Genomic DNA, 268,688 nt, shown 5'->3' with positions numbered 1-268,688 from the left:
ACTAAATTAGTGACAACTTGTATCTAAATACTATGTTATAGTCACAAGTAATTTTTTGTTGTGACTAAAAGTTATATTTAGTCACAAAAAATTTATGTTGTGACTAAAAAGTTGTCACTAAAGTAGCAGTTTTTTGTAGTGTGGGTTTGAATTTCTTTTTCAATTTCAATTTCACAATTTATTATTAGGCTTACTAATAAAAAAATTATCACATATTTTTTTAATAAGTAAATTCTAATCATCCTAATTTAATTTATATCTTTATGTATACTTTTTTTCTTTTGTTTTTTTTTAAAAAAAAAAGAAAAAAAAAACAAGGTGGCCATGGAAACCCTATAAGTGCATGCAGTTCCACTGTATACAAGGGAAAGCATAAAAGGAGGTGAGGACGTATCCTAAGAAAAAATCCCACATGGTTTAATAACTGTTGTGAGTGTTGTATCATGAGCTATATATAGATGATTATTTCCTCCTCTTTATTTTGTCCCAAAGTTATTGTTAAATTATTTTTTATGGTTAATTAAATAATTCAATCTTGCCCAATCAATTTTTCTTACCATTAACATATACACATAAACCCTTCTACATTCACACTCACAACCACACCGCGGAACCATCTGTTCCGAAAGAAAAACTCCACATCATCGCCTTCCTTGAAAACAATTCCCTAAGGGGATTCTCCAAGGGATTATGATGATCAGAAGATGATGTACGGATTCCGTACTCAACGTACAGGAGTGTAACGTGGGGCTTCATCTTCAGCGGAGTACGGATAACGGTGGCCGGAAAGTATGGGCCGCTGGATGCATGGCCGCGTTCGTGAACTTCTACTCGATCTCCCAGTTTCAGTTTCATGGAAGGCGCCATTATTAATTAATTAAATTAATTAATTGAAGATTAATTTGATCCAAATATATAATACAAATTAAGGTTTTTAATTGTTTTGAAATTAAGTACGTCGAAATAAAATTAACTGAAATAAATCTCCACTTATTATTATTTATACCTACGTATATAGTTCTATTTGTACTAGAAATATAGTTCAATATTCAAAATTTAACTAACTGCGTCAAAACCCTACTTCTAGTACTAATAGGATATATAGTTTGTGATTAACATATACACATAAAGGAAAGCATAAAATGAGTCTATATACATCTTATATTTTTTTCCTTCTTAATATCTAGCTTATATATAATACTTTAGTTACGTTTATTTCCTTAGTCTAAAAATTGTTTTATTTTAGTCTTTTATGTGTGATTAACTAATGTTTTATCCAATAAATATTTTATTTTTAGTAATAATTTTTTTTTGATAATTTTTTATTTATTATGAAAATAATTTTATTTTAAAAATTTTATTTATACTTTTCAATACATTTATATTGTTATTTGTTCAAGTTAAAAATAACTTTTTACAGCTGAAATATTTTCTCTTAATTAATATTTGTTCAAAAGTTAAAATTTTATTTTTTATTTTATTTGTAAAAGGTGATTGTCAATATCATATATGACAAGTTGAACACTCTTAATTATATATATATTTCGTTATGTTTTCTATTGTTTCATTTTAAAATATTAGAACATACTATTTTTACATATTGATTTTTTTTATTTTAGCATTTTTGCTATTATTTTTTTATGAATTTAGTTTAAATTATTTAAATAGTCAAATCGGAGATAAAAACAAATGTTTTTCTTTTTTTATCTGAATAAAGGAAAATAAAAAAGCGTTTTTATATTATTTTCATTCTATTTTTTAAATTTTGTGAGAGTTTCATATCAATATCAATAAATATATATAAAGGAAAGCACAAAGAGAATGATATGACATCTAATATGAGTTTCTTTTTATTTTCTTTGTTTTTTCATTTTTTATTTATTTTTTATACTTTTAGTAATATGTGACCTATTTTTATTTTTAAAAAGTCTTAATTGGTTTAGAAACCATTGTATATATATATATATATATATATTTAATTTTATGTTATATTGATCACTATCTTTAAGTTTAGTTTATCTTAAAGTTAGTATTATTTATTTTCTATTGCCGTCCTACATTTACATTTGTGGAGAAAATATTCTACTGACACAATAAAATAAAATGTTAAAATTTTCATAAATAGTATGTTAAATTGTTTCTTTCTGTTAAAGAAAAAAAAGGTCTAAATAATATTTTAAAGAGAAAATTACACCCTATACTCTTTTTTTGTTAACCCATTTCATTTTTACCTTTCTTTTCTATATATTTAATTTATACCCTCTTTTATTTGTTATATCCTGATTATACCTTTATGTAATGAAAAAAACCTTCCTCACCTCTCTGAACAGTACCCTTATGTAAGGATATAATCGGTAATGGACTTATAAAATGGGATTCATTTCAATTGAATTTAAAATGAGACTACTTTTAGTTAACTGATGAAAAAAAGGGGTATATTTCAACTTACCCCTATTTTAAAAACATGCTACATCATCCATCACAAACCCAATTTATTGATTCAAAAACTGTTATCTTTTTCCTTTATTTTATTATAAAAACCCATGTAATTTTTTTTCACCATTTAACATTTCGTTATCTTTCAATGCATTTTAAAAATAACAAATTATTTTTTTAAATTTAGTACTATTTATTTATAATACATACATCAAAATGTTATATTGTAGAGTATATCATTCAATAAGTACAATATATATTTATATAAAATTTATAAAAGTCGGGCAATATGCGAATCACAGCTTAATTCCCTAGTGTTTGTATATATGATGTTGAATAATAAATATTTTTATATAACATTCACTAATCAGTTTATATTATCAAAATTATCTAAATGAAAAAATATTTTAATTTTAATCAATATTAAATATAATAAGATTTTTTTTTAAAAAAAAATATAAAACCATTAGAGGTAGAGTGGCCCCGCAGCTAATAATGACATCAGTTTATCAATCTGACACTAGTATTAGCAGTGAGGGTGTCAGTCCGCCACTAAATACTAGTTTTTATCGACCAAGTATTACCGACAAATTATTATTAGCAGAGCCTGCCGTTACTACCTTTTACCAGTGGATTGAGGGATTAATAGTAGCAGAATCCTTGACCTCTAATAACCATAACAAATGGTCTGTATTAGCTTGTATTATAATATTTATAAAGGATTCAGGGTCAACCCCAATCTCCGACCCAAACTCGAACCTGACCCAGATTCGGACACATGACTTGAGACCCAGACCTAGACCTGGACTTGGATCTGGATTCAGACCAGGACTCGAGACCCGAGACTCGAGACTCGGGACCTAAACCCGAACCCGGATCCGGGTCCAAACCCAGACCCGAACTCAGACTGGGACCCAAACCGGAACCTAGACTTGGAACCTAGACCAGGACCCAGACTCGGGACCCAAACCTTGACCAGGACCCGAGACCCAAACCCAGACCCAAACCCGATCTCAGACCAGGTCCCGAACACGGACTCAGGATTTGGACCTAGTCCTAAACCCAAACTCGGCACCTAGACACAAATCCAAAGCCGGACCCGATCTTGAACCCGAACCCGAGATTCAAACTTGGTCTTGAACCCAAACTCGAGACCTGGACCCGAACTCGGATTTGGACCCGGACCCGACCCGGGACTAGAACCCAAGACCCAGACCCAGACTTAGGACCTGTAATATCCAGATTAAAATAGTACTTAATTTTTTTTTTTTTTTGGATATTAATTGAGCGAGGTTAATTATCTTGTTTCTTTGTGTTGTTAGTGAGTTGATATTATTGCTTAGAGTAGTTGTACCAATTTTCTAGAGAGAGTTAAAGTTGTATTAACTACGAAAGTAAAATATTATGGTATTTTTACAGAGTAAGTAATCGTTTAATTAAAGCCCAATATGAAGGTCCATTAGGGTTTTATAATATATTTAGTGAGTTTAATTAATTAATGTTAAAAATTCGTAGGTTTGGATAAATTCGCAGGATTAAAAACTGTTTTACTAAAACAATCATATCTGGAGTTCTAGAGCTCGGATTGAGGTGATTTCAGTGGCGTTGGAAAGATAATTCAAAGATCTATCAATTATGTAGAAATAGATTTATCGTAATTTTAACTTTATTGGGGTCAAAATTAGGTTACAAAGTGACGACCTGTTAAGTTTAGTATAGAAACCCTAAGTTTTAAAATTTAAATTTAAAACTTATATCTAACAAATAAGATTTTTATTTAATTATTCTATTTAGAGTTAAATTAGCATCAGATTATAGGGGTTATTTTATTATTTTCTTTTATAGATTTAATTAGATTATAAAACCTAAATCTATCACATTCTTGATACGTAATATGCAGAGTCTCTAACCCTAAGAAAAATAAAACTCAATCTCAATCTCTTTCTTTCACTCGAATACAATTCTTAGAGAGGACACTCATAAAATCCTATATCCTACAAGTTATCCATCTCGCTACCTATCAAAGATTTATAATTTTCCTTCTTGTTTCATTCTCTTCGCCAAACAACACTCATGATTTTCATCAACATAACATTGAGATCATCATCACCATTCTAATAATTTGAGATTTCAAGATCTAGCACTGATTAAGAAGAGTCATCAAGAGGTAAGAGAGTTCTTCCACTTATTGTTGTGAACTTTTAGGTTAAACTATAAAATCTCGTTTTTATTTTTTTCTGAAAATTATTGTCTTAGTAAAATAGTCATATCTCTCTCAATATTGATCCGTTTCCAGCGATTATTATATCGTTAGAAAGCTTATTCGATGATCTAAAATTTTTATCAAGAAATTATTCACCAGTTCGGTGATATTCTATGTCGAAAATTATCATCTTTCTGATTTTGTTGTAAATCGTTTTTTTTTATATTCCCAGAAAAAGTACTTTCACTTAAAATACCATAACTCTCTCAATTCTTGTCCATTTTTAATGATCTATATATGGTTTCAAAGCTTATTCAATTTTCCATAAGTTTTATGAAGAAATATTTCGTGAATTCGGAGTTATACTATGTCGAAAAGTTAGTTTCCTTCTGTATCATGTAATTCGTTTCTTGAATCTTGTTCTTCCAAAACTGTTTTGGTAAAATTGTAATATCTCTTTGAATATAATTCCAATTTCAGAGATTTTGGTATCATTGGAAAGGGAATTTAATTTCCTAAAACTTTCATGAAGATGTTATCTTCTAGTTCTGAACTTTTCAATACAAAAAGTTTGTATTTTTGCTAAGTCGTATAATTCGTTACTCCATATTCCTTCTCAGAAATAGTTTCAGTAAAACAATCATAACTCTCTCAGTTTTAATCCATTTGTAATGATCTTTATATCATTGGAAAGATAATGGAATTTCCTATAATTTTTATGAAGACAACTTTTACTGAATTAGTGTAGTTGTTGGTCAAAAATAGTAAATCTTTCTGCTGTACTGTAAGAGTACGAATTTTAATATTAGGGCCTTGACCCATGTCTTATAGGTAGTAGTGACAAGATAACAACTCTTAAGCAGCGGGATTTGAGGTAAGGAAATTAGATAGTTTTGTATGTGTTTATCTGCATAAATTTAAATTCTTTATGTATTGAAATATGACTTATGATTTGTTTTTATGAATATGTATATGGTACTGAGAATGTGTGGTATGGACACAATATGACTTTGTGAATTGATACATAGATTATGGTTGTATGACTTGTATATGTTGTATGTTGTATTTGTATGTTTCAGGTTGTGTGTTGTATGATGTATTTGTATGTTGCATGTTATATGTTGTATGTTGTATGCTAACGTCTCAGGTAAAGTGGGGGACCATGGTGGGGTATGATACGGGATAAGGCCGTTGAATGTAGAGATACCCTACCCTGCATTTTACTGAGTCGTGTATGAGATTGTTATGGTGGGTATGATACAGTGATGTTACTGTTGAATATAGAGATACCCTATCCTATAACAATGGCAGGGCTGCATAGGCCCATGTTATTATATGGGCAGATTAGGCCCAGGATATTGTAGGGTCAGACTAGGCCCGGGTTATGTAAGTAATGACTATGATATGCCAATGTTGTGATAATGACATTATTATTTATAGTATTGATATGATTATGTTATGAGTATGATATTGGAGTTATGATCTCTGTATATGTGTACGGTGTGAACAAATAGTATAGACTTGTATGATAAAGGTTTCCATATGTACAGTTATTTGGTTATAGTTATAAAAGAGCATGTATGATATTGCTAAAACTTAATAAATACATTAATGGTATGTGTGATATTATATGGTATTGTTTGATAAGCATTTTCTTACTGAGCTTTTAGCTCACCCCCCTTACTTTCCCCCTACAGGTATTAGACAGGGAAGTATGTATAGTGAGCAGGGTCGCCTGTACGTATACTGTGAGCGGCTACGGGCGGACAAACGATCTAGAACGCCGGTGGTGCCTTAGTTTTATTTTAAGCAGTTGATAAATCTAACACAGTGGAAATGCATTATTTAAAATTATTTACTTACTGTATCTTGTTTTACAAATGAAGGATCCTTCTCTGTTGCATTTTGATTTTTTTTAAAATCCACTGTTGTATTTAAATTATTTTTTTTATCTTTTCAAATTATGCATGAAAATAGTATTTTTGTAAAATAAGGCAAAATATCGGGGCGTTACAGGACCCAAACCCAAATCTAGACTCGGGACCCGAACACAGAATCGGTTGCTGAACCAGACCTGGACTCGGGACCCAAACCCAGAGCCAGACCAGGGACTCGGACCTGGACCCGGACCCAGACCTTGACCTAAACCCTAACCCGAACCTAGACCCAGAATCGAACCCAGACCCGAACTCGAATCCTGACTCGATCCTGGATTTGAATCTGCGACCCGGAGTCAGACTTGGACTCTGGACCCGACCCGTAGTCGATTTTTGAGTCGAGTGTATTGAAAATACATTATAACTTTACACAATCTATTAGTACAAGTTAATACTAAACATAGTATTATTTTAAATAATACTAATACATTACAATTCAACACAATACAATACAATACAAGACGACGTACCAAACGAGGCTTAATAATATTATTTAATATAATACCATGTTTGGTGTTGACTTGTATAAATAGATTGTGTAAAGTTATAATTTATTTTCAATAAACTAGACCCTAAAACTAACTACGGGTTGGGTCAGGTACGGGTTCAGGTCTGGGACCGGGTTTAGGGCCGTGTCCGAGGTACGGGTCCCAAGTTTAGTCTCGAATCCTGGTCCCAAGTTCGAGTCTGGATCTCGGGTCCTAGGTCTTGGGTTTAGGTTCGAGTTTGGGTCCCAGGTCCCAAGTTCGAGTTCGGGTTTGAGTCTCGGGTCGGGGTTAGGGTCGGGGTTGGGATTAGTGTCGGGGGTCGGGGGTCGGGGTTGGGGTTAGGATCAGTGTCGGGGTCGGGGTCTCGGGTCCAGGTCGAGTTCGGGTTCGTGTTTGGGTCCCAAGTTCTGGGTCTAGGTTCCTAGATTCGGGTTAGAGATTGGGTCGACTTGTGTCTAATTTTTCTAACCCTATCCCGTAAAATTCATGTCTGATTCATGTTCGTGTGCGATGAGAATTATGGGGTTCCATCTCAAAACTAATTGGTGATGAGTGGAGTAGCCCATATTCTTATATATGACTCAATACTTTTACATTTAATCCATGTGGAACAATATTCTCCAATATCCTCCCTCAAGATGATGGTTATTTTTGCTCACCAATCTTGAATCACTTTATCACAGGCCATGCCATTTGCTCGTTTATTTTGTTCGGATCTTAATTAAGCGTCTTTGCACCATCTGGATCTCGTGCGGCTGGCTAACCATCTGGATAGGTATGGATCGAAAGCCCGCTAAGGATATGGCTTTGATACCACGATGGGAATCATGAGGCTCCATCTCAAAACCAATTGGTGATAAGTGGAGTAGCCCATATTCTTATATATGGCTCAATACTTTTATATTTAATCCAGACAATATTCTCCATTAATAGTGTGCCATGTCGAAACCATTTTGCCACCTCTAAACCTATAATAGAATGACCTCTTTTTAAGACACATTAATTCAAGGATCAAGGGCTGGAAAATTCAAGAGGCACAATAATACAAAAGTTATAATTCAAGAAGGAAAATCTTAAATAACTTAATCATTTTAGAGAAAAATGTAGAGAAAACAACACTTTCCAAAATAATAACTATGTGCTAAAAAGAAACCATGTTGTATAAATTGTATACGTAGAAAATTATAATGAAAGCAAAATATATGAGAGACAACTATTGAGTGAAACGGTGGTCAAGGTTTCTTACCTTTCAAGTTTAAATTCCTTACCTCCTCCATATATTGAATGAAGAATATGTAAATAAGAATCAATAAGATATAATATTTGATGTTAATTCAAAACTAATTAAAACCATAAATATATATAAATGATGATGTTTTGATGACAATCATATTTGTCATGCAAACATAGATATGATTGAAGCAATTATATGTATACATTTATTATATTATGAAAAACATGTAATAAGCTATAGCTGCAGTTACAGTATGAGGGGCCTTGAGAAGCTTTATTAATTAGCCATCTTTCTTTCTTTCTTTCCATCCAACAAAATATTAGGTACGAAAGATGAGAAATCACCTTCTCACATTTTCAATCACCACTTTATCATCATCATTCAATATCACACTCCACTCCATTCAATTGATCAATTCATTGTATTTTTCTTCTTCTTCTTTTTTTCTTATTACTTTCTCTCCAAATCAATAACTATATAAGAACACACACAACATAATATAAGTGTATAATTAACTATATATATATGTGAAACTCTTCACTTGTGCACCTATATTTTACTTTTACTATTTATATCACTTCTTCAATCATTGATTAGTAGCTTCTATATATATATTAACTCACAGTTTACTTCTTCCCTTCCTCTAGCTGGTTTTTATTATATAATATTATAAATAGCTATATATATAATGACTCATATACATCTATATGTATAGATGGAGTTATGTGAAAAATATGGGCTAATTAGGGTAGATGTTGGCATGGTTCAATCAAATCAAAGCTCTCATCTTAATTGATCATCATATATGAGTTCTTTTATCTGATTGAGCCGTGCCAATATCTATTTACGCCCACCAAATTTTTATCACTTAATTTTTACTTATGAATGAAAAACGTTTTTTTCTTTTTTCACATGAGACAAAAGTCTCCTTAAAAATTTAGACAATAAAACTATGATAAAAGTTTGTATTCATGTATTATGTAAATTTTTTAAGGATTTTTACGTCATATATTGAAATTTTTTCTTTTTTTCTTTTTTACTGTGGGGTAAAATTCTTTTAAAAAATATTGTGTATTTTTTATACTGTGTACTGTGTTAAATTTTTACTTTTGTTCTACGGTTATTTTTTAGTTGGTCCACTGTTATTTTTAATTGTTCCGTTTTGTTGTTTTATAAAAGATAGTATTTCTGTAAAAAAAATTCGTGTGGCAGTAAAATTATAAACTTTTGCTCAAAATCAATATTTTTGTAAATTTCCCAACTTTTTAATAGGTCCAAGTCCAACAAAAATAATTGGGCTTTGTAATAAGAGGAGAAGGGCCCATAATAACTGCGAAACGATGGGCCTAAGGCCCATAGACGAGGAGTTGATTGGAGAATTGTCTGAAAATCAGAGTCATCGTCTCCGATTCTGAAAAAGGAAAAGCTCTGTAAAACCCTCGAATAAGAGATTAGGGTTGTTTGTATTGTTGAAATTGAGAAGCAAGGAGTTGGATTCAATGGCTTTGACCAACTTTATCCTAACCGTGGCTGGTGTTAGCGCCGTCGTGCTTCTTCTCAGGTCCGATGTAAAGCAGTCCGCCTCCATCTTCAGGCGAAACGTTAAGCAAATAAGAAATTGGCTTGAAGAAGAGTCCGCCTCTGCTACCAAGTAAATATCTTTCTCTGTGTGTCTTTGTATTTTCATTTTTAGATATGATTTGACATAATTATAGTTGTAGGGTTTATGGTTTATAATTCAGTAGCTTAGTGGGAAGATCCAATGGTTAAATTTGCTTTTCAATTTTGATTGTTAGTTCAGGGAAATCAATTGTGACATGTTTCTAAGATCTTTTTATGCTATTTTGTATTGGATATGTATCTATGTGTATTGTATGTGGATCTATGTGTATGTTTGGCACTGAAATATGGTGATTTTAGAATTTTAGGTCAATTCAGTCAATAATTAAGGAGCGAAAATTGCTCCTTTTTCTTGAGTTGGGATTGTTTATTTTGGCATAAAATTGAGGTGTGTTAATGTTATGATATGGATCAAGTGAGTCTACATTAGGACTTACATTGATTTTATGGGAGCTTCTAAAATTACTTGGTTTCTTTGGCTTATATATAATATGCCTCACTCACATATTGAATCTACTGCAGAAATGCTTGAATTAGTTTCCAGGGAATTTTGAAGAAAGTTTTTTGTTATATTGATATGGAGAATCCTAGATATGTAATATGGTTGACATATTTGATAAGTTATTTTCTCTTGTTCTTCTTTATTCATTCATTACCGTTGATTGGTTACCCAGAACAAAGCATAAGATCCAGCATAAGTTGTTAAAGCCATTTATTTAGGTAGTTTGTTACTTAATTTCAAGTCTTGGCTAATCTCTGGACTTTAGATACTTATTAGTCCTGTCCAGGTTAAAGAGGTTTGTTAAGGTTTCTGGTCTTGGCTATGAGTTTTAAGGTAGAAGAGCATTGTTGTTGAACATGTCACAAGTGTTTGGACATTAGATACTTACTCACTAGTTAGTCTAAGTATCAGTATGAAAAATGACCACATAGCAATAGTTCATAAGTATAAATTTTGAATTGGATGTTTTTTTTTTTGGATTTTGATTATCTGAAATGAAATTTCAGGGCTGCAGAGAAAAGGGTTCCTAAGGAACTAGAATCAAAGGCTTCAAAAGAAGATATTCCCAAAAGAGACAAGCACTAGTGTCCATATTGTTCTGGTGGTGCTTAATCATTCACTCATTTTCTTTTTCTTTCCTTTTTTATTTTCCTTTTCTGGTTTGTTCGAATAGTCACCACTTCTTTTCCCTTTCAAATACAGATATGTAACTATCTAATAAATTGATATTTAATTTTGTTAAACAATATTATCTTCAACTTTTGTTACTAGCATATTTCTGTAATTGGAATTTTGGGTGGACAAATCATGTCTATTTTGGCCACAAATATGGCCACTTTTGATGATTATGGATTAATCACTATTGTATTCAAAGGTAACCATCCCACATGACCAAACCTAAATTGTCTTTAAGTAGTGAATCTGTACATACATTTATATATATACATATTTATATTTATAAATAAGTTGATGGCTGACAAGGATTCTCATCAACAAGATTGTTGGCCCTTGTGTGGTCTTCTGTGTAATGAGCTCAGCTATGTGTCAACATGCTCATCACTTTTATTATTATTATTATTATTCAATTTCTGCTTTTGTTTTCCAAAATTTGCTGGAAAGGTCTAAGCACCAGCTGTTAACTCATGCACTGATCAGAATAATATGATCTTAATCTTGAATAGCACCTTCAAAAACTGTAAGTCAATTAAGCTATAATTACTTGGTATGTTTTGAAGTTCAATTTTTTTTTTTTTAATTTATTTAACCCAACAAGGTTAGTTGGTTAGAAACATGTCACTATTTGACAACATTAAAGATATTCGGTTAATGTCGTTGTCTGATCTCTTGACTTTTGGTCCTCAATCATGGTTTTTGTGTTGGGTTGCATCCACTATTATAAGGCCACGATTAGGGGACTTATTTGTAAAATGTAATAACATATTATTGTTGATTAAGAATTCGAAACTATTTTGTACAAGGACAAGTTTCAAAGAGTCCTAAAAGGCAAGTTTACATAAGTAGAAAAATCATATCTTTAGCAAGAATATCAAAAGAAAAGAAACGAAGACCATTTGTTACTAGCTAAAATAACAACATTTCTTTAGAGCAATTCTTTAAACTTTTTTTGACTTTAATTGTTAATTTATGTTAGTTAGTAGTACAAATATACTTATAATTTACACTTGGTGAACGAAAGCAACTTACTTTGTTTCTTATCAATAACATTTATGTGTCTCAAAAGTTCCGACACATGACCATGTATAGCAAAAGCAACATAATGCAAATTCATAGCAACACAAAACATCTCATAATTGAGTTTAGAAAAAGAAAAACCAGTTCTTGTCCAAGTAACTATGCCAAGTTGACACATTGAAGCTTTCAGAGAAAACTAAACTTCTTATTAGAAAAACAGAACATATAAGATAAACCTCATAATTAAGACTAGACAAGGCAACTACTCCAAAGAAATTGGAAGCATGTGCATTGCTGCTGCAGCACCACCATTTTCCAAGCAGTCTTCTGGTCCCATCCTCAGCATCATATTGCCATAAATATTTGTTTTGTTAACATCATAAGCTGGGAAATGATGATGATCGAAAGGCTTGTCCTTTCCATCATTTTGGTCAAGAAGCTGAAATGGATAAGGGAAACTTTCATTGGTTTGGGCCCCTAAGTGGCTCACACCAGAGAGTTGGGTTTGATTTGTTGACAGAAGATAGAGAGCACGACCACCCGAGTCGATGGGTAGTGATATCTCTTCAGAAGACAGTAAATGGTTACCCCTTCCTTTTCCTGGTGGCTTAGATGGGTAGTTCCCTTGTTTGGGGTCATTTTTCTGCAAAAGAAAAACCCTTTTATCAACTCCATTGAAGGAAGTTGGAAGAGGACTTTCCTGGTTCTTGTTATTAGTATTATTAGTATTGACCTGTAACCGTTTGTGATGAGGAGGATGACTGTAAATCCATGATTCTGTTCCTCCATTTTTGGTCTCTAATGGCCACAAACTTTTCATACCATTAGCTGCATATATATGGGGATTTCCGAAATGCAAGATTCTGGGACCTGAACATCCAAAAGTACAGACTGATTTGTACATAAAAGAGCGATTTTTGTAAAGACGTGAAATTTAGCTAAAGATATGAACTTGATACATATATAGATCTTTTTCTTCAACTCTTAAGGTATAATTTAACCAAAGTTTCTAACTTTATGAGCAAAAACTATAAAAAGAAAAGTTCCAACCTTTGTAACCAGAAAGAAACCCCTTTGAACTGAAGTAGAGAGGTTCAGGCTGTGATTTTCTCCGGCGTCTGTTGTGTCCATCAAGGCGTTTTCTGCAACTCCTCTTGATTTCATCAAACTCACCCAAAGAGTGGAATCTAAACAAACCCAAAAATAATATTATTTGAAGAATGAAAATCAAAGTGAGCTCATCACAATAACCATCATCATATGTACAGTACCTACTACACTGTTGGCAGAATCTTTTCTCTTCTCCTTTCACAACAACAATTGGGGTTTTCGAATGGTGCTCACAGACCCTATGGCGCTTGTGATACTCCCTACAATTGCTGAGATCTGCTCTGCAACCATCTACTAAACATGACAGCTTTTGAGAACCCCCCACAATCCCATTAACCCTCTTTGATGATGACCCAGATGGTGAAGACACCAAATTTGAGTCCCCCAAAACTTGGTTTGGTCTTTTCAATGAGTTTTGCTCAGTTGGGTCATTCATGGTGGTGAAAGAACCCAACTTTAAGCTCTCTGAAGATGGAGCTGTAGTAGAACTACTACTAGTAGTTGTTGTTGTTCTTCCTGAGCTAATGAAGTCAAATACCAAATCATCATCATCATCTTCTTTAGGGTCCAACTCATGAGTTGACTCCCAACCAAACTCTCTAAAGTCCCAATCCATTAATGCACCATATATCTCCTCAATTCGGTCCCCACCTTTCCTACACATGTATAAACAAAACAACTAAATTTCATATGGAAAGAAGAACAATATGGTATATATACTTAAGAACCCAGATTTTATTTTTTGTTTATTAATTTGGGTTTCATCGATTGAAGCAAAAATGTAATTCAAAACAAGATAAAAATCACATCTTTAACTAAAAAACAAGTAGTTTCTATAAATATTGGATTTAAGGTTTGAGATTGTGAACATTTAAAGAAAAGAAGAGGAAAAGACATACATGAACATTGAAGTAGTTATCATAGATTCATTTAGTTAACTATACACTTTGTTATAAATATATATATATATATATATATACATATATCCTAGTAGCTAGTTGGTACTTAAGAAAACTTCCAAAGAATTGGGTTTTAAGTAAATATATATATACATATAGAGGCATAATATCCTTGTTTCCTCCAATAACAGAGAAGGTCAAAACGATGGTTGGAAAGTCGATCATGTTGGAAGAATCCAGTAAAATTGTTTTTAAAAAAACAGAAAAAAATTAGTTAAGGAGCTATCTAACCATTAATGCTGCAATAGAAAATAAAAATTAGAAGAAATAGCAGGAAAAAAACAGAAGTACAAGGACCACCTGAGACAATGGTATGGGATTTGTTTATAGTGAGGTTTACTTATGTTTTTCTGTTTGTCCCTTTCTTTTTCTTTCTTTCTTTTTTTTTTTCAGGGAAAGTGGTCCACTCTATTCAATATCTAAAAATAAGGTGAGATGGTGAATAATATTGAAATAAATAATTCAAAGAAAAAGGAAAGAGAGAGAGAGAAAGAATGGCAAAGAAAAAGACAGGTATAAGTTACTTTAAAATTTTGTAAAAGAATAGCAAATAGTTAATCATGTAATGGAAGAAAAGTATCAAGAAAAAGGGTTGGGGAATCCAGATGTGAGCTTGGGAAAGCATATATTTTTGGTTATCTAATAATTATCTCAATTCTTAGAGCACTCACAATAGCTAATGTAAAGGATAAAAAAAATGTCAAAAAAGCTCATCTAATAAATGAGCTAAAATAGCTCAAAAATTTACTTTATGAATAGTACTCAGCTAAATGTAGTTAAGAATTATCTTGGTTTTAGTACTTAGCTATATCTTTTTATTATTTTTATGATGTATTTTATTTAATTGTAAGTGTAAAAATAAATAAATATTATGTAATATATAATAATTTATTATTTGTGTGTATTATAAATATATTATTTTAATGATTTAGAGAAAATTATAAAGAAATTGAGGTATCCTATAATATAAATATGTGAGGTAAAATAAAAGAAGTTGAATTTTGATGAGGTATTTTAAAAAATAGAATAAAGAAATTATTGGAAGTGCTCTTAGTAGTATGATAGTATCTAATCTAACCATGGTAAAGTGCTCCATTCATATTTTTTCTCCCTTGAAAAAATTGGTAATTTGCCATTTGAACTTTATTAGTTCAATAATATAATTACAATATTTTTTTATGTTAAATAATTAATAACTTTACTATTGATGTATGATCACTATCGTATTTTGTCTCCTAAATTTTAACAATTATTATATCACGCCACTTGAAAATCTAAATCTATTTAATAAAATGTGTATAGTCAGGAGCGGACTCACATAAAAGCAAGACGGAACAGTCATTCCTTAAAAAAAATTGAGAAAAAAGATGTATTTTTATTTTAATTAGTTAGACATATATTTGTAAGAAAAGATAATATTTATAGACGTAATATTAATTTTGGTGAAATGGTTAAATTAGATTGCATCTAGGATAGAGAATAGAGATTAACGGTTTACATCCTACCAATATCATTTTTTTTTCTTTTTAAGTTTACTTTTATCCCTGCTGTCTTATAAAAAAAATTACTCTCTCTCACTTTGAATCTTGAGTTCGCCATTAGATATAGTTTAGAAATAATAAAATTTAGAATAAAATATAAGTGATCATTAATAAAGAGTAAAATTACTTATTATTTACCGTCTCATTCTTCACTATTGTTTAATGTTTAATGTTTAGGTAAAATATTTAATATTAATAATAGTTCAAGAATCATATAATTTTTTTTACTAAATTTCAAAAAACAAAATACCTATTTATTAGTTCTTTAAAAATTAACACTACAGAAACCCCATATGGGATTTTTACTCTAAAAAGATAAATTAAACAAAACAAGAACAAACCCCCCCCCCCCCCCCCCAAAAAAAAAATAAAACACTTGTTTTTCTCTCTTCTTAATATTATTAAGAAAAAAAACAAAGAGAGAGAGAAATGAAAGCCACTTGTTTTTATGGTTTATGTTCAAACTAGTCGTTATTAATGTGTGAATTTTTAATTAGTAATATCCTTGTCCATCATTATAATGTATCAAAAAATATATAATTAAGCTTATTATGTCATTCTCTGCATCATCATTGGGGACCTCTTATTGTCTAGTATTGGCCAACAAGGTTGTTAATAAATTACTTCACTACTTCTCTTGCATGCATCATATACTTCATAATTTGTACAATTTATAATGTGTTTAATTAAATTTTATTATGTTTTAGATTTTGGTTTAGATATCTAAATTATAATTAATAATTAATCATCTACTCAATAATCTATTTTCTGATCAGATAAATATTGATTAAATGACATTATCTCTTTGTAATCTGAACCTCAACCCCACATATAATCTAATGTCATTTTTCTAGTGTTCATGTCACAATTTATGTACTTAAGATCATAATTTTAATGTAAATTTTTAAAAAAATATATTTTAAAATTTTGATTATTATTAAATTTATTATAATTGATTGGGTAAAAGCTTACATACAATATATCCATTATGCCCACCAAGCATATCCCATGTAGAGTTTCATGGCTTTTTTTTTTTTTTTTGAAAGTGTAGAGTTTCATGACTTTAATGATGAAATAACCACTTGCAAGTTGCAACATTATAATTTAATTTAAAATGTAAGCACATGATGACCTAAAAAAAAATGTGACCACATGACCCTCTGAAAAAATGTATTGTGTATTATCTTCAAAAGTTGCCACTTTTTTTTTTCTTTTCGTTTTTAATATATATCTAACTGCATTATAAAGTTTTTTTTTTTCAGATGAACTTCATTATAAAGTTACATGTCTAAAAAAGTTTGATTTCTTCTTAACAGCACCCATCAAATAAGCTGATATTCTATAAATTTATACTTGGAAAATTATTAGATAAAATGTATGTGAAACAAAATGATTATAGTAATATATTAAAAATTTGTATAAATACTATTTTGGACTCTGTATTTTGAAAAAATTACAGAATAGATCATCGATCTGTTTTGTTAAATAATAAAATAGACCATGTATTTACTAAAATGGTACAAATAGGATTCTGAACTGATTTTTTATCAAAATAAAATTTAATAATAATCGACCTAGAGGTGGTATGATAAAATTAGTTAAATTTTTTGCATCTTTTCGTGTTAGGAATTGTCTTTAAATCGGTTATATTAAAAAAAATGAATTATCAAAAATTAAGTTTAAGATCCTATTTGTACCATTTTAAAAAATACAAGGTCCATTTTATTATTTAACAAAATAAATGATCTAGTTTATAATTTTTATAAAACACAAAGTCCAAAATAATATTTTGGAATTCTAACTCAAAATAAGTTGCTAATGAAAGTAAATTAGGGTCTTAGAAGTGGATTGACACTCATATCTATATGTTTTTCTAGCAGTAACATAAACTAGATTTCTAAATTCTCAACTGTTTATTTGGGGGTTAAAAAATTTAGTTAATTAGGACTTTTTTGCCCCCTTAATTTTGACATGTATCAAATTATATATGCCGCTTGAATTTTTCAGGCTATAAAAATTCGTCTTGAACTATAGAGATTGTTAGATTTAAGGACTTCTGTCCCATTCCCACTCAATTTTACTAATGCGGTGATTTTCCATATACTAAATCGTGCCTCCCGAATTTTGACATGTACAAAATCATTCTCTCATAATTTTTCATCAACGTTAGGATTCTATTAGTAAAATTGGACAAAAGTTCTTAAATCTAACAATCTTAATAGTCCGGGGAGAATTTTTAATAGCTTAAAAAGTTTAAAGAACATGATTTGTTACATATGAAAGTTCGCGAAACAAAAATCTTAATTAGCCTAAAGAAAAATTCCTTTTTGGCTTAATGTTTTTTTTTTTTTTTTTTGAGAGATGGTTTGATGTTATTTTGAATAAGGTACTTGTTTGAAAGACTGACAAAAATTATGACTAAAATATTATCTTTTAAGTTTATATTATTAATAAAAAGTTGGGATAATTTCATAAATATATAAAAAAAAAATATACAAAAATACAGAATTTTAAATGTTTTTATGGTTTTTAGATTTTATTTACAAAAAATCGTATTTTGATGTTATTTATATATTATTTTAATGTTGTTTCGATATTGTTTTGATGTTAATTTCATGTGATTTTCTTGTTGAATCTTGTGTTTGCATAGAATACTCTAAAATGTAAAAATAAATAAATAAATAAAACTTTCAATGTAAAAATGTAAATATTTTACCAATATAATTTTTTCTAAAAAGTTTGTGACTAAAGATTTTTACAAAAATTACAATTTATTATAACTAAAATTTATTAACTAAATGTATTTTTAATTACAACAAATTAGTTTTTGTGACTAAAATTAGATTAATAACAATTTGGATTTAAATACTGTTTTTTTAGTTACAAGTATCATTTTTATTTTGACTAAAAAATATTTTAGTCACAAAAAGATCTATATTATAACTAAAATGTTACTATATAGATGTATATAGAGTAACTTTTTTGTAGTACTAGATAAAAAAAAATATAAAAATAGAAGAGTAATAATATATAAACTCAAAATATGTACTATAACATTAACAATACTTTTTAAAAAAGTAGATCCTGGTTTTCATAAATATGAAGAGTAAATGTACTATAACATTTACACACTTTTATTACTCAAATTAGAATAATATTGCATGAAATAAAAAGTATTGTTTTTTTAAAGAAAAAATTAAAAATACCAGTTGATTATGCTTATTAATTATAATATCTCATATTATTTATGCATGAAATATCTTTGCATACATAATATAACACTACCTATACATTTGATCTAATAATTCTCACTCAAATGTGGACAATGGATTCCTTTCATGGCCCTCAACTTAACCAAAGATCCTGTATTTTATTTTATTTTCAAATAAAAAAAATAACAGTACTAATTAATAAAGTTTAGAGTTTAATATTAACTTGAAAAAAAAAAATCTACTTTTGTAGATTTTGCTTGCACACTTAACGATCGTCATCACCTAGCTCATTAAATTAGCTAGGCCTATATAGGCTATATAGCTAATTAATTATAGGCCCAACTTATCTTTATATAGTGGCTAATCTAATCCAGTATTAATTAGTCCTACTTTGTTGGTTTAATTAATTAATTAAACCATATTCAGAAATTGATTTTATTTAATGTTATGTCCTAATTAACTTTCTATTTGTGGTAGGTACTTCTTCCAAATCTAATTATATATTAGATGTTAAAAAATTGAGATCCAAGTATAATCAAAGTTAAAAAAAAGCCTTCTTTTTTGTAGAGTGTTGGTGAAGATGTTTGTACTATTCCTCCTTTGGTACCCAAAGTGAAAATCTTGGCACATCTAATTGTTACATTAATGTCTGTGAATTTTTTACTATTCTATTTAGGTTAAGTAGTATTTTTGTCTTCTGAATTTTGATATGTACTAAATCATACCCCTTGAACTTTTAAGGTCGTTAAAAATGTCCCCTGAACCATTGAGATTGTTGGATTTAAAAACTTTTGTCTAATTTCATTCAATTTTGCTATTTCAGTAATTGTTTATGTACTAAACCATGCTCCTCAAACTTTGATATCTATCAAATTATGTCTCTCGAACTTTGAAATGTACTAAATTATGGCGCCCCTGAACTTTCATCAATGTTAGACTTTTTTACTAAAATTAGAAAAAAGTCCTTAAATCCAACAATCTCAATAGTTCATAGGGTATTTTTAACGACCTTAAAAGTTCAGGGGGCCTTATTGTTGGAAATTATTTTACCAGGATCTAGATTTACTAACAAGTATGTTGGATTAACAACCTAATATGAATTCTAAAACAATGAAAATAAACACATATAAAGTTAGAAAACCTTACAGTGGGTGCAGCGGAATAATATGACTCATTCCGTTCAGATCTCTAGCCCTTGATTCCTTTCTGTAGCAGAGCATCACCAAGATCTGAACCTGGATCTTCTTTTCTCCTTCTTTGATGCAGAAATTCCATAGTCTTCCATACTATGATTGAGATACCACTTGATGTGTGTGGGCACTACTCATCTCACAAGGATTTCGAAATTTTCTCTCTTTTTCTCTCTCAATTTCGTGGCTGATAGCATGCAAGAGAAGAGACACAAAGGTTGCTTTATATAGGGAGAAGGGAGAGCACAACTTTCCAAATAAAACAGTTTCCTCTTTTACTGTGTAATTGATTAACTGCCTTATTTAGTGTGATCCACCACTTTCCTATTATAGCTAGGCTTTGATTAGCAATTACATGACAATTAAAAAATAAATAATAATTGGGAAACACAAAGGGAGTGCTCGGCCACAGAGAGAAATGGGCCTCACTTGGATTTTGCAGTTTCCTCAATTTTATTTCTATTTCTCCAAAAATGCCATTTTTCAAATTCTAATCATTTAAATGCCAAAACTAATTATTTAATAACTAAAATAGATTATTAAATAATATTGTCATTTAAAATAATTATTAATTAGACATACAAAGTTTCTTAATTAATAATTAAACCTAGAAACCCTTTTATTTACGATTTCATCCTTAAACTGCGAGAATTCATAAAGTAGACATAGTCTAACTTTTAGAATTATAATTGATTAATTAAAATCAATTAACTGAGTCTTACAAGCAGTATGGCCTCAACTAGTATGGGGACCATGGGTCTATATAACCGAGCTTCCAATAAGTCGAACCGAATTTACCAAGTAAATTCCCTAACTTATTAATTCCTCATTGAATCCACACTTAGAACTTGGAATTGCACTCTCAGTCATATAGAAACGCTCTATATGTTCCACGATATAGACACGTCATTAGTTATCCATTGTTATAACCCTAATGTGATCAATGATCCTCTATATAGATGATTTACACTGTACAGGGATTAAATTACCGTAACACCCTACAATGTATTTTATCCTTAAAACACTTAACCCTGTATAAATGATATTTCACTTAAGTGAAATGAGATCTCCACCATTTATCTTTGTTTGGTTAAGCTCGAAGGAAATCATCCTTTACTTCTATTTGCCAAATAGAAGCTATAGATTCCATATTTATGTTAGCGCTCCCACTCAATTGCACTACCGTGTTCCCAAAATGTACGTATCACCCTGATACAAAACTAGGCTTCACTAACAAATCAAAGAACACGAATAATACTCTTGAAATTGAGCCTAACCATATCAGGATTTCGATCATGTGATCTAGGATCAACTTATGATATTGAATTGAATAGATGTTTACGGTAAGTTTCAAAATCTAATTCAAAGTTCAATATCGGTCCATTCCAATTCATACTCCATGCATCCGATACTGGTAAACTTTGCCAATGTCCTGGAAAGGACATAACACTTTTCCAAGGTGTAAGAATACCTATCGCTGATTATACCATGTCAGTCTAAATCCAGTGTTCTGACAAATCAGGGAATCTACTTTTGAACATACAATAAAGATTATATTCCACTGTGCTGACAACACTATAATCTTTAACCAACTCATATGTTCTGGACTTAAAAAGAATTCATACATTATATATACACATATAATCATGAAATAAATCATGTGAACCATGCAACATAAAATGTTATTTCTGATCTTTATTAATAAGTAAATCTGATTATATGAAATGAGTTTTATTTAGGGCATAAAACCCAACACTTATATGTTTTATAAATGTTATTTTAACTTTTTTTGTATTATGTATTTACTATTATATAAAATCATTTTAAAATTTGATAATGCAGGTGGGAAAAATAGCATGAAAATTTGCAATTTTCCCTTACCTACATTTTTGCCACAATCAATTTTGCCTCATTTCTAAACCGACGCAGAAGATAAAAAAGAAGAGTGCATATTTTGTATCGGTTTTTAAATGAAGATAATTATTTTTTACGTCATTTCAAAAACAACGCAAATAAAAAACTATTTGCGATTATGGTATATACGTCAATTCTCTAAACTGACGTAAATTCTTTAAATAACACTTAGAAATCGACGAGAATTATACTTTTTGTAATAGTGCTGATCTCACTATTACAAATATCAGAATTCGCGATGGTCCTTAAAACGATTTTTTTTGTGACCGTCGCTAAAAAAATCAAGTAACTATTTAAAACCGTTGGGAAAAATTTAGTATTCCTGGCGGTTTAAAATCGTAATAAATAAAATAGACGACATTTTTTAATAAAATGCCATTTTAGGAGAGTGTAAGGGACGGTTAAACCGTGCCCTATACTATAGATGATATGAGGTCATATGTCTACTTTGGAAGGAATCTTGTGGCCTGAAAATCTCATAAGCAAGTCACCATTAGTAGGTCAACTGTAGCATAATTTAGAAGTCTTGCATTGTATCTGATAATAAAACAGCTGTTCCCGATAATGTGTAAAAACTAAGCTCCTGACTAAATTTTTTAGAACGACTTTCACTTTTCAGGAATAATTCATTTTCATTTCTAAATATTTTAGCATCAGGCACGTCGCTATATTTTGTTCCTGATATCAATTTTCAGGCACGAGTTATCAGGAATAAAACATTAGGAATGACTAGTCGCACCAAATAATCTTTTGGAATGAATTAAAAGGTTTTATGGAACGAAAAAAGTCGCTCGTGATGACAATTTTTGTTGTAGTGACATGGATTCAATCATTGCTTCACGAGCTGCATATATCTCTCCAACAACAGTTCTTCTCCATATCTAGTGTGACAAATCATAGCAATATTTTCTTTATTTCTAATCCAATTTCCCATGCTCGCACAAAAATATTGTAAATGTCGTTTTTGTCAAATTAGATCAGTTACTGTATCCAGATAGTCTTGTCTATGATTATTTTGTGCATGTTAATTTTTTTTTTAATTATTTTCTGTTATATTAATTGTCATGTGGGGTTCTACGTGTTTAGTTTGTTAGCTTTTTACTCTAGCATAATAAATACTTGGGATCTAGATAATGTTATAAACTAACTCTTTTTAGCAATAGAAATTTTTCCTTATCGCCTTCAGTTTTTCTTGTTACCTTCTTGATTTCTTGAAAAGAAAAGTGTAAGTGATTTATCATTCATTGAATGATTGAAAATGGATCGACCGATCAAATTTTACATATATATATATATGTAATGTTTGTTACTTTGTACATTTCATTCTACCCACCCTAGAGATTTCTTCAATATTCGAGTAACATAATTTCATCAGTACAGAGAAAAAGCTTGAGTAGCTCTGTTTGTAAGATCCGAAAACTCAAAATCTAGTTTGGTTGTTCTTGTTCAATCGTAAATTCTCGTTTTAGATTGAACAGAGTTTTTATTGATATATCTGTACAATATTGTTTGAAACGAGAAACTTTTTCAAATGATTAGATGAATGAGATTTCTTGAAAATCACGTATATTGATCTGAGTTTTACCATACCTATAATATATATCAATCTTTAGATTCAATATTCAATTAGGAAAACTACTTCAGAAATTGACTTTTATTTTGTTCTACACAGATCCATGTCAAACATGTGTCAGCTCTAGCTCAAATTGTTGACTCATCAAGCCTATCTCCAACTCAAAGTTTGCTAATCTTCGAACCAAACTGTGTTAGATTTCTAATAAAACTACACTCATTCTGTTATGGAGAGTGGATAGTTAATTAGGGGTTAGAGAGTTAGTGCATGTTTGGCATCATAACTAAAAAACTGTTTTTTGTTTTTAGAAACAGAAAATTGTTTTTTGAAAACAATTTGGCTCGTTTGGCCTTATTTTCTGAAAACCGTTTTCAGAAAACAAAGTTACAAAAAATAAAAATTTTGAAAACAACAAAATGTTGTTTTCTGTTTTAAAAACCAATTCACTTTTGGTCAATATTATATTTAAAAAACACTAACCAAACATGACTTGTTTTTAAAAACTTCAAAAACTATTTCTTGTTCTCATTTCTAAAAACAATTTTTTGAAAACAAAAAATAAAAAACAATACCAAACATGCTCATTAGTTTTTCAGTTACAGCTTGTAGCCAATCTTTGTAAACAGTATTAATTAAACTCTTGTAATCTCTCTTTTCTCAATTAATAATACAATCACTCTTTCTCCCTCAAAGATTGAATCTTACAATACTATAGATATATATAAATGAAAGAGATACCATGTGACCAACGGAGCAGAATAAAACATTGCCTGAATCAAAGAATATTACAAACCTAATAAATACGAGTGATTAATATATAGTATCTTAATTAATAATAATTAATTACTCTCTCTCTATATATATATATAGCTAGCTAGCTACAACGTACGTATAATAATTAATACTGGATTAATTCCACATAGAAGATTGTGTATAATAATTTAAGTACTAATTAATTAATTAATTAATTAAGAGAGAGAGCTAGCTATTATTATTATTAATAATTTATTTATTTATTTATATAGATAATTAGAAATTATTAGGATTGTAAATGTGCATTTGATTCAAGATATGTTCAAAATTATCGGTATGCTTCTCGATAGGATGGGTGTGCATTCCTTCGTAAGTGGTCACCACAACACCTTCATCTTTCGTCAACCTTTGAACTTGCTTCTTTACATTACATCCATGGTGTGTACACCTATAGTAGCTCCTGCAAATACAGACATTAAAATGGAATTAGGGGACAATTAAAAAAAAAATTAGCACTCTATGTTTTGATTCTGGCTTTTTAATTTTATATATACACATATATATTGTGAATAATTATAAAGTTTATTATAGATTTAGAATTAATGTTCATGAATGCAAAACAACCGATGCAAATATATGTAAATCTATCATTAATAATTATCCCAACATCAACATATCCCAATATTTCATATGATCAAATTAACCTTCTTTTTTAAAGGGATATGATCAAATTAACTTTGGGTGTCTGAATAATAATGTATAGTTCTTAATATTATTAGTTCACTGCTATAATCAATGCAATAGTACAAACTACTAAATGTGTTTTGGGTACTAGTCTCATTAATATATAATAAATTAATTAGTTAACTATAGTGAGTATGTATAGTTCATATATCATCATGTAAAGCAATATATTATTAAACCTAATTAATATATGTACATCATATTAGATATATAGTCCCTTAATTAATTAATTATAAGGAATTAACTAATATTATATGAATAATTAATAACTATTTTGATGCATATTACTTGAAGAAATAATTTCACTGATCATTGAAGAACATATAGTAGATATATATAGAGAGAGATCTTAATTATATATACTAATTAATAGATGCTTATAATATATGTTTGTGTGATTATTTATTTCCTTAATTTGTGCCTTATTAAAGAATATGTGATTAATTATCAAGTAAAGATGATGATCATTAGTTAGTAATAATTAGTAAATTAAGACAGATCTAATTGATGATATCATGATGATGATTATCATGAAGAAAAGGGTGTGTGTGTTTATATATATATGTGTGTGTAAATATATACCTTGGAAATGTATTGTTCTTGACAGCCTTCTGGCCATACTTCCTCCATCTATAACCATCATCAAGAATATCAACTTGGCTTCTTGTTTGAAATGCAAACTTTGGCTTCTTCACCTTCTTATTCTTCTTCTCATCATCATTATTCTTCTTCATCACCACTCCTAATAATTTCTTCTTATTATTATTATCATTGCTATTATTATTACCATCATGATGATCATGATTATGATCATTTTGATCATCTGACCCTAATCCCAAAAACCCATCTTTTGAAATAATAACATTATTGTTATTATTAAAAGCTTGATGATGATGTTGATCCATGGATGGATTATTATTATAATAAGCTGAAGAAGAAGAAGAAGAACATGGGAAGAACATTTGGTAGTTTTCCATATATATCTGATCACTATTCTTTAATTACTACCAATATCTATTGATAATTGAATACAAAATCTATCTACCTATATAGCTATCTATATAGAGATATATATGAGACTTATATATATATAAACCGAATGTTTTGAATAGCTTGGCGGCTCGATATTGAATATTATATTATTGTGAGCTTTCTTTCACTATACACCCTGTGACTAGTGTGTGTATATATATATATGTATATATCGAAGGAGTCGTAAACGGCACGAAAATGGTCCAAAGAGAAAGAAAATAATTACAAGGAAAGAGATGTGATATTCATATATATATATATATTGTGATGATCAAATAAATAAGAAAAGAAAAAAGAAAAGAAAAAAAGAGAAAAGGAAAGTTGGAAAATTTTGGAGGAGCCGGCGGCGCCTTCATACATCATTACAAATATGACATTTTATTACCTCCTCCATTATTATACCTATCTATATAATATATATATTATCTTCTTAATTATTACAATTAACATGTGATATAATATCTAATTAAGTTCAAATGGATCAATGATATTAATAATATTAATATTAAGTGTACTTGATTAAATTGCATCAATTGAATGGTATTAGATTTTTTAAAAACTTATGTTACTATAGCCGAGTGCGGCTACATCCTATGAGAACATAATATATGTATGTGTTTATTATTATTATTATTATTATTAAGGCACCCAATGTGGACTGTTATAAATGTCTTAATTTCATTATGTATTTTTTACATTTAATAATTTTATTATGTTTTGGGATGGGAGGTTGTGGTGTGGTGGAAAGTCTAGTCTATAGTATGTGTACTGTATATGTGTGTGTTCTATTATTATTAATTATATTAATTATCACGTGTTTGGCGACTGCACTACCCACATTACTTTCCTAGAAATATCATACACCATAAATATCTTTCCACATTATTAATTATTAGTATGTGATTTTATTTATTTATTTTTGGAAAAAAAAAATATTCTTCTTATGTTTGTTTTATATATGACTGTTTTGAGTTAATTAATTATTTAGGGTGTAAGAGAATCTTGACCACTTTTGTTAGAACACCCCAAAACTTTTCTTACATATATTTTTTTTTTTTGTTGGTAGCAATGTTCTTGATGCTATTAATAGTCGATTTGGTTGTTCTATCTTAATAATTTTTTTTTTTATTCAAATAAATAAATAAATAAAATACTAGTTCGAAAATTGGCGATATATTAATTTTTTTAATTTATTTAATATATAGTCTAATAATATATCACTATGTGTTTTTGAATTGATACTTAATGACTAAAAAAATATATGATTGCAACAAAATCATAAGATAAAATATTTATGCTACTACTTCTTTTATTAGGGTCATATAGGTAATAATTATAAATATTAAAGAGATTTCGCCGCAAAGATCCTTTAAGAAGTCATTCCACTTCTTTAGAGCATCTACAATAATAGTATTTTTTAAAAGTACTAAAAAAATTTATATCATCTAAAAATATAATATTTTATTTCATATCTCTTTCATGTTATTTTAACACTCTTAATTTTAAAATACACTAATAATATAATTTTTTTTTAAAATGCAATAATTATAAATATTCTACATTTCATTAATTGAATATATTAGGCGCCCAATATATTAATATATATATATATAAAGTGTAATAAACATGGTTTATTAATTATCATTTATCAACAAATTAACCCCCAAAATATATCAAGCTATTTAATAGAGCTCTCATTTCAAACTTATAGTCATCATATTTTTCATGATCATGATGATTTTGTTGACCTTAAAATATAAAAGACAAAAGTTGATTTGTTTAGATATGTATATTCCTAATGAAAAAAAAAGAGTATTGATATTAAGTACCAGTAGTGTCTAGTACTTTTTTGATATATCACGTTACGATTAACTAGCGATACTCCCTAAAAGTTATTATATTAAATTATGTGAAATTCGATACTTAATTAGACCAATTGTGATACTGACACATAAAAAAGTGCTAAGCACCACTAATACTCTTTAGTATTTCTCTACAAAAAAAAAAAAAAAACCTTAATATAAAGGACCAAAAAAAGAAGAAAAACTCTTTTTCTCGGTGCCTTCGTGTGCCACTTTATTAATTATTATATTCAAATTGTTATAATTCCATAAAGATAAGTAATTACTCATTATTCTCATGAAATGAACCTCCTTTTAATGTGTCACCTCAAAGAAAAGTATAAAGACATTAATTTAATGTGGTCAACAAATTGTGTAAAAATTTGCCATTTATCAAATTTTAAGCTAATCGACATGTAATTTAATTATTATATTTGTTAGCCAAATATATAGCACATCTCCACCTATACATATATCAACTAATATAGAAAAAGTATATATTTTTTTTATTTTACAATCTACTTCTTGAAAATCTACTTTTTTGCAACTAAGAAAAATGAATTTTTTTTTTTTTAAGAATTATTACATAAAAAATAAAAATTGACATTTTATTTACAAAAATACTTCAATAAGGTGTGGACAATATTTATACTTTTTATGTATTTTTAATTATCAAAATACCTCTTACACTATCACTTACACAATCAGACGATGTTTATTGGGTAATTGATCGAATATTGTATCAGACGAAGGTTTCAATCAGACAAAACAACTGTTAGCAAAATATTTTTGCAACCGTTATGAAACATTAAAAATCAGAACAGTATTTTCACGTACATGTCTCTTTATAATTTAATATGAACAAATTCACCATTGTAATTTTGGAAAACAACGAAAATACACTAAGATAAACATTTTACTATAGTATTGATGTAAATTTTTTTGGATTATACTTGAGACGTTAGATTGTTTGGGAACTCCAGTTCAATTTTTTGAGATATGCATTTCATGGATGTGAAAATTGAAGTAAGGACATTAGTTTATGCAAATTAAACTAGATTTTTGGTTGAATTTTAATTTCTTAGTAGTTTTTCTATACTTTTTTTTTTCATGAATTCAAAATAGCCCATGTTTTGATTGATTCTGGTCGTCTTCTCAGGTGAAGTCGCCGGAATTAATGGTGGTTCTCATTCTGGTTGAATTTTCGTTTCGATTGCATTGGGTTGCTGCGTGGTTGCGCGATGGTTGCCTAGGAAGCATGAATCCTGGGTTGAAGGTGTGTGTAAGTGGTATTTGTGTAATTTTTTTATTTGGGCTGTAAATTTATTTATTTGGCCAGCTGGAAGTATTTTTGTAATATTGTTATTTTTTTGGTTAAAACTGAAAAAACTCCTTTTTTGACAAAAGAATATAAAACTTCATTAAACTATCAAATTATTTATCATTGCAGATGGTTTAACAAATTTGAAAGAGACTTCTCTATTCTCAAAACTAGTTAATAAACTCTTACAATCAACAATTATTCTCCCAAAATAAGACAACAGATCAAATAAACTTCTAATTAATAGCTTGGACAACTACAAGACAGCCAGTTTCGATTTTAACTCTGTGCCACTGCTTATGACCTTTGATCCAGCTTAGAGCTTCACGAATCTCAATTACTTCAGAAACTTCAGGTTGAACATTACTTCTAGTGTAGACCAATCTAGCTTATTCTAAAGTTCCTGTATAGTTTCAGGCCACAAAAGAATAGCTAAAACAGTGTAACGTCCCCGCTTCAAGCCTCCATTGGGTCCTTACACCCACGGAATAGTTGGCTCTTATACACGAGTACGCTACTCTGGCTGCTTTCTGGACTGATGACTGACCCTACAGATCAACACGAGTGTTTTCAGCGTGCTTTGTCCTCACTCACACGCATCCTGGGAAAACTTCCCAGGAGGTCACCCATCCTTGAAATTGCTCCAGGCCAAGCACGCTTAACTGTGGAGTTCTTTCGAGATGGGCTACCGAAAAACAAGATGCACCTTGTTGATATAGGTAGTACCAATCAATCCATTTAAGCTCTCTTCAACTATGCAGTCCCATACCTACACAGTCTCAGAATCATCCCACTTGACCTTCCCCAGGCGGTGTGGGATTACATAGCTTACCCAATTTTTTCCTTTACGGATCACGGGACTACTGACTGTCACAATCACCCCCCCTTACGGGGTCCGACGTCCTCGTCGACCACACTTCCGGCTGGGTCAAAGCTCTGATACCATTTGTAACGTCCCCGCTTCAAGCCTCCATTGGGTCCTTACACCCACGGAATAGTTGGCTCTTATACACGAGTACGCTACTCTGGCTGCTTTCTGGACTGATGACTGACCCTACAGATCAACACGAGTGTTTTCAGCGTGCTTTGTCCTCACTCACACGCATCCTGGGAAAACTTCCCAGGAGGTCACCCATCCTTGAAATTGCTCCAGGCCAAGCACGCTTAACTGTGGAGTTCTTTCGAGATGGGCTACTGAAAAACAAGATGCACCTTGTTGATATAGGTAGTACCAATCAATCCATTTAAGCTCTCTTCAACTATGCAGTCCCATACCTACACAGTCTCAGAATCATCCCACTTGACCTTCCCCAGGCGGTGTGGGATTACATAGCTTACACGGTTTTTTCCTTTACGGATCACGGGACTACTGACTGTCACAAACAGTTAGATTGGTCAAAGACTGCAGTGTCAGTATTCACCTTAAATCATTTCTTCATTTAGAGTTCACCATTGCTCATCACTTTTGTCAGAATTCAACAATCCTAAGGATGTATCTTATGTTTTATCTTAAGCGCTTTGCCATTGATTAAGGATAGTCTTTGCCAACACCACAACTTTACCTCCATGCTTATTTTTTTTATTCCTAAACAGATCACTTCGACACATCCATAAAGCCCATGATACCATTGAGATCAACCTACGTTCAGAGCCACCATATCTGGTATATTCATCTTGTAACCAGTCCAAAAATATCCCTTGAACCTTTGTTGAAACACCAAAATCAAGCCTATTCTAGCAAGCTTTTGAGAATGAACATGTTTAGTTGGTAAACAACATGTGGATGCACACCATAATAGATTCTTGACCTTGGAGGGAACTTTCAAATTTCAAAGCTTTCTCTAGAAGCCTGAGTTGTCGCTGGTATGCCTATCCTCTTAATCATCTTGCAGTAAATCGTAAGTGCTCTTCAGTGAATATTAGCCCAACTTTTCCTTCCTCATATACCAAGAGTCACCTTCTCTATTGGGTAAAGGAATGCTCAAAATTAAATGTGCATCGCTTTTAATGAAAATATTATTTATTAACTCAATATCCCATTGAGCTTGGTCTAGAACCATCAAACATGAAATTGTTACACCCATGAAAGAATTACTTACTATATGGACGAAAGGGTCTTCCTCTCACTTAGTAACCAAAGATCATGAAGTTGGATAGTATTACCAAGACCAATTCGTACCAAAACACCCTTCTTGATTAGTTGATGGGATTTGAAAATACTTCTCCAAATAAAGTTTGGATTACCCCAGCTCGAGGACAATATTTAGGAAAGAGCCATTTGGATAGTACCTTGCTTTATACACTTGCTCACTAGAGCATCAAGTTTCAACAATATTCTCCATCCTTATTTACCCAAGAGAGCCACATTAAAATTATGGAAGTTACTAAAACTCAAACTACCTTTTGTTTTTGGCTAACACATCCTTTCCCAACTCATCCACTGGATAACCTTATCTTTTTTTTTAAGAAGAATATATGCCACCAAAATTTTAACATCATTCTTTTTAAATCCTTACAAGATTCTATTGGAAGTAATAACACATTCATGATATAATTAGGAAGAACTTTTGCCACAATTTTTAGCAAGAACTCATTTCCTGCATTTGATAAGAGCTTTCCTTCCCAACTTTAAACACGTTATTGTACCTTATCTTTAAGATAGCTTAAGATCACTGTCTTTTTTCTTCCAAAAATGTTGGACAGTCCCAAATAAGTACTATGGTCATTAGCTTCATGGATACTTAACAATCCACATATTTCGTCATGAACTTCAACTCTAGTATTGTAACTATAAAAAATAGAGGAATTATCAAAATTTATCTTCTGACATGAAGCTTTCTTAAAGACTTTCAAAAGTTTCATCACATGACTTGCCTCCCTTTCTTCAGTTTTCTAAAAGATATAGTTATTGTCGGTAAAAAAACATATGAGTTATTTGTTGGATTATATTTTATCAAGATCTAAATTTACTAATAAGTATATTTTTAACATCTTAAATATAAATTTCTAAAACGATAAAACTTAAACATATATAAAGTATGAGAAACTTTACATTGATTGCAGTGAAACTAAATGACTCTTTCCGCTCAGATCTCTAACCCTTATTCATTTCTGCCGCAGAGTATAATCAAGATCTAAGCCTGACACTCCTTCAATTGTTTGGATTCCTTACAGTCTTACACACTATGATTGAGGAATAACTTGCTATGGGCGGGCATGCACTCAATCACTAAGACTTTTTTTATGTGAAGAACTCTATAGGATTCAAAATTGAAGAAGAAGAAAGAAGAAGAAGAAGTCTCAAACTCTCTAGTTGTCTGACAAGATGTAAACTAGGTTTAGAGTCATTAGTTGGATTATGAGACTATTTTTTCTTTTTATACTAATTCACTTAGGGTTAGGATTGAATTATATGGAATAAAAAATGATAAAATAATAGCAAAAATATGGTATAGTGGTCGGCCATGATGTGGGCCCAACACTAGTTATATTTTTGCCATTTTTCTTAACTATTTATCTATTATTTCACAAATACCGTATTTTTTAATTTCAATCCTATAAATGTCAAAACTATTTACTTAATAATTATAATTAATTATCAAATAAAATTGTCATTTATATTATTTATTAATTAGACTCTACAAAGTCTCTTAATTAACAAACAAACCCTAGAATCTTATTTCTTCCCAATCAAGCCATATCTTAATTAGTGAAAATTCATAAATAAGACATAGTCTAATTTAGAATTATAATTGATTATTTAAAATCAATTAACTGAGTCTTACAAGTAGTTTATCTCAACTAGTATGGGGACCATGGGCCTATATAACTGAGCTTCCAATAAGCAGATCTAGAATTTACCAAGTAAATTCCCTAACATTTTTGTGGCAGTTTATCCAATAAGTTGCCACAAAAAAATAAATTTCTTTGCTTGGAGAGTCCTCATGATGCTCTTCCTGTTGCTACTTTGCTAATTCGAAGGAAAGTGGCAACGGACTTTACTTGCTCAATCTATCTGCATAAGAGCTTGGAAATCTATTAAATATGCACTTTTTGGTTGTAAATATGCTCGTTCGGTTTGATGGGATTCCCAAATAGTGTTTGATTGGGCTAAAGCTTCAGTTATGCATAAAGGGAACTGTTTGGCACATCTCTCTTCAATATTTACAAAGGCTGAAATGGAACAAGTTTTTTGTCTTCTCTGGGCAATATATGGATCGAAAGAGACAGAGTAGTTCATGGAGCTACACCAAAACCAGCCTTAACAATAGCTTTCTTTGCTGAGAATTACTTGCGTAACTTAAGAGCAGCTTGCATAAAGTTCTCTCCAGCACAGAGTGCAACCCCAAGGCTTCCCCGACGATACCAGATCAGGTTCTATGGATGGTGCCCCCGCAAACTCTCCCCGACGATACCAGATCAGGTTCCATGGGCGCCCCCGCCAACTGGAGAACTCAAACTGAATGTAGATGCAACATTGAATGCTTGTCGAAACACCATTGGAGTTGGAGCAGTGATCCGTGATGATAAAGGCCAGGTAGTTGCCGCCCTTGCAAAACTGGTAATTGAAAATTTCACATCATATGAGATTGAGGCTAAAGTAATGTTTCATAGTTTGACTTGGGCCCTTGATATGCAAATTGTTATTTCTCATGTTGAGACAGATGCTTTGTTGGTTGCCAATGCCTTTGAATACCCCTTCAACATCAATTTCTTCATTCAAAAATTTAATTGTTGATATATCTTGTCTGATCTATTCTTTTTTCTTGGAGTTAATATTACTCATGCCAAGTGTACAGTTAATATAACTGCTCACGATTTGGTTAAATTTGTTCTTCGATGAAGCTATATAGCTTTTAGTGTTGGAGACTTTACTTCCACTTATTTAATCTATTATTGTAAATGATTTGTTTAATTTATGATAACATAGTATTTCCCAAAAAAAAAAAGGTATAATTGTAACGAGAAATTAATTTTTTTTTTTTATTATTATTATTTTAGAAAGGGAAATTTGATTTTCTATACTTAGAAAATCAAAAAAAATTTTCCCTAAACCAAAAATTTAAAACCTAAAAAAACTATTCCTTTTTTTTCAAAACCCCAAAAATACCCCCCTCACAATATTCTCTCTCTCTGCATCATCTCTCTCTCCCTCTATCTCACCCCAACCGCCCACCCTCACCCGAACCACCCTCACCCACCCACGTCAACCCCAACGCCGATCACCACCCTCACCCCCGTCGACCACGACCCCAACCCCTCCGACCCCAACCCCAACGCCGATCACTCCCTCTATCTGAAACTTTTTTTTTTCCTGCGATTTGAGAGAGGGAAGAAGACAAAGGTCCGATGGTCGGACCTTGGGGGTCCGATGGTCGGACCCATCGGACGCCCAAGGTCCGACCATCGGACCTTTGAAATTTTTTTTTTTTTTTTTTTTCCGTGATTTTGGAGAGAGAGGAAGAAAGGGTCCGATGGTCGGACCTTCGGGTCCGATGGGTCCGATGGTCGGACCCATCGGACCAGAAGGTCCGACCGGCTTTAATTTTTTTTTTTTTCCTGCGATTTGAGAGAGAGGGAAGAGAGAGGTCCGATGGTCGGACCTTGGGGTCCGATGGGTCCGATTGGTCGGACCCCATCGGACCCCATGGTCCGACCATCGGACCTGGGGTGTGGGATTCTTGGGACCGGCTAGATAGAGAGAGAAAGAGAGATAGTTTTAGTTTGGGGGTATTTTTGGGGTTTTGAAAAAAAAAAGTATAGTTTTTTTAGGGTTTAAATTATTGGTTTAGAAATCAAATTTTTTGATTTTCTAAGTATAGAAAATCAAATTTCCCTTTAGAAATAACTTGCAGTACATAAACTATTCATAAAAAAATTATTCATCTAAAATATAGGGGGACCATAAAAAATAAATTGTTTTTTTTTTCTTCTTTAATTTATGAGGTGGTCAATATTATTTTATTTTATTTCAAAATACATTTGTCGTCCAAAATAAAAAAAGTTAAATGAGGGTCATGAGTATACCACCCCATGCAATCCCCTTCATTTGGCTCTTTATACAAATCGAACAAAGATACTTCAACCATCCAATTAAATATATATATATATATATATGTGTTCATATATATACACATGGTAGATCGATGGTCAATTAATTAGGGCATAATATATAAAATTTGCTATACGTACTTTTATTATTATTGATATTATATATTTATATATTAATGAAGCAAGTTTTTGTATAATATATTATTTTGTTTTCTATGATAATATCATGATTTTATTTAGAGAGAGAATAGAAAGCAGATCATATATATGGATCGACCTAGTATATATTATAAACTGATCTGGTACTAGTGAATTAATAATCATAAATTTAATTAATTGTGTGGAAATTAATTAATAAGAGAATATTATTAATTAATTTCCACATATAATTAATAAACAAATAATAATAATTATATATAGCTATATTAAAAAACCAAATATATATAATAATTATTTTTACGAAGCCAAATACATATTAATAAGTTAATAATTTTTTTTTTCCTTTTTATTTTGAGTCCAAAAATTAAGTAAGAAAAAGAGAAAAGTAAAAGTATACATGTGCATGTGCCTTTGAATGTTGAATATGTACATATATTGATCTAATGTACTTTTGTGTAGAATTTCAAACCATTATTTGGACCGTCAAATAAGTCACAGTATGTCACAATATTATGTGTGTCAATTATTCAATAGTAATGATACTATAGATATAGAGAGACCAATATTAATGATATATATATATAATAATAATAATAATAATTAGGGCACACAGTACTATATGTATATACTAATTCAAATCGTTTTCAGTTTTGGCCAAATAGTCATCATGATTTTACATCTCCTTCCTTAATTAATTGACTCATGGGAATTAATTAATTATAGGAAGAAGATCCTGATCATGATATTTTTAATTTGTAAGATATATATATATATATATATTTGTGTAGTTTCTATATATATTATTATTGGTCTCCTATAGAGACTCGACTATATGTATATATGAGTTTATCATGACCACAACACTTGCTTAATTTTATGGCAAATTATATATGACCAATTACCATGCATGCATATGTGGAAATTTTGGTCATTTTTAGCTACAACATATTATTCACATCACATGTTGGTGAATTTGTATGCAGTGCCTATCCTGCCTTTCGGAAACAATAAGGTTGAAATTAATAAATATATTTTTCAAAATGAAAAAAAAGAAATCATGGACAAATTAACCGCACTATATATATAATAAATATTATATTATATAAATATTAAGGATTATATATTGATATATCATAAATATTAATGTCTATTAAATTTCAAGAATAAAATTGTGTCACTGTAAATTTATTGAAAAAGTGTCTGAGTGGAAAAAGGAAAAAATATTTTCAGAAAAACAAAAAGAAAGAATAAAGATAAAAAAAAAATATAAATATATACATATATGATAATTGTTTAGAGTGATAATAAAATTAATTATTGACTATAACTAAATTATTAATTATATATTCATGACGAGAAAGGCTCAAAAAGTTCGTAAATCTTTTTCCTCATCATGTTCTTGAGTAATATTTTTTAAGAGGCCTATATAGTTAATTTGAGTCGTAAAGAAAAACTTAAATAAAAAACAATTTTATAGAGAGGTGAGCATAATTTTAATTCTAAGTAATTAATTATTAGTTTTTTATTCTGAATATAGTCTTACGTACACGTACGTCTATATATATAATAATAAATTAAAAATGAACAATATGTCAAAGAGCTTTACGTACGTATATATAAATTTAATATATATACTGTATATATGTTTTCAAGTCTCTGCGTAATCTCTTAATTCTTTTCAAAAACAAAAGTTATATATAGGATTATTATCATCAATACATGTATTCTAGATCAAATTAATAAAGACTACTGCATAGTATATTGGTATATATAGATATATATATAAAATTATATTACGTAATTTGAACGATGTTCATGATAGGTTGTTCATTGAATATTTTTATATCATCAATGGCTGCTTACCGGCCCTATAATAATAATAATAATATATAATGTGTTGGAGCTGTTGTTGAGCTTATAAAGGCTTTATTATTATCAATTAATAATTCTTATTATATATTAGTAGCTTTTGTATTTAATTCGACTTTTCAATAATTTTCATGCTAAATTATAAATTTTTTCAGTTCACACTCTTTAACTGCAAAATTTACAAGCTCAGCTGTCATCTTTGAAGGCCGACTACGTATACTCTTACATATATATATCTTATAAATATTTTGTGGATTATTAATTATCTCACTATTATTATATATTTATATGACAATAGGGAGAGAGAGAGAATGCGAATTTTCTAGTGTTCTTAATCACCATAAATATTTTTCATGACAATTTTATGAACTTATCTAGAAGTCCATTTTAATTTGACACTGGATTGAAGTATATATATCTAAAGTTTTGAGATTTTGTAATTGGTATAAATTTAACAAATTTTTTTAGTGATATAATTAAGTATTTAATATTAGTAAAATTATAATATTTCATCATTATAAATTATGTTAGTGCCTTATGTGCAACATGCAGATTCTTAATTATTGGTCGAGTCTAAATAGGAATGTGTAGTATCAAGTTATTTTTAAATTTTCTTTTCAGCAAACTTAAAAACTAAGTCTGGTTACAAATTTAAGATACTATTAGAGTCGTACTGACGGAACTTGATAAAAATATAATTTTTCTAACATTTAGTACTTATTCTACTGAAAAAATAAGAGATAATTACATAAAATATAATTTTTTATAAAAAATTACATTTTAATGTTTTAAATTTTTTTTTATATTTTTACGATTTATTAAATTACATAAATTAAAGTAACAGGAAAATTACATTCATACAACAATAAAATAGCATGCAGATAATAAAAAATCAACAACAAATTAACAAGAATATAATATAAAAATACCGTATTTTTTGTAAATAAAATAAAAAAAATTGTAAAAATATTTAAAATTCCGTACAACCGTATTTTTGTAGTTTTTTTATTGCTTTTGTGTATTTGTGAATTGAATTTTTAAGAGGTTTACAAGTTTCATCATTTCGTACTCTTGCCACGAATATTTCTTTATTTTATTAAAATATATAGTTTGCATATAATAATTATTAATATATGTTATAGATGTCATCAGGAATTTATTTCAAGTTTCAACCAAATAGTAATTTTTCTGTTCTAGATGATTAATTATCCAAAAGATTTAGCCTTGTGTGTACAAAAACGTACCTAAAATCAGAATTATTGAAGTTAACCATAAATTTAAGTTAGCCTAGGTTGATAAAATTTCCTACCTAACTAATTATACATTCAATCTATTATAACACAAGTCAATTTATACCTGGAACAATAATCAATTTAGCTAATAGAGATGTTATCTTATGAATAAATCAACATCAAATGTTACTAGCTCAAATATCATTTAATTTTATCTCATAAGAAACCAATAATAAATTTGGTCTAAAATTATCTTTTTAAAATTATAATTAATTAATATGCACAATTTTTCTCTCCAATTCTATGTCTCCCTCCTAAAATTAGAGCTTCTCCTTTCTTCTTTTCTTCCTTTTCTCTCGGCTAGGGTGGTTGTCAATTGTTATTACCAATGAGTACGTGCGTGGTTGGTTGAACCACGACCAAAGGGAGATGGAGAGGATATTTTGGGATCTCGAATAGTTTAACTTATTTTCTTTGATTGTGTTGTGTGGTCTTTCGTTTTTTGGCTCTAATGTAGCTATTGTGTTAAGATTTATGCCTTAAAAATAAATATTTATGGATAATATATTAAAAAATATATGAAATACGAATATATTATAAATAAAAATATTAATTATAAAAATATAATTAATAAATATCAAAAAATTGTATATTTATATAAAGAGTATGATATTATAAAGAAATACAAGGGTATTAAGATCATACTATATGAATAAAATAAGCGAGTAGTGTAATAAAGTATAGAATCTTTAATACAGAATTATCAAGTATGGTTTACTAAGTATTATATTAGTAGCATGTGATTTTTATTCGGATCACATATGTAGATAGATATTTAGTAAAGATATTGTGTATAATTTGATTAAACATGACTAGATCAATATGAATTAACGTCTTTAATTAACATGCACTACTAAAAAAAAAGAATTTCTCGACTGTTTAAAATAGTCAAGTAATTGTATTCTCGTCGGTTTTTATGACTGGCGCCTATTCAGCTGACACAAAACTGGGTGGAATAAGCATCGGTGGATAATAGTTGGTATGCCTATTTCCTGTCTGTTTAAAACTATCAGTAATAACTAGCACTATATAGCCCACAATTTAGAACAGTCGGTAATTCCTTTATCGTTGATTCTAAATTGTCAGCTATAGTGAGGCACTATTATCGTAAAAACTCAAATTTTCTTAATACTATCTATTGTAATACCCATTAAGGGTATTGTTTTTATATATAATATATATATAAATAAATGTATATTTTACATATTTTTTGTTGAAATTAAGAGAATTAAAATATAATTGAAAGTCATAAACTAAATTACACGAACAAATTTCACCTCAAATGAATAAAATCCAAGACCAATTGTTATATATCACATGATTTTGTGTGTATAAATAAACATTAATTAAGGATTAGTACTCATCTTTATTGTACTTGGGTTACTCTCACCCTTTGTAATTGCTTATCATTCTTGTTGACAAGTTTTTTTCCTTTTCTTTTCTTTTTTTAATGTCATTGATTGTTCATAACACCTGAAAATACCCTAACTTTCAAGACAAATTGTATTTAGTATTTTTATAATCTCATTTAGATTGACAACTTTTTTCCTTTCTTTCTTTCTTTCTTACCAAAAAGATAGTTTGAAAATTAAACAGATGATTACAGAAAATATTCTGTGAGAATCATCATAAACTTTGAAAACATGGGTATATATCTTTGACAAATATGCACATTAATTCTCAATATTATTTGACTGTTAATAATAAGAATTTCAAAACAGAAATGATTATTAGAAAAAGCCCACCACAATAATCAAAAAGCCAAAGTAAAAAATAAATATTAGCACCTACAAAATCACAAAACCTTCTAAGCTAAAATTGCTGTATCAAATTCATGTCAATGAATAGCAGCTTATATTAATTTTCATTTTTTTTAATTTGTTTTATTGAAGGAAAATATAATATAGCTGTAAGAACAAAAAAGAATACAGCAGAGAAAATAAAATTAGAAGAAATAAAAAAAATCACATATAGGAACGCATCCTAGGCCTTGTTAAAGATTGTGCTCCATCAACAAAAATGGTAGTGCCTGTCATGTACCTTGATCCATCACTGATCAAATAAATAATGGTTGAAACCACATCAGTTTTCGGGTCTAGCCATCTCTCTAGTGGTGCACCCTCTTTCACAAGCTTCTCTGCTCTTTCTTTCCCTACTGATTTTAAGTATTCATCTTCAATGTGTAAACCTCTGGCTATTGCATTCACCCTGATTTTATATCTCCCAATCTCCATAGCTGATGCCTGAAAAATAAACACCGAAAGTTGTCATCTTCGTTACAAATATAAAGAAAAAGTCTATCTGATTCTTTGTTTAACAGTTTCTTTGACATGTTGCAGTGTATTATAAAAGTTATCCATCAGAAGTGTTAAACTTGAAACCGCCTTGAAAGTGAAAAATTGTTAAACTCAAATTTGGTTTAAGTGTGGTAAAGTTATTGGATTAAAGGTGTGTTTGTTATGTGTTTGGATTCAAAGATGGCAGTTCAAAGACCGAGAATTGAAGCCCATTTTAACTCGATTTTGGTTAAGCGTCTCAGAGTTATTTACAAGAAGTAACACTGTCTGTCATGTGTTTGGATTCAAAGGAGTGTAAGTGGTTACTCACTCTAGCTGACTACTAAAGTAACCACCATAAAACAGCGATGAATTGACGCCTATTTAAACTCAATTTCGTTGCAAAGAAGTAACAAATAACTGTTATGTGTTCGGATTCAAAGGAGTGTAAGTGTTACTTACCCTGGCTAATTGCTGAAGTCCAGCAGCACATGAAGCATAGGCTGCAGCTCCTGGATAAATGCCTCTTTCGCCACCAGCTAGTGAGGTCAATAACACTATGGAACCTCCTAACTTGTTATCCCTCATTTTTCTTCCAACTGCATTTAACAGATGCCATGGAGCCATGAAGTTTATCTTCACTATCTTTTGGAACTCGCTTTCGGGTAATTCTAAATGGTTCTGTGCTTTTCCTGTTACAAATAATCAGACAGAAGACAGTGGGAAAATTCTGTTTAGAGAGACTTTTTAATTAGTTTTATGGTTCCATGTTTCTCTTTTCATTACTATACATATTTTTTTTCACCAAATATGAATACAAAATTTCATCTTGGAAGTGAACTACAAATCTCAATGTTTTTTATGCATGTTTTTAAATAACCATCCCTATGATATGACTAGTTTATATACTAATATATGCCTAATTCTTTAATCTTTAGAAAAAACCCAATGAATGGAAAGGATATTGAAAATGAGTCAAATGACAGAAGCCCCATGACTTTTTTTTTTCTTATTTAAATTTCCTCAAAACTTAGAAACCCAATGACTGTGAACCACTTTGTAATTGTGTTAAACCACCACTAATTAAACAATATTACTGAAGGTTTTAAGGGACCAACTTCTGCATCTTATTATATTCTCTTCAAATGAGCTTTAAAAGTCAACAATATCAAGCTCACTAACTAATCAAATCACTTATATGGACTCATTTTATAATTAGATTTGTAGATTTGCACATAACACAGGACAGAGCAGAGGCTCTCCTAGCTTTCAGTGTTCAATAGAAAAACAACTCATTAAGACATCAATAATGATTAATGCTAGACAACCCCCTTAAAGGGAGTTGATGTGGCACTTATTAATTGGTCGACAACCTGCAAAAGAGGACTAAAATAGAGGCAGTGTGGCTGCTATTCTTTCTTAAAAGATTGTTGCTCTATACTATTATATATAGGGTATTTATAAGGTGACAGTACTATTTTTGCTCACTTGTAGGGGCATTTTATTGTAACAACTCCCACCTGCATCATTAAATGATTTGTTTTCCTTTACATTCTCTTCTTTATTAAAAGTTTTTCTGTTCTCATGTTCCATAACAAATAATAATTTCTTCAAATGAAAAGAAGAAAAGACCTCTCCAATTTATTCAAAAGTAAAATAAATAGCATTAAAACAAGTACTAACCTGCCTCATAGTCCATTTTAACTCCATACACCCTCCCCATTCAACCAATCAAAGTGTAAAAAAAAAGCATTAGTGTTAGCCATCAACAACCACCACCACCACTAAGAAGTGTCCCAATACGAGTAATTAGCCCTAAATCCTAAAACCCTTTGAGAAATGCTAAAAGGCATCACTTGTCTCACATAACTTAAGAAAATAATTTTTAGAAAATATCGTTAGCCAATCTTAAAATGTCATTTACGGGTTCCCAATAGCATTGCTCAAACTCTTACGCGTAATTAGAGATTTTGCACAATTAAAATATATGAATTCCAATATTAAATTGTAGCAGTAACATTAATGGTATGATATGAGAATTTCATGATATGACACATACCACTAGTGCCCACATCATGCTCCCCACCTAAATATTTTTTACAAAAATTACATAAGATTGTCATACCTTCATAAGAAAAGGAATGAACAAAAGCATCCAAATGGCCCAAAGTTTTACAAGCCTTGTCCACAGCTTCAACAAACAAAGCCTCCTTCTCTTCTTCCATATCCAACCCAACCACCTCCACTGGCCAAGCCCCTTTCACACAAACTATCTTCTGGGCAATACTCTCAAGAAACCTCTCATTTCCCATCAAAACCAGCCTAAATACATAAAATCAAACAACCCCATTTCTATATATATCAATACAAACCTCTCATTTAAACAAATATATTAATACCCATTAAAAAAAACCAATATAAATTAGACAGCAAATTTAGAAAGAAGAATGAAACCTGCAGCCTGTTCTTGCCAAATTGAAGGCTATGTTGATTGAAATCTCGTCCTCGCTACAAGTGACCAAAACTCTCTTCCCATTGCTCCCCATTGCTGTGGTGTGAAAATAACTCAATAGATTCAGACCCTTTATATAAAGTATCCAAAAAAAAAAAAAGAATTGGGTCTCACTTAATTATAATAGGGACATAGCACTATAAAGGGTTCCCCTTTGGTCTACTACTCTTTATAATAATAGAATCTACTGAGAAAAGAGAGGAAAGAAAATGAATTAGTGGAGGGGGTTTGAATTCACCTGTATTTGAATCCAAAGTGGGAACTCACTCAATCAAAAAGTTGAAGTCTTTGGCAGCCGAGTCAAATTTGAGGTTGATAACAACAATCCAAGTAAACTCTTTCTTCTTAATACAAATATTATCTAATGTTCTAATGCTTTCTGTCATATATAAAGGGTGTACATATAATATTATTACCATAATAGGACCCTCCTTTTGTACATATAAATATTACCATAATTATACCAAACAAAATAATTTATTTATTTTGTTAAAAAAAAATAAACTTTTTGTGAAAAAGAATGGAAAAGAAGAGTTATTCACGTTGGACTCCTCCTGTGTAATAAGTCAGCAAAGACCAAGTGAGATTTTTTTTGGGAATATATCTATCTCGTAAATAATCTTTTATGTACTTTGCTAACAAAAAATTAAATAATAATATTTCTGTACTTTATATTTTAAAATTTTAATGCAAATTTAATTAATATAAAATAGTTGGATTTCAAAATATTTGATGCCAAATAAATATATATTTTTCACTAACTAAAAATTTATCCAACACAAACCAATAATATAATTTTTTTTCCCTTACAAAAAAATATAATATAATTTTTTTTTTGCTAAATAAAAATTATTGAAATGCAGTATTAAATATATATTTATTTTTTGAGAGGTTTATTTTATTTATATTAAATAAATGGTAGCATACGTTTATTATTGCAAATTAATGTGATTTGAAGGGTCCATATTATTCTGGTTATTATTGCAGAACAAATTTTTTGAGAAAAAACAACGGTATATTAAACCAGGTATCGAAAACCAAAAACAAAAAAACAAAAGATCCAACTGGGAAATATCTTGCAGAACAAGTGCACATAATTAATTCATTTAAATTTGAATATTAAATAAAAATGGAAGTGTCAGTCAAGTCAGTGGCCACACACACTGAATCAAAATATTCAACCATTTTTTGAGTTTTATTTGTTTATTTTCTTTTACTAATTCATTTATTTTATAATACTTGTACCAAATTAAACCAATCATTAACTTTATTTTTTATTATTTGTGTTCCCATTGGTTTGAGTGTAATTTCTTTTTTTTTTTTTTTTTTTTTGGACATAGGTTTGAAAGTAAATTGAATTCTTTAAATTGAGAAATTTCTTGCCATTGAGATAGAAATTTTACAATTATTTCTCTAGGCAGTTTTTTCTCTCTCTCCACCTAATTATCATTTTCCATCTTTTTTTTTTTTTTTTTTAATTTGATCGATTCAAGAATTCATTTGGCCCTTACACCCACGGAATAATGGCTCTTTATACACGAGTACGTCACTCTGGCTGCTTCATGGATTGACGATTGGCCCTACATACCAACACGAGTGTTTTCTAGCGTGCTTTGTCCTCACTCACACGCTTCTTGAGAAAATTTCCCAAGAGGTCACCCATCCTAAAATTATCACAGGTCAAGCACGCTTAACTGTGGAGTTCTTTCGTGATGGGCTACCGAAAAATAAGATGCACCTTGTTGATATAGGTAGTACCAACCAATCCATTTAAGCCCTCTTCAATTTTGTAGTCCCATGCCTACACAGTCTCATAATCATCCCACTTGACCTTCCCCAGGCAATGTGGAACTGCACAGCTTACCCGGTATTTCCCCTTACAGATCACGGGACTACTGACTGTCACAGGCCAAAATCAAAGTTCCACCACTAGACCACCAAAAGAGGGTAGGAATGGCTAAAACCAACACCACAAACCCAATTGGACCAAGGTCCCACACGCCAACGACCTCCTCCTTTTTCCAACATAACCCTTATTGAGACCTTAAGCAACCACAACGAGAATCAAAGGATCAAAGTAACTTGGTACGAGATCCCAATCATGGCACCTAAGGCCTCAGAGCACACCCATACAACCGAACCACCTCCCACCGACGCCAGCACCCACGGAACAAACAACCACCAATCCTCCATATCTATACTTACAAAGTGCACCCATGCGAGAAAAAATGTCCCTTAACTAAGGAAAAGCCCGGTGGCCTCCCTGGCCGAGAGGGTGAAGAAAACTAGACAAAACCCTAGAAAGGAAGGAGGAGAGAATGTCTCGTGAGGAACTTCTATCTTGACTTACGTCGACCCACGTCCATGTCGTCTTCAACATCTGATCTTGTCACTGCTCCTACTTCTTCTCAATGGAATCCCTTCTCTCATTCACTCATTTCCTCACTCACAATCAAGCCAGATTTCTCTAAATTTTCTTGCTTTGAAATTGCAGGTGGTTCCTGCAGTCATTCGTCGTGACCTTAACAAGATTTCGTTTATAGGTATCTCCCCACCTCAAAACTTTTTTATTGGTGCACCTGTTCCCGAGTATCAACAATGGCGTCGCAAAGATTAGCTCTTACTTTCATGGTTGCATCGCCAATGTCTAAAAGTTTTCTTGCTTCAGTCGCCAACTTCACCACCTTTTTCAACATATGGTGTGCTCTTAAGCAAAAGTTCACGTCTCAAACCAAAGTTCTTCTACTACAATTGAAGGGTCAATTTGCTTACATTCAAAAAAGGAATTCATATGTGAACAAAGTTCAATCGATCTTTGATGCTCTTGGTAGGGGTGAGCAAAAAATCTAAGAAATCGACCAAACCGAATAAACCGACCATCTGAACACCGAAAAAACCGACACCGAAAAAACCGAAACCGAAAAAACCGCCTTCGGTTAAAACCGCTTTAACATGGTCGGTTTTAGAGTCAATCGCAAACCGACCGATTAAACCGAGAACCGACCGAACATATATATTATATGTAATATATATTATTTTTGTACATATTTAATATACAATTTTATTAATCTAAGTTTACTTATATTTTTTTTATTTAAAGTCTCAATTATTCATTATTTTATTTTATTATAATTTGATGCATTTACATATTATATACACACATTCATAAAATAATACTAGTTTTTTAATATAACTCATTACCATATTAGTAGCACAAATAATTTGAACAAATTTAAAAAAGTTTATTTTACATTATTTATTTAACTAAGAAAGTTTTATTTTTAAATTATATGATATTTGATACAATACTTTAATTTTTTAGTTTTCAAATAATTATAAAAAATTTAAAAACTTATTTTTTTTTTAAAAAAAAATGAAGTTCGGTTTGGTCGGTTTAAACCGACCAAACTGTGGATTAAAACGGTCGGTTTTTTTATATTTTTATAATGGTCGATCGATTTTCGGATTAGAACCATAAAAACCGAAAAACCGAATTTTGGATTTTTTTTGTGTAAAAAACCGACCAAACCGACCGTTGCTCACCCCTAGCTCTTGGGGTGGCTAGCTCTTCGATGAGTGATTAATATATTGTATTACAACCTCCAAATGGTCTTGGACCAGAATACAACTCTATTGTCTCTGATATCACTTCAAGAAGTGATGCTTTGTCCATTGAGAAAGTCCAGACCCTCATTCTCTCTCACGAGAGTCGACTCAAACATCATCATGCCATGACAGATCTATCTGTCAAAATGCAAGCCAATCTTGCATTTGGTAATGAGAGAACTGGAGGTGTTCGTGTTGATTTTTTATGTTCCATATTTGTAACGCCCAGATACTTAGACGCACTACAGTAATTTTCTAATTAATGTGCCACCTTTGCTAATCAAAAGGTTTTCCTCAAAAACCGTGCCAAATTAAATATTTAATTTAAAGCTATTAAACTTTATAAACATATATATTTACATAAATTGGGATCCCGTGTTTAAACTTTTACAATTTATATATCAAAATACTTTTACAAACTTGTCGCACAGTGATTACAAAATACAGCCCAAGATGTCCCGAGACTGAACACTTCAGGTCACGCCGTTTCGACATGTACAATCATCATCTGAGCTCAAACTCACTCATGTTCAGACTTCACCTTTTCTTTACCTACACACGAAAGTAGTATAGGTAAGTCGACAGACTCAGTAAGAAAAACATATAACATAAAATATATTACTGACTCTCCTCAAGGCGCCCATACACCTATCCACAAGGCTTATCAGATAAGTAAGAACGTTCTTTACATTTGGTACTATCGACCATGATATCAGCCACTACCAGCGTTATGATTGCACTGCGGGCTCGATACTATGTTCGTACTGCTATGATAACATCGATAATACCCAAAAGTATAATTGATCATAGTATCACTCTTAACCAGTACTATGCTCGTACTGTTGAATCGGTACGATGCTCGTACCACTATGATAGCATCAATTAATACTTTCTGAAATTACATATATCAGTCAAACCTAGTACTATGCTCGAATTGTTGACTCGACACTATAGTTGTGTCGCTATGATATCGATTCATAATATTTACAAATCACATACACATCATGCATATATTACACGTACACATATTAACATATATAACATATTCTATGTTATTCTTACCTCGTCTCCTAATTCATGTGTGTCGGTCAACCTGAATAGAAATTCACGCGCTGAACGGAGGCCCTATGTCACAATGTAAACTGGTAAGTGTTTACTCTAGACCACTTATTTTAACCTGAATAGAAATAAGGATTTTCCACCAATCTACCTACGTATTTTGGCTCTAAAATTATACACATGCTATAAAGCTTTGAAACGGTATATAGAACATCTAAAACGGACACTCGAGTAAAAAGTTATAGCTAAAATACTAAAGTTGACCTTCAGGGAAGGTAACCTTCGGGGAAGCTAACCTTCAGGGAACCAACCTTCAAGGAAGCTAACCTTCAGGGAAGCTAACCTTCAGGGAACCAACCCTTCAGGGAAGTTAACCTTCAGGGAACCAATCTTCAGGGAAGCTAACCTTCAGGGAAGTTAACCTTCAGGGAACCAATTTTCAGGGAAGCTAACCTTTAGAAAACCAACCTTTAGGGAAGCTAACCTTCAAGGAAGCTAACCTTCGGCAAAAACTGGGCAGCAATGGCACAGAAATTTCCATTTTAGGCCCCCAAAACTCGCTCCTACCTGAACCAAAAGCTACCAAACTTTCAAGAACAACAATTTGGGGTAATCTAAACATAATTCACAACTCAAAAGCATCTAAAACAACATGCAATGAAATTCACCATAGTTGAGCAAAGCTTGAGTTTTCAAAACCCAAACTTCCTCAAATCTGCTATAGCTGCTATAACTTCCAAAAACAAGCTATAGACAACTAAAATCAAGCTTCAAAATAGTTTGTAATATTATTTAACCTCAAATAAATAAAACCCCCAAATTCCCAAAAATCACATACGAGAATCAAGTTTAAAACTTTAAAAACAACAAGGAATAAAGTATCTAAGGTTTATCTTTGATCTTGGCTCAAGGTTTCTCCTCAAATCCTTATTGAAAATTGAATTTTTAATATACATTTTTTTTTATTTAAATGAATTTTTATAAAAAAATAAATAATTTTTTGAATCGCTTAATTAGTTTTAAAATTTTAATTTCTTTTTTAAATTTTCAAAAATAATTTTTTAATATCTAAATTAATTTTTTAAGATTTATTAAAAAAAATATTTAATTTTTTTTATTTTTATTTTGAGGGGGTACGATTAATAGTTATCAAAATTTAGGAGACAAATTATTAAATTTTTGTAAATATAAAGTTGAAGAGATTCTTAACAAACCGTATATTTTTAAGACAGAATCAGTATTGTCGAAAATTCAAGAGACAAAATAACTAAATATTCTAAAAATAATATTTTTATTTATTAATAGTTAATTTAAAATAAATAAAATTTTCACTTGACAAAAAAAAAAAAAAAATCAATTACATCCCTCCTAGTCCTACTCCCCATTTTTGTAAAACTCACCATCCTTCCCCCAAACATAGCTAAGATGCTTCCAGTTATCAATTTATTTACTATTATTATGTTTTCTCATTGTTGAGTTTCAGTGAGAGCCCAAAATCCTTGTGTTGAGAAGGGATTTAAGTGAGCATGGTGAGCACTAGCAGCGTTTCGGGTTTTAAATTCTTTAATGGTTTGAAAGAGCCTGACCCATCAATTTCCTTCCTTCCCACAACAATCTCAAGGCAATCATCATCTAATTTTTCCACAAAAGATTTTTAATTTCACCAATTAAGCTATCAATCAATTTTTTTTCTTCTTCTTTCTTTTTGCAGTTTGAATTTCAGAAAATCCAAGTCTTTCACAATCAAATGCGACTACTCTTGCTTTGAAGTGAGTATCCTCTCTTTTAATTTATTTGTTATAAATATTGAATTACATTCGTTGCGAGAAAACAATTCCTTTTTCTTTCAGTTTTGAATGTGTTCATTGGGACTGGATTAGAGAATTGTGCAAAATGACTAAATTTTTTGTTTGGGCTGTAATATAGTTTTTGTCAGGATAATTATATTTGGAGAAATGCTGATGTCTTTATCGTTATTGGTAGAATTTAATGTCGGATCGTAAGTAATTTAGTAATGTAATAACTATTAAGGAGTATTGTTTTATATTTGACCCAAGTCTAATCTTGATTTAAGGTTAAGGGTGTCAGTTATCAGCCCCCAGGGACTCAACACAGCCTTCTAAATGAAGTTAACTTTTCACTTCCGGAGAAAAGGTACACAATGCTACCTGCTGATATTTATTTGTTTATTGGTTTTGGCTCGAGAAATGCTAAAAGGCACCAGTGATACCTAGCACCACATAAGGTGTTGTTCATTATTGGTGCAATTAAGTATCGAACCCCATATAATTTAATTCAATAGCTATGATAGAATATCACTAAGTATTACTTGTGCCTCATAGCAATGCTCTTTTGGCTTTTGATATGAAAGTGAAATTCATCATTTATGTGACAGTTACAGCAAGCTTTGCAATCATAGATTATTATCCTTGTTTAATGTTTGCAGTTTTGGCTTAATCTTTGGAAGGAGTGGTAGTGGGAAAACTACTCTCTTGCAGGTCTAATATCTTTCATTGGTCCATTTGCTTTAGTTCTTTTTTGTGTGTTTCTGATGCTCTTTTATTTCTTCCAGCTTCTTGCAGGACTAAGTAAACCGACTTCTGGTTCCATTTGCATCCAAAGATATGGAAATGACGGCCATCCTAGTCAACCTCCAGAACCTTTACCTTCAGAAAGAGTTGGCATTGTCTTTCAGTTTCCTGAGAGGTAATAGATATGAATTTTTCAGTATTGGTTACAATCTTTGTTCTTTTAGGTTGTTGTATCAGGATATGAATATTGGAATTATTACATAATTTTGCACTTGTAGTGTCTGAGTTCTATAATGTTGAAATTGTATGTGTATTTTGATTTTGGAATACCCACTTTTTTTTTCTCCAAGCCATTATTTTTTCATTGTTCTGATCACCTAACTAAACCAAGATTCAATGAAATTGTTTCTAGCTCGGACTTCTGTCTAATTATAAATTAGTAATGCTACTCCATGTGTTTTTTTGATATAGTACAATAATTTTGAGATTCCATATATAAAATTAGGGGCTGAGTAAAATAACAAGAGGGGAAAAAAACACAACTAATTAAGGTGGGTGAAGGCACTAATAATTTACTAGTTGAGGTGGTTGACCTTTCCATTACTTATTTTTGATTAAATTCAATAATCAGAACTATTACTTTTGTGGTACTCAGTTATGTGCAAAAGGTTTAATTTATATGATTAATTGTTACTTAATCTTTTTAATTTGTGTGCATAATTACGAGATTGTGTTCTTATTTATTGTGTGTTTGTTGTGTCTATAACTCATACAGTACTAACATTATTGTTTTCAATCTACTGATCTAGGTATTTCGTGGCAGATAATGTATTTGATGAAGTTACCTTTGGATGGCCGAGACAAAAGGCTGATCTTCAAGTGAAGGAGCATCTTGCTTTGCGACTTCAACAAGCAATTAATTGGGTATATGTTCCAGCTAGTGTATAACAAACAGAATCTTATTGAATATTTTCCCAATTATAAAATAGTTTTTGTTAAGATATCATATGTGATTTCAATTCAAGTATGAACTCAGTTCCAATTTTTAATTTGTGACTATAGGTTGGTTTAAATGGGATCTTATTGGATAAAGATCCTCAGTCTCTTAGTGGTGGCTACAAACGCCGACTCGCATTGGCAATTCAATTAGTAAGGACCATAATTTAAACTTTGTTGGCATGCACTATACAAATATCAAAGACACTTGATCACATTTTTTATATGATTGATTAGTTTTTCTAAATTATTTTCAGGTGCAAATACCAGATTTATTGATATTGGATGAACCTCTTGCTGGTCTAGGTATGAAGCTATTTTTTCACGTATCATTATTTCACCATTTTTTCCCTTACCAATTGCAGTTTTCATGTGAGTTGTCCTCTTTTTAATAAACAAGTCTGCAATTTGACATTTGGGATCCCTCCTCTCTGTTTGGAAAGGCTCTCCCCTTTTTGTCCAGAAATCATGTTCAATAATTATAATCATTGTTACTCTTATTTATGATCCACTAACATTTGGAAACAACTTTGATTTAAGAATGATAAAGTTGAAGTTTGCTACTTATACTGTTTTACAGGATTCAATTTTTTTTGGAAAGATATCAATTATTTTGGTTTTTCTTACGTACTTTCCATTTTTCTTTCCCTGTCCAAATTGATTTATTGTTTCTAAACTTTTTCAGTGCTGTTTTATTGATCAGATTGGAAAGCACGTGCAGATGTTGTCAAACTTTTAAAGCATCTGAAGAAAGAATTAACCATACTTGTTGTCAGCCATGACCTCAAGTCTGCTCTTACTATCTCTATCTTTCTTTTTTCTTTTTTTTTTTATGATTTTTCACTACAGATAAAAAAAAAATCATGTGTGTTGTGAATTGACAAGAGTCATCAAATTAATTATATTTATCGGAATGAATTTCTATAATTCACAAAATGTACAGAATTATCATCAGAATGAATTAGTTGTAGTGTAATTTACATATATCCCGTTTCTTATTTCTATTTCAAATGCTTAAAAAATATTTTCTAGATTGAAATTGGGTTTAAGTTTACCTTCTTAATCAATTGGTATAAGAGGCACAACTATAATCATCTCCTTCTCATGTTTTGCCTGGTTCTATGTATTCTGTTTTCCACAGTTCTACTTATGCAACTTCTGCTGTGATTTTCAGAGAGTTAGCTGGTATAGTTGATCGATCGTGGGTGATGGAAATGGGTGGGAATCTAAGGGAAGAGCAGCTACCTATTTAATATCAAGACCCTCTTCCTCATCAACCCACTTTGCTGTGAGGTTTGATCCAGATGCTACTAACTCTTAATATATATTTGTCATGATAATTTCTCATTTAATGTAACTTGTAATATTGTTATTTGAGGCTTACAGCTATCTACTTGAATCACTATTGAAACTATGTAGTGCATAAAAGGCCCATTGTGTTGTTTCACATCAATATCATGTTAATGAAGTGTAGCTTCATGAACCTGAATGTGTTAATATTTCTCAATGTAGCTATACCCAGTAACCAATTTATTGTTTTTTGATAAATGCTTGAATTATTGAAACTTTTCTGTTCAATAAAAGCTGTAAGGCACTTGAGTAACAACATAGGCAATAGGGACAAACTTTCTTAGATGAAATCTGGGATATATCTTATTAGCAGTTTTTATCTCTTTTTTTTTCCTGGTAGAAGAATTCCTTCTAACACAAAGGTTGAATCTCAAGCATTCAAGTAACAATAGCAGATAATCAATATCATGTTTATTGATTAGAAAACTTGAACTTAGTCACAATTTACCATCACACTGGGAATACAAGACTAATACGTCGTGTTTAAGATTTAGTTTTCCATCACACTAGGAATACAAGGTGATATACTGGTGCTTAAGATTCAGTTTAATCCATCATCACTAAAATTCCTTAGATATAAGAACATAACAAGATTAAACACCACACTGACAAGCTGTAACTATTAAGGATGATGGCTGAGAAGAGAACCACTTTCTTACAGCTTCTATTGCTGGAGCTCCAACACCAAATCTGCAATCCCAACAAGAGAGATGGGCTAGAATTATAACATCTAATGATTTCATTATTATGGCTGGGTATATCTTCTGTAATATGTTTATATATATTATATAAAATATATATTGTTGGAAGAGCATTATAAACTGAATGTGTTATTATTGGATGTTGAAAGAAAATGTATAACAATTTATATAGATTTGGTTTACTCATAGTCAATAATAAATCTTTAAGATTGTGTTGATGATTTCTGGACACTATTTGAATGCTATTTTGGAAGATTTCTGTAGTTTTTAAGCACACAGTTCAAGAGGGTACCTTATAAAGTAAATAAATACTAATAGAAATTTTTCATGCTTTTGATCTTGATATGAACTTAGAATAGGACATTTGGATCATTTGAATAAGAAAGTAAGAAGAATTTAAGAAAAATAAATATGAAGAAGATTTTATATATAATATATCTTTTGGGAACTTTTATGAACCAATGGTTTTGATTTATAGAAAATTTTTAATTTCCAATAACTTTAAGGAAATGACTCTTAAAGAAATTTTCATAGAAATTTTCATAGAAAATTGCATAGAAATTTTTATAAAAATTAATTTCCAACAACCAAACACAACCTAAGTTCATTTCTACCAAGTAAAGTCCGAAGGTTTACTTACAGTCGTCATCTATGTTGATCCAGTGCTCTCCCTTTCCCCTAACGTTGTTGCAACTCAGACTGCTTTGTTGGGACGAGTTCAGTTTGTTCATTCTGGATTGGGTTTCCCTCATCGATGGGGGCCCTCGACGATATCCTCTGTTGTCTCCACCCTTTTGTACCAGATTTCCATGAGTATAGCCACCTTCATTGGGAGTGATCTTAGGATTACATTTGGACCTGATGAATTCTCTAGCATCTACAGAGTTTTCAGGATGAATTTTCCTGTGGAACATACGCATAACCTGCATGCCACATGCTAACAAACTGAAAATTCGAACTAACACGAAAAATATAATCAGTACTGTTCAAGGAAAAGTTAGTTCATATGCCTATACTGATTTGGTTAGTTTAAGCATTCTAGTTGGATATCAAGATCATCAAAGAACATGACAATGTGGGATCCTGATAATCCACCCCCTTTTGGAGCTGACGGTCACGATGTTGTCAGTCCCACTTGAGGGTGCGTGGTTTTGATACCACTTGATACAACCAAGTAGAACTCGCTCCCAAAAACTAGCCTAAGAGAGGAGAGTGTTCAAGTAGTTATATACTACTAACGAATCCTATACTTGGTCAATGTGGATCCTAACATAATATGACTTAAAATTTTAGTTTGTGATCCAACCATTTTCATATGTTATTTATGCTGAAAAGAATAATATATAGTGTTGGTAGTCTTTGTGGTACAAACAACTATAAATCAACATTGGAGTGGAGTCCTAGGTATCCAAAATGAAAATCCTTACAATCAAATGTAAAGACCATCCTGTTCTTGTATATGTGTAGATATAGATATAGATGGATGGTAGTTTGTGTAGACAGAGGGACATACGAAAACTTTTTTAACTATAACATCAAGATTAAGTTGTTGTAGCTGTTCTTTTGGTAGTGTTTTTGTGAGGAGAGGAGTCATTTGATATGCTGTTAATGTGGTTGAGAGATCTATCTAGCTAGTGAGGTGTGAGGCCAACCTTGTGAAGTTTCTTTTTGCTTGAAACTGAATCAGTTGCATTGCCAATTTCTTTCTTTGCCGAAACAGAATCTGGTAAGTCACCACAAGCAGAATGGAGGGAGATTTTTGAAGAAAGGTGAAGCTTTTTAATCATCTTCTTCATGAAATGTGTAGCAGACTTATGTTTATGCTTATCTGGTATTTCCTCACTAACATATTTCTCAGTGCAGTTCTCAGTTATCTTTGTTCTATGAAATAGCTCCGCCAGTGATGCTTTTTCTTTCTTTAATTCTTCTCTTGTTTCCGGTAGTTCAATTGAAGACCCAAATAGATATCCTTGGAGTGGACACACCATTGTTTTCCAATAATCTTCATCTTCAACTCCCTCCAATTGCTTTCCACCGAGTGTGATGGTGCTAACACTGCTCATCCTAGCCGAGGATTCATCAAACACTTCTTCTTTACTTTCAGCTTCAAGAAACTTTTCTAGCTCATAATTTATGATCTTCAAGTCATTCTCTGTCACTTTTAGTACTCTTCCTTCAGCTATGTTCTCCAGAGGTGTAGCAAATGTTGGGGTGTCAGCTATGTTCTCCAATGCTGGTGTAGCAAATGTTGGAGTCTCTGGCTCATTTATGTTTGCTTCAGAACCAAGGGTTCCTATGCTGAGAAATCCATGAAAGAGTTCAGAGATTGTGGTAGATGTTTCTTCTTCTGTTGAGGCTTTATATTGAGAAAAATAGCTTTCTTCCTCCTGTTTAGGCCGCTTTAAGGAAGCAAATCCATCTTTGGAGCCAAAATTTTGCTTTGTATAGGAGTCTTGGTCATCAAGGGAAGTCTGTGCAGAAAGACGAATGCAAGGATTCCCTGTGATTGGTTGCAGAAAGAAGAAGACACCAGGTAAGATTATTTGCATGTAAATTATTTTTAATAGAATATATATGAATAAATATTTTCTTTTATGGCTGGGAGAGGGAGGGTGTTTCTAATCCACAAAAAAAAAAAAAAATTTAACTAATGCATTGGTTGCACCATTCTGGAGCAGCCATCTTGTTATGATTCGTGATGTTGAAGACTCTATAATTTGTAGTATGAGGTGGACCCAACAATTTTCTCCTAGGAAAGCTACTAGTAGCTCTACTTTGTCTGTGGAGTTTTGATGATATTTTTTTATACAAACTAGTATTCCCTCGTCATGTGAGGCCACCTTATCTTTCTTGATTTCACGCGCTCATAATTCTTTATTTTTGCTAGGGGGGGATAGTTTGTCATAAATTATGTTAGTAGAACCAGCTGATTAAAATAGACACAAGTGATTAGCTTAGAGTTAAACACAGATATAGGCTAATAAGGTTGTTGTTTACTTTATAATGTAAGAATTTTCTATTTAAGTGATGCATGCAATATTCCTTCAGGATCATTTAAAAGGGTGGATAGTAAAAGTTTATGGCATTGATACCGATGGTCAGTTCCTTGAAAGGCTTGATGCTATTGTGCCGAAACTTTTGGTGCACCCAGTCTAGCACCTGTTAAATGGCATGCAAATATAAAAGTTACAGCCTTGAAAACATTCTATATGTATCCTGAATTTAATAAGAGATTGAACTCACCTTCATTTTGATCTATCGATCTTGGAGTCTCAGTTATCAGATTCTTGGATGAAGGAGGCACAAAGTCACAAACTTGAGGTAGTTTTAGAAGTGCTGAGAGATATAGCAGTATGAAAATGAGATATGAGAATTCTTAAAAGTTTGAGGATCTTTTCATTGTGACTGTTACTAAGTTGGGTGTCACTGGTTGCTGGAAGGATCTCACATGTTTTAAGAAGAGAAAAACATATAGAAAGATACAAGACTGTGGTTGGCTGTTCTTTTCAATTTCAAATCGTGGGAGCAAACTTGAGAGTGGTTCAAAGACTTGCTAGTTGTTGATCTTGTGTATATTAGGTGGTATAAGTATGTTATAAATTCGTAGTAATTACGTACTCATTGCTAATGATTGATATTATACGCGTAGATTGCATTTTGTCTCACAACTCAAGTGATTACTTGTGCATCAATAAGTAAAGACACACCTAAATTTTTAAGGGACTTATTATTAGGAGTATCAAAAAGTTTACTTTCTGATTGAAATTATTACATTAGCAAATGATCATAAATATCTCTCTTAATATGCAATTATTTTACAAGGTACATGGTAATGACTATGCTGTACCGGATTTAAATCTGTAGTTCATGTAGGTTGCTCACTAGATGATTAATTTCTTAAAAGAAATATACACGTAGGTCCCTAATTGGGATGGTGTGGTTTCTGATGTTTTGTAGGGTATGCTTCCAGTATGTTAATACAGGAATAAGTTATGTTTATTTTAGGTTCACCAACCCCACTTTGATTGGCTTCACTGAATTATCTCTGCACTAATATTCTTTCAAGTGTGAACAGCACAATAATTAAACTGTTTTATCATACACACCCACTTTTTCTTTTTCTTTTTTTGCTAAGTTAGCTTTTGTCTATGTGCTTTTTGCTAAGTTTTGTCTACAATGCCATTGGTATATTAGATTTATAATTGAATGTGGAATCGTCACGAAACATTTCTAATTATATTTACGGCAATAATTTTGCTCATGCTGCAATTTTTGATTTAGACTGATGATTACTTGTCACTGTTGCATTTATAAACTTATAATTGGTGCAGTTCTTACATATAGGAGAGACAAGACTAGAAGTATCCATTTCTTCCGTTACATTTCAATAATTGGTCATGGTTTCGCCGTAGAAACCTTATCATATACTTTATTTAGTATCTTTGTTATGCAATTTACTCTCGTGTGTTCTTTTTCAACAATACTCCTGTGATAGCACAAGTATCTTCTGGATGCATGAGACACCAAGACAAGGCTTGCTATATAAATAGTTCTCCACAAGGCGTATTTTGGAGTTAAACTGAGCTGGTTTCGATGAAGATGAAGATGAAGACATTAGCTTTGAGACAAAATGCCACTTGAAAAATACATCTTTTTTCTAATTCCAAAATGACCCTTTTTCCTTACAAGTGGCTTGATGGCTTCTAGTTCTACCTATGGCTTCTGGAAAATAACCGAGATGGCGGGGCCATGCACGGATGGTGAACCTGTCAGTCTTAGGAAGAGAGAATATGGTATGTCTCTGCCTTGTGCTTACACTACATTTCTGTGCATGTACTATGTAGATGGGTCGAGAATTATGATTTGACTATATAGCACTTTTCTTTTTTCCTTTTTATGCATTGGATAGGATAGGTAGGGAAAAATAATAGACACCTTAATATCTCCTTTAACTGTGGAAATAAGTTGAGTAAGAGAGATGAAATGAAGGTGTCCCACCTCTAATAACTTTTTTCAGGCATAGTTTTGGGTCTTGCCTTCCTTACCAATCTGTCAAAGTTAAGACCAATAGGAGAGTTGAATGAGGTGTTAAGGCATCATCAATTCTTATTAGCTAAAAAACAAGCAACTATAGAACAAGAGAGTGCATACACCACTTTTGGAGAATACTACTACTACTACTACTATTACTACCCCTTTTGTAGAAACTGAATTAGAACAACACACGTACTTGGTTGGAGAGGAGTTGTTTTTGTGGATAAGCCCACCCATTGTTGATGGTGACCATGTGATTTCCACGTGGATTTTGGACCGTTTCTTTATTACTAGTACTATCATTGTCATAATATGTATATTTACCAGGAGAGTTATGATATGTGCACACAACAAAATATGCACCAATACATTACACAAAATGGTGTGGCAGATACTTCTAACACAATTAGTTCCATCTTAAATAAATTTAATTAGTTTTTTAGGTTACATATTTTTGTAAGCATATATCATTACTATATAAATATTATATAATATAGTTATAGTGGTCTTTTTTTTTTTACAAATTTTCATAAAATACTAAAAATGATACATCTTGGTACATGGGTATTTGTTTTAAGAATAATTAGTTTTTTTTTTTTTTTTTTTTTTTTTTTTTTTGCATCTTGAATTTTTTACACTACTAAGTTAAGTCCACAATATATGACTTGTTAATAATACTTCTTGAAATATAACTTTTACATTCATGTAATTCTCACATTTTATTTAATTTTATCGTGAAATGAGTAAAATGGTAAATAATAACTGATAAATAAATATAAATTAAATATCTTTTACCTTTTCCATTTTGAAATATAATATCTCTTACCTTTTTATGTTAATGAATAATAGAGAATAAAATATTTTTTCTTTTTTATAATAATTTATATTGTTATTTTTAGTTTTTTAATAATTAAAGTAAAATAGTGAAAAATATTTAATTTATATCTATTTATCAACTATCATCCATCGCGTCACTCGATTCATGATAAAATTGAATATAATATGATAGAAGAATCGCGTTACAATTTAATAGTGTAAAAAGTAAAAATATTCATTATTCGTTCTTTAATAGTTTTTTTTTTTTTTTTTTTTTAAATGATCGTTTTTTAATAGTTATTCATTATTCTTGTGTGCAAGTTTGAATCTTTATTTCAACCTCTTAAATTATTTAAAATTTCTATAATTAATTTATACACGGTTAAAGTTGTATTTATCTGTATAGGGAAATATCAAAATTTCCTATATGTTTATATAGTGATCAAAAGCTATAAGGAAGTCACATACTTATGAGTCATCATCTATCATTGTTACCATTGCTTTCATTAGCACAAAACTTATTAGATTGCGTATCCAATTCAAACATTAATGGCAAATTGCCCCACTTATCATATTTGTTGTATAAATTGATATCCTTTTTTTAGTATAAAATATCTCACTTCTATAATTATTAGACATGCTTTCCTTTTCAAAATAAATAATTAAACAAGTCATTGTACTATGATTTAATTTATATTCTAAAAACAAATAGGCTAGATTCCTATACTAGAACAAGTTGTGGCCTATGATTTTGATTTCTATACTAGAACTAGTTGTCCTCCTTTGTTTAGGGTAAAAAGTAATTCATCTATTCGTTATTTAATTAGGCTTAGCTCACCTAATCCTACAATATTTTATTATAATTACTATTATTGTATAACTATTTAAATTTGAAGAGAAAATCTTCATTTATTTTAATTTGTTCTTACAAAATTTCAAGTTAGAGTAAGAATCTTTAATGGAAATTTTCCAAGTAAATATTATATATAATGTATATTGGTATGCAAATGGTCTGCATGTATTTGTATATTAATATAGATAAGTCTCTAATCTCGAAAGATAGCAACAATAGTTTTCAAGCTCGAGATTTTTGTAAGTCTGTTGGTCCTCTTTTCAATAGACTCGTTATTTCCTTCTTAAAATGTCACGTGTTGATATTAAATTACTGCATAAGTCTCCAAAAATTTTACTTTGATGCAGATAAGCCTCTAAAAATTTTACTTTGATGTTGACTAGTCTTAATCTCGAAAAATTGTGGTTATAGTCCCTCAGCTCAATTTCTTGTTAGTCCGTAGGTACTCAATTTAGGAGCTCTATTTGTAATTTTTTAAATTTTCACATGTGAAAAGTTTATTTGTGCATAACATAAAAATTATTTAAATAATATCAAAATTACTGAAAACTTTAATAATTGTTTTTTTTAATCTCAAATCCAGACAAATTCCTAAATAATAAAAAATTTGTTCATTTGCTTGAAGCAAGAAACACAAACCCAAAGATTACAAATAAACCAATAAATCTTAGATTCAAACTTGTTGGATTCAAATTAGAGCTGATCCTGAGGTGAGACGAAAGAGGCGACCGCCTTAGGCCCTCCACCGCTCAGGCCCCCATTTCATTTTTTTTTTAAAATAAAGTTAGTAATAAAATAATTTCAAGTGTATATTGCAACTCAATGGTAATTCAATTACAATAATCACTAAAAAGTTTAAAGTAGGATTGTATATAAATTTTGGTAAACTGTCCAACCCAAATAACCCGTTCAAACTAAACTGAGATAACTCGACGAAAAATACAAACCGAAAAACTCAACAAAAATATAGCCCGCCCAATCTTTATATTGAGCGGGTTGAAAATAATACCAACCCGCCCATTCAACCTAAACTAACCCCACCAACCCGATTAAGAGAGTTTTTTTTTATATATATATATTTAAATTTTTTATTGTATACATTTATAAATCATATAATTTATATGACTATTCAAAAAAATATAAAATTCAAACTAATATATTTTTTGTATAGTGGTTAATTTAAACTTTGACTTTAATCTATATATATTTGTCTCATTAAAAATAAAAAAAAAATATTAGTGGTTGGTTTGGACGGGTTAACTTGACCAAACCGACTAATTTCATTGGGCGGGTTACTATTTTTTTTTTCTTAATTGGACGGGTTACGCATAAATTTTTGTAACCCGATCTTTACACTAGGTTGAATAAAATGTAACATAAACTGAATAAACCGACCGACGTACACTCCTAATTTAGAGTTCAAATGTCACGACCCGAGCCTTAGGCTGTGGCAGATATGTAATATCCATAACTTAGGTGGTCAAAGGTCACACTTTGACCCTTGTAGGAAGATAACGCTTATAAATGGTCCTTTAATTTATATCATAAAATATTTATTTAAAAATAATGGATTAACTCCTATATCGTTAAAAAAATATTAGTAATAAAATCAGGATCACTCATTGATATAAAAGAACAATAACACCCCCACAGCTATGTAATCACTGAATAGATAGATTTAATAAGTCAATAAAATACCAAAATAATATCTAGCATCCATCTGTTCCTCATTTCTAACAGGTACATAGCTAATTTAAGTCATCCAGACCATCCACTCTAGCTTAAATACAAAATCAGTTTCATTAGAAGCTTAATAAGTAGAATAAGACTAAACTAATAACGACTTTCTTCCTCAACGGTACCGTCCTCATCCACTAGCATCGAACTGAGTTCTCGGAAGGAGAGAAAATAGGGGGTGAGCTTATAAAGCCTAGTAGGAAAACAACTAATATCAAATGACCCTTGATTTAATAAAAATTCATGAATGGTTAGCTTTTAAAAATAAAATATCTCATCAACATTATCAAAATGTATAAACAAAGTAGAGAGACCATAAAGAATCACAAAATCAAGCGTCAAATGCATATCACACCATCCACTAGATCTCTTGCTCTAAATACCACTCATAGAAGACAACATCCAAAACTGGGTAGTCGCACCTGATAACCACCATAATACTGGGGCTCAGATTCAATTCACTTCCTGTACAGATTCTAGGTCTTTTACCTATAGGTGAGTGCACACATGTTCTATCAATGATGACACAGAGACTAGATTGTGAAACAACAATATGCATCGAACATGATTAGCATGGCTTTCATCAGTATAACCAAAATAGACAAATAATAAGAATAACAAAAGAATATATTTCTTTTTATTTTCCAAAAAATCCGGCAGCATAACGGCTGTATTTTGAATAAATCCAAAAATTATAACCTGTATAAATATTTGTACAAGAATATATTTGGCACTCCGTGCCCCAGGACAGTCCAGAAAAAATATGCAGATTAAGTTTTTAATTTTTTAAACAATTTACAAATCATAAAAATTGGAATATGTCTAATGATATTCAACACATATAAAATTCAAGTCCAAAAATCAAGTTGAGTTCCTACCTCTCCCAAGTCGTTAAGCTTTGTCCAAAAGACAATCTTAAGCTCTCAAGTCCTGAGCTCCAATTATTTAGTCTAATCTTAGATATTACTCTCACCTATACCATTAAATGGCCAAATAATTATCATCATTGCATTCTACACTGAAAATTGAGTCCAACGACATATAATATGTCTATACTTAAAGTTTGGAGTTCTAAAATCTCACCTAAGCAGTGCACATTAACTACTAGTGGCGGTAAAAATCGGTGTACCGGAAACATCGCCAAAAATAGGAGTAGTGTATATCAAAACAACCACATCGACGAGTAGATCATACCCATGCCAACCATCTGTCAAAACAGTACACAATATCACTGAAAAGGGGCAGAGCTACAAAAATATCATCGAAAAAAGTAGTGAGTTAGGCGAACTGGTTTGGTGTAGGTTGTTCTCCTCAACGAGCTAAGTCTAGTGGTGAAGAAGACTCGTCAAACAGACACCGGTGGTGGCCTATAAATCCGTTCTTTGAGCCTTCAAACTTTGACTTGCAATCCCGGGCTAAGGCGGAGAAAGGAGCGGAGCCGCTGGGGGGTTGAGGTCGCCAACACCTGGGGCTTCAATTAGTCCAGCGCATGGGGCCAGACGGTGGCCGAAGGTGGGTCGTCGAAAAGTGGCAGTGGTGGTTGGCTTTTTTTTTTTGAAACTTTGAAGAGAGAGAGGACGAAATGGGGTGGGGGTTTCCAATTTTTTTTATACATACATATATATATATATATATTTTTATTTGTATTATTATTATTTATTTATTATTATATATATAACTTTTACTTTGTCATAATTGAGTCCTTACATTAAATCCAACAACTTCACTTTTTCACTTAGCCCCCAATTTTTATTTTTGTCGAATGTCCAAATTAGCATAGGATTGGCCCTAATTCAAACCAATTATTCACAACTATACAGACTACACTCAAATTTATACATAAATAAATGGCAATATTTTATCATATTTTCATTAGGGGTGTTCGTGGTGCGGGTGGTGCGGTTTTTGACTATTTTTTCAAATCAACCCGCACATGCAATTTTTTCAATTTCTCAAATCTCATCCGCACCGCAAAAATAGCGCGGTGCGGTGCGGTTTTGCAGTTTGGACTATCACCAATAATTAAACTATCACCAATACAACAAAGCTTGAGCAACACTTGTCAAAAATACCATAAGACTTAAAAATAAATAAGAAAAAAAATTAAGTTTTAATAATACAATAATTAGTGAGCTTTGGGTTGGACATTCACATATTAGACCTAACTAAATATAAATATTGGTATTTTTATAATGTGCGGTGCGGTGCGGTTTGAACCGCACATTACAAATTCAAAACCGCACTACGCGGTTTAGGAAAAATTCAAACCGCGACCGCGCCTCAAAGAATTTCAAACCGTATTTTTTTTCCGGTGCGGTGTGGTATGGGCGGTTTCAGCAGTTTAATGAACACTGCTAATTTTTATCATTGTTCAATATTCTATTTATAGAAGAAAAAATGGCCAAAGAAAAACAAAATCAAGCACCCTATACCTCTATAATCTTCTCTTTCTTCTATGGACATTCATTTTAACCAAACTCATCTAGATCTGACCTCTTCCGCCATAGATTTCATCTTCTCGCAAGAGGAGCTTGGGGACGACGATTTTGCCATTAAATTTGGCAAGGAGACAAGAGAGGGAGAAACTGAGTAGAAGGAACTCGAAATACGGGGTTTAGGTTTTCGAACCAGCTACACACCCTTCATGGCTGACGATGGAGCAAGGAATAGCTTGGTGGTCCACCATTGAACTTAGTGAGAGAACTCGAGCCCGTGAAACCACCATTGAAATTGGTGGAGCAAGAAGTTGAGTAGAGGGAACTCGAGCCTGTTGGGACTGTCGAAGCCGAGAGTTTGAGGCTACTACTTGCCGACGATAGAGAATAGTTGTGGCTTGCCTGAGAAGAAAGATAAAGGAAGAGAGAGAGTACGAGGAAGAAAGAGCGTAAGGGAAGGGAAGAGTGGGGAAAGATAGAGATGAATTAGGGTTTTTTTTTTATTTTTTGAATTAAGTTATTTTAACATTAATGTTTTTTTTTTTAACTTTTTTATTGTTTTAAATAATTTTTAGGTAAATTTTTTATTTTAATGAATTTTGAAATAATAAGAATAAAAATTAAATGACATGAACCTAGCATGAGTTTCCTTACCATGTAGGAATCGATTTAACGACCAAATATTTACGGAAGTTCTACACTAATAATAAAATGTATTTTTCTGCTAAAAATACAATTTAAATACTTATTTACTACTCAACATAAAACTTATATATTTACCCTTTAAATTTCCCTAATAATTATGGCCATAACCATAAGAAGAAGCCTTTAGATAAAGAAAGGGTATGATTTTTATTTATTTAGACAACATATTCAACTATGGCTTGTCAAGTATATATATTTATTAAATATTGGTACAAATTAATGGTCCAAAAAGGGAAAATGAGAAAATGTCAGTGTCCCATAGTGATTTCCCAAAATTGCCAACCAAATGACCATTATCGGATTGGGTTGTTTATAGAAAATCTTAGTAGGCCCCTTATTAAAATAAAGATTAAGTAAAGAAGATTTGATAACATCTCAAAATAAATAAATAAATAAATAAACAAGATTTGATATTGTCATAACTCATCATGACTAAAACAGAAGAAAAAGAAAAAGAAGTGGTAGTTGGTAGATTTCAAGTCCTTTGAGAGATGTGGTATTTTTCTGTATAATACGAAATTATGTGTCATTCATTGAGCAACAATTTAATATAAGTTAAACATGTAATTTATTAACTAAACGATACCCAATTGATAAGACGACAAATACCAAATTCCATGTTATGGACTGCTAATTTCCTAATTAATAATTTATATCAGATGAAAAAAATAATCAATAAAATTTAAGAGGTATTTGAATTAATGCATTTTTTTCTTCAGTAGTTTATGAACGCGAATTGGTATATTTCAAAATATCTGTTAAATGTGGTATAAAATATTGAAAGTTGGTTTTGGGAACACGTGGTGGATCTGAATTACCAAAATTACCCTAGTCACTCAGTAATTACTAATTGAGAAATTGCTGTAAAAATTCTCAAAATGTTCACTTTGATACATGTAAGTCGTTAACTTTAAAAAATAGCGGTAAAATAGTCCAAACTTCAAGATTTTTGTAAGTCTGTTGGTCTTTATTTTAACATATTCGTTAGTTACTCTAAAAATATCACGTGTTGATATTAAATTATGGCATAAGTCTCCAAAAAATTGATACAGATAAATTTCTAATCTCAAAAAATTGTTTTAATAGCTCTAAGCTTAAGATTCTCATTAGTCCGTAGGTACTCAATTTAACTGCTTCGTTTCGCTTGTTGCTTCCAAAAATACTACGTGTTAATATGTTATTGGTCCAAACTATAATTTTATGTAAATGTAAATAAATAAATGAATAAATAATTTTTAAAACTAATTAATTAACTTTATTTTTTTTTTTTGTCTTTCTATTTTTTTTTCTTTCTTCTTCTTCATCTCGTTCACACAAAATCCCGATCTGCTCTACTACGTACGCCTCTTTTTGTATTAGTAGCCCGTGTTATTAGATTTCTTTCTTAGTTCAAAATCAAAATGTCGTTTAGAATTAGATTACCTCTTAACTATGTTTAGTAATAAATTTTAACCACTTAATAATTTAAAAAAAATATATAAAAATAACAAAAAAAAAATTATAAAAATATGGTCAGAATTTTTAATATTTTTATAATTTTATTTATATAAAATACGGTCTTTTGGTATATTTTTATATTGTATTATTATTATTATTTTATTGATGAATTTTTATTATTTATATATTATTTTTAATGCTGTTTTATTGTTATTTCAATATTATTTTTTTGTTATTTTTTTTTTGTATTTTTATAGAATACTATCAAAATATATAAAAATTTAAATGTAAAAAAATTTATAAAAATTAGTATTTTATGCAATTATATAATAAAAAAATTAGAAAAAAAAAGTAATAAATCCCATTTTCCAAAAAAAAAAAACAATAAAAGAAACTAAATTTGAAAAGAAACAAAAACCAAATGGGCTTTGGGGTGAGTAGTCAGAGCTCAGAACAGAAGTAAAATCACGGCCACCGCCTTTCGACGTCACAAATACCGGTTCCCGAAACCTTATGACGTGGCAAACCATCATTGGATAAAATCAAAACGACAACAATCTTATCATCGTATCAACCGTACCCAATCATATCCCAAACTTCTTCTTCATCACAGGAACAGAAGCTTTATTTTTGAGTTTTCCTAAAAAAAATCCAATCTTTATTCTCTCAAAAAGAACAGGAGAATATTCAATATCCATTCTCAATGGGGACCCAAGCTGTGCCCGTGGAGATAACGGAGCCACTGATTCACGATTCGGAGAAGATTACCACCGTTGAGCCTAATGACGATTGCGGCCCAATTCCAGAATGGAAAGATCAGATCACGATCAGAGGTTTGGTGGTCAGCGCACTGTTGGGTAGTCTTTTCTGCATCATCACACACAAGCTCAATTTAACGGTTGGGATCATTCCTTCGTTGAACGTTGCAGCTGGGTTGTTGGGTTTCTTCTTCGTTAAGTCGTGGACTGGTCTTTTATCCCAATTGGGGTTCTCTGTTAGGCCCTTTACTAGGCAAGAGAATACTGTTATACAGACTTGTGTTGTTGCTTGCTATGGCCTTGCATTTAGCGGTACTAACTATAAAACTACTAGCTTTTGTTTTTGTTTACCTTACCCAATTTGATTTTGACTTGTTGTGATTGGTCAAACAGGGGGTTTTGGGTCGTATCTTATTGCTATGAATGAGAAAACTTATAATCTTATTGGACCTGATTATCCGGGAAATAGAGCTGAAGATGTTATAAACCCAGGATTGGGTTGGATGACTGGGTTCTTATTTATCGTTAGCTTTCTTGGTCTTTTTAGTCTTGTTCCACTTCGAAAGGTAAAGATTGCATATTATTTTTTTAATATGTCAACATCATTAACTTTTTCGAAATCGGACCATTGACTTATAAAAATGTAATTTTTATTCACAGGATGATCTGTGTTCTCAGTTAATACTTAAAAGTTGAAAAGTAATGTTTTTTTTAGTTGAATTTGATTGTTTTACAGTCAGTTCTGCTTTTGTGTGGTTTTTCTTTGACCTGTTGAATTCCGCAACATCATGCCCTTTATTGAATTTGGGTCTTTGAGTTATACATATCACAGACCGTTTTATTCAAACCATGATGATATGGGATTTCGGTTAAAACTTTAAAAATACTTATTTTTATAGTTGAATTTGATTGTTTTACAGTCAATTTGACCTGTTGGACTTGTTAATAATCTAATGCATTCACTCATCAATCTAGGCTTTCAGATTGCTCATTTAAGAAATATTTATAAACTATGTATTTTTCAACCATTTGTATAGATATAGATTAACTTTTGAATAGTATAATTAAGTGAGCATAGAAAGTTTTGAACAGTATAATGTATTTGGATAATGCTTATTGCATTAACTTCCTTGGTAACTATCTATTGACTTTGATTCTTCACTGGATTTCACACATGTTCTTGCATGTAATTCAAGGTTATGGTGATGGATTACAAGCTTACATACCCTAGTGGAACTGCAACAGCTATGTTGATCAATAGCTTTCATACAAACACTGGAGCAGAACTTGCAGGGTAAGAACTAAAGATGAACTTTCAAATAAGAGTATGTATTGTTGAATAATGGTGTTTTGTAACTGTTGACATTTGTTATGCACTCCCATCGGTGCTCCTGCTCCATGTTGTTTTTCACTTAGTCTAGCTTATGCGTGTTATGGACATGGAAACTTCATAATTGTGAAGAAAAAAAATAAAAAATAACAATTTGTATATGACTTTTTATTTTCTTTTTACAGGAAGCAAGTTCGTTGTCTTGGGAAATATTTAAGCATAAGTTTGGTATGGAGCTGCTTTAAGTGGTTCTTCAGCGGGATTGGAGATTCATGTGGATTTGACAATTTTCCTACCCTTGGATTGACACTATTTAAGAACACGTAAGGCTCTTGCGCTACCTTAGATCAAACGAAAAAGATGAAGAAAAGATGATATCTCCTGTGTTTAGAAACAGCAGCTGTTAGTAGTGTGACACTAGTAGTTGGTGATTTGAAATTGGGGAATGCTGCCTTGGAGTTCATATTATATATCCAAATACATTCAATGCCAAACTAAATTTAAGATGATCTGGTTTAGGATTTCTGCATGTTAAATAAATGATGTTTGATAATATGACTTATGGCTATCCATTACCGTTTATTTATCTTCTCATTGATATCCATGTACGTGTAAATGCTTGAAATTTCACTATATATCCATACTATATTGCTATGTTGCTAATATTTTACATAATATACTTCATGTAGGTTTTATTTTGACTTTAGTCCAACTTATGTTGGATGTGGTCTTATTTGCCCTCACATAGTCAACTGCTCAGTTCTCTTTGGGGCTATCATATCATGGGGTCTCCTCTGGCCATTCATATCTCAACATGCTGGGGACTGGTATCCATCAGATCTTGGTAGCAATGATTTCAAAGGTCTTTATGGATATAAGGTACTTTTTTCTTAAATGATTTCTATTTGAAATATATTGGCTGTATTTCTTCAATCGAATTAGATTATTATGAATTTATATTTATGTTTAATAAGCTTTTGGGCTGGTCATAATATCCATCTTGATATGTGTGCTTCAAACTGCAAGTAAATTGAATAATGTTAAACACATATTTGATGAGATCTGTATTACATACCGAATGAATTATCTGTCTCTATTGCATTCTTAAGACAACTGTTTTTATACCTGTTTTTTTCTCTCTTCTTAGGTCTTTATTGCTATTTCTCTTATTCTGGGGGATGGAATCTACAATTTGGTCAAGATTATAGCCATTACTATGAAGGAAATGTGCAATGCAAGCTCCAGACAGAGCAATCTTCCTGTTGTTGTAGATGCAGCCGTAGGTGAGAGTTTACTGTCGTAATTTTCTAATATGTTTTCCAGTATTCCACCAACAGTTTAGGAATATGTGCTAGTCATGTACCACACCACTGAAATTTAAATCCTCATCAATTTTTATTATATTTGGCCTACCATATATCGTTTTTGAGGCATCTGCTAAGATAAAAGGCGAGTTATGGCATGTTTGGCTCTCACTGTTACTGTTATTTTTAGTTTCTTCACCAATAAATGAAAAGATTTGCGTGAATCAAAATATTAAAGGTTCAGTCTGTTGGATGTTTAATCTGTTTTGGTTGTTTGTTTGAGCTTATCAGCCAAAGAAAAAGCTCTGTACCTATCCTAAAACCAATTGTAAATTGTAATTGCTTAAGAACAGTTAGCTTCTGATTCAGTGATGCATCTCTACTTTTTTTGCTAATGCATTTTCTTGTTTTGCCTATTTTGACAATTATATCTTCTAAGCTTCTTGAAGTGTAATCATGTTTTTTTTTACAATTGAAAATGGTATGCATGGTGTGAAGAACCTATCGTTTTAGCTGGACATTAATTGTTTTTTTTATATTTGTGCCCAACAGATGCAGAGAGCTCTAAGCTACAACTGGAGCAAAAACGAAGGGATGGGATATTCCTGAAAGATGGGATACCTACTTGGTTCGCAGCTTCTGGGTACGTAGCCTTGGTTGCAATATCAACGGCGGTTATGCCAATGATCTTTCCACCGCTCAAGTGGTATCTGGTTCTTGGTTCATACGTCATTGCTCCAGCCCTGGCCTTCTGTAACTCTTATGGCACTGGCCTCACAGACTGGAGTTTAGCGTCAACCTATGGAAAGATCGGTCTTTTCATGATTGCTTCATTGGTTGGAAGCAATGGAGGAGTAATAGCTGGATTAGCAGCTTGTGGTGTTATGATGTCGATTGTTTCCACTGCAGCGGATCTCATGCAAGACTTCAAGACAGGTTACCTCACTCTCTCTTCAGCTAAGTCTATGTTTTGGAGCCAGTTTGTTGGAACAGCCATGGGTTGTGTGATTGCCCCACTCACATTCTGGTTGTTCTGGACTGCCTTTGACATCGGAGACCCTGATGGTCCATACAAAGCACCTTATGCTGTAATCTTCAGAGAAATGGCCATTCTTGGTATTGAGGGCTTCTCTGAGCTTCCAAAACACTGCTTAGCCATGTGTTATGGTTTCTTTGTCGCAGCCTTGGTTATAAACCTCCTTAGGGACGTAACACCAGCGAAAGTATCACAGTTTATCCCCATCCCAATGGCCATGGCAGTTCCATTTTACATTGGAGCTTATTTTGCCATTGACATGTTCGTTGGAACTGTAATACTTTTCGTGTGGGAACGAGTGAATAGAAAGAGTTCTGAGGATTACTCAGGCGCAGTTGCATCGGGTTTGATTTGTGGCGACGGTATTTGGACAGTTCCATCTGCAATCCTCTCTATATTGAGGGTCAATCCACCTATATGCATGTACTTTGGACCTTCTTTGAGCAGCTGAAATGGAGATACATGCAGTTGAGGATGTCTTTGTAAAATGTGTACTTTGGAATTACAAACTTTGTAAATAATGTCCTTATGTGCCTGATAATAGTAGTTATGTCACACTGTCATGTACATCTCAAGCATATGGGCATGATAGCAACTACCAAAGCCCAACACCAGTAAGGTCCAATGAAACATTCATAGCTACCTGCCTTTGTTGTTGTTGTTGTTGTTGTTGTTGTTCAGTTCAGCCCTTTAAAGTTTAGCTATATCAAAGTTTATGACCAATTCTTTCTCCTTTCCTTGTCTCATGTCATGTACATACTAATGAATAAAATTCATTTTATGATAATTATCTATGATTTACATTCCATATTAAAATAATAATAAATGACCCCACTAAAATTGTACTTTACACCTAAACCCCAGTTTGATTTATTTGCTCTTTATTTTACTTTCATCATAAGATTAGAGGTCAAAAGGGATTACATATCTGTAGTATATTAAAGTAAATTCTCAATCTGTTTTGGTATTCAAGAGAGCTTTTTAATCAAATTTTTTATGATTGTATATATATATAGTTAGTTAGGACCTTACAAATATTTAGAAAATTCTGGGACTTTTACAAATGCTGAAAATAAAGTTTAAACATTTTATTACATGCGAAATTATTATTTTTTTTTATACGCGTAGTAAGTAACGGTATGAATTTTATTTTTGACACTAAACTATTTGGAATCTTTTAAATATTTACAAGTGATCCTAAATAGTTAACTCGTATATCATCATGAAAAAATATTGAACTACAATTTTTTTGTAAATACCAAAATAGATAAGAGTCTACCAAAACACTACTTTAAAGAGATCTACTAAAAAAATTCCTATATTATATTCCCTCATAGTTTGTTTCTTTATTTATTTTTTCTTATTTTAAGAGATGCTGCTCTCTTAAGACTAACTAAATATATGAGAATTTTCGGGATACTTTGGTTGAAAGTTAAACCATCAAACATGACAATATCTTATATTATAGTTACTTTTCTTTTTCATCTTAATTATTCTCCATTATAGCTAATCAAGCATTTAAGATTCATAATAATCACTACAACACATATCCAATGGATGGAACAAGGTGCACATACAATATATGTATAAATATATATTATCTTCAAGCAAAAGGATTAATATAAGATTACTATCAATAATTAACGTTTTACTAAAAAATAATAATACTTTGGTTCGAAAATGGTTGATGGGATAGAATAATGGTAAGCACGATAAGGACTAGTTGATGTTTTCCTTCTTTAAATCTTATTAGCTGTTTCTCTTGACTTAAAATATTGAAAAAAATAATGGCTATATATATCTATCTATCTAGTTTCTATCAATTATGGTTTTGCCTAGCTACTTATTTTGTATGGAATCTTCTATGTACAACTAGAAAGATGACCAAACAAGATGCTTTTATTATTATTATTATTATAATAATTTTATTTTCATATATTTATATGGCTAACCATTGTTGATAATTTAGATGAGGTTTCTTCACTATTTTTTCCTAATAAAATTGTGAAATAATGAGTGCTTTGGAGAATATTAGAAATAAATTTGTAATGGTTTTATTTGATTAATAAAATCTTCTTTTTTAGTTGTTTAAACCGATTCCCTTGTGTCAGTCCAAGCACTTTCTAATTCAGTTTTTATGCTTTCTGTTTTTGGTTTGTTAATTTCCGATTGTAAACAATTGTTAGATTGTTTGTGTGATGTGTCTGTTACGTTTGTGTCGCGATCTGCTAACAAAATCGCTCATTGTCTTGTTCGCGGTTCTTGTTATTGGTCTGATTGCATCTTTAATGTCAGCAATATCCTTAATGCTGTACATTCTTCTATAATGACCGATTTTGCTATTATAAGTTAATGAAGTTTCACCTTCTATTCAAAAAAAATAAAAATAAATAAAGTCTTCTTTTTTGATAATTAATAAAAAAGGAATATTAGAAATTATATATAAAAGTGGTGTAAGTGAGTGTGAAAGGGAAGCCAAAATTCTCTTATGGCTAATTCAAAATGAGTGAGAAAGAGCTAAGATTGTGACCTTTGTATATTGCTTTCAACTAATAAGCCTAAGCACTCTCCACAAATTATTATTGGAATCTTTAATGTATTTATTTTTCTCATCCAATTTGGATGGATTAATACATCTCATCACAACCACCAATTTCTTCTTCTTAGCTAAATCCCAATATATGATTCTATCAATCACATGTACGTTTTTCTCAATTACTTTCAACAAAGAAAAAATAAACATTTTTAAGTGTGACTATTTATATATATATATAAGCCTGAATAATAACTAAAATTAAATCAACTATACCTATGTACTATACATATAGTTGTGATTGCTTTTTTTAATCTATATAAATTTTTAGTATTTTTGGTACAATATATGAATATGGTGTATGATGTAGTTATTAAAGAGAATTCTTCAAAAAATGAATAATCGAAATTTGAATTCAAATAACTTCTTACGTGTACAAAATAAATGAATATGTGTGAATAAATCGATCTAATTTAATGACAACTAACTGATTCAATTACAATTTATCGTTAAACATTAGATATTTAATTGTGATCGGGTTGGATTAGATGTTATTTTTGGTTATCCAATTGGATCGGATCGGATCGAATGTTGGATGAGGTATCTAAAAATCCAATACATCTAACTAATTAGTATTTTCATTTAGTTTGGATAAGTAATTAAATTTTATATTATAATTATTATATGTATATATAAAAATTAATATTAAAATTTTACTCTTTTTTGTTGGATTAGATGGATCCAATCTAATCCAACCTAAAATATTGGATGGATGTGATCCAATCCAAAAAATACTATACCTTTAAAATGTTGAATAAATTTAAATTAAACAAATATATATATGAAATACATCCAACGGATAGATTCGATCAAATCCAATATTCAATGGATATTAGATCGATTGGATGACTGAAATTAATTGGATCGGATCAGATTGTAAAATCTAACATCCAATTGAATATGGTCCAATAAACACCCTTAATAAGCTTGTAATTTTGCTAATTTTTATATTTTAAATTATTCGAAATTTACTAGAAATTTGTATGAGATTCAAAATTATATATCATCATAAAAAAAAATTATTGCTCAATAATTTTTCTATATATATTACTAACTATATACATTCAAACATTATAAGTTGCAATTAATGAAACTAGAAAAGGAAAAGTAGTTTCAAATTAAAATAGAGAAAAGGGGAAAGAATTAATGGCACATATATATATATATATATAATTATACTAGTAAAAAACTACGTGCGAGGCACGTATACTAAATTTATGCTAGTTTTTTTCTATGTTATTTGAAAGTGATACAATTAAAAATTAAAGAAAAAGTATTATTAATTATTAGGTGAGATTATTATGTGTATCTAAATATTATATTTTATAATGTTGTCAATTAAAAGTGAATACCGAATGCAATATATTAGTGTTTAAGAAAGCTTGATGATTTAAATATGTTTTAAGTTAATCCAAAAATAAATTAAAAATTGATGTTCCAATACTTAAAGAAATATTACTTAAATGGGTGTAAGATAAAAAGAAAATTAAAAATCAATCTCTAAATTATTGATAATTGAAGATAGCATTTGTCTAAAAATTGTAGATAAGAAAACTAATGATAGTCATTGGTGGATTTCAATCTTCATTTGCTTCGATAGAGACAATAGTGTAATTTTTGTATTTTGCATTTTTCATTCTAGCCGGGTCTGCATATATTTGGATTGTCCATTTTTTTGTTGATAAATTGAATATGGTAGTGTCAACAAAAAGTGAAAACCATGTTTAACAAAAAGTGATAGTATTCTATAACAAAATACTATTAAATTATTTTAAAATACTATATTTTATTAAAATAAAACTTTATGCGATTAAAATTTCATATTTATCTTTACTCAAAAAGAAAAAAAAAATTGATAAAAAAAAGGAAAAAAAATGAAAAGTTTCTATTATTATCTTCACTGCCTTTCTAGATGTGAATAATGGTCTCTTCTTTCTTCCATATTCTTCTTTATTTTTTGTATATTGTGTTTGCAACATATATGTAAATTATTAAATAACTTTAAAAAACTTTACTCCTAGAAACTAATGCATATGCCGATCGCACTTAGAATCATTTATTAGCTGTAAACTTTGTTGGTTTTTTTCGCCATTGATGCTTGGTTTTGTAAACTTTGATAAAAGTCACGCTTCTTTTTTATTCTTATTATTACTTATATAATTTGTTATTAAGTTGTGAAGAAGAAAAAAGAGAAGTGGGGATTGGAATATTATATGTGATCCCATGGGAATGTCCAAATTGTAATAGGAAAAGGAATACAATAAATAATTGAAGAAAATCTAATCGTAGATGTACAACAGCAAAAACTCAATCGTATTTTTTTTTTTTTTTGATTGAATGGGATTTATTTTGTTTATTTTATTATATATAAATGAAAAGTGACCTATGAATTTCTCATAAACCATTTTATTTTTAATAATAAACTATTTTATTTTTAATATAAATAAAAAGTAAATACCGAATGCAGTATATTAGTGTTTAAAAAAGCTTGATAATTTAAATATGTTCTTAAGTTAATCCAACAATAAACTAAAAATTGATGTTCAAATACTTAAGGAAACACAATGTGTGTAAGATAAAAAGAAAATTAAAAATTAATTTCTAAATTGTTGATAATTGAAGATAACATTTGCTTCGACAGAGACAATAGTATAATTTTTTATTTTGCACTTTTCATTCTAACCGAGTCTACATATAACTGGATTGTCCATTTTTTTTTTTTGTAAAAAAAAAAATTCCATGTATAATTCGTTCTTTTTTTGATCTCTCTCAATAAACTAATTGTATATGCGGTTTAAGGTTCAATTTATTTTATATATATATTTTTAATTTCTAGAGTTATAGTTGTGATTATATATAGAGTTGAAATATGTTAAATATCAGTTCAAATATTAATAGGATTTGTTTTATTATTATTTTATAATATATAAATAATATTTTATTATTTTATTAAATAAAAATAATAAATTCACCCATGAATTTCTCATAAATCAAGAATTTCAATTATATAAACACACTTTATATAGAATAGACATATATATATATATAAACAAAATAGAGGTGACATAATAATATGGATAATTATTGAGAGAGATGAGTTCTATTCTATCTTATCAAAAGGAGTGAGCAAATTTGATCGGTTACAGTTACAGATTCTGGCTTTATTGGAACTCTCTGTGTCTGTGTGTGGCTCTTATATTTATTGTGTTGGTGGGACTATATATATATATATCCTCTTTTTTTTTTAATTATTTTCTACACACAAACATATATAATACAAACTACTTAAATACTACTTGTCCAATCTTTTTCAGGAGAAAATAATAAACTTTTAAAAATTAAAATCATATCCAATTCAATATATATACACAGCAAGTACAGAAGATAGATTTTTTCTACTAATACTTTTATGAATTGGAGTCCATATATATTAATAAAGAAAATTAAAGTTTTAAGATAAAAATTAATTAATTTATATTTATATTTGTGTACTGTGTAGTATATAGATCCAAAATACTTGCTGCCAAATGAATACTTTTCAAAATCAAAATCTTTGTTTTCATTTATGAAAAGAAAAATGTAAATATAATATGAGTAGTTTTCTATTAATAAACTACTGTTTTTTTTAATTATTTCATGAATTTGAGAAATATGTACATCTAAATTAATTAACATGGCTTTCAAAAAAAAAAAAATTAATATGTGAAGTACATAACTATAGCTAGCTATTATATATATATATTTATATATTTAATTATATACATGTAGATATATATACATATATAAGTGGCGGACCCAGAATTTAAAGTGAGGGGGGGCGTAAATAAATTTTAAAAAAAATATATAAAGTGTAATTAGTGGGGTTTGAACCTTTACCCTCTAACCTATTTACCAACTACCTTAACCATTACACCAAGGTTACTATTATGTCTATAAATATCATCTTTTAATACAAATATATGTTGTAACTAATTAAAATACATATACATTTTTATCTCGATTTTTTTTTTCAGGGGGGGCGACTGCCCCCCTCGCTAGAAGGTGGGTCCGCCCCTAATATAAATATATATATATATATTCATGTATATATAGAATTTGATCGATCTAAAGTAATCGAATTAATTGCATGCAAAAGATTGATATTTAAATTATAATGTTTTTGCATATATATATAAATGTATATTATATAGAGTTCTCTAGAAAATAAGGTTCAATTTGAATTCTTGATATATATACCTCTCCAAATGAATAGTATAGTACCTTATTGTTTTGTCTTATATTAATAATATATATAATATATATAAGAGATAAGAGTTCTCATAGAGAAATTAATACTAACAATAAATGAAGGGTCAAGCTTGTTAATTATTGGGTAATCCTTGAGAAAAATCAACATTGTATATATTAATTTATACATATATTTGGGATATAATATAATGCCTTATAAACTCAAACTCATCATATAGAGCTTTCAAGTCTTATATATGAATATACATCCTTATTATAGCCATATATATAATCAAGAGTATATTTTTTTTTTTTATATATATATATTTATATATGTTGAGAATGATCAATACTATAGATATAGATAGAAGTTGGAGAATGACTTAAATGATTAAAGACAAACATATCATCACACAAGAAGCTATAAAGTAAATAATAGTCTCTTTAATTTTTTCTTTCTTTCTTTTACTTGAAGAAGACGCTACAAACCTCATTAATATATATTTAATAAGAATATAAGTACGTGGAAAATATAATTACTTTGTTGTTAACATATATATGTGAAAATAAGAAAGAAAGAAAAAAAAAGCTTGTTTCTCATATAAGTCTTTGAAAAACCCCATATGAAAGCAAACACGTACATATATACATATGCATCTTTTTTATTTATTTTTCAAAGTTTGAATTTTTTGATGTGAGCTAGGGTTAGGGTTAGTATATATATATATATATGCATGAGAGGAAAGGCAACAGCTAACTTTGAAAGAGGGACCTCTCTTGTCTCCATGGTGGGAAACATTTGTGACTACCAATTCAATCACCAACACACATATATACATATATTCATATATATATATATATATATATAATCTCTACTATTTAATATATATATAGCCATTCATATTATTCATTTCATTCCCCATCATATAATATATCATGCCAAATTATAATTGGTTTTTCTAGCTTAAAACGGCATAACAAAAAATTCAAAGAAGAAAAAGAATGAGAAGAATTTGATATAATATTGTACTATTATTTAATTATTAACACACCTTCTTTAGAAAGTTCTAGCTAGCTAATAATAAATAAACTTTCCTTTGTGAACACGTTTATATAATATGAAATTGTAGAACTATATTTTTGGGTTTGAGGATGATTCATTGATGTGAGTGATTTTCGCCAAGTTAATTAAAATGATCATTAATTCCATATATAATTAAGTAGATTAATCTTTAGTAATTGTGATATTCAACATAGTGAAAAGTGGACATATCATAATTAATGATCATACCAACTTATAAACTTTTGAATAACTAAAGCAACTTTGGACCAATATTAAATAACCAACTACTCACAATATTTTTTTACTCCACTATATATAATTATTCAACTATATACATATATATAGTTATTAATTATAAATTCTTAGATCACAAGATCATATATTGCATATATAATACATTATATATTTTGTCTTAGATCCAACACCACCACAAATTGGTCTCCATCTTGAGATTCGTTAATGATTAAGTGTTGTAACTTTTTCTAATTTATTCACCAAAATATAAAGTGATGGTGATGATTCATGACTTGATCTAGCATACTTTCTCAAGCTTGATATATATATACATATATATATATATACATATGAAACATATATAAATAAATTTTATCATTGATTAGTAAAAAGTTCATTCGTGTATTGTTTATATATTTGTACATATAAATGAAATTTAGGAAAAACAATAGTTAATAATGAATTTAAAATTGGCTATAATTAAGATATGTGGTACTTTTATCTAGGACTTATATGATTCTTAATATTACTGATCATAATATATATGGTTTTATTACTTATATATATATGAATATGATCATATATATTGTGTAATATAAACAAGTATTAATTTTTCCTTATTAATTTCCCTCTATTCTTTTTCAAAAGGAAAAGAAAAATAAAGTAAATATTTCCAAACAAAACCTTTGTTGGTTTTGCTGTAAACCTTTATATCAATACTGTGTTTTTGTTGACATATATTTATATTTAGAACATGGGCAAAGGGATTTTGTCTCCAAAAAAGCATAAAGATAGAATTGACGCTTACCACTTCAATATGAAGAAAAGAGAAAGGAAAACTTGGAATTAATTCATCAACCAACAAAATATTTATAAATTTACAAATTAAAAGTATATATAATTATTGCCCTTCATGTAGTGATTTATTTCAAGTGTCATATTGTTAGAATACACTATGTACTAGCCTAAACTTTGAGTTCATTTAAACACCTTGATTAATTAGTTACAATTAGTAATTGTCTTTCTTGCTATTCAGCTCTAACAAAATTACTTAGTAGCTTCTTATAATCTTTAGCTAATGTTCTTTTTATAAATAAAGGTCTCAACTCAGTTCAAGAGTTTGAGCACATTTCATTCACTTCATCTTTTTTTATTTTATTTCACCATTCTCATTTTTCTTTGTGCTAATTAGTTGCAAGCCAAAACTTGAATTAACTTGGTCTCAGAGAACTACTGTTGGTCATATTTCTCTTTATCGCGAAATTGAAGAAGCTATACAAGGGTTTTGCTGGGCCTGCTCATACAGTACATAATCATATGGTATCCAAGCTAAGTAGTTCTCTAAATCCAGTTTGAATTCGAGTCCCTCTGATTCAACAAAGAACGCAATTCTTGAATTTCTACTCGAATCAAGATCGAGAAAAGGAAGTTTTCAATCATTGACTCAAACTCATTGTCAAACCCCACTCATCAGAATATGGAGGTACTTATGGCAGAACGGGCCGGTCTGGTCCCGGTCAACAATAATTGTACGACACAACCTTAAGATCAAAATCATGCTTCAGTATCCATTCAACAACAATCTTCCTTCGATCACAATTCGTCTCGATCAGAACAATTTTTCATTCTGGCAATCCATCATTCCACCAGCTGCGTGCGCACACAACCTTAAAGGAATTCTTCTCAGAACTACTCCTCAACCTCCAAGATTTCTTCTAGACGTTGTCATGATCAATTGGGAGTTCAAGTACTGGCCACACGATGTCTTTCTCATGAGTTGTCTCATGAATTCTCTTATTCAAAGTCGATGATGGGACATGTTTTCTAATGCAATTCTACTTCTGAGATTTGGAGTGTCTTCGCCAACCTATTTGCTACACAATCAAGAGCTAGACTGCTACAACTTCGTCTTCATATCTAAAGCTTGAAGAAAGGATCTATGTTCGTGAATGAATACATCCTAAAGATGAAGAATCTTAGAGCTGTCAACTTGTGACAGTCAGTAGTCCCGTGATCCGTAAGGGGAAATACCGGGTAAGCTGTGCAATCCCACATCGCCTGGGGAAGGTCAAGTGGGATGATTCTGAGGTTGTGTAGGTATGGGACTACACAGTTGAAGAGAGCTTAAATGGATTGATTGGTACTACTTATATCAACAAGGTGCATCTTGTTTTTCGGTAGCCCATCTCGAAAGAACTCCACAGTTAAGCGTGCTTGGCCTGGAGCAATTTCAAGGATGGGTGACCTCTTGGGAAGTTTTCCCAGGATGCGTGTGAGTGAGGACAAAGCACGCTGAAAACATTCGTGTTGGTCTGTAGGGTCAGTCATCAGTCCATGAAGCAGCCAGAGTGTCGTACTCGTGTATAAAAGCCATTAGTCCGTGGGTGTAAGGGCCCAATGGAGGCTTGAAGCGGGGACGTTACAAATGGTATCAGAGCCTTGACCCAGCCGGAAGTGTGGTCGACGAGGACGTCGGACCCCGTAAGGGGGGTGATTGTGACAGTCAGTAGTCCCGTGATCCGTAAGGGGAAATACCGGGTAAGCTGTGCATGTTGCGATATTTTTGCACACGCAAGTGTACGTATCGTTTAAAGTAGTAGACTCACTAGGAGTGAGGTCGATCCCACAGGGAGTGTAGTTAAGTACGTTAAAATTAAACTTTTACTTCTATTTGGTTAAATAAAAAATAAAGAAAGAATTAAGAATAAGAAACTAGTAAGAAACAATTATACAAGAAAATTTAAAGTTAATAAAAACTAGGGTGTCGATTTCAATTGTTTCTATTGAATATGGTCTAATATGATTATTTCCCTAATATTAATTCCAATGCAATAGCAGGTTTACTAAGGTAATTTATAGTCTTCTCAGATATATAAACCTCAATTACATGCAAACTTTCTACTCTCGTGATAAATTTAACATGCAACAGGCATTAAACACAGAAACCCTATAAGCTATCTAAACCATATAGGTACTCTCGTCCTATATCGAAATTCAGTTCTATTCTACTATAGCATATTTGACACTCACTTCTCAGATCTCGCATCAAAATCATAGACAGTTAATTGGTGATCAGGCAATTAAAAGTAATTAAGCACAAATAAAATAGAATACATAGAAATTAGGGGGAAAATTAATCATATTAAAACCATAAACAATGTTAAACAATATCCATCTAACCCTAATTAAAGTGTTTAGCTACACATGTTCATGAGAGCACAATCACACATATTAACTTTAAGAAAAGAGATAAAAATAGAGAAGAGAAGAATGCTGAAAACCCTCTGAAGAATGCCTCCAATATTGCAGTTGATCTCTCCACTTTCCATCTGTATTCTCTCTGTTTTTCTCTCTAAAATTGCTTGATGAAATCAACTCCCTTCTTCCCTTTATATAGGCATTGAAGGCCTAAAAATATGGAAAAAACGCAATATTTAAATTCCCACTCGAATTTAAATTTTTGGGAAACCTCAAACGAGATATTTTTTTCTCGCGTCCACTGATAGTATTTGGACCATAACTCTCTCAATATTGCTCGGAATTGAACGATTCAAGATGTCCCGGAAAGATAAAAGAGAGATCTAGAACTTTCATGTTTTGACTTTTTCCAAAATTCAATCAGAAAACCGTCGAATTTAGGCTTGAAGTTTCGGCTTCCACAATTTTCTCTATTTTAAATATCATGATATTTTTTTATCTTTTTCCCATCTTTTTCTCTGATATTTTTCTAATCTTCTTCTATTTTAAATCTGTAAAAATAAAAGATAACAAGCGTAAAAATGCTCCAAACACGATTAAAACTTAATTAAAAATATACTAAACTTAATCTAAAATTAATACTAAAAATAACCTAACAAATTCCCCCAAACTAAGCTTTTACTCGTCCTCGAGTAAAACACTAAATAAACATTAAACAAGTCAATCTCCAAAACATGAGTAATTTTCAAGTAGGTTCAATAATATGATTATGAAAAAATTCACTTATACATACAATCCAGAATTTCACTTCAATTACACCCTTGACATATTTCAATTTATTTTCATTTAGCTCATGAAACCATAGAATGCAATTAACTAACAATTAAACCACTTTATGTATGCCAATTACAATCATCAATCCACTAACCAAAAATTCCATATGCTTGCAATACTTACTATTCTCCACTAATATAGATTAATGCACAACCAAGAATCAGAAGGTCTTTCTAGGCTTGTAATGTTAGGCTTAGGGTAAAGGTAGTTGAAATGGTCATTTAGGCTTTACTATACCATAAGCTTCTCCAATCATGTCACCCACAATATTTTTCACACAATTCCAATACCCTTTTTTTCTAATTACATGAGATATATTCTTCAACAAGGGTGCAACAACTTTATATTTATCTTTTTTTTTTTCTAGATTTGACACTAGTTGTCAGATTTTTCTTTCTTTTCTCCTTTTTTTCAAGTTGTTGTCAATCAATTTTTTTTTTTTTTTTATATTATATTCTCTCAATTTTCACACTTTTTCCACACACATACAACAAACTTCCCATCCAAATTCCCCCAAACTAAAGATCTACTTATGGTATGATTAGGGTCAAATTGTGGATATTCATGGGTTTATCTTTTTATGCTCAATATGTGTAAAACAAAGAATAGGTTAAGGCTCAAAAAAAGGTAACTAGGATAAAAATTACAAGGATGGCTTGAAAGGTACAATCGATCCAAAAAATTGCCTAAATCACTTTCCTAATCATGCATAATTTATTATTTCGCCTCAAATAGCAAGCAAGCAAGTTCTAGAATTTTCCAAACAACTTTCCACATTCCACAATCAACATGCATAAAACAATTCAATTACTAGCAAATTACCTAATATGATTCCATGCTCAAAATTGAAATTAGTCAAGAATGTAATATCACCAAGCACACGGATTTTTCGAAAATAAGTGAACTTTTCAAATCATGCTATCTACCTACTTTTAAATTGGCTCACATTAAGAAAATTGACTCAAAACAATAAAAACTAAAAACTAAAAATTAAAAGACATAAAACTTAAAAAAAACTCAAAATAAAAATTAAGTCACTGCTCCCCCCAAACTAAAGTGACACATTGTCCCCAATGTGACATTAAAGAAAAAGGAAAGGAAACTTACCTGGGTGCCACATCAATAAGCGGTTGACGCCCATAATAAGCGTCATGCAAGACAACTTGAAAATTGTTGTTGTACTTGCCTTCAAGCTTGGCAAGTGATGAGTTTGAATCAAAGTCAGTACCAACAACACAAGACTTTGGATGATGAGCTTGGGGAGAAGCCTTTCGTAGCTCGCAGAGGATGTAATATGGTGTTGATGAAATATATAGATTTATTGGTGGTTTATTAGTCAATATCATTGATGAAGTCGAATCAGTGATGCCATGTTCTTCCTCATCCCCCAATGTCACAGTATCTACTCTTTCATCTAACAAACCTTCTTCTTGTTGCTCACTCTCCACGTGGCTATTCATACCCTCACTTGTGATTTCATATTCAATGAGTTCCTCTTCACAAGGATCTTGATCTTCAATTGTAGGCTCATTATCTTCCTTGTACTCAACTAATGACCCTTCTTCATTGTAGCAATAACTCTCGTAACTTTCATCATTGGAATTATTACATTCTGAATCACGAGCCATTGAATTATCACATAAGGATCTCACCATGTCAGTTAAGCGATTAATCTCTCCTGGAAGTGATTGCATAAGTGCTAGTAGTTGTTCCTCTTTTTCAGATTGTTGAGATGAATTTGGGCAATAAGGTGGGTATTGGTGACTCCAACCCTGAAGTGATGGATCCCAATGCCAGTCGTAATCAAAATCTGCCATATTATTCAATAGATCTATTATGCCATAGCCTCTCATTAATAGAGGCGCTCCAGTGACCTCTGCTCCATAATTAACCCAGCTTTTTGTTTCATCATTAAGTCCATTATAAAATAGCCACGTAAAACACCCACTTGAGAAAGTGGGATAACATCTCTCTCCATACTCTTTAAATCTCCTCCAAGCAGAATAGAATGGCTCATTGTGTTGTTGGGCAAAATCCTCAAGGTATAGCATCTGGATTTACCTTGCAGGTCAAGCTCATCAATAAAACATTAGTAAAATAAAATAAAACTAAATTAGTATTAAAAAGATAAAAATTTGAAACAACAAAATTAATACTAAAACTAAAAAGAAAAACCAAATTAGAAAAAAATTTAATTTTTAATAATATTAACTATCACTCCCCGGCAACGGCGCCAAAAACTTGTTGCGATATTTTTGCACACGCAAGTGTACGTATCGTTTAAAGTAGTAGACTCACTAGGAGTGAGGTCGATCCCACAGGGAGTGTAGTTAAGTACGTTAAAATTAAACTTTTACTTCTATTTGGTTAAATAAAAAATAAAGAAAGAATTAAGAATAAGAAACTAGTAAGAAACAATTATACAAGAAAATTTAAAGTTAATAAAAACTAGGGTGTCGATTTCAATTGTTTCTATTGAATATGGTCTAATATGATTATTTCCCTAATATTAATTCCAATGCAATAGCAGGTTTACTAAGGTAATTTATAGTCTTCTCAGATATATAAACCTCAATTACATGCAAACTTTCTACTCTCGTGATAAATTTAACATGCAACAGGCATTAAACACAGAAACCCTATAAGCTATCTAAACCATATAGGTACTCTCGTCCTATATCGAAATTCGATTCTATTTTACTATAGCATATATGACACTCACGTCTCACATCTCGCATCAAAATCATAGACAGTTAATTGGTGATCAGGCAATTAAAAGTAATTAAGCACAAATAAAATAGAATACATAGAAATTAGGGGGAAAATTAATCATATTAAAACCATAAACAATGTTAAACAATATCCATCTAACCCTAATTAAAGTGTTTAGCTACACATGTTCATGAGAGCACAATCACACATATTAACTTTAAGAAAAGAGATAAAAATAGAGAAGAGAAGAATGCTGAAAACCCTCTGAAGAATGCCTCCAATATTGCAGTTGATCTCTCCACTTTCCATCTGTATTCTCTCTGTTTTTCTCTCTAAAATTGCTTGATGAAATCAACTCCCTTCTTCCCTTTATATAGGCATTGAAGGCCTAAAAATATGGAAAAAACGCAATATTTAAATTCCCACTCGAATTTAAATTTTTGGGAAACCTCAAACGAGATATTTTTTTCTGCTGCGTCCACTGATAGTATTTGGACCATAACTCTCTCAATATTGCTCGGAATTGAACGATTCAAGATGTCCCGGAAAGATAAAAGAGAGATCTAGAACTTTCATGTTTTGACTTTTTCCAAAATTCAATCAGAAAACCGTCGAATTTAGGCTTGAAGTTTCGGCTTCCACAATTTTCTCTATTTTAAATATCATGATATTTTTTTATCTTTTTCCCATCTTTTTCTCTGATATTTTTCTAATCTTCTTCTATTTTAAATCTGTAAAAATAAAAGATAACAAGCGTAAAAATGCTCCAAACACGATTAAAACTTAATTAAAAATATACTAAACTTAATCTAAAATTAATACTAAAAATAACCTAACAGTGCAATCCCACATCGCCTGGGGAAGGTCAAGTGGGATGATTCTGAGGCTGTGTAGGTATGGGACTACACAGTTGAAGAGAGCTTAAATGGATTGATTGGTACTACTTATATCAACAAGGTGCATCTTGTTTTTCGGTAGCCCATCTCGAAAGAACTCCACAGTTAAGCGTGCTTGGCCTGGAGCAATTTCAAGGATGGGTGACCTCCTGGGAAGTTTTTCCAGGATGCGTGTGAGTGAGGACAAAGCACGCTGAAAACATTCGTGTTGGTCTGTAGGGTCAGTCATCAGTCCATGAAGCAGCCAGAGTGCCGTACTCGTGTATAAAAGCCATTAGTCCGTGGGTGTAAGGGCCCAATGGAGGCTTGAAGCGGGGACGTTACACAACTACTGGCCACACTCTAATAGATCAAGATCTTGTAATGTACATTCTTGAAGGCCTTGACACGAAATATGAATCCATAATTGTGTTCTTGACCTCTTGTGTTGATTCTCTCACCCTCCATGAGGTTTTATTTATGCTACAAAATTAAGAAATGCACCTTTAACAGAACACGACTTCTAATCTTGACATAGTTCAGGAAAATTTCATTCAACTCAACATGAGGAATGACTCTAATTCAAGCAGAAGTCAAGATCATAGAAATGCCAGAAATCGTGGAAACTACAACATGAATGGTGATCGTGGTTACTCGAATGGTAGAGGTTGAGGCAACAGGCCTATATGTCAAATTTGTGAAAAATTGGGACATCTTGATTTCAAGTGTTACTCTAGATTTGGTAGCATAATTCAAGGTCTAGATCCCTCAACAAATGGATCACTTTCAGCAAATCAAACAATAATAATCCGCAAGCCTTCCTTATTGGATATCAACTTCTGTTGATAGTGGTGCAACTCACCATATTACACCAGATACAAATCAGTCACCCAAGCAAATGACTATATAACGTCCCCGCTTCAAGCCTCTATTGGGCCCTTACACCCACGAAATGAATGGCTCTTATACACGAGAACGTCACTCTGGCTGCTTCATGGACTGATGACTGAGCCTACATACCAACACAAGTGTTTCCAGCATGCTTTGTCCTCACTCGCACGCTTCCTGGGAAAACTTTCCAGGAGGTCACCCATCCTGAAATTGTCTCAGGTCAAGCACGCTTCACTGTGGAGTTCTTTCGAGATGGGTTATCGAAAAACAAGATGCACCTTGTTGATACGTAGTACCAATCAATCAATTTAAGCTCTCTTCAACTGTGTAGTCCCATACCTACACAGTCTCAGAATCATCCCATTTGACCTTCCTCAGGCGATGTGGGATTGCACAGCTTACTCGGTATATTTCCCGTTACGGATACGGGACTACTGACTGTCACTATGTGCGGGACAAGGTTATGACAAATCAAGTTGACATTAGAAATGTCTCCTCCTCACAACAAATAGTTGACCTTCACCATTCTCATTTTCCTTTGTGCTCTGCAAGCCAAAGCTTAATTCCATTGACACATACAAATAAAATTGGGTACACACATGTACATGTATCAACTTATTACCTAACTACGTCAGTAAACTAGGCTTATTAAGTATAATTTTTGCATATTAATTAAATGAAATTATATATAGTATTATTGACATTAATTATAAGACCAGAAAATTAATATCACTTTCATAAACACGGTTTGATAATGGGTAACGTACCCCTTCTTTTAAAATTGAGCATCTTTTGTCATTGGAGACATTTAAGGGACATAATATAAATTATTATTATTATTATTATTATTAACTTTGACAATTCTCTCTCCCTAAAACTATCATTAACAAAATTAAGCCTTAACTTATGGCATTGGAAACTCTATTAACTAAACAAAATATAATTAAACATATAATTTTCAAAGATTTTTTTTATAATTTATTTATTCCTATTTGGGATATGGGAAGGAGAAGCCACATGCAGTGTTTATAACCTTGAACAAAATCTAATATCATGCAAAGTAATAATAATATAGATATATATAAGTATATTTTGAGTCAAAGTAGCATATAAAAACTTCAACAAAGTATAATAAGGTCCATTATTAAGGTCCCACTACTCATTATATATACAAACATATATATATAATATTTACACAAATATATGATACCTCACACCTCTTTATGTGCAAAATCACAAACAACATCCATTCTGGGTCTATAATACAATTATACAAACACACCCTTGTTTCTGATTCCCTTAATTTAATTTTGTTTAGTTTATTGTCTCTGATTAAAATAATATAAATATGATGATGATGTTGATGATAATGATCATAAAAACACACATCTGAGTTTTCAAGGATCATGGCTCTTTTGCCTAGAGTAGGAAACAAGCAACTCCCAGCAGCCAATCATAACCAGCCAGGTGTCAAAATATAAAAGCATCTACTTCAGCCCATCTTTGAGTTCCTTAAAAGAAATGGCATCAATAAATATGAGTATATATATAGCCTTATAGATTTATTTATTTACTTATATTAGTATAGTAGTATAGGGAGAGGTATAATGATGGTGGAATGAATCCATATGGGAATGGAATGAGCTTTTGTGTGTGTTTATTGAGGTGAAAATTTGGCAGTTAAAGTTGCTTTCAGACAAGGCTAGTCAAAACCCCATTTTACATATAGTTAAAATAAAAAGACAAACAAAAGATAGGAATTAGGGAAAGAGAGAGAAAGAGAGTAAAAGAACATCAAAAACAAAGACTTGATTTTTATTTGATTTTTGACATGGGTACATTGGGATTTTAATATATTTGAATATTTAATTATGGTTTTTTTGTCTTTCACTTCATTCCTTGCCGAAAACAGTGAAATCTCATGAAAGTTTAGGACTTTTCAGGGTCACCTTCTTCAATCAAAGAGGACCCCTTTTATTTTTTTTCCCTAAATCATTTTTTTAAAACAAAAAAATTCAATTTTTATTTTAGGGATTTCTATTTTGTTGCCCTGTTCATGGATCCCAAGGGCTCAAAGCAACCACAGGAGGTCCCCAACTTCTTGAGCCTCCCACAACAACAAGAATCATCACAACAACAACAACAACAACAACCCAATAATACCAATATGGGTGAGAATAAACCAGCTGAAATCAAAGATTTTCAGATTGTGATTGCAGAGAAAGATGAGAGCAAAAAACAGTTAGCACCAAAGAGGAGTTCAAACAAAGATAGACACACAAAAGTTGAAGGAAGAGGAAGAAGGATAAGGATGCCAGCTTTATGTGCAGCAAGGATTTTTCAGTTGACCAGAGAATTGGGTCATAAATCTGATGGTGAGACTATTCAGTGGCTTTTACAACAGGCTGAGCCATCGATTATAGCAGCCACTGGGTCCGGGACTATACCTGCTTCAGCTTTGGCAGCCGCTGGTGGCTCTGTTTCACAACAGGGTGCCTCTCTTTCAGCTGGGTTACACCAAAAGATTGATGAGTTAGGGGGGTCAGGTCTTATTGGGTCAGGAGGAGTTGGAGGAGGGAGTAGTAGGACCAGTTGGGCAATGGTTGGTGGAAATTTGGGGAGACCCCATGTGGGTGTGGCCACGGGGATATGGCCCCCAAATGTAAGTGGGTTTGGATTTCAGTCATCTTGTTCTGGTCCATCAACTACAAATTTGGGAAGTGAAAGCTCAAATTATCTGCAAAAAATTGGCTTTTCTGGGTTTGACTTACCAGTCACTAACATGGGTCCTATGAGTTTCACTTCAATTTTGGGTGGGAATAACCAACAGCTACCTGGGTTGGAACTTGGGCTTTCTCAGGATGGTCATATTGGGGTTTTGAATCCTCAAGCTTTGTCCCAGATGTATCAACAGATGGGTCAGGCTAGAGTGCACCAGCAGCACCAGCAACAGCAACAGCAGCAGCATCAGCAGCAACAGCAGCATCAGCATCAACATCAACATCAGCAACCTCCTGCTAAGGATGATTCTCAAGGCTCAGGACAGTAGAGTTGGGAGGGAGACATGTCAAGATTGTTATGGAGCCAGCATTTGGTTGGGAGGCTGAGTTTTTTTTTATATATTTTTTATTTTATTTTCTTAATGGTTTTTGTGTTGTATCATTGGAAAGAATATGAGGAGAAAGAGAGAGAGAGAGAGATAGAAAGAGAGAGAGAGGTAGAGATAGTGATACTTGAGAGAAATTCAATAGAAAATGGATTTGGTTTGCCCCTTCTTCTTCTTCTTCTTTCTCCTTTGCATGGCCTCATGTCTCCATATGCAGGTGCTCTTTGTTTTTTGCCTTTCTGTTGAAATTGTCTTTACATTTGTTGAGGAACATTAACTGAAGATTGTTGCTTTGTGCAGGTGAAATTGTGCACTGCCCATATATCATCGGTTTGAGCTTAACTTCTTTGATTCAAAGGTGTGTTGAGTATAGTGTAAGGCATCTTTTAATTATTTTTGTTATGCTCTAGATCTTAAAGGAGTGATTGCTCAGTTTGTTTGTGAAAGTTTTAAACGTAGAGTTATATAGTCATACTTCTCCAAATTTCTCATACTACTTCATATACTTGTTAGTTACTTATTTATGCATTTTTAACACAAGAAGAAAAAAAAAATAATCCCATAACATAACAAGCTCAGCTGTGTCGTTTCATGCATTCTTACAGTTTTCACTTTCAAAGAAAAACCATTTTCGACCAAGCAGATTTCTTATCCATCTCTTTTATGATCTTCATGGTCTGTAGAACTATTGATGCTAGGATCTTTTTACAGTCATTGTGCTATGGAAGAACTGAGTTATATCAAACTGAGAAGGACCCTTTACTTAGTTGAAACCATTTAAACTCAACACTCTCCATCTAATTATGCCAATAGTAAGTTCTTTTGAAACCCTGGAAAATGGACTGAACAAACATAAATCTCTTTAGTGTATATTTCAAAAAGATAATATTTTCATTTGTTGACCTTGGTCAAGTTTTTGATATCCCATGTCAGAATTCAGCAGATGTAAACACTATGAATCTCACTCTACTAAACCCTCCATTAATTTTCTTTAGCTTCCTCTTACCACTCACTATTAATATCAAGTGTTGTACTGATAACTCATCAGAGCTTGTGAGCATATTAGGAGTCAGCATATTTTCAATCTAAACCTTTTGACTGTCATATTTTGGTAATGTGTTAAGAACAGAAGCACTAACAATAAAGTAAAGTGTTTATACACATGGGATCCATGAGTTTCAAAAGAAGGTAACTTTCCTATATAGTAGTTTTTAACTATCTTAGTTAGCATATTATAAGGTGTCATTTTGACTAACTTTTAGTCAAAATCTATATTCTATCTCAAGTTCTCACTACCCTAAATTTCGATTATCGGTCTAAATAATCTTCTTTTTGAAAATGGGCACCTTGCCTAATCCTACAATATTTGAAGAACAACAAGCTATAGCAATTGCTATATAGGAACCGAACCCGGAAAAGACTCAAACATCATATCTTGTTCTTAAGTGTTTGTCGTTGTCTTCGAGTTTATTCTTAGTACCTACATAGTAATTGTTATAATTTTTTCGGTTTCCAAATATTATAGAGTTTAGGCAGGGAAGGGATCCTATAATTTCCACATATTATGAACATATGAGAATTCAAGCTGTAAAAGCTACAAAAAACTCATCACCATTTTTCTACTGATTTAACATATTTGTTGTTTTTTTAAAGGAGAAGTATTACTTTGTCTTTGACTTGTGAGAATGACATTTAAGGCTTCAAGTTTTGGTTCCTTGTACTCTATCTATTCTATAATTTTTCACTTTTTTCTTGTCGGCAAGGAAGAAGTTTCTCTTTGGTTTTCCTTATTGTAGCAGTCACCACAGTTTTTTACCATTAATGTCAGTCCTTACAAGGTACATAATTCTGGCTTTTTCACCAACCCCTTACTGTCGTAACAATACATACATATTAACATCAACTAAAGATTCCCAAGTCTCATTTCTAGTGCATATATTATATATTATATCTTATATATATTCATATCATACCAGTACTATATATATGTATATGTGCAGTAAGAATTATCACTTACCTTGGATTCCTTCTTCCCTTTGCTCATTAAGTTTTACCAAAAGACTTTATGAATATTAATAATGTGATTAAAAGACATTACTATCTTAGTAGCTGGATTTCTCTTTCGTTGTAGCTTTGTCTCCTTATCAAGTTCAAAAAAAATAAAAAAAATAATGACTGATTTTGAAGAACCCCACTTCATCAAAATCTTGACTTGTTTCTCTAATTATGTCAATAATGGTTGGCGTTATCGTTTATATGTATACACACACATAAATATACAAAGTAATTTCTTACGTTACAAGTGAAAGAAAAGAGTCAAAATTGAATGGAAATTGCAATAAAAACGGAATAAACAGTAATGAACTTTCTCGTGAAAGAATCAAAGATTATGATACAAAAATTCTACCACAAAGGCTTCACGTGAATTTTTTTTTTTTTTCATTTATAATCAAGATTGGATTTTATGATACAAGTCATTATCTATATAATTTTTTTTTTTTCAAAGCATATGTATATATATTTATTTGGAGAATTTATAAGAGGAGGTCACGGAGTGACTACGGGTTTACCAACCATATGGTAAAGTGGAACTATTAAAGGCAAGAGTAGCTCAATGAATATGCTCTTATTTGGAATTTAGCACTATATTTATATAGAGAGAAGATTTACCACTTATAGCTTAGTACAAGTAGTGCACTAGCCACTAAACTAGGTCTATGATTTTTATTCTTGTTAGGGATAGGGTCTAAAATCAGGACCACAACCGGCCTTGGAGGTTAATATTTTTTGTTGAAATAAAGATAGGTCTCCATGAGAGAGAGATAGACTATAATGAAATTATTCATGTTGTGACAAATTGGAAAGGATTATTTCATATTGCACCAATATTGGAAAAGATTGTACGATTCTTCCCTACTGAGACAGCCGACACTCTTCAAAGGATCCAAATTATTTTATAGGTCAATTTTTACTAAGGGTGTGAATAAATTAATTTAATTCAATGATAACCGACCATTAAACATTATATATTTAATTGTGATCGGATCGAATTGAATTTTTTTTTTTTTTAATATCCAATTGGATCGCATCGAATGTTAGATAGAGTGTCCAAAAATCTAATACATCCGACATCTAATCGAACTAATTAGTATTTTCATTTAGTTTTGATGAGAGTAATTAAATTTTATATTGTTATACCTAATATATATATGAAAATTAACAGTAAAATTTTACTCTTTTTTTTTTATAGATTGGATGGATCCAAACCAATTCAATACATACTGGACCTAAAATATTAGATGCATTAGATCTGATCCAAAAAAATTAGGTCTAAAATATTGAATAAACCCAAATTAAATCAATAAATATATATAAAATATATTTAATAGATAGAACCGATCCAATCCAATATCCAATGAAAGTTGGATCGATTGGATGACTGAAATTAATTAGATCAGATCGGATGGTAAAATTTAATATTCAGGGCTCGTTTGGTACGTCATATAAGGGTCGTATTGTATTAAAAAATAAATAACATTATGTTTGGATAAAATAATGTATTGTATTAATTATTACGACCACAATTTTTAATGCAATGTAAGTTGTATTAGTTAATACATAACAAATGATTAGTATTAACTTGTACTATAATATTTGCAAGGGATTCGGGGTCAACCCCAATCTCAAACCCAGATCCGGGACCCAGTTTGAATCCTGACCCCGACCCAGACCCGGACCTGGACCCGGACTCGGACCCAAGACTCGGGACCTGGACCCAGGTTTCGGGACCTAGACTCGGACCCAAGACTCGGGACTCGGATCTCGTGCCCGGACTGGGACCCGAAACTTGGACCCAAACCCGAACTCGGACCCAGACTCGGATCCGAACTCGGACCTAGACCCGAATTCAGACCTCGACCCGAACCTGGACCCGGACTCGGACCCAGGACTCGGGACCTGGACTCAGACCCAAGACTCGGGACCCGGACCTCGGGCCCAGACTGGGACCCGAAACCTGGACCCAAACTCGAACTCGAACCCAGACTCGGATCCGAACCCGGACCTAGACCCGAATTCGGATCTCGACCCGGACTCGGGACTCGAATCCTGATCCGACTCGAACCCGATCTTGGACCCCGGACCCGAACCCAGGACCTAAACCCCAATCCTACCCAGACCTAAACCTTGGACCTGACCCGTAGTCGGTGTTGGGGTCGAGTGTATTAAAAATATATTATAACTTTACACAATCTATTAATACCAGTCAATGCTAAACATAGTATTGTATTAAATAATACTAATACAATACAATACAATACGACATACCAAACGAGATCTCAGTATATGATTAGATTGAATTTGAATAGGTCTAAAAATAATATGTGGTGTAATGAATAATTCTAGTTTTTACTATGCTACCACCACCGATGATTTAAATTATTTTATGGTCCTAACTCCTAAGGCCATCTCCAACGTAGCATCTAATTTGAGAATATAGTCCAATTTCTACTCCAACCCAACACTATTCGTCCAATATATGCAGTGGACTACATTTATGTAGTGGCACTTATCCCTTTTCTTTTTTATTTATCTAATTATATTATTTATATATGTATATAAAGTTTAAGAATAGTACAAACTAATATAACAATAATTTTTTTTAGTGTTGTGATTTGAATGAGTACAAGAGTCTATAACAATATATTTTTGTGTTGGTGCCTGGAGATGGCCTAAAACCTACATCACTATTTTATTTTTCAAAATGATTCCTTAAGATATAGAGAAAGATATGAATGCAAAATACTTATTCTTCCATGCCAATAATCCAATCTTATATAAATATATACATTGGGGTGTGATAACCAATGCTGTCAAATTGTTACTACTAATTCTAATATGGACAGATAATAGTGTTAGAAAGTTGAGTAGCAAAGCTATATCATGATGATGAAAAGTGAGAAGAAGTGGAGAACAAAACGTTGATGCATGCATGCATGCCTATCAAAGCCCACCAAAGCTATCATAATAGAAAATTTGGTAAAACTGTCACACGCCTAAAAAGAAAAGCCAAAAAGAAAAGAAAAAAAAAACACTGTCAATAATGTCAAAGAGAAAAAGAAAAAAAAAAGCCTTGTTAAGCCTTTATTTTTCAATGTTCTTTTTTTCACTTTTTTGGAGACTAAAACCAGCCAAATGAGAAATTTTTGTATTTGGATAGGCCCAAAACTGTCAACCCTTCTATTAGGCCCAGTACAGGCCCAAGCTGAAAATTTATGTTTGGGAGCCTAAATAATTTGATATATATACCAAGTCATTTTCATTTTCACGTTAAGTATCTTCCAACTTTGATTACAATTACATCATGATATTTTTTTTCCTAGTCCTATATATAAATAAATACAATATATCTAGGATATGATGATGACATAAGATAACTAATTTTGGTGTGGACAGTGAATAGTGATAGTGACAAGATTATTCTTAGATTTAGTTTGAATCTTCTTCTTCTTCTCTCCATTAAAATTTTTGAACATAGAAGATGAATGATAATGATATATGAAAAGGGTGTTTGTATATATTTGTGTATATATGTTAGTTATAGTTTTAGGGAATTCATATTATTAGTGATCTTTAGTATGACACATAGTATAGTTTATTATGGGCTAATATAAATATATTTATTCTATATAAAGTGTGCCTATATAACTGAATTCTTGGTTTATGAGAAATTCATGGTAACTTTTTTTTTTTTAAATAATTTTCTATTCAAAAATAATAATATTTTTTTATTAAGATGTATTTTAATATTAATTTTTAAATAAATTAATATTACTTTTAAATTTTAATCGGGTTTATGAAAAATTTATGGGTAACTTTTTTTTTTAAAATAATTTTTTATTCAAAAATAATAATTTTTTTTAAGAAGATGTATTTTAATATTAATTTTTAAATAAATTAATATTACTTTCAAATTTTAATCGTATAAACCTAACCGGAAACACAATCTCTGAAAATTCTCAATAAAATAACTAATCCCAAGAGGATGAGCAACCAATCGTGATTATTTAGGATAATCATTTATAATTTCTTTTTCTAAATCTCAAACCCTCAAACCTTATATTGCTATTGAAGTATTGCCTCATCTATTCTCTTTGATCTTTCAGTTTCCATGATGTGATTCATGGCCTCTCTGTTGCGATTCCTCACTTTTTGTTGATTTGGGTGTAATATTCAGTGTTCTATTAGCGAGTTATCCTTTGTTGCTCAAGTAATTATTTATTTGAGTAAGTCTTTTATTCCCTTGCTATATTGCTTTACTTTTAAACAACTTTGGGATATGCGAAATATAATGTCATCCGTTAGAGAGTTTGTTGGGCACACCAAAAGTAACAAGATATCATTTTCAATTTATAATCCTTGAATTTTAGAGTAGCTAGATTTTTTCCAGAAGATAAAACTCACATCAGCACCGCCATTGCTGGCACCCATTCTAACGAATACTATTCTTCTAAGCTCATATCTAACACACAATCCTATGGGAACAACATAAAGTTGGGTTGAACCAAGATGAGATAAACATTTTTAAGTGTATTACGTTTTAATATAATAGAAAATACCTAGCATAAAATTTAGTATACGTGCTTCGCACGTAACTTTTTACTAGTATATATATATATGTCTAAATAATATATATGTAGTGTAATTTAGTGGAATTAGACTAGTCAAAAAGTGTAAGCTAAGCTAATTAAGAACCCACCGACCTATCATCAACTCTAATCCATCCAAATAGTCTTTGGTTTCTCTTTTTTTTAAGAAAAAATAAAAATAAATAAACAATGAATGAATGGAGCAGCCATAGTTTGTAGTCTACCCCTCTCAAATCAATTGTTGACCTTCCACCAAAAGTTTGATACTTATCTTAGTAGGAGCTAAACCACTAGATAAGCACAACTATATAAAAATAGTTAAGTTTAAACACAAAAAAATTAAGGTGATTTTGTAAACTACATATTTGAGGGATTTATTATGGAATTTATTGTGAGTTGGTTGATGGTACTTCCGAAAAAATTATAAAAGATGTGATAATAATATATAGAATCCAAATCAATTTGGTTAAAAATAAGAACCTAGATTTAATTTAATTCAAACATAATTTTCTAATTTTACTAATTACCAATAATAATTTAATCCAAATATTTCAATTTCTTGTTCAATTTTTCTTAATGCCAATTATTTTTTCCTAAAGAAACCAAAATCCAACAAGTTAGTTTGTATAGTTAGTTACTTGGTTTCTTGAGGAGACCATCCTTTGTTTGGGGCCATAATTAGTTAAATCTAAGATTATATTAACTAGTAATATAAATATTTATGCTTTGATTTGGAACATCCGTACAAGGTCTTGTTTGTTATTATTATTGTAAATCCAATGACCCACAAAATTGGAAGAACTCATGTTGTCCAAATCAAAAAAATAAAAGCTGTGGTCTCCCCACCAAAAACACATTGGTTTGCAATAATCCACTACTTATAATTCTCTTTTAAGTTATTGTCTAAAACCTTTTAATTTCAACCAAACTTAATGCCTACTCAAATCAAATTCAATCCATTAGTCAAACTCTACTTTTGGTCCACAACAATTTAATGGCTAATATCATTAACTCAAACTTCAATTATTATTAATTTATTATTGTTGTTTGTGTAGAATATATCTCCTAAATACATAATTCCAAATATGAATTGAATTGAAATTACCAAGTTGCCATGCCATGTGTGCATTGTATTTATATACATAAAAATATCCAAACAAGCAACCTTTCATAATACTATAAAGCCATATTCACATGTTTCTTTTCTTTCAGTGAAAGGGTTTTATTATTTTGGATTAGGATTAGGTTTAGATTAGGATTCTAAAGGGATATCTAATTTTAGTTATTACTCTTAATATTATCACATCCAATGATTTGTTTGTAGGTAGATTCTGTCTTAACCCATTTGGTTTATGATTATTAATCTTTTGAATTATACTAGAAATTTAAGTGATATAAAAAATTATTTATTTTTTAGTAGAAAATTTATTTAGATATTAAAAATTTAATTTGTTAAAATATATTACAAACTAAATTTTACAGGAATAAATTGGAATATATTTTGTTTTTATCAAAAAATCTAAATTTTTTTAAGTAAATATAATATTTTTTAATTTAATTTATATTATTTTTTTCAAAATAATTTTATATTTTTATTGAATTTTTAATTTTTTTTATTTGTTAAGGTATGAGTTTAATAAATATAAATAAGTTTGATTTTTCTTCAAAAAATTTTAGTTCATTTAAATTATTCATTAGACTCTCAATAACTTTGGTTTGATTTTTTAAATATGTGTTGATAAATAGAATAAAGTTTGATAGTAATTTTTTAAGTAAAATTAATTTTTTTAATTAATTTAATATTTTTATCTAATTTTTAATAATTTTTATTATTATTTTTTAAATTAATAGAATATTATAATTTCTTTAAAAAGATAGAATATTATAATTTTTTAAATTATTTTTTTTTAATAAAGGGAGCAAACAAAATTTATTGGTAAAAGTTCAGGGGTAAAAATACTAAAATAAACAGAACTTAACAGAAGGGCTATAATTATGTAACTATTATATTTTAGTGAGTGAAATTAGATAGTGTCGAAAGTTTAGATGACAAAAATACTAATTATTCTATAAAATATTCAAAATATATATAGAATTATAAATAATTAAATATTTTCATAATTATATTGTTTTTTTTAAAAAAGTACCACACTTGGATCCGATTCCTAATGAAGCATTTTTCCCCTTATGTATCCCACAGTGTACTGTACGGATAAAACTCCAAAAATGAATATATATTATTGGATATGAAATCCACAAATTATTTAAACAAGATCAACCCTTTAAGGAAAGAAAATATAGATAATAGAAAATGTAAAATACAGGTATATTTTCATTATACAAGAATCATTACTGATTATGTAAATATTATACAAATGGGACAGAATCTATTGATAATACCTGCCCTTGATTTTTTAATTAAAAAAAAAAAAACTTGTTGAGATCCTTATTGATACCCTACCACTAAAAAAAAAATAATACAAAATTTTAAGTTGTTTTTAACAATGGAATGTTAACAAGATAAGAGTTTCAAGTTGGTCTAAAAAATACTATTTATATATATTAAAAATTTACCACTAATAATTAAAGAGAGAATGAATTCTTAGAGTTGTGCTACCACTTATTAATGAATCAAAAAAAGTTATTAGATTCAAATTCTCATTCAATGTTATGAGTACTAATTATATCTATACAAAATGAACACTTTAAAGGTAACGTGTTTGATCCAAGGAAGAATTATTATTGTTAATATTAATTTATATAATTGAAAGTAAAAAGCATAATAGAAAATAAATATCTAACCCGACCCGAACCATCTTTATCACAATTGTGCAACCAGACAAATATTCATTCACACCACCTTTTTATTTAATTAATTAATTAATGATATTAATATTAATTCTTGTAAGTACTTGGGCCCAATGATACTAGACGTGGACTTTATGATCATGGGCCCCATAAATTTGTTCGGTCTTGGCCCACTATGTACAAGTGTGCAAATGAAGCGTGAATCCATCTACCTAATGGGCCCAATTGGGCGGCTCCCATAAAAAAGTCTCCTCTTTTACTTTTATTCCCACCCAAAAATGCCTTTTTTGTTTATTTTTAATATTTTTTTAATTTTATACAAAAAATGAACAGCTGGATTATGCTCCTTCTTGATGGTTACACGTGTCAACGTCTCATAATTCATTGTATGATAATGATGATAATGGTAGGTATTTTGGGGTTGTGAATGTTTGAATAATAATTGTGCTTTAATTGTTCATAAGGAAACTTACAATAATTTATTATTTTATTATTTTGAAAATTGTGTCGCCTTTTAACTAATAAAATAATAAGAGTAATAATTTGTGGTTAAAATTAAAAAATCTTTCTTTACAAAAATATATATATACATCTAATACACTTTCAAGTGAATTATATTTTAATTAAAGTATTCTAACGGAATAGAGTTGCACTGACAAAAATTAAAACACTACAAAATATTAGAAAATTTTATAATGGACATTTTTAAAAGAGATTACCGATATATTTCTATTAATTTTAGCATTCGAATTACTTTTTTAGTGAAATTTTTTTTATGGTCATGTAAATTATAGTTATTTAAAATATCTTACAAAATTTAAAGAAATTCGAAAAAATTTAATATGCCGAAAATTACGTTGGAATAGTATATTACACACTTGAATATTTTATTTTATACGAGTGTAAAATAAACTATTTTAATATTATTTTTTATATTATAAATTATTTCGAATTTGTCAAAATTTTATAGAATATCTTAAATAGTTATAACGTACATGAATATAAAAAAAATAGATTAAAAAATTCTTCTGGATGTCAAAACAAGTAAATGGTACATCGGTACATCCCTTTTAAAGGGGTGCATTGTAGAATCACCCAAAAATATTAATGTTGCAACAATAATAATAAATAATTTTTACTATATTATATTAAAAAATATTTTTAAATAAATATGATATTTATACATGAATTATAATTTAAAATAAAATTATTAATTATACATAAATAAACTTATAAACTATATGTATATATTTTAGAAAAATACTTAGATAGAGTCACGAAAATATTTGTACATACAAATATTTTTTTTTTTCATTATGTGTTATTTTATTGTTTTATACCAATAATTAATTAATTTCTTTTATATTTTTTTATTTATTTATTTGAATAATTTAATGACATTTAATAAAGAAAGTTAATAATATTCAACATTATAGACCCTTAAGCCTCATTTATTAAAAAATCTTCAAATGAGTTGTCTTACATGAGATTTTTTTTTAAAGAAACACTTCTGTAATATTTTTATTTGATATTTATAGTGAAACTTGGAGATTGAATATTATAAACACATTGGACATATAAAACTAAAGTTTAAATACTGCAGAAGTGTTTCTTTAAAGAAAATATATCATCTTTTAGTAAATGAGGCTTAAGGATCCACAATATGAATATTAGTAACTTTTGGGTCACCAAATTAATTATTCAAAAAATAATATAAAAAAAAATTAATTATTATTGATATAAAACAATAGAGTGACACATAATGAAAAAAAAAAATGTCTGTATGTAAAGATATTTTTAGTAACTCTACTTAAGCATTATTCTATATTTTATTAAGATATAATTATTTTTATATAGATGTATATTTTTTTAAAACGAGATTTAAAAATATATAACTAATTACAATTTAAAAACTATTTTTATTTATAACTAACCTAAATTGAGACTTGAATTACTTCATATACTATTTAAATAGTTTTTATGTGGATTGGTATATAGATTTTGGTTGCAATTTAAATTGTTCCATTAATTGTTATAAAAATTTTTGTGTGAAATTTTATAAAAATAAAAAAAAAAACTATTTTAAAATGTAAAAAAATAAAAAAACCCTTTTAATTTATTTTTTAATAAAATATTCTTATATACATAAATATAAATTGTGGTTGATGTGAAAGTTTAAAAGTTTTTATTTAGCAAAAATAAAATAAAATAAAATATATATTATTATAATTTTGTGTGAATAATGGTATCCAAATATCATTGAAAGATCTTATCAGCTTTGAGACTTAAAATCTACGTGTCATATTGCCCAATGTTCATGCAACACAACACAATTCAGATTTTTTTTTTAGATTTTACATCAACATCATCTCACAATTCTCACAACTTTTATAAAAAAAAATGAGGAATATATAATTAGGGGTGCATTGAATATGCACTGTAACCAAATTTTCAAGTAAAACATAAATAAATATAAACATAAATAAATATGATGTTTTTTTGTCCTCTATCACCTTGGTAGAAATTAGCTTTTAAAAAAATAACCATTGCTATTATAGTGTTTATAAAATAATCGATTAAATTGAATCCGTTCAATTTGTAAAGTGTAGATATTCACATTTGTGTAAATTATGTGAATTAGATTGAATTAGAAAATTCAAAATCCAATTTATTATGTGCGTACATTGTGACTTATCTAACTTGGTACTTAACAGAGTTTTTTAAATAAAATAGTAAATAACATAATAAAAGTGAAATTTGAAGGATTTTACCATTAAAAAATCATTTTATAGAGTTAAGTGTTACAAATTGTATAAATCATATAATTTTACCGCCGATATACCTTAGTTAATTGATAAGATATAAGGTAGTTTTACACTGTAGTTTTTGTACTATGCACTATCCATTACTATTATAATTTTAGAAAAATTCTACAATATAATGAGCCATCCTTGTATCCTGATGCATCCTTATTTTGCGTATTTGGAAGAAACTTTTAATTTAATTTTGTTTCATGATCGTATACATTGTAATTAATTAAGACGTCCTACAAAAATTTTGAATTTTCTTTTTTTTAAAAAAAATAAACACGCTGAAAATAAGGTTCAAACAATTTGTTATACACATGACTTGCGTGTGTGAAATATACTATTTGAACATTGTTTTATATATTGTAAATTATTTCAAATTTTTTAAAATTTCGCATAATGTCTTAAATAACTATAACATACAGGACTATGAAAAAAAAAATGAACTAAAATTCTTCTTAGATGCTAAAACAAATTAGAAATACATCAATACACTTTTTTTAAAGGTATATTGTAAAATCACCCATAATTTTATAATATCTCATATAATATATATAAATAATAAAAAAAATCTTAATCAAACAAAAACACAAAAACGTAACCATTTCATAACTTGATGACACTTGGCTTATGGAGTGTCCTAATAACTTCACTCATTGTTATATTTATTTTTACAAACTTCCAAAAGCTCCTCTATCTTAATAATCTTTATGTCCTAACATATCAAACAATTAAATACATTTTTATTTTAAAAATTAATAGACATACCTAACTGAAATTGTCATGTTTTAAGATTACAAAATTTTAAAGTTTAAGATTATGATGACTGATGAGTAGTATTTAAAACAAATGCTTAGCTTCATTATGAGATGTTCCTATCAATCAATTTCGATAAAAAAAATATCTCTCAAATTTTTTATATCATATAAATTACTCATATATATATATGGTCGATTTTGGGGAAATGTAAATTCATTTGTATAAAAATATGTAATGTAGTAGTCCATTACAATTATATATTAATTAATACCTCAGAAATTTACACCCCACTATTTAAATATATATTTTTTTTAACATTGCATTCATTTTTTTTTAATTTTTCATATTCGTATAAAATAATATGGCTTGAGGATATTCTTTTGAAATTTTTACACCAAAAATACAAATTACACACTTTATTACATATAAACCTACACACGGTTAAAGCAACTTTTTTACCTTTTCTCTATATTTTATTACACATATACTACATACACATCACATCTATGCACCAGTCACGTCAACTCCCCTATCAACCATCATGCATCCCTCAATCACTTCCCTCTCTCTTTTTCTTTTGTTTTCCTTTGATTTTTTTATTTCATTTCAGTTTTTTTTTTTTTTGAAATAACAAATAACCTCCATTGTTGAACCTTAACTCCCCACGATTCCTCAACCATTTTCCCTCTCATTTTTGTTCTTCAAAATTTTTTCAACTCCCACCAAACCATCCCATAACCTTTTTCTCTCTTTCTTTTTGTTTCCCAATCTTTATATAAAATGGATGTGACCCGTTCTTCTTCATCTCCTTCCCCTGTTCAAAAAAAAAATTCAAAATGGGTTTGAAATCACTAGCTAATAAAGCTAAGGGAAAACGTCCTTTTATTGAGGAGGAAGACTCTGATTTTGCTCCTCCATTAACGAAGCGTGGGAGAGCTCCTCCTAAGAAGAAAACAAAGGTCCGTGTGCAAGAAAAAATGGCTGAAGATGTTTATGGGAAAAACAATAATGTTGGTGCTGCTGTTCGAACTGAGGTTTGTTTTCGGTTTCATTTTCGTTTCCCCCCATTTTAAACATTTTCTTGTATTTCCATTTCATCATTTTGGTTTTTTCTAGTTTGTGATATTTTAGGTTTTTCATTTTAAAATTTCGTTTGGTTTTCTTTGGATTTTTAGGACTTTAATTTTGTTTAATCAATTTTATTTTGTTCTTGGGTTTGGCATTTTAGTTTGTTTCTTATTACTTTCGTTTCATTTTTGTTGTGTTTTATGTTCTGTTTGTGTTTCTAGTTTTTTTTAGATATTTTGAAACATTTGTTTTTGTTTTAGTGTCTCTAATCAGTGGGTTTTAGTTTTTTTTTTTTCTAGTTTTTTAATAGTTTAATATGTTTATGTATGATGTGTTTTGGGAATATTATTAGGTATAGTTGTTTGCTGTTCTTTTTTAGGTAACAATTCGATTTAGATGTTTGTAGTTTATATTCGTAGAGTTGTTTCTGCTTGTCAGTTTGTTTTTAGTTTTTTTATAGTTTTATTATAGTTTGTATACTTGTTTATTTACAATTTATATTTATTGTTGCAAAATAGTATTTTTTTAGTTGCATTCCAGGACCTCTTTCAGCTTCCGTTGTAATTCTTCATAGTTACAATTGACTGAAATGTAATGTCCACTAGCTTTATAATTTTCATAATTCATTCGATCATCAAATTGTCCATTGCAGAAGACTAGAAATGGAATGTCTTTTTTTCCTGTGATTTTGAAATTGTTATTAGTGCAAGGCAACGATATTGAAACTGGTTTGATTCTGTTATGAAATAGAGTAGAAACTTACTTCTATTTTCTTCCCTTTGTTCAAGTCTTATATTTCCGGTTCTGATTCCTGCTTTTGTCATTTTTATTTATTTTATTGCTGTTAATAAACTATAATAAAACTAAAATGAAACTATTAAGAAACGTTTAAATTTATTTCAGAAACTAACTATTTCTCAAAGTGTTTTCTCCTTTTCTTATTTCTAAAATAAATTCTTGCAAACAATTGAATTAAACTAATATAAAATAATGATGCAACCGTAAATCAACTTGAAAAACCACAACACTTAATTTAATTTAATATAGTTGTGGTCATTGTGCTTTTTCATCAGTTTTATTTGAATCAGATCAATTGAATTAATAGCTGTATTTTTCTCGTTTTGGTTTCATTTTGGTTGTTTTGCAGTTTTGAAACGAGCGCGTATTTTCATCTTCATGGTTCGCTTTGTACAGCTGAAGGCTTAGTGCATGTGGTATTTTTGTAAATATTTGTATGTGGACTGTATAAATGTTTAATGGGCCGGCCCAAAGTATTTTTGTAATTTTTTTTCCTTTTTTGTATTTTTCTGTTTTTTTCCCTATTCTTTTCCAAGGATATTCTGTTATATTATTTAATAATATAGATTAGATTGTGAAATATGTGATATATACATTAAAGTGAGGTTATAATATATATGTATGGTAATTTAATTACATGTTATATGATTTAATATGTCTAAATTGTAATATAAGAGTAAGAGTTACAATCTAATTTGTAACTCTTTTATCACAATTTTTCAAGTGTGTAATTAAGAGAATTACTACACAAATAATTATAAGATCAAAATCATCATATAGTTGTTAGTTGTTAGAGAAAGTTAATATACTCATTTATGTGATTAAAATGAGATAGAAAATATTGAAAATCGATTAGAAAATAAATTACAAAACTCTTAAATGAAGTGTATGGTGAAAAATAACCTGGCAAGCATGTCACCTGAAGCTACAGTTTCTAGAAAATGCAACTTTCAAAATGAAAATGTTAGCTTCATTCTCCAATGTACATAACCTATTTTACACTCATAATTTAAGGGCTAGTAACCAGTCTTTGGGTGTTGGGGGGTTTTGAATTTTAAAATTATAGTTTACCTACACTATAAATAGAGACATGTTCATATGATTTAGTGTGTTTCTATCAAGAAAACACATTGTTAAAAACTCTATAGACTTGATAAACCCATAAAATTATTTTTATTCTTCCCTTGCCCTAAATGTCTGTGGTAGTAAAAAATAAGTTTTTGGACAAAGATATAAAATATTATTTAAGTTTACTAATTTTCATATTATGTGCTTGTAGTGTTAAGATTACTCTCACATATCTTTTTACATATATATCTACTATTTATATGTATATTTTGAGAATTGTAACTATCATTAAGAATAAAACCAATGAGTACAAGTTACAATCTTAAAAAGTGTGAAATATTATCATTCCACACATATTTTTATATAGCCCTAACGCCTTCCTAGCAACCCGATGAGCATCCACATTGAACATTGTGACAGTTAGAGCCCCGTGATCCGAAGGGGATCCCACATCGTCTGGGGAAGGTCATATGTGATGATTCTGAGACTGTGTAGGTATGGGACTACATAGTTGAAGAGGGCTTAAGTTAAATAGATTGATTGGTATTACATATATCAACAATATGCATCTTATTTTTTGGTAGCCCATCACGAAAGAACTCCACGGTTAAGCATGCTTTGACCTGGGATAATTTCAAGATGGGTGACATTCTAAAAAGTTTTCTCAAGAAGTGTGCGAGTGAGGACAAAACACATTGGAAATACTTATTTTGGTTTGTAGGGTTAGTCGTCATTCCAGGAAATATCGTGTATAAAAGCCATTACTCTATTGGTGTAAGAGCCCAATGGAGACTTAAAGCAGAGACGTTACAAATGGTATCAAAGCCTTGATCCAGCCGGAAGTGTGGTCGACGAGGACGTCGAACCCCAAAAGGGGGTGATTGTGATAGTCAGAGCCCCGTGATCTGAAGGGGAAAGACTAAGAGTTGTACAATCCCACATCGCCTGGGGAATGATCATGTGTGATGATTCTAAAATTGTGTAGGTATAGGACTATATAGTTGAAGAGAGCTTAAATAGATTGATTGGTACTACCTATATCAACAAAGTGTATCTTGTTTTTTTGGTAGCCCATCACGAAAAAACTCCACGGTTAAGCGTGCTTGACCTGGGGTAATTTCAAGATGGAAGACCTCCTGAGAAGTTTTATCAGGAAGTATGCGAGTGAGGACAAATCACACTGGAAACACTCGTGTTGATTTGTAGGGTCAGTCGTTATTTCAGGAAGCAACCAGAGTGACGTACTCATGTATAAGAGCCATCATTTTATGGGTGTAAGGGTCCAATAAAGGCTTGAAGCGAGGACGTTACAAACATCCTGGGAGTATATCTAACGGTTACATTACAGAAATTTGACAAAAAATTACAAATATAAACAACCATGTCTGCTAATACAGAGAAAGCCACTTTATTACACAATATTTTATAAACAAGTAACTTCAAATCTAATTCAACAACTGATATCAGAAATCTAATGGCAACACACTAATTTAGAGTAGTCTTAAGGGCTGGTGCTTTAGCATAAGTTGAGTCTAAAGCCCTTCGAACTGGAATAGCCAAACCAGCAACAACATTCTCATTCTCATCTTTAACTACAACTCCCAATCCCAGCGTGTTATTTTTGGAGTCCATAATTACATATGTACAAAGCTTGAATGAACCTTGTGCTATATATAGGGAAAACCAAGGGGTTCTTGTGCAACACACGGTGGTTGGCAAGCAGTAGGAAGAACATTCTTCTGAGCATTCCTGTAATCATCCAAATAAGATCTCATTAGCAGTAAAGGGCGCAAACAAAGAGAGAAAATGACTATTATTGATCCTCTTATCCACAACTGAAAGGATATCATGAACAACCTCCATACTAATATTCTCTTAAGAAGGACCATGAAGTAGAAGCTGGTAGTAGGCGAATCCAACCTAACCTTCAAGCATTTAAGAAAAAATCCATAGTTCATAAGCTTAATATCATCACCCTTGTAGTATAGTGTGACAGTTAGTAGTCCTGTGATCCGTAAGGGGAAACATTGGGTAAGCTGTGCAATCCCACACCGCCTGGGGAAGGTCAAGTGGGATGATTCTGAGACTGTGTAGGTATGGGACTACACAGTTGAAGAGGGCTTAAATGGATTGATTGGTACTACCTATATCAACAAGGTGCATCTTGTTTTTCGGTAGCCCATCTCGAAAGAACTCCACAGTTAAGCGTGCTTGGCCTGGAGCAATTTCAGGATGGGTGACCTCTTGAGAAGTTTTCCCAGTATGCGTGTGAGTGAGGACAAAGCACGCTGGAAACACTCGTGTTGGTCTGTAGGGTCAGTCATCAATCCAAGAAGTAGCCAGAGTGACGTACTCGTGTATAAGAGCCATTCATTCCGTGGGTGTAAGGACCCAATGGAGGCTTGAAGCGGGGATGTTACATATAGAAGAGCAAGTGACGGTGAGAAAACTATTTTCTATTAGGATTTTATAAAACACCCAAGAAATATATATCACAGATCTAAACATATTTCTAAAAGTACTTTAATATAGAAATTTATATAACCTTGCTAAATTAAAGAAGAAGATGATTAAAAATGAGCGAAAGCACTAACCTGAAGTATTGTTGGAGATTGCACAGAAAGTTATGATCTTTCATGAATACACTATTCTTAAAGTATTTTCTCTAGTGGGGAAGGAGAGAATACGGAAACTCTAGTGCTTATTGAGGATCACTATCTATTTATAGACTCATCTTAGAATGAGTTTTGAGTATTTATAATTTGGCCCCTCAACAAATTATAAATTAACTTATGGTATCTATACATTATTTCCATTACAATTTATAACACTCTCTTGATACTCATAACATAATTAGTCACTTAATTTTGTATCACACTTTATAATAACATATACATTATACATATGTGTCCACAATAAGATTTTAATCCAATATTTTCAAAATAATTAGAAGAATAAGGGTCACAGAAGATTTGAGAAGAGTAAGAAGATCCTCAAAGAAAAAGAACACAGTATTAATTAATTGAATGAAAGCACTTAATGTGCATCATAGCCAGACAAGAGATGCAATTAATGCAAGAAATAGGAAAGAAAATGGGATCAACACTATAAGGGTGAGTGAAACTGGAAAATGTACCAGAAGATAAACTGATGAGATTCACACTCACACCAAGGTTCTAAAGCTTCAAAGAAAGATAGTTTTTTACTGTTTATTTTTCGTATGTTGTATTTTATTTGTTGTTTAAAGTTTAGAGTTGTAACATTATTATGATTTATTTGTATTTTGTCCATGTATTATTCTTATTATAAATTTGTATTTTTGGTTGGTTATTTTTATTGAAGCACACATTTTTCTAACATTCTCTTCATTAATGATAGGGGAATAGTTTATAACTAGGTGATTGTTACGTGGCTAGCCACGTAGTGTTAGTTTTATTTAATATTTTAGTTTTTTATTTTAATTAATAATTAAAATAGTATAATTATTTGAATGATTTGTTTTATAAAAATAAAATATGTGTCAGTATATTTAGTAAGTAAAACATAGTTGTGTTATAATAATGTAAGTTATTAATAGTAAAATGTACATTAATCTTCTAACTGAAAAAAGTTCTATTATTTCATTTCATATCTAATAATAGCTACACAATTATATATTTATAGATTTTCACATTTTTTGCAAATTACTAATAAGCACGAATAATATTTTCATATTCAAATATTTTTCAACCTTCTCCTCTTGGTGGTAAAATTAAAAATAAAACTAAAAATAAGCACAAACATATAAGGTAAATAGTAATTACAGCCCATTTCATCTTCTTTTTATTTTTTTAAGCTATTTTATCTTTTCTAGACATTTTATCTATATTTTTCTTTTTTAAAAAATAAATAAAAAAAATTATTAATATTCTTTTTTAAGATAGGTTTGTTAGAGAGATATGTGGCTAAGATGATTTTTTTAATTTAAAAAGAGATTATTAATATTTAAAAGATTGTTTGATTTTGTGGGTTTAATTATTGGGTTTATTTGTTAACGGGAGATCAACCTTTGGTAAAATTAAAAATAAAACTAAAAATAAACACAAACATATAAGGTAAATACTAATTACAGCCCATTTCATCTTCTTTTTATTTTTTTAAGCTATTTTATCTTTTCTAGACATTTTATCTATATTTTTCTTTTTTAAAAAATAAATAAAAAAATTATTAATATTCTTTTTTAAGATAGGTTTGTTAGAGAGATATGTGGCTAAGATGATTTTTTTAATTTAAAAAGAGATTATTAATATTTAAAAGATTGTTTGATTTTTTGGGTTTAATTATTGGGTCTATTTGTTAACGGGAGATCAAACCTAATCGTTAAATTTAACAGAACATTCTTTTATTTTTAAGTATATTCTACCAAGAAATGTCGTTAGATAGACACTTTTAATATATAAAGATAAAGATATAATTAAACAATAATAAGCATGCTCTTATATATATATAGAGGAGGTTTTTTTTTTTTTTTTTTTTTTTTTGAGTGTAACAGAATTGTATTTTACAATCATTTAATAAATTTGCCTTCTGCCCCTGTGCTCGAACCCATGACCTCTCCCTTTTTCCCATCCCTCCCTCACCACTAAGCTAGCCTTAGTGGCTTATATATATATAGAGGAGGTTGAGTAATAAATATGTACTTTATAATTATTAAGATTAAAATCTGAATTATATTTATAATTAATTAAACATGATCTCTGTCCAGGTTTATATTATCATGTGTTCATTAATTATTTATTTGAATTTTAAGAGGGTGATCGATTATGCCAATTTTATTGCTTGTTATTTATTAATAAAACCACTTCATTCTACAGTCTACACGGTACTTAATTAAATAAATAAAATAATTAAATTCTTTCTATAAAAAAAATAATTATAAATAATTAAATTCTTGGTTTATAATGGAGTAATATTTTATTTATTATTTATTTTTAATTATATACTAATAAGTCGGTGGGTGGGTGTATCATCAATTACCTCACTACCCATCGTCACGTATCATTTATAATATAAAAAATATAGGTCTGTAATATTTTTTTATATAGATATAATATATGATAATAATATACAAAACAAAAAAAGTAATTAGTTGGAAGTCATAGAGTAATAAAATAAATCGGACATATTGTATATATATTTATATAAATCAAGCATGCGCATAGCCATGTATAAAATTAGTTGCACAGGACCAATATAATTTTTTTAAAATGAAAAATATACTATATAAGGAATATTATGTTATACATAATAAAGTAGAATATATTTAAGATTAACCTTTAATTATTATAAAAAAATTAAAATCCCAATTTAGGTCAGATGTAAATAAAAATAACCTCTAAATTGTAATTAGTTATAAATTTTCTAAGTTTCGTGTTAACAAACAAACACCTCAATAAAATATATACATATATTTTATACATTTATTTATGTAGAATTAATAATTTTATTCCAAATTGTAATACATGTATAAATATTATATTTACTCAAAAAAATTCTATTATAATGTAGTATTAAGGATTATTTATTATTATTATTTTTACATTGATATTTTTTGGTGTTTTGATTTTTTTATAGTATAACTCTATTTAGTTATAACCTCTCAATTAGAATATAATTTATTTGGTCCTAAATGTAATCTTGAATAGAGTTATTTGTTTTTTTTTTTTTATAAATACATTATATATATGAAATTAAATTTAATATTAAGGACCATGACTCCTTCTTATAGCCTCATTGAAGTCATGTATTGATTAAATACAAAAACTTGTACAACTTTATTATCATCTTAATTTTTTGCAAACTTGGAATAATAATATATTAATCCACACAAGTACATTAGTTTACTAGTATCAACTAAGTGTGCAATAAACGATTGTTCAAAATTCCATTCAATATAAAATCATTTTAACAATAATATGAGAATTAATGTTTTCTAAAAAAAATTAAAAAAAATATATATTATAACTATAACTATTATAATTGAATACTATAAGTTTTTAATTGTCCTTTTTTTTTTAAGAAAAATAGTAATTTCCACAAATCAAATAAAAGTCTATCCTGATAAATCACTCAAAGAATAGAATTGACAATAATATATTTATCAAGTCATTTACAAAATGAATGAAGAAAACGCTAACAACAACCTCAACTAATCTAATAAGCTAACAACGATCAAACATTGAAAGAGTGTGAAGTATCCAATAATATTCTTTTTAATTGTCATTGTGTAAAAGAAAAGTAGTTGTTAATTATGATTTTGGGATTATTAGACTCTTAAATTTAATGAATTTTTCTTTTATAATTATGTCATTTTAAAAAAAAAAATATTTTTGTTCATACTAAAAAAAGAGTAATAATATGTGTGTATATATATATATATATATATATATATATAAATTGTACACAAATGTGACACATAGCTATTTGGCAAGCCACTCCAGAAAAAATAAATATACATTTTCAGAAAAAATTATTTTAACTTTGACAATATAAAGTCAATTTAATTGCATAAAAAAGAGTCCATTTTAATTATTCCCTTAACAAGTCAATTATAATTATAATTATTAATAATTGGTTACTTAAATAATTAAAAGAAAATAAATTTAGACAACACACATATTATATACTATGTATAGCTGTATATTAGAAGGCTTCCAAATAATAATAATAATAATAATAATAATAATAATAATAATAATAATAATAATAATAATAATAATAATAAGTGACCCGTTGACTATTTTAATTGTATTTTTTACAATAATTATTTTTTATTTTATTTTTCAGAACTTCCCTTAAAACGATTTTGAGAAGTTATTTATAAAATTTGAATAATTTATCCAAACATTTTAAAAATAATTTTTACTAGAAAACTCTTTATATAATAGTTCAAAAAAAAAGTTTTTTTTTTATGTTCTTCCTTTTTTTCTATTTTGATAATGAAGCCAATTGTGAAAATGTAAAAGAGATTAAATATAATTATACATAAGAAAATGTATTGCATATATAATGTGCTTTCAACAATAAAAAAAATAAAGATAAATTTTAAAATTCATTGCTAATTAAATACCATATGAAATATTATATTTTTATTAGTATAATTTAACATTAAATTTTATATATTTAAATTTAAAAATTATTATGATAAATTGCTATATATCTGTTGGACATATTTCAAATTATTAGTACTTAATGTTTTAATTTTTTTTTTTGGTTTTTGGGTGATTGATATGATTATGTAAGTAAATTGGAAAATTATATAAATTGTTATTTTTAGTAAAATAAAATTTATATTTTTATGTTTAATTTTTTGTTTTTATTATATTTTTTTTGTTGTTTTTTTTTAAAATAATCCCTATGTAAATGCATAGATTATTTTTTATTACTTTAGAAAAAAAAAAGTTAAGCTCATATTATAGGAGAATAGTGTGGAGATATTTGAAGATATTTTTTGTTGATTTTTTTTGTTTGAACCATGAGTATTTAATTAATTTTGATTTGATATTTTAAGGTTAATAAAGGAAGGTAGATATTAATAAGGAGGTAAGTTTATGATGTTAGGGTGGTTAAGGTGGGAAAGAAAGTAGGCGCTCACGCTGGTTTTGCCGCCAAAAATACCGACCAAGCTCCACCAAACACGTGCATTAATGCCACCTCATCTCTTGGGATTCGGGAACCGCGCCCTTTACTTCCTACGGATTCATTTCCCTCATTAATTTTTCTTTTTTTTTTTCAAAAAATAAATTAAATGTCTCATAATTAATAATTAAAAGGATTTTAGTGACTACTGACTACTTTTCAAAACCGATATTCTCTCCAATCAAATTTTGACACGTCAGCGTACGTTTAGGAACAAGAAAAAAAACTATGGTAAATTAAATGAGCGGACTCACAATAGAAAAAAAAGGTTTTTTTTTTCCTTTTTTATGGTTTGTTAAACGGTTTTTAGGCCCTACCACTACTTTCTCTTCTTCTTCTTCTGTTTTTTTTTTCTTCCTTGGATATTGGAGGAAGCATCCTTCAACAGTACTTTTTTTCTTTCTTTCTTTTTTTATTATTATTACAAAATACCCAGTTGGTGTTTAAATCTATTTCTTTCTTTTCTATATTTTTGAGGTGCTTACTTTTCTTAGTAAGGTATAGCTGTAGTTGTTGTTGTTGTTGTTGTTGTTGTTGTTGTTGTTGTTGTTGGTACTTCTATTTTCCACTACACTGATATTGGAAAAAGAAAATAATGGATGATGAATATGCTAAACTCATCAGAAGGATGAACCCACCCAGGTAAAAATATTCTGAAAACTCCTTCTCCTTTCTGGGTTTTGCTGATTTTGGTTTAAAGCTTACTTTTTTATTTCGTGGCTTTTGTAACCAATTTTAAAAATCAAATCTTTTCAAATTATGCATATTTTCTTCTTCCCCTGGTTTCTTCAAGCCCCCAATTAAGTAGAGATTGAATTGAAGCCTTTTCTTTTTCCTTTTTCTCCTATTGAAATCAGATTCCTCAGCTAGTGTTCTGTTCAAATTTTAATTGATTCATCCCATATTTCATAAACTATTTTAGATTTTTTTACATAATTCAGGTGATATTTGCAGCTAGCTTCATCTGATATACGTTTTTAATGTTTTTGCAGAGTTGTTATTGACAACGAAACTTTGGATGATGCTACTATTATACAGGTTTGCTTCCTTTTGATTTTTGTCAAACTTAACTCACATAATCACATCTCAGATGTAACAAGACATTGAATTCTTGTTATGAATTTGATCAACTAAGTTCATAGATGATTTTTATTGCTGTGTTTAGGTTGACAGTGTCAACAAGCATGGAATTCTCTTGGATGTAGTTCAAGTGCTTGCTGATGTGAACCTTGTGATAATAAAAGCTTACATATCATCTGATGGAGGATGGTTCATGGATGGTAATAATAACCCTTTTTTCCAATTACTTTGAAAAATTTGAGAGCCTTCTTCATAGTGTTTCTTAATATCTTTGATGTATTTTCTGTTTTCAGTTTTTAATGTGGTTGATCGTGATGGGAACAAGATAAGAGATAAAGAAGTATTAAATTATATTCAAGTGGTAAGTCCATGAATTCTTATGTTTTTCTTCATTGGTTTCAGGAAATATGGTTTGATTTTGCTTTAGTGTTGGATTTGTGGAGTTTAATTGTAGAGGTAGTAGATTATCCAATTTCTGGTAAGTGAGATTGAGAGAGAAGAGAATTGCGCTTTCATTATGGTCTTACAGAAGACTAATTACTTAAATACGTCTGTATCACCGGAAAAGCAGAAGGGTCAACAGGGTAGTTTTACTACAATTACTTCAAATGTCGTTAGATAACATCCTTTTTAGATTGGGTTTCGATTATTTCTCAAGCCCGCCAATTAGTTAACCATAGACATAATTTAGTTAATAATGGTATGGTAGATATACCAAGTTATCACTGCAAACCCCAATATATTATTACAGTGAGAAATGAGTGTGAGGTTGAGCAACTTGTGTGCATAGCAGCTGATCCTAGGTATAGGCAAGCCAGGCTTGTGTTAAAACAATTCAGCCTCCATAGCCCATTTGAAAAGTGCAAAGTAGTCTCCTTATGAGTCAACATCTGCTAATGAATCTGATAATTTTTGCATTTTGATGTTCTTGTTGCAGAGACTTGAAAGCAATGACGGTTCTGCACCTTCAGTTAGAGAGTCTGTCGGTGTGATGCCCTCTCAAGAGCACACCTCGATCGAACTCTCTGGTACAGACAGGCCTGGTCTGCTATCTGAAGTATGTGCAGTTCTTGCTGATCTTCATTGCAATGTGGTGAACGCTGAGATATGGACACACAATGCTAGAGCTGCAGCGGTGGTACATGTCACAGACGGTTCCACTGGCTGTGCGATCAATGATCCAAAACGGCTTTTAACAATTAAGGAATTGCTTTGTAATGTTCTCAAAGGAAGCAATGATCTCAAGGCTGCAAAAATGTCACTTTCAGCTCCTGGAGGTACTAATAGGGACAGAAGGTTGCATCAGATTATGTTTGCTGATAGAGATTACGAGAGAATCGAAAGAGAAGAAAAGGGGTCAAGACCGCATATAACAGTGTTGGATTGCCTTCAGAAGGATTACACTGTCATTACCATGAGATCAAAAGATCGTCCTAAACTTTTGTTTGACATTATTTGTACCTTAACAGATATGCAGTATGTTGTTTTTCATGGCATGGTCAGCACTGGGCCAAAAGAAGCTTATCAGGTTAGGACCATCTCATTATTAAAAGTTTTGCTTGGTTGTTAAAGCTAATAAAAGTAGTTCAAATAGTCAGGGAAGCCATGTGGTTTGCTCCCGCAAAGTCTGATGTTCGAATTTTTACTGGGTATTTACATAGCAATTGTTAATAGTTCTGGTCCCCAAATATTATAGGGCTAGGTTGAAAAAGGAAATTTTATAGTTTTTACACCACAAAAAAGTAGCTCAAATGGTCAAGGGGTTTGTTAGCTCAAATTTTGAGGTTTGAGTCCTTACCAAAACTATCTTTTCTTGATTTCATCTAACAAGACACAAGTCTTCTTGTCTTGTAGGAATTTTATATTCGACATGTTGATGGGCTACCAATAAGTTCAGAAGCAGAACGAGAGCGTGTCATGCAGTGCCTCGAAGCAGCCATTGAAAGACGAGCATCCGAGGTAAGAAAGCACTTAAACTACACATCAAAAGGAAACACCTTTCACTTTACTTCCCCTCTTATTTCAAATCATTTACAAAATTGAACATGTTTTGGTGTTGTTATGCATTGCAGGGTCTAGAACTACAGTTGTGCACAGATGATAGAACAGGGCTCCTCTCTGATATCACTAGAATTTTTAGAGAGAACAGTTTGTGTATCAAAAGAGCTGAGATTTCAACTAAAGACAAGAAAGTTAAAGACACTTTTTGTGTCACTGATGTAGCTGGCAACCCTGCTGACCCCAACTTAATCGATTCAATTCGCAGCCAAATCGGTCCTAGTGTGCTGCAAGTGAAATATAATGCTGCTAGCCTTGCACCAAAGCCTCCTCAAGAGACAACAATGAAGTTTCTCTTTGGAAGTTTCTTTAGTGGTAGGACTTTTCAGAGCTTCAAACTGATTAGATCCTACTCTTGAGATTTCTTCTTCTTCTTCTTGTATATTCAGTCTCAGTACATAAACATGTTAGTTATGGTATAATATAGTATAATATATATAGGTGTTCATACCCTCTAAATATTAGGTCTTAGTGACCAGTATCTTGTGTTGATACTGTACATAGAAGAAACCCAGAAACCATTACTGTAGAAAAGCAAAAGAGAAAGTAAAAAAACAAAAATTACTGGTTGGGTTTGTACCTTTGTGTATATATATAGATTCAAGTCATGCAAGCATACCTACTTGTAAGTTTGTATAGTGTAATGTGTACATAACAATATTGTACAGAAGATACATAAGATTGTACAGATACTTAAGCTTTAATCAGAACTTGTATGTTTATATGTATGGTTGGTTTTTCTATATATTTGTTTTTAGTTCTTAGGTAGTTAGAAAGAGTTTTTGGAGGTTAAACTCTTTCAACTATCGATTTACTTGCATTTAATCATTTAAATTTAAATTTTAGCGGTAAAATTTTTCAAACTACTGAACTGTAAGTAAATTTGAAGTGTTATCCAGTTAACTGTCACTATGGACTGCTTATGTGTACATTCTTATACACGTGACATGTTTATATTAGTACACCTAATATTTGTATTTTAAAATTAAATAAAATTATAAAAATAAAAAATAAAAAATATTATAAAGATTTTAAATAATAATATTAGGTGTATTAATATAAACGTGTCACGTGTACAAGAGTGCACACATAAGCAGTCCATGTTGACACTTAACTGTGAAAAATAATTTATGTTTTCAATTTTTTTTTTAATCTTCCACCCTCTCTAGCTTTTCTTATTTATTTTTTCTTTATTTGTTTTCACATATTTAACATTACATAGTTAGCCAACATATAATTACCTATTTACCTAAAATATAAGTATCTAATTACCTGAAATATAAGTATTTTGTTACCAAAAGTGTAAGCATTCAAAGTATAAGTATCTGATTACTCAAAATATAAGTGCATGTTTGGCATCATAACTAAAAAACTGTTTTTTGTTTTTAAAAACAGAAAATTGTTTTTAAAAATAATTTGGCTTGTTTGGTCTTGTTTTTTAAAAACAGTTTTCAGAAAACAAAGTTACAAAAAACAAAAATTTTGAAAACAACAAAATGTTGTTTTCTGTTTTAAAAACCAATTCACTTTTGGTCAATATTGTTTTTAAAAATTACTAACCAAACATGACTTGTGTTTTAAAAACTTCAAAAACTATTTTTTGTTCTCATTTCTAAAAACAATTTTTTAAAACAAAAAACAGAAAACAATACCAAACATGCTCTAAATAATTTGTTATCTAAGATAGTACCTAGTCACACAAAATAAAGTACATGATTACCCAAAATATAAGTATATAATAAGCCAAAACATGAGTACCTGATTACCCAAAATATAAGTGATTGGTTATACCCACGATAGTACTTGGTTACCCACAATATAATATAAGTAGATGGTTACCTAAACTTAAGATAATATCTGGTTACTCAAAATATAAGTAGATTGTTACCCGAGAGTATCTAGTTATCCAAAATATAAGGAGATGGTTACCCAAGTTAATATCTGGTTACCCAAAATATAAGTCCTTAATAATCCAAAATATAAGTTCTTAACTACCCAAAATATAAGTATCTGGCTACCCAAAATATATGTTACTGGTTACCCATGATTGTACCTAGTTACTCACAATATAAGTAGACGGTTACCCAAGATAATTTTTGGTTACTCAAAATATAAGTAGATTGTTACCAAGAGTACTCAGTTATCCAAAATATAAGTAGATGGTTACCCAAGTTAATATATAGTTACCCAAAATATAAATATCTTGTCACTCAAAATATAAGTACATGGTTACCCAAAATATATGTAATTAGTTACTTAAGATATATAAATAACTGGTTACCAAAAATATAAGTATCAAGTTACTTAAAATGACGGTAACTAGTTACTCAAGATAGCAATTTGTTAGCAAAAATATAAAAGAATTCATAGTCATAATTGGTTACCGGTGGTAATATATTATTTTGTGTGTCGAGAATATCACACACTCAAAAAAAAAATAATAATAATAATACTTTACTTCAAAAAATTGATGTAGTGTAATTTGGAACCTAACTTTAAATACTCTATTAGAAAATTTATAAAAAGATATATATAACTGAGTACTCACAAAATCGTAATGGTTGGCATCAAGATTTTTTTTTTTTTAAAAAAAAAAATTATATGAAAACTCAAAATAAATAGTTACTTTTTTACAAAATAAATCAATAGTTGCTTAATATAAGTGTAGAAAAAAAATAATTCAAAGAAATCAATTCATTCAGTTAAATTAAAAACAAATAGACTTTTTTACACATATTAGAAAAAACTATGGAGAAATAATTAATTAATGAAATTACACATGTAAAAAAATAAAATTACACATGTCCCAAGTTCGAATTTCTCTCTTCCAATATAAAAAAAAAAAATTAAAGTTTACTTTAAAATATTAAAAATATAATTGTGTAAAATAAGAAATTAATGTTCAAAATTAAAGTCTCTTCTCCAATTTATCAGCACAAATGAGAGTTAATTTGAGGTTTTGTCGAGCAGCACTCTTGAAATCATAGGTACAAGTATGTGTTTCGGGCAATCGATGACAACCACAGTAGAGATTACCACAACGGCATGAAAACCCTGTCAATCCAACTTTTTTATTGCAATCCTTACATCTATTTTTTGTAATTTTCAAATCGTTGAATTGATCACAAAGAGAATTAGTAATAGCATCATTCTCATCAGTAGTATTAAAAGTCGGAGTAGTAATACTAGTAATATTATTACTCAAGTGAATATTAGATAAAGATTTACATATTATTTCCTCCATAATAAAGTCTTTATAGCACTTAGAGCACATGTTTCGATTCTCAACCCTTCCATAAAATCCACACCCTTTAACACAAAGATTAAATGCATCATCCATATCCATGGTATCACCTTTGATTTAATCTCCTTCTTCTTTAATGATTGATTAATCTCTTCACTAAGCTTACTTAATTAAGTTCTTGAATAAGTTTAATTTTGTTCAATGTAATATGTATATTTATAGAGGTTTTGAGCTAAAGATCTAATTTGACTAGGACTATAAATACGTGTGAAACAATCTTACATCGATTAGAATTATAAGATATTGCTAATTATAAGATATTTTATTAAATTATATGTATAATATTGTTAATAGTATATATTTATTTAAAGTAATTTTTTTAAATTTATGTCACATCTAATATCAAAACACTTGATATTTTAAGAAAGAATTAAAGTAACTATTTTCGCTTTTTTTTAAGGTTGGGACTTATCTGTGAATATTTTATTTTGGGACTAAAAGAAGATATATTAAACGCGCGTTTTGATTTCTTCTTCTTTGTCTCCGATACTGAGTCTCATGAAGGGTGGTGGTTCGGCAACTGAGTTCGCAACTCGGATAAGTCGAGCTCTAATCGCCGCTTCCAACTACACAAGGCCAACTCGTTCATGGAGTCCTTCCCTCGAGCACACATTGCACCGACTCGGTTGTCGCAGCTCACTCACCCCATCACTCGTTGCCCGAGTCATCGACCCCTTCCTTCTCCCTCACCACTCACTTGCACTTGGATTCTTCAACTGGGCAGCCCAGCAACCAGGTTTCGGTCACACTTCCATAACTTACCAATCAATCCTCAAATCTCTTTCTTGTTCCCGCCAATTCAACGCTATTGATACTCTCCTCAGGCAAGTGAAAAACCAGAAAGTTACTCTCCATTATTCTGTTTATGGCTCTGTCATTGCCTCGTTTATATCAGGAAAGAAACCTAAAGATGCTTTTTTTATTCTAAGAGAGGTTAGTTCTATTATTCAAGATATAGGACCCGAAATATGTAACTCTTTATTAGCTGCTTTAGTTTCTGATGGTTATTTTGAGCATGCTCAGAAGGTGTTCGACGAAATGTCTAAAAAAGGTGTCCCTTTTACGACTCTAGGATTTGGTGTGTTTATATGGAGAATATGTGAGAAAGCTGAATTGGGTGTTGTTTTAAGTGTGTTAGATGAGGTTAAACGATGTGAGTCAATAATTAATGGGTCGGTTATAGCTCTTTTGACCGTTCATGGCCTATGCAAGGCTTCAAGAGTGTCGGAGGCACTGTTCCTTTTGGATGAGCTAAGAAGTAGGAACTGTAAACCTGATTTCATGGCGTATAGGATTGTGTCCGAAGCATTTCGATCAACAGGGAATGTGTTTGAGACAGAGAAGGTTTTAAAGAAAAAGAGAAAGCTTGGGGTGGCTCCAAGGACTAATGACTATAGAGACTTCATCTTATGTTTGATTATGGAGAGGAGATTATATGAAGCAAAAGAGTTGGGTGAAGTGATTGTTAGTGGAAACTTTCCAATTGAGGATGATGTTCTCAATGCTCTGATTGGATCAGTGTCCACCATTGATTCTGATTCTGCGCTAGTGTTTTTCAATTTCATGGTTGGGAAAGGGCGATTGCCAACTCTCTTAACTTTGAGCAACTTGAGTAGGAACCTATGTAAGTATGAAAAGATTGATGAACTGTTAGAAATGTTTGAAGTTTTGTCCTGTCATAATTACTTCAAAGATATGGAGAGTTACAATGTGATGGTATCATTTTTGTGCAAAGCTGGGAAAGTAAAAGAAGCATATAGAGTTCTTCAGGATATGAAAAAGAAAGGGTTGAACCCAGACATATCATTTTATAATTCTCTCATGGAAGCATGTTGTAGGGAAGATTTATTGCGGCCCGCTAAAAGACTGTGGGATGAGATGTTTACCAGTGGTTGTAGTGGAAATTTGAAAACGTACAACACTCTTATTCGAAAACTTTCAGAAGTTGGTCAAGTTGAAGAGGCTCAAAGTCTCTTTGACCACATGTTGGAAAGAGGGGTGGCACCTGATGCCACAACTTACACATCTCTGGTTCGGGGACTTTGTGACGAAACAAAACTAGAAGCTGCTTTTCAAGTCTTGAACATGTCTGTGAAACAGGACTTGATGCTTGCAAAAGATGTATTGGACACATATATTCTTTATCTATGCCAAAAAGGTGTGTGCTTTATTCATTTTCTTTTTTTAAAAAATTACAAAATTTCACACTTCGTGGTATATTGTAATCTCTGGAGTTCTCTACATTGTTTTGGATTTTTGCTTTCCTATAATAGCTTTTGTGATATAAACCTCCTTACTCTTGAGCAGGTCTTTTCCTTGCTGCTTCTGAGTTACTTTGCCGCCTCGAATGTCATCAAGTGCATTCAGAGTCCCATGTCATTTTGCTTAAATGTTTAGTTGATGCTGAAGAAGTTCCAATTGCTATTAAACACATGAAATGGGTTCAACAAGCTTCATCCTCATTTCTGCAAGTCATATCTTCTGCACTTTCAGCATCAGTTTCATCTTCCTCAAAACCAGAGGCAATTCTTCAGTTACTTGAAGCAATGGAGCAAAATTTATGTCTTGGCAACATTTCTGGAAATAAGTTATGTAGTAGATCATTTCCACCTAGGTGAACTTTTCATAAGTAGATAGTACATGATTCTGCAGTTAAGAAGTTTGACGTTGACTTGTTAGCATGGAAATAAGAAGCAATGAAATGTCAATTTCTTACACAGTGTTGGTCACCAATGCAATTGGACATGCTGGTTCTTGAAATGAAGATGAAATTTCTATTCTATTTGTAGTAAGTTCATGCTAAGGGGGTATTTATTTGGGGTGCTGTGAACCTAATTAGATGTTAAAGATCTATTCTGCTTTTCAGGTTACATTCTTCTGATACTATCACGGTGGAGATCTCCCTTGGATTGGCATCTCTTCTTCATCAGTTATCGAATATGGGACTCCAGGGTCCTGTCTACTACACTCATGCTCATTCACTACTATGGGGCGTTGTTGTACCACTAAAATTGTGGTGTTGCCCTTAAAATGTGATGAAGCCAAAATCTCACCAATGGCTCCCAACTCTGCGTGATCAACACAGTCGTCGAAACCTGACATTAATGGTGACTGCTTATCATGATTTCTTCCCACCAAGATTATTTCATAACTGTTTTCCATGGAACAAATAACTGCAGCCGTCCCTCTTCCGTCCCTTATGACTTCTTCTATGTAGGTAACCCGGTAGTTATCTGTCATGGCTTGTCTAAACTCGCTCAAGGACTCGTTATCCATCCTTCTTTCTTCCGGATCATTACCTGTAAAATTTCCATCGGCAACAAGTCTAGTCATCGTCAAGGTGATGTTTGGATGGTCAGCCATTCGTGCCCCTATAGCTAGTGCTTCCCTATCATCAGCTCCTCCCAAGAAGATAACACCAATTCTAGATTCACACGAGCTTTCCAAGACTGGCAGTGAGGATCTAAAGAGCCCACGATGAATGAGGATCGCAACTGAACAAGGTACCTTGTCAAGGACATTTTTGTTCATAATCAAGGATGCCTTTTTGTATGATTCTACCGTACCATCTGCATGTAATCTCTTGTGGAAAGGTATTATAACGAGTGAGGACTTTTTGTCAAGCGCTAACGTGCATACCTGGTCATGCATTGCTGTACATGGGGATAATAAGCTGTAGGGATAAACTGAGACACATTGTAGGTTGCTCAACTTGAAAGTTCTGAAGGCCTCAAAAATGTCTTTTGAGGAACCCAAATGGAAAGATGATTTCTCGACAAGATTTTGGGGAATGAGAATGGGGCTGCTGTGACCAACAACCTCAACAAGGTGGAGAACGCAGACAGCAAGCTGGCTATCCACCCTTGGGTTAAATGCTTCTAGGATGTTGATTGTGGTATGAGCAATATCCTCATCGGGCACACACACCAGCAGCCGGAGTTGAGATTTTGATTTTGAATCCATCACACTTCTTCTCTTGTAAACTACATATGTTCTTGAAGGATCATAGAGCCGTTTTATGATGGGGACAGCCAAACCACTAACGATCAACATCGAAAGGTACATACTCACAAACGTGTCTGTGTCTATTGACTGCATCATTTTAGCACTGTTAGAAAATTTGAGAAAATATTCCAAGGAAATATAAGTGTCAAATGATATTAAAAAAAGGTGTAAAGCATACCTTTTTTCTCCTCAACATCTTGAACAGGCCTAGCTCAAGGAGGCCTTGGTTGGTCATGACAAGGCCAAGCGTGATAGCATCAGCAATTGGCATATTGCAGCCTCGACGGGAGGTGAAGTAGGCTCCTATGAACTTTCCAAGTGCACCTACTATGGCCATTAACTGTACAATCATATGAGACCTTGGCTTAATTTGAAAGATGTTTATTATTAAACCATTTTTGAGGAAGAAGATTGGCAAAAAAATCCAGTAGGTAAACATGTGGAGCTTCTCCTCAAGCCCAGGCCCTATTGGCGGCCCTGCTGGTATGGTGATCCCGAGAATAAGAGGGCCAAAGTGAGTGTGCAAACCAATAGCCTGGCCGAAAAATCCAGTCATCAAAACCAACACAACTACAATGATGAAGTGGTTTGTGTTCAATGAAGCTTGTACCGGTCTATGCTTTAACAGCCATAAAATTAAAGGGCGGACCATGTAAACAATGAAAGTTACAAAAACAATAACAGAACCAAGTCTCGGTACTACTTGTTGATTCTCATCGTGATCCTGGTTTATTGTATCAAAGATGGTTGATATGATGAAAGAGAACAAGCTGCTTGCTGCAGAAGAACACATTGCCACCCTACCAATCTCCGATTTCATGATCTTGAGCTCGACAAGGAGGTTAGCAATTGTCGGGAGCGCTACTAATGATTCAGCATGTCCTACCACTGGAAGAATGTTGGTTTCGTCGGGATTCATACTAAGTATGCGTGGTAAGAGAACAGAGAATGCCTGATTCATTGCATATGGGATCAACACTGTAGAAATTCCAATAAGAAGACTAATCTTGTTGATTTTCTTTAATACAGATGGATTGGTATGCACTCCAATGAGGAAGAAGTACAAAATAAATCCCATGGACGAAAATATATCCAGCATTAGGAGACCTTTGAGGGGGAAGAAACTGGACATGAACAATGAACTCTGGCCCAGAACCGACGGTCCTAGTAGCAGACCACCCTGGGCAAGCATAATCGAAAAATCAAGGTGAATAAATTGACAGATTTGAACCATTGTTTTTCTAATTCTTTACTTTTCGGAATAAAAAGAAAAACTTACCAAAACTTGTACTACAAGGATGGATTGGCGCAGAGGCTTGAGGAGCAAGTAAGTTAAGAGAATGGCACCAGTAGAAAGAGAGAGTTGTGAGAGTAGAAGAGGGAATGTATAGTTGAGTGGATTGTATAGGAAAAATGGCCCATAAGGGTACATATTTTTCAGGGTAGTACAAACATTTGTCAAATTGTTGAAATTATTAACTTGATCATAGGTAACAGAAGAATTCACATCCAAGGTTCCCATGATTTAAGAGCTCTTCTTTTTTGCATATGAAGAATCAAATCAAATCATGGGAAGAAGAAGAAGAAAGATTGATATGATGAATGAACAAAAATGTCTGCCGAAACTGTGAGTTTATTAGCTGCACTCTCTCACCTTTTATATTTAACTGAATGTTTTTTTTATTATGTTTCTTCTATATGAATGAAGCCTTTTTAGATTTAACAATAATAATAATTGAAAAAACTAAATAAAACTAGATTAATAAACAAGATGAAAAAACTTCCCAACAAATAAACCTGTCTTAACCCAGCTCTAATAATCTTTTCTTCTCTTAATTAATGATTAACTCGGCTAAAGTTAGAAAAGTCATGAAACATAATATAAACAACTTTATCTAATTCTCCGTTTCTTTAGATTTTTATTGCTATACCAAACTAAAAACAAATAAAATGGGTTATATATTTCTTGTTTTTCCTTCCTTTTTGACATATGAATAAAATGATTTACATTGCTTACGGTTTGAAAAAAAAAAAAAGTTGATCAGTTACGTTTTTATTTTATTTTATTTTAATATGTTTTTGGAAAAAATTACTACTTATTTCAGAGGTCAAAATCAATCAACTTGTTTTGTCAAAAAAAAAAAAAACATTTATATGAAAATACTAACTTATTATTAAGGTTGAAGTGGAACACAAATACAAATGGGATGAGGACTTTTTACCAACTAATAAAGCTCACCATCTAGTCTAAAGATATACTTAGTTAATTCGTGCGAGTGGCAATGCTAAAATTAAGACTAATATGAAAAAAAGATAATAAAATCTTAATATTGAAATAAATAACTCATTAGGCAATAAATTTGAGTTATTAGTTAAATTATAATATGTATTTTTTTTTTAAATAACTAATAATTCATATTGATATCTTAATATGTTTGACATCTCAAACGACTAGTTTAGCGAGAGTGGCAGTAAAATTGTGGAAAAAAATTGAGTTAATTGTGGTAAATTATAAATTTTAAAGTAATGTGAATTGTTAAGATTCTATTAAGGTTAATACAATTTTGGATCTTGTATTTTGCAAAAGTTACTGATTTGATTTTCTGTTTTGTTGAATGATAAAAAAGACTCTGTATTTTCTAAAATAGTACAAATAGAACTCTGAGCTTAATTTTCGATATTTTTTTAATATAAATAACTTGAAAATAATTTCTAGCGCGAACAGATGTAGAAAATATAACTAATCTTGTCATATCACCTCTATATCATATTATTATTAAGTTTTATTTTGACAAAAAAAAAATTAGTTCATGGTACTATTTAGTATTATTTAAAAAAATACAAAGTCGCATTTATCATTTAACAAAATAGAAGGTCTAATCCGTAATTTTTACAAATCATAGGATCCAAAACATTATTTATTCATTATAATATTCTATTATAATGATAATTATAAAGTTATAATTTAGTTCACTATAATCACAAATATATAAATATTTATGCTATATAAAATTTTTATTTTCTATATATTTTTAATTATTTTTTTCCCAAAATATAAATTTATATGCGTTTAATAAAAGTAATTTATAGTATTTTTAAATTATATTTTTATCACATGTAAAAAATAAAAAAAAAATAAGTATATAAGAAAGTCTAGGTTAATGTTAATATTAAAATATTTTTTAAAACAAAATTCAAAAGTAAGAGATATTTTTTTATTTTTGTAGTATATAATTATGTAAATATATTTTTAGTATAAATAAATTTATTATAGAGTCTTTCAAAACCAATATTAGGTAAAATCAAATATTTTAGTATATAAAATATCATATTATTATTGGTACAATTAAATATTGAGTCTCATATATTTGATGTATTAACTTTTATGGAATATTGCTAACTAATGCAAGACGCCTTTTTGTACATAGGTAGGTTGTAAGCAAAGTCGTAGATTCAAATGTTACTTTTTTTTTTTAAGAGCATTGATATTGGGCATTAGTGGTCCCAAAATTTTTAGAGGTAGTGTTCTATGATTAATTAGTGAACATGGGATACCTAGTAGAGTGCTAGTGGTGCTTTTTAGTATTTTTTTTAAGGAAAAAAAAAAGAAATTTAACATAAAGGCTAATTAGAATTTTTGCCTCCTAAATTTTGGCATGTTCAAAATCATGCACTTGAACTTTTTTAGCCGTTAAAAATTCTTTCTGAACTATTAAAATTGTTGGACTTAAGGATATTTGTATACTTTCATTCAATTTTACTAATTTTGTGATTATCCATGTACTAAATTATGTTTCCTAGATTTTGATATCTACTAAATTATGTCTCTCGAACTGACATGTACCAAATCAAGTCCCTAAATTTTTATACATGTTAGACTTTTTTTTTTTATTTAAAATTAGAAAAAAATTTTTAAATCTAATAATCTCAATAGTTTATGATAAATGTTTAAAAGTTCAAGGAACAAAATTCTTAATTAACCTAAAATAAAATAAAAAATGACCAAAATATAAAACTGAACAAATACGAGGGTCAAAGTGTTAATAAGTGTACTTCTTTTCTTCTTCTTCGAATTCTTACTGCATTTTTACGCATTTCTGCTGATAGAAAAGGCCGTACGATCCATCGTTGCAGAGAGAGAGAGAGGGAGAGAGAGAGAGAGGATCTGCCATTTCCATAAACCAAAACCCGACAGAAGAGGAAAACTAAGAAGAAGTAAACGAAAGAAGCCACACTCAATTATGGATAATAGAAATGTCGTCGTCTGCGATAATGGCACTGGGGTAACCATCTTTTCGCCCTGATCTTATTCAAATCCATTAAAGTAAAACTTAAATACATACTTCCATACAAATCGTCTTTATTCGGTATATATATATATATATATATTTATATGGAAACTCGGAAAACCCCATTTTCATGTTGACTCGTTTGTGTGTATATATAGTTTAAGTTGAAATCTGAATTGAAATGCAGTATGTGAAATGTGGCTTTGCTGGTGAGAACTTTCCCACTTCAGTCTTTCCTTGTGTGGTGGGAAGGCCTATGCTTCGGTATGAAGAATCACTTGTTGAGCAGGAGCTCAAGGTGGGTAAATTCATTGATTGTTTATCCATTCATAGCCTGTGAATTACTTTCTGGAAAGATTTTGTTTTGTCATTCATGGGTTTATGATTGATTCAGGATATTGTTGTTGGAGAAGCTTGTGCTGAACTAAGACATCAGCTGGATATTTCTTACCCTGTTAATAATGGCATTGTGCAAAATTGGGATGACATGGTTCATATTTGGGATCATGCTTTCTATAATGAACTAAAAGTAAGCTATCTAACGCTGCTTGTCATTATTGTGGGAAGCTTTTTATTTCTTATAGTGGTTTTTTAATTTTTCTTTCAACAGATAGATCCAACTGAATGTAAGATTCTACTGACAGACCCGCCATTGAATCCTTCTAAAAACCGCGAGAAAATGGTTTGTCTCTTCTTGCTTTTTTAGTAATTTGTAGGGTAATGGAATCCAACACCTTGATGTATATGTTTGGCATAACCTGAGTTCAACTTTATAGGTTGAGACCATGTTTGAGAAATACAATTTTGCCGGTGTCTTCATTCAAATCCAAGCTGTTTTGACACTGTATGCTCAAGGTGCTTATAAAGATAATTAAAGGTTATATGTCTATATTGTTATTGTTTTTTTTTTCCTTCTACTTTTGTGTTCAATTTATTTTTACCCAATTATGTAATTGGTACCCCTCCTTTCGTGGGATTTTATGTACTAAAGACAAGCAGAAACTACCTCAAACTATCAACAATAACTTGCCAGAACATGTTTCTTTTTTAGACAGTTCATAGTGACTATAAGGGGAGGAAATCCTTTCGAAACTATAATTATCTTGTCCTTTTTCTCATGTTGAGCATGTCTTGACATCTCACAGGTTTGTTGACTGGACTAGTGATTGACTCTGGTGATGGTGTAACTCATGTGGTAAATTTCTCATGATGCTTTTAATTTGCTCAGTTGTATTTTAAGATGTTTTCTTGTTATTTTAATTCCTCCATATTGAGTATTTTCTTGCATTTCCTAGGTTCCAGTTGTTGATGGTTACTCATTTCCTCATCTTACAAAGCGAATGAATGTAGCTGGCAGGCACATCACCTCATATCTTGTTGATTTACTGTCTCGGCGAGGGTGAGAACCAATTGGTTATATCAGTAATTACCAATAACATTGGTATTGTTCTTGGATCTTTAACTAATATTTATATCTTACTTTGAATCTACAATACTTTCTTGAAGGTATGCAATGAATAGGAATGCAGACTTTGAGACTGTTAGAGAAATCAAAGAGAAACTTTGCTACATAAGGTGAAGAAACAATTTAATGCACATCCTAAATCTCTGATAATGTTGATTCTGTTTCTGTAAACCTTACACTATTTTAATGTAGTTATGATTACAAGAGGGAGTATCAGTTGGGACTTGAAACCACCATTCTTGTAAAGGATTACACTGTAAGTATATGGTATCTATTGCTATCCAAGTAAAGTTATTGCTTGACTAAATATAGCCAGATTTTGGGGTTTCCAGAAGCTTAAGTTCATCTTATTTTGTTTGTGTCTGTGTACATTATTCCATGTGTTTATAATCTGATTGTTTTAACTTATTTTACTATTGGTTAGAAGTTTGATATTTGGATTAACCTAATCTGTTAGATTTTGTTTTCTTGAAAGTAGTCTTATCAGAGTAGTTTTATTAATCTTTGCATAACTTGTGTTATCAGCTACCAGATGGAAGGGTCATTAAAGTTGGCACAGAACGCTTTCAGGCTCCTGAGGCTCTTTTCACCCCTGTAAGCTTTGGCTATTTTCTTTTCTCTTGTCTCTTCAGGCTCATTGGTGTAATGACTATGGATCATTCTGGATTTTATAAATTATTATTTCGGGTGAAGTGCAATACAATCACTCGAAGTTGTTTTGCTTCGTGTTAGCCTTTAATAATTAAATCGCTATTTCTTGCAAGCAATTTTAAACCATTCTTTTCAGGGAGGATTGACTTCACTTATATCTACTGTATACCAATATGCTGCATCTATGACTATGAAGGCAGGACATCACAATATCTTACAGGATCAAGGCTTCTAACCTTCCTGGCTACTTTCTTTTTACAGGAATTGATTGACGTCGAAGGTGATGGAATGGCTGACATGGTATTTCGTTGCATTCAGGAAATGGATATAGACAACCGAATGATGGTAATAGTTTTGTTTCTCTTTAACCTGATTAATATGTGCAGAGCATGTTGCAACTTGTAATCGGATTCACAGTACTTATTTTGTTCTGTGACTTTTGCCATATAATCTTGTTTCCTGTCATCTATATCTGAATATCATAAAAATTCTCTTTTCAGCTTTACCAGCATATTGTTTTAAGTGGAGGGAGCACAATGTATCCTGGATTACCTAGTCGGTAATGTCTTAACCTCTTTTGGCATATCAAATGATATTCAGTTTGCATTTGAATTCTAGTTCACATCCCATTATATGAAATGTAATCTTTAGGATTAATGTTTCTTCAGTTTGGAGAAAGAAATTCTGGATCGCTATCTTGAAGTTGTTTTAAAGGGTAACAGAGATGGGTTGAAGGTAAACTCAAAGTTTTAGACTGTGCATACTTACTTTACCAGATAAGGTTTCTTAAACTGAATTTCTTGCGGCGAACAGAAACTGAGGTTACGGATTGAAGATCCACCAAGAAGAAAGCACATGGTGTACTTAGGTGGTGCAGTTCTTGCAGGAATTATGAAGGTAAATGGCTTCAGTTTCTGATTGAATTCTCAGTTCTTACAATTTATTCATTCCCTTTAGGATCCCGCCTTTAATAAACATTGTTGTGGATGATAAAATTCAGGATGCACCTGAGTTTTGGATTAGCAGGGAAGATTATCAGGAAGAAGGAGTTGGTTGTCTGAGCAAGTGTGGCCAGGCATGACTACTTTTTGAGGTCAGTTGTTTCCCACTTAGCTGTAGTCTATATCAATACTTGGAAGAGAACCAGTTCAATGGTAAGCAAGAGAAGCCGGGATTTCATGCAGTGTTCGAGTAACCTGGGAATTCGTTTAAACTACCACGAATAAATCGTTGTGGTTCTGCTTGTTCATGAGCCAAGTGGAAAGAGCTTCACAGGTTGATAACAGAAGAAGTATAATTGAGCAAAGGAACATTATAGTAGTAATAGTGTAGATTATCCTATGTCAGTATCATTGACATCATAGTAGTAATATATTCAGGTATTCTTTTTTAGTTTGATTGCAACTGGCTTTGTTTGTGAATAGGCCAAAAGACATAAAATGAATGTTTATCAAATTTGATGGTACAAGATTTATTATTCACCAAATTTGTATCCTTTTTGACACACCATTAAAGTACATTTTTTGCCAAGTCCATTTAAAAAAAAAAAAAAAAAGAAAAAAAAGGGAAGGCTATTAGTGAAAGAGAAAAGAATCAAACAACAATCCAAACAAAGTTAGAGATGTACATCAAAGGCATGTTTGTGGAAATGCCACAAGAACAGTTTCAAACGACTAAAGATATTGGATCTCCATAGAGTTCCCCATAGTATTCAAGTTGAACACATGACAGGCTGCTTTAAGGTGGCGTTTTGGTTGGAGACAATGAAATGGAATAGAAAGAAAATGAAACAATCTCCATTCTATTCTTTTGTTTGGTTGCATATTAAAGTGAATGTCATTCTAATAGAATGCCCTTTCTACTATTTTGGTAGAATAACAATTCCATTTTGACAAGGAAGGAAAGACTATTTTGATGAGGAAAAATTTAATAATTTTTTTATCAATTTTTTTCATGCATTTTAAATTTTATTTCATTCCTATTTCCATTCCCATTCTCATTCCCATTTCTATGTTTTCATTTCTCCCAATGAAATGAAATGCCACCTAACTTTTAATTACTAAAAAAAAGGCTATTTTTCATTTTTGAAAACTTGATTTGGGTTTGATTTCTAAACTAGGCTACCAATCAAAAATTATGTGGATCGTGCTGCTTGGGGGTGTGCAATATAGAATTCCTAATATTATTGAAAAACTAAAAAGGAATATTTTTATAATAAATACCAAAAATGACAATAATTTGTATTCAATACTATTTTCACCTTAGTTTTCAAAAATAAATAAAAAATTTGTAAAAAAACTAAATCAGAAAATATATTTAAAAAAAAAGGAATTACCCTATATACTGTTTTTTTAAATTTATGGTTTGGTTTTCTAAAGTGGCTGTAGCGCTAATTGCAATAAGGGTTTTTATACGATTTTTTTGTTGCAATTTAGGTTGCAGTACCAGTTGCAATAGGAGCTTCTATGTAGAATTCCGTAAAAATAGAAAAAAAAAAAACACTATTTTTAACTCTAAAAATGAATAAGCCCCCCCAAAAAAATGCAACTTGATGTATTGTGTAAAAATCAACCAAAAAACGTATTTTGCTTTTGATTAGAATTGGGTTGGGGCTTGGCCAGAACAAAAGATAAGAAAAAGCCCAGTGTAACTCAGTTGTTTAATTATGGACTCATTTGGGTTTGGTGGGCCTAGGTCATTCCATGGCCCAAATTAAACGACTAAGCTTTTTATTTTTTTTCTTACACAAGTACACAATCTTCTTCTTCTTACAACTCTTAAACCTCACTCGGTCTCATAGGGCTTTAGACATTGACATTGTGCGATACACTTGAAGTTGAACCTGAATTATAATAATAATAATTAATTAATTTATCATAACAACAATAATTCATGCTTGTTAGTGTAAGTTTTCTCAATCAATCTTCTTCCTGTTCTTGCTCGATTTTTCAATTTTGTATTTATTTATTTATTTATATATGTATGATCTTCTTCATTGTCAATGGCAGCTTCAGCATCAGCTTAATTGATTTTGAGTTTCAGTAATGGCTTCCAGAGCGATTTCAACCAGGAAAAGATTCATTTCTCAGTACTTAAATCTCTCTAACCCATTCCTACAAACCCTATCCCTATCACCGAACCAGCATCTTCATACTACTACCACTTCTACTTTTCAAAATTCAGATAGCGGTTGTGGAAACCCTAGAAGCTGCAGCGATGGAGCGAATCATTACTTGCAACAGTTACTTCCGGGATTAGGAGATTTTAGGTGGAGAGGAAATGGTAGATCAGAGCTCGTGGTTCCTTTGGGGATCAGATACAGATATATGTCTCTTTACATTCGGAATTCATCTACTGCGGCGGCGACGGCGGCGGCGGATAAGCAACGAGATGTTGGCAGTGATAACGAGGATAATGAAGAATTGGTTAGTAGCCAGAAGAAAAGGAAAGAAGCATCTCCTGAAGAATGCGATCAAGCCGTCGAAGGTTTGACTAGTGCGAAAGCTAAAGCCAAGGCCAAGAAGTTGCAAGAACAGAAAGCGGTTACCTCCATTTTGCGTCGAGTTTGGACTACGATTCTAGGGATTGGTCCTGCCTTAAGAGCTGTGGCTTCTATGAGCAAGTAAGATAATTTATTATAAGATCACATTAGATTTCTCTTTGGAAAAATTTCAGGTGTGAACTTTTCGTGTTTCTTCTCATTTAGGGAGGATTGGGCGAAGAAGCTTGTTCATTGGAAAGAGGAGTTTGTAGCGACTTTGCAACATTATTGGCTCGGCTGTAAGCTCCTATGGGCTGATATGAGAATCTGTTCTAGGCTGCTGATGAAACTTGCTGGAGGGAAGAGTCTTTCCAGAAGAGAAAGACAGCAGTTGACTCGAACAACAGCTGATATTTTCAGGCTAGTTCCGGTTGCTGTTTTCATTATAGTACCATTTATGGAATTTCTGCTTCCAGTGTTTCTTAAATTGTTCCCCAATATGTTGCCCTCAACATTCCAAGACAAGATGAAAGAACAGGTATGACTAATGGAAAATGAACACTTGATAAAATCGTGTGATATAAATTAGATTTTGTAAAAAAAATCACATCTTGTAAAAACATCACTTGAATCACTACAGGAATGTATGTTCTGAGTTTTTCTTCACTTTAGTAGTTTGTTCAAATGTATAGGAAGCATTGAAAAGGAGGCTTAATGCAAGGATGGAATATGCTAAGTTTCTCCAAGATACTGCCAAAGAAATGGCAAAGGAAGTCCAAAACTCAAGGAGTGGAGAAATAAAAAAAACAGCCAAAGATCTTGATGAGTTTCTCAGCAGAGTGAGTTTGGTTTGATTGCTCCACTTTCTTTAACTATTTTATTGATATCTATCTCTTTTGTGATATCTACGATTTTGCTCTATTTGCAGCTTAGAAAGGGTGGCCGAGTTGCAAATGAGGAGATTTTGGGCTTTGCTAAGTTGTTTAATGATGAGCTCACCCTAGATAATATCAACAGGTTAGCCTTACCAACATTCGTTGCTTTTCTAAAATGATAGAAATAAGGGTTTCCCTGCATAGAGGATTGCAAGTTATATTATTTGTTTTGTTGCTGTCAGGCCACGACTAGTGAATATGTGCAAATACATGGGAATCAGCCCGTTTGGAACAGATGCATATTTACGATATATGCTTCGAAAAAGGCTTCAAAGGTAATCTGAAATTATTGTTTTATTGAAAGTTTTCAAAATGTGTTCTACTAGATCTCTGGCTTCTTGGGAAGCAAATATTTTACAATCTGACAGACTGTTTCTGCTCTGAAACCTTTGCTCTGGGTTGTACATGATACAGTTCCTATTTAGTATTCAGGCTTTTGTTTTTCATTGTTATCTTACTTCGAAGTATAACTGAATGAACTTCTGATGATTGGAAAATATAGCAGTGTTGTATATGTTTGTGACTTTCAAACGAGTTTAGAAGTATCTTCCTTAGAAACTCTGAGCTCCTTGGAACTCACAGTTATTGAACTGAGCTTGCATCTTTTTCCTTTCAATGAAAGAAACTAATGGGGGGTTCAATTATTAGAGTGTAGCTCAACATGTTTTGTTGTTTATTTTCTTCTCCTGTCAGGATCAAAGCGGATGATAAATTAATACAAGCAGAAGGTGTGGAGTCGCTGTCAGAGGCTGAACTTCGTGAAGATTGTAGAGAGAGAGGCATGCTGGGATTGCTTTCAGTTGAGGAAATGCGCCAGCAGGTTTTTCTTTCTCTCTTATGCCAAGTCCTCTTACTTTTTTAGTGGCTAACTTGGGTGAAATGTTTAAGCAAGTAATTGGGAGGGAAAAATATTCTGATTTAACTAGGTCACTGGACTCGAAAGATAGTGTTGATCATTAAATGGTTAATTTGTTTATGCAGCTTCGGGATTGGTTGGATTTGTCTCTTAATCACTCTGTGCCATCTTCACTTTTAATCCTTTCCAGGTAATTTAATATTACATAAAATATTGCTCAATAGTATTTTGGTTAAATGTTTTTGTGGATGGTGTGTATGATAGATATGCCTTGCTTTGTGGTCTCATTCAGGGCATTCACCGTATCTGGAAAGGTGAAACCAGAGGAAGCTGTTCAAGCTACCTTATCTTCACTGCCAGATGAGGTTGTGGGAACTGTTGGAGTTACTGAATTGCCTTCAGAGGATTCTGTGTCAGAAAGGAGGAGGAAATTGGAGTACCTTCAGATGCAAGAAGAACTTATTAAGGTGATACTTTCTATTCTTGTGCTCCATCTAATAAAACACGAGGGTTGTCAGGACAATCTCTTTCTCCTCTAAATGAGATAGTTTCATGAGTTACGTTGATATTTTTTTATAATTGATCACAAAATAAATGCTAAGTAATGATCAATCAGCAGCCAGTCACGTGTCTATCTTTTAGCTAAGCTAGCATATGATTATTGGGCCTTCAGTTAAGTCTCGCCACATATTACAGCTAAGTTTAGGTCTATGTTTCTTTGTTTGCTTGATTGGTTCCAAATTATTTATTACAGAAGGAGGAAGAAAGAGAAGAAGAAGAACAAGCAAGAATTAAGGAATCTAAGGGTAGTCAGGAGGATGTGGCTTTGAAAGAGATGACTATTCCAACAGCAAGAGAAGCCCAAGAGCAAGCGAGAGCAAGATCATCAGAAAAGCAAGAACAGCTGTGTGAACTCAGTCGTGCATTAGCTGTTTTAGCTTCCGCATCTGTAAGACTAGATACTTTAAGCTCTTCTCTCCTTTCTTTTTGATAATTTTTTTGTTGTATTAAATTTTTACTTGTTTTATGCAGTCGGTGAGTAGAGAACGTGAAGCGTTCCTTGGGCTTGTAAATAAGGAGGTACATTGCTTTCTTTTTATCTTATAGCTGAACTTTTATATAATAGCTGTTGTGTGGGCCTCAGGTTTATGCATGCTAACAGCTATTAAGGATAATATTGATTTAGCAAATAAACGAACAGTCTGTTTTCAGTTTTGATCTGGTGATTATGTTGACATTTAGTAGTAATAACCTGCTTATTACTTTGTGCTTTCAGATTGAACTTTATAACAGCATGGTTGAGAAGCAGGGAATGGATGGAGAAAAGGATGTTCTAAAGGCATATATAGCTGCCCGAGAAGAAAGTGAGCCTGATAAGGAGGTAGCTGAAGGCCATGAAGCTTCATCAGCACTAATTGAGAGAGTAAGTAACTTATATTTGTATTATTCTGTTGAAAAGATTCTGTTCTCTCAGAGTATCAACAGTTTTGACCCTGCCTTCCTTCTTTCAGGTTGATGCAATGCTTCAAAATCTTGAAAAAGAAATTGATGACGTGGATGCTAAAATTGGTGATCGTTGGCAGCTACTTGACAGGTGAGTAATTGTGGTTCTCCTTTATTTCTAATCAAAGATATTTATAATATTGCCGATTCAAAATAATTACAATTGGATTTTACATGCTTGGGGCTCGAGGCACGATGAAACTTTTGGGATTATTGTTTGAAGAGCTTAACCACATTGCTTGTACCGAGTAAATTTTTTTTGCATGTTTGATGATTGTATTAACTGAGCAATAGCTTCATGACAATCCCTAACTTTCTTGTCCTGTACGCCTTTCATTTATTGCGTGCCCACGAGGTATAAGGAACTAAGATTCTTTATATTGGATTGGAAGAAACTAAGTCCTAGGCTTTGACTTATGAATCCTCCACCTATCTACTAGAAAAACAAGGTTAAAAGGGCTTTGAAGAATGCCGAAGGTGACAATGTACGGTGAAAAGGGCAAAACTGTTAATTTGATGAATCCTAAGGGTGACACCCACAAATGAACTCTTCTCCCAGAAACTTTCATCTCGGGGCCTTATTGTAAAAAAGAGAAAAAAACACGTGAAATCCTCTCCGCCCAAAGAACCCAGGAAATGCCAAAATCTAGGATTTCCTCAACACCTTTCCACAACACCCTACCTCTTCTACTACCTTCTCCTCAAGCAGGAAAATAGCAGGAGAGAGTACAGCAATTAGGAAATTAAGGCATAAATAGACTTGTTTTTTGCAACACATCCAAGATGTTAACATTGATATGAGATGTTTTATTGGGAGAAGTTGACCTCCAAATACTATGAGAAGGCTTAGTAAAAAGAAGATAAAAGGGTTATAAACTATATAATGAAAGAAAGATAAATTTCAGAGGATTTCTCATAGATAGTTAAATTAATATATTATTTGAATGTGCAGGGATTTTGACGGGAAAGTGACTCCTGAGGAAGTAGCAGGTGCGGCAATGTACTTGAAGAATACATTAGGAAAGGAGGGTGTCCAGGAACTTATAAGCAGTCTTTCCAAGGACAGAGGTCAGTCATTTTTTTCAATTTGTCAATCATCATTGGTTATGATATAATAAAGGTTTTATACTATTATACACCATGTGATTAGGCCATTATCCATTTGGATCCTGTGCCTTAAAAAAATAAGCTTTGGACTTGTCTTTTGTTGGATTGACTTCTTGGATCTTGTTATATTCAAAAATATATTTTTTTTTGACTAAAATTGGGTCCAAAGGCTTATTTTTAACCATTCTACAAAACATGGGTTCAAAAGCCAGTTTTTAAAACATAGGGTCCAAAGGAGTGATGGTTTGAGACACATTGTCCCAAATGCTATAAAATCAAAATAAACAAGCTAGAAATCCCATAAATCAACCATTGATTAATAACAACTTAATAATGCACTAAATCCTCTTCTGATAATATAATTTCTTTGACAACTTTATATTACCCTTTTGGAATTGTGATGGTGATAGAAATTAAAGCTATACTATAATGTGAAACTACAGAGGGGAAGATTCTTGTAGAAGATATTGTGAAGTTGGGGAGTCGGAGTGAAGATTCGAACACAGCCTGATGGAGCAACAATGTAGAGTAAGTAGAGACCGGGTATAAATTTTTGTCGGCGCAGAGTTTTGGTTGACAAGACCAACCACCTTTATAAGAATATTTTTTTACTTCTGTAAAACTCAATGCTCTCATAGATAAGGGAAAAAGAAAGCGCATGAACATGTTTTTGTTACTCCCTCCTCGTCCCTCTTTTAACATTTATGCTTTATTTTGGCATGAGAGATTTTTGGATGGATGGATGGAGAGAATTGTTATTCCAAGGGAGAATCTCTATATAGATGATATGTACATATGCATACACATACTACTAAACTCAATACTTTTATTAAGTATTTATTATTTCTTTATTGCTATTTATATAAACAATTTAAAGAATAAATATAGATGTACGTTTCTATAATTTACAAGTACTAGATATTTGTTCTATATTAACTTTCTATTTTTTCCAGGTAGACAAAAAATACATATAATAGGATTTGTGGTAATATGTATTTTGTGGTCGCACACGCGGTTTTGTTGGAAGAGAACATGTAGAATTTTTTAGAGTATAAATTACAAATAAATTTCTCTAATGATATTTGGTATTAGGGAACATGGTTTTAACACTAAATGCCGTTCAAAATTGCATTTGCAGCCTCTGATTTTTCAAGTTCTTACTTCTTGTTTGTTGATAGACATTTGTAGGTGAACCACTACCAAATGACCTCATAAAGATATACCTAATACTCATATCCAAATATAATTGAATATTTGCATGACTTGGAAACAAGAACACCCACTACGGCACATACATATGTTGGCCTTTTGCATGTGAATATGTATGATGCAATAATGACTTTTAGGTTGAAACAATATGTTAAAATATTATGTTGCCACACGAGAAAAAAAACTACATCAAGCCATAGTAGTTGTTAAGCATAGTTAATCTGTACACAATTTAAGTTTATTTGTTGCGATATGTATAATTTCATAAACTATTTTTTTATTAATAAATATATATAAATAAATGATAAGTATGAAAATTTAATAATAATAAGAATAATTATAGAAAATAATATTATTTTATTGGATAATGAAGACCTTGGATATAATTATGCAATCATTGACCACTTTAAAGTTTGTTCTAAAAACATAATGTTGGACAAATTTATCGAATCTCACCATTTGTTTGGAGTTCTAAACTGATCCTACATAATAAAAACATGAAATTAGAACGATCTATGCACTTTTGTTTTCTTTTTTTGTTTCCCCACAAGTAAACCTATATTAGTAAAAGATCATCTATGTAATTATATTAAATGATTAAAAATTATTTGAACATTTTCGTGTTTTACACACATTCATAAATTGTAAATTGTAATCACAGTAGTTGACTAATTTCAACAAAATTATTAGTAGGTAATGTATTGCCACCAAAGCACACACATGCCTATAGTGAAAACTTATCTATGTTTATTTGGACTTTCATGGCTTTTAGAAAACTTTGGAATATGACAACAAATGACAAGCCATGAAATTCATAATAGAAGAGACTGAGTAAGCAAGATTTGGGGAGCTAACCCCACCAAATAAGATCAAACTATGGTACATTTTTCTTCATTCATTTTCTGGTACATACCAGTGGCCTAACATAATTTTTGTACCCAAACTAAAAAATAAATCCTCACCCCTCATAACCAATTCAATATAATCAGCCGTAAATAGTTTTATTTATATATAATTAATTTCAAACAACTATCATTATAGATGTAACAGACACAACCACCCATCTGTTTTAACAATATACTATTCTTTTTCCTTGACAAAAAAGAAAATATTTTTCAAAGTATAATAGGTTGATATCATATTATCATGCACTTACTATAAAAATATATAAGTCTCTACATACCTTTTTTAAGAATACAAGAATCTAATTCTGATTTTTCTGTGTGACAAAACTCATTCAACACAATCCACTTGTTTCTGATCATTAACATAATAGCAACAGGCTATAATCGTCTTGTATTATAAATCATCGTTTTCTTTTAAGGGTGTGGAGCTTTGAGAAGCAGGTGGTACTACCATGGAGATTAACAATTGCAATGTGTTTGAGCTAAGAGTGAATAGAGAGGAGCCAACTCTGGTTGTCCCTGCTGAGGAAACAGAAAAGGGTCTTTACTTCTTGTCCAATCTTGATCAGAACATCGCGGTGATTGTTCGAACTGTCTATTGTTTTGAGCCAAATGCTGACAAGGGAAATGATAAGGTGGCAGGGGAAGTTATAAGGAGTGCCTTGGAGAGAGTTTTGGTTCATTATTACCCTCTTGCAGGGAGATTAGAAATCAGCTCAGAAGGAAAACTTATCATAAATTGTAATGGTGAAGGAGCTGTTTTTGTTGAGGCTGAAGCAGATTGTATGATGAAGGAGATTGGAGATGTTACAAAGCCTGATCCTGACACTCTTGGGAAGCTGGTTTATGATATTCCTGGTGCAAAGAACATACTAGAAATGCCTCCTTTGGTTGCTCAGGTTTGTAAATTCTCAGCACAATAATGCATATATATTTTTTACATGTTGTTATAATGTTAAGTAAATTGTACTCTTGAGATTATTGAGTTAAAGATTGCTTTTTTACTTGTTATATTTCAGGTGACAAAATTCAAGTGTGGAGGCTTTGCTTTAGGCCTTTGTTTAAACCATTGTATGGTTGATGGAATTGGTGCAATGGAATTTGTGAACTCATGGGGTGAAACTGCTAGAGGGGTTCCCTTAACTGTCCCTCCATCTCTAGACAGGACTATTCTCAAATCAAGAACCCCACCTAAGATTGAAAATCTTCATAGAGAATTCTCCGAAATCAAGGACATTTCTAGCAGCATTGACCTTTATGAAGAAGAGAAAATGCTCTACAGGTCATTTTGTTTCGATCCTGAAATGCTCGAAAAGCTAAAGAACAAAGCTAAGGAGAATGGAGCTCTTGAAAAATGTACTACATTTGAAGCACTCTCAGCATTTGTGTGGAAAGCTCGAACCAAGGCCCTTAGACTTTCTCCAGAACAAGAGACAAAACTTCTGTTTGCTGTTGATGGAAGGCCAAAGTTTTGTCCACAACTTCCAAAAGGGTACTTTGGAAATGGAATTGTGCTAACAAATTCCTTATGTCAAGCCGGTGAGCTCTTGGAAAAGCCATTGTCTTTCGCGGTTGGACTAGTTCAGGATGCCATTAAGATGGTAACTGATGGTTACATGAGATCAGCTATAGATTATTTTGAAGTAACAAGAGCAAGGCCTTCATTGGCATCAACACTCTTGATCACAACTTGGTCTAGGCTCTCATTTCACTCCACAGATTTCGGTTGGGGAGAGCCTGTTTTATCAGGTCCAGTGGCTCTACCAGAGAAAGAAGTGATCTTATTCCTTTCACATGGGAAAGAGAGGAAAAGCATAAATGTTCTTTTAGGCCTACCAGCTCCAGCCATGAACACATTCCAAGAACTCATGCTGTTCTAGAAAAACAATATAAATATAATCCTCACTGCTTTTACTTCTGAATTACTATATATTTATATTCTGGGACTGTTGTTGTTGTTGTTTTAGGATAATAAAAGATAAAAGGTTTGCAGAACTCAGTGTGCTTAAATTAAGAAAATTGATCAAAATAGTGTGTTTGGATTTTAATGATTCTGTCTTAATGTGTTGATCAAACTGCTAGCAAAATAAAAGAGGAACGATATTACCGAATGAAGAATTCTGGGTTGAGTCGCGGACTAAGTCGCTCTCTTTAAGACGTTCGCGGCACTGCCCAGGAGTGGGCAAGCAGTCGGAAATTGCCGGTCGTCCCCAGGATAAAACAGCCCAGTCGTTGTACTGTATCGGAACCCCACTGCACTGTAGAGCACCGTCGAATACACCCAAAAATTTGATATCGCAGATGGAATTTTAATTTTATGAAAAACTGTATTTTTCTGATACGAAAAAGAGATGTTTTCTTCCCATCAGTTCAATCGCATTATATAGGCGAATGGATTGAATAAACATAACGGGAAGAATAACGTTTTCTGAAGTGGGGTGAGTTGGTCCTTTGAACGTGTCCCATTAACTGATACGACTAAGTAATCAGTTTAATTAAACACGTTTCTTAATTAAATTAATAAATAAAAAATAATTATTTTATTAAATAATTTTTCTGTAAAAAATAATATTGTGTCACACCACACCAACCCGGCCCGGCTCGGACGGACGGCGCGCGCGTGTGTGGTGGGTCAAGTGTGTGTGTCCTCACCCATTCGCACAAAACTGGGTACCCCTTGGGGCCCAAACCCAAATGCCAAAGTTGCACTCTTTATACCCTTGTCAATGAGGGTTCATATCCCATGTGGGACTCTTTCCAACTCACACACACTAAGACACTTATATATTTTGTTAAAATATTCACAATATTTCCAACATAATGTTTTAACTAGAAGAAACTATTCATTTTTATTTAATTGTTATTATTATTAATGATTATTTTTTTTTTAAGTTCTCTGTGAGAATGAGTCTTGTTCTGTATATTACATTGAAAGAGTATTTAATTCATTTGAATTAATGTAGAAAGGCATTTGGTTGTTGTTTTCTTCTTCTTCTTCTTCTTAATAAATGTGGTAATTGTTTATTGCTAATATTCACAATGAAAACATTAAAAAGTACTCTATTTGATCATCTCTCTCATTTTTAACGAAAGAAAAAAAAATTATAGCATGATAACCATGATCCAAATTATCACATCCTCATTATTTCCATAAATTAAAAATAAGTTATTTAGGATTTTTGATTTTTGAACTTGACATGTTCTAAATTATACTCTCTTGAATTTTTTAGGTTGTTAAATTTTTTTCTTAAATTATTGAAATTTTATATCTACCAAATCATGTTTTTTTGAATTTTAACGTATGCTTTCAAAATTTTCATTCATGTTAGATATCTTTTAGTAAAATTAAACAAAATAATATACGTCAAAGTTCGAAAAACAAAAATCAAAATTAACCAAATAAAATAAAATACTGAATGATCTAGCCAATGAAAATGTATCCACATACTTATAAGTCTCATTTCCTCCCGACTTGTAATGGATGTGGGATTATTTTTATTATAAATGCTGTCTCATTTGGTTAACTTGTAGGATTATTACTATTTGATATTTTAAGGTGTTTAATATCGTACTTGTGACACATGTTACAAGTAATCAATTTGTTCATGATCTAATATTTAATTGCACTATAACAGTATCTTTTGTGATATTTGACACTTTAAGTCCTCTCTTAGCATTTCTCTAACATGTAGGCTGTAGCCTAGAAGAACTTAGAGAAACTTAATGGTGCACTCTTCGGGTTTTCAACATCTTGATAATTTTAATCTTAGGTAGCATTTGGTTAGAGGTAATAAAATAGAATAGAATGAAGATAAAACAATTTTTATTCTATTCCTTGTTTGGTTATATTTTAAAGTATTGAAATGTCACTTTAATAAAATATTTTTTCTATCATTTTAGTGGAATGAATATTCTATTTTGCAAAAGAAAAAAAGACAATTCCAAAACAAGATGAGAAAATTATTTATAATCTTTTTCATCATTTCTTTTATGTATTTTAAATTTAATTTACTTTCATTCTTATTCTTATATTTTCATTCCTTTGAAGTTCCAACCAAACACTATCTTAGTATGTATATATATACATATGGAGGAAGTTTCAATAGTTATATTAAATATGTGATCATCTTACTTTTAGTAGTTGGATCATTATTAAACGAGTATGACTAATTTAAAAATTAAATAAAATAATTAATGAATTACATGTGATTTGATTTTACTTATTTCCTAATTAATAAAAAATATTCATAAATATTAATTATAAAAAAGGTCTTATTATATATTTTAATTAAAAAATTAATTTAATATAAGTATATAATTAATTATAATTAACTTGAGTTTAAAAATAAATTTTTTAAATGTTAGTAATCTGTTATAGCAAATCATTAAAAAAATATAATTATCATAGTTATATTTTAGTGTAATAATTAAATAGTCATACATATATATAATATAGGGACTATTTTAATTTTATACTTCAAAATAATTTTTTTATTTTTTTGCATTTATACAGAATTCCACATAAAAATTCCTATTGCAACTAATGGAGCAACTTAAATCGCAACCAAAATCTGTATAACAATTCACATAAACCACCAAAAAAACTACCTAAGAAACCCAAACCGTAAAATTAGAAAAAAAAAAAAGTTAAAAAATGATATATAGAGTAATTTTCCTATGTAAATTTTAAAAAATTTAAGACATTATGTAAATTTTTAAAAAATTTAAAATAATTTATTATATTAAAAATAAGGTTTAAAGAATCACACATATTTCTTTTATTTTAGATCTTTATAGAAAATAGAAAGTTTGACACTAACTTTTAATATTATAAATTATTGGAAAATTTTAAAAAATTTAAATCTTAATAAAGTAACTACCAAGTTCATTGTGATAGTAGCAATGCAACTATTTCATCAAGAATTAGGATGATATTGGTATGGTGTTAAGTAGGTTTGCTTGACTTTGTCAAATCGAAGAATAAAATAAATAATAGACAAAGCGATACTAATAATTATTAAGTGTAAAGGAACAGAAGGTATATATAAATAAGTAGTTGCTTTCGTACGTTATAACATTGGATCCCAACATCATATTCATATTTATATAATGATAATATCCTAAAACCAAGTTGATACATATCATTATTATCACTATTACTGATAAAGAAAGATCTAATTAATAAACAAAGCACTGTACATGTAAAGGGACGAGCAGGGTTTCTTCTTTTAAAATGGAAACATGCCATAAATATTGATACTACTAGAGTCCTACTTGATTATTAAAAATGAGAAAAGTCATAATTATATAAGAATTATATATAAACACTATTTCTACTAGTATAATTTATGAATGTGAGCAAAAATAAAAGAGTAAATACTATTTTGAATCTTATGTTTTGTAAAAATTATTAATTAGAGATTTTTTGTTTTATTAAATGATAAAATAGACACTGTATTTTTCAAAATTGTATAAATAGGATCATGAGTTCAATTTTCAACAATTTTATTTTTTTAAAATAACAAACTTAAAATTTTTTTAACACGAACAAATATAGAAAGTATAATTAGTTTTGTCATAATATCTCTAAATCGAATTATTTTATTATTATTTTTATCTTATACTTTTACATTTATACTTTTACATTAGACTATACATAAATTTATTAATTATTTTCTTTATATTATTAAAATATATTTTACTTATATAAACAAAAACTTTAGAAATATAAAATGAAAACATAGAAAGAGGAGAAGAAATTATTAAAATATTATTTGAAACATCAATATTGCTTCTCTAGAAAGCCTTATTCATAATGTAAAATTTTAAGTTATTTTAGCTTATTTGATGGAGCTCCTTGTATTAAGATTTCTTCATATTTTACTTTGAGAAAATTATATTGTATACTCACTTTATTTTATTTGTTTTAATTTTAATTTTAATTTTAACTTTTATATATTTTTTTTAAGAAACATTCATTTTTATAATTGATGTCTCTATTATATCTTTTAGGTTAATGTAAATTATGTGTTAGATTTAAATAGAGAGTAATGATATATTAGGTAATTTACTCACAAAAATAAATTCATTTTAATAAAATATAATATAAAAATATTTTTAATTAATGAATACAAAAAATAATATTCCTCAATTTATTTTTTCTTACTTTTTTTTTTATTATGTTAGTTCATTAAATGAGTATACTCTAAATAAATTTTGTCTTTAAAAATATATAGTCAATTTATTTCTATAATCGTTAGATTATAATTAAAATAATATAACGGTTGTTAATTAATAAATATAGAGCTCAAAACACATAAGACAAGATACATTAATTTAACTTTTAGTTTTGTTAAATAATGTATCCATATATATATATATTTTTTTTTTTTATTATTGAGTCTTATATATTTTAATTAAATAAAGAATATAAAAAATTACTACTTACTTAATTGACTAATTAAAATGGTATTTGAATGCATGCAATACTCCCTTCACAATGGCTATGATATGATTGTGTTTGCATTAAAAAGAAGTATCTACCACTGAGCTGAGTGCTGACATTTAAAATTTAATAATAATAATAATTAATGATGGGAATATATGAAGAAATTACATTTATCTATTTTTGTACAAAATTCACAATTTACTTAATGGCTACAGAGGTGCCAAATGTTGTTGTGAGAAACAAACACATCAAATTGCAAAATATGGTTCGCATTCAAAGCCCTGCAGGTAATTATTTGACATATTCTTCTTTTGAAGATTAAATATATAAAAACTTATCCACATTTCATATTAATGACTCAATTAATATTGATTATAATCGTCATAAATTGTGGTTTGACTAATGTTGTCACAGTTATGATCCACTTGGAAACAAAAAAAATCTAGAGGAAAAAGAAGAAAAAATAAAAATAAAACATGGTTTTAATAAAACTGATTTATTTATGTATATTAGACAAAGACCTTTGGAAATTTTGTTTGGACCAAAAAAATTAATTTATATTTTGGAGCAAAAGAAAATGTGATTGAAAGAAGCAGCCGCCACCAGCCAACTTTCAACTGTTAGAAATCGACCAACAATCAAAATCATCATAAAAATAGAAGAAGAAAAAATACACCAAGTTAAGAAAGTAACCAAAAATTAGGAGGCCAACCCCACCAAATAATTAGGATGTTCACTGTGGATGGTTCGGGTAGTGTGGTTTTTGACAATTTTTTTTAAATCAATCAACACATACAGTTTTTTCAATTTCTCAAATTGTATCTTCACTGTAAAACAAAAAAACTGTAAAAACTGCACCGCAAAAAATGGTGCGGTGCGGTTTTTATAGTTTCTGCGATTTAGACTATCATCAAATAATTAAACTATCACAAATATAATAAAACTTGAGCAACACTTGTCAAAAATACTATAAGGCTTGAAAATAAATATGAAAAAAAAAATTAAGTTTCAACAATACAATAATTAGTGGATTTTGGGCTGGACATTCATATATTAGACCTAAATAAATATAAAAATTTGTATTTTTATAATGTGCGGTACGATGCAGTTTGAACCGCATATTAACAATTCAAAACCGCACTATAAAGTACAGTTTGAAAAAATTCAAACCGCGACCACACCGTAAAAAATATCAAACTGTATTTATTTTTACAGTGCGGACGATTTAAACGGTTTGAGTTTGATGAACAACCTTACAAATATCAGATTAGAGAGTTTTATTTGCACTCCTAAAATTTATAAATGCACTTTATTTTACATAAAATTTATGTTTTTAATTATATTAGTTTTCTTTTTATAAAAAAAAATTGTTAGAATTCATATTCTTAAAAAATATACCTATTAAATAAAAATAATTATATCTTAGATATTATAACAAAAAATTATATGAAATTTGATTGTGGTAAAAATTTATAAATGCACTTTATTTTACATAAAATTTATGTTTTTAATTATATTAATTTTCTTTTTTAAAAAAAATTCTTAGAATTCATATTCTTAAAAATATACCTATTAAACAAAAATAATTTTATCTTAAATATTATAATAAAAAATTTTATAAAATGTATTTTAAAAGTAATTAATTTTCTAATCAAACTCAAATTTTGTTAAAATATTTTTTAATATAATTCTTATATATATAAAGATATCTTTATATATTAAAAATGTCTATCTAACTGCATTTTTTGGTTTAACAGAATATACCTTAAAAATAAAAGAATATTCTGTTAAATTTAACGATGTTAATAGATTTGATCTCCCGTTAACAAATAAACCCAATAATTAAACCAAAAAATTAAACAATCTTTTTTTAAATTAAAAAAAATCATCTTAGCCACATATCTCTCTAACAAACCATATAAAATAATATTTTTTTTTCTAGAAACATAAAGCTACAGAATAATTTCATTAACAATCATCAATATAAAATTTAAACTCTATATTAAAAAATATATTTTTTTCTAGAAACATAAAGCTACCGACTAATTTCATTAACAATTATCAATATAAATATTCAAGTATGAATAAATCAGAACAATTCAAAATCAGAACCAATAAATATTCAAGTATTTCAATAAATTCATAAACAAATAAATCAGAACAATTCAAAATCTCAAATCAAGAAAATTAAAAGTTTAGATTTATAATCTTTACAAATATGAAAAACTTAAATAAATCTATCTACCATTGTTGTTGCCGTTGCTCGCTACTAAAACCACTAAAACTTATATAAAACTAATATTTAAGTGGCTCGCCACGTAACTCTCATATAGTCAATATAAAATACGTATATATAATCACATCTAAAGAGTAAATTAATATAGCCACAATAATAAAAAAAATTCTTATAAATTAAAATCTCAAACACTATTTTAAAAATTAAAAAATAAACTATATTACTTAATTAAAAAAAAAATTAAACATACGCCCTAATTATCATTTAATCAAATTTAATTAAAAATAAAACTAATTATAAAATGATGGTAACATCAACTTTTTTTTTTTTTTTTTGAATAATAATAAAAACTTCATTACTTCAAATCATCCAAAACTAAAGAAGAAATTACAAAAGGTAAAGATAAATTATTAAAAATACGATCAGCCTCAACAAGAGAGGACCGCGCCAAACAATACACAACCCTATTAGCAGATCGCTTAACAAAACTCAAATAGATATTATGATAACATCAACTTAGTTTGTAGATATGTATGAAATTTTCTATTTTTAACATTTAAAACAAATAGGGCTATTTACAAAAATATGGGAAAATAAAGATAAGTTTTGATATATATGGCATAAAAACTTAATTACACTAAATATGACATTTTTTTTTAAAAAACTTACAAATATGGGAAAAAGTCTTGAGTAATGCCATAAAAAACTTAAAATTTGTGTTTCTTTTTATTTATTTTTTCTTTTTTAAAAAAATAAAATACTAAAATAAATAAAAAATGATCTCAACTATAGATATTATTTTTTTTTTACAGAAATTAAACTTGTTTTTTTGTTATTTAAACTACTATTTTTTTTTCTTTGTTTTTTTGTTAAGAACTAATTATTTCATTAAAAGCAACAGAAAAAAAAAAAAAAAACCAGTTTCATCAACATCATCCTGAAGAAAAAACAATATAAAAAATTATAATCTAAAGATAATATAAACTTTAAAAATCAATTTCATCAACATTGAAAGAAACTATTAATTTCATTAAAAGAATAAAAAAAATAATTTCATTATGTTATTAGAATTTTTTTTCAAGTTACTTTTTTATTATTTTGTTTCTAGGTTGGAAACTTACACTTATATTTTGTTATTAAATTATTGGTAGGCATTATGTGTTGTTTTGATTATATTTGTGATTAGTATTTTTTTTTTTTTTGTATATTTGTGTGTGTGTATGTTTTTATTTGATTGTACGATGAAGCTTGGTTTCAATTAACTTTATTATTAACATTTGTATTTTGTTATGATTTTTTATAACGTCAAAACTGGTTTCACATGTCGAAACTGGTTTCACATGTTTTAACTATTCTGTAATGGGGTTGCTCAATTTTTATGATATTATTATATATTTTTTCGTTTGTATAAAACCAGTTTTATTATTGTATGATATTTGAACAACAATTTTTATTTTATTTTAATTAATCAGTTTCTGACATACATATTATTTTATTATTTTCATAACTGGTTTTTTTAAGTAATTAATTTTTTTTATTGTTGTTCATAATTGAGTTTTATTCAATTTTTTATTAATTTATCTCAAGAAAGCTTGGTTTTTATTTGTTTGTTTTTATTTTGGTTGTTTTACTAATCGGTTTCTCACGTTCCACTTTGTTTTTTGTTATTCTTTTATGGTTTTTATTGCACTTTTGTCTCTTTAATTTTCTTTGTTTCTTTTTTTCTCTTTGATTTTAATTTGTGATTCTCTTTGTTATATTTGCTGCATATTGTATGTTTAAATTAACTCTAATTTTTGAGCAAGCAAATAAAAAATTAAATGCCAAAATAAAGAATGAAGTTAGAAGTTTGATTATTAGGTATTGATATAAATTTTATATGTTCGAAACTGGTTTTTAAATTTAGTATCGTTAATTTGTAAAAGTTTAGTTATTAGGCATTGTGTATTTTTTATTATGTTATTGTTGAAACTATTTTTTTTTTTTTGCCTCTTTTAATGAAATAATTCGTTTATTTTAATATTGATGAAACTGGTTTTTAAAGTTAGTATCGTCTTTAGATTGTAATTTTTTTCATTATCTTGTTGATGAAACTATTTTTTGTATTCTTTAAATGAAATTATTAGTTTCTTTCAATGTTGATGAAACTAGTTTTTAAAGTTTGGATTCTTTTTAGATTATGATTTTTTATATTCTTTTTTTTTTCAGGATGATACTGATGAAACTGGTTTTTTTTTTCTGCTGTTTTTAATGGAATAATTAGTTTTTAACAAAAAAAAAAACGAATAGTAGTTTAAAAAAAAAACAAGTTTAATTTTTGTAAAAAAAAATGAAATATAAAAATGTACACTTATTATATATATTAAGAGAAAAAAATTAGGTTGAGAAAAAAATTGAAAAAAAAAAAGAGAGACACAAAGAGAAATTAGAAAAAAAAAATAGAGAGAGATAAGCGAAAGAAAGAAAAAAAAAAGTAGCAACTGACTTAAAAGTTGAAAAGAAAAAAGAGAGCCAAAATTGACTAAAAAATATATAAAAAAGACAAAAAAAAAAAACTTTTTGAAGTTTCAATAAGTAAAAAAGAAAAAAAAAATTAATAAAAGTATAAAAGTAAAATGTTCTTGTCAAATTAAAAATGTAATGTTTGAAAAAAAATGTAGTATTTGGTGTAAATTTTTCAAATAAAGAGAAACCCTAAAATGTAAGTGTAAAATAAATTAAAAAAATAAATAAAACTAATTAAGCTAAAAACAAAAACATAAAATATGGGATTGGATAATAAGTTTATAAAAATATGGCATATCAAATACCATAAAAAACTTAAATGTGAAAAAATGCCATAGAAAAATGGCAAACCTAAAAATGCCATATTTTTCTAACTTTGTTATGAAATTTCATATTTCATGTAATTTTCACAAACAAATAAGCTGTAATTGGCCCAACTACCCCCATTAATAGTGAGGGCCCACCCACGTTGACATAGCTTCTGATGAGTGATGAGTGTGATGAGCAATTGGATTGATGAGATGGATAACTATATCTTATCCAATCATTCAATTAATGGTTTAACATTCCAACAAGTATACTGATCAAAAAATAAAACATTCCAACAAAAAAATAAAACATTCCAACAAGTATAAGTAAAATTAAGGTGGACAAATCTTTAAGAGGGAGACAATATTACACATATATTACCTTTCATCAAAAGAAAAATAGATACCAAAACAATGACACATTACAATATATTCATCAAACCCCAAACAAAATATAAAGGTTAAATAGTGGCATAATTCGGTACTTAATGTTTATAAAATTATAATTTTTTTCTCATTTTATTGTTATTGTTTTAAACATGACACATATAATACTCAAATTTTAGATAATTTAGTCTGGACGAAAAATATGTAGTATCAGTTACTTCTAATTTTTTTTTTAATAAATTTAAAACGGAGTCTGTAGTGACGAAAATAAAGAAAAATTACAGTTTTACAAACATTGTGTACTTATGCCACTAAAAAAAATCATTAAATTTATGCCGCTTACAAACTCAAAATTTTGAGTACTTATGTTGCTATTTACTCAAATATAAATAAAGTCATATTGGACATTATGCCTCATAGCAAGGCTTCAAAAAAATAATAACTTGTTATAAAATATTATTTAATTATATGATGTCGAAATCTTCCAAATTCTTTCTATTAAATACTGTTAATTATAATTAAGTATTATTTTTCTTTTTTTTTTTATTGAAACTATTATTTTTCTCTTTCAGAGTTTATGATTCACATATTTCTATAAGAACATTTTTAATAGTATTTTTTATTTTTTATACAGATTTTAGCTCAAATAATAAAGTTTTGCTGGTGAAGTCAGTTGCTGGCAGAACATTTTTGCCTTATTTTTTTTTCTCGCAAAAGTTATGCCGTGCACCTTACTTTGCGGGCAAAACTTTGCCAAAAAAAATAACATCAAAATAACATCAAAATAACACTAAAAAATAACATACATATAATAAATAATCAACAACAAATTAACATAAATACAATATAAAAAGACTATATTTTCTCTAAATAAAATAATAAAAGAAAAATCCTACAAATAACATTAATAAAGCTACATTTGAATATCGAAAACATAAATGGGTATGCCCGTACATCTTATTAATAACAATTAAAATAAAATAAAAAAAAATGAGAAGAGAGACCTACCTTGCATTATTAAATTTGCTATAAATAGTGAGTCTACTAACCTTTTGAGTACTCAATAAAATCTCATTTTATATTCTGCAAAAAAGAACATATAATAAACCATATATGTTCTTTTTCTTTCCAATCATTATTACTATATCATTTGTTTTGTTGCATATCTAAACTAAAACTCTTTTCTACTATATACTATGGAGGAGATGACTAACAACAATGGCAATGTACCTAACAAGCTCATCAAAGTGAAGAGAAATGAGCCAAGTCTAGTTGTCCCAGCTGAGGAAACACAAAAGGGTTTTTACTTCTTGTCCAATCTTGATCAAAACATAGCTGTCATTGTTAGAACTGTCTATTGTTTTGAGCCAAAAGATAATAATAATAATAGTAAAGATTCAGTACAAGTTATAAGGAGTGCCTTGGAGAGAGTTTTGGTTCATTATTACCCTCTTGCAGGGAGATTAGAAATCAGCTCAGAAGGAAAACTTATCATAAATTGTAATGGTGAAGGAGCTGTTTTTGTTGAGGCTGAAGCAGATTGTATGATGAAGGAGATTGGAGATGTTACAAAGCCTGATCCTGACACTCTTGGGAAGCTGGTTTATGATATTCCTGGTGCAAAAAATATACTTGAAATTCCTCCTATGATGGCTCAGGTTTGTAAAAAAATAATATATATATTTATATATAAAAAAAATTATTATAGTTAATTGATTTTCCTGTGTTGCTGTTGCTTTTTTTTTTTTTTTTTTTTTTGTAGTTAATTTTTTAAAAATAAAATAAAAAGAAAAACTCTCGAAATAAAAAAAAAACACAGACCCAAATAAGAAAAAAGAAGAATAAAAAATTAATTGAAAAAGAAAGAAAAAATATAAAATATGTTTACTTCTCCATTATTAAATAATGAGGTATATGTAAAGAAGAGTTTGTTGGAGAAGTTATTGAGTTCATATTTGGGTATACTTGTTGTTATGTATGTACCATACAGGTGACAAAATTCAAGTGTGGAGGCTTTGCTTTAGGCTTTTGTGTAAACCATTGTATGGTTGATGGAATAACTGCAATGGAATTTGTCAACTCATGGGGTGAAACTGCTAGAGGGCTTCCTTTAACTGTCCCTCCATTCCTAGACAGGACTATTCTCAAAGCCAGAATCCCACCTAAGATTGAAAATCTTCATAGAGAATTCTCTGAAATCAAAGACATTTCTAGCAGCATTAACCTTTATGAAGAAGAGAAAATGCAGTACAAGTCCTTTTGTTTTGATCCTGAAATGCTTGAAAAGCTAAAGAACAAAGCTAAAGAAAATGGATCACCAATTGAAAAGTGTACTACTTTTGAAGTACTCTCAGCATTGGTATGGAAAGCTCGAACGAAAGCTCTAAGACTTTTGCCAAAACAAGAGACAAAGCTTCTGTTTGCTGTTGATGGGAGGAGAAAGTTTTGTCCACAACTTCCAAAAGGGTACTTTGGCAATGGAATTGTGCTCACAAATTCCTTATGTCAAGCTGGTGAGCTCTTGGAAAAGCCTTTGTCTTTCGCGGTTGGGCTAGTTCAAGATGCCATTAAGATGGTAACTGATGGTTACATGAGATCAGCTATAGATTATTTTGAAGTAACAAGAGCAAGGCCTTCATTGGCATCAACACTCTTGATCACAACCTGGTCTAGGCTCTCATTTCACTCTGCAGATTTCGGTTGGGGAGAGCCTGTTTTATCAGGTCCAGTGGCTCTACCAGAGAAGGAAGTGATCTTATTCCTTTCACATGGGAAAGAGAGGAAAAGCATTAATGTTCTAGTTGGTTTACCAGCTCCAGCCATGAAAACATTCCAAGAAATCATCACTAGTTTTACTTCTCATCAATCACTATAATAAAATGAAGAAAAGAAAAGGTTTCTTGAGCAAAATGTAAAAGTAAAATGGTTTGCAAATAGTTTGTCTTTGTTTAAAATGCTGCTTGTCTTAATTATTATTACTATTAAATACTTCACTCTGAGTTCTCACTTCTCTGTCATCTGTATTATGTTTGAAAGAGTTTGAATGTTGACATAAAAGTTTTACATTAAAAGTTTTAGTTGTTGTTTCCTTAATTGATATTAAAGTAATTAATGAAATTTCATTACTTTTCAAGTCGATTCCAGGCCTTTACAACCATGATCCTAAATATCACACTCTCAACTCTTCCATAGCTATAAAAAATAAAAAATAAAATAATAAAAGCTTGCCTTTAAATGATATTGTTTTGGCTTGAGCCTTAAAACCTTACAAAATCATATTTGTAAATTTGACACAATCAGTGAAAGCATATCTTTCTACTGAGAATCCAAAATAGGAAAAAGGGGAAAATCAATGCTTTTTCTTCAACCAAAAACTATACATGTATCATCAATATATATGTATATATAATAGCTAAAACCAACTAAACACACAAACACATAAAGGGAAAAGAAAAATGGGAATAGTGAGACTATATATTGAAAAGAAAAACTTATTTTTTTGATTTCCCACATAATTTAGTCTCTTTCTTTAATGGTTTGAAGTTTAAAGCATTTAAGCTATAAATGCATAGATTGGCTCCTTTAGATTTGACTGTTATTTGATCTGAAGTGACTTTATAACCAGGAACATTGCATGAAGAAGAAGAACTCCCTATTAAGCTTGCCTGACATGAATTAACTATGGCTGATTCTTCAGCAGCACATTTAATACCCTCAACAGATGGTATTTCCATCTTGTAAAGTCCATGCTTGTTTGTTGTTCTGTTCACTGAGAATGATATCTGTTCTGCTGTTCTTGGTGAAATTGCTTTGAATATGCAATCTACTTTAACTTCTGCACCTGTTCATTCATTTGGGCACTTCAGAAAATTTTTCTTTATTGATAGATTTTGTCACTACACAAGTAATATAGAACAACAGAAAACACAAACACAAGTTTCTTTCTATTTTTTTGGTTAAAAATTACAAAAATTAATAAAAACAAGAAACTAGCTTCTGGGTACTTGAGATATATATGTATTACCTGGTAAAAAGTAACTGTGTTTGGAGAAGGTGTTGTTATGGCAAATGTCACAGTAAACAAAACCCATTACAACAATGTGAGAGTTGGATTTAACTTGCCTAGCCTCTAAAAGAAGAGACTTTATGAAAATGCAGGAAGAAACAACAAAGAATAGTAGTACTATTGACTTCATTGAGAAAGTTTTGGAGATGATGAGAATGAGTTGAGATGAGATGAAGACTCCCAAACAAGCCAAGATTGGTTCTTTATGAATAGTTTAGTTTTTGAGCTGAGACCATTTATCACATTCACACAGTATAGGAGGTGAGTTTGTTGAGTGAGTGGATAACAAAAGGGAAATTAAAGATTATTGAGTGAGGAGATGATATACAACTATATTGAGTAAAAAACTTATCTTTATTCACAAGAAAACAAAGACATGTGAACTTGGTTTGGCTCCTTATGAAATTGATGAGTAGGAGAGAGAGAGAGAGTGAAACAGTACTGAGTTAGTGTGAAACTGTGTGAAAGAATTAAAGAGTAGGAAACTTGAGCTTTGGTAATGGTTATTATAGGTTCTAGCCAATATAATAAAAGCTTTTCTCTATAGAAATGGGGTTAGAGAGAGTGTTTGATTTGTCTATTTCTTGGCATTAAATTTTGTAGCAGCTAACCTATTATATATGACATCTTTCAATTTAATTTCCCATGCTCTTGGCTACTGTAATTACATGTCTGGTGACTTTCAAAGACAGTTGATAGTTATTATAAATATTTTTAAACATTCAAGAACAATTACACAAACAGGTAATAAATAAACAACAGAGCAAGTAAATTTAGTTGTGGAATTTAAACGGAGAAATTGAACTAGTTACCACTAACCAAATGAAATTTTAGGCATGAAGATAGCTGATAATAAGACCAATATGATCATTCACTGTGTGTCACTGTCAGCCATAGCATCCTACTTGAGCTGGGCCTTGTACTTAGAAGGCTTCCAAGTTATAGGGAGCCCAATAACTTGTCCTACCAAATCATTTGGGCCTGAGAGCCTAATATGTGAGCCTGTTATAGTATTTAGTATAGGGAATATTTGCCGAGAAAATTAAAGGAGTTTTACATCACACAATTTTCAACTTTTTTACTTTTTTTAGTGTGAGATGGAATTTTTTTCAAAAATACCGTGTACTGTTACTGTATTAAGTTTTCACGGTTATTTAGTTGTTCCATTATTGTTTTAATTGTTCGGTTTTGTTGTTTTATAAAAAAAAAATAATATTTTAATAAAAAAAATTCGTGTGACAGTAAAATTATAAATTTTTACCTAAAATCTAGTATTTTTTTTATAAAAACTCCAAATTATATAGTTTGAAAAGTTGTAAGTTTCTAAATAGTTTTACTCTTCAACAAAAAAAGAAATAAATTTGTAGTTTTACTATTAACAAAAAAGTTACTGAATAGTTTATCTTAAATGGTAAAAATAAGTAAATAGTCTGAAATATTGCACTTAAGTTACTAAAAATAATATTTTGAAACAAAAGTCACATTTTTTTCTTCTAATTTAGTATACGGCAAAAGTCAGAAAAAGTCTATTACATTGGTGTAAAAAATGAAATTTACCAACAAAAACGTTATATAAGTGTAATATATATATCTTTTAGATTATTTATTGAATTCTTTCAAAAAAAAGATTATTTATTGATTTTTTTTTTCTATACAAATATTATTAATACAAGAAACCATTTGACAAGTTGCCATTATAAATATTCTCAAAATTATACAGTCAAAACAGGAGCCGACTGCACGTACGCGTTTAAAATATAAATAAAATTTTGATAATTAATGATGAAATGATTAGTGTGGTCCTTTCTCTAATTTTTGTATGGATTAAATGATAATTAATACTGTACGTACATAATATATGGAGCTGAAAACAGGGCAATAAAAAGTTACATATATTTACCGTACTCACTTTGCTTATATCCTTTAATTTAATAAAATTATGGCTTTATTAATTAACAATTGATTTGGATTTATATGATGAAGTGATCATACGAAAATATTATTCACTAAAAACATTACAAAAGTTAGAACAAGCTGCTGCAATATATACATGGGGTGGGGATTTTAAAACTAATTAAATACAAATAATGAGTTGTTGTAATGTGATTCATATCAATGTACAAAGTTAGAAGATAGTTATGTTAGTTGACAGTTAATTAACTGTTTAGTTAGTTACAAGTTTTTTTTTTCTACTTTAATTCAAATGGTATAAATAATTAGTGTTCAATTTATTTGTAGATGTATTCTTGTGCAAATTTTTGTTCTCTCTCTCACTCTAATTCTCTCTATTTAAAATCAATAAAACTCAAATTCATTTAATCTCTCTATTGTTGCCTTTTGGTGTTATTGTTGTTCATTTGATCTTGATTGATTAATACTGTAATGATCGATCACAACAAATGGTATCAGAGCTTGGAATTAGCTCAATCAAGATTCAGATTCGAAGACTCTTATTAAGAAGATGGCTACAACAAGATTTGAGATTAATAAGTTCAATGGGACAAATGATTCGGGTTATGAAGGATCAAGATGAAGGCATTGTTTGTCCACAATAGAATTTCAAAATATAATGACGAAGAAAGTCTTAAGGAGATTGAAGATGAGAAAAAGAAAGAGATCGAAACTAAGTCACATATTGCCATTCATCTCAATCTAAGTGATGAAGTTCTGAGAGAGGTGTCTAGTGAAGATAAGGCCTTAGGGCTATGGAACAAGCTCAGCTCCATATACATGAAGAAATCACTGGCTAATAAATTGTACTTGAAGAAGAGAATGTATACTCTCAGAATGGATGAAGGGAAAGACTTGAGGAATTACTTAGATAAATTCAACAAAATCACTCTCGATCTCAGCAACATTGGGGTGAAATTAGAAGAAGAGATCTAGCCATTATACTGCTAAGTTCTTTGCCAATATCCTATGAGCACTTTGTTGATATGTTAAGACTCGTTGTTACAAAACTACATACGTTAAGACTAACCGGGAGTAGAAGGCTGTCCAACCAGACAATAATCAAAATCAGTTGATGCTTCCACCTGTGGACAGGCACTTACAAGTGATTATTGGAGGCCCTCACATCGCTGGAGACTCAAACAAGGCTAGAAAGAGGTATGCTCGGACCGAACAGCACGAGCAGAAAGATGAAGTACTGGTCGCGGAAGAAAGAAAGTCTAAATAGTCGTGTATAGAAGAACTAGTCATATCCTTCGGTGGTGGAGGAGCGAAGGTTCGGTGGTGGTGGTGGTTGGTGTTCTTGGTCGTACGTCTAAGTGGTCTCGGTAGTGCGAGGAAGAGACAGAGAGAGAGAGAGAGGGAAAATGAAAACGATAGTATTTTAGGTAAAAATTAAAAACAATAGTATTTAATTGTATAACTTAATTATGAGTCTAAATTTTGTTAGAGAGTATTTTTTAAAAGAATTATTAAAAAGAACTATTGGTGTCTAGTACCTTCATTAGTATCATACCGTTATTCGTGCAATTAAGTATCGTGTCCCATATAACTTAAGATAAAAAACTTTTAGAAAATATCGCTAATCAATCGTGAAACGCCATAAAAAGTATTGGACACCGCTAATACCTAAGAATTTTTTTTTTTTTTAAAGCATGCAAATAAAATTTACCTTTTTAATTTACCTATGTCATAAATATATATATTTTATATACATTAATTGATAAGCTTTTGCATCGACATGATCAATTTGGCTTTATTAATTGTCATGCATGATGATGAGCTATAGCTAGCTAGTTTAACTTGCATTTGCATATTACAAATATTGAAAAAAAAAAAAAAAACTGTTTCCATTTGATGAAGCAATAATAGTGTTTGATGTCATTAGAGGTGTACGAATTATTTGGCTTCATCTAATGATATAGAAATAAATAATATATTAGAAAGGAAAAATGAGAATTGAAAGAGAGAGAGAGAGATTATGCGCATGCCGACTAATATATTTAATTACATTTAAATGATAAAATATGTATTAATTAATTATAAGTGTGTTAATGAATTGAGATTAGATGAGACAAACAGTTGAATCCTTTGGCAAATCCAAAGGTTTGATTAGGCGGCGTCACCGACGCCATATCCGACGACTTTGCCTGTTTCTTCCTCTTTTCCTCTTCTTTGTCTTATATCCTTCTCTATCTACCCCAACATACAAATACTACCAATTATTAATTACTATTCTAATTTAATAACGAATTATATTCTCATCTCAAATTTAGTCATAAACAATTACTATATGACTATATTCCCAAGAATATCAAATAAATAACCATTAACACTACATTTAGATAAAATATTATATTGTATTAATTATTACGACTATAAATTTTAATACAATATAAATTGTATTATTTAATACATAACAAATTATCTTTATTAGTTTGTATTATAATATTTACAAAGGGTTCAGAGTTGGGAAGTCCCAAACTCAACCCCTAACCCCGGGCCCCCGAACTCGAACTCGAACTCAGACAAGGACCCTGACCTAGACCTTGACTCGGATTTGGATCGAACCCTGACTCGTACCCTTACCCTAGCCCCGATCCAAATTCAGACCAAACCCCAAACTCAGACCCCAAACTCATTTTCGAACCACGAATTCCAAACCTCGGCCCCGATCCTAAACTGGGGTCAAGGCCAAGTTTATGGTAAATATAATATTATTTTACTTTTTACATAACATATTAATAAAAGTTAATATCAAACATAATATTGTATTAAATAATATTAATACAATACAATATAACACGATGTTCTAAATACACAGGGATTAAACTAAGTCGATGCATGATCATAACATGGATTTATATATTATAAAATTAAAGAAATCTTTCTGAAAACAATGGGAAAAATAAATATATTTACGTAGGTAGGGTGTGTGGGCGGTCCTTGTGAAGATTTTATTTATATATATTCACCTTGTTTTGCTAAGACATAGTAAATTTAATTCTAAACAATACTATAGCAATGGATATTATTATTAGATACGATCAAAAGGGTCTCTAACCTTATTGGAAATATAAAATATAAACAATATTATGAAAAGAATGTAATAATAAACAAACACTTGGCACAATATTATAATTTATTAGATTTACATTCTCTAGTAACCAATGATATTTCATTCTCAATATTTATATTATTATTATTTTCACAAGAATATATTCTACATATTTATTAAACAGCAAGAAATAGTTCCAGCCAATAAGGAAATATAAATAATAAAAAGGTTCTAATAAGATTCCAAACCACACATTGTTCGTATCTGTGCCGGCTTGAATAACTATACAAATAATGACAAAGTTAATTAAGCCTCAAACAAAAATTACAGCTAAAACAACTTTGTAAAGAGGGTTAGTGATAATATTGGTAAAATTACTTATAATAATTAATAACCCCAAAATCTTTAATAATCAAAATTTTCTTAATAATTAATATATCTTTACTAAAAGACAAAACTTTCCAAATAAAAAGAGAGAAGAAACACTCTCTCATTTCCCCTAAACCCTTTTACAAAACTAATCTTTAGGGGCTATAGCATTAGCAAGAAAGAGCAAAAGTTTACTTTCTATCTATACAATCTTCATTATTGAATTTTAAGGTATCTAATCTAGTATTTGAACTTTAAAATTTTTATTTTTTATTATTATTATTATTTTTAATATAAGAGAGATAAGAAAGAAAGAAAAAGAAGCAATGATGAACTCCCTATGTGGAAGCATGGGATCTCTAAAGAGAGAAAACTCATGCACCACAATACCACCAACAACAACATCACCAAATAGTATTAGTGACCAAACATCATCAATTTCATCAGTACCAAATAAGAACATAATCATAACAAACAATACTACTGATATACAACAACAACAACAACATAGCAGTAGTAGTAATAGTATTAACTTACTGACCCCACCAAGTTTGGATTTCTCAAATCTGAAATTTGAGGAGTTAGACAACAATATCAACAATGAAGATCATCATCATCATCAAGCTGTTGTTCAATCTCCTGACAACACAATGTGGGATTCTATTCTCTTCTCGGACAACCTCGATTCGCCCGATTTCATGGTGATGTCACCTGTTAGAAACATGTCCTCGCCACAACTCTCTTCTTCTTATAATTACAACTATAATAGTTCAATGCAGCAACAACAACAGGGCCAGAGTACTCTGCCACCCATTTACTCATCATCACCACCAAGATTATATTCTTCTTCTCCTCTAGGAAATGCTTTCAATAGTAGCACCAGCAGAGGTAAATATTAATGCTATAAACTAAAGAAATGTCTTAATTGAACATGTTATACTCTTTTTGATTTGATGAGAATGGTTATCTGTAATTTGAAAATTGGATTGGAATTTGGAACAGGTAGTAAAGGACTTAGTCCACTTCATAAGGTGTTGAACACAGTGAACAATCAATATATACAACAACAGGAGCAGCAGCCAGAGACTAGCCTTGCTCTTCCGGCGATTGAGGAGCTTTTGGAGGATTTTATTAATCAGAATAATTCCACAACAACCTTAACTAAGGTCTCTGATATCATATCTGGAATATCATCAACATCATCATCATCTAATTATCAACAACAACAACAACAACAACAACAACATCAAATCATTACCAACAACCACCAACACTCGGATCATCATACTTCTAACAACAACAACAACACTACCTATAATCATAATCATAATTCTAGTACGAGTGTTCCCTTATCACAACAGTTGCAGCTTGAACGACAGCAAGAGAAGAATCACCAACACAACATGCACCAAAATAATCATAATAACAATCTCATGATGCACCCTCCTCCTATTGATCAGGTCAAATCTTTGTCTCTCTCTCTTTTTATCTCCTTATTTAAATAAGAACAATGATACGTGCACGTACAAATTATACACAAACTTAACATATACTTATGTAGTAAGAAATATAAATTAACTTTATTTAAGATGGTTCCATTCCCAATGATTAAAGAATTGTTTTTTGTTAATAATTTTAATATATATTGCTTAAATTTTAAATTATTCTGTACCAATTTAAATTGTTTGAATTTCAATATTTATGTATGTAGTCATTAACAAAAATTTGTATCCATCTTCTAATAATTTTTTTGAGAAAATCTTTAGTATATCTCTAAAAAGGGTGTTTTGGTACACTACTATTCTATAACTAGCTAGATAATTAGCTTTTAAGTCAAATTTTAATTTTTTTTTTATGAACAACATGTAAATTTTATTTTTTTAGTACGTGTAATATAAATAATTGTTTGAAGTTTATTTTCAAAACTATAAATTATTTAAAATTTTCTAAAAATTAACCAATGGTTCTAAATTGAACTAAAAAACTCTTTTAAATGTAAAAACAATTAAAAAACAACAACAATAACAAAAATGGGTGTATGATAAACTTACCCTTTTATGTATCGTGTTTTTTTATTTCTCTTTTCAAGTTAAAATGCTAATTTATGACTGAGTTATATATACGTATGCATGCAGCATGAACAAGACAGTGGGCTTCAATTAGTGCATCTTCTTCTAGCCTGTGCAGAAGCAGTATCCAAAGAGGAGTACATGTTAGCCAGAAGATTTCTCCACCACCTCAACACCATTGTCACACCACTCGGTGATTCAATGCAACGAGTCGCCGCATGTTTCACCGAAGCCTTATCAGCAAGACTAGCCGCAACTCTCACCACACCTAATTCCATAATAACACCCACCACCACCACCACCACCTCATCCAACTCATCAAAATCTTTCAACCCTTTTCCCCCAAACTCTTTAGAAGTCTTAAAAATATACCAAATAGTCTACCAAGCTTGTCCCTACATAAAATTCGCTCATTTCACAGCCAATCAAGCAATCTTCGAAGCTTTCGAGACCGAATCACGTGTCCACGTCATCGATCTCGACATACTCCAAGGATATCAATGGCCAGCATTTATGCAAGCCTTGTCAGCACGATCAGGTGGGTCCCCATTTCTCCGAATAACAGGGGTTGGATCGTCCATTGACTCGGTTCGAGAAACGGGTCGTTGCTTGACCGAGTTGGCTCACTCACTCCAAGTCCCTTTCGAATTCCATGCCGTTGGGGAACAACTCGAACACCTCGAACCCCACATGTTCCACCGCCGAGTCGGCGAGGCATTGGCGGTCAACTCGGTCAACCGTCTCCACCGTGTTCCGGGCAATTGTCTTGGAAATTTACTAGCCATGATTAGAGATCAAGCTCCGAATATAGTGACTTTGGTTGAACAAGAAGCGAGCCACAACGGACCCTATTTTTTAGGCAGATTTCTCGAGGCTTTGCATTATTACTCGGCGATTTTTGACTCGTTGGACGCGACTTTTCCAGCCGAGTCACCTCAGAGAGCTAAGGTTGAGCAATACATTTTCGCGCCTGAGATTCGGAACATCGTGGCTTACGAGGGTCCAGAGAGAATTGAGAGACACGAGAGGTTGGATAAATGGAGGAAATTGATGGAAGGGAAAGGGTTCAAAGGGGTTCAACTGAGTGCGAACGCGGTGACTCAGTCAAAGATATTGCTTGGACTTTACTCTTGTGAAGGTTATAGGTTGACTGAAGATAATGGTTGCTTGCTCTTAGGGTGGATGGACAGGCCTCTCATCGCAGCTTCTGCATGGCGATGTTGATGATATAGGTCTTACGTTAAATACACAATTTAGTATCGGGTCACAATAGGGCTCTCATCGTTGCTTCTACCGGGGGATGCTGATGGATTTATTGCTAAAAAGTATCTGTGGTGTGGAACATTACTCATCTTTCATATTAATTCAATTTAGTATCGGATCAATATGATTCGATACTTAATTGCATTAGTTGATGATTCAATTTAGCTTATTTATCACTTATTAGTGGATTTTGTTTTTACATTTCTGGTACGTGTACGGGGTACGTGTTGATTTGGATTATATGCTCTATTTGAAGATATTTATAGCTATTATATATGTGAGAATTGTTTTGTACAATTAATATTAAATATAAATTATATATATTTTTCTGGAGTTTTTTCATTATTATATTTATAACAAAGTTTGTTAAGTGTGTCACCTCAAAAAAAAAAAAAAATTGTTAAGTGTTGAGTATATTAATTGTACGTGACAATTTTTTATTTGTTTAAATTATTAAATTTTTATTTTACAAAATAAATTAGTTTAAATATACTAATATTTATTAGTCAAGTAACTACAAAATTTTAAAAATATAATTTAAGTATTATTTTTGTAAAAAATTAAATTTATATATTTATTTAGAACCGAGAATTAAAATTAAGTATTTATGCCACAAATTACTTTAAAATAAATATTGAACTTATGCTATTTATAAATTTAAAATTTTAAATACTTACACCGTTAATAAAAATGCTCTGTTGTTACCGCGAAACCACTTTGTAGCTCATTCTTATCTTTTTTTTTTTTTTTTTACAGATTATGCTCTTTTAAAGGAGCTGACGGGGATGGTGAAGGACAATGAGAAATGTGCAAATTGACTAGATCAATATCAATTTATCTCTTATTCTCTTTTATTTATTTATCATTATTCTTATCTGAAATTTAGTATGCAAGTTAATACATTTGTAGCATGTAAATAATTTAAGCACTTACATTTCAGAATAATAAATAAATAATTATTTAAGCACTTCAACTACAAATATCAAATATTATTTTTATAGGTTTTTGACTATTGTTAATCAAAGCAACATATAGAAAGGGAGAGAAGAGAATGTGATTGGGTGGGCGGGTGTAGAGTGGGGCTGGGGCCTGATATGCATAAACATAACACCTATTGCATGTGTGACGTGTATTGTGGACAATGTCCCACATAAAATAAATGGCGAAGAATTAAGCTATATATAAAAACATGGACTACTCCACTACCAATTGCTTTTGAGATGGAACCCCATGATTCTAAAAAACGTGTTACAATTCCATGAATGAAGTTTGATAAATGTGTCAACCCTTTCCATCTTCTGTATTTATGACTACCGCTAATTACTCATCAACTGCCACTCTATGGAATGCTTTTACTGTGAATTGACATGTAATTTTGAAACAATGAAGCAACTCATGTGACTACTCATAAAAGTATAACTTTAATTTTTTTCTAAAGAAAAGTATGAGTAAAAACACTAGACTAAAGACACACCCTATCTATCAGTTGCCGAAAGCTTGTTGACAATCAATTCTTCTTTAATTATTAACTGCATACTTTCTAATCACATAGGTAAATTGTTTTTATTGGTTGGTAAATAATCAATCAAAAAGGCCAGGTCACTAATATTAATGATCAATCAAACTGGTATTATAGGATATTTATATTATAAAGCTTAGATAATAACGATCTTAGGAGGCGTTTGGTTGGGAGGAATGAAAATATAAGAATAGGAATGGGAATGGGAATAGGAATGGAAATGAATAAAATTTAAAATGGATAAAAAAAATTAATAAAAAAATAATTAAATTTTTTTTCTTGTTACATTGGAATGGTCATTCCTTCCTTTTTAAAATGGAATAGCCATTCTACCAAAATGGTGGAAAGATTATTCCATTGGAATGCCATTCCAATACTTCAAAATGCAACCAAACAAAGGAATGGAATGAAAATTATTTCCTTTCCATTCCATTCCATTTCATTACCTCCAACCAAACGCCACCTAAGTATAAATAATTTTGAAATAGATATTGAACAAGCTACCAAAATAAATCAAGCACCCATTTTATAAAAAGTAACATACATTAGCACTATTATGGACTGTAAAACAAGAATGCCCTCCAACAAACATGTGAGAGACCATGAGAGATGGGACTGACTGATTCAACAAATTATTAATTTTTTTTTCTTCTCTTCAGCTACTCATTTTCGATGGTGTCGAAGACCAAGGGGAATCTCAAGACTAACTCACAAGCTTAGACGTGCTCACAAGCCAGTTTTATTACAATATGGAACATGAACAAATATTTTTCTTTGGGGCTTCATCAACTTTCTTTTCTGTTAAAGTCAAATAAACCATTTCTTAGAAGAATTCCTAGCCAGCATAGATATAAAAATCACAAGCTCATCAAGTACAGGGGTGATATTGAGGCGATGAATATAAAAAATTCAAAAAAACTTGTAATCTGGGAGATGAAAACTGCGTACCTGTTTTCATTTTTGCCAAAGATGGCTGAACAACAACATGCATGGTGATTACTCCTCTTGGAAGCTCTCCGAATGGCGCTTTACACTGACCCACAGTCTTGTTGTTTTCCAATATCTTCCCAGCGTTGATCAATTTAATGTCATTTGCTCCTTTTGGTACAATCTTTTTATCTAAGAGAGGCAAAATAAATAATGATATAATAAACAGAAGACAAATTTAAACATCCCAAAATGTAGTAGTTAGAAAGGGAGAAAGGGAAAGAGGAATTTTACAAATGACAATCTTGTAGCATATAATTAAGCCTACTCCATAGATACTCGGGATATTGACAGAAGCAGCGATGTAAAGCTATATGGACATAAAGCATGTCCAAGTCCAACAACATAGCTTCACTCTGATGCCAAACTTTAGTCATTATCAATTTATCATGTTGACAAAAATGAAACTTTTGGGTAAGGAAAGTAGGTGACCTATGTACGGTGCTTATATGTCCACTTCCAACCAAATCTATTCAGAATTCTTTTCTTAAAAAAAAACTAAAATTCCAAAAATCCACAACAGGGTCTTTGAGCTACCACTTAATCCTATAATCTATTCTCTGAAAATAATAAAACTCAGCAGCTCACAGTTAATCAAATAGGGGAATTGGAGGAACAGAACACCAGATAATGTGAAAGCAATACCTTACCTTATAAGCGCCATAATAAAAGTAAACTAAACGGTGACAGTTAATAGATTGTTTACGCAATAATTACAGTAACTCGCAATTAGAATAATAAGAATCAAACATATCATGAAGGGAAACAAATATGAATATAAGAAAGCAAGTTGAACAATTTAATGCACCGTAATCCATGACCGTTTCTTTGTTTCCATAACTCAAGTCTCAAGATCAATCAACACAAGTAAACACAAGTAAAAGTTACGATTTCCATAATTGTTAAAGAATTTCTGAAGGAAAAAATACAGCGAATTTTCTAAGAAAAGAAAAAACCGAGCCCATTAATTTCTTGACGATAATTTCAAAGGATCATACCATTTTCGGTCTCACACATTGTCAGCCCATAGAGTAAGCATGTATCTTAAAATAGAAAATAATAGCTTTTCAATTTCGGGAAGTACTGTAATAACAAAAACTATGTCCACCAAAAGAAATGATAAGGCACATACAGATGACTTCAATGGAAAGCCCATCACCATTAGGTTGTTCAACTGTATCCATAAATTAAATATGCCCACTTGCAACAATTCAGAGAGAAAAGGATAAACGGAAAAGGGGGATTCCCTAAACATGAATCATTCTCAACTTAACAAAATCAGAAAAAGTAACCTACAAGACACTCAAAATTTAAGGCCAAAAGGTTCTTTCCCCAAATAAAAAGTTTTTCTTAGTCCAACATTTAATTTATTCACCAATTATCTTCATACAGAGATGGTTAAATTCGATTAATACACACCTACATTCAATACAACACTCAAGATTAACAACACATTGGCTCAAAAACAGAATCAGTCAAAATGGTTATCCCTTTTCTGAGCATGCCAATGAGAAAAATCAACACTAAAAGCCAAAAATTACCTAGCTACAAGCAATGACATAGGAACAAACAACATGAACTATTTCAACAACAATTGAAAAAATTGAAAATTTCTGACCTTTAGGCCAGTCAGCAACGATTCTCTCCTTAAGCATTGCAACGGTAGAAGCCGGCGAGTATCGGAAGGGACCAATATCTGATCCATCATAAAGACGAAACTTCAGCTCAACCAGGTCCTCCTCCGGCATTTGAAACCTTCCCCCGATTCAACGTTTCTTTCAGCACAAAACTCCACAAACAATCAAACCAAAAAATAAATTAATCTCAACAATAACACAATTCTCAATTGACCTTCAGCATAAATCGCATCCAATATTCAATACCTCAAAAAGAAAAAAAGTGTTCAGCAACCAAACAAATTGACTAAAAAATAATTGATTTTGTGTAGAAAACATAATCGTTATATAAATATCAGAAAAATACCTGAAATAATTGCAGAAAGGAATCGAGGGTTTTCACTGTAACGGTTTCAGACAAAGAGACAAGAAGAGATTCCAGTGAAGATGAGAGAAACCCTAACCCGATCTTGACGCTTTTTTTTTCTCTGTTGTCTATTTTTTTTAATTTAATCGAAAATTGATTAAATATTTATATGAGTTTTTTCCCTTCAAATTACGGTTTATTTCCATATATAAATTTTCTTATTTAAGAAATTAAAATACAAAATAAATTATAATTAGAAAGAAAAAGTAAGATTTGGGGGATTTCGAATCTTGTCAGTGTAAACGGTAGAAACAAAATTTGTGAATTTGTGTCAGTTAAATTCGTAATCCCACCGAAAATATTGACTGTTACTCTGTATCCGCGAAGGATTTCGGTGCTGATAATGACCAATAGGATTTCATCACGTGAGTCATTCGATGACGTGGCGTGTTATTATTGGTGAATGAGAATTGATTAACTGTGGCTGCGGATGTAGCGTAGTATTGACAGTAACAGGTCGGTGAAAGAAGGAAAGCAACGACAAATACAAAGTCTGGCTTATTGGGTGGTCAGTCAGTTTGACCAAATAATATTAAATACACTTCTTTTCATGCTCTTTTTTTTTAATTTTTTTATTTTTACTTTTACCACTTTTTTTTATAATTCTTTTCAGAAATATTAGGCACGCCATGAGAAACGACAATATAGAGTTGTGTACTGTTTTTATTGTACGGGAAAGTTTGATGAATGTGCTTGTAATAAACATTATTAACCATTATTACCCATCTTTAAAATGTGTCTTTTCCTTAATGTAATTATATATTTAGGTAACTATTTGAGAATTTGGTATCTTATTTGCATCGAGTTAACTAGTCAAAGTAAGAGGTTAGTTATGAACTAATGTAGCTCACCAATAAAATATGAAAGAAGAAACTCATTTGTTTCTTATTATTTGAAGAAGAAATGTTCTTAAGTTTGGTAGAAACTTTATTTTAAAATTGAATAGTTTACTTTTAAAACAAGTTCATTATAATTGAAATTAGAATAATCGATAATAAATAAGTGAATTTAAAATATGAAATAATTAAAAATAATATTTTATTATATTATTTATTTAATTGACTAAAAAGGAAATCAAACTTGTTTTATTTTGTTTATATAAATGAGGAAGGTAATTAATTTTTTTAATTTAGCTAAAATTATTTTTTATTTATAAGTTTTTTTAACATTTATTTGTCTTTAGCTAATAATAAAAATTAAAATAAATAATGTAAAAAACGGAATGTTTCATTCTAAAATTAAGGACTTTTTCCTTTCTTTTATCCTTAATTTATGTGTATCTTACTAATTTTTTCTATTACAAAGTTTAGGAAACAAATTAATGAGAATTAATTCTCTTTTTTTAAATAATAAAATAACTAAATATAATATTTTATTATATAATTTATTTTTTTTTTATAAAAATTATTATATGATTTATTTAATTCACCAAAAAGGAATCAAATTTATTTATTTTGTTTATATAAAAAAAAAGGTAATTAAATTTTCTAATTTAACTAAACTTACTTTTTTTTATTAATTTTTAAAGATATATTTGTCTTTGGTAAGGATGGTTTCATGGCTATTAAAGTAGATATGACCAAAGCCTACGACAAAGTCGAATGGTGTTTTCTAGAGAGTTTGCTTCTTCATATAGGGTTTAATGGTCGGTTGGTGGATTTGATTATGTTTTGTGTCTCTATAGTTACTTACAATGTGACCCATGGTGGTCATATTATAGGTCCAATTACTCTTAAAAGAGAGTTGAGACAATTGGAGACCTGTTATTCATGTATATTTTCCTGCTTTGTGCGGAGAGTTTCTCGTCTCTATTGAAAAAGTATGAACGACATCGTTGGTTAACAGAGTGTAAAGTGGCTAGAGGCGCTCCAACTGTTTCTCACATACTCTTTGCGAATGATAGCTATGTGTATTGCAAGGCCAATGAGGTGAACACTGAGAATGTGCTATATCTCCTTATTGTTTATGAGATGACGTCAGGTCAAAAAGTAAATTTTGCTAAGTCCTCAGTGTTTTTTTAGTACTAACACGCATGTGGATCTACGTGCCCGTTTGTGTGCTCTTATGGGATTGAGTGAGGCGGGCAGTCGCTATTTGGGGTTACCTTTCATTATGAGAAGGAACAAAAATGCAATTTTAGGCTTCCTTAAGGACAAAATGAAGAAGAGAATTTTTAGTTGGGAGACAAAGTTTTTGTCTAAAACGGGTAAGAAATTTTTTTTAAAGTCCGTTGCTCAGGCTTTACCAAGTTACGCTATGAGTGTTTTCCTCTTAACAAAGGAAGTTTGTACAAGTCTTGAGGGCATGATGTCTAATTTTTGGTGGAAATCGCAATCAAAGTCTTTTATAAGGGAGTGAGTTGGTTATCATGGAAGAGGCTTTGTAGGCACAAGCATGTTGGTGAGTTAGGCTTTCGTGATCTACGGGACTATAATCTCTCGTTTTTGGAAAAACAATGGTGGTGGCTGTTAACTAAGGAAGAATCGCTTGTGGGTAGAATTTTTAAAGCTCAGTATTATCCTAACGGCTCGTTCTTAAGGGCTGAGTTAGGACAAAATCCAAGCTTCATTTAGCGGGGTATTTGGGTTGCGCAAGATCTGGTTCGAAGAGGTGTAAGGAGGTCGATAGGAAGTGGCAAATCTGTTAGTATTTTGCTCAATCCTTGGTTGTCGAATGTGAGTAACCCATATGTCACTAGTCAACACCAGGGACTTCTGGATAAAAAAATTTGTACTTTGATGAGAATTGGCAAGAGATCTTGGGATTTAGAGGTTATTGATGATATGTTTGAGGATAGGGACAGAGAGTTGATTGTTGGCATTGAGTTGAGTAATACCATGGATGATGATCACTGGTTTTGGAGTATGGAGACATCTGGCTTTACAGTAAAGAGTGCATATAAATCCCTTCAATCCTCTACAGGAAATTGGTTGTTTGTGGATGATGATCGTGGCTGAAAAAAACTCTGCAGTTAGCAGTTCTCCCTAAAGTTCTACAATTCTTGTGGAGAGCTTGCTCGAGGTATCTTCCAACCAAGGTACAACTCAATACTAAGCATGTTAATGTTGATCTTACAATATTTTATGTGTTGCTTGGTTGTGATTTTTCACGCATGTTGGAATTTATCTGTGATCAATTCATTTTCTGTTACAACTCAAGAAAAAAGTAGTTGACTTTTGAATTGTTGAATGGTAATAACTTTGAAATTATTTTTGAGGCTGATATGATAAGTTGGAGAATTTAGAAGGCCTGTAACAAGTTGTTCTGGCAGCAAAAATCTTGTTCGACTAGGGAGGTAATAAAATCGACACGTATAGTTCTCGGCCAATGGAAGGTTGCTCAATCTCAGGTGTTGGGATCCTTATTTGTTACTGATGTAACTAATGGCAGCGACCAATGGTGTAAACCATAAAGTTTTAAGGTCAAGGTGAATGTCGATTGTGTTATCTTTGAAGCTCAACAAAGATTTGGTTTTGAATGTGGCTTGCGGTACTAACGAGAGATTACTGGAGGCTATTTCTGGTAGTAGATGTGGGATTGTCCAACCCAAAATAGCTGAAGTAATTGGCATCAAAGAGGCTTTGAGTTTGATAAAGTTTAAAGGTTGGGATGATGTGATTGTTGAATCGGATGCATTAGTTGTAGTTCAAGCAATTAATAGTTCAATTCAAATGTCATTTCAATTTGGTTTATTGGTGGAGGATTTCCGTTCTGTTTTATCTACTTTCAATAATTTTTTTATTTGTTTTTGTAAAACAAATTGCAAAATAGGATCGCTCATTGTGTAGCTAGAAAATCCTGTTTTATGTCAAGTTGTACGTTTAATGAGCTGAATGCTCCAACAGATTTAAAGAATATTGTAATAGCTGAATTATAATGTTAATGAATGATCCAACTTTAATTAAAAAAAAAAATTAAAATAAAGAATCTAAAAAACGAATGTTTCATTCTAAAAGTAAGGACCTTTTTTTTGTGTATCCTACTAATTTTCTTATTACAAAATTTAACAAACAAAGAGAATTAATATCATTCGATTAATTCTCAAACGTGAATTGTATTAATGCACATCGCAAATGAAAGTTGATTGTGAAAGTATTCTCATTTGATTCCTTTTAAATTTATCATCCCTCTATAATATCCAAAATATGCACCAAAATTTTGATGTCATATTATATTAGCAATGTGAATTTGAGATTATTTGTACTGAATAATGGACATGAGTGAATCGTGCTAACAACCATTAATTAAAAGTTTCATAATTTTAATGTGCTGTTGATTATTTTATTTATAGTAAGTGATTTTAATTCTCCGTATAATATAAATCACAGATATAAATTTTTTATCTTTATATATAAATTATTTAATATTAAATATTAATAATTAAACATTTTAAGTATATAAATGTTCAACTCTTGAAAGTTTGAAGTTGCTCATCTTTATTGATTGTCAAATGTATATATGCACTTATCCATTTTATGACCACCGCAAAGAAAGGAAAAAAATTAGCATTATTATGTATTCATGTGCATTAGTAAGAGTAAGCAAAAAAACTGTATACAACATAGAATGTATGAGTCTGTTAATTTACCTTGTTCACTATCATTTTAAGTAAAAATAATAACTCATGAGAGCTTATAAGTGAGAAATAAGTTAATGTTAGAGCTCCATCCTACCACTTGAAGAACATAGGACAAGAACTATATTTGCAAGAGGGAAAGAAAAATAAAAATATAAGTTAATGAAATAACCCAAATAATATTTATCATATTACCCAACCCAATATTATCTTCACAAAAATAAGAATAATTATATATATGAATAATGTACACATTATAATTATTGTATAAACATATCCTTTAGAGCCTAAAAGATAACAACCAATGGAAATTTTTGAGAGATTATGGTAGTTTGATAATCTCTACCATGGTTTTTTGAGAATGACAGATTTTCTTTTCTTTCTTATTGGTATATCATGTCAATATATATTATAGAAGTTACACTTCACTAAACATCAATGTGATTCTAATTAGGATTACTTTTTCAATTTTTTTAATAATTTTAATTATATCTACCACTTATTTTTGAAATTTTTACAAAAATATTGAATTGTGATAAAAGTTTACAATTTTACTATTATATTGAATTTTTTATAAAAATACTATCTCTTTATAAAATAACCGTAAAACAACAAAACAGAACAATTAAAACAACAGCGGAATAATTAAAGAATAACAGTAAAAATTTAACACAATACACAGTATAAAAACTTACAAAGTATTTAAAAAAAAATACAATATTTTTTAAAAAATTCTACCCAAGAGTAAAAATAGTTAGAAATTTTAATACGTGGTGTAAAAATTACTTCTTATTTTTATTTGTTTAAAAGAATTAAGTGTAAAAACCTAAGAGTTATTGACAACACTTATATATTATGTGTGTGAAAATATAAAAATAAATAAATTAACAATACTTTTTAATTGAGTATTGTTGAATAACTGTTGCAAAGGACAATTTTTGTAGTAGCGATAAAAAATTACTAATTATTCACAATCCATTATATTAATATTTGAAACAACAGGAACTTATCTAGTGAAAGAGGGTAACTGTTGCAATTACTTACCTAAATCAGTTGAAGATTACCCAACAAAAAGAGACTGGTGTTTAATATTTGTTCATGATGCTAGTAATAATGAGCATTGGATAAAATCATCAAATGGTGAGATAAAGTTTATGTAGGGGTGTACATCAAACCACTCAAACCGTCCGCACCGCAAAAAAAAAATGCGGTTTGAAATTCTTCGCGGTGCGATTGCGGTTTGAATTTTTCCCAAACCGCGCGGTGCGGTGCGGTTTACGGTTTTGAATTATTAAACCGCGATTCAAACCGCACCGCATCTTTTAAAATTTCAATTTTTATATTTATTTTATTAACCCCATGCATATGAGCCCAACCCAAGCCTATAAATCTTAAGGCAAAATCCATAATTCCTCACAAACCCTCTCTTCTCAGCAACAAACTCAAGTCCATACATGTGTATTAAAATTTATAGTTGGAAGTTTGTGTTTGTTTTATTTTTAATCTATTGATGTAAGTATGTTAGTTGTACATTTATATTGTTGTTGGAACTTAATTAGTTTCAAGTTTGTTATTTTGATTTAAGTGTGTTGTTGAAACTTTAAAAAGATTATTGATTTATTGTTGTTGTTATAACTTTTATTAGTTTCAAGTTTGTTGTATTTTCTTAAGTATTTTGGAATAATTATATTAATGATAGTTTAATTATTTTATGATTTTTTCAAAAAAAAAAAAATTGTGATAGTTCAAACTGCAAAAATCGCACCGCACCGCATCATTTTTTACGGTGCGGTTTTTGCGATTTTTTAGTATTGCGGTGCGGGTGCGGTTTGAAAAATTAGAAAAACCGCATGTGCAAGTTGGTTTGAAAAATGTTAAAAAACCGCACCACTCGCACCGCGAACACCCCTAAGTTTATGGTCTATTTCTATGTTTTCTATTTTAGTAAATTTTATAAAGCGATCTGAAAATTAGACCGTTAATTTAATAGCTGATTTGCATTAATGAAATTGCAAATTGTGGTTAAAAAGAAAAAGATACGTCATACATATACCGACCTTAAAAAAATTACAAATATCAAATCCTACGTGGCAGAAGAAGTGGCTAGTTGTTTGTCTTACGTGGCCGTACGTAGAAAGATCAACGAAGTGGAGTGGGACCCTATGAGTACGGATATTTGATGACCGCTCACTGAAAAGGACTCAAGCCCACCATCACCGTCGAAAAGTGAGGTCAGGCCCAGTCAAAATGGCAAGTGGGTGCCACAGTAACAAAAATTGGGCCCAAATTGAGCTTTTGAGTTAAGCTACTTTTTTTAAGCTAAAGAGAACTTAAATAAATTAAAATAAAATAAAATAAGCTACTTTTCTGGCGCAAATCTAGATTTGGTGATTGATTATACATCAAAAACGTCATCAAAGGTCAAACAATATATGGTCAAAGTCAAACACACTGTATAAGTATAAGCACTTTTTTAACTCTTTTGGCCAAACACACAATATGCTATGATGCTAATTGCTGTGGATATGGAGTTGTTTGTCTATAAACGACACCGTTCGTATATTACAATATTGCTCATTTGACCAAAAGAACAGGGGTCCACTACTCCACATGTTGACCCTTCTAAAAAATATATATACATATATAAATTAAAATGAATAAGACTGAATATTCAACTATATTTTTAACAGTATAAACTTGGAGCTAAAAAAAAGGTCCTAGCTATAACAAGCTAATAAAGACAATGTACTAGCTAATTAATAAAAATAAAATAAAACAGTTCAAAAGTAGACCAAATAAAATAAAACAAAAAAAGAAAATTTAATTAATTAACTCTTTTTTTTTTCTTTTTCGTTTTCTGTTTTCTTTGGTATACAGAGGAGGGAGAAAATTACACACAAAAAAAAAAAGATTAATTAGTGCAAAATACAAAGAAAAATCATAACATGAAAAAAAAAAAAAAAGATTATATAATATATATAGATATTAATTAGTGATTACTTAATTAGATTAGATTTTTCAAAAGAAGAAGAACACTCAAACTCCACTACCTCTGCAAGCTTCAACCTTTTTCTAATTCTATGCAAAAACAAAACAGTGACGGCGACGGCGACGGCGACGGCGACGGCGACGGTGGTTGTTGTGATGGTGGTGGTGGTGAAATGTTCAAAGCCAAAGAGCTCCGGCCTCTTTCAGAAGAGGGACAAGAGTACCATTGATATGAGAAGCCATGACTCTGTCCATTGCTCCGACGAGTTTTCCGCCGATGAAAACGACGGGAAGGGCGGAGGAAGAGCCGAGAAGAGTGAGTAGAGCAGAGTGGAGGTGGGATCCAGTGGGGTGAAGGTCCAGCTCGTGTACAGTGGGGTTTACTCCCATACCACAGAAGAGTCTCTTGATTGCGTGGCACATGCAACAGCTGCTCATACTGAAAATGACCACGGCGTTGTCTGAGGCTAACCTCTCTATGTGCTCAACCGGGTCAATATCCATGTAACCGTTATTCGACCCGACCCATGACTCTGTTTCGTACTGCATTATTGTGGCTACGTAGTGATGAAACTTGAAAAGTGTTTGTTAATGGCCAAGAATGTTGGGTTTGGTTATTGGTATTTATAGATGTGATTGAGTTTGGAAAAAAGTTTGGAGGGGAAAGAGAGTACGTTTTTTTTTTTTAGTTTAATGAAAGGGGTAGTTTTGGAAGAAAAGAATGATAAAGTTTGGTCTGTGGTGAATAATTAAGATTACGAGTAATCATATTGTAACGTAAGTTTTAAGCGTTTTATAACTATTGCTAAAGAAGGCAAGTATATATATGGGTTGTTTGTTATTTTGTTTCCTTAATTATTCCTAATAAATATGTAAACTTGATATTTTGACTAATAACATAAGAGAAATTAATAGGGAAATTAGTGTATTGTTAAGTACTTTTAAATTGTCAAATAACAATACTCAATGCTAAAACACTAGGAGTACTTGATATATTTGTATTTTTTTTTAAAGTAAGAAGTACTTGATATTTACTAATTATTTTTAGGCTAAGGCTAATTACTATATTTTTTCTCCTGAACTTTGACATGTACTAAATCGTGCTTCTTGAATTTTTTTGGTCGTTAAAAATTCTTCCTAAACTATTGAGATTGTTAAATTTAAGGACTTTTGTCTAATTTTAGTAAAAAAATTCTAACATAAATGAAAGTTCAAAGAGCATGATTTAGTAATATCAAAATTTAAGGGACATGATTTGGTAGATATCAAAGTCTGAGGAGCATGGTTTAGTACATAAACAATCACTGAAACAGTAAAATTGAATGAAATTAGACAAAAGTCTTTAAATTTAACAATCTTAATAGTTTGGGGGAATTTTTAATAGCAAAAAAAGTTCAGAAGACACGATTTATTACATGTCAAAATTTTAAGGAAAAAATTACTAATTACTAACCTTATTTATAAGACATGTAAACACTATAATTAAGAATGTTGAATAACATAACTACATAAATACTAGTTTATAATAAAACATTTTGTTGTGTGTATATTTAAAATTCGAGAGAGAGGGGGAGACAAGAAGAACAGGCTTTATCAGAAGAGAGTTGGTTAATAGACGGCTGTGTTCGTCCTTGTTGTCGGTCAATACTATTAGTAATGCCATTCCTATATGCCTACGCCCATTTGTATATATCTAAATAAATCAAATTAATTATTATTATTATTATTATTATTATTATTATTATTAGGAAAAAGAAAAGAAAAGAAAGAACGTGGCTATCACAAACCTGTGTTCCTTTTGACCCGACCTTCATGCGCATTTATTTTAGTTACCATACTTTCATAACGTCTCTCTCTCCATAAATATATATATTATTATTACGTGACCAGTTACAAATATCCATATTCTATACAAATCAGACTTTATATTTTTATTATTTCATTCCTTTTGTTATATTTATATATATAACTGTATATATATTATCTGGGATCAAGTGGGATAGAGTAGAGATGATCAACTGATCCAAAATTGGCAGTGTTCTTGCATGTGCGCTAGCTTCATTCTTCTATTGATTTGTACATATGTATTATATTTTTCATGAATAATATCTCTAACATTCTCTTATTCTCTTTTTATTATTATTATTAAATAGTTATATATATATATATATACTAGCTAGCTAGTTGTTATATTAATTAATTAAGTAGAGACACCCATTTATGTTTATTTGTTTGTTTTTATGTTGTTTAGTAGTCATTTATTAGATTTAATTATATGAACATATACAATAACTTCTATCTAGTTTATTACACATTTAATTTAAAACAAAAAACAGCTACTACTTCTTTAATTGGGTTCGAGAGAAGAAAATAAAAGTTTTCCAAAAAAAAAAACATATTACACATATATAATAATGATAATTAAGTGATAGTAAGTGATGAATAGAAGCTTTTTAAGCTTTAAAAGTAACTGCATCACATGGCTATTTTAGTGTGGGACATTCTTTTGGGTTCATTACTTTTGTTTAATTAATATGCACACATGAGCACATATAACATATATGTATACATACTAAATTGGCCTCATTTTACAAAAGTGTCGTATATAATATGTATACATATGGTATAATAGTAATATACTAAGCCATTTTTATTTTTTTAATTAATTTTTCTAAGTGATCTTATTCTTAATAAGATCATATATATATATATATTGAATAATGGAACACAAGCAAGTGGGACAGCGCATGCTTATATATGCATAGACATGTACGCAGCATGTCCCATATACAAACACACTACCTTTTTCCTTAATTATTAATATTAATTATTTATACGCCCTCTTTAAAAGTTTATAGTGTGGTGTGTGTATTCTTAATAGAAATTCGAATCACTATTTCTACACCTATCTAATTATCACCCTTTACACCATTTATATGCAAATAAAATTACCCTTATACTCTTATTTTTGTTGTGCCCTCTTCTTCCACTTTGTTAGGCCACCAGCTAAGCTCTCACGGTTTTATTTTTAAATATTTTCTTAAAAAGTTTTGCTCTAATAATAAAATAAGTGCAACGTTTATATTCAAGTCAATTCTTACTTATTCTTCAAATATGAAATTAGATTGATACCCAATAATTTTATACACTTACATTATCAAAATAAATAAATAAATAAATAAAGAACATTTTTGTTAATTTACACATAATTTATTCCTATTATACCATTCAAAAGAATAAATCACAAATCAATAATATCATTTTTCCACTAATATTCCTACCAAAATACATCACTGTGTCTAATATAGACAAAAGTGATGATGTGTGCACTTAATGTTGTAAATATATATCTAAAAAAGGGGATGACCGTACAAGAAGTTCCTTTAACCAGCAAAAGAAGTATAGTAGTGGCACTGGGTTGGATGAGATGGTACATAGCAGAGTGGTATATTTTTCTTTTTGGGGTGAGAAAGTTGAGACTCAGACAAAAATAAAATAAAAAAAAACTAATAAAGAAAAAGAAAAAAATTGATGTGTATATATATAAAGATATATTTATATACGACGGTCCGGTCCGATTGTGGTTGTCGGGCCATGTTTGTAGTATACTTCGATTCCTTCACCTCATGCTTGTTTGGTCTAGTCTTTAATTTGACAACAATAGCCTTGGTTTCAGAGACTTAATTAATTCAGAGACAGTAAACACAAAAAGGGTATTTTGGAGATATCACATGATAATCGATATGACTATTTAGAGTAATATGGTCGCAGAGGATCAGAGTAATATGGTCGCAGAGGATCAGAGCCTGGAGAGAGATCACTGAATATTAATTATTACGATTTGAAAAGCCACGACATGCATATATAGGCATGCAAATATATATATATATATGACCATACACTACTACTACACTAGTCTACTATATTAACTAGAAGAAGAAGAGGATATATGGTCAAACTAATCCCACGGCTGAAATCAAATCATTAAAATCTGACGGTTGGGGTTAATTAAGTCTTACAGTAGTACGTAGTACTGTACTTTTTTTAAAAAATAAAAAATTATTCTTGGAACTCTAATTTATACCTTTTTTTATTATTATTATTTAACTTCTCATCAAACTCAATCCATGTATTTATACAGGCTAACCTAACATGCACTTATACTTAAACAAGTTCTCTTTACTCTTTTTTTTTTTTTATATCTTTTCTGCAAAAGATAATAATTTATTTTCTTATTATTATACATATAATTAATCAAAATTCTGGTCGTACGAGTTTTCATAGTACTCTTTATATAAATGCATTGCTCACTCTTTTGAATTTTTTCTCAATTAAGGTGAAACAAGCTGAAGCAAACAGTGAAAGAGTGCACTAAAAATATCCCCACAAAGGAAATAAATTAATATACGACCCTTTGATTTTCTTTTACTTTTTTTCATTCATAAAAACAATAAACAAAAGCGTGGTTTTTTTTTTTAAAAAAAAAACATATATTTTCAGTACTGACCAAGAAAAATAATATAACAAGAGAAAAAAAAAAAACCTTTGTTGTTCACTGATGAACACATGAAAATGCTCTAAATCTCATTTCATCTTTATGTTGTTATTGTATTTGTCGGTGCATGAGTCTTTAATATATGTTCATGTATATATAATATAATTAATTAAGATGTATATTAATAAATAAAATCAAAGTGTAATTAATTAATTAATTAAATAGAATTAGAACATGTCGTGGAGAAAAGCCGGTGACACTGTAGTGGTCTGCTGACTCCATATCGCGGTTAAAAATCATAAGCCATGCATTTAATGTCGGCTATTTTTTTAATTAATATTAAATAGTAATATTAATAAAGTTATTTTCTTTAAAAAAAAATATTTAAATTATATTAATTAATTAGGATTTTTGATGAGCGTTATTGAAATAATATGTGACTTCGGAAAGTGAGAATTAATATATTTATCTTATATATATAGTTTAATAATAAGTCGATCATAACCGTGTGACAAATCAGTAGTCAATATATTTTTAGTATATTATATAATATTTATATAGTGGCCGGCACACCCTATTATAATGTCCATAAAATTAATTACATATTGTACCTTTTTATATATACACACTAAATTTTAGTTCAGAGTAACTGGGACATGTTTGTATTCACCATTCTCATTTGTCCGTCGTGCTAAAAATATATATATGTTTTTAATTAATTTTTTAATCAATATTATGTGGTAATTAATAAAATTCCTGATCCATTGACCTTTTAGCGTTGATTTTAATTAATACTAATTAATAATGGTTATGAATTATTATCTCCGTCAGTGATTTGTAAACCATGAAAATCAATTTCTAAACAAAAACTGTGATATTTGAAGTCTTTTTGCTTAGTATTAATTTGATTAAAAATTAATCGGGTTTTATTGACATTTATGATGTAATTTGATGCAGGTTGAATTTTGAGTTGAGTTGGCCCAGTTGGATAAGTTTAGTATTGAGCATTGCTATTACGCATCAGTGGTGCCTAGCACCTTCTTAATTTGTCGCCAGGGGCGGTCCTAAGGTATATGGGGCCTAAGGCGAAATCAAATTTTGGGGTCTCTATATATATATATATATATATATAGTTTAACTATTAAAACAAATTATAATTAGGTTGGGAATTGATCCATGACCTCTTAGAAAGAAATTAAACCTTTTACCACTACACCAAATAATTTTTATTATATTTTCTTCTTATTTAAAATTTTATCTATATATTAATAAAAAATTCACAATTTCGGGGCCCTGAGCGTTCGGAGGCCCGAGGCGCATGACTAGTCTGCCTACCCTCAGGGTCGGCCCTGCTTGTCGCGTTGTGATTGACACATAGGAGGGTGCTAGGAGTGGTGCCCTTTAGCATTTCTCTTTAGTATTTTAACTCGAAATGGTTGTTTTTCTTTTCCCTATCGTTTTGGCTATCAATTAAGTGGTGTTGGAATTTGACTATCCTTCTTACTGTTATCAATGTTATATTCCTCCTGAGTCTTACCTATAGATTGTAATGTTAGAGATATCATTGTTTATATTATAATTATTTTATTGATATTTTTCTTATGTTGTTCTAAGACTGCCAATAGTATGGCTAACAATTTAGTAGTTTGGCTATGCAAATTGTACTAGTGCTGTTTTGCAAACAAATTTTTATGATTATAATTGATTAATGATATTGTTTGATATTCTTTTATGAAAACTTTTTTTGTTGAGTTTATTCTTAAAGTTTTAATGAGATCGGTTTTTTTTTTTTAAAAAAAAAAAATTATTATATTTGTTGTTGAATAAATCATTAATGAAGTAATATACATAACGTTTTATTTTAAAATTACCAAATAATTACATTAAATATTCATAGCGCGATTTCAAAAAAAATATATATATATATTCATCGCGCAATATTGTCCAAATTAATATATAGTTAAGATATGTGTATTGTGTCACATAATAATAATTTGTAACTAATAACATACGTTAATACGTATTGAGACTTACGTCATTTCAGTATAGTATAATATAATAATTAAAGTTAAAACCATATTGGTACTTGTAACATAATAATTATAAATTATATATAGTAATATTCATCTATTGGGTTACTCGAAAGGTCATTGGCTTATAGATCACTTGTCCACAAATCTTAGTGGATGGATATACATATAAATGTCGGTGTGTGTTTTGTACGATGTATAGTTGTTTTTTTTTTATCATACTTTAATTAATAATAACACTAGCTACTACTAACTTCTGTATTTACTTTTTTTTTTATAAACCGATTTTATCCACCAAACTTATTAATATTTTATTATCAAAATTTGATTATGTGGTAAAAATTTAGTAGCTGTGAAATGTAATATAGGACACACTAATAAGCCGGCCGCACCAAAACACAATATTTATTCAATTAATATACATTCCTTTCCTTAATTACTTGTTGTTTATTATATTTGACATGCATCCAATAAACGGCACCGTTTTGGCATATTGAAGAAATTTTGACGAAATATGTGTGACAGTCTCTGGATCTAGTCTCTAGATCTGTATGGGGAAATACTAGATAAGTTGTGCAACCCTGAGATTATTTTGAGATTGTGTAAGTACGAGACTATACAGTTAAAAAGTGCTTAAATGGATTGATTGGTACTAATACTACCTATATCAACAATGTGCATCTTGTTTTTCGGTAGCGCCCATCACGAAAGAACTCTACGGTTAAACGTACTTGATCTAAGGTAATTTCAGGATGAATGACGAGAGTGACGTAGAGTCATTATTCCGTGAGTGTAAGATCCTAATAGAGGCTTGAAGCGAAGATGTTATATGAGTCCTGAGATGAGGCATGGAATCTAAGAAGAAAAAGAAAGAAAGATGTTTAGGTGATGAGATTGATTAATAAACTTTTGAGAAATTAGGTCAGCAACTCTTTTTGCAGTATAGGTGTGGGTTATGTTGTCTCTCGGTCTCCCACTTTGACCAAAAGAAAAATTACATTAATTTTAGTATATATGTATATATGTTTAGAGAGAGAAGAAACCAAAAGATTAATATTGTGAATGATGATGATGATGGTGATGATAATATGGCTTTTTCTTTTTCATTTTTGATGAGCAAAAGGAAAAAAGGAAAATATATATATGTGAAGACTGACGCAACGTTCCTTTTTAAAGCCATAAAAACGACACCAATCTTGGCTAATTTTTGCTTTTGTTAACTAGCTTGTTAAAGATAACAAAATAGAATAGACAACACCTCTTTTTCTATTTCTTTTCTTTTTTATGATTTTCACCTTGATGACGTTTTCTCTTTCTCGTTCAATTATTATATATATATATAACACTCATGGCCGGACCCACCAAGGGACAAGAGGCTGCCCCCTCATCAAAATGAAGAATTTATATTAATTAGATACAATATATTATTAAAAGTGATATTTTCTGAAATAATTTAAGGCGTAAATATTTAAGTTTGATTTTTAATTGTAAATAAATAATTAAGTTTAATTTTTGACGGTAATAATACTTAAGTTATATTTTTAGAACTTTCGTAGGTATTTGTTAATTAAGTGTCAATTCGTTATCTACATATCGTTTTCTTATTAGTATATTTAAATTTATTTTTAGATAAAAAATAAGAATTTAACTACTTGAATCAATCAGAGATTGTCACATGTCAATTTACTTAATACTTAAGAGTTTAGTACCTACAGAAGTTTTAGAATTATAATTTAAATATTAAAACTGTTAAAAATTAAAATTATGTATTTATTTACAATTAAAAATTGAACTTAAGTATTTATATCACAAATTACTTTAATTATTATTAACATAATGTTATCTTTGGCATAATGGTTCGGAATGACTTGTATAACACAGATAATACAAATAAATAGTTCAAATGACTAGTAATATTTATTATTTCTTACATTACAAAAAATAGATATCTTTAGTGACAATTTTTTAGTAACAACCTAATTTTTTTTTGACTAAATGTGACTTTTAATCACAACAAAAAATTATTTGTGACTAAAATATAGTGTTTAGATACAAGTCGTCACTAATTTAGTTTTAGTCACAACAAGTATTATTACTAAAAATACATTTAGTCACAATAAGTTGTAATTTTTGTGACTAATATACTTGTATTAGTCACGAATTTTTTAGTCACAACAAAAGAATGATGATTTGTAATTAGTCACAATTTTTTTACTTTATTTTTTTTAACTTTAGATATAAAAATATGTACCATTAATTACGTCTAAATTAATTAGTAAATTTAAAATAGAATTTGTGTTAATGAAAATTACAATTTAATTAAATTTTGAATACTTATATGGTTAAAAAAAATTGAGATATACTTTAATTAAACAAAATAATAAAAAATAAGTTTGAGATATGTGAATTGTGAAGGATAGTGGTTTTTGTATGTTTGTCGTTTTGAGCTTACTTTTAAAAGACATATGCATGCACGCTTTGTTTTAATTGGTTATTAAGGCAATTTTATAATAGCAGAAAGGAGGCTTCAATTATCAAGATCATGCTCTCTCTCTCTCTCTCTCTCTCTCTCTCTCTCTCTCTCTCTCTCTCTCTCTCTCTCTCTCTCTCTCTCTCTCTCTCTCTCTCTCTCTCTATATATATATATATATATATTCTTAAATATTTGTTTTAGGAATTTGAGCTTAATTAATTATAAATTTATATTAGTTGATTTGAATGAATGAATGAATTAATGGGTTTTGTTTTGTTATGGAAGATATGGATATGGAGTTTTGACTGTATTGGTATTGGGATCTGACGGTGGTTTTAATTTGAGTGTGTGGCCAGGGAGAATGTCTGTCTCTTGTTTTTATTGGTCTCTTACTTCCCATTGGCTACCACTCTCTTACAAGAACGGTTATGATATCGGAATTGTTAAAAAATATTATTAGTGTTTAGTATATTCTTTGATAGCATATCGCTAGTAGTATAATTAAGTATAAGATTTCATATAACTTAATAAAATAATTTTTAGAAAATATCGTTAACTAATTATGAGACACCACCTATAAAAGGTGCTAGACACTACTAGTGCTCAATAACAATACTCTTTTGATATACACTTTTAATTTGTTTGAGAACTTTTAAAGAGCACCCATGATGTTTAGTACCTTATGAGGTGTAATATCTATTAGTGCAATTTAATATTGGGTCTTACTTATTTAAATTTAATAAAAATTACAGAGAAGCGCCAACTAATTATAAGACGTTATGTCATAGATATCTTAGGTATTTTAGTGTCCCATAACAGTGCTCTATCTGTTTTGATATAATAGCACACTAGTATTTATTTTAGTATTTAAAATCACTTATAAATTTTCAAAAAATTAAAAAATAATTTACAGCGTTGAAGGTTTAAATATGTTATTACACATAGTAAGTAACTGTTTTGAATTTTATTTGTAAAAATAAAAATTATTTAAAAAAAAATAAAGAATGCACTAATGTTTTTAAATAAGTACAAAATACATAATTATAAAAATAATTGAATAAAAGATTTTATGAATGCCAAAATAAATTAGAAGTGTGTGTACCATATTATCACAAAGATCACATTATTCATTTAAAAAATGATATTATTTTTGTAATTTTACATATTTTAATTTAATAACTTTTATAAAAAAAATGGCTTACTAAAAGGAAAAGCAAAATAATAATAACAAATTGAGATAATTAATTAGAAAGTTTACTTTCTAGACAAGTAAATTCATTTTACTTTGTTATCAATATTATTACACCTAGCTAGTATTAATAATGCGAAGTACTAATTAGCACTATAGTGTCTAATATACTTGTTAATATTATATGTTGATATAACGAAATATATCAGATTTTTACATATATTCTAGGGATAAATTGAAAAATATCACTTTTATTAGTCAATTGATTAAATTTACCTCTAATTTTATATTTAATTAAAACATATCTTTTTTTTATATGTATTGTACTCAAAATACCTTGACATAAGAGAGTCACATGGAAAGTATCTTATCTTGAAGTGACAAGGGCAAAATTGGTACAATATTATAAAAAAGAGGTAAAAATGATAAACTTTAAAAAAGATGATAAAAATAAAAGAAGACAATATAAAAAGGGTATAGAGTGTAATTTCCTCTATATTTAAATGTATCAACCTAATACTAAATTGCATTAATATTTTACTTGATACCTAATAATATTAAGAATATTGTTGTTGGGTTCTTAACTAAATTCTAATTAATAATATAATTGGTTGAATGTATTTTCCTCACCTTAATTATATTATTCATATATAATAATGTTGTTATTTTTGTACTTACTATGTAGTTTGAGATGCAAAGTGGGTGATTAGAAAATAGTGTCTAGGTGTCATAACGTTATTAGTATAATTAAATATTAAATCTCATATAATTTATTTAATATATATTATAAAATATTACTAACCAATTAATTAAAGTACGTCTGACTGTCTGATGGTATGTTTTTGTGCACATCTGAATGTAAGTATTTATAAAGTAATATAACATATGTACACATATTTTGCACTAAAACACAATGGTTACCTTAATTAGTTGGAGACTTGATAATGAGATTTGGATTGGTGGTGAAGTTTATTACAAATCCCAAAAGCATAGGATTAGTCATTAGTACTCTAGTTAGTCTCTTTGTTCATTTGACTAAAAAAAGAGATATATATGATGTGATAAGCTTTTATGAGAAGAGGCAGAGGATCAGTCCCAAGCCAAATGATATTGCCTTCTTCTACTCACTCACTCACTCTACTTTCAATACTTATTAATACTTTTGCTTTCACTTTTTTTTTTCTCATAAAGAGAGAAAAGAAAAACATTGTTTTCTTTTTTATTTATTTAGGGCTTAGTGACACGTAATGCTAACGTGATTGTTTCATCACCACCGTCCTCATTAGTACAAGTATATTAGTGCATTGCATATGCTTCAATACAATATAGTATATAGTTGAATGTTGCTATATATAGTTTAAGAACATATGAACATGCATGCATGTCTAAAAAATATGTTAAATTGTGTGAAATAGTAATAAACTCTGATTATTAATAGATTTAAATTTTAAAAGAAAAAATTGTTTTTTTCTTTTGAGGGGAACAAATTGAAAATTATTCTGTATTGCAAAAGTGCTTCTTATACCATTCCATATAAAATATTAGACAATAGCTTTATTACACAACTTTTGTTTATAGATTTCAATCACAAATAATATTAATTCAATTACCAAAACTCTATTATGAAATTGAGGTTTGATAATTATGAATGTAATATAAATCCTGCATGAATAATGTAGAACAAAACAATATAAACCACATTTAATACCTTAAATTGTAACCAAATAAAAAAAGATAGTCAATTTTTACTAAATTGCTATTTTTATGGTATTCTTGCTTAACAAAAGTATATTTTTTTTATTCTAGTCCTTGACTCCTTTGAGTGTATTGCTCTTTGATAGGGTTTTTTATATTATAAATAATTTTGAATTTTTTAAAATTTTGTATTATTTAACTATAACTTACACGAATATGAAAAAAAAATAAGCTAAAAAATCTCTCTAAATGTTAAAACACGTAGAGAGTGCTTTAGTACATTCTTTTAAAAGAGGTGCATTGTAGAAGCACCCAATATAATATTCCCAAAAAGAAAAGACCTACAGGATACTTCTACAATGCACTGAGAGAATTTTTTAGTCTAAATTTTTTTATGGTCGTTTACGTTGTAGTTATTTAAAATATTTTGCAAAATTTTGAGAGATTCAAAAAAATTTAACACACTAAAAAATAAGGTTCAAACAGTTTGTTATACGCAAAACTCTTTTATTTTACACACGTCTAAAATAGACTATTTGAATCTAATTTTTAGCGGGTAAATTTTTTTTAAAATTTCTCAAAATTTTGAAAGATTGTCCCATTTAACTACAACAAAGACAACCATACAAAAAAATTAAACTAAAATATTCTCCCAAATGGATGAATTGTAGAATTTTTCAAAACTATAAATGTTTAAATGAAATAAATTGGAATTAGTAATTTACTATTTCCTTCCATTTCTCTTTCAAGATGAGCAAATCAATATATAATGAGTCAAGTCTACCATTAGATAGGCCCAAAATTTACTACCACCAGAAGCCCCAAATGGGCCTAATGATTGACAGACCACAACACTAAAAAAAAAGTTAAAGGGAAGAAGATGAAAATAATAATCCAATTTATCATCCTCAAACAATTCAAACAAATGTAATGCAAAGATTTGTATTGAAAATCCATAAATCAGCAGCAGTTAAAGCTAAGATTATAAATTACAAACATTACTAACTTAACTATGTATGTGCAAAATCTAAGAGGTGATGTATAACAAGAGAGTCACATGAGAGGAGAGCAATTACTAAAAATGAAAGCAGGGAGAAACAATGAAGCTTCACAAAGTAGTTTTTTGTCTTCTTCATGGCACTACAACAGCACCTTCTCCCTTTCTACCAGCAGCTATATGAAACTAAGTCATCTTATTGCCTAGAAATCGGCGCCATTGGCATGGACGACGGTTGGTTGTAGAAGTTACCATCTGGACCCTGGAAACTCTGATAAGAATTTGATGGGGTTGTCGCGTAGGGCGACACCCCGTTTAGAGGAGGGCCCCCAACGTTCGGATAACCAGGCATTGAGGACGGTGCTTGTTGTGTCATACTGTAGCTGAATGAAGGTCCATTACCTATGGACCCAGCAGTCTGCATGAATTGGGGCACTGGGTACTGTTGCAGAGGTGGTAGTGGAGGCAGCGGTGGAGGAGATGATGATGGGGGAGGTGGGGCCTCGCTCGGATTAAATTGTTGGTTTGTGGTAGTGACGTTGTGTGATAGAGATTCAGGACGAGGATATGCTGGAACTTGCAGTGGTTGAGTATTCTGAGATGATGGTACATATGCTGATTGATCATTATCAAGCTTAGGCCTTTTTTCGGATGAATAGTCACCAGTGGAATCTTTCCTAGTGCTGCCTATGACACCCTCCGATGCTAAGGAGGATAGGACATAAGACAGCATCTGAGCAGAGGATGTTGATGCAGTTAGTTTCGCTGCTACTGCTGCAGCTGCAGATTTCCGGGGGTCTTCCTCCATGTGTCCAGATTTTTCAGCAAAAGACGTTGTAGGCGCATACATTACTGGTACAGATTGCTCCTTATCCCCTCCCATAAAGGTATGTGGAGCTACCGAAGTGTGAACTTCTTTTGGAACATGGTCACCTAGTGCGTGCACATTGTCCCGACCTACTAATTGACGAAAGATATTATTGGCCTGCTCTGATTGGGACTGCGCAGCCTGAAAAACAAATACAAGGATATAACAAAAAGTAGAATATACTAAAATTTTGCAACCAAAAGAATGAATAGGATCAGCAAATGTTCAAGTCAATAGACCATAAGTTCATATTTTGTGAACGCTAAAATGTTGAAATTTATGGGGAAATAATCACTCTTGTGGTTTTCATTATTATTGTTCTTGTATTATTATGCCTTCATCAATTTCACAAAGGGAAAAATTTATAAGATTGAAAAAGAAGATAAAGAAAAAAAACATTCTTGAATTTGAGGAAGACCAAACCTGAAGTTGATTACGAACTTGATCCAGCTTAATTTCCTGTGAAAATTAAAAATATAAATAACCAATAACCCACATCAGTTTTACATAATATTTCATTTTGGCATTTTTGTATAGAAGTCAAAGTTATACCAAAAATTTGTTAACACAAAACATACAGCTTACAAACCTGCTCCTGGAGAGCTTCTCTCAGAAGAGAGACAAGATTACTTCGTGACGATTGAACTGCTGTAAGTTGTTGAACACAGTCCCTCAGAATCGAATGCTGCCCCTGCAGCTCCTCTACAATAGGAGATCCATGAAATTGCCCTGCTCCAAAAAGTAAATTTGGTAGAATGAAGTCTTCATAAAAAGTCTAGCCAGTTTAAATTAAGATGGCATGAATAGCAAGCAACCAAAGAATGCACATTCACACATGTTAGGATAATTAAAACAAACAACAGCTTACTGTAAAACTTGAAATTATATAAGTTGGTACGCTGTATTAGATCATATTGAATTGTATAGTATTATAGTAAATTGTATTGTATAACTATTTTTCTATAATACTATATGAAAAAATAATTTATATCAAAATATCGTTTGTAGATATATGCATATACAAATCAATACCAAATATAGTACTATATAACAATATAATATATAATTCAATTTATAATATATTATATTGTACAATAAAATACTATATACTGGTGTACCAAATGATTGTGCTTGTTAAAGCTTGCGATAATACTAACAGAACAGAACAAATATAACAAGTGTAAAAGTGATTATGTGTACACATATTGACATACATCATCACGACCAATGGTCACACTGAAACAATTTCAAGAATTTACCTGAATTGATATCACCACCAATTTCCTTTTCTACTTTCTCAACAAAGTTAACAGCATTCCTACATTTGCTCAAAACTACATCTTCATCGATCTGCCCATAAAGAACCTTGTAACCTGAAACTAGCTTGTCCAGAGTATTTCCAACAGGATGTTTCTGTTTGAGCAAACAAATAATATAGTTAATCCTCAAACGAAATACATAATTACAATATCCATTTCATCATCCAATCGCTATTCTAATTTGCAATTTTGCATTACCAATTTGGTGTTCATCTGCTTTCCATTTCTATTATTATTTTCTGCATGTCTTCCCACAAGCTCTTCCTTCAGCATTTGTCCCCGAGAACCAAAAACTTTTCTCTCATCCCATATGTTAACCTTCAAGATAAAAGCAGGAAAAAGGATTAAAAAAATCATATGTTATCCAAATATTTCCAAATAAAAGCAAAATTTCCTGATCATACATACTAGTGAAAAAGATGATGGGTCCTAGAGCTAACAAAGGGAGTAGAGAAATAGAATTGATCTGATTTAGAAGGGTTTATCAAAAGACCCGGTTAGCATATAATCCATGTACGTGTAAACTATACACCATTACTGTTTACAAGAAAAAACTAAATAAGTAACTTATTTTTTTCAATTTAACTAGGCACCCTGTTAAAATTATATGCCCCATGTACAAACACAAGGAATGTCCAAGAAGGTTAGCTCAAATACTGAGGCATATAAATAACTCCCACAAAGTCTACAATTCAAAACCCTCCCAGATACCTACATAACAATTGCTATAGTTTTCTTCCCCACTAGTTTAAAATATACACGCAAAACACACACAGAAGATAGATCAAGTGATCAAAACCACAATTTATTTCCATTAGGATTGGCATTTGTTTCTTCATGAAAACCTACCCTAGCAATATGTTAAGACTTTCTGCCTACTAAAGCAGTGTTCAACATAAGGACCAAGTATGAAGTAAAACTGTATAAATATATGTCCTTTATGTAACCAGGTCGTAATGTGTTGGTTACATGATCATATTCAACAGTGTGATTGTTTCTCTTTTCATGTTAAACAGCAAGATGATTCCCAAAAGTCAGAAAAATGTGGTATCCGCGGAATAAAAAAAGGTCTAGATGAAGTGAATAAATGGTGCCATGGTTATAATGAAATACTTCAGCATTAGAATGAAGAAATATACAACTCATGTAACTGCTAAAGTATGATATTAGTATACAAATAGATAAAAATACCAGTCGTTGTGCTGCAGTCCTTCCAAATTCATCTCCATTATCCATTAAATCACGAAGAGCATCTGGAAGAACCTTCCAAAATTCACCGACAAACTCTGAGCCCTTGCGTCTACTGTTCTGAAGAATATCGTTTGCAAGGTACAGAAAAGCCAATCTTTGGTCGCGTGGAGCGCAGTGAAATTGTCTATCCCATGTTTCAACAACTTGTCTTGCTTTATTCATGTGGAAAATACACCAATGTGATAAAGCTTTGCATATCATTAAGGATAACAATTGAGAATTAATTAATTTTGAATCACCATTTAAAATAAATATAAAATACATTCTAAGCAGATCTTACTGATTTAAACCACAAAAAGGATGTCATTTAGAATAGTAAACAATAGCAAAAAGTGACCCAAGAGGGGTAGCTCAAATGGTCAGACATGTAGTTTGCTCCCACAAGGTCTGAGGTTCAAGTGCCTCCCGGGTACCTACATAGCAATTGCTATAGTTTTCTGGTCCCCAAATATTGTAGGGTGAGGCAGGGGGTCCTTGTTTCAAATAAAAAAAAAACAGCAGAAAGTGAACTTTTAGTAGTGATACACAATTGATTTTCCATACAGAATTTTATATCAGAAAAAGTAAATGACAAGATGAATTCATTTGTTGTTGCCACCGAAGTCCAATAATAAAAAATATGAGCTTGTGATACTCAAAAAAAGAAAATTTACTATCTAAAATCACAAATCAGATGAGACAAACATTTTAATACAATTCATTTAAAGTTCATATTTCATCAGTCACTAGGATACTCTCTATGCTAGTCTGAGAATTGTTGAGCTTTGCCAGCTTCTCCACTAAAATTTGAGGGTTGAATGCACTCCCCATGATTTCTGAAACAGTTGACCCAACTGTGCAACCAACACTGCAGACCTCCCTCAATGAAAAGAAACTTCACATAACAGACAGAATATAATTTGCTATATTAGATAAACCCCACAATTAAGTATAACAGCATAAGAAGAAAAAGAAAGCAATTTCAACGTTTTAAAATGCAATAAGTTAGTCAAATCAAAATGATTGCAGCATTATTAAGAAGAAAAAGCCTCATTATTGAATGGCATTAATTGTTAATAGACTCCTACACATTTCAATTAACCTTTTGTAAAACTAATTTTTCGACCATGGAAAAAACTATTCATTGTTACTTTGCAGTAATGAAACCCCTAGAGTCATAATTTTATCGAATTTTTTTTAAAACAAACAATCTAATTTCTCTATAAACCAATATCAAGCTTGTTCTAGCATTAAATATACTGACTCAATTCTTTTCATACGAAGAATACTACCCAGAATTTCAATTTCCACTAACAATAATCTAATTTTAAGCTCTGAACTACATTTCAAAAATTTCTTCGCAAATAAAATGCAGATATACATACATAGATTATTAATCAAAACACACACACACATATAAATATACAAACGAAAGATAAAATACCCGATAGCGACGAAGGGTACAGAAGCGGTGAAATCGGTTGGCCTGAGAAGCCAGCGGAGGCGGCGGAAAAGAGAGATAATTTGGGGGTTTACTCCAGCGATGTTTGAAGAAAGAGAACGATGAAGAAGAAGAAGAAGAAGAAGACGAAGACGAAGAAGAAGATAAACCTGAGATTTTTCGAAAGAGAATAGGGATGAAGAGACTTGATTCTTTAACCTCAATGTAAGACTTAAACAGCAATTAAAATAAATTCACTTACTTTGCAATTAGGTCCTTAGTTTTTAAATTTTCTCATTTCAATTATGGCTAATTAGGATTTTTACTCCTAAACTTTAACATGTCCAAATTATATCCCCTGAACTTTTCAGAAAAGTTAAAAAAAAAATTCATATTGAGATTTTTTGATTCAAGAACTTATGTCCAATGTTCAATTTTACTAATGCGACGATTGTTCATGTACTACACCGTGCTCTTCCAAAGTATCTTTCAAATCCTACAATCTAACAATCTAAATTTTTTTAAAAGACTTGAAAAGTTTATGGGACAAAAATTCTTATTAGCCTTTTTCTTAGTCTATGGGCTTTTATTATTCTTCTATGAATTTGTTTATAATTTTTATAGAGTAATTTACAGCATAAATACTTAAATTTAACTCCCAGTTGCAAATAAATATCTAAGTTTAATTTTTTACGATAATAATATCTAAGTTATAATTCTAGAACTTCTGTAGCTAGTTGGTCGTCAAGTAAGTAAATTGTCACATGGTTGTCCTTGATTAGTCCAAGTCATTAAATTTTTATTTTTTATTTAAATATATACCTTAAGAAAGTTACACGTGGATAATGACTTAACACTTAACGACCAGGTACCTACAGTTAGGACTTTATTAGTACTTTTTTTTAAGTTGGTTCTTAAAGTATTTTTAGTAGCTATTAATATTTTTAGGTATAATAGTGAAGAAGAATAGAACAAATTCGAGAAAAAAATGTGCAAAGAGGATGAATTAAAAAAGGTCTTGTCGCTAGAGCACTAGGAGATCAATTCGAGAAAAATTGCGAAGATTCGATGTGATTGGAGCTTTCAAAATTGAAGAACTTGAAAGTTTGTAGTAGCGCCACGACATAGAAATTCAATGTCAGGGTGATAAAAGGCAAAAATTTGGCAGTACGATTGTGGTTAGAAAATTTATAGGCGGGCCTTGACATTGGGATTCAATGTTGAGGTAGGGGGACTCTTAATTGCTCACTGCCAAAAATTGAGCTTCAAGCGCTGCGACATGCCTTTGCAGTGTTGCGGCGTGCCTTCTGTTTTTGGCAAATTCCTAAGAGCTTTTAAAAGACACGGTTGCGATATGCTCTTGCAATGTCACGACCTACTTTTAAGTGACTAATTTTAGAATTTTAACCATGTTGAAACGCTAAATAAAGAACCCTTTTAACATTTTTCAAAGCAACAAAAATTGGAAGCGAGAAGCGGCTTTATGGACTTCCATCAATTATTTTTGAAGAATTCTTTCTTTTTCTTTGTTTTCTTTTATATGTTCTTAATCAATTGTTATCGGTTATTTACAATGAATATGATTAGTTAGACTTTTAATTAGAATTATTAATGGAGATTGTTTGACAGTTTAATGTGATTTAATTCTTGTTTCAGGGTTTGATTTTGCTTCAGAAAAAAACATAACCGTCACTTGGCGACCTAGCTTGTATCAGAGGTACACATCTGCGATACTCATGGACAGTCGACATCCCCATTAGGCCCTTCGAATACTCATTCGGGTATCAGCTAGGCAGGCTTCCATATTTGGACCCCTTCGGGTTCGAGAGAGGCATCACACCTTCTGCATTCGAGAAGCTAAGGCAAGGCCAAGGGGACATTCGTATATCCTTCAGTCTAGACTTGTTCGCGGTTCCAAGAAACCTCTTTGCGAGAAGATTGTAGCGGGGGATTTTAATTAAAGAAATTATGAGGCTAATTCCTTTCTTTAAATGCCACATGTCACGTGATCGAAAAAAACGGATAACACATATACATAACTATAAATAGTAATTAAATCATTAATAAGCTGTTAATTTTCATGTCTAAATATGCGATCATTACACTTGTAATTATATGTTCATCCTTAGATACTAAGTTGAGTATATGAGACTTGAAAAATTCATTAAAATAATTTTAAAGTTTTTCTAAGTGTCAATGTGAGAGAGGAAATAACTTTTAAGACAAAGATCTTTTAGCCTTAGTCAAGACTATTGTGTATTCATCTTATCTAATCATTTTATAATTTTGATATAATATTTTTATATTCATTTTCTGTATTTGATTATAATTCTCTATATTTTATCTAGAAAATTTTTAATAGGTGTTAGACCACTTAATTTCTTTTGTAGCATCTCTAGTCTATGTTTGCTCACATTCCATAGTGTGTTTGTGTTAAAAACATTATTCTCAAACATTAATTTAAATAGAAAACTCCTTTGAGGAAAATATTCAAAAATATTTTTTTTTTCCTGAATATCTTGAAAAATTCCTTAAGTAGTAAAAGGAGTTGATGATCAGAGATTTTAGTATATAACATCAACACATATATATAAGTTAATAACTATATATAACCTGGTGATTACTACAAGATTAGCATATTAATTATTACAGCCAAAATGAGTTGGTTCAAGAACTTCTTCTCATGTTTTTGTGCCCGGTCAATAATGTCAAACTCATCAAAGCACAATACTAATTACCATGAAGAAGAAGACCTTAATATTAACCAAAACCAACCTCCACCACACCCTAGTACTCTTCAACTTCAAGAACCATCTTCATCATCATTATTAGGTATCTTTTCTATTCATTTCCTCATCAAATTATTATTATTAGTATTAGTAGTATTTCTCATCAATATTTGTAACATTTTTAATCTACACCTTGTTTTTTTTTTCCTTGAAATTAACTAAAAAAACAATCTTTTAATAATATTAATAAGTACTTCATGTAAGAAAGAAAATAACATTATAATTAATGTCACTTCTTGATCATCAAGATTCAAGGTATACATTAATGTAGTAAAAAGTTTGATTTTACATGATACATACAAAAATGAATCTTGATCATATTCTTCTTCTTCTTGTAACTTATATGTTGTTTAATTTTGATTAATTGATCATGACCAGAAGCTGCAGAAGAATTAAATTCCAATCCTAGAAGTAACGTACCTCAAATATTCACTTATAATGAACTTGATGATGCAACAAACAACTTTTCTCATATTGTTAATCTTTGTGGATTTGGATATGTATACAAAGGAACCTTACCAAATTCTAATCAGGTATAAACATTTATATATATAGTTAACTTAATTCTTGTTTTTTTTTTTGTTGACATTAATTAAATTAAAAGTATATATATATGGTTTAATTGATAAAGGTTGTAGCAGTTAAAAGGGTTGGAGAGAGTGAGTATCTAGTTAAATCTCACATGCTTTCACTTCTAAGCCATCAAAATCTTGTCACTCTCGTTGGCTATTTTTCTCAAGGGAATATTCATCTTCTTGTTTATGAATTCATGCCTTTATACTCTTTAAAGGACCATCTCTTTATTGGTAACACTTACTACTCTTCTTGTTTTTTTTTTTTCAACTATATCTAAATATGCCATTATTTTGAAAAATACCATAATATTTACAAGTGATTACAACAGACCGTTTTCCAAGAAGAAGGAGGCCCTTAGATTGGAACAACAGAATGAAGATAGCCTTAGGTGTAGCCAAAGGATTAGAGTATCTTCATAATGGCACAAATCGACCGGTGGTTCATGGAAACCTAACACCATCAAATGTATTATTGGGCCAAGGATTTAGCCCAAAGCTCACTGATTTTGGGCTTCCAAGTATTAATATCCCAAGTTGGGCTAGATCCAATAGGGCTATGGGCTCTAATTTTGGTTACTCAGCTCCAGAGTACATTACAAATAGAACATTGTCCACTAAGACTGACATTTATAGCTTTGGAGTACTATTGCTTCATCTCATCACTGGAAATCAAGCCATCGTCAATAGGAGGAGCCGTAGTGGTCAAATAATATGGCTCACTCAATGGGTATGTAGAGTTTTTCCAAAATGACCCTTTTTTTTTTCTTTGGAAAAATGCCTTTGTTAAGTTATGTTTTTGTGATTTTTCTTAGGTACAAGCCATAATGAAAGACAAATATCATCTGATAGATATTGCTGATCTAAGCCTTTCTGGTCAGTACCCAAAAGATTGTTTGGAATCTGTATTGGAATTGGCTGGCTTGTGTGTGAAAAATGATGCAGAGGAACGTCCTAACATCATTGAAGTGGTACAGCAATTGGAGATTTTGGAAGCAAATAAGTACCATAGTCCAAATAAGTAAAAATGTCACTAGGTGTTTTTATTCTTTTTTTACTGAATTGTTAAGTGATGACTATTATACATACTCATAAATATATTAGTTTTTTTATTTATTAACATTTTTCGTAGTGTTCAAATGTTGATTATTATGCCATCTAGTGGATTATGAGATAATAACATAAAAGTGTTACATGTGGATTAGTGTCGTAGATCTCAAAACAGGGAATGGGATAATATGTGTGTGTGTGTGAAATATAATTAATAGAGATAAATTAAAAAGTTACCTAAACATAATTCCTATACACAAGTTTGTGATATTCTTTGAGAATCAATATTTCTTTGCTTCAAGAAATCTCTCTTTTTAACTTGTCCCCAACTACCTATGCATACATTCTTAGAGAGGAGTGCATATATTAGTTTAGTGTCTATAAAAAAAAAAAAGGTGATAACAATGCATAAGATTTAGTACATGAACCAATCCCAACATACCTGAAAAAAATTGACCATTCATTCACGAACCTTTTCAAGAATCAAGAGTACTAATTAATTAAGTATGGTGATGAATGATGATAGCAACTAACCATGCCCTTATTTTCAACTTGTGATGTCCCATCTTTCTCATTCGTACCATGTTTTCCTGAGTCTCACTAATTTAATAATAAAAAAAAACATTCCTAAATATATTAAATCTCAAATATGAATTAATATTTTTATATATTTAAATAACCTTTCATTTACTGACCAATAAATCCGTTGTCGTCCAGCGGTTAGGATATCTGGCTTTCACCCAGGAGACCCGGGTTCGATTCCCGGCAACGGAACTTTTTGCTTTTAATTTTCTTTTATTATATGTAAAACATCTATAAGATTATTTCTCGATTGAACGTTTCAACAAGTTCCGTTGTCGTCCAGCGGTTAGGATATCTGGCTTTCACCCAGGAGACCCGGGTTCGATTCCCGGCAACGGAATATTTTGCAAACTTTTTAATTACTAAAATCAGTAAATTTAATTAGTTATTATTATTTTTTTTTTACTTTAATTTGAGGAAAGAAGGTGTAGGGCCACCTTGCAGCTTTGATTGTTTGTATGTATAATTGTTAATTTATTATTTGAGTGAGGTTTTGGGGCTATTCTTTTCTAGGGCCACTTTGCTATGTATAATTCTTACTTATTAGAGGATAAAATATTAAAGGGTAGGGCTTGCTTTGCTGGTTACACACATGACTAGTATAGTACTTCTAGTGCTACACATAGCCCAATGAAAAATATTAAATTAATTATATATAGTTTAATAAATATACATAAGAAGAGGTAATTAATAATTTAAAGATAAATATATAGGTGGGTACACCATAATTCATGATTGAGAATTACTAGTGTATATATAAATGAGTAAAAAGGAAGAGGGGGTCATCATAGTTGTTTAGCATCAAATTTTGTTTATTCATCACATCATGCTTTTTCTTTTTTCTTCATTGAGGAGTTTTTGGTCCAACTACCTCTTATTATGGTTTTTCCAAGGATAAATTTGTACTCAATTTCATGCACTAACATTTTAATCTTGGAAGCTACATTTAAGGATATTTTAATGTACATTTTACATTAATTATTTATTAAAAATTTAAGTGCAATTGGTGAAGAAATAAATATTTATTTAACCTTATTTTTCTTTTTATAATTGTCGTTGAGTAAGTTTGACAAGATATCCTAGTATATTCAAAAGATATTGAGTGTGTCAAAAAAAATTGCTAAAAGAGAATAACTATTTTATAAAAAGTGACATGTAACATAATTTATTTTTCCAAATGTCCCATAAATTAAAGGAATAGATCTTTAATTATTTATTATATTTGAAATATCAAATATAAACTCACATAACTTATTAAAATTAGATTTTTTAGTGCACATAATAGAAATATGACCTATAAAATTAAGTATAAATTAAAGAGTAATAAAATAAAAGTAAAAATTAAAATAGAAAATGAAAAGTGGGTGTAGAGTATAATTTTTCTAAATTAAATATGGCTAAAGGAAAAAAGAAAATAAGAATTTTTTTTATTTTTACATTTTAAAGTTTTTTTTTTTTTTTTTTTTGTATTTTTACGAAAATTTACATAGCAATTAATAGAACAATTTAAATCGCAACCAAAATTCATTTAGAAATCATCAAAGTAACCCAAATTATAAATTTAAAAAAAAAGTTAAAAAATAGTATATGAATATAATTTCTAAGAAAATACTAAATTTTTATATACATGGAATTTGTATTTAAAATTTAACTATTAGTTTAGTTTAATTTAATATGATATATAAAAATTAGTATAAAATGAAGTCTTTCAAAATAAATATGTATAATATCAAAAAGAGACCAAAAAAAGAAAAAAAAAACAAAACAAAAAGATGACTTTCAATCAAATTACAAGTCACAATACATTATGTATTCTTTTGGAGGGACCTACTTCTATTGTGAATCTTTCTAAATTTAATTTTTCATTTTTGCCAAGATAATCACTTAATTATATATGGCAAGCTCAAAGATTTTGGACAATTATATAAGCAAAAATAAAGATCTTAAGTCAAGTAAAGCAAGTTTTCAAAGAAAAGTATTATTTAAGGATAAAGAAAAGTGTTTTTTTAATTTAATACAACAAAAGCTAAAGAGGGTTAAGGATATTATGGTAATTTCACATGAGAAAAAGGGCAAAGAATTAGATGGGGACAAGTCCAGGGCAGAGAGCTCAGCTGAGGGCTCCTCACTCACATTCTCTGTTTGGGTTTTGGGGAGAAAGGGCTTCGCCCACCACTACAGGTACATTCTCAGTCCCACAGTCCAATCATATCACGCCACGTCATATTTTACATCCCTGTAAAGCACGGGCATAAAACTTAATCCCCAAACCCATCACAGTCTTAGCATATCTCTTTCTCTCTCTAGAAACTAACCCTCTCAAGCAAAAGAGGAAACCCTTTCTCTCTCTATCTCTCTCTCTCTTCGTCGTTGTAAGCCATAGCCACCGCACCACCGCCGCCGAGCTTGAACAGGATACCCAATTGGGCTGGCGGTCGAAAGGGACGGACGCGCGGCGCGTTTCGTCGATGTATTTTCTTTTTTGTTAAAGCTTCATTTTTTGGGGGGAGGGGGTGGGGTTTTGGATTGTTTGAATCTCGAGGATCCAATTAAAAGGTTGGGAATTTGAAGATATTTTTGAGTGTGGATTTTCTTTTGTGGGTTTGTGAGAACCAAAGGTGTAGAAATGTATGTGGTGCCTCCGCCTCAGCGTTCGGATCCGGGCTCCGGATCCGCCTTTGGTTCCGGTGATTTGAGGGTTTATCAAGCTTGGAAAGGCAGCAATGTGAGTTTGTTATTGCTTTTTTCCTTTTGGTTCAAATATTTACTGGGTTTTTTGTTATCGATAATTAGCTCCCATTTTAGAAGTAAAGTGATGTTTCTCAATGATTGTTCTTTGCAGTTATGGAAATGATAATGACATGTGGTTTTATGGTTTTTTACTAAGGATTCCTATGCTTCTTCTTTTTTTTTTTTAATTATTATTTATTATTTATTGGCAGAAATTTTTTCTTCAAGGAAGGTTTATCTTTGGTCCTGATGTGAGATCATTGGGCTTGACCATCTTTCTCATTGTTGCTCCTGTCACGATTTTCTGCATCTTTGTCGCCAAAAATCTCATGGATGACTGGGGTCATCACTGGGGACTATCAGTAATGGTTGTTGCTGTTCTATTCACTTTATATGTAAGTATTCCCGTTTTCCCTTGCTAAATGTGCGTGTGTATTGCCCATCATGAAATGTCCCAATGAGTAATTATGTTTATGGAGCTGGTTTTGCTTAATGATGTCATGATCGTAGTTTGCTTATCAAATTAATCCACTTTATATATAATGTGACTTTAGGCATGGCTGATGGTATTTATTATATTAAGGATTCAGTTTATTACATTTGTGAATTGGTTTTGATTCTCAGTTCTTAGAATATATTGTCATTGTTCTCAATAAGCTTCCTCTTTGTACCTTGTAACATTTAGTTCCAATAACTGTTGCCAGCAGATAGATTAATAAGATAATTAGTATGTTCTGGTTTCAGGTATTAGTTCTTCTCCTCCTAACTTCTGGAAGAGATCCTGGTATTATTCCCCGCAATGCTCACCCTCCTGAGCCAGAAGGCTATGATGGGAGTATGGATGTTGGGGCTGGACAAACTCCACAACTACGGCTGCCTCGGGTCAAGGAAGTAGAGGTCAATGGAATGACTGTTAAGATCAAGTATTGTGACACTTGTATGCTATACCGACCTCCTCGCTGCTCTCACTGCTCAATATGCAATAACTGTGTAGAACGATTTGACCACCATTGCCCTTGGGTTGGGCAGTGTATAGGGCTGGTATGTGCTTCTTTATGTAGAATTATGTTATGCTACCTAGACTGCTCTTGCAATGAAATAATTACATTAGTATTTGTGTGTGAGTGCTACTAGATTTTTATGAAATGGTAGCAATATGCCTCTATTGAAGATGATTATTTCTCCAATTAATATCATGGATTGAATCTAGAACATCAAAAAGTTCTTTGTTTCGCCTGAGATCTTTTTCTGAATTTTATGTTAGGCATGCTTGTAAAGGAAAATTTTTAGAGTTACAACTTTATTTGGTGCCATTTATCATTTTTTGAATATTGTATTTGTGACATGGAGTGAAGCCTAATCTAAACAATCATTAATTTGGTTGCAGCGAAATTATAGATTCTTCTTCATGTTTGTCTTCTCAACGACCCTTCTTTGTATATATGTATTTGCATTCTGCTGGGTCTACATAAGGAGAATTATGGAGGGAGAAGACATAACAATTTGGAAAGCAATGATAAAAACTCCAGCATCCATTGTGCTAATCATTTACACTTTCATATCCATGTGGTTTGTTGGTGGTCTTACAGCTTTCCATTTATATCTCATCAGCACAAATCAGGTGAGAGACTTATCCTTGTCAAACATTGTAGCTTTATATTTGCTGAAACTTTAAATTTTTCTAGTGACATGCATTTGCTTTTGCAGACTACCTATGAGAATTTCCGATATCGGTATGATAGAAGAGCCAACCCGTACAACAAAGGAGTTGTTGATAACTTCAAGGAGATATTCTGCACCAGCACCCCTCCATCCAAAAACCATTTCAGGGCAATGGTTCCAAGGGAAGCAGGGTTTCCTCCTGGTCGATCTGGGGGTGGGGGTTTTATGAGTCCAAACATGGGAAAAGCCGTGGATGACATAGAAATGGGAAGAAAAACAGTATGGGGAGACATGGGAGCTGGGGCTGATCATTTCGAGGGACAACTTAACAACAACAACAACAACGAGAGGGTGAATGTAAAGGAAGGTGAGTTAGGTGAAGTGTCCCCTGATGTAAGGACTACAGTAGATGATGGTGCAGAGCGCGGTGGACACCCAAGGCGATCGAGTTGGGGAAGAAAAAGTGGAAGCTGGGAAATGTCACCTGAAGTTCTTGCACTGGCTGCCAGAGTTGGAGAACCGAACCGTGTTGGTGGAAGTACCAGTGGCAGTTCTGCAGCAAACGACAGTCGACAAGCGTAAGCAATAGAAACTACGGAATACCACTGGATGATGTCATGTAACACAAAGAGGCATTAAAATTGGGGAGATAAGATGGGAATGGTTTAGAGGTTAGCCATCAACTGTGCTTGTTTATTCAACTCCTCCCACATAAGATATTTCTGGCAATGTGGGGATTAACTTTGGCTGGATGTTTGTAAGTTTGGTTTGGTCTTTGTGTTTCTTCTAGGAAGGAAATGATGGTGTGTTGTATGAGTGAGCTTTCTTCTTCTGTCTTGATTTTTCTTCATCTTTAATTATTGCTATTGTGAAATTAGTTAGCATCTATTTTCTTGCAATTATGAAATTAGATCTCTTCCTCATCCTATCTATCTAGAAACAATAATTTGGAAATATATAATTTTTTTTCTTTCTTAAGTTAAAATTAGTTGATGGGAAAGTTTATTATTATTCCCTTTCCCCATATAAAAATCAACAAATCGCCACAAAAATAAGGGATGCATATTTGTTTATGAGCAAGAGTTCTAATAAGATTAATGTTAAAACTTTCTCAAATAAATAAATAAAGGTAAATACTATTTTGACATTTTGTAAAAGTTATTAATTGAATTTTTTATTTTATTAAATGATAAAAATAGGACTTTGAGTTCAATTTTGAATAATTTTATTTTTTGAGATAACTAACTTTACGACGATACAGAAAATATAATTAGTTTTGTCATAATATTTGTAGATTAGATTATTATTTAAGTTTTATTTTGACAAAAAATTAGTTCATAGTTTTATTTGTATAATTTTAAAAAATACATAGTTTATTTTATTATTTAATATAAAATAGATGATGGTCTATAAATGGCATTTTTCATAAATAAATAAGAAAGATTAATACCAAGACAGCTATAGTGGTGAGAGAGGAATAGGAAAAGAGAGAGGTCATATTCGAACCAAGATCTTTATGCTATAAGCTATTAACTTTTTTTTTTTTTTTTGAAAGAACCTTAGTTCAGCTATAAGCTATTAATTGATTGTAAAAATACTATTATATTACACTCAAAACAAAAAAAAAAAAAATACTAAGACAGCATCATCTTTGATAGAAACGACATAAAAACTGTTGTCGTTTTCTTGGGTTAAGTGATGATAGCTCGAACTTCCAAAACACCTATGCATGTCTCATAGGGAGAGTAATACTAATAACGACTCATTAAACAAATAAGAGAATTATTTTTAAAAAAAATTAAAGTAATTTTGGGTATATTTAATATCCTTAGTAGTTTACAGTTTTCTATCGGAAAAATAGTAATTTACAGTTAGAGTAACTAATAATATTAATTATTTCAAAAAAAAAAAAAAACTAATAATATTAATTTGAATTTAAAAGGGTCAAACCGAGTGAGGGAGTTACTTGCTTAGTCAACTATTTATCTATAGAGTAGGCTATTGACACAGTGCAGAATTGTTGGAAGTTAAAGATTCAAATAAAGACAGTTTTGATAGTTCATCTAACCTGGTCAAAAAGTCATAAAAAACAATCAATGACAATTAAGGAAAATTTTCATGCAGAAAATTCCATTAATATATCATGGATAAAATTACAACTAAAATCCAATTTTGAAACAGAAAGGATGCCAAATTAATTAAAATGTAATTTTAAAAAAATCCTTAATCAATTATTGATTAATATCTTATGAAAAAAAATAAAACTACTGATAAATATGAAAAAAAAAGTTCCTTCATTCTCTTTTTAATGGTATTATTAATATGATCTCTCAAAAGTATTTTATTTATTTGAAAAAAAAATTAAAGGCTTTATAATAATTTATTTTCAAAAAAGAATTAAAGAGAATATCAATATGAGTAATGTATGAGAGAGAGAGAGAGAATTAAATAATGGAAGCATTGGACTAAGCTCTACAAGACTCTAAAGCTTGAAGCTTTGCTTTGCTTTGCTTTGCCACTTCTTCTATTTCACTGCTTACAGTAATAATAACCTTCACCCATACATACATACATACATACTCCTTTTTTATGGTTTTTTTTTTCTCTCATGGCCAATGTAGGAGTGTGAAATCTAGTGAACCAGGTTGGTTTTCTTTTTTTTTTTTTTCTGTACTGTTTATGCATCTTATTCTGTGTCTATAAAGATTTGATATTAGTTTTTTTTTTGTATTTAGTTAAGATTATCTTTTATGCTTAAAAAGAACAAGAAGACAGATATATAGAATATGTATAAGAATCAACTGCAGGAGCTAGCACAGAGAAGCTGTTTCAATCTACCTTCCTATGCTTGCATCAGACAAGGCCTTGATCATGCACCAAGATTCAAAGCTTCTGTTAATTTCAATGGTGAGATCTTTGAAAGCCCAAACTATTGTCCCACTTTAAGACAAGCTGAACATGCTGCTGCTGAAGTAGCCCTTAATGTCTTGTCCACTAGGGGACCTTCAAGGTCTCTTACTGCAAGAGTTCTTGTAAGTTAGTTAGTTCTCTATATGTTTGTGTATTTGTCTCTGTCTAAATGTGTAAAGGTCTCATTTTTTGTTTTGGGTTTTTATTACTTTAAAGGATGAGACTGGTATTTACAAGAATCTTCTTCAAGAAACTGCTCATAGAGCTGGGTTGAGGCTCCCTGTGTACACAACTGTCAGATCAGGTCCTGGCCATGTACCAACTTTTACTTGTACTGTTGAGCTTGCTGGTATGAATTTCACAGGTGAATCTGCTAAAACCAAGAAGCAAGCTGAGAAGAATGCTGCTATTGCAGCCTGGTCTGCTTTGAACCAAAGTAAAGTTTTCATCTTTTTTTGTTGTTTTTTTCTTTTTTTTTTATGTGGGTGTTTTTAATTTTGACATAATCAATTCAAAACAGTGCCAAAGTTGGGTTCTTTGACAACCAAACAAGATAATCATGAAGAACAAGCAAATGTGACTGAAGTTCTCTCAAGTTTTAGACCCAAAGATGATGGAAAACAAGTTAGGAGGAGAGATCCAAACCCACCACCTAAGAAAATCTTTAGAGGTCATCATAGAGACAACAATATTGGCTCTTCATCATCATTACCATCAAGCTCAAATATTTCTTCCCAAGATGAAAAATTGAAGCTAATGGAGATGATAATGGAGTTGAGTCAAGAAGATTCAATACTCAAATATAACACCTTTACTTCTCTTCTTCCTCCACCCCCACCAAGAACAGTTTCTAAGATCTTACCTCCATCAATTAGGCCAATCCCAGTTCAAGTAAGAAGCAGATTATCACCACATTTGATTCAAACTTCATTGGAAGACCACCATAAGAAAGATGAGGAACAATGGCTTGGTAAAAAACCAAGTGTTATTGTTAAACCATGTCATTATCCTCTGTCATCAAATCTGAATGCTTATACTACAACAACATCACCATCATCATCAGGTATTAAGTCCAGTCATCTATCAAGAACCATGTTCAGTGATCAATCTCATCCACACAAAATAGCCCCAGCAGTTCAAATAAGGTCAGTGATACCAGTCTGTGCAGCAGCACCAGTAACACACTCAGCTACTACTAAACCAAGAGCAGAAGAGGTCTCATCATCATCATCAGTTACTACTACTACTACTACTACTACTTCTAAGTTCAATAAACCACAGTTTAGTATGCTTGGTTCTGATTTCAAAAAGTTACAATTATGAGATTATATAATCTAAAAAACAACTCCATAATAAGAAAATTTCTTCATGGTTTGGTTTTTTGTTTTTACTAACCTTTGTGTTTTTGTTTTGCTATTCTATAAACTTGCATTAAAGGTCTAAAAGCTAAGCCTTTTAAGTTTAAGATAGTGGGAAAGTAGTTGGATTAAGAGTTTGGTAAAAGGGAATGGACTTTGTGTATGAAGTTTCAAACTTGACATGTGTAATTAAGTGAGGAGAGAGAGAGAGAGAGAGAGCATTAAATGAGATGTGTAGGAGTGGTTTGCAGAGGATAAGAAAGGGTGAACAAAACAATGGGGTAGGCATTAATGGAGGGTAAGGGTGAAGAAGGAAGAAGAGACAATAGTAGTGATTAAGGCATGCCATTAATTACTTACTCAGACTGTCAGACATATTCAATGGTCCTGACTTCACCATTAATACTCCCAACTCTCTCAAAACCTTCCATCCTTTTCTTATCTCCTATCTATTACTATTATTACCCTCTCTCTCTCTCCTCCTAGCTTTTTACATGATCAATTTACATATTAAAATAGATTCTTTCAAGGTCATATATACAATGATGAAAAATCACCAATATAAACTCAAAAATAACTAGAATGAACTCGAAACAATACTTATTCAAAAGAGTCATTTTTATTTTATTGTTTTTAAGATAAAAATTTACAAAAATATGACTTGTTTTTAAAGAAGTTATTTATTACAAAAAAGGGTAATTTTCATTTTTATGGTTTTGACTTTTGAAGGTACAAATTTGAAAAATGAAATTAAAACAAAAATAAAAATATATATAAAAAAAACAAAGGTAAATGGTTACTTACCCTAATAACCATCCTTGTTTTTCCCATAAAATAACGTCTTTGAAAGAAGGAAAAAAAAGACCATATTTTACAACTCATAAAATTGATAATTTCCTCTCCAAAAAACTAATAAAATCAAAAGAATTAAAGCTTTAATAATGTTAAACCTGTCAAAACAAGCCGATTTTCACACTTGTTTGACCATTAAGGAGACCTATGTTTTTGTGTTTGAGGATCTTCAAGGAGAAGAACCCACTTTCTTGAGCTAACATTTTTCACTCTATTTTGACCTCTTGGCAACTTTTCTAGAATACCTTAGCACCACTCATATATATAGCAAGATCAAGAGAATGAAACCACTGCCAAAACATGTTGTCAACGAGTAAGTATGTATATAATAAGTTACTAGGTAATGTAGCCTGTCCAAATATATTTAGTTATAGTTATAATTTTTATTTTAATTATGTATATTTTTATTTGTATTATTTTTTTTAGAAAAGTTAGATTTTTTAAACTACAATAGCTAACGAAATCACATATTATATACTTTCTCTATTTTATTATTTAAAAAATATTAATAGAAAAATATTTTTTTGATATTTGCAGTGAATTGAAAATATAGAATATTTTTTTTAAATACGTAAAAAATAATAATAATAAATTATTCTTTAAATATGTGTAAACATTTGACGTAGTAAATTCTTTTTTAGGTTCATTAAAAAAAGTTATTATTATTATTATTATTAAATCTAAAAAAAATACATTATTCTAAAGAGGAAATTACACTCTATATTTTTTTTATATTGTCCTCTTTTATTTTTACCCTCTTTTTTAAAGTCTATTATTTTTACCTTTTTTTTTAAACATTGTACTAATTTTGCCCCTGTCACTTCAAGATACTCTCCATGTGACTCTTTTATGTCAGGGTATTTTGGGTACAATATATATAAAAAGAGGTATGTTTCAAATAAATATAAAATTAGAGGTAAATTTGATTAATTGATTAATAAAAGAGGTATTTTTCAACTTACTCCTTATTCAAGGGCCATTTATGTGGCCCAAATTGATTAAGATGCTTATTCATGTAATTGGGCTTAATGAGAAGCCCACGAGTCATAAAGAATTCAAAACGTACAAAATTGCATGCAATTCAATGGACCACGTATACGTGTGCCAATTGAGGGCCCAAACTAGAGTGATCCTATGGTCTTCGTTCAAACTTTCATGGATAATGGTTGAGGAGGATAGATGTCTCTGATCCAATAGACATGACAAGTACATACCTATAGTTGTACTATAAGAAAGGTTAAGAAAAAAATAATTGTAGCAAAATTGAGAATTAAAAAAATGATCTGAGTATTAAGATTTTATTATAATAATAATAATAATAATAATAATAATAATAATAATAATAATTTATAATCTTATTTATCATAATCACAAATAAATATAAAAAAAATTATGTTATATGAAATTTTTATTTTTTATATATTCTTAATATTTTTTCCCATAATATAACTTTATATGTATTTGATAAAAATAGTTTAGGAGTTTTTTTTTTATTATTATTTTTAGACTTCAAAGAATTATTATTTTTTTATTTTTTTATTTTTGTATTTTTACAAAAATTCACATCGCAACTAGTAGAACAACCTAAGTTCATATAACAACCTACATAAAAACAACCGGAGGAACTTAAACCGTAAAAATAAAAAAAAAATAAAAAATAATATATAAAGTAATTCCCCAATATTATAATATTTTTAAATTATATTTTTATCACTTGTATAGTTAATAATAAAAATATAAATATAAAATATTTTTTAAAACAAAATAAAAAAATTCAAATATTATTTATTTTAAATATTTTTTTCTTTAAAAAATATTTTTTTTATATATATAATAAATAATTAAATATATGTTTAGTACAAAATAATTTATTTTAGGCTAATTAGTAATTTTACTCTCTAAACTTTCACATGAACCAAATTATGCCTCCTGAACTTTTAAAGTCATTAAAAATACCTCCTGAACTATTGAGATTATTGGATTTAAGGACTGTTGTCCAATTTTAATAAAAAAAGTCTAATACTTTAGTACATTTCAAAGTTCGAGAGTCATGATTTGATATATATTAAAATTTAAAGAGCATAAATAATTACTGAAATAATTAAATTGAATGAAATTAGAGAAATTAATCAAACAATCCACAAAAAATAATAAAATTTACATTTTAAAGGACAGAATCTATAATATCCAAAGTTCATATGGTAAAATTGTAAATTGTACTTTATAAAATAAAACAAATGTAAAAAGAAACTTAGGGGAAGACTAGTGAGTACGTGGGTTCAAAGGCCTATGCCACCATTCAAAAGAATTTCAACGAATAATGGATTGACTCCTTAACGCACTATTTCACATTTCACTTTCACAATCATATTTTTCCCTCTAAATCCGCAAACCCAACCCCCATTTCTCATTCCCAATAACGCGCCAAAACCCCCTCCTACTCTCCACGCGCCGCCACTGCTTCTCCGATCGAAGTACCCAAGGTAAATTAATCATCTTTCACTCTTTCTCCCTCTGCATTGCTTTATTTTATGTAACAAACCTCTAATCGGAACCCTTTCACGATCCCGATCGGATCTGGATTCTTCTAATTATTATCACGCCTCGCCGGCGGTTCCTTCTGTTTCGGGTTTTAATTTATAGGAATTCATCTTTCTTATTTTCTGCTATGTGGATCCGGGTCCGGTCAGTTTCATAGTTGGGTTTGAATTCGAATTCAATATGGTTCAACACGAATTTGTAGTAGGTTCTCTTGAGGTAATCGACGATTGTTCGTTTAGGGTTTTGTTTAATTTCATTATGCTTTTGGGGATGGAGGTCGACTAGTGAGGTGTAATTGGTTTCGATGCCGAAAACCTTACCGCCGGGTTTGTTGTCTCCGATCAGAAGTTGAATGAGGCGTTTAAGAATTCATTCTTTATTGTGCATTTGGAGAAGAATGTGAACTGGGATGGGATCCAAGTCCTTGTTGTATTGGATCGATATTTTTGATGTCATGTGGGTCTCTCTGGAATTTGTCGTTTTTCGAGCGTCACATCTGTGTTATACTGTTCGTGTCTGCGTTCACAATACACGTTAATGGGTTGTGGCATTCGAATTCAAGTGTTGTGAATTGCCGGGGTATTTTCAGAAGTCTAAGCCCGGATCATTAGTTTTCACAATTAAACATTTTGTGGCTGATATTCCAAACTAAACTCAGACGTGTTTTTCAAGAAGATTTTATTATTTTTATAGATGGACATATGGACTGCATGTTTTAACCAACTACTTCTCTGGCTCAAATTAAGTTTATTGATTTTCTTATGATAAAATGGTTAATACGTTCAATGAAGTTGCACCCTCATACATTACCGGATTTTTAACTTTGCTCTAATTTTTTTTTCTTTTTTTTATGTGATACAGGATATGAGTAGTTTGATTGAGAGGTTTCGTGTTAGATCAGATAGAAAACCTATTTATAATCTTGATGATTCAGATGAAGATTTTTATGTTGTGCCTGGGAAGAGTGGGACTGTTGGGGAGAAGTTTGAAAAGGTAGCTAGGAGTGATCAGGTTTTTTTCTACTCTTAATTCTATTATGTTCTTATTCTTGGACATGAAAAAACTTGGATATAGTTTATGCATGAGTTGGAAGGTTTAACAGAACTGAAATGGCATCAGGGAAAACACTCTTTTCTTATATAGTTCAAATTCATACCCAAAACGAATCTTGTTGAAAATTTGTGTACTTTCTTTTCATTGTTATAATTCCTGGAAAGTAGTGCTTTAATTTTTGTCAACAGTTTGGTGCTTAGTTTTGTGTATATGTATATGCTTATGTATTCTATCTGCTCTCCATATAGATAGAGGACTCATGCCAAGCTTGTGGAGAGAATGGGTCTCTGCTATGCTGTGAAACATGTAATTATGCATATCATTCAAAGTGCTTGATTTCGCCACTTAAAACTTCTACTAGTGGAAACTGGAGATGTCCTGAATGTGTATGGTTTCTTATCTGAATCACTTGTTCATTAATGTCAAATGATTTTGCAAGTGACAGCTTTGGTGATAATAGAATTAAAATAATTATCTCTGCAGGTTAGCCCTCTTAGTGATATTGATAAGATATTGGATTGTGAAACGCGCCCTACTGTTGCTGATGATAGTGATGCTTCGACACTTGGATCAAAGCAAATTTTTATGAAGCAATATCTTGTTAAGTGGAAGGGATTATCTTATTTACATTGCACATGGTAATTTTTTTTTGATGTTCTGCAGCTGTTTTATAGTCAATCCTAATTTTTTTTGGGTATTTAATTGAGTGGAAGGACTAATGACTTACTAATACTTAACTCTAAAAAAGTTCACAAATCACAAGTATTTACTTGACTGAACTCTTTTTATGATTTCTCATTGAATTTTTTTATTGTTATAGTTTTTATCTGATTTTGTTATTATTTTTATTGTTATTATTTTGTTTGTGCCTGAAACTTGTTATTTACATAAGGGTCACAATCATCTGTACAGGGTGCCAGAGAAAGAGTTCCTCAAAGCGTTTAAGACACATCCATGTCTAAGAACTAAAGTAACTCATTTCCATCGTCGAATGACATCAAATAGAAACTTTGGGGATGACTTTGTTGAGAAAAGACCTGAGTGGACGACTGCTGATCGGGTTACCGCTTGCAGGTTTATGTTTTGGCAAACTTTCTTTGATGTTTTATAATCATTTGCCCCTCACTCTTGAAACCTTTTTTTTATAAGCCTTGCTGCTTTGAAATTTGAGAAGATATAGTATAGCGGCATATGAAGTCAAAGCTAGTTTTATGCCTAGTGGCGGTATTAGAAAGTGATCAATAACACTTGTTGGTTCAAAATGCACACATTTAGAGCGTGGATTGGGCTAATGAAATTAACATATATATATATAAATATTCATATTTGTGATAACTAGGATAACTTGCTGCTTGCTAGGCTTTTAAAATGGTTAAATGTTGTTAGGTTTTGACTGATAGTATGATGTAAATGTTGCAGGGGTTTTATCGGCATGCCTCGCCAGCTTGCTCTGTTTGGGTTTTTAGTCGAATTTATCCTTCTCATTCTCTGTGGTGTGGTTTCGGGACTGTCCTGCCCCAACACCAGTTCCATCGTTGGGTTTGAATCTGAATTTAATATGGTTCAACACCAACTTAGAGGTTCTCTTAAAATAATGGATGATTGTTCGTTTAGGGTTTCTAATTTCGATATGATCTCGGGGACGGAGGTCTACTGGTGGGGTGCAAATGGATCCGATTTCGAAAACCTGACCTCTGGGTTTGTTGTCTCTGATCAGAAGTTGAATGATACGTATAAGAATTCCTCGTTTGTTGTGCATTTGGGGAAGAACGTGACTTGGGATGGGATCCAAGTTCTTGCTGTATGGGATCGTCCAACAGCATCGAATTTTGGGCATGTTTTGCTGAAAAACGTCAGCAGTAATGAGTCACAGTCAAGTGGCAGCAGTTCAGGGACTGGGTTGGGTCGGGGTCATGTGGAACCCACTATGTTTGAGAACTGTAAAGTTTTGTCTGACAACTATAGGGTTAGGTGGACATTGAATGCTGATGATAATTTGATTGATATTGGGTTGGAGGCGGCAACTGGGATGCTGAATTATATGGCGTTCGGGTGGGCAAACCCAAAGTCGTCTTCTAATCTCATGCTTGAGGCAGATGTGGCAGTGACTGGTTTCATGGAGGATGGGTTGCCATTTGTGGATGACTTTTACATCACTGAGTATAGTGATTGTTTAGTAGACAGTGATGGCTCTGCTCATGGGGTTTGTCCCGATTCAATTTATGAAGGGTTGGACTCTACTGCTTCAGTGAATAATACAAAGTTGGTTTATGGGCATAGGAAGGATGGAGTTTCGTTCATACGGTACCAGAGACCTTTGAAGTCAGATGATAAAAAGTATGATTTACCAGTGAACCATACAGAAAATATGGCAGTCATTTGGGCAATGGGTAAGATAAAACCACCTGATTCCATCCGACAGTACTATCTTCCTCAAAATCACGGGGGACCTCGCGATGCTACGTTTGGGCATTTGATTCTGAATATCTCAGAACAGGTTAATGATTGTGTGGGCCCTTTGGATGCAGAGGACAAGGAAGATCAAGATGTCGTAACTGCTGATGGAAATGCTGCTCTTGTAGTCACTTCTGGCCCAGCATTACATTACCCGAATCCTCCACACCCTTCAAAGGTTTTCTACATTAACAAGAAAGAGGCTCCAGTACTAAGGGTAGAAAGAGGGGTACCTGTGAAATTTTCAATACAAGCTGGGCACGATGTGGCACTTTACATTACTTCGGATCCACTTGGTGGGAATGCAACATTGCGAAATACTACTGAGACTGTTTATGCTGGAGGAGCAGAAGCTGAAGGAGTTCAAGCCAGTCCAACGGAATTAGTCTGGTTGCCAGACAGGAATACACCTAACCAAGTTTACTATCAATCCTTATTTCAGCAGAAAATGGGATGGAGAGTTCAGGTAGTTGATGGCGGTCTTCCAGATATGTATAATAATAGTGTTTTCTTGGATGATCAGCAAGTTACTTTCTTTTGGACTTTATCCAAAGATTCGATATCCATTGCTGCTCGTGCTGAGAAAAAGAGTGGTTATCTGGCCATAGGATTTGGTAGCGGAATGGTGAACAGCTATGCTTATGTGGCTTGGATTGATAGTGCTGGTAGTGGGAGAGTGAACACTTATTGGATTGATGGAACTGATGCCTCTAGTGTACATCCAACAGAAGAAAATTTGACTTATGTAAGGTGCAAGTCAGAAAATGGAATTATTACTTTGGAGTTCACACGACCTTTGAGACCATCATGTAGTCATAGTAAGGATCCAGTTTGTAAAAACATCATTGATCCGTCTACCCCTCTCAAAGTTATTTGGGCTATGGGTGCTGGTTGGACTAATGGATCTTTGACAGAGAGGAATATGCACTCTGTTATGAGCAGTAGACCTGTAAGAGTGTTGCTCATGCGTGGTTCTGCAGAAGCCGAACAGGACTTGCGACCAGTGTTAGCTGTACATGGATTCATGATGTTTCTTGCTTGGGGTATTTTGCTTCCTGGCGGAGCAGTTGCAGCTAGGTACTTGAAACATGTGAAGGGTGATGGTTGGTACAAGATTCATGTTTACTTGCAGTACTCGGGTTTGTCAATTGTCATGCTTGCCCTTCTATTTGCTGTGGCTGAACTTCGAGCTTTCCATGTTGGTTCATTACATGTAAAGTTTGGAATTATTGCAATTTTTCTGGGTTGTTTGCAACCAGTGAATGCGTCCTTCAGGCCTAAAAAACCACTTAATGGTGAAGAGGTATCTCCAAAAAGGCGTCTCTGGGAGTACTTGCACATGAACATGGGGAGATCTGCTATTGTTGCAGGTATCGCAGCACTTTTCACTGGCATGAAGCATTTAGGGGATCGATATGATGAAAATGTACATGGTCTGAATTTAGCTCTAATAGCTTGGTTCTTGTTTGGAGCATTGATGGTCGTGTATTTAGAGTACGGTGAAAGACAAAAGAGGAAAGAGAGAGTTTCTGGAAGAGGCAGTTGGGTGCTCGGTAATCCTGAAGAAGATGATTCTCTTGATCTGTTAAGCCCAAGCGGGAGACATGCAGAAAAAGAGTCACAAATGTCAGGGAGAATGGAAGTTCAGCTAGCACCTTTGAACAAATAGATATGGTTGGTACACACCATCTTCATCAATTTTGGAACTTCTCGCCCCATCAAGATTCGATGGAGGAAAGAAAACACATCTGTTTTCTTGCTCGGCGGACTTTCATTTCATGGTCTAAGAGGGTTTTCTTTTTCTTGCGGTGATCATCGTTACATTTCTACTCCAATTCATTAATTAGTCTTGAAGAGTAAGTACTCATCCCCTCGGTTATAGACATATACAGTTTGTATACTAGACACATTCTATCATTTTCTCTGCAGCCATGCAGATTTTATAGGTTTAGGTAATCAAATCATACATGATTTTGTCATACTACTTTTCATGCCCTTGACAATGAGCTGTTCTAGCTAAGTTCTTTCTCTTCTCTTTTTCACCTGTAAATTATGGTGGTGGTGGTATTCAGTGAAAAAAAAAATACTGATATATTAACATTTTGTTCTTACTGTAATTTCAATCCTACTACATTTGAATTTTATTACCATATCTATAATGGCATTCTTTTCAGGAACATAAAGTGAAATAATGGGTTGATATTTTTCAAACAAGCATGTGGAATATATTGTGCGTTTTGAAAAGGTGTTTCGAATTAATACTTTGATGCCTCTGAATATCTTTTTTGAGATGGGTGTGGTTGATTTTCAGGGTTAATTTATTGGTCTACTGGTTTGACCAGATCTAAAATAAATATATAAATATTAAGGGAAAAACAAATGATGCACAACTAATTCAATATTGGATTGAGTTGTAGGCATTCTCTTTAGCTATTATTTTGACCAGATCTAAAATAAATAAATAATATTAAGAGCAAAACAAATGATGCACAACTAATTCAAAGTACAACTTATCAGTATTTTACCTAATAATATTTTTAATTGGTAATATTATTTTGGAGTTCCTACTTTTCACTTTTGTTAAATGATAATTTAAATCGTTTATTTTAAACTTGTATAAAATAGTATTATGAACTTAATCTTTGTCAAGTTAAAACCTATTAATAACTATGACTAGATTGTTTTTTTTTTTTTGAAAGGATGACTAGATTGTTGGATGTGCTCAAGCTAGAAACTGACTTTAGGGTTATATTATAAAAAGGAATAATTAGGTAAGGAACTATTTTTTTTAAAAAAAAAATTACATTTTTATGTTTAATTTTTTTTTTTTTTACATTTTTTTATGTTTTTTATAAAAACAATAATAAATTATATAAAAGTAACATGAAAATAACATCTAAATAACATCAAAATAACACTAAAAAATAACGTACAGATAACAAAAAATTAACAAGAGTACAACATAAAAAGACCGTATTTTCTGTAAATAAAATAAAAAAAATCGTAAAAATATTTAAAATTCCGTGAAACTGTATTTTTATAATTTTTTTGTTATTTTTGTGCATTTGTGAAATAATCCCTAAAGAAATAATAAAAATTGAGCTCAAACTATTGTTTTGTACCAATAGGTTTTGATTTATCATTTAACAAGTCCCACTAGTATTTTTTACAAAATACGAAGTTTACAATAGTCTTCGAAGATATACAATTTTTCTTTTCTTTTTATAAAAGTGAAGATTGTACAATTTTTATGCATAGCTTTTATGTCTTTCAATATCATAAAAAAAAATGTTATCAAACCAATAATATTTAAAAATTACTATGAAGTACCTATTGTGCTTAATATTACGATGAAGTATAGTCGTATAACTAGTTAATAATTTTTTATAATATCAATTAAAATAAAATAAGTAGGATTGATCTGCTAATAGGGTAGCGCATTGTCTGGCGCGATCCTCTCTTAGCGAGGCTGATCGTATTTTCAGTAATCACTCTTTACCTACTATTGCTTCCCTAGTTCGAGATGATTTAAGTTAATAAAGTTTCGATTTTGTTCCAAAAAAAAAAAAAATAGGACTGATATTGAGTTAAACCATTAGTAATATTACATTTTATAAAAATGTTAAGCAACATGAGTATCCTTTTATATTTCTGATCGTATCTTATTATATAGTAATATACCCAATCTCAAAGTTCTTATAATATCATATCTTAAAATCGTAATTATTTTTGAAACATATATAAGTTGTATTCTTGAAACTCAAGGCTGTATTTATAAATAAAAAATTGTAAGATTTTCAACTAATTAAAAACCATTAAAAAATGTCGGTAATGGTGATAATTAACTGCAAGATAAAATATTCTACGTTAATTCATCTGAGAACATTTAGTTGCACCTTTTTTTTTTTATATAAAAAAACAAATGTATAGTTATTTATTAAGATATGTATATGACCCATAAATTTATAAGTGCACACAATATTAAAAAATAATTAATTTAAATTAATTTTTAAAAATTACTTTAATATTTTTTTAATTTTTTTTTTCATTATTTTCTTTAAATATCAACAGTTATTTTGGTTTATTTTCATATTTTTTAAAATCATGTAAGATTTTTTTTTTCTAATAAAATTTCATAAAAAATTTTATTTTTAATATTTTTCTTAATATTTAAAATATATTTTATTTTATTTTATAATAATTTTTTTAAGAAAATGACAAGAAATAAAAAAGAGGCAGACAATGTGCTTGGTTTGTTACATATGTTTGAGATGGCATCCGACCAACAAGTCAACTACACCAAATCGTCAATATTCAATAGTGCAAGCACCCCAGGAACTTAGGTGGCGTTTAGTTACTAAGTGATAATGGAATGGGAATGGGAATGGGAATAGGAATAAGAATGGAATGGAATATCTATTCTTTTGTTTGGTAAAGACTATGGAATCAACAACGGAATAACAATTATCATGTTTGGTATTGTATGAAATAGAATAGAACTTCTATTATTTTGACTAAACTACCTTTTGCTCTTCAAAAATAATATTTATTATATTAAATTACTATTATTTTATAAATTGAACAAATAAATAATATTCTTAGCAAAAAAGTATATTTATCATGTGATGGAAATGTGCACATTCTTAAGCCTAATTATTAAAAAATAAAATAATAAAATTACATAGAAATATTAAATAATTAGTAATATGATGGTAACATCCAAAAGGGTGAGAACTGGAGGAGGATTGATAGGGTAAAATAGACTTTTGTTAGTATGGAATTAGCTTTCAAGTGATTTTATAGTGGAAAAGTAAATCCTTAGTTTAGGTGAATTGTAATTCCTTTGGAATGGGCTTTCAAGTTCTAATAAAGAAACCAAACACTTGATTGAGCTTTCTTAAGGAATAGCAAGTCCATTCCAATGCTCATTCATGTAAACCATACACCACCTTAGAGATAGACTCTGTGCGAGGCTGGGAATGTTACCAGCTAATGATCAAAGCTTATACTTGGGGTTGCCATGTATTCTGGGTAGAAGCAAAAAGGCTATACAGGGGTTTCTTCAAGAGAAGATGCAAAAAAGAATTGAAAGTTCGGGGGGTAGATTTCTTTGTAAGGCCGGTCGTGAAATTCTACTCAAGACGGCAAAAGTCAGAGTTGGTTTGGTTGAATTAGAGGTGCTCAATTCTCCATGGCTAGCATATGATAGTAATCCATTTGTCACATCTACCCATCCTGCTCTTGACCATTGTAAAGCAAAGCAATTAAGGCAGATGAATGGAGAAGCCTAAGATGAAGAGCTGGTAAAAGATTTGTTCAACAGTCGAGATGCTTGCATTATTTTGAATACACCAATAAATGCTGGCATTGCTAACAATTATTTTTGGAAGCATGAACATTTAGGATTTTATACAGTGAAGAGTACATATAAATATTTGCGATTGCTCAAAGGAAGTTGGAGTGCTGCTATGGAAGATGAAGTGTGGAAAAAATTGTGGAAAATCAAAGTCCCTGCCAAAGTTTTGCATTTTATGTAGAAAGCCCTTACAGATTGCTTGCCCACGAGATTGCAGCTTCAGTCCAAGCGTGTTCCAATCCATGTGTCGTGTTTTTTTCTGCCAAACACACGAGGAATAAATTAACCATGTCTTTCTTGATTGTTGGTTTGCTCAAAGTTTTTGGGTTTGGTCTGGTGTGAACTCTGTTGCTGTTGTTGGTAGTGACTTTTCTCTCTGGTTTGAGAGTCTGCTGCATAGAGGACAGGCAGGTAGTGTTGAGTAAAGTTTAATGATTGCATGGTTCATTTGGAATGCCCGAAATGAGCTGCCATGAAAAAGTAAAGTGCGTACTGCTGCTGAAGTTGTTACTAGTGCGCGTTCTGTCCTTGATCAGTGGAGTTATGCTCAATCTCATCAATTTGAGCCCTTCTTGCAACCCGATGCAAAACATAGCAAGGAGGAGCAGTGGTCTAAACCAAAAATAAATAAAATCAAGGTGAACGTGGATGGTGCAATTTTTCAAAGCGATGGTTCATATGGCATTGGAGTGGTGGCTCGAGATTCTGATGGTCAGTTGATAGAAGCACTTAGTCCGCTGAGATTTGGGAATGTTCAACCAACCTTTGTTGAAGCTTTCTGAATCAAAGAAGCTTTGAGTTGGATTAAGGTGAAAAACTGGTCTAATTATGTGGTTGTCGAATCTGCTTCACTTATTGCAATTCAGGCTATCACAAGTTCTTTTTCTATGCCTTCTGTTTTTGGTCTTTTGATTTCTGATTGTAAAAAGTTGTTAAACTGTCTGGTTAATGTGTCTGTTTCTTTTGTTACGCGGTCTGCTAACAAAATCGCTCATTGTCTTACTCACGGTTCTTGTTATTGGTCAGATCGCTTGTTTAATGTCAACAATATTTCTAGTGCTGTACATTCCTCTATAATAGTTAATTTACCTATTATATGTTTATGAAGTTCACCTTGTATTAAAAAAAAAAATTATGATAAAAATTATTTTACAAAAATAAAAGACTATATAGTAATTCCACATTTATGGTATCTTGTAGAACTTTTTCCTCCATTTATTAATTAGTGGAGAAATTTTTGAGTAACGTCTCGTGTATTCTTCTCTCCACTAAACACTAATTTTTTTTCTTCTTCACTTTTCTCTCTTATTCTTTTTTTTTTTCTTTCATTTTTCTTCTAGATTACTCTAGGTTTGTCTAGCCCTAATTACAAAGAAATAAAAACATTATATTCTATGGAAATCATACGCCATAAGATAATTAATCGACCAACCTAACAAAAAGTATCTCACCAAATTCCATTTTTTTTTTTTTTTTTGTGAAAAAGTTCATGTATTCCAATTTTGAAGCATATGAAAATCCATATATATAGGGTAAATAATATTTTGGACCGTTTTACAAAAGGTACCAATTGGACCTTGTGTTTTGTTAAATGACAAAATGGACCCTGTATTTTCTAAAATAGTATAAATAGGACCCTGAATTGATTTTTTGTCAAAATAAAGTTTAATTATAATCTGATCTAAAAGTGCTATGACAAAACTGTTTATATTTTTTGTATTTGTTCGTATTAAGCATTGTCTTCAAGTTGATTGTATTAAAAAAAAAGTTGTCAAAAATTAAGCTCAGGGTCCTATTTTTACTATTTTAGAAAATACAATGTCCATTTTATCATTTAACAAAACACAGAGTCTAATCTGTAACTTTTGCAAAACACAGGGTCCAAAATAATATTTACCCATATATATATATATACCAAGAAAAGTATCAAATACTGTGGGCGTGCCAAATATGAAAGCTAACAAATATTGACTTTTTTTTTTCTTTTACTATCAATATTTAACATTACCAACTAAATATAGCTATTATATAATTTGGAAGTTATTATGAAAGTTGGTTGGTTGGTATAATTTGTGTTTGTTATCTGTTTAATTACCGTACGTAGACCTATATAATACAGTCTTTCGTGGTAGAGGGCTGATTATAAGCTAAGGGACCTAGGTACGGTACGTGCATAAAACCCACCTAATTTAAGGGCCAAATAGAAAAAAATTCTTTTAAAAATTTCATATAATTTTTTTTAATAATTTTTTAAACTATCTCACCTATTATTAAAATATAAGACCTAAAAAAATTTATTTTTCCTAATACCAGGCCGACCTAGCTTATTATTCATATACACTACTATTTTTGGTCTATTATATATAACTTTCTGATAATTATAAGGCTTTCCATATGATTCAAGATATTTCTCAACTACTCCATTCTATCCAAAGAATATATATGACTAGAATCTGATACTTTCCTTTATTCTCGAATAATAATAATTCCAGAAAATATATATTTGACACCTATCAATATATAATAGATAATTTGTATATATGTCTTTTACTACTACAGTCTACACGTACGTAAGTGTGTCATGGCTTCATCATTAACCTACACACGATACTACATAAAGCCACACAAAATTAAACTTCCACTGCTCCTTGAAATTTTATTCACATATATAAAATCAAAATTAAATACTAAACTTATAATGTTTTATGCATGTTCATAAGTTTAATACTATTTATATATATGGGTAAATATCATTTTGGACCCTGTGTTTTGCAAAAGTTATAAATTAGACCCTGTGTTTTGTTAAATGACAAAATGGACCCTGTATTTTCTAAAATAGTAAAAATAGGACCCTGAGCTTAATTTTTGATAATTTTTTTTTAATACAATCAACTTGAAGACAATACTTAATACGAACAGATACAAAAAATGTAAACAGTTTTGTCATATAGCACTTTTAGATCGGATTATAATTAAATTTTATTTTGACAAAAAATCAATTCAGGGTCATATTTGTACTATTTTAGAAAATACAGGGTCCATTTTGTCATTTAACAAAATACAGGGTCCAATTGGTAACTTTTATAAAACAGAGAATCCAAAATAGTATTTAACCTTTATATATTTACATCATTTTTTACTATATGTGAACCGAATGATCAGTCTTCATAATTGTTTGTGGCTATGCCATAATGCCATTTACACCGGTTGTTGTTTAAGTCATTTTTTTTTTCTTTTATGTATTTGTCCTAACCAAATTTAATTTTCTCCACCTACCCTAATTTTAAATAATAATAATAAAATTAATATTATTATTAATTCACCGTTAGGGCTTAGCCAGCTCTATGAATATTTATATATGCTGAGACAGGCACGTGGTGTCCTTTTTTTTTCAATATTATTATTTTATTTTATTTCTAACAAGGAAACTTCCTTATAACCAACTAAATGCTATAAATGCCATTATCCTATGTACAACCATTTTTTTTGGACAAAGAGTATACAACAAAGTTATTAATGATAATTAATTAATATATTTAAGTATGCCATGCGCGCGGTGACAAGGGTTGGATTGGATTATTAATAATTTAATAAACAAATGCATTAATTTAGCCTTTTTTTTAGGTAAAAATATCTTTTTTGTTTTTATAGTAAAAGTATTTTACAAAAAAATTATTCTAATTTTTTTGACATTATATATTGTATTTATAACAAATATTTCATTAATTTTTACAGAAAATAATTAAAGTAAAAATATGATATACTTATAAGAAAAAATTAAAAGGTAAATATTATTTTGAATTTTGTATTTTGTAAAAGTTACTAATCGTATTATATATTTTGTTAAATGACAAATTAAATAAATCTTTTATTTTTATAATAATACAAATAAGAACCTGAACTGATTTTTTTATTAAAATAAAATTTAATAATAATCCGATCTAAATATAGCAAAATTAGTTACATTTTTTGTAATTGTTCGTGCTAAAAATTATCTTCAAGTTGGTTATATTAAAAAATAAAATTATTAAAAATTGAGCTCATAGTTCTATTTTTATTATTTTGAAAAAATATAAAATCTATTTTGTCATTTAACAAAATATAAAATTTAATTAATAACTTTACAAAATACAAAAATATCTAAATAATATTTAACCAAAATAAAAATATGCGTGTAAAATTAATTTATCATTATTATATAAAAAGAAATAAACTATAATTTATTTTATACGAGAAAAAGAAAATATTTTTTTAGTACAAGCAAAAATAATGCATTTACATAAAAAGAAATCCCTATACATTACGTATATTAGAATAATCTTCTAAATATTATTATCATCATAAATCTATCGTGGTTACACATCATCCATATGTATTAAGTATCATCCCACTAAATCCCACGCATCAACTAATTATTACTATTATTAATTATTTTCTAAACTATTTTATATCTATAAATTTAGGTTTATTCCTTTAATGTTTTTGTTGGTTTTTGGTTAGTGAGCTGGCACGGCACATTCCCAAAAAAAATTATCCTAATCATACACCATTTATTTACGTTAATATTATCTTAATTAACAAATTATTAAGCATGAAATAGCTTATTAAGAAAAAAAAAAGTCAACATGACTCGTGACCGCTGACGTGGCAACACATAACCCCGACAATTTTGCGCCAAAATAAAATTTAGTTTACTTTCTTATCCAATCCAAGTCTGAGCTGTACATGACACATTGACACATATTTGGCCTTTCCTTAAAAAAATAAATTATTATTTCCTTAAAAATATAAATCCTATTTCCCAAAAAAGCATCGCACCTTCCTTTCAAATCACGTGATCAAAAAATGCCAAATCCGACGGTTTATAAAGCGTGTGCTTTCCACGTACTTTGGGTTCGCGTGTAAGGTACTTTTGATATTTAATTACGTACGAAAAGTCATCATGTACGCCAATTTCATTCCACGTCGTTTTTAACGTGAGATCGTTAATTAGTGATATTTATTTAATTAAATTATTTAAACTAAATTAATCATGTTCCGCGAAACACCAGATTAAGAAAGAACATAATAAAATTCATAAAAATAATAAGAATATCCAAAAGAATATAACTCTAGAAATCGAAGCAGAAAAAGAATATTCTTAACTCAGATCCCATAATCAAAACACATATAAATACACCTCAAAACCACAACCCAATTTGCCTCAAAACAAAATCTCAAAAATACCAACTTTTTTTCTCTTTCTTTTTCAAAAAGAGGTATTACCTCTATTCTTTCTTCTTCTTCTTTCTCTCTTTCTTTTTTGGGTTTTTGAGAATTAATGGCTCTCAAAGCTGTTCATGTCTCAGACGTACCTAATTTAGATCAAGTCCCACAAAATGCCTCATTCTCTCTCTACTCAACTCGTCTTCCCAAAGGTAATAATAATCAAAATCTTCTGCAACTCATCACCATTGTCCAAAAAGCTTTGACTTTTTTCTTATTTAATCTTGAAATTGCTTTGATCTGAAAAATATATCTCTGTTTTTGAATCGACAGGTGTGGAATTGGGTAGAGGAAGTTTAAATGCACCCAAATTTGCTGTGATTGGACATCGAGGCCATGGAATGAACGTTTTACAATCTTCTGATATGAAAATGAAAGCTTTTAAAGAAAACTCCATTGTTTCTTTCAACAAAGCTGCCTCTTTTCCCATTGATTTCGTCGAGTTTGATGTTCAGGTAAGAAAAAAAAAACTTTTTCTTGTATTTATTTATTATTTATTTTGTGTCAAACGTCCAAATTCATCGGAACTTGAAAGAGGGTGACGTGATTGGTTTTTGTCGCCGCGTACGGTCGGTGTTTTTTTTTGTGAAAAAAGTCTACAGAGTAGGGTATTTTAGTAATTTCAGTTCGTTCCTAAACTCGTACTGATAAAAAGTTTGTTTTTTTTTTGGGGGTGGGATTGAAAAATCAAAAAGAAAAACACAACATTTGTGTGAATCGAACCGACATATGGTTGTGTTTTTTGTAGGTGACCAAGGATGATTACCCTGTTATTTTCCATGACAACTTTATCCTCACCAGAGAAGATGTGAGTTTTTTTTTTTTTTTTGCAAAAATACCAATACTGATGGTAATTGTTTGAATTTTGGTAAAAAGTTTGGATTTTTATCAACTGGGGTTTGTTGGTGTTTTTTTTATCTACAGGGTATTGTTTTGGAGAAGAGAGTTACTGAGCTGAGTCTGTCTGAGTTTCTATGTTATGGGCCTCAAAAAGAGGTTGGAAAAGAAGGGAAACCTTTGCTTAGGAAAAGCAAAGATGGGAAAATTACAGAGTGGAATGTTGAAACTGATGACTCTCTTTGTACACTCCAAGAAGCTTTTGAACAAGTGGAACCATCTTTGGGGTTTAACATAGAATTGAAATTTGATGACAGTGTTTTGTATCAACAAGACTATCTTATTCATGTTCTTCAAGCTATTTTAGATGTGGTTTTTGGTTATGCCAAAGACAGATCTATAATCTTCTCAAGTTTCCAACCTGATGCAGCTCTTTTGGTCAAGAAATTACAAGACAAATATCCGGTAAAGAAAATCATATTTTTGAAAATTAAAACATGTGTTTTGGTTTTGGTTTAGTTTTTTAAAGTGGGGATGTTTTAGAATTTACTAATTATCTTTTTGTTATATTTCAGGTCTATTTTTTGACCAATGGAGGAACTGAGATTTTCCTTGATGTTAGGAGAAATTCCTTAGAAGAAGCCATGAAATTGTGCTTGGAAGGTGGTTTAGATGGGATTGTCTCAGAAGTTAAAGGGGTTTTCAGAAATCCAGGGGCTGTGCCCAAAATCAAGGACCATAATCTTTCACTCCTAACATATGGAAAATTAAAGTAAGGGTCTATAGTCTAATTTTTCTACACCAAATATCTTGACTTTTGTTCTTATTGGTAACTATAGTAACCTTTTCTTTTTATTTGTTGTATTAATGCAGTAATGTAAGTGAAGCTGTGTACATTCAACACCTAATGGGAATAGATGGAGTGATTGTAGATTTGGTACAAGAAATTACAGAGGCAGTCTTTGATTTAATGAAACCAACAACAAATAACATTGAAGAAGAGAGCCTTTCTCAAGGTGATGATGAGAACATAAAGCTCAAAACAAAGCCACAATTTTCTCAGAAAGAGCTTTCTTTTCTCTTGAAGCTCATCCCTCAGTTGATACAGATTTAATACAATATTTTAACCTTTTTACTTATATTGTTCCACTTTGTTTTGTGGTGAAAAGAGAGTTGGATTAGAGGAGTTTGACACGCCAATATACTCGTAATGATGTACATAAATTTATCGTAGTCAGTTTCCTCTATTAAATCTATACATAAAAGTTATGTGTTGCTAACTTCTTATTTTTCTTTTGAATACTATTTTGTTTTTGGTTTCACTTTTGCTCTTATGTCACTAATGATTTCATCTTTATTATTTTCTTTTAAATTGTTCTTAAAAATACAGAGTATATGTCAAAGAATATATTGGTCACGTGGCACTTTCATTTTTACGGATTTTAAGTTAATGTTTTTAGGAATATGTGGTGTATGAATTGCATTATGTACATGATACGTACTTTTCGAAAAATTATGATAATGTTTTTTAATAATAATAATAATAAAAAATACTATTAACAGAAGAAGATCTTTACTGGTGAAATTTTGTAGGGTGCAAAAATCACTAGTCACTTAAAAAATATTATTTATCTTTCATATTATTTTTAACACTTTTTTTAAAAATATTTCAATGGTAAGACAGCTTTAAGAAGGTTGCATGATGTAATATTTCTCCAACGAGACTTCATTTTGTAGCTTAAATTTGCCGTGTGACTACAGTGCCACGATATCCAATTTTTTTATTTTTTATATATATATTTATATTATACTTATTTATATTATAAAATTAATATTTAAGTTATTATGTGTAGAAAAAAAAAGAAAAATAATTATTTTTTTTTCTTTTTTGGATTATGCATAGTGGACTGCGTAGAAGGTCAATCATTATAGGAAATTTACATTCATTACTGCCTTTATCATTTTTTTCTTGAATGTTTTTTTTTTGTTAGTCTTATTTTATAGTTTTCTGTTTGTTGCAAACAGCCAAAAGAAAGTTCAAAAGTCTCTCAAATCTGATAAGGTTTTTTTCTATTGATCTTGTATTGTTTTAAGAGTTTTTTCAAGTTGATTATATTTTTTATTTTTTTTTCTTGCATGTTTTTTTTTTTTTTTGTTAGTCTTATTTTATAGTTTTCTATTTGTTTGACTCTGTGTCTTGTTGTTTTTTCGGTTTTATTTTGTTAACTCTTAGGGAAAGAGTAAATACCAAGTGAAGATTGTTCAATCAACTGATCTGTTCGAAGACATAATTAGGAAAAGGGTTGTCAAGGTGTGTAATTTCATTATTTTAGTTTTAATGTTTTTTTATGCTTGTTTTTTATGTTCTTTATTTATTTATTTTTTTTGTGTTGTTTTATTAGTGTTTTCTTATGTTTTTTTACAGGATGGGAATCCAAGTACACCCGATCGAAATACTACCATTCCAAAGTTTTTTTATGCTTGTTTTTTTTTATATTATGCAGTTTTTTTGTGTTGTTTTAGTAGTGTTTTCTTATGTTTTTTTTTTATAGGATTGTTGTTGATTTAGTAATTTTTTCTCTTTGCCAGATTTTATGGTTTTTTCCTGGTGTTTCTATGATTCTGGTGTTGATTTGTCCGTCCCCAACCACGAAGGAGGTGCCGTTTGTGCTTTATTAATGTTAACAGTATAAAAGTAAATATTTTAGGTCTGGACAGTATGAAAGAAAAAAAAAGGGGCTTAGACAGTAAAAAAGAAATTATTGCCGTGTGGCAGTATTATTGTAAAACTTGGGGAAAAAAACAGTATTTTTGTAAGTTTCCCATCATTATTCATTACAGTGTATTTCCAATACAATCTGGGACGTGGGCCACCACTAACGGCCCCTGAAAGTGTTATAGGCTTGTGGTCCAATGGGCTTCACTTTCAGCTCTATAAGAGATTTTTCCTTTCAAAACTTCAAAACTTGAAACAGGATTTTTTTTCTTATTTTTTTGAGAACACTTAGAGTACTGAGATAATGCATTATATTATAAACAAGGCAAATAAAAAAAATGACATTTTATTCTACTAAGTGTAATTACTTATTGTAATTTTTTTTTTCACTTAAAGAATTTTTTTTTTATATTTTTACGATTTTCCGTAAAAACAACAAGAAAACTAGATAAAAGTAACATAAAAATAACATCTAAAACAACAAAAACAAATTAACAACAAATTAACAAGATTACAACATAAAAAGATTGTATTTTCTGTAAATAAAATAAAAAAAAATCGCAAAAATATTTAAAATTCTGTGAAACTGTATTTTTGTAATTTTTTTTGTTGTTTTTATGTATTTATGTAATAATCCAATAATAATAAAAGTATGAATTAACTCTTTTATAAAATTCATTTTGGGTGCATTTGGAAAAGTCGAGAGAGAATTAGAATTAGGTGTAACTGAAGGTATTATACAATTTACGTATTTGCTTGACCATGCAATTAAACCGTAACTGTGTAATTAAGGTAATTGGGAGGTCTTAATTTTACACTTTCCAATTCGCATAACACATAAATATTGGATGTACTCGATGTAATTAATAAAAACTTTCCATTTTAAATACTAAGTAATGTGTCTGGAGTTCTTTTTTTTTTTTTTTTGTTTTTTGTTTTACATTAAAGTTTTATTGTCTAAACTTGAAAGCATCTTTTTCTCATGTTAGTTGTAATTTTAATGTTGCGGCTCATGATTTAGCTTATCATGACGATGAGCTTTCTTGAAAGAAGCTCCTCCTCCCACATGTAACTCTATTCCTATGCAATTCTAATATAATATTGTGTTTTTGACAAAAATAAATATTAAGAACTAAAAAGTATTATTTTTCTGTGTAATCAGGCCCGACTTTGGGCATAGGCGGGCTAGGCCTGTGCCTACGGCCCACCTAGCCAAGGGGCCCAAATAAAATATTTCTCTTTTCAAATTATATAATTATTTTTTACTAATTTTGAAAAAAACCACATTTTTTTAAATAAGAGCCCAAAATAATTTTTTTTTTCTATGGCCCACTAAATTTCACGGCCGGCCTGTGTGTAATCATGAACTATTTTTCCAAATAAGACATTAAGAATTCATGGTAATTCTCACCTCATATCCCAAACACACCTTTTATTATAAAATAATGTGTAATTACTACCTAATAATTACTAAGTTAATCCCAAACACACTCTTAGATTATTTTTAAATAAACGTAATTATCTACTTTACCCTCATCATGGTCGGCCATAATGGTGTGCAAGGTGGGCTACTGCACAGGGCCCAAAAAAAATAAAATAAAGGGCCTAATATTTTTTTTTAATACCCAATAGTTTTTTTTTTTAATGAACCTAACTTTTGAAGGGGCTAACAATTTGTCATTAGTCACTTCCATCCTAATTCTCAAAACTCATTTTCAATTCTATTAATACTTTTAAGCAAAAAAATAAAAATCTATTACTGCTATTTATTATTTTTTTCAAACCTTTTATATTATTTTTTTCTTATCATTTTTTTTGTTCTATTGGAATCAATAATAATTTTTATAAATAGTTAGAGTTTTTTTAGTATTTTGTAAAATATATAGCTGAATGATAATATTTAAAAATATTATTTATAAATTATATTTTTTTTATAGGGATCCAAATTTTAATGGGTAGTATTATGAAAATTTGAGTTTTTATGTTTAATTTTTCTATCTAATTAAAAAAATCTATCATTTTTACATTAGATGAGTTGAGATTGTTCCATCAGTTGAAAAAAAAAATTAAGAAAAAAGTTTTTCGGCAAAAAAAAAGTTAAATTTGACTTAAGTATTTTGTTTATAAAAATATTTTTGATATAGTGTAAAAAGTAATATTTTTTTATTTTTTTTTAATTAAGTAGTTAAATCAAGCATAGAAATTCAAATTTCTCTTTTTATTATTTGTCGTTGGATCAAAATCTAATAGTTTAATATTTTTAAAATTAATATTTATAGTTAAATTGTTTAGTAACCATCAATAGGTAATACTCATTAAGAAGTGTTCCATATATATATTTAAATGGATAAGTGGAGATATCACTTTACTTCTACTTTACGCGGACATTTCCTATTTCTCGTACTTTAAGAAGCTTTATTCTATTATTTTTTATATGGCGTTATAAGTAGTTGGTGATAAATATCTTTCATGTTTTAAAGTTTTTTTTGAATAATTTAGAATGTCGAAAATAATCTCTTGCATAAGTATATGCATGTAACTAATTGTTTGAATCCTATTTTTATTATAAATTATTTAGAATTTTTTTTTAAAAAAAATAAAATGTGATTAAAATAATTAAGTGATGACTTTTTCATTTTTACACTCTAAAATAGTTTTTTTTTTTGTATTTTTACAGAATTCTACATAGAAACCTCTATTGCAACTAGCTCTGCAACCTAAATTGTAACAAAAAATTGTATAGAAACATCTATTGCAACTAGCGCTGAAACCCAAACCGTAAATATAAAAAAAAAATTAAAAAAAATAATATATTAAATAATTCTCCTATAATTAAAATGTACATGATGGTAAAATATCATATCTATAAATAGGTTATGACTTTTACTATATATAGATACCGAAAACAAAAATTGTTCCTAAACGATAATACCCCTACTTAAATCTTTTCCAATATATATAGATAAATCTTACATTATTGCATGTCATGCGAAATAAGGAACACACCACACGTTCGAAAATGTCTAATCTCTAAACGACAAGAAAACAAGAAAACGACATAGAGTTTTGAAACGAAGACAAATAATTAAGTAAATCCAAGAAGTTAAGGAAATACAAAATCATATAATATATATAGTCTTTTGTCGAAAAATGAAATCCAAATTATGATTATTGAAAGGATGATGCAAACAAATATAAATTATTTCATATATCCTATAATTTAATTAATTAATAGACCGACTAAACACAGAAAAGTCTAAAAATTACAACTTATTATAGGACAACCAGAGATTATATTTATATACAGAATGGCAAAATAATTTGGAATAAGACAAATAAACATATCAAAAGGAAATTTTAAAATAATAATGATGATAATAAGGAATAATACAGTAAAAAACAATACGAACAACCAATATAATTTATTTTATTTTATTTTTTAAAAAAATAATTTATTTAGAATAATAAAACAAGTGAAAAACGACAACAACATTTAACCTTCCGATCTCTAACTATAACAATATAATAAACTCACATATTCTTATTTAACTGATAAGTGATAATATACCAATTTAATGAAGATATAAAAATATAATTATTTGTACAAACATATATTAATATTATTAATATTCCCATATAGCTTTTTTTCACATCCAAAGATCAAACCCTAGATAATGTTATATATAATTGATAATATTCATCATGAATAGAATCCACTTTCTTCTTTCTCTCCTTTCTAATTATTTATTAATTATGATCTCTATAAACATAATAATAAAAACACAAGTATTTGATTCTTTCAAGTTAAGTACTATAGACTATAGTGCTTTATCTTACGTGACTTGTTGGAACAAATTATTAGGGCATCATAAATTATAAATATAATTAACTTTTTTTTTTCCTATACGTTTGTAAAATACTGCATGGTTAATTTTTACCCAAACACTTCTATTTTTTCCAAAAAGAAAAAAATATTTAGTAATTAAAATAGTCAAAAATAATGTAATTAAGTAAGAGAATGGAAATAGTGTATTTGATTGTCCAATGGATTGGTTGATGATTTTGTGACATTGGAAGTTGTGTTTGAATAGCCATAATAATTATTCTCAACAACATATATGATAGGAGATTCACGCCAAAATCAACTCATACAGTAATTTTCATGAATTGTAGCTATACAAATACATATAGGGTTTAGGGTAGGTTCTGTTGAAATTGAAAACTCTAATTTTCAGAGAGAGTGATAGGTCAAATCGTGGTCAAAGATTAAATTTGCTGTTTTTATCTCTACTCTTTATATATAGATATCCAATCCCAATACGTTATATATTCTACTACTACTCAATCATAGGTCACTTCAACCCTATTCCCTACTTCTTCTTTTTCAGTCCAAACAATAAAATAATTTACATATATTAACTGTTTTGACATGACATTTTCGTAACTCAGTTCTTACCCCAAAAAAAAAAAATACATATAGCTAATAATTAATTTAACTCATATCAAAATATGACACTTTTACTATACTATCTAATATTGTGTTTTTACGTTAGTCAACACGTACGTCTGTTAATATTTAAAAGTGACACAAATATTGATTGGGTTTTTGCTTTTATTTGTAATCGACCGTACTATGTGTCAGTTTCAAACCGAAACAAATGAGCCAAAGAAAAGAAAAAAATCCACTAAAACCCTAATTATATATAATAAATTTAGGTTTCACTACACTCGGAGAATCACAGGTACTACCGCGCATCTCCTCCTCTCTTTGGCAAAAATTTCACAAACAAAACAATATTAATCATCATATGATAATTTTGTAATGAAATTCCATACACTTATATATATATATATATGAATATGAGTTGATTCTTGGATTTCGAAAGATGATCGATGTGGGTCGGTCCTACTCTTTTCGAGAAAATATTGTTGTTGAACGAGTTTGTGATCTTAAACTTACCTTAAGTGGTTGGAATGTCCCACTCATCGTGAAACTTTTTGATGATATAGAGATCTATTCTATCTACCCCTCATTAAAAATAAAAAAATTGTGACTAATTATAAATCATTATTCTTATAATGTGATTAAAAGGCTCTTTACTAAAAGTATTAGTCACAAAAAATACAATTTGTTGTGACTAAATGTGTTTAGTTACAATACTTGTTGACTAAAACTAAATTGGTAACAACTAATATCTAAATAATATGTTTTAGTCACAAATAATTAATTTTTTGTTATAATTAAAAATTACACTTAGTCACAAAAAATTTATGTTATATTATCACTAAAAAGTTATCTTTTTTGTATGCTCTAAATAAAAGTATGGGAAGTTTATTTAAAATAATTATAGTATTTTAATTTATATTGATTATTTATTCATCGTAAGTACTCATTACTCACAAAAGTATTTATATTCGTATATATTTGTGAATTATATATAGTGATTTGGTATTTGTTCGTAATTGTATCTGTATGTATTATTTATTGAATTTATTTTTGTCTTTTTTTTTCAAAGGGGAATTTATTTTTATCTATCTTAATATATTTCCATCGATATTTTGTTCAATATAGTTTTATTCATTTTGCAGATGTTCTTGAAGTATTTTCTATGGTATGATGTTTTGTCAAACAAGGTATAAAATGGTTGTTCTTGATTCAGTATTTCAAGTGAAGATTTTGTTAAGGTTCTCTTCCTAATTATTGTAAATGATTTTGCTAAGCTATTAATATTATTGATTATATTCTTTGAGTCATATCTTCATCATATGATGATCATCATGTAATAAATTTTACCTGTTTTTAATAAATATTAATTCCTATTTACTTTTAAAAAAATATATATACATATATATGCTTTTAAAATCTTGATGATACTTACTAAAAACTACTTTAAACACATTAATAATTTAAATGAGAAAAAAATAGCAGTTTCAAGAGAGAGAGAGAGGAATAGCCTTTTATAAAGATGCCTTGTCATTTTTTTTAAAAAAAAATTATTTTAAAGAGATGTAACAAATTAAAGTAGACTTTTACATTAGTTAAAATTAATTTTCCGAACTTTCACAATAGTGCTAAAAAGTGGTAAAAAAAAATACTCCATAATATAAATTAATAAGATAAATAATATTATCTATCAATGTTATTTAGATTTTTATATGGAAAAGTTATACTGTTAAAATAAATGAGTGATTATTTTGGAGGAGTATTGTTATTAGCTACGTATCATTTTACATTTGGTTAGCTAGCATTATTTTTTAAAAATTATTATATTAAATTATATAAATTTGATATTTAATAAAATCAGTAATAATATTGATATATTTAAGAGAATACTAAAGTCGGTTGGTAGTGTATTTTAGCATTTCTCATTTTAAAGGGGTATTTAATATGCACAAAGCGTAGCAATCACGCTATATTCACTTATATAGAGCTATACCAAAAGACTAGTACTTGGGCTCTAACAAAGGGTAAACTAAAGAGAAATGCTAAAAAACATTAGTGGTGCCTAGCACCCTCCTATGTCATTATTGTTATTGGTCTAATTAAGTATCGAATCTTATAAAATTTAATGTAATAACTTTTAAGGAGTATCACTAGTCATTCTAATTAAGGCGACATGTCTAGAGTTAAGTACCACTGATATACAATATCAATGCTCTAAAATAAATCTTCTGGTGGAATAAGTCATTAATTAATATTTATAAGATCTTAAGTTCAATTCTCATTTATATTAGGTATTATCATATATACTCAATTTAGTAGAATTGGTCAAATTAATATATAGTAGACGAAGTAATTAAAAGATACAAATTAATTTTCTTTTAGAAAAGAATGATGTATATATATTTAAAAACAATATTCAAATTTTAAATGTTGAGCTTCAAGACTACACTTCTTAGAATCTCATTCTAAAGCTACACAGCAAAAAGAGATAGTGCCCAACTCTATACTATACTTAGAATCTACCTCATATTATTAAGACCTTAATAATCTTAACTTATGCTAAATATAAGATTATCTTATAATTGCTTATTAATAATTAGCATTAGAATAATTGATTTATTCTACAATAATGTATTTCCTTATCTTTTTAAGATTAAAGAAAAGACAATTAATTAGTTCTTGCTTGATTTACAGGGTTTAGAGACTTGGCTCACTAATGATCAAACAAATAATAATTAATGATTTCTCACATCATCACAACTTGATATGATTATATATTAAACACAATTTCACCACGCTCCATTGTTGGGAACATTATTAGTTTTTGGGTTTTTGAGAGGACATATTGGAATCATTAATTACAAGCAATTGAAGTTATTTTAATTTGGAAGTAACAATATAGTGCGAGTGAGTACTATTGTAATTGACAATAATTTTTGAAACATATATATTTAGAAGTTACATGTGTAATTATTAGATAGTACACTTATACTATTATAATATAGTAATTAATTACATTCTATTTTAAAATATAAATTGTACTTTTTTAATGGGAGGGATATTCTTACTGAGTTGTTGTATGTACTTTCAGTTTAATAAATTTGATAAATTTTTGAAAAAATATGTATTGGTGTATTTTGTTATTTTTTTTTTTTTTTAAAAGATTATGAATTATCCAAACACACATATTATATACCAATCATTATTACTCATAATCACTAAATAAGATTTGTATATTTTATTTAGAGCATCACAATATAAGAAATACACATACTTCCCATATTGACATTTTCTATTGTTGCTATGACACTAAAATCCTCTAATGTATACACAAGATGGTAGAAGAGGAGCTTATGATAGCAAATCCTTTTTCTTATCACCATACACACACTTGTTTTTCACTAAACGCATATTAACCCCTTATATATCCAACACATAACCCTAAGGGGTTTTATTAGGCTTATTGGGCTAATGTGTATAATTAGTGGTAGACTATAATTTAATGGATCAATTATAGTTTAAGGGTGCTCTCATGTGCCTCTAATTACATTTATTAATTATTAACCATCCCATTATGGTTGTTGATAAATATTAGGCACATAGTTAATGATTGTGTTTATGGTATTAAACCTATGATTATATTAGTCCACAATATTAATTCTAACATTCTCCCACTTGGACAATATAATCAACCACCATAACATTGTCTACCACACATAAGGTAACCAATTAAGACGTACATAATATCATATCGACATGATACATATATTATGTATGAATTGACCTTGAAGACATTTAATCCAATTACAATCATTAACAATCAAACAAAACAATCAAATTCCAAATCAAAATGAGCAACCATAGCCATGATGATTTGCAAAGAATCTTTAGTAGAGACAAGTGAGAATGTTTCTTTGAAATCAATACCTTCTCTCTGGCTATACCCTTTAGCAAAAAGTCTAGCCTTATACCTTACTATTTGCCCACTTGAGTCACGTTTAATCTTGTAAATCCATTTGCACCCAATGGGTCTACAACCTTTCGGTAGGACAACTAAATTCCAAACTTTGTTTCGCGACATGGAACTTGACTCATCTGTCATTGCATTCAACCATAACTTAGATTGAGGACTCCTCATGGCTTCTTAATAAGAAACTGGCTCAGAAGCGTCTCCCACATTGTAATCATATTCTTACACATAGACAAGGTAGTCATCATGAATAGCAGGTTTACGAGCTCTCTCTGATCTTCTCAACACAACTTCACCACCCTCAATATTAGGATTTTCGTCTTGCATATGATTCTGAGGTTCATCATGAGCTTCTGTTGGAATTTTTTCAATCGCAGGATCGTTAGTAGGAGCGGAAGCAAAAGCAACAGGTACAGGGACATAAATACGTTCTTCCCAGAATACAATTTCTCTTGACCCTTGACTTGAACCAAATTTATCTTCAAAATAGACAGCTCTATCTGATCCTATCACCTAAGTGGTGTGAGAAGGACAATAGAATCTAGAACCCCTCAAACCAATAGTGTAGCCTACAAAATAGCCACTGATAGTCTTCAGATTAAGCTTCTTAGATTGTGGGTTATAGGGCCTTACTTCAGCTTTACATCCCCAAACATAAAAATGATGCAAACTCAGTTTCTTGCCTGACCATGACTCTTATGGTGTCTTTGGCACAGACTTGTTAGGCACTTGATTCAAGATATAAGTAGCAGTCCTTAATGCCTCACCCCATAAAAATTCTAGCAGGCTAGAATGAATCAACATACAACGTACCATGTCAAGAAGTGTGCAATCCCTTCTTTCAATAATTCCATTTTGTTGGGGTGTCCTTGGCATTGTATATTTTGCATCAATACCACATTCCAGCAAGTATTTGGCAAAAGGCCAGGGGTTCCTTCTAGTTTCATCATAATGCCCATAATACTCTCCACCTCTATCGGAATTGACATCTTTAATCTTCTTTCTCTTTTGAAGCTCAACATTCATCTTGTAAATCTTAAAGGCATCTAAAGATTTAGATTTTTCATGAATGAGCTCAACATGACCATATCGGGAAAAATCATCAATGAAGGTGATAAAGTATTTATAACCACTCATAGTAGGTGGAACAAAAGGCCCATAAATATTAGTATGAATAAGCTCTAACACACCAACGCATCTGTCTGACTTACTCTTTCTAACCTTGGCAGTCAACTTTCCTTTTATACAATCAACACAGGCAGTAAAATCAGAGAAATCAAGATCTTGAAGCACACCATCTTTCACCAATCTTTCTATTCTATCTCTAGAAATATGGCCCAAACGTTTGTGCCAAAGCATGGAAGATTTCAAATCTGATCTTGCACGTTTAGAACCAACAATAGCATTCAGAGAAGAAGAAGAACAACAAGAGGGAGAAGTAACAAGAACAACATCATGTAAATCAAGCTTATATAAGTTTCCATATAAAGTTCCATTTTCAATCAACATAGAGTCACAATACAAAGTCAATTTTCCAGTTCTAAAATGAAGACTATAACCTAGTCTATCCAAAATAGATACGAAGATCAAATTCCTCTTAATAGAGGGTAAATAAGCAACATCATGCAACTCCAAAAAATGCCCAGTATTCAGCTGCAGTTTAACACTCTCAAAAAATTCAACTCTAACTTTAGTATCGTCTCCCATGTACACATACTCCTCCAACCTACTCGACCTTCTTCGACTTGTCACTACCTACAAAGAATTTGTAACATGAATTGTAGCACTAGTATCTAACCACCAAGTATTTTAGGGCACATCAATAATATTGGATTCCAAACAAACCATCACAAGACAATTACCTTTCTTCTCTAAGTGAGCTTTGAGCTTTCAGCAATCAGTTTTCTTATGCATGAAGCATTGATAAAAGTTGCACTTCCCTTTAAAAAACTCATTCTTATGACCAGTTGAAGAAGAGCTTGCTTGTCCATTTCCCTTAAGATTAGTGTCTTTCTTCTTATGAGTATATTAGACCACTATTTATAGTGTTTAGGATGATCACACCTCACATTCAATATTTAGGACACTCCATGAATGTTATCAACACATAAATAGCACTACTACAAAAAATACAATTTTCGTCGGTTTTTAAGTATCATTTAAAGAATTTGCGTCGGTTTTTTAAACCGACGTATATTCCGTAGTCGCAAATAGTTTTTTATTAGCGTCGTTTTTAAAATGACGCAAAAAACAATTAGCTTCATTTAAAAACCGTCGCAAAATATACATTCTTCTTTTATATTTTCTGCGTCAGTTTGGAAATGACGCAAAATCATTTGTGGCATTTCAAAACCACCACTAGAAAGTTATATCGTCGGTTATAAAATGACACATAAATTGCTGAAATACTTTTTTTTTCACCTATTGCGTCAGTTATAAAATGAAGCATAAATGTAAGTTAGGAAAAATTACAATTTTTCTTGTAATTTTCTCCACCTATATTATCAAATTATAGAATGATTTTATATAATAATTTACTAAATTGGTACCTTAATTACTCATCAATGTAATACAATTGGTACCTTAGAGAATTGAGAACATAAAATTTCAGTGAAATAAAAATGCATAGATAGATGGCAGTAGTAACATGTCCACATAAAATTCTACTATTGTCTACCTGATTCAAATTAAAGAAGTAAATACTCTTACCACTCCCACTAGAGTTCTAGCACAACGGTCACACAACAAAGCTAATATGCGAATTAATGTCTTCTTTATTCACTGTATTCTCCCACATGACCCTTTTTCTACTTCAAATAATTAAACTATCTTCATATTGAATCATTTCAGTTTGTTAGTTAGAACAATAACACAGTAATGTTTCAATAGACAAATTTTAACCAGAATCTCAAGCTTGCTTCTTAATTTCTTCTAAAGACTACAAATATATCTTTCTTTAAATATTCACAAGAACAAAACAGAAGAAAGAAAATTACATTTCTAACGAAATTCGCTCAGCTAAAAAACGGTAAGATAAGTGAATCAAAAGCAAAGCACAAAAGATGGAAACGAATCAAAATACCCTTCCATAAGCATTGATAAGGCCATTGGCAAGTAGATCAGCAACATCTTTCTTCAAAAATTTCTGAGTTGCATTTTCCTTTCTCCTTATAAAATCAATTCAAGTCTTGGTCAATTTAATCAACGATTTACTGCCAAAACAAAAAAAAAAAAATAAAAATTAACAAAAACATACATATGCACCTACAAAATCCACAAATACATATATTCAGAAACAATAATAATAATAATAATCAATCTAAGATCGAATCGCAAACCATTTGGAAGTAAAACCCCGACCAAGAAGCTCGTTCTACATCTGCGATCCTCGCCTTCGTAGGACTCAGTGACCTTTATCACCACAACTCAATAAAAATAAATAAATAAACTCAAAATGCAACAATCTCCATTAACGAAGCTCACATTGCCAAACCCACAGAAAACCCAGTAACACATTCTGTTCTAAATATAATATAAATTTATACACATCATATCAAATATATGTGGGTGTACACACTGAGAAACACCATACCTGCTGGTCTTTTTTACCGAACACATTCTTTTTCTTTATCTTTCTTGTCCTTTCTCTGTGTTCCAAATGATTTAAAAGTTGCTGTGTGAGCTTTTCTGCCATGTCCTATGTAAATTAACAAAGAACAGCAAAATTAAAAATTATTTTTTTTTGAAAAAAAAACTGATAAGAATACCTTCCAAAACATTGAAATTAATAAAAATTCACCTCACAAATCTCCACGACATATACAATTAAAGTTGACTTGTACATTCTCTTTATAAATATCAATCCAATTTGGCTCTCTCTCAAAACGCTTAATTAGTATTCAAACCTCATCGGGCCAATTGCTAGCTAGCTACTAAGTTACATATGTATGACATAACCTAAACAATTGATTTTGCTTAAGATTTGACTAACTATTATAATCAATTAATTAAGAATAAAAATTACTTGGCATCTTCAAAAGATATATATTTCTAATTTCTAAAGAGATCATTACAATATCCAAACACTAAATTTTAACAGGTTAAAGACTATATGTTAATTAATGGGACATGTTAATTACACTACACTTTGAATTTTTTTTAGTGTTGTCACTCATACCATTACATGAAATTAAATGTGTTTTTATCAGATTTGTTTGTGGAATGAGTTATCTATATAATTAAATAGAGGTAGGCAGGTAGCCAAACTTACTGTGTCTCTTCTATAGAACTGAAGGCCTCATGGTTGAATTTCATGGTAGGGATTGCAGCAACCAAAACAGGTTCAAGACCACTACCCTGGTGCTCTAGCTGCCAGCAAACAATAAAAGCTTCAAATCCAGATATTTCCAAATTAAAACACTAATAGATTGAAAGAAAGAAAAAAGAAAAATGCTAAAACGTCAAGATCAACACAAGGAATAGAAAAATGCAACTTTGAATTTATCTCACAAAGCCTCCTACAAGTAGGGTATAAATATAGATACCAGGAAGTCAACCAATGTCATAATCTATCTATATTTAGTTAATCACAAAAACAGAGCAAGCAATCTTTAGAAAGTGAATTTATTTGTCCTAAATCTTCGTTAAATATTTCAGCTATATTCCAACTTCAGCAATGTCTTAACAATTTTCAGCTAAAAAAGTAAATCTTATTTTCTAAGATTCGCTTCTTTACAAAGTGAATTTATTTGTCCTAAATCTTTGTTATCTTTTTTATGCTTATTGAGACCGATACAACATATGGCACAGTGAAAGAGCCTTCATCATTCCAAAGAGAATAAAAATAGAAGAAAAGTTTCATCAACAGTGGAAGAAAACATACATAATAAGCTAGCTAAAGGTGGACATAACATGCCCAAAAAGAAAACATAATAACTAAAGTCAGTTGTGTTCCCACCTCCACCAAAAAAAAAAAAAGATTTTGTAGTGGTAGCGGATAGAGATGTGAACTACAGTACTATTCCAACTCAAAAAGTACTCTTCTTTAGTTTCTAATACCTGCAAAACATCCATAACTCTACAATGGTGTCACTCTCATATTAAAGTATTTATTTTATTAATTTTGAATATTTATTCTAAACATTTTGGAATAAAGTCATACATACTTAGCAATACAAATAAATTGCATTCATCTTGTTAGGAAATCTTCCAGTATTGCATAACAGAATAAGGGCACAATCATGTATTCGAGAAGAAACCATAAATTGATTGATTATCAAAATTAAAATTTCAATTTCACTATTCTGAAAAGTGAATCAAAAAGCGATTCAGTCCAAAATTACAGATTTTACAACCATTAAATTAATTAAAAATAATATAGAAAAGGATCGAAATTTCATCGAACTTACCTTTCTACCCTCGTCAAAGAAGAGAGGCTGATCACAGAGAGAGAAGTAGAGATCCTTCTTCGTTAGAGTACGACAATGATAATCAGAATCGACGATAACCAGAATTTTTAATTTTTAAAAATAAATAAATATATATACCTGAATATATAGGGTTATTTTGTGCGAGCTTGGCCTGAGCAGAAACGACAATGTTAGGGGCTGAGCTTGGCCCGAACGGAGAAGAGAACGGGAGCGAAAGGAGAGCTGGGATTGGGGTGGAGTGTTGCGTCGATGACCAGAACTTAGAGAAGAGGGATCGGGGCGAGCAGTGGGGTTTGGGCGAGCTTTGATCGCCATTCATGGGGTTTGGAGTTAGGGCAGAGTGAGAGAGAGAGAGAGAGAGAGTAGCGAGATGTGTTTTTGCAAAATGAAACTTTGAATAGAATTAGGGATTTTGTAAATATCTCAACTTTATTGCGACTGTTAGTAACAGACGAATAAAATAAATATTTTTTTAAAAAAAAAAATTACATTTCCCGTCAGTTTATATTTTAGCGTCGGATATACAATCGACGCAAACTACTAATTGTTTGCGTCTATTAGAAACTGACGCAATAACTCAGCCCCTATTTTTTGCGTCGGTCCTCGATGTTGACCGTCATGTTGACCGACGCAAATTATGATGTTTGTAGTAGTGTAGGTAAAATAGGGCTTATGGACGTTTGGGAGTAATGTTGGGATTAAACCTTATATAATTGAAATTGTAAAGAACAATGATAAAAGAATGAAAGAGCAAGAGAAAGGTAGAGAGATACAGAATGATAGAGATTGAAAGACAAAAATCTCTTAATTTAATGCATCAAAAAATGAGAATTGAATTTATACATGTTTCAAATACAAGGGAATAATTGAGCTAAGGTAACAACTCATAACAATTCTAACAGATTCAGTTAGAAAGCTAAGTAACTACTTTAACAAAGCTAACCAACTTTACTAACTGAAAATAACAGAGTCAGTTCTCTTGATACTCTCCCTCAAACTCATAAATGAAGCATCTTCAATTTAAAGTTTGTCTCTGAGAATCTTGAAGCGATTGTTGGAAATGGCCTTAGTGACCCTCAGATAGTTGGTCTTAGGCGGCACATGCTTGACTTCAACATATTATTGCAACACCCTTTGTCTGACTTTTTGGAGTCCACATAAATGATGTGCGAGGTACATAGTTCGATATTATGAACTCGTTTAGTTTCATCCTATTGACTCGACTCATCCCAATAAAGGATCTCCGAAATAGGAATTTTGTAATGAATCTCTCTAATTGTCTATTTGTTTTCATTTAGCTTATCCATCTGGGCTGGGTGTAGGGCCCGACAGTTCTAGATCTCTTTCCATACTTTGTGTCTGAAGTAGTTCACTTAATTTCCTCTGTAGTACCAAATACAAATCAAGTTCTATATGCTTAGTTCTTGCATGAAGAACTGGATTTTTTAGTGAGCAAAAAAGTGCTCCAATTGTCACACCAAAAAACTAGAAGTCTAGGAATAGTTATGTGAAGTTCAGAGAATAGGGAGTGATGCCATGTGATTTCAACAGCAACATTGGTTAAGGCCCTATATTCAGTTTTTGTGCTAGATCTTGAGATGGTATGTTGCTTCTTAGAGGACCAAGCAACCAAGTTTGAACCAAAAAAAAAATGAAATTTCCTATGATAGACCTTTAGTCATCGAGATTCAAGGCCCAATCATCATCATAAAAGGAAAAAAATTCATGATGTGGAAGTTTTCTAAGATGCAATCCATATAATTCTATTGTCCCACTGTGATATCTAATGATCCTTTTTACTGCCATCCAATGTACTTGCAAGGGATTTTGCATGAACTGGTGTACCTTGCTTACACTGAATGAGATTTCAAGTCTTGTGACAGTTAGGTACTGAAGAGATCCAACTATCGACCTATATAGATGTACATCCTCCACTGGATCACTGCCATAAGCAAAAAAAGTCTAAGGCCACTTGTCATAGGTGCTGAGTTAGATTTTGCCCCCTTGCATCTGTGTCTTGCATAACGGATCCCTAATGTACTTGTCCTGAGGTAAATGTGGTCCTTTTGATGTATGTTTAACTTTAACACCTAGGGAAGTAACTCAGTTCTCCAAGATCTTTGAGAAGGAATTGAGTGTGTAAATTTGAAATAAGTTGTGTGACAATTTTTAGATTGCTTCCAATTATAAGTATATCATCCACATACACTAAAATTAGAGTTGTGGATTTACATGAATGTTGAACAAATAAGGATTGATCTGACTATGCTAATACAAAACCAAAGGTGAGAAAAGACTGTTAGAGCCTTTCAAACCAGGCTCTGGGTGTCTGCTTTACCTATATAGAGTCTTGTTTAGTTTGCAGACTAGGTTAGGAACATAGTTTTCCTCAAAGCCAAGAAGTTGAGTCATGTATATCTCTTCATGGAGAATTCCATTAAGAAAATTATTATTTACATCAAGTTGTCTAACTTGCTAGCCTTGTGACAGTGCTAGAGTGAGAACAACTCGAATAATAACTGGTATGACCACTAGACTAAAAGTCTCATTGAAATCGAAACCAAGTTGTTGGTGAAATTATTTTACAACAAACTTTACTTTGTATTTATTTATGAGTGATTCACAGTTTCTTATGCTATTTTTTAAATTAAAATGTATAAGACTTGATATTAAATTACACCAATAACAATATATCATTTTTTGTAATGCTCGACACATTTCCTCTTACATTTCTCTTTTTAATAGTGATATAATTTTCTAACCTAAAAAAAATTAAAATAATATTTCTTTTCACTAATTACATGAATTAATGTTAGAATATTTTTGTTATCACATTGTTATTTGTAAAAATTTATTACATGTCATTACTTTATTCATTGTATATCTCTATATGTAGTAGTGTATGAGCCTAACCATCTACCTCTATGTTTGGGAAATTGCACAATAATTTTTTTTGAGTTCTGCACTATGCATTAAAAAAATGATAATAAATTAATTATAAAAGAAAAATTAATAATTATAATTTATATAATCTTTTTTTTTTTTTGATTAACTGTATTTATATTATTATTTATATATATAGTCGAATCTTGTGATTTGTGTATTCCAAGAAGAACAGAACCCCCCACGACATGGAGCATTCTGTACAATTTTTATAATTAATTTCTTCTTACAATTCTACCATTTTTTTGGGTAACCTTTTTAATTCTCTCTCTCTTTATATATATATATATATTCTATACCACTTTTTACATATAATAATATAAATAAAATATGTATATAATTCAAAAATGTATGCGTTCAATACACGCTTCTTCAGGTACGGTGCGTTGTGTTCTGTTCTTCCACATCTTATATTAAACGCACAACGAGGTTTTTTTTTTTATTTTATAAATTGAATATATCAAAATTAATATTTTTCCTATTTTTTATTGGATAATTATAAATAAAATTATGTATTATGTTCACGATGATCATTACCATTATCATCATGGTTGACTTACTCCATTATGGGAAATAAATCAATGGTTGTTTGTGTTTAGTTTTTTTCCTTTTTGGAATTGATTTTTTCGTTGCCCTTGCTCATTATTTATTTTGAAAATGAATTATATTTTTATTTACGTTATTATATTAATCCATTTAGACGAAGAATATTTAATGAACCAAAAAACATAAAATTAAAATAAATATATGGATGGACGTATATTAAATCTATAAATTGATTTTGTTGTCTCCCTAAAAAATAATTGATTTTGTTAGAACTCGACTGATATATTCGATACATATGGTTTTTATTTTCTTATTTTCAATAATTGACATTAATTAATATTCTCATATAAATTTCAATCACAAATTGAGTAAATATTACATAAAAGAAATAATGAGTTATAAAGTATAAGATGGAGATGTGGAAAGAAAACTAATAAACTAAATAAAAAAAGAAAAAGTTTACATAAAATTAATAAACTAATTTGATTAAAACGGTAACAACTATTATTAATTAGACATGAAATGTACCAATTGTAAATCTTTCTAGAGGAATAATATATATAAGTGTTAAACTACCATGTACATATAACCACAATATTTTTATATATATTTGAAATAAAGTTTTAGGTTGCAAAACGTGATCATTAATAATTAATACCTATTTTAGTTATTTTTTTAATTAAAAAAATCTGTTTATACGTACTTTTTGTTTTGGTATTGAATTATTCAAGAAACAATCATAAATATTGAATTGAAGGAAAAGAAATGAAGAAAAATGTTGAGTGTAAAATATAATTAGTAAAAAGACTAAAATAAAAGTCAAAAGTGACATAATTAGAAGAGAGAATTAATGTGATTAATTAAGGAAAAAATACCTACATATAAATAAATATTAATAAAACATTGGAGACAACGTGGCACACATGGTCTCTTATCACACTCTACACGAGTTCATCTATGTTGACCAAAGCGTGGGGTTTCTTTCTTTTTGTCCTTTTTCATACACGTTTATGAAAAACAAAACAAAAAAAAACAACCAAAACAAAAAACCAAAACCAATGACCGTCAACACTCTAATTTTAACCTTTTTTTTGTTATTTCTTATTGTTTCTTTTCTTTTTCTCCAAACAAAGGAAAAAAATAAGGTTTCCTAGTTCGATTAGAACTCCAATATTAAATATAACTTTCCTTACCGGTTAATCTCTTGTCTTTTAACTTATTAATTTCCCATTTGTCATTACTGATTATTTGTAACGTTTTATTACTATAATTAATATTATTATAGTACACATAGAAAGTTTCTTATTTGAATTTAATGGTCAAGAAAAGGTTTCCTATTAGTCCTGCTAAACTTTTTGCCTTACCCTTTCTTTCTCTCTCTTTCTATGTGTAAATATATATACAATAACAAATGCCTTTTCTTGAAGCCATGACCTATAACCCTTGCTTGTTTGAATCTTCATCTCTCTCTCCTTTTTTTTCTTCTTCTTCTTATTCTTTCATATCATAACATATATTCTTCTTGTACATGGGTTTGCTTTTGCTTCAATTTTACATCTTCCTTATTTGACTCAAAACATTTCTTCTTCCTCTTTCTCTATATATATTTGGATTGATAAGAGTGTTTTTTGATATTAACCATGGAAAAGCAAAATTTTGGTACCAATAATAATGGTGGCCTTAAATTACCTATTGGATACCGATTTTGCCCCACAGATGAAGAACTTTTACTACACTATTTGAAGAGAAAGGTTCATGCTTTGCCATTACCTGCTTCAGTAATTTCAGAATTTGATGTTTTCCAAACTGACCCTTGGGCTTTACCAGGTATAATTTTGATTCATACCCTTTTGTTATTTTGTGTTTTTAATCATAAAGTTGGAAGCTTTTTACCATTTTGCTATATGGGTTATGGTTAAATTTTATTTTTTTTGGTTTTGATATAGGTGATGTGAAGGAAAAAAGGTACTTCTTTTGCAACTATAGAAAGATGGATATTTTGAATAATAAGATGTGCAAGAGAGTAAATTCTGGTTGTGGGTTTTGGAAACCTGTTGTTAATAAAGACAAGTTGATTGTGGCTTCAGAGTTTAATAACCAAGCAATTGGTGTTAGAAAAACTTTGGTGTTTTGTGGTGGAAAACGCCTATTACAAGACTCAAAAACTCGTTGGTTCATGCATGAATATTATTTTGTTCGTTCACAAACTATCCCCAACTCCAACTCACTCCATCAGGTAATAAAAAAAAAAAAAAACTCTTGTTCTGAATTTGGTCATATTTCTAATACATGAATAGTTTTTTATTTTTTTTTCCAATTATATATATTCTTATATTTTGTAATATATATATATGCAGATGTCTCAGCTACAAATGAATTGGGTTGTTTGCGGAGTGTTTCAGAAGAAGAGAAAGCTTAATATTAATAAAAATAATAATAATAATTATAATAAACAAAAGAAGAGAAATCAGTTGATTTTGATTAGTGATGAGGGTTCACCTAGACCTTCATTCTCATGTTCAAGTGGAGTTACTGATCAAGAAGATGATCAAGAAGAAAGCAGTACTGCCCACATTATTAGCTATAATAATAATACTAATAATAATGGTTCAAAATCATCATTCAATAGTACCAGACAGCCTAATTAATTAGAATTTGTTTAGTGATAATAATTAGGTACTTTGTTATGCAAAAGAATTATTATTATTTGTATTAATTTCAAATTAAGGCATTTTAATTAACCTTTGTGATCAAGAGCTCAATTATATATAATGATGAGATTGTGTTTTTCTTTTAACCAAATTAATCTATGTATCTCATTATTATATTCTTCTATGCTTTTTTTTTATTTTCTTTTTTTAGTTTTATATCTAATAATTCAATGTGTAAAGACATAATGTATAATCATGGTGGTGAGAGATAGAGAAAGATTGTGTCACTTATTGTTTTTGTTTTTCTTTTGAGTATCTTAAACTTTTATTATTAAAAAGGACAAATGATTTTTGGTACGCAAAGTATAATAAATTCCACACCAAATGGAGGCATCCAAAGAAAGAAGACATTTTCTTATTTAATTTTTTTTTCATATATAACACATCTTATAATGCCATAAAGGAACACTACTTTATATTATTATTTAAATTAGTTAAAATCTAATCATGTCTAATTCAAAAGAATAGAGTGATCCTTTTGTAGGTGGGCACATGAAGTATTAGAATACAATGATGCAAAGTGTTGTTCTTTTTAATTAATTATTTTTATACATATAAAAAAAAAAAATTAAGAAGATGGAAGAACACCATGTGGGGTGACTGGCATTAATTTCAATACATGAACTTAATGTAAAATAATAATATAGAAAAAAAAAAATCATTTCATTTTTACTATGTCGAATCTTGTAGTCTTTATAAGTATGTTTTCCCCCATTAAAAAAAATAACAAAGATTCTTGTGTCCTAGTTTCCAAGTACTATATTTGTATTTATATTTATCATATTTGATAGGATTGTTGTGGTAATTTAATGCAATTCTCACGGTTTTACCTAAAGAATGGTGCTGGTTGTCTTAGGGGAAAAGAACAAATAAAGCACTACTAGAATAATAGTAAAATATATCATGTATTTATTTCAATATGTATTTAGAGTTAAAGAGCACTGTGGTATTTTATGGTGCCGTTTGGTAATATTTTTTTAATCAGTTTTCTGTTTTTAAAATTGAAAAAGTGAAAATATTTTTCAAAAACATGTTCTATTAAACTGTTTTTACTTTTTAATTTTTTAATTGAGAATCAAAATTTTAAAAACAAAAACAAAAAAAATCACTTTCAATATTTTTTTAAACAATTTTTTTTTCTTAATCAATATCTTGGACTTCGATCATGACCCGGACCCAAATCCCCCCACAGCCCTGGCGCTGAACCCGACTTCTAACTTGAACCCAAATCCGACCCCGGATCTAAACCCGACGTAAATAAAATCAAAAAATAAAAATGAAAATGAATTTTACAGAACACACTTTTGTTTTCTGTTTTTAAAATTGAAAAACAAAAGTGGTTACAGAACGCATTTTTGTTTTTCAAAATCAAAATTTTTTTTAAAAAAAATTTTACTTTCATTTTTTAATTAAAAAAATTATAAAACAAAAGTGTTACCAAACGTCACCTATATTATTACAAATTATTATATTAATATTGGTATAATTAAATGTTTAAGTACTACATATTTTAGTTTAAATATATTTTAAAAAAATAAAATTACTAATAATTTGTAAGGTAATATATTGTAATAATGTGTTTGGATATCAAAGATGTCTAATAAATTATTATATTATTATTAGTGTAATTATTAAATTTATAATGATTATTCGTAAAATGTTATCTTATAATAGTGTTAGTTACTTTATCACAATACTAAAGTAGCATTTGATTGGAAGTAATGAAATTGATTGGAATAGAAAGGAAACAATTTTTATTTAGTTGCCTTTTTATTTTATTCCTTTATTTGGTTGTATTTAAAAACATTAGAATACCATTTTGATGGAATGACCTTTCTATCATTTTGGTAGAATGACTATTTCATTTTGAAATAGAAAGAAAGACCATTCCAATATAAAATTTGAAAAAAAATTAATAATTTTTTTATTAATTTTTTTTATATATTTTAAATTTTATTTCATTCCATTTAATTATACATTTTATTAGTACTTAATTTGGTTGGCACTTGGCAGCAGAGACTTCCATAGCTCACATCCCTTCTTCTTCTCATGGGGCCATGGGAATAAGATTCTTCATGTCAGCCAATGAAGAGACATGCATATGGTCTCTTTTATTATATTTACTGTTTATTTATTTATTAATTCATTCATATTCATGTATGACTATTTGACCTTAAATATTTTATATACTCCCAAATGGGAAAGATAAACAAAAACTTTCTCCACTTAATTATATTGAGCCAATAACTCCACACCTGCCTAGAATATAATTCGAATTATTATATATATAAGTATTTTACATAGCAAAAACAATAAGAAACACACATTTAACTTTCACTATATTATATATCTCAAATTAACACTACAAAGTGAGAGTATTAATTACATAACGTTATTAGTATTCGAACGGATCTCATGAAATACAATTCATGTCTCAATCACACATTATATGTAGTAGTGAAAATTTAAAATTAATAAATTAATTTCTTTTAATAAATTATAAAATGTAATATCTTAAAAACTAAATTATATGTATTTCTAAAATGTTTGTTATATTTTTTAATAAATAATAATAAAAATATAAAATATAATATTTTGAAAAAATAGATTTAAGACTTTTTGTTTAAGAATTTTTTTAGGCATGAGTAGTGAGTAGGGTGCCTTGGGCGTGGTCACTAATGCCCTAACCTTGAACTGACCCTAACTATGTATGTATTATTATATTTATATATAGGGAACTCTTATATGTAGAGAATAAATATATAGAGGGAAAACACATTCATATGAATTTTTAAAATTATATTTATATATTTATATACAATTAATTTGTTTTTTTTTTTAATGAAAATGATACTTTTATAAATAGCAATATCAATCATTACAAGAAATTGAAAAACAGAATAAATATTATTGCTCTGCATGTAAATACGATCAGACTAAAAATAAGAGTTTCGTGTAAGACAATATACAATTTTATTTGAAGACCATAAAACAAAACAAATTTCAACATTAAAATGAGTACATGTAGATGATAAAATTTTGTAATCGCTAAGTCAAATATAGAGAACATATTGAGAGAAATATGAATTGTTTCCAAAGTACTATAGTTACAACAATTACATCACTCTAAATATTTTTCCTCTTAATCCAACTAAGAACTTCATTCAACTCTAATTAATTTATTTTTCTTTCTTTCTTTTTGGCTTTTTTATGTCAGCCAATTTTAGTTGGCCTGAACATATTCTTGGGAGTGAATCAGATTATAAAGCACATAATATTCGATATAAATAATAAAATCAAATAAATGCTTAAATATATAAAGAATCGTATGCTTCTAAAAAAAACCTAGGTAGTAGTACTGAGATTGAGAATTTATATATAATTATATATTATTATTAACATATTTTATTTTAGTGTGTGAACAAAAATCTCATATAGTTAATTATATATACATAGAAGCTAGACAGAGCAGTTCTTCTTGAAAAAAAAAATCAAAAAAAAAATATATATATTTTCATTAGTTACGATATATATTTGTAATAAAAGATAATATTTATAGAGATAATATTAATTTTGATATAATAATTAAACTAGATTGCACATAGGATAAAGGTACTGGTTCAAATTCAACCAAGAGATTTTTTTTTTTAAAGTTTATTTCTGTTCCGTGCTTTAAAAGATATTACGCCCCACTTACTTTAAATCCTGAATCTGTCACTATATTTAAGAATAGATTTTACCAATAATACCAATTTGTTTGTTTTTTCTTTTAATTGTAGTTAATTTCTACACGTTTTATAACTATGGTTTAGATGTATTAGGGCATTGCAAGAAAGTCAAGTTTGAGAGATTTGGTTATATATATATAGGGTTCTGTCTGTGGTGATGTTAAAGCAGCCGACCAAGGTTACTTGTACAAGTAGTTTTAGAATCTTTTTCTTTGCTAAATTTATGATGATGAGAGAATATAAATGAGGTTGTGAATTTATGAGTAGTAAACTTATGCACGACAATCACACTAAGTAGGTATAACTAGTTAGATAGAATTAATTACTTGTAGTAAATTAATGTAGACAAAAATAATTAAATACATAAATAAATAATTGGAACCAAGATATATATATTAATATAGGTAGTGTAGATTGTTGACTTTTTCTTATATTTGTTGTGCACCTACTTGGCTAAGGCTTTACTGTGTAAGTCTTTTTTTGAATTAAAAGCGTTTATAAATAAATTAAAAGAGTTAGAATAAGGATGGGGTCTGGATAACCGATAGAGAGGCTATTGGTAATGAATTCACTAATTACATGGAGGATATCTTTAGTAACCCGGTCATGGGCCCTTTGGAAAGCTTAGACCATTTGATCTCTGACCATCTCTCTCCTTTGGAACAAGCAGAGCTTGAGGTCACCCCTAGCCAAGATGAGATTAGAAAAACATTGTTCGCTATGGGTCCCATGAAGGCGCCGGGCCCTGATGGTATGTCTGTCCTTTTCTTCAAGCACTACTGGAATGTTGTGGGAAAAGACTTTTGTGATGCAGTGGATGACTTTTTCCAGACGGGAAATTTACACAAAGGGTTTAATGTTACTAATGTAACCCTCATCCCTAAGTTGGTAAACCCTAAATTGGTGTCCCAATTTAGGCCAATTTCCCTGTGCAATGTTATCTATAAGGTAATCTCCAAAATTATTGCGAACAGAATTAAACCTGTGCTCCCGAGATTGATTTGCCCTACCCAAGCAGCGTTTGTTCCGGGAAGGAGTATACAGGATAATAATGTTTTAATCCAAGAGATTATCCATTCCTTTAAGAGAAAGAAAGGAAAAGAGGGTTTTTTTGCGATTAAAATTGACCTGGTAAAAGCTTATGACAAGTTAAGCTGGTCTTTTGTTGATCATGTGCTTTCAAGCTTCAAAGCCCCTGAGAAGTTCCGTATGTGGATCCGTCAGTGCATCACTACGACTTCTTTCAATCTACTCCTCAATGGTAGAAAGATTAGTAGTTTTGTCCCAGAGTGTGGAATACGACAAGGAGACCCCCTGTCTCCTTACATTTTTATTTGGGCAGCTGATATTCTTTCTCGACTTCTCCAGAAGGCCCTGAATGATGGAATTATTAAAGGTATCAAGTTGAGCAGAGAAGGACCAAGATTGTCTCATCTGTTCTTTGCGGACGATCTAATTTTGGTGGGAAGGGCGAGTTTAGATGAAGCTAGAAAGATGTGGCAGTGTTTGGAAAAATTTTGTGATTGGTCTGGACAAAGAATAAATAAGCTCAAAACATCCATCTTCTTCAGCGGTAACACGAGCAACGGAATGAAAAGGGCGATCAAGCAGACACTGGGACTGAAGTGTGCAGTGGGTAATATCAATTATCTGGGCCTTCCGTTGTTTAGAACTCGCCAAAAAGATGCTGACTTCAATTTTATTCTTGATAACCTGGTTAAGAAATTGCATGGGTGGAAGTTGAAATCGTTATCTAAGGCAGGTCGTGCTACTTTGATCAAATCAGTAGGGCTTGCCTTACCTGTTTATACTATGCAGACGACCAAGCTTTCGAAAAAACTTGCCTTGCGAATTGATGGGATGGTTAGAGATTTTTGGTGGGGTCATGAGCAAGGAAATCGAGGTATCTGCCTTAAAGCACAGGATCGATTATGCCTTCCGAAATCTCATGGTGGCCTAGGGTTTAGGAAAACCGTAGAGATGAACCAAGCCCTTTTGGCCAAATGGGGATGGGATCTCCTCACTGAGAATCAGTCCCTTTGTTGTCAGGTCCTAAGTGCAAAATATATGAGGGGCAGAAAGTTTTTTGATTGTACAATTAGGAGTTCTGACTCCTGGTTCTGGAGAAATGTTGTGCGTACAAAAGAAATCTTGAAAAAGGGGGCTTGTAAACTAATTGCGGATGGGAGAGATACTAGCATTTGGAACGACCCTTGGATCACCCATGGGTGTACTTTATTCCCGAAACCCAATCATAATCCCCGAGGAGAGCCTGAATTTGTGGCTGAACTACTTTTACCCGATGGGAACTGGGACACCGTAAAGCTCGATGATCTCTTTGACAGGGAAACTGTTGGTAGTATCTTAAAGGGTGGAAAACCAAATTGTCAGGGTAAGGATAGATGGGTTTGGACAAGAGATCCTAAGGGAGTGTTTTCAACTAAGTCTGCCTACCTCATCCAAGCCTTGGGGAGAGCTCCTTTAGGGAATGTAGCTCCGGCTATGTGGAACAAACTGTGGAACTCTAAAATTCTGGAACGTCATAAAGTCCTTTGGTGGAGCATCCTTTCTAATGCTCTCCCCCTGAGGGCCCTACTTGCTAAGAGAATGAATATTGATGAGACTTCCTGCCCCATTTGTGGGGTCGGGGATGAGACTATGGAACACCTATTTCTCTACTGCAACTTTGCATCCCACCTATGGCGGGTCTCCCCGTGGGGTGTTATGCCGGTTTTAGACTCTGGAGCCCGTATGTGGGATTGGGTTAGCTTTCTCTGGAACCTTAAAACTAGAGGGGTGGACACTGATGATTTGTTTCTTTATGCTTCCATAGTGGTTGACACGATCTGGAGGGCTCGTAATGACAAAGTCCATAACAACACTATGGGAAGCTTGATTCATTATATTGACTCTATCTCTGGTTGTTACGCAGACTATAGCTCCTGTTTGTCCATGCCGCCTCAGGATGTTGTTTCTTCTATTTGGTCCCCCCCACCAGAGGATTGGATCAAAATCAATTGCGACGTCCGTGTCGGAGGTGATTCTATGTGTGTGGTGGCAATTGCGAGGGATCATAAGGAGTCTATCTTGTGGGTGGCTTCTAAGATGCTTCAGTTTGCTGATTCTCTTATTGGGGAAGCGGCGGCCTGTTTATTAGCTATGGAGACGGCGGCCTCAAGGCAACATCCTTTTGTTATGGTGGAGAGCGATTCGGAAAGTGTGATCAAGAACCTAAAAGGTGGTGAATCTTTATGGGGGATTGAGAACTATACAAGACAATGTACTCTTCTCTCTACTTTGATGGTTTGCTGTAATTTTTCTTTTATTTCTAGAAAGTGTAATTTTGTAGCCCATAATGTGGCTAATTGGGCATTCGCCAACAATATTAACGGTATGGTAGAGATATCTACTATTCCGACTGCTATCCTTACTGTGTAAGTCTGTAAGACCATTATCCCTTTCCCCATTCGATCTCACAATATTTATTTTGTAAAATTAAATACAAATTGATTTTTTCTCCATAACTATGCATGACCATGATAGAGTTTTATATTCTTGAATATTTATTTATTTGGAAACTATCTAAGAATTATATAAAAATTAGGAAACAAATATCATTTCGCATGTTGTTAGATTTTGTTTAAAATATAATTTTTTTAATAATAAAAATTGAAAATTTCTCACAAAAATAAAGATCTATGAAAAAAAAAAAGATAATTAATAAATCTATATGAAAAAAATTATCCTAATAATTTCGAAACTATTGTTATCACCGTATTTCATTTCTAGTCATTATTATATTCAAAGTCGATATCATTATTGTATCTTACTTATAGTGGCCTCTATCATTCACAATAAGTTTACTATACATAAAATAAATTAATCAAATAATGAATTAAATATCCACTTTTATACAAATGTTATAATGGAGAAAATAATAAAAATTAAAGAATTAAAGAAAATAGAGATTTGACAAAAAGATAATTGATAAATCTATATAAAACTCATCTTATAATTTTATAATTATTGTTATCACACATTTGTAGCCACCACTACATTCAAATTCGATGTAATTACTGTTATACCCCTATAGCGGATCTATAATTTTTTTTTTTTGAGAAAAGAAACATTCACACTATTAAATATTAGAATATTTCTACTTTCAACATTAATAATATTGAATTTATAAATTAAATTATAAAATAATTAATTTATAATATAGTACGTACATATATATATATATGATATTTTATATAATATGTACATATAATTAAATAGCTTTACAAAAATATAAATTACACATATAACTAAATAAATTATAGGGTTTTTTCATTTTTACACTTCAAAATAATTTTTTTTGTATTTTTACGGAATTCTACATAGAAATCCCTATTGCAACTAGCGCTGCAACTATTTTAGAAACCCAAACCGTAAATTTAAAAAAAAAAAAGTTAAAATAAATCTAGAACAGAAATAAACATAAATAAATTCAAGAGTTAAGAAAGAAAACTAGTTGGTGATTTCGCTCTAGATCGTCACAATAGCTTCCTCTCCTCCTTCATTCACTTTTCGAGGCTGATTCCTGATGATGCCTTTTGTCATATGAGTCGAGTCCCTTATATAGGAATTAGGGTTGTGCCTATGATTGGAAAAATATTCAAAACTGGTTGAAAATACCGTGTTTTGTACCTAGTCGCGACTACATAAAGGGCTAGTCGCGACCATAGGCAAATGGAAAAATCACCTTTTCTGCCAAATGCCCTAGTCACGACCATAGTCGCGACCAAAGAAAAGGGTCACGATTATGGCTTATGCTGGTCGCGACTATTGGAGCAAACGGGCAGCTTTAATAGATTTTTTTTCACCAAATTATCCCGTCTTTCGCCAATTGACAGAATTTGAACTATAATGCGTTGGGAACCTGAAACAAGGAAATTCAAGCCTAAACCGTTCTAAAAGGCAACATCAACTAAGAAAATGCTTATTAATTTGACCCGGAACTTAGGCTAAAAATAGCCTAACAATTAATTCTCCACTTGATTCGTAATCAACATAGTGCTTGTTGTCATCTTATTGAATATTTCTCTGCACCAGATTTAGCAGAGGTTCTGACCTGAAACTAGTGTATAAATTTTTCAATATTATTAAGCAACTATTTTAATACATGAGAATAATGTATAAACAACTATTCAATCACAATAATTAGCAAATGCCTTAAATGTATCACTATTTTGTCAAATGTGAAGTATTTGCACAAATTTATTGAGATCAACCAATTTTCAATATGAATTTACTTCAATCTACTTCGACAACATCAATTAAATAACAGCCTAGCTATGAAAAAAAAAATATTTAAAGTCTTGTTATGTTGTAATTTTTTTGTGTTAGATTCTTCTGATTTGTTTTTGGGTAAGCTTTGAATCCTCTTCTGGTTGTGTTATCAAATTCTCTGCATAATAGAATTTGAATTATTAGTTTTGAGTTGTTATTTTGTAATTTTGAATTAACAGAGGTTGTAATCTCAATTTTTTTTCCTGATTTTACCTTTTAATTTTAGATTTGTCGGGATTAGATCGTTTTGTTGTTGAGATCTACATTGCGCCCTTGTCATTATACAACTTGTACGATTTTTTTGGACCTGAAATCGTGCCTTGGTTAAGAACGAAAATGGAGGAGATCTAGTGCAACTGGAAACGAAGAGAAAGAGGAAGACAGAGACTATTTTGTTCAGTCCGTATTTTTGAAAAAAAAAAGTTTTTAATATAAATTCCTTAATTGTTGTAACGATCCTGCCAGATTAGTTATGTAATTAATTGATCACTTGCTTATAAAGGAGTGATCTAACATAAATAAGACTAAGGAAGAGGTTTCAATGGTTACATTTTTATTGTAACCATCATGGTTACATTTTTTTTAAGCCATTGGATTACTATTTAATGGTTGTGATTAATTTGGAAATTAAATAAAAATAAATAAAAAATAACTTGTAACCTGAAAGTAACCTAATCATTTATTTCCTTATAAAACTTTAATTAAGATTAATTATATTTTAAAATTAAATTAATTATAATTATTAATTAATTTTTTACAATTTATTACTATATAAGGATCTTTTAGCAATTTATTTTTTTATACTTAAATTATTTAAAATTTTATAGCAAAATTTTTTATAATTTAAAATTATACACATATAATTTCATAATTTAAATTTTATTATACTTGTAATCTTAATTTTAAATTATTACACATAATTATTTAATTTTTTTATTTAAATATTTAAAAAGTAAAAAATGAAATAAGTTGAAGGATTTTTTTTTTAAAAAAATGGCTGCACTTGTTATCGATTGATTAGCTTGAGGTCTCATACTTAGTTCATATAATTGTAACAAAATAATTAAATATCATTTAAAAATAATTAATTATTTGAAAATTTATTATAAGAAGAGAATTTTAATTTGTGTCAAAAGAAGTTTAATTTTTGTAAAAAAAAATAAATTTTTTTGTAAATATTATAATTAAATGGCTTAATTATTAAAATAATTCAAGTAAGGATTTAAATATAAATATTAATTACTAAAAGAAGTCTTGTTAAATATTTAATTAATTAATTTAAGAAAATAGTTAATTATAATTAAATAATTCTAAAAAAGAAATGTCTATTTAATTAATTATTTTAAGAAAATAGTTAATTATAATTAATTAAATCTAAAAAAGGAAAGTCTACCTATTAGTAACCTGCTATTACAGGTTAAAGAAAAATGTAACCATATGGTTACAATAAAAATGTAACCATTGAATAGTCACCCATAAGACTAATCATAATTTCTCTTCAAAAGTAGACTAAGCAGACCGAACTCTGGCTGAACCACTATAATTCTCATATATTATTAATTCGGAGTTAGTACATCCAGACCACATTGGACCCCCATTCGAACAGTGTAGGACCCCCCATCGGACACGGAATACGTCTACCAATCAGTTTGTAAGCATCAGACCGCCATCGAATCTATATTGGACTCCCATCGAACACAAAAAGCCTACCGATCTGTTACTAAGCATCGAACCACCGTCGACCCTACATCAGACCACTATCAGACCTTCTCCATTAATCTCAAAAACTTAAATTTTAGAACCTACTATCGAACATATATTGGGCCTTTATCGGATGCCATTGAACCAACTCAAAAAAATGAAAAAAAAAAACAAGAAAAGCAAGAGAATTGAATCAATTTAAAAACATGTCAAAGATTACTTAAAAACATAACACGTTTGAAAAAGAAGGTGGGTTATTTTAACACATGGTACAACAAAATCACACATTACTACTTGAATTTGTACAAAAATTATCTAAATTAGAATCTTGGGTAGCAAAATTACATATTTAACTTTTATTACCCCGCCACCCAAACAACAAACCAAGTAAAAACAACCACATTGCAACACAAATTCCTTACTACAACAATACATCAGAGAAAATTCAACTCTTCAACTCTTATTTACAGTAAATTGTCCAATCTTAGAGATTCAAGTTTAAGAAAAGGTTGTAAATATTTCTTTGGACCATCTCCTAGTTTCTCCAATCTTATAATATCTTCCATTGCAGAGCAATTCATTACTTCCAAGTTACCACAAGAATAAACAGTGTGCCATGAGGAAGGCTTGGCTTAGCATACACTTCTAAATAGATTTAATATTTCTACAACAAAACAAAAAGATGGGAATGACATTAATTAGTCCAATATCTATTATTTCATATATAATCAATAATATGAAGAAATGGATAACAGAAATAACTGAAACTGATATGCAAATGGGCCAAAATGCAAAGGAACTAATAAGGTTGAGCCTGCCATATCCATCCAACCTATGACAACACAGCCAATTATTATTAATATTATTAATTATAAGTACTAAACAAACATTATGTAGGAATTTCTTCTTATTAGCTTCATTAAAGTGAATGAATAGCCATACTACTGCAATAAAAATTACTTGCAAGTTGCAACATTAAATCAGAAAATGCAGACTTATTAATCAAAACAATATAATATTACATGGAAGGAATATTATATGTCAAGACAGGCATAAGTATCTCACCTGTAGTACTTCAAAACTCTTTCATCAAAAACTACTTTTGTTATTTCTTCCATATTGAAGATCAATAATTGACTTGAAGAAATTGCAGGTTTGGAGCAAAACTAGCTCAGTCAATTCCTTTATGCATGTTATGACTCGAAAGCGAAGGGAGGGAAGTGGCCATGAATGATTGGTTTAGCTCAGGGACCAGCTTAATTTCATCCAAATTAAATGTCTGACTAAGAATAATGACCAACTTTCAATTAAGTAATATTATTTTGAGATTATGAAACAAGTAGTCAACTAAAAACACAAACCAGATATTGTCAAGACACACAGTGCACACTCTTACACCCTTCAAAGAGCTCAAACCAATTTCAGATTACAAACTCACAGACACCCAGACTGATCATCCCTACAACATCTCTCAATCACTCTTGTTTTCACTCTTCAACAGCTTTTTTAAAAAAAAAAAGAGAGAGAAAAACAGAAACTTAAATTTAGATTAAATTGTTTATCTATATATGCATGTTATAATTAACTTGTTTATTTGAAAACAAATTTCATAATGATAAAAGAGAACATAATCCAATAACCTTCACTAAAAATAATTATAGAACTAGTGCAAGTGTTACGGTTTGTTTTATTCTTGATTCTAGTGCGTTCTAAATTATATATATATAAACCAGTATTTTTATGCCTTAGAGATTCTTCTAAATATCACTATAAATTATTTTGATTTTTTTATTCTCCATTCAAAGAATATGAAATTTAAATAAGAAAACATTAATCATTGAAAATAAAATCATCCATATTGAATCTTAATTTTCATGCCAATAGCTGAAATTGAAAATGACAGGAAATAAGGTATACAAGCCAGGGAATCATTAAGTGAAGCAGCTTAAAATCACTAAACAATGATATTTCAAAAGGCTTTAATTAACAATATCTTGTGCAAGAAATTAGAAAGTTTAAACTTTATAAACATTTAAAACATAAAATATCAGACCAAATAGTATAGCGAGTATCGACTTAGTGGATGTTTGCTTCGTTTGCCTATGAAGATTTCAAATTTCTTCTTATTGGAATACCTCAACATATCAAGTTTAGAAATATTATAGTTCTCAACAAAGTTGAAGAACTCGAAAATATTAAAATACTTGAAATTAAATTATGTATGGTGTCTTGATGTAATTCCACAAGAAATTAAATTACCAATGTATTGTGGAAGAATATCTGGAGAGATTGTGGAGGAGGATAGAGTTTAAAATGGGAGTAATGAATTACTAGTACAAGAAAGAAATAAATTTTGAAGCACGTTACTTAGGTAGGGTAGGGGTGTTCATCAAACCGCTCAAACCGTCCGCACCACACCGCACCGCAAAGAAAATGCGGTTTGAAATTCTTTGCGGTGCGGTCGCGGTTTGAATTTTTCCTAAACTGCTCAATGTGTTGCGGTTTGCGGTTTTGAATTGTTAATATGCGGTTTCAACCAAACCGCACCGCATGTAGGACATCATCAAACTGTCAACCACAATAAAAGTAGTTTCCAAGAAATTGGAACATGATGAGCTAAAAAACCAATAGACAGGAGATAATTAAGGATTTCGATGATGTTCCAAGAAAAAGTAGGCTTAACAAAATTTCAAAAAACTGAAAGCTTCCAAACATGAATTGAGAGAGAACAAAGGAAAATAGCATGTAGGACATCATCAAACTGTCAACCACAATAAAAGTAGTTTTCAAGAAATTGGAACGTGATGAGCTAAAAAGCCAACAGACAAGAGATAATTAAGAATGTCGATGATGTTCCAAGAAAAAGTAAGCTTAACAAATTTCCAAAAAACTAAAAGCTTCCAAACATGAATTGAGAGAGAACGAAGAAAAATAGCACAATAAAAGTAGTTTTCAAGAAATTAGAAAATGATGAGCTAAAAAGCTAATAGGAAGAATATTATAATACACACGTTAAGCAAAAACTTTAATTTTTTGGAGAATTTTCAGAGACCATAAAGCACGGGACCACTTTGCTAAAGGAATTGACTAAGAAGACTTTGACCGGCGATATGGTGTTTTTATTTTTATTATGCATAGTTTTTATTTTTTATTTTTCTCTTTATATAGATTTACTTACCAATGTATAATTTTTTGTTTATTTGGAGTTAAAATACTTTTTCTCTGTGCGAAGGGAATGGATTTAACGGTTGAATCCGTCGCATCGTAAGAGAGAGAGAGAGTGTGTGAATCTTCGTGACGAGCAAAACCTAGATCTGAGGCTCCAGGAGTTCAAATCCAAGCTTGGTATGTGTTCGTGACTTTATCCTACTGGTCTTTGAGTTGTTGAATTTGGGTTAATTAGTTGTTATATATTGTTAACTCACTCACTCACTCACTCTGCCACTCATTATCATTGAACTCTTTAATTTTGAGGGATTTTAGTTAATTAGCAAAAATTAGTGGTTTTAGCTATACATGATAATGATGCTAATTAATTAGATTATTAGAATTATGATTAAAAATTTAGTTCTTTCAATACAATGGTGCCTTGGGCTGAACTAATACAACAATTTAAAATATGCTGTTTTCATATACTTACTAAATTTGCTATGCTTTTCTCTCCATAATACATGGTTTTGGTTCTTTATAATTAGAAATCTCTTGCTAATTTTGAAGTGCTATTTTAGCCCAGAAAACTTGCTCCAAGTTAAATGATAAGTTTTTCAGTGAAGAAACTTGGGATATGTTTGGTGATGAAGTTGAGAGGTTTATAAGTAGTGATTTGTCTGACTCTAATGTACATATTAGAGGACTTTAGTGTATGTTTGAACTGGGATGTAGAGATTATAGCATATTAGAACTGAGGGAACTTAAAATTCAAATGTAGTTCTGTGTAAGTAATGCTATTGTCTAGTTGTCGATCCAGACAATAGATTACACAAAAATAGATTATACTGTTCAGAATGTACAAAAATAGAATTAGAGAGTAAATTAAGAAATTTATTTCTTGCTGATACAAAGTTGTGATTTTAATGTCATTTTTTTCTTAACATGATCCTATGTATAGACGTTTATACTTAAATGGATCCCACAGGAGAATGGTTTTTCCCATGGTGATAATTAAAAGAAAAAAAAGGAAATTTAGATAACCATATATTTTACAATATGGTATTCAGTTTGTTTTGTTGAAGAACAAAATCACATAAGATCCTTTGTCACTACTCTCTTTCCTCGCATATGGATTGTACCTTCTTGACTTCTTCTCACTTAACACTCTACCATGAGATCAAACTATCTTACTCATTTTCACAAAGCTATTATCTTATTCTGTTCCTTACTTTTTATTTCCTTATTCCTCATTATCCTATCACATTTTTTACTTTGTCAGTTTCAAAACTCATCCAATTTTACAACAAGCAATGGGAAATTGCATCTCAAAATTTCTCTTCAGTTTGATGCTATATTTTCCAACTGCTATCAATCCACTGTTGCACAAGCTAGTTTTGTACATAAACTTAAAGAAAATCTTAAAGCTCTAGAGAAAGCTTTAGAAGAGTTAACAGATGTGAAAAATGAATTAGTGAGGAGAGTCAAGATTGCTGAGGAGGAGGACCAGTTGACATGCCGTGATACAGTTCAGAGGTGGATTTCCAGGGCTGAAGCCATGGAAACTGAAGCTCAAGCACTGCTGCAGAGAGGATCTGAAGAAAGCATCAGACTATGCTTTTGGGGTTGCTGCTCAAACAACTATAAATCCAGCTATAAATATGGGAAAATGGTGCTGAGAAAGCTAGCTGAAGTTACTGATCTTCCAAGTGAGGGGGTATTTGAGGTGGTGGCTGAAAGGGGACCAATACCGCTTGTGGTTGAAGTACCAGATGAGCCGACAGTGGGCTTAGATACAATTTTCGATCTTGTGTGGGAAGAACTCAAAGATGATGGTGTGAGAATTATGGGGTTATATGGGATGGGAGGGGTAGGCAAAACCACCCTACTAAGAAAGATCAACAACAATTTCCTTAATTCTGAATATGATTATCATGTTATATGGGTAGAATTTTCCTATATTGATGCACTCCTTAAAATGGATATATTGATGCACCCCTATCTGTTTTAGCATCCGAAATAATTTTTTAGTTAAATTTTTTCTCATTGTCATGTACGTTATAGTTTTTTAAGACCTCCTGCAAAATTTTAAGTAATTTGGAAAAGTTTAACATGTAGAAAATTATGTTCAAACAGTGTGTTGCACGTGTGACTATTTTATTTTATACGCGTGTAAAATAGACTGTTTGAACATTGTTTTCTATATTGTAAATTATTCCGAATTTTTCTATATAGAATCATAATCTATATATCTCTCTTCTATATGGTTTTGATGTCTTTTATCACTTCTGTGTCTTTTATGGCTTTTGTGCTATTTTTTTTGGCTTGTCCCTATTTTTTAGGGAAGTTTTGTGGTATGGTCAATGGCTATGAGAAGTGATCCTTCTTGTCCCATGAATTCTACTTCAACGACCTTTTCACTTTTAATAGATAAGTTTTCCTAGTCTTTTAAGTCTATATTTATTTTGGATTGATTTACTATCATTCCTATTGTGTGGTAATAGAGTTTTATTTTTCTGTTATTTTGTAGAAAGTCTTCAATTACTGTGAATTCACCGTTAAGTTTAATGTTAAATATAATCTGTATGATATTGATTTTCAGTAGTTTTAAATTAGGGTGTTAGTATAGCGAAAGGTTTTACCTTTGGCTAGTTATACTTAGAATTTTGTTGGTCTTTTAGTTTTTAATATTGTTGAGCTAGTGATATGTAGTTATGTGTTAATTTCTAAAGTTGCTTTTTAATTTTTTCTTGAAGATTGTCATTCTAATATAATTTTATTTTTTGGTTTGGTGTTGTGATATTTTTTCAGATTTGGTGACAACTATTATTTATGGGAAGGTGTTATTTCAATGGGATGAGGCTCTGTTTGAAGTTGTTATAGCTTTATTGTCTAAATTACCGGAAGCAGTTTTGTCCCATGTGGCTCGTGATTAGATTTTTGCAGCTCATGGTTTGGCAAAACATGTCTTTCGGTTAGACAATGAGCTATTTTGGTTCGAGGAGGTTCCACCACCGACTCTAATTTATTGCATTGTTAATCTTGTGTGACTCTGTTCACCATGTCAAAAAGAAAAAAAAATAAAATAATGAATAATATTACTACAAGAAAATAGGTCGTCATGAAAGAATTTTTTCGTTCCTAGAAACCCCCAAAGTCATTCCAAGTATTTATCAGGTGCGATGTATATTTTATTCCTTATACGTTGTTCTTGAAAATCATTATTAGAAACGATATTTAAAATTGTTCTTGATAAAATATCTGGAACAACACAATGTCATTCCTATTTCCTAATATAAAAAAAATCCTCCATGAAAATAATGTTTTTTTTTACTAATTTAGAAACTTTTGGTTATTTTTGTCCTTCCCAATAAATTTATTTTTTTAAAAAAAAAAATATATTATCAAAATTTATTTGAAAATTTTATTTAAATATCAATTTTTTTATATTTCATAATTTTATTAAAAACCAAATATTTTTTATATTAATTATTATGTGAGTAAATACTAAAATGCAATGATAACACATTCTAAAAAAAAGTGAGTTTATACACGTTCTGCTAATTTCCGTGCTATTATAATAATAAATATCAAAAAAAGCTCAAAAACTAAATAATGAGAATGTGCTATTAATTTTTTTTTTTGGAAGAAAGGAAAAATTTTATTTATCAACAACCACCACTTACAAACAGGGAGCCAAACTGAGCAATTACAGATTGCTCAACATATTAACAATGCTTTTCTCTCTAGAACTCAATTTAGCATGGTTACATATAGTAATTCTAGCTTTCAAACTAAGTTTAACCAAGCTACTAATGGCTTTGGCTGAACCACAAGCTTCTTCAAAGACACACCTATTTCGATTGCACCAAACATGGTACACTACTCCGGCCACCACAGCTGATGTAATGTGCTATTAATTAGTAGGTGGATAATATATATATATATATATATGTATAGCATGTGTCATATAAGAATTATTTATTGTTAATTAAATACTAATTAAGGAATGAAACGGATTAATGATTCCATAATCACTAATAATAAACTACTAATAATTATTATTTTGTTAGTATGAAATGATCTAAAAGATGTGGTACATGCAAATATATAACAACCTAACACACACAAATTATGTCA

General features: G+C 30.4%; 29 protein-coding genes, 1 long non-coding RNA gene and 2 other non-coding genes across 41 annotated transcripts; 21 read left to right on the top strand and 11 right to left on the bottom strand.

The window, feature by feature from the left end:
* The first annotated feature begins 8,802 nt into the window (after positions 1–8,802).
* Positions 8,803–11,293, top strand: LOC115698605 (uncharacterized). Its single transcript, XM_030625724.2, has 2 exons — positions 8,803–9,949; positions 10,927–11,293. Exons 1-2 carry the CDS (start codon positions 9,798–9,800, stop codon positions 11,003–11,005), a joined length of 231 nt encoding a protein of 76 aa, XP_030481584.1. The 5' UTR covers positions 8,803–9,797; the 3' UTR covers positions 11,006–11,293.
* Positions 11,294–12,106: 813 nt separating this feature from the next.
* Positions 12,107–14,519, bottom strand: LOC115700645 (squamosa promoter-binding-like protein 18). Of its 5 annotated transcripts, none has more exons than XM_030628262.2 (5): positions 14,122–14,398; positions 13,384–13,878; positions 13,163–13,299; positions 12,846–13,003; positions 12,107–12,755 (listed from the first exon to the last, which is right to left on the bottom strand). In XM_030628262.2, exons 1-5 carry the CDS (start codon positions 14,142–14,144, stop codon positions 12,375–12,377), a joined length of 1,194 nt encoding a protein of 397 aa, XP_030484122.2. In that variant the 5' UTR covers positions 14,145–14,398; the 3' UTR covers positions 12,107–12,374. The 5 variants fall into 5 exon arrangements, with proteins under 5 accessions (XP_030484122.2, XP_060958058.1, XP_030484121.2 ...); XM_061102075.1 differs by having other exon boundaries at positions 12,846–12,982; positions 14,122–14,394; XM_030628261.2 differs by lacking the exon at positions 14,122–14,398 and adding an exon at positions 14,413–14,519 and having other exon boundaries at positions 12,107–13,003.
* Positions 14,520–24,353: 9,834 nt separating this feature from the next.
* Positions 24,354–26,265, bottom strand: LOC115698844 (probable WRKY transcription factor 75). Its single transcript, XM_030626041.2, has 2 exons — positions 25,691–26,265; positions 24,354–24,824 (listed from the first exon to the last, which is right to left on the bottom strand). Exons 1-2 carry the CDS (start codon positions 26,083–26,085, stop codon positions 24,641–24,643), a joined length of 579 nt encoding a protein of 192 aa, XP_030481901.1. The 5' UTR covers positions 26,086–26,265; the 3' UTR covers positions 24,354–24,640.
* Positions 26,266–40,329: 14,064 nt separating this feature from the next.
* Positions 40,330–43,887, bottom strand: LOC115698606 (uncharacterized). Of its 2 annotated transcripts, none has more exons than XM_030625726.2 (5): positions 43,729–43,887; positions 43,404–43,497; positions 43,075–43,271; positions 41,412–41,641; positions 40,330–40,916 (listed from the first exon to the last, which is right to left on the bottom strand). In XM_030625726.2, exons 2-5 carry the CDS (start codon positions 43,493–43,495, stop codon positions 40,638–40,640), a joined length of 798 nt encoding a protein of 265 aa, XP_030481586.2. In that variant the 5' UTR covers positions 43,496–43,497; positions 43,729–43,887; the 3' UTR covers positions 40,330–40,637. The 2 variants fall into 2 exon arrangements, with proteins under 2 accessions (XP_030481586.2, XP_030481585.2); XM_030625725.2 differs by having other exon boundaries at positions 43,700–43,880.
* A 5,574-nt stretch (positions 43,888–49,461) lies between these two features.
* LOC115699506 (ABC transporter I family member 11, chloroplastic) lies at positions 49,462–53,817 on the top strand. 2 transcript variants are annotated; one of them, XM_061103017.1, is made up of 11 exons: positions 49,462–49,747; positions 49,838–49,895; positions 50,201–50,280; positions 50,573–50,624; positions 50,699–50,832; positions 51,467–51,581; positions 51,720–51,806; positions 51,911–51,959; positions 52,357–52,441; positions 52,828–52,946; positions 53,631–53,817. In XM_061103017.1, the coding sequence occupies exons 1-10, from the start codon at positions 49,653–49,655 to the stop codon at positions 52,904–52,906; spliced, it is 834 nt and encodes a 277-aa protein (XP_060959000.1). In that variant the 5' UTR covers positions 49,462–49,652; the 3' UTR covers positions 52,907–52,946; positions 53,631–53,817. The 2 variants fall into 2 exon arrangements, with proteins under 2 accessions (XP_060959000.1, XP_030482816.2); XM_030626956.2 differs by lacking the exon at positions 53,631–53,817 and having other exon boundaries at positions 52,828–53,201.
* On the bottom strand, positions 53,393–57,196 carry LOC115699505 (protein LAZY 1). Its single transcript, XM_030626955.2, has 5 exons — positions 56,948–57,196; positions 56,797–56,863; positions 55,357–56,204; positions 54,345–54,627; positions 53,393–53,693 (listed from the first exon to the last, which is right to left on the bottom strand). Exons 1-5 carry the CDS (start codon positions 56,951–56,953, stop codon positions 53,668–53,670), a joined length of 1,230 nt encoding a protein of 409 aa, XP_030482815.2. The 5' UTR covers positions 56,954–57,196; the 3' UTR covers positions 53,393–53,667.
* Positions 57,197–67,117: 9,921 nt separating this feature from the next.
* On the top strand, positions 67,118–71,936 carry LOC115699339 (probable metal-nicotianamine transporter YSL6). The gene is made up of 7 exons (XM_030626691.2): positions 67,118–67,791; positions 67,873–68,045; positions 68,676–68,773; positions 68,995–69,132; positions 69,499–69,688; positions 69,957–70,092; positions 70,666–71,936. The coding sequence occupies exons 1-7, from the start codon at positions 67,425–67,427 to the stop codon at positions 71,598–71,600; spliced, it is 2,037 nt and encodes a 678-aa protein (XP_030482551.2). The 5' UTR covers positions 67,118–67,424; the 3' UTR covers positions 71,601–71,936.
* A 17,062-nt stretch (positions 71,937–88,998) lies between these two features.
* Positions 88,999–91,366, top strand: LOC115699632 (transcription factor TCP20). The gene is made up of 2 exons (XM_030627136.2): positions 88,999–91,099; positions 91,183–91,366. Exon 1 carries the CDS (start codon positions 89,833–89,835, stop codon positions 90,823–90,825), a length of 993 nt encoding a protein of 330 aa, XP_030482996.2. The 5' UTR covers positions 88,999–89,832; the 3' UTR covers positions 90,826–91,099; positions 91,183–91,366.
* Positions 91,367–114,788: 23,422 nt separating this feature from the next.
* On the top strand, positions 114,789–118,380 carry LOC115700762 (ACT domain-containing protein ACR6). Its single transcript, XM_030628402.2, has 7 exons — positions 114,789–115,156; positions 115,507–115,552; positions 115,680–115,794; positions 115,888–115,955; positions 116,532–117,122; positions 117,449–117,553; positions 117,667–118,380. Exons 1-7 carry the CDS (start codon positions 115,110–115,112, stop codon positions 118,009–118,011), a joined length of 1,317 nt encoding a protein of 438 aa, XP_030484262.1. The 5' UTR covers positions 114,789–115,109; the 3' UTR covers positions 118,012–118,380.
* A 2,180-nt stretch (positions 118,381–120,560) lies between these two features.
* On the bottom strand, positions 120,561–120,998 carry LOC133030648 (zinc finger A20 and AN1 domain-containing stress-associated protein 1-like). Its single transcript, XM_061103454.1, has one exon. The coding sequence runs from the start codon at positions 120,996–120,998 to the stop codon at positions 120,561–120,563; it is 438 nt and encodes a 145-aa protein (XP_060959437.1).
* Positions 120,999–121,091: 93 nt separating this feature from the next.
* LOC115701127 (pentatricopeptide repeat-containing protein At5g14080) lies at positions 121,092–123,751 on the top strand. Its single transcript, XM_030628827.2, has 2 exons — positions 121,092–123,114; positions 123,264–123,751. The coding sequence occupies exons 1-2, from the start codon at positions 121,455–121,457 to the stop codon at positions 123,572–123,574; spliced, it is 1,971 nt and encodes a 656-aa protein (XP_030484687.2). The 5' UTR covers positions 121,092–121,454; the 3' UTR covers positions 123,575–123,751.
* A 91-nt stretch (positions 123,752–123,842) lies between these two features.
* Positions 123,843–126,483, bottom strand: LOC115701128 (cation/H(+) antiporter 15). The gene is made up of 3 exons (XM_030628833.2): positions 126,241–126,483; positions 125,140–126,141; positions 123,843–125,048 (listed from the first exon to the last, which is right to left on the bottom strand). The coding sequence occupies exons 1-3, from the start codon at positions 126,481–126,483 to the stop codon at positions 123,843–123,845; spliced, it is 2,451 nt and encodes an 816-aa protein (XP_030484693.2).
* Positions 126,454–132,852, top strand: LOC115701310 (actin-related protein 2). Its single transcript, XM_030629067.2, has 16 exons — positions 126,454–126,588; positions 129,069–129,244; positions 129,438–129,548; positions 129,645–129,779; positions 129,861–129,932; positions 130,027–130,105; positions 130,396–130,445; positions 130,546–130,649; positions 130,757–130,825; positions 130,908–130,971; positions 131,241–131,309; positions 131,628–131,711; positions 131,867–131,925; positions 132,035–132,101; positions 132,180–132,263; positions 132,367–132,852. Exons 2-16 carry the CDS (start codon positions 129,203–129,205, stop codon positions 132,445–132,447), a joined length of 1,170 nt encoding a protein of 389 aa, XP_030484927.1. The 5' UTR covers positions 126,454–126,588; positions 129,069–129,202; the 3' UTR covers positions 132,448–132,852.
* A 1,260-nt stretch (positions 132,853–134,112) lies between these two features.
* On the top strand, positions 134,113–140,099 carry LOC115699108 (uncharacterized). Its single transcript, XM_030626344.2, has 15 exons — positions 134,113–134,270; positions 134,375–134,988; positions 135,073–135,385; positions 135,540–135,686; positions 135,776–135,864; positions 135,965–136,057; positions 136,476–136,602; positions 136,764–136,828; positions 136,931–137,105; positions 137,393–137,587; positions 137,671–137,718; positions 137,915–138,061; positions 138,150–138,232; positions 139,094–139,209; positions 139,692–140,099. The coding sequence occupies exons 2-15, from the start codon at positions 134,411–134,413 to the stop codon at positions 139,757–139,759; spliced, it is 2,244 nt and encodes a 747-aa protein (XP_030482204.2). The 5' UTR covers positions 134,113–134,270; positions 134,375–134,410; the 3' UTR covers positions 139,760–140,099.
* Positions 140,100–141,497: 1,398 nt separating this feature from the next.
* On the top strand, positions 141,498–143,410 carry LOC115699431 (omega-hydroxypalmitate O-feruloyl transferase). Its single transcript, XM_030626827.2, has 2 exons — positions 141,498–142,261; positions 142,382–143,410. The coding sequence occupies exons 1-2, from the start codon at positions 141,815–141,817 to the stop codon at positions 143,240–143,242; spliced, it is 1,308 nt and encodes a 435-aa protein (XP_030482687.2). The 5' UTR covers positions 141,498–141,814; the 3' UTR covers positions 143,243–143,410.
* Positions 143,411–153,667: 10,257 nt separating this feature from the next.
* On the top strand, positions 153,668–156,317 carry LOC115699430 (omega-hydroxypalmitate O-feruloyl transferase). Its single transcript, XM_030626826.2, has 2 exons — positions 153,668–154,904; positions 155,237–156,317. The coding sequence occupies exons 1-2, from the start codon at positions 154,443–154,445 to the stop codon at positions 156,119–156,121; spliced, it is 1,347 nt and encodes a 448-aa protein (XP_030482686.1). The 5' UTR covers positions 153,668–154,442; the 3' UTR covers positions 156,122–156,317.
* Positions 156,318–156,455: 138 nt separating this feature from the next.
* LOC115699432 (major pollen allergen Ole e 1) lies at positions 156,456–157,786 on the bottom strand. The gene is made up of 2 exons (XM_030626828.2): positions 157,271–157,786; positions 156,456–157,087 (listed from the first exon to the last, which is right to left on the bottom strand). The coding sequence occupies exons 1-2, from the start codon at positions 157,440–157,442 to the stop codon at positions 156,738–156,740; spliced, it is 522 nt and encodes a 173-aa protein (XP_030482688.1). The 5' UTR covers positions 157,443–157,786; the 3' UTR covers positions 156,456–156,737.
* A 4,278-nt stretch (positions 157,787–162,064) lies between these two features.
* Positions 162,065–166,332, top strand: LOC115698988 (GRAS family protein RAM1-like). Its single transcript, XM_061103453.1, has 4 exons — positions 162,065–163,577; positions 163,692–163,855; positions 164,051–164,149; positions 164,825–166,332. Exons 1-4 carry the CDS (start codon positions 163,016–163,018, stop codon positions 165,980–165,982), a joined length of 1,983 nt encoding a protein of 660 aa, XP_060959436.1. The 5' UTR covers positions 162,065–163,015; the 3' UTR covers positions 165,983–166,332.
* A 1,717-nt stretch (positions 166,333–168,049) lies between these two features.
* On the bottom strand, positions 168,050–170,833 carry LOC115700734 (membrane-anchored ubiquitin-fold protein 3). Its single transcript, XM_030628366.2, has 4 exons — positions 170,511–170,833; positions 170,146–170,316; positions 168,489–168,659; positions 168,050–168,338 (listed from the first exon to the last, which is right to left on the bottom strand). Exons 2-4 carry the CDS (start codon positions 170,273–170,275, stop codon positions 168,283–168,285), a joined length of 357 nt encoding a protein of 118 aa, XP_030484226.1. The 5' UTR covers positions 170,276–170,316; positions 170,511–170,833; the 3' UTR covers positions 168,050–168,282.
* Positions 170,834–177,985: 7,152 nt separating this feature from the next.
* On the bottom strand, positions 177,986–178,742 carry LOC115700956 (glutaredoxin-C7). The gene has a single exon (XM_030628635.2). It carries the CDS (start codon positions 178,681–178,683, stop codon positions 178,312–178,314), a length of 372 nt encoding a protein of 123 aa, XP_030484495.1. The 5' UTR covers positions 178,684–178,742; the 3' UTR covers positions 177,986–178,311.
* Positions 178,743–190,897: 12,155 nt separating this feature from the next.
* On the bottom strand, positions 190,898–196,094 carry LOC115699713 (uncharacterized). Its single transcript, XM_030627240.2, has 8 exons — positions 195,875–196,094; positions 195,186–195,325; positions 194,392–194,639; positions 193,399–193,518; positions 193,141–193,294; positions 192,471–192,610; positions 192,305–192,340; positions 190,898–192,022 (listed from the first exon to the last, which is right to left on the bottom strand). The coding sequence occupies exons 2-8, from the start codon at positions 195,259–195,261 to the stop codon at positions 191,210–191,212; spliced, it is 1,587 nt and encodes a 528-aa protein (XP_030483100.2). The 5' UTR covers positions 195,262–195,325; positions 195,875–196,094; the 3' UTR covers positions 190,898–191,209.
* Positions 196,095–198,300: 2,206 nt separating this feature from the next.
* On the top strand, positions 198,301–200,354 carry LOC115700315 (probable serine/threonine-protein kinase PBL7). Its single transcript, XM_061103014.1, has 5 exons — positions 198,301–198,703; positions 199,039–199,193; positions 199,292–199,466; positions 199,565–199,962; positions 200,048–200,354. The coding sequence occupies exons 1-5, from the start codon at positions 198,529–198,531 to the stop codon at positions 200,255–200,257; spliced, it is 1,113 nt and encodes a 370-aa protein (XP_060958997.1). The 5' UTR covers positions 198,301–198,528; the 3' UTR covers positions 200,258–200,354.
* A 630-nt stretch (positions 200,355–200,984) lies between these two features.
* On the top strand, positions 200,985–201,056 carry TRNAE-UUC (transfer RNA glutamic acid (anticodon UUC)). Its single transcript has one exon. It is a non-coding gene; the product is annotated as a tRNA-Glu (tRNA).
* Positions 201,057–201,132: 76 nt separating this feature from the next.
* Positions 201,133–201,204, top strand: TRNAE-UUC (transfer RNA glutamic acid (anticodon UUC)). Its single transcript has one exon. It is a non-coding gene; the product is annotated as a tRNA-Glu (tRNA).
* A 1,772-nt stretch (positions 201,205–202,976) lies between these two features.
* On the top strand, positions 202,977–206,234 carry LOC115699061 (probable protein S-acyltransferase 7). The gene is made up of 5 exons (XM_030626267.2): positions 202,977–203,589; positions 203,807–203,989; positions 204,339–204,635; positions 204,982–205,215; positions 205,302–206,234. Exons 1-5 carry the CDS (start codon positions 203,491–203,493, stop codon positions 205,836–205,838), a joined length of 1,350 nt encoding a protein of 449 aa, XP_030482127.2. The 5' UTR covers positions 202,977–203,490; the 3' UTR covers positions 205,839–206,234.
* Positions 206,235–207,642: 1,408 nt separating this feature from the next.
* On the top strand, positions 207,643–209,554 carry LOC115701449 (double-stranded RNA-binding protein 3). Of its 2 annotated transcripts, none has more exons than XM_030629254.2 (4): positions 207,643–207,900; positions 207,997–208,288; positions 208,383–208,602; positions 208,687–209,554. In XM_030629254.2, the coding sequence occupies exons 2-4, from the start codon at positions 208,043–208,045 to the stop codon at positions 209,487–209,489; spliced, it is 1,269 nt and encodes a 422-aa protein (XP_030485114.1). In that variant the 5' UTR covers positions 207,643–207,900; positions 207,997–208,042; the 3' UTR covers positions 209,490–209,554. The 2 variants fall into 2 exon arrangements, with proteins under 2 accessions (XP_030485114.1, XP_030485112.1); XM_030629252.2 differs by having other exon boundaries at positions 207,644–207,900; positions 207,992–208,288.
* Positions 209,555–212,572: 3,018 nt separating this feature from the next.
* LOC115699109 (cytochrome b561, DM13 and DOMON domain-containing protein At5g54830) lies at positions 212,573–218,568 on the top strand. 2 transcript variants are annotated; one of them, XM_030626347.2, is made up of 6 exons: positions 212,573–212,859; positions 213,779–213,910; positions 214,219–214,356; positions 214,454–214,608; positions 214,883–215,044; positions 215,390–218,568. In XM_030626347.2, exons 2-6 carry the CDS (start codon positions 213,782–213,784, stop codon positions 218,091–218,093), a joined length of 3,288 nt encoding a protein of 1,095 aa, XP_030482207.2. In that variant the 5' UTR covers positions 212,573–212,859; positions 213,779–213,781; the 3' UTR covers positions 218,094–218,568. The 2 variants fall into 2 exon arrangements, with proteins under 2 accessions (XP_030482207.2, XP_030482206.2); XM_030626346.2 differs by having other exon boundaries at positions 212,580–212,859; positions 213,779–213,928.
* An 8,281-nt stretch (positions 218,569–226,849) lies between these two features.
* On the top strand, positions 226,850–229,204 carry LOC115701510 (glycerophosphodiester phosphodiesterase GDPD1, chloroplastic). The gene is made up of 6 exons (XM_030629325.2): positions 226,850–227,197; positions 227,319–227,500; positions 227,794–227,853; positions 227,970–228,347; positions 228,458–228,654; positions 228,756–229,204. Exons 1-6 carry the CDS (start codon positions 227,101–227,103, stop codon positions 228,994–228,996), a joined length of 1,155 nt encoding a protein of 384 aa, XP_030485185.2. The 5' UTR covers positions 226,850–227,100; the 3' UTR covers positions 228,997–229,204.
* A 783-nt stretch (positions 229,205–229,987) lies between these two features.
* Positions 229,988–230,871, top strand: LOC133030340 (uncharacterized). The gene is made up of 2 exons (XR_009684191.1): positions 229,988–230,193; positions 230,308–230,871. It is a non-coding gene; the product is annotated as an uncharacterized LOC133030340 (long non-coding RNA).
* Positions 230,872–241,168: 10,297 nt separating this feature from the next.
* Positions 241,169–244,820, bottom strand: LOC133030339 (uncharacterized). 2 transcript variants are annotated; one of them, XR_009684190.1, is made up of 6 exons: positions 244,559–244,820; positions 244,421–244,447; positions 243,283–243,380; positions 242,605–242,709; positions 242,351–242,423; positions 241,169–242,224 (listed from the first exon to the last, which is right to left on the bottom strand). XR_009684190.1 is itself a non-coding variant. In XM_061103013.1 (4 exons), the coding sequence occupies exons 1-4, from the start codon at positions 244,754–244,756 to the stop codon at positions 242,676–242,678; spliced, it is 357 nt and encodes a 118-aa protein (XP_060958996.1). In that variant the 5' UTR covers positions 244,757–244,820; the 3' UTR covers positions 242,233–242,675. The 2 variants fall into 2 exon arrangements, 1 of the variants encoding a protein (XP_060958996.1); XM_061103013.1 differs by lacking the exon at positions 241,169–242,224 and having other exon boundaries at positions 242,233–242,709.
* A 4,332-nt stretch (positions 244,821–249,152) lies between these two features.
* Positions 249,153–250,919, top strand: LOC115698755 (NAC domain-containing protein 83). The gene is made up of 3 exons (XM_030625921.2): positions 249,153–249,757; positions 249,877–250,166; positions 250,288–250,919. Exons 1-3 carry the CDS (start codon positions 249,571–249,573, stop codon positions 250,576–250,578), a joined length of 768 nt encoding a protein of 255 aa, XP_030481781.2. The 5' UTR covers positions 249,153–249,570; the 3' UTR covers positions 250,579–250,919.
* A 4,029-nt stretch (positions 250,920–254,948) lies between these two features.
* LOC133030647 (uncharacterized) lies at positions 254,949–266,778 on the top strand. Its single transcript, XM_061103452.1, has 4 exons — positions 254,949–257,649; positions 257,719–257,803; positions 265,119–265,239; positions 265,831–266,778. Exons 1-4 carry the CDS (start codon positions 254,949–254,951, stop codon positions 266,557–266,559), a joined length of 3,636 nt encoding a protein of 1,211 aa, XP_060959435.1. The 3' UTR covers positions 266,560–266,778.
* The last annotated feature ends 1,910 nt before the right edge of the window (positions 266,779–268,688 follow it).

This window comes from Cannabis sativa, chromosome 8 (genome assembly GCF_029168945.1).
Source record: "Cannabis sativa cultivar Pink pepper isolate KNU-18-1 chromosome 8, ASM2916894v1, whole genome shotgun sequence".
Lineage (NCBI taxonomy): Eukaryota > Viridiplantae > Streptophyta > Magnoliopsida > Rosales > Cannabaceae > Cannabis > Cannabis sativa.
The sequence above is the reverse complement of the archived record's forward strand: the minus strand, read 5'-3'. Positions and strand labels throughout refer to the sequence as shown.

Excerpts from the sequence above, each read along its gene's own strand:
- LOC115699108 (XM_030626344.2), top strand. The coding sequence starts at position 134,411 with ATGGCTTCCAGAGCGATTTCAACCAGGAAAAGATTCATTTCTCAGTAC. Across the intron at positions 137,588-137,670 it reads CTGTTTTAGCTTCCGCATCT|TCGGTGAGTAGAGAACGTGA; the intron begins GTAAGACTAGAT and ends TGTTTTATGCAG. Across the intron at positions 139,210-139,691 it reads CAGTCTTTCCAAGGACAGAG|AGGGGAAGATTCTTGTAGAA; the intron begins GTCAGTCATTTT and ends GTGAAACTACAG.
- LOC115699432 (XM_030626828.2), bottom strand. The coding sequence starts at position 157,442 with ATGAAGTCAATAGTACTACTATTCTTTGTTGTTTCTTCCTGCATTTTC. Across the intron at positions 157,088-157,270 it reads ACACAGTTACTTTTTACCAG|GTGCAGAAGTTAAAGTAGAT; the intron begins GTAATACATATA and ends ATGAATGAACAG.
- LOC115699505 (XM_030626955.2), bottom strand. Across the intron at positions 56,205-56,796 it reads TTTCAAGGAACTGACCATCG|GGAATCCTTGCATTCGTCTT; the intron begins GTATCAATGCCA and ends AACCAATCACAG. Across the intron at positions 54,628-55,356 it reads GCAAAAAGAAACTTCACAAG|GTTATGCGTATGTTCCACAG; the intron begins GTTGGCCTCACA and ends TGTGGCATGCAG.
- LOC115699506 (XM_061103017.1), top strand. The coding sequence starts at position 49,653 with ATGGTGAGCACTAGCAGCGTTTCGGGTTTTAAATTCTTTAATGGTTTG. Across the intron at positions 50,833-51,466 it reads GTCTTTCAGTTTCCTGAGAG|GTATTTCGTGGCAGATAATG; the intron begins GTAATAGATATG and ends CTACTGATCTAG. Across the intron at positions 51,960-52,356 it reads TGAACCTCTTGCTGGTCTAG|ATTGGAAAGCACGTGCAGAT; the intron begins GTATGAAGCTAT and ends TTTATTGATCAG.
- LOC115699339 (XM_030626691.2), top strand. The coding sequence starts at position 67,425 with ATGGGGACCCAAGCTGTGCCCGTGGAGATAACGGAGCCACTGATTCAC. Across the intron at positions 68,046-68,675 it reads GTCTTGTTCCACTTCGAAAG|GTTATGGTGATGGATTACAA; the intron begins GTAAAGATTGCA and ends ATGTAATTCAAG. Across the intron at positions 68,774-68,994 it reads ACTGGAGCAGAACTTGCAGG|GAAGCAAGTTCGTTGTCTTG; the intron begins GTAAGAACTAAA and ends TTCTTTTTACAG.
- LOC115699430 (XM_030626826.2), top strand. The coding sequence starts at position 154,443 with ATGGAGGAGATGACTAACAACAATGGCAATGTACCTAACAAGCTCATC. Across the intron at positions 154,905-155,236 it reads TTCCTCCTATGATGGCTCAG|GTGACAAAATTCAAGTGTGG; the intron begins GTTTGTAAAAAA and ends TGTACCATACAG.
- LOC115701128 (XM_030628833.2), bottom strand. The coding sequence starts at position 126,483 with ATGGGAACCTTGGATGTGAATTCTTCTGTTACCTATGATCAAGTTAAT. Across the intron at positions 126,142-126,240 it reads TCCTTGTAGTACAAGTTTTG|GGTGGTCTGCTACTAGGACC; the intron begins GTAAGTTTTTCT and ends ATGCTTGCCCAG. Across the intron at positions 125,049-125,139 it reads AGATGTTGAGGAGAAAAAAG|TCAATAGACACAGACACGTT; the intron begins GTATGCTTTACA and ends AAAATGATGCAG.
- LOC115700956 (XM_030628635.2), bottom strand. The coding sequence starts at position 178,683 with ATGCAGTACGAAACAGAGTCATGGGTCGGGTCGAATAACGGTTACATG.
- LOC115698605 (XM_030625724.2), top strand. The coding sequence starts at position 9,798 with ATGGCTTTGACCAACTTTATCCTAACCGTGGCTGGTGTTAGCGCCGTC. Across the intron at positions 9,950-10,926 it reads GAGTCCGCCTCTGCTACCAA|GGCTGCAGAGAAAAGGGTTC; the intron begins GTAAATATCTTT and ends ATGAAATTTCAG.
- LOC133030648 (XM_061103454.1), bottom strand. The coding sequence starts at position 120,998 with ATGGATATGGATGATGCATTTAATCTTTGTGTTAAAGGGTGTGGATTT.
- LOC115698606 (XM_030625726.2), bottom strand. The coding sequence starts at position 43,495 with ATGGGGAGCAATGGGAAGAGAGTTTTGGTCACTTGTAGCGAGGACGAG. Across the intron at positions 41,642-43,074 it reads TCATTCCTTTTCTTATGAAG|GAAAAGCACAGAACCATTTA; the intron begins GTATGACAATCT and ends TATTTGTAACAG. Across the intron at positions 40,917-41,411 it reads GACTTCAGCAATTAGCCAGG|GCATCAGCTATGGAGATTGG; the intron begins GTAAGTAACACT and ends TTTATTTTTCAG.
- LOC115701127 (XM_030628827.2), top strand. The coding sequence starts at position 121,455 with ATGAAGGGTGGTGGTTCGGCAACTGAGTTCGCAACTCGGATAAGTCGA. Across the intron at positions 123,115-123,263 it reads TCTTTATCTATGCCAAAAAG|GTCTTTTCCTTGCTGCTTCT; the intron begins GTGTGTGCTTTA and ends ACTCTTGAGCAG.
- LOC115700734 (XM_030628366.2), bottom strand. The coding sequence starts at position 170,275 with ATGCCGGAGGAGGACCTGGTTGAGCTGAAGTTTCGTCTTTATGATGGA. Across the intron at positions 168,660-170,145 it reads CGTTGCTGACTGGCCTAAAG|ATAAAAAGATTGTACCAAAA; the intron begins GTCAGAAATTTT and ends TGCCTCTCTTAG. Across the intron at positions 168,339-168,488 it reads TTTGGCAAAAATGAAAACAG|AAAAGAAAGTTGATGAAGCC; the intron begins GTACGCAGTTTT and ends TGACTTTAACAG.
- LOC115699109 (XM_030626346.2), top strand. The coding sequence starts at position 213,782 with ATGAGTAGTTTGATTGAGAGGTTTCGTGTTAGATCAGATAGAAAACCT. Across the intron at positions 213,929-214,218 it reads AGGTAGCTAGGAGTGATCAG|ATAGAGGACTCATGCCAAGC; the intron begins GTTTTTTTCTAC and ends CTCTCCATATAG. Across the intron at positions 215,045-215,389 it reads GATCGGGTTACCGCTTGCAG|GGGTTTTATCGGCATGCCTC; the intron begins GTTTATGTTTTG and ends TAAATGTTGCAG.
- LOC115700762 (XM_030628402.2), top strand. The coding sequence starts at position 115,110 with ATGGATGATGAATATGCTAAACTCATCAGAAGGATGAACCCACCCAG. Across the intron at positions 117,123-117,448 it reads GGCCAAAAGAAGCTTATCAG|GAATTTTATATTCGACATGT; the intron begins GTTAGGACCATC and ends CTTGTCTTGTAG. Across the intron at positions 117,554-117,666 it reads TTGAAAGACGAGCATCCGAG|GGTCTAGAACTACAGTTGTG; the intron begins GTAAGAAAGCAC and ends TATGCATTGCAG.
- LOC115699061 (XM_030626267.2), top strand. The coding sequence starts at position 203,491 with ATGTATGTGGTGCCTCCGCCTCAGCGTTCGGATCCGGGCTCCGGATCC. Across the intron at positions 203,590-203,806 it reads AAGCTTGGAAAGGCAGCAAT|AAATTTTTTCTTCAAGGAAG; the intron begins GTGAGTTTGTTA and ends ATTTATTGGCAG. Across the intron at positions 203,990-204,338 it reads CTGTTCTATTCACTTTATAT|GTATTAGTTCTTCTCCTCCT; the intron begins GTAAGTATTCCC and ends TTCTGGTTTCAG.
- LOC115698844 (XM_030626041.2), bottom strand. The coding sequence starts at position 26,085 with ATGGAAAACTACCAAATGTTCTTCCCATGTTCTTCTTCTTCTTCTTCA. Across the intron at positions 24,825-25,690 it reads AAGAACAATACATTTCCAAG|GAGCTACTATAGGTGTACAC; the intron begins GTATATATTTAC and ends CTGTATTTGCAG.
- LOC115701310 (XM_030629067.2), top strand. The coding sequence starts at position 129,203 with ATGGATAATAGAAATGTCGTCGTCTGCGATAATGGCACTGGG. Across the intron at positions 129,780-129,860 it reads CTTTCTATAATGAACTAAAA|ATAGATCCAACTGAATGTAA; the intron begins GTAAGCTATCTA and ends TTCTTTCAACAG. Across the intron at positions 130,650-130,756 it reads GATTTACTGTCTCGGCGAGG|GTATGCAATGAATAGGAATG; the intron begins GTGAGAACCAAT and ends ACTTTCTTGAAG.
- LOC115700645 (XM_030628257.2), bottom strand. The coding sequence starts at position 14,144 with ATGATAACTACTTCAATGTTCAT. Across the intron at positions 13,879-14,121 it reads ATAACTACTTCAATGTTCAT|GAAAGGTGGGGACCGAATTG; the intron begins GTATGTCTTTTC and ends ATACATGTGTAG. Across the intron at positions 13,300-13,383 it reads TTCTGCCAACAGTGTAGTAG|ATTCCACTCTTTGGGTGAGT; the intron begins GTACTGTACATA and ends GGGTTTGTTTAG.
- LOC133030339 (XM_061103013.1), bottom strand. The coding sequence starts at position 244,756 with ATGGCGATCAAAGCTCGCCCAAACCCCACTGCTCGCCCCGATCCCTCT. Across the intron at positions 244,448-244,558 it reads AAATAACCCTATATATTCAG|CCTCTCTTCTTTGACGAGGG; the intron begins GTATATATATTT and ends CTCTGTGATCAG. Across the intron at positions 243,381-244,420 it reads TCTTTGACGAGGGTAGAAAG|CTAGAGCACCAGGGTAGTGG; the intron begins GTAAGTTCGATG and ends GTTTGCTGGCAG.
- LOC133030647 (XM_061103452.1), top strand. The coding sequence starts at position 254,949 with ATGGAGGATATCTTTAGTAACCCGGTCATGGGCCCTTTGGAAAGCTTA. Across the intron at positions 257,650-257,718 it reads TGAGAACTATACAAGACAAT|CCCATAATGTGGCTAATTGG; the intron begins GTACTCTTCTCT and ends GTAATTTTGTAG. Across the intron at positions 257,804-265,118 it reads CCGACTGCTATCCTTACTGT|TGCTATTTTAGCCCAGAAAA; the intron begins GTAAGTCTGTAA and ends CTAATTTTGAAG.
- LOC115699713 (XM_030627240.2), bottom strand. The coding sequence starts at position 195,261 with ATGGGGAGTGCATTCAACCCTCAAATTTTAGTGGAGAAGCTGGCAAAG. Across the intron at positions 193,519-194,391 it reads GGACTGCAGCACAACGACTG|GTTAACATATGGGATGAGAG; the intron begins GTATTTTTATCT and ends TTTATCTTGAAG. Across the intron at positions 192,023-192,304 it reads AAGTTCGTAATCAACTTCAG|GCTGCGCAGTCCCAATCAGA; the intron begins GTTTGGTCTTCC and ends TTTGTTTTTCAG.
- LOC115698755 (XM_030625921.2), top strand. The coding sequence starts at position 249,571 with ATGGAAAAGCAAAATTTTGGTACCAATAATAATGGTGGCCTTAAATTA. Across the intron at positions 249,758-249,876 it reads TGACCCTTGGGCTTTACCAG|GTGATGTGAAGGAAAAAAGG; the intron begins GTATAATTTTGA and ends GTTTTGATATAG. Across the intron at positions 250,167-250,287 it reads ACTCCAACTCACTCCATCAG|ATGTCTCAGCTACAAATGAA; the intron begins GTAATAAAAAAA and ends ATATATATGCAG.
- LOC115701510 (XM_030629325.2), top strand. The coding sequence starts at position 227,101 with ATGGCTCTCAAAGCTGTTCATGTCTCAGACGTACCTAATTTAGATCAA. Across the intron at positions 227,198-227,318 it reads CTCAACTCGTCTTCCCAAAG|GTGTGGAATTGGGTAGAGGA; the intron begins GTAATAATAATC and ends TTGAATCGACAG. Across the intron at positions 228,348-228,457 it reads AATTACAAGACAAATATCCG|GTCTATTTTTTGACCAATGG; the intron begins GTAAAGAAAATC and ends GTTATATTTCAG.
- LOC115698988 (XM_061103453.1), top strand. The coding sequence starts at position 163,016 with ATGATGAACTCCCTATGTGGAAGCATGGGATCTCTAAAGAGAGAAAAC. Across the intron at positions 163,578-163,691 it reads CAATAGTAGCACCAGCAGAG|GTAGTAAAGGACTTAGTCCA; the intron begins GTAAATATTAAT and ends AATTTGGAACAG. Across the intron at positions 163,856-164,050 it reads CCACAACAACCTTAACTAAG|TTGCAGCTTGAACGACAGCA; the intron begins GTCTCTGATATC and ends TTATCACAACAG.
- LOC115700315 (XM_061103014.1), top strand. The coding sequence starts at position 198,529 with ATGAGTTGGTTCAAGAACTTCTTCTCATGTTTTTGTGCCCGGTCAATA. Across the intron at positions 198,704-199,038 it reads ATCTTCATCATCATTATTAG|AAGCTGCAGAAGAATTAAAT; the intron begins GTATCTTTTCTA and ends GATCATGACCAG. Across the intron at positions 199,194-199,291 it reads CCTTACCAAATTCTAATCAG|GTTGTAGCAGTTAAAAGGGT; the intron begins GTATAAACATTT and ends TAATTGATAAAG.
- LOC115701449 (XM_030629254.2), top strand. The coding sequence starts at position 208,043 with ATGTATAAGAATCAACTGCAGGAGCTAGCACAGAGAAGCTGTTTCAAT. Across the intron at positions 208,289-208,382 it reads CTCTTACTGCAAGAGTTCTT|GATGAGACTGGTATTTACAA; the intron begins GTAAGTTAGTTA and ends ATTACTTTAAAG. Across the intron at positions 208,603-208,686 it reads CTGGTCTGCTTTGAACCAAA|TGCCAAAGTTGGGTTCTTTG; the intron begins GTAAAGTTTTCA and ends AATTCAAAACAG.
- LOC115699431 (XM_030626827.2), top strand. The coding sequence starts at position 141,815 with ATGGAGATTAACAATTGCAATGTGTTTGAGCTAAGAGTGAATAGAGAG. Across the intron at positions 142,262-142,381 it reads TGCCTCCTTTGGTTGCTCAG|GTGACAAAATTCAAGTGTGG; the intron begins GTTTGTAAATTC and ends GTTATATTTCAG.
- LOC115699632 (XM_030627136.2), top strand. The coding sequence starts at position 89,833 with ATGGATCCCAAGGGCTCAAAGCAACCACAGGAGGTCCCCAACTTCTTG.